At 46.4% G+C, this 288,358-nt stretch overlaps 1 protein-coding gene and 1 long non-coding RNA gene across 2 annotated transcripts; one reads left to right on the forward strand and one right to left on the reverse strand.

The window, feature by feature from the left end:
• Positions 1 to 7,716: 7,716 nt before the first annotated feature.
• Positions 7,717 to 21,839, reverse strand: LOC139052476 (uncharacterized). The gene is made up of 4 exons (XR_011509919.1): positions 21,444 to 21,839; positions 19,891 to 19,990; positions 13,544 to 13,761; positions 7,717 to 7,913 (listed from the first exon to the last, which is right to left on the reverse strand). It is a non-coding gene; the product is annotated as an uncharacterized lncRNA (long non-coding RNA).
• Positions 21,840 to 39,703: 17,864 nt separating this feature from the next.
• On the forward strand, positions 39,704 to 208,550 carry Ccn (cellular communication network factor protein Ccn). Its single transcript, XM_070529585.1, has 5 exons — positions 39,704 to 40,234; positions 187,573 to 187,807; positions 191,305 to 191,538; positions 192,240 to 192,457; positions 207,283 to 208,550. The coding sequence occupies exons 1-5, from the start codon at positions 39,704 to 39,706 to the stop codon at positions 207,529 to 207,531; spliced, it is 1,467 nt and encodes a 488-aa protein (XP_070385686.1). The 3' UTR covers positions 207,532 to 208,550.
• The last annotated feature ends 79,808 nt before the right edge of the window (positions 208,551 to 288,358 follow it).

Raw genomic sequence — 288,358 nt, forward strand, 5'->3', positions numbered from 1 at the left:
GCGCTACGAATGCTAAGATAAACGCTGAAGACTACTGAGGCACCAAACACGTATGTACCACATAGAAAAAAACTAAAGTTATTTCTGAGAAAGAGCAACCAACGGCGAGCTAACGTAATCACCATCCTAAAAGCGTCGCATGGCCACTGCCTCTACAATCTCTCTTTCTTGCTGGCCATTTTTTCTGCGCATAATCTCCGTCATTGATAATAAAGGAGAACAGCCCAAGCAGCTGCGGTAACGATTAGCCAAGTTAGACCCTCAAGCAGCCCCCAAGGTACGCTCATGCTCACGCAAGCGAATGTTAATTTGTTTACGTTACTTTTCAGGCGCACATGTGTGTCTGATATATATAAGCTCGGCGTTCGTTTTATTAAAACATCAGTTGTCAGTACCGCTTCGTGGTGTCCCTTTCTTCAAGTCTCTTGTCTTCTTTGCGATAACTTCCCAAATCATGAATCATCAATTGGCCAACGCTCACGCTCTGCTATGTTACTCTATAGACATTGTTTGAGCTAGCGGGTTAAGCTGCGATAGTGGCAGTCCCCTCTTTTACTTTGGTTTCCTTATTGACCGCTGTCGTTTTTACTACACACTTTTACTACTCATTTTTACTTGTCCATCATTTAATTGAAGCTTGCCTTTTGCCAGCGAGAACCGCCAATGCTCTGGTGCCATACAGAGGAAGAGAGATAAACGAAATACGAAAGGGAGGGAAGTTAGCCAGAAGAAAGATAACCAGTTTGCTACCCTGCGCTGCGTAACCGGTAAGTGCAGACAGAAATATAAAAAAGAAATGCACGCGCGTAAAGCGCAATGCACGATGCACGCGTAATGCGAAGACGTGGGATCATTCCCCACCTGTGGCAAGTTGTTTGTTCATCCACTTTCATTGCCATTAATTTATTATTTCTTTAATTCACTTAGTAAGTACACGTAATTTCCCCTATGTTGTCCTTGGTGTCTTTGTTTGTTGGCTTCTCATGATAACTTGAGTTAGAGTTCGACATCTGAAACACTTGATATTGACTATGGTTTTCTCCACTTCAATAACTGATGCCGTCTTTCGCTTTGCCCTTGAAACTAGAGATATTGACGGAGAGGGACAGCGTCTTTGTTTGGATAGGCTAGCTTGGTCGAGACATTTATCAGTGAAGTTTTTGAAACCCGAGCACATCCGTCGCTGCCACAGAAAGCTATTCGTGCATACGCTACAGCAGTTCTTGTAGTGTACCGGGCCCAGTGACTCTTCATAGCCCTGCTGTGCGTCCTATAGCGTGCGCGCTGTCTGTCTCTCCCTATTTTCTTCGTTCTATTTCCCCATTCCCTTACCGCTAGTGTAAGGTGAAGAACCGGACGCTACTCTGCTTGCCCTCCATACCTTTCCGCTCCTTCTTTTCTCTCGTCTACTGCGTTCATAGTGCAAATCAGGTGACCTTTTTGTGCCGCTTACAGGCTCCACACCAAGTGTTTCCGCCCTTTCACTCCACATTTTCTGCAATTGCTTCCCCGCGGTGTTAAAGTTTCCAAGGAGAAGTACCCTTTACAGGTATCAAAGGTGGTAGTATCCTGTCGGACTGGCACAATCTCGCAACCAATGCCACTATTTTTTCCTAATTTCCTTCACTTTTACAACAAAGTACTCTCTTTGCAAGGCCTCCTGCCCCCTAGTAGACCAGTCTGTCCTTTTGCAGGCACCGCCACCCAGCGCATCTCCAACACAACAGCTGCCACCGCGCTCGCCGCAATACGTGATTGCTTGCGTCGTGTCGTCAACACCATGCATTGCGGGTGCCATTGCCGGTGCCATCTGTTCATTGCAGAGTGCTCCAGACTATAGCGGTCAACCAAAGAACACTCATAGGTCCGCGAGCGAGCCGCGGTGTCACCACCATTCGTCGCACGCTACGTGTTGTCGCAATGATGTCGCATTTGGTTGAGTTGCAGCGACAGCTATTCTCTACTCTAAAGCGACGGGCCCTGTGTTTACGTCGTCGTCTGAAGCCGAATCATGGGCAAGATTGCTGTCACGTTTGTTGTCAGCGATCTTTGCGTTGCTCTCTGCGGGTCTCGCTACATCAGCACGCAACTGCTTTCATCGCGATAACCTCTGTATCGGTTGTAACACTGTGCGGACGTTGCCACAGAGTATACCACAAAATGTAGGTGTAATCATAATGATAATAACAGCAGGAAGATGAAAAGGAAGGATTTAGAGAGGTATGTCAATGGCAGGACAGTATAAGCGTCAGGGGTCAATAACGAGGCGGTTTTTAGCTTAAGTGTCAGCCATCACAGACCGGACACATGTTCCCGCATTTCTTCGTCCTGGATACACATCACGAAAGCTTAGAAATGTTTTATCAAAGTGTCATTATGGCGGCTGCAAAGATGGACTTGACAAACATTTCGTAATTAAATTTTGTTTACTAGTACGTTACATTCTTGTAATCACTGAACATGTCAAATTTCCTTAGGCAAAATGCTTTTTTAGAGCAGTTTATAAAACTATGTTTCTGCAGCGTTTCACCTTCTGCTTCTTTTTATTTCATTGTGCACGCTTACTTCAGAATTACAGCTATCCATTGCAGGATGGCGCATGAGCTGATTATTACAGAAGGTTGCCCTCTAAGTTGAGGGAACATGTGGTTTTGCGCAAGCGGCGATCACATCCGAGTGCTCCCGGAAGCCGTGTTATGGGCGACCGATTCAGCTGAGTGCGTCTTCGTGTAGTTATATGAATATTCCACATAGCTCCCATATTTTACCTCCCTCCAAGAACTTTTAGTTTCTTCGCTCTTTTAATGTTATCGCCTATTATGTATTACCATATGGAAATAACTTTAGCGATCGGATTCGGTGAAGTAGCAGTACCAGTGAGAAGTTGCAAGAGTACCAAGCATTCCATAATTTAGAGTCACCAAGAAGTCTCCGCTGTAGTATTATGAGTGCCGTGAGCGTTTGTTGTATTAATTACCGTCTGAAAACATTATTTTGTGTTTGTAGGCATCAGGAATAATAAATGCAGCTGTAGATACACTTATACCTTCAGGAATGAAAGGAACTCGAAGCAATTACTGGATTTTACGCGTGCAATTTTAATGCCTTTCCTTCCCTATGCGTGACGAGTGTGAAAGTTTTCTCTCCGGAATAGCCTACAGTCCAACATTCGGTTGTGTGCTTATCAAATTCAATAGAAACTGAAAATAGAGTATCAACAAGAAGTATACGGATAAAGCATCGCGAAAATTTGCCGGCAAGACGTTAGAAGCGGTACAAGAAAGGAGCATCTGCGCCGTGTAGCCAAGAAAGGCTGCAGGGACCTCAAGCATCAGAGGGTTGCGTCGACCCTGAAAAAAATAAAAAAAACGCGACCTGCGAAAACGCCTTCCGAGAGGCATCGCAGGAAGCACGGCATAGTACCTAGAGGGGGTGTTGTCGGGCTAAGGCACTACGTTTTGATGTGCACGTTTTTGTTTGAACCCTGTTCTGTATTTCTTTTATTTGGTGGCTCATTTTTCTTCTGGGGAAGGTGCATCTAGTAAAGCAGCAGAAATACTCGGGAAAAGCTTGTTTATGGAGAAATGTGTGCATCGTCCCCTCTTTCATCGTTATTTATTCGTTGCCCGAGAGTAGCAAAAGATCAATCGAGTATCGACTCCCTCTCCCCGATATTCGCGATGCTTATTCACTATTTTCATTCTGCGTCTCGTGAAGCTGGTACAAGGGCTTCACTCGCATTGTTCGGATTTTTCTTTTCAACTGCTTTTTGTTTTGGGCAGTGTTTTTACGTTGCACGTGCTCTGGTTAAACAAAGCTTTCGCTTTGTTTTCTTGCGGCGACGACAGCTACGTTGTTACGTCAAGGGCAACACGGCGAAGCGTCTCCCGCCTCAACTAGGCGGCACGAGTCCATCGCCTTCGCAGATTTTTTTTAATCTGCGCGGAAGTCAGCACGCGTTGCGCGTACTTGCGCCTGCATTTAAAGACTAGCGGAACACATGCCACAGAACGCTGAGGCGACACGCGAAATGAGGCGCTTTCGGACTACTAGCGCTGGTAACGTTTTGCATCTCAAAAACTAATCAGACAGCGTGAAATTTGTCTTCCGCAGGGAAATCTAGTATCACTGGAGTCCACCAGTTCTGATTTTGTACTTTAACGGCTTGAAGAAGTTGCATGGTTGACGTCCTGTCCCATGCGGCTATCCAGCGTACCGTTTCTATATTGGAAGCAAGCACGATACGTCAACTTCTAACGATCTTTCAGCGCACATTAGAGAGCACTGAGTTTTCTAAATTATTCCCCAACTCTGCACTATAGAGTCTTCCGTAGCATAGTTCATAAATCTGGAGTTTAAAGACCAAGAATTTTCCCAAATCACATATTGTTGGCATTAGAAGTTTTGCAAAGTACTGGGGCGCTATAACATGAAGCTATTCCGAGCTTTCCTATTCCAATTCAGCAATCAGTGCTCCGCGGTTGGGCAGAAACGTTTTTGGACCACCCCCACTTCGCCTCTATGTCACGCGACGTCACGAAAACCACGATAGTGTCCCATCTGATCTGACGTGTACACACTGATTGTGTACGATTGAACCGAACAAAAGAAAAATAGTTATTTCTGATGCGACGCCTTTTCGCCATTAGCCCTCGGCTATTGATCAAAAGCTTTCAGGTTCCACCCACTTCACCTGCCTGTCACGCGACGTCACAATACCGCGAACCCTCACCGCGTTAAAGTGACGTGTATGCGCTAAAGCTGCATTAATATGCGGAACAAAACTAAATTTTCTTCTGAATAGCCGCAGGCTGCCCCGTTCCGAAAATAATAAAAGATGGCTGCCGCCGATCGCTCAGGTACTGGATACTCGCACCTGCCGGATAGCTTGGGTTTATTTGCGTACAATAAAACATTTTGCTTGGCAGTGTAACATTTTCGAGCACTTTCGGCACGTTTAGGAACACGCTCTGCCAACTCTTCTTTTCTGAGGATCCGTTTTAGCAGCAATCTTAACATTCCGTTGCATGCCGCTGCGATTTTTGACCAGCCACCGCAAACTAAGTAAGGAAAAGCGGACCAATCGCAGACGCCGGCACCACCCTCTTAATCCGGTTATCGATGTTCAGTACATTGGCTCGGCCCCATCAGATCCCTCTCCCCTTGAGCGTGCTCTTCACCTCTTGTCAGCCAAATAGATAAGACAAGTCGCTCAGCGCAGGCAACGTTATTGGTTTTTAAAGCAAACAAAAGTGACCCCCTGTAAACGAGGAGAGCGTTTGATTGGTCTGTTCAGACAACCCTGCGGGCCACCGCCAGGTGTTTGCCTCAGCGGTTACGCAAATTTGACGTCAGGAGATTGGAATAAAAGCATATTAGAATAGCAATAGTTTATAGGGTCCCTGGACTGCGCTTCTGCGCTACTGAAACGTAAACAGCATGTACAAAAGTCAGCACGAATTCTAAGAAATGCGGTAACGCCACACCACCAAAACAAATCGCCCTATGTATAGAATGACGACGTTTCCCATACCACCTCGACGCTGTCTGGATATTTGCTTGATGCATACAGAATCACTGCGAAAAAAAAAATTTCTGTGTGGCACGAAAGAAACAATTACGAGAATACACAGATTGCTTCTTTATTTCGAGCTACTGTTGTTCCTTCTCAGTTATCAAGCAACCCGCCCAAGAAAATGTACTTTATATATATATATATCATAAGAAGCCAACAAACATTGCACGCATCGCAATGCAGAGCAGAGCAATGCAGAGCATCGCACGCGAAATGCGAAGGCTGTGGGTTCGGTTCCCACCTGCGGCAAGTTGTTTTTTCATCCACTTTAATTTCCATTAATTCTTTGTTTCTTTATTTTCATTTGTTACGCACAAGTAATTTCCCTTATGTTGTCCTTGGTGTCAATGTTTGTTGGCTTCTTATGATATGACTAATAAAATCGGGACCCTCGGTTAACCCCCTTTCTTCTCGTTTATATATATATATATATATATATATATATATATATATATATAGAGAGAGAGAGAGAGAGAGAGAGAGAGATAGAGAGAGATTTGGTGACAAGATTGCAATTTTAAACTGATATAACTATTTTGCACCTTTTCTTACCCATAAGCCAGAATGCGAACGCCACTACGTCAAGTAAAAATAAAATTCGGACATAAACTCGCCGATTAATTGGAATAAGGTTTTATTCAACGCCCAGTACCGTTAGTTACGTTTGCCAATATATTTTCACTAATATTTAATTATTCTTTATTGTCCAGCCATCGACACCGCCACTGATCGCCAATCCAGGCCTCCCTGCAAATCTTTTAAGTTGGAAAACCCTGGTCTAGAATATCGGTGGGAAATAAGGGAGTAAATAAATTAATAGGACTCAATCCGTTACAGGCACAGGTAACTAATAAGGTAGATATAGATGTCTTTAAGGAAGAGTGAAAAGGTTACGGAGACATAGAGAATGCTAGACTGATAAATATGTATAGATTGCTTGATTAGCTCAAGCAGGCTAGGTGATTATTAGTCCCCATCCCATTTCGAAGGGGTTGCCAAACAATAATAATAATAATAATAATAATAATAATAATCACGATGGAACGTGCAATGAAATGAACTTTCTACAGTGACAACGTAGCACAGAGCATAAAAGTTCAAAATTAGGTGCATCAAAAATATGTAAAGAAAAGTTCATTAGCATGGGCCATCACCCCGTTTCAGAGGGGAATTTATTTTGACGAAATCAAATACAAGATGGGTATAAGTACACATTCGGAGGTCCCGAAGTAACAACTGTCGGGGGGATCTCCTAACAAGATATGAAAGGGGATAGTAGGATCGTGGCAAACAGTGAGTCATTTCATATATTATACAATTTCTACATCATCATCGGAAATAAACGGCAAGAAAGAAAAAAAATCTATTAAAAATATCACAAGTACATTCACACAGTTAAAAAGAAGACAAATAATTGAAGAAATATTAAAAATAACATGCAAAAATTCAAACGAGGATAAATGGCACGTAAAGCTAACAACGAGGAGAAGTATCAATTATAGGCGAAATTCAGTAACTCTGTAATTGAACAGTACGTTGCATAATGGTAAAGCGAACAAAACCTAATTAATTCTAGATTCGTTAAATTATACTAGACGTCAGATAACCCTATTGAAAATTTGCCCGATGCTGGGCATAGTGGAATCCATCATCCATCATCATGGTGGATTATGGTAGTGGGTGGCATGCTGGGTGACGGGTGGCATGCTGGGTGCTGGGTGGCATGCTGGGTGACGGGTGGCATGGTGGGTGCTGGGTGACATGGTGGGTGACGGGTGGCACGGTGGGTGCTGGGCGGCATGGTGGTTGCTGGGCACGGCGGGTGCTGGGTGGCACGGCGGGTGCTGGGTGGGACGGCGGGTGCTGGGTGGCACGGCGGGTGCTGGGTGGCACGGCGGGTGCTGGGTGGCACGGTGGGTGATGGGTGGCGCGGTGGGCACTGGGTTGGATATCATCATGGGCGCAGGACGTCAAAGGCAAGTTGTGTGATGAATTGAAGGAGCAGCCATTCCTATTCGGAAGCTCATGACGGGCTATCTTTATGTGTTGTTGAGTCTTGTGAAGTGTACAGTCTGTATATACATGTTGCCAAGATGTGGCTATTTTCATGCCAAAAAGAATCAATCTGTAAAGCACCATACTACATAGCATATCATCACAGTTTATTGAAAAAGCATCACTGGACTTGTACTGTATTTACTTTTCTACTCGCTTGCCCTGGCGTCCTGCTTGTGTAAAAGAAAGCTCCAATGGTGCTTTCGCAGGGAAGCAAGGTGGTTCTCCGGATGTGGTGCAGGTGGCATCATTGGATGGTCACTTCTATATTTCTCCAGGCAGTCTAAAAGGAGAGTGCAATAAATATATAAGTAAATTGTTTTTCCAATGATTTCTAGCAATAAGTGAATGAAGAAAATCTGCTCTAATCACTTCAAAAAAAGTTTCAGATAACAAAATGCAGCAAATGTCACACACAAAACATGCTACCCAGGGTGCAAGCCAGCCCAGGTTTATTTGCAGTGAGAATGCATACACATGCATCACATTGTTTTGCAGATTTACATGGAATTTTTGTATGTTTTTTGCCAAAGCCACGTCTCTTCTCATCTGGAGGTTGGCTTAACTGCAAAATTTAGACACAAGGGAGCTGTACTCAAAGCCTTATGGGGTGGATATTTGGCTTCTGATTTTGCATAATTTGTCTGCTCTTCGACCACCCAAATTCCTGTCAAATTCGGAGAGCCACAATTTGGCTACACTGTCTCTAACGCATGCAGGAGAGCTGCAAGGTGCAAGCTGTCTGGTTTGTCCATTCTATCATTTGTTAGCTTTACTTGTTGCTCGTGCAGTTGGTGAGGAAGTCGTAACTTTAGCATTTGCCATATAGGCATAAAAGATTTCATATAAAAGCTGTATAATGGCTGGCTTGCAAGCTTTATTTAGCTGCAAATGATGGCAACTAATGTTTTAAAGTGAAGCATTTTTCGCCTCTTCTCCCAACATTACGGGCGCTGCAGCTGCTATGGTCTTGTCATGCGTGCCGTTGGATTTCTTGCAACATTACCAGATGGCGCTCACCTCTGCACATCCTGACCGGCGCTGCTGCCCCAGCATTTCACCGTTAGTGTGTATTGCACGTGCTTTGCTGGTTTTAATTTCTATGCGAGAAAAATGCAGATGCTGGGCTGCGATAGTGTAAACATTAGAATCGTCCTTAGTCTGAAGAGAACGCTTTGAGCTGGAATCTCAACAGTGTGTTGCCCATGTATGTAGAAGGAGCCCATTAACACGCGCCAGCAAGGCGTGCACTCGACGTCGAGGTCACCCAGACTAGAAAGAAGTGTCACACAGAACAGGAGCGTCTTCGCTATGCAGTGAAATGTAGTGCAGACCGCGAACTTATGTATACATACAATTACAATACCTAATTGAAGTATGCACAGCCTCATATTTCAATTAAAGTTTAATATTTCTCCCATGATACGGTGCGCCATGTGAGGCAATGACAACGCTCAATTCCCTCTCAGAGATTATGAACAATGACTCGCAACAACGCCTCAAGCAAACACATCTCTCTGTGTGTTCTGTGGACTATGCAGACAAACAGAAGTGGTGCATGCAAGGTAACGCTTAACATCAACTTGCCACTTTCGTATTGGACTAAACGCTGAAAAAATTACAAACTTGCTACTAACATCACCGTTAATTATTGTCAATCAAAGCAAACAATGTGAGCTTCGTGTACATCGATTCTCACAGTGCATGGGATCTGCCATTTTTTTTCTACTTTTCAATCTCTATATTGCTACTTTGCTAAGCTAACCTACATCTTCAATGTAAAAGAAGCCTAAAGAAGCATCTTAACGTAATACACAGCAATTTTTCATGCTCGTCTGTTTAAAAAAAACATATTTCTGTAGGAAATGAAATCTTCGGCAGAGTGTTGATGCGACTACAAGAGTACCTAGTACTTCGATCCATAAAACAATTGAATCTTGGCAGAAGAATGCCAGTTACAGTTACACTATACAGTCCTTTCTAATCCAGGCTGCCGGAAAGCGCTGGAATTCCGCATGATGCCCAGCACCTTGCTTTTCTTGGCACCGACGAGAGGCATGAAAATTTTAGGATGCTTTGCGTAGAACAAGATCAGCTATGCAGATCAGAGCGTACATGCGAATAATGTATGAGGTGCTTTCTTTGTGTAGCAGTTCTTTCCTCATTCTTATGCTTAAATAAAATGAGATCACTGAAAGTATGCCGAAAGTGCTGATAGGCCATGTCTTACAAACTTCAATAATCAGAACATTTAAAATCAAGAAAGCGGCTGACAGATGGAATAGCACACTGTGGTATGAAGGTTATAAACATGGATGAGGTGCCTCAGAAAGGCTGGCCAATGATTCGATAGGAGCTATCTTCGTCAAAAGTGGCCTGGTCAGCCTTGGCATATTAGTTTTAAAGGACTAGTAGGGTGACCTTCACGTGCAGTTGTTGTCAGTGGCAGCTGGTTGTAAAGGGAGAGACTTTAAAGAGAATGGGCGCTGTCGTCTGACGTCTGTAAGCATGGTTCCTAAGACGAGGGCACAAGACCGTGAGAATAGGAAGGCGGCGAGAAAAGAAACGAAAGAAAAGGAGAAAAAAAGAGATGCCAAGAGGCAAAAAAAGAAAGACAAGAAAAAGAAGGGCATGGGAGCGTGTTAAGGAAGTGAGGGGTTAGGGAGCATTCAGGAATGTCATTGGCGGCATGTTTCTGCCGTTTTAGAAGATCTGGTCAGGCGGTCAGTGTGCGAGTAACAGAAAAGACCCCAAAAGACATCAGTTGAAGGAATGACTTAAGTAGCGTAGCAGCAATGCGTTGGGTAATGTTGAAAAAATTAAGATGGCGACAAGGAGTCTGGGATGCAATGCATGTGGTAGCTGGCAGGCAGAGGCATGGTGTTTTAGGGATGTCAGCCTCAGTAGCTCAACGCAGGTGTCGTCACAGTGGTATATAGAGCTGGTGATACCCTGTGTGACTGATGCGCAGAAAAAGGTATCCTGGCATCTGGGATTTTGGATTGTGGTGGTGAGGGTGTTAAAAAAATATGATAGAAAACAGACAAAAGGGAGGAACTGAAAGTGGAATATCAAATAGCAGGATTACATGAGCAAAAGTGGGCGGAGGCAGGTGTACATGGGAAAAGGGGTCATACAGTTGATATAAACATTAAAACATGAAAGAATATAATAAATTGAGTAGTAAGCAGGTAAAAATTAGAAACGGTGAAATAGGTGAGGTTAAGAATTAAGTTTAGCTGGTGGCACAATGTGTTTTGTGCCTTGGTTGATGACATGAGGCTTTCCGATTTAAGTTACAGCTTTAAAGTTTTTAAAGATTCTAAGTTGCTATGTGTTAAATTGATTTCCATTGGATGTAGGCATTTAAACTTGTGTATGAGGTATGATTCCGTATATTTCCTCTGGCAAGGTGAGCGGAAATTTGTAGTCTATAGAGCCTTGCTTTGTCACATATTACATGTTCATTGAAATGGCTGGCTACTGCTTTAGGTAAATTGTTTTGTATCTGTGCGATGACCGTTCAGTCTTTTATGAATTTTTTTTCCTGTCTCACCTATGTATTATTTGCTACAAGTGGCACATTCTAGACAGTAGACAACATTGCTTGATGTGTAGATGAAACTCGAAGTTACCTTGTTTGAGTAATTTGATGCTGTACTTATTACTGTAGTAGTAGATTAAATGTTTGCATGTAGAGCACCCGGGCAGCCACAGGGACTGGTTCCTAAGTTTGTTGTTTTTAGTTTGGCACGTACAAGAATGTCCTTAATATTATAGTGTTGGATCTCAAGACTACTCTGGGCAGGGCAGGAAAAATCTTGTTTCTGGTTGCTGGGGAGAATTGGGTAGTATTTATTGAGGATGTTGTTCATGTTTGGGAGTGTGTTTGAGAATTTAGCAGTAAGAAGAGGCGCTGTTCTTGTGATCCTAGGGTGCGGCTTGAGCACCTCGGCTCAGTCAAGTTTGGTTGCATCGGTGCAGGCTTTCTGAAGGGCACTCATTGGGTGGTTCCCGTTTGATAGGGTTTCTTTAAAGTGATCAAGTCTATCTATGTAGTCTTGGTTTTCAACACACATGTGACGTAGCCATGTACTTGGCCTTTAAATATGCCTTCTTTGCAATGTGGCTTGATGGTGGCTTGTATATTCAAGGTATTGTTGTTTGTCAAAAGGTTTCCATACACCATTGTCATTAGTGTCCCAGTGTCAATGTATATTGTTGTGTCCAGAAAGTTTATGCGCTCCATTGAAGATTTTGATGTGAATTTTATTGTTGGGTGAAAAGAATTGAGAAATCCTACATATTTATCTAGGCTGTCTTGACCATGTCACCATATTATGAATATGTCGTCTATGTATCGTAGGTATGTGTGGGGCCTGTCAGTGCAGTGCAATAGAAAGTCTGTAGAATCCCCATAAATATGTTAGCATAAATATGTTTTCCCATGTACATCTGTTTCCGCCCGCTTTTGCTCATGCCACCCTCTTATTTGTTATTCCAGTTTCAGTTCACCCCCATATTTGTCCGTTCTTTATTATATTTTTTCGAAACACCCTCACCAACATATTCCAAAGTCCCAGGCGCCAGGATACCTTCTTCGGTGCCTCAGCCACACAGGGTATCGCCACTTCTGCATACCGCTGTGACGACACCTACATTGAGCTACTGGGACTAACGTCCCTAGAAAGACCATGCCGCTGCCTTCCAGCTACCCTATGCACTGCATTCCGGACTCCTTACTGCCATCTTAACTCCTTCTAAATTATCCGACGCATTGCTGCTATACTACTCAAGTCATTCTTTCAACTAATGTCTTTTCGGGTTGTTTTTGTTACTCGAGCACTGACCGCCTCACCGGCTCCTTTAAAGCCACATGAACATGCTGCCAAAGACACCCCTGAATGCTCCCTAACCTCTTGCTTCCCCAACACCTTCCTTTGCCCTTCTTTTTCTTTTCTTGTTCTTTCTTTCCCTCTTGGTGTCTCTTTTTTTCTCCTTTTCTCCCCGCATTCCCACTCCCGCTACTGTTCCTACGTCTTAGGAATCATGCTTACAGACATCAGGTGACCGCGCTCATTCTCCTTCAAGTCTCTCCCTTTACAACCAGCCACTCCCGACAACTGCATGTGACGTCACTCTACTAACACTTTAAAACTAACATGCCGAGGATGACGAGGCAGCCTTTTAGAAGATAGGTCCTCCTAACGAAACGTTGGCCACCCTTTCTGAGGCACTTTATCCCTGTTTATAACTTTTACATCCCAATAATCAGAATAGTGTTTTCAAATTGCTTGGCTGTGAACGCTGCAGATTGTAAAGCAGCACATCAGGTGACCACAGTCAACACTTTGGAAGGCGGTGGTTTAAAAAGCTTCTTTAGACCATACAATTTGCCAAGCTGTGTCGGAACCCAATTTTCTTGAGAAGCATTATTTCAAAAAAGTGAAATGAAAGCTGCAGTGTGAAAAGCTACAATAACGCATGCCAAGTCTACATTAGAAATTTCAAAGACAATGAGGTGCTTAAATGTTCACTTCTGTTAAGACAATGAGCAGCAGGTGAATGCAAGCTATCGAGGTCCTGTCAAAATTAACCGCTCGTGTAGCCACCCGACTTTCTTGATTGTTTTTAATTGAAACTGATTATGGGGGAAACTTTGTGGATGGTTTTCGCTGGAAACCCATATCCCGAAATTATCTTGTGCTGCTTTTCATACCCACACAGACATTTAAATTGTGTGTCGAGACACAGTGCATATACAGCAGAAGAAAAAGATATAATATATAGGCACTTGCCTCATTCTTGCTTTGGCATTTCTTGTCGCTCTGTATACATCATGTAATGCTAACTCATTCAGATAACTTGTAGATATGCAGTTATATTTCTTAAATGAGGTGACAGTTGACTTACTCTTCAAAGCAGCCACTTTCTCCGAGAGGTGTTGCCAGAAGCTTCCCAGATGCGCGGCACATTGTCCGGCAGGCCTGTCCAGTCAGGCTGCTTTCACCTGCTTGCACTGGTGTCCACAGGTGCCATGACACCTCTAATGGGCACTTTCCGTTGGAAGCAGACTTGAATATGTAATGCCACTTGTTGAGTGGCATCACAAATCCCACACCAATCTGTACCTGCAATAGATATGAAGTGTTTTTTTCCTGAGCAGTATTCTTAACACTAAAACGCACTTGTATAAAACAATATGATATAGGTTAGTTAGGTCCGTCAATTTCTGATGCAACTCTATATTTTCCAATTTCTGCCCCTCGAACAAGTTTTAAAAAAACTGGGGTTAAACCCAACCTCACCAAGAAATTCATTTTTGTGTAAAGGATTAAACTAATAAAATTTTCCCATTTCAAGGGCAGCAAACACTGAAATTTCGTACAGTCTAACCTTGCAATAATGCAATTAATAGAGAAAGCGAAACAATTGATTCAAATAGGCGCACCGCTATGCAGAGAACAGTGCAAGAACGAGTGACGTCAAGGCCTCCAAGATTGCACTGTCACACGGAGAATAGTGCAGCACATGTTACCTAGAGACTTACGCGTGCCAGTCTCCAAAATCCACCACCATCACACACTACATGGCCTTGTTCTAAAGAACACTGGAGACATGCCTTGAAAGTATGATTACCCTTGTATGGTTGAAAACAAGTGAATTCCCTTGTGGGCTCTGAAAACCACACGCACCACTCACTCATCTCAGCAGTTATATTTTCGTCATGACTAAACTGCAACGACGAATGCACCAAGTCCCGTCACAACTTCAAACTTCAGAACTCGGTGTGCACGCTCCTTTTACTGCGACCAGGTTCGAAATGTTTGTTGTAATAGTACAGCGCTAGTACAGCGGCAGCGGAATTCTCTTTAGGGACAATTGCACATTCTACATCTTTTTGTAGGTTTTTGCGCAATATGTGCGTTGCTGTTTTTCGTCATTAAGCCCTTCAGTTGATGTCTAGCGCCCGTTCAGACTGTGTCTCTTCGTGTGTGTGTGTGCCCTTGCACTTGTCATGATGTCCAAGTGCAGCTACCACCAACTAGAACTAACTTTTGCATTAATCAGAAATACATATTAGCACGCTTTATAAAAAGCCAAAGGATATTAGCACTATGCTGACCGGGAATGAGAAATGGTAAGAATATTCTGGCTGAAAACAACATTTCATGTTTATCAACACTGACGGGCAAGTAATTAAGAAAGTTGGTGTACGTTAATGTTTACCTTTTGAGTGATACAAGCGACCGAAAGAAGACAACAAGACACAAAAGCTACCAATTCAACATTAATTTTGATGCAAAAATTAAAGATAATATGTATACTGCATGTGCCCTTGCACTGCACAAGCGATCTTTTAAGACAAAGGGCACAAGTTGCAATACAAATGTACAAAATCATGATAAACAGTACTTGCATAAAAATAGAACAAATAAGCACAGAGTGATCACTATTCCGTGTCATTTCGAGAGTATTCCTCTTTGTAATGCAATCATAATGAGCACTGGCTGACAGATGTCCCTCTTTTTTAAATGGTATGCCTCAGTGATAATGTTGATCAATCGGTTGCCTTAAGTAAACCAAAGATATGAACAATCTAAATCTGGCGTACATCACCAGTTGTGTCAATACATTGTCAAGTGGGACGAGCATGCTTGTCCCTTGAGTGAATAATGATGCTCTCCTGGGCACATGCTTATACACCGGCCAGTCTGCCCCATGTACAAGACCGTCCATTCTTAGTACGAAGATGGTGCAGAGTGGCCGAACTCCGCGGATTGCCAGCGCGCATGGCATGGCTGTGAAACGGAGCTAAGCGGCGCAGGCGCACAGGGGCTTAGAGGTGGGACTTCATGTCGTGTGTCATCCGCTAAAGCATGGCATGCTCCCGCACTTTAGCAGATGACACGAAGCTCCACATCCCCCCTGCATCATGCACGCTGGCACTCCGCGGGGCGTGGCCACGCCGAGTCGTGTTCGTGCCAAGAGTTGACGACCCTGTACATTTGAACAAACATACACATGAACAGAGGCATAGACTACACTGCTAATGACGGACACAAGACATATTTAGTGGTAATTTATACAAATCTCCCTTGCCTGGACGCCTTTCTCAATGCGTTTGTGGAATGCTATGCACACATATTTCGAGCGAAAAAATAAAGTAGGCAGGTATGCAGCACAGTCCACAAGTGAACTGAGAAAAGCGAACAGGCAAGCGAGGTACGCTTGGTTAAACATACCACGAAATATGTCTAGTGCGTGTTAGGGGCAGTGTACTGCATTCCAATGTTAGGAAGCTGACAGGCCAGGAACTAAATATGTACCAAAGAAATCACCACATTTTACTGAGAAGACCGGCATGTTCGTCTGACTTGGCCGTGCATTGCCGCAATAGGGCTTTAGGCCAGATTAAATTAGTTTATCTGTTTCCACCCAGGTTGAAAAATTGACAAGAGAAATCAGAGAGGCATACCAGAAGACGTGTGAGCAAGCCCTCATTATGAATGCATGAAAAAAGGCGTCCTTTCTAGATGACAAGGGATAGAAATTAGTCTGACTATTCACCTTTTTTTACGCAAATACTGTTTATTGTGATTTTTTGCCTTTGTATTACAACTCACATTTTCCTTCTGAAGGAACTTGTGCACAATATAAGCACACACTCAGTGTTATTTTTATTCCTTCTATCAAAATACTCAGTCATCACTGGTCATGTTGTATGGTCTCCCTTCCTTCACTGTGTAAATTTTGTCCTCAAGAGTTATATGAACTGACTGGCAAACTCAAGACGACACGACAAATTTCACCTAGAGGATATGGCTGGTTCTCTGAAAATGCACAAATACGGCGACAAGTGTCTGTTGGAACACTGTAGCAATAATGGGTGGAAGCTACCTTTGACATTGCTGCAATACATCAGTTGTCACATGGCTACAACCCTTAAGAAACAACAGAAATGTAAGTGCACAGCAAAAACAAGCAGGTTCATCAACCACAAATTTGACTTCAGCAGCCAGAACATAGGCTGTTTCATGTAGCTAAAGTATTAGCTAATATGTGGAAAATACATGCACAACCACCCTTAGCTTGAGATACCTGCATACCAACATAAAACAACGAGTTGCAGTGCACATGATGCTTGTTCTTAACACTAGTATTTTGTGAAAAATACTTTTTGTATTACGTACAATGCTTTCAATTCATTTGCCCAGTAATCAAAGGCTTTTGACAGCATTACACTTTGCACTTGCTAGTTGAAAATATTCTCACCTGAACAGCACCAAGCAGAATAAATAGAAAACTGCCCACTGTGCTAACCAAATATGTGGAGACACACAAAGTAATAGAATTATTTCTGGACAGCTGTAGACATAGAGCTTGTTGGCTGATAATCAGTATTAAAATTACACCACTGCCAAGCAGATGTTCTGTGTGGTGCTGTTGAAATCAAGTTCACTTGATGAGCAACATAGCAATAACCAGCAAATGCTTTAGCAATAGCGAGCAGGCAATCTTGCATGTGCAAAACTGCATGCGTATTTAATGATAGTGCATCAATAGACTGAACTATGTACCAACTATGTGGTCTATGCAGTATAGACAAAGTCGAAAACGATGCAACTGGACACAGACTCTGCCACATTGCCTACTTGCATGAATGGGTATATCTTAAGAAAAATATTAAAAAATGTAGAGAAAAAAAGCAAGCTTACTAGAAAACTCCTCACTGCTGTAGTACTTACAGCACAGTGAATACTGGCCTTCATGTACCATTTAAAAAAAATTCAAGCTCGTGTCCATTGTTCTGGGAACTTGAAAAATATTGTGAAATTAATGGAGAAGGTTGGGCTAGTTGCCGTTGACACAGCTCCTGTGACATAGTTACTAGCACAAACAAGGCGTACGGAATAAAAGTCGGACTAGCCAAAGCGGTAGGCTTCAACTGACATGCTTTATTCAGAAGAAACATGCAAAGAGGCCACCGCATGCTCAGTTAATGTGGAGACATATGCATAAACGAATGTGCCACATAGGGGATAACGAAATGCACATAGAAGCTGATAAGCATCCACAAGAAGCCATTACAAAGCATTCACCAAATTTTTCTGAAGACACAACACTTATTTATCAGCTGTTACCAGTGATGGAGTGCTTATGCATTCATCAGCAGCTTTCGAAGTGCAAAACACCTCAAACATTTCCCTATATAACTGCCTGGCAAACTGACTGAGCACTTGTGTGTTATGAAAACATGGGGAGCATATATGGGTACTTTAACAGTGATCAGCCAAGTTGCCAGCGCCTGTGAGAGCATTTACAGCGTTCCGGTACTCCCCAAGCCACTCATTCAGGCACCTGTTTGTTCAATATACCACTTTCCACAGGGAAGGGCAATGTAGTATACCACCACTACATTTCAGTTAACAAAGCAGGTGACATGCTCTTTAGTGCATGTACCCTGACGCCCGGCAATGTTTACCAACTTGCATATTCTTGTGAGCGTTAGCGGTGCTGAAAAAATGCCCACACCAAACTTGTTCGCCACCTTTCTTCTAGGCGGTGGGACACCCTGTGTATGTATGGCAGAGCTGCACGGCTACCACTGGGACGTGCGTTACTGTACGTCCAGTGGGCAATGTGGTAGTGCCAATGACTTTTTTGTTGTGCTGGCTTTGCTGTTAAAAACATTGTGGGTGTTTTCGAACAGTGTTCAGTAGGACTCAAGTTCACACATGAGTTGCCAGAAGATGATCGCCTGCAATCATTCGATATTCGTATAATTTTAAATCATACTTTCCTTTATTATATATACTCTCTTAGGAAAAAGAAGCCCTTGCTCAACTACCGTTTGGCATACTCCATGGTAAAGGATGCATAGCTCCTAGCTGCCCGAGAGCTGTTCTGGTTAAATCTTGTGCACCAGGTTTCCTGCAGCGCTCAGCAACCAAGCGAGCCATTTATGTAGGGCCGGATATCTCGATAACACCTTGGTGTCAATTACTGGGAGCCTCATTAAAGAGGTAAAAACAGATCTGGCAGCTGCTCGGTGCAATAACGCACGTCCCAGTGGGCGCCCTGTGGCTGTGCCATCTGTACATGGGGTGTCCCACCACCTAAACAATGTGGCAAACCAGTGCAGTGTAGGTGTTTTCTTCAGCGCCACTAGAGCTCGCAAGAATGTGCAGGTTGGTAAGCAACGCCGGGAATCAGGGTACATGCACTAAGGAGCATGTCACCCACTTTTAACTGCAATGTGGGGGTGGTATACAAGATTTCACTTCCCTGTAGAAAGTGCTGTATTGGACAAAAGGGCAGGTTCTTGAACGAGAGGCTTAGGGAGCACCGGAACGCTGTAAACGCTCTAGCAGGCACTGCCCATTTGGCTGACCACTGCCGAAGATGTGCTCGTAAATGCTACCTGTGTTTTCAAAACAAGCAAGTGCTCAGACGGTTTGGCAGGCAGTTAGATAAGGAAATATTTGGTGTTTGGCATTTCAAAGGCTGCTGATGAATGTGTAAGCACTCCTTCACTGGAACTCACTGATAAAGGAGTGTTTGTTGTACCTTGAGAAGAACCTGCTGAATGCTTTGTAATGGCTTGTTGTGGGCAGTATTGGCTTTGTTGCGCATTTGGTTTCCTCCCATGTGGCACATTTATTTATGCATCTCTCGGCAGATATTTTTGAGCATAAGGTGGGACCTCATTGCGTGTTTCCTGAATAAAGCTTCTAAGTTGAAGTCTAGTGCACTGTCTTGTCCAACTATTTTCAATTAGTCTTGCTCGTGCAAGTAACCCTCACAATAATTGTAATACCAATGTTAAACAATGGTAAGCATGCTGCATGCTTAGACCTGTGACATATTTGGCCCATTACACTTTTAATCCTTACGTGTGCAGAAACTGCACAAGCGTGTAGCCTAAACGAAAAAAAAAGTGGATATAAAAGGTATAACACAGGAAAGTTTCAAATCAATAAAACAAAATAACAAGAGGTAGATATAATTTGTACTAAGCAAAATAAAATGTAACGCGCAGCCAAGTGATTGATGCAAGAAAAAATAAACCTCAAGACATGTTAGGTCTAGTTTTAAAGTGAACAAGGTAATGTGTACATAATGTCTACAAACACAAATAAGCAGCAAGTTGAATAAAGTTGAGCAGATATTTAGCCTATTTAGTAAGCACTGCTGAGTAATATGTCCATGAACTTATTGACGAATGATACCGAGATCCTACTTTTGCGAACACATACACTTTAGTCATACTTGACCAGACCATCCGATTACACACAGCGCTGCTGCAGCCATAGCTCCTCCCTGACGTGGACACTGTTGTTGGTCACGGCCTTGCCACTGCAAGATAGGTTCTGTGTTAACTTATAGCAGTGGCACTTTAAAGAAGTCATTGTGAACACATGCAAGGAGCACAGAAAAAGTCACAAAAACAATGTTTGCACCACTGCAGGGTGGGAACAGAGCACAAGGTCAACGTTACTGATGAATATTGTGATAATAGGGACCTCTTCATGACAATAAAATTTTTAAGACCTACAGCTACAGTACATTACAAACAAATGTTTGTTTACGTAACAATTCATTTTTTTCTATCAGTTAAGCAACTTTCCCTTGTCATCTCTAGTTATGTCAAAACACCTTGTCTCAAAACGTAAGCTGTAGTAGTAGCAAGCCGTATTGCTTAAATTTTTTTGCCCGACCCCTATGAGGGAGATTTTGTGCGCGACGGCTTTGAGCGAGTAAACGGGCCGTCGCGCGAACATATCGCTCGTTCTTTGTCGCCTGGTTCTGGAAATCTAGAATTCGTCGCTCGTCGCCCAGAAGTGCTATGAGCGAACAGACAATAGCGCGAAGCCAGAACTGGATGTACATCAGTCGAGTACTACCGCTTGTTGCACGGAACAAGCAAACGACTATTTTGATACGTGCAAGGTTAAGAACCTACTGCAAGACATTAAAGAAATGTTTTATGCTGCTCCTTTGAGTAAAACACAGCAAACTAAATTAATAAAGCACACTTTTGGCGCGTATTTGCTGCCCTCATACCGGCAACACCGGGGAGACGGCTCTCATTGTCGTCGCTCGCATAGGGTACGACTTGTACGGAACGAGCGAGCGCGACAGCCATCTACATCGCGTCTCCGTCGCGCGCAAGACCGCTCGCATGCGGTACGACTTGTAGGGAACGAGCGAGCGCGACAGCCATCTACATCGCATCTCCGTCGCGCGCAAGACCGCTCGCATGGGGTACGACTTGTACGGAACGAGCTAGCGCGACAGCCATCTACATCGCGTCTCCGTCACGCGCAAGACCGCTCGCATGGGGTACGACTTGTAGGGAACGAGCGAGCGCGACAGCCATCTACATCGCGTCTCCGTCGCGCGCAAGATCACTTGCATGGTGTTTATACTTTTTCCCAATAACTGCTCACAAACCGACAACCGCGTAAACAGACATTATTTACAACCTCGAAGCATAAGTAAGAGAGGAAACGCCATTTCAGTAAGAATAGGTAAAGAGGCAGATGAGTCTTTATTACCCAACTTCAGCAGAAAAGTGGCAGCTCGCGCAAATGAGGACTGTTGCCGAACCTAATCCCTCTCACCGGAAGGCAGCGCTCACCAAGACTTTCAATTTAGCATTAAGCCAATAAACTTGCGCAAGCAAATTATGTCAACCAACGCTCAGCAAGCATCGGCACAGTCAATGTCGTCGTGGGAGTTCGATTTCTTACGCTCGCAAGGCACTCTAGGCACACACGAGAAGCAAGCACAGCATGCGTGTACTCACCTTTTAAATGGTACGATGCGGTCGAAAAGCGCCCTCCAAGTTGCCGGAGCTGCAAAGTTATTCCCGCATACATGCAGTTGCGTAGTGGACGACCTGCGGAACGCTAATAATGCGCATCATTTCTTTGCGGCGTCCACCGAACTCTCCACAACCACCACGGACAAAGGGAACGCGATCCATGGCATGAAAATCGTTGGTCCACGTTTGCCTGGCACACCACGCATACCGCGAGTTAGCAGCGAGACACAAGCTATCTTTTGGCAATTTTGTGCACGCGAACTAAGTCACAATTCATTACAGCAAACGAAAAAACACGATCAAACAAACACATCGTAGCAACTCGTACGACCGACAGCACATGTAAACAAGGGAACAAGATTGGTGGATGGATACTATGAGCAACCACTTTGAAACGGGGCGGTGGGTGGCGCTACCTGTGAAATTGGGAGTTTGGTTGGCCTCCGCGATGACTAAAATAATAACCAGCACACACTCGCTTTGTGCCTTGTTGCGCTCAACTGCATGTAGATGTTGCAATACATAAACAACCATCGCGCAGTTTATATTATCCGCTATACTTTAGCGCAGAAAGAAATTGTATGACGTATTTTCGATTTCCAGCAGCTTCCGCCACATGCGGGCAGTAAAAAGATGGCCTTCGAGATTCGCGCATGCCATTCTTATGAAACCTTCTCTGGGCTGTAATTTGAAGAAATATATTTATAAAGGTTTGGTAAAAAAGAAAAAGAAAGGTGTGGAAAGTGACGGGGTGGGTCCCCTAGCCCAGAACTCCACTGGCTTGTGTGGTCCGCCGTGCCTGGTCAAGGCTGGCGAGCCAAGTCTCCCATTGCTCCCTTCCGGAAAGTTTGCCGCCTACTTTCAGCTGTTTTGAAGCCCATCCATGCCCACCCACGACGCCTTGCGCTACTGCCCGTGCATTGACCCGTGCTACCTGCGCCGTCACTTCGTTTTAAACGACTTGTTGCTTTCGTCACCCTCTACTGTAGCATTAGAAATTGTTGACATGATCTCGGAGGTACACGTCCAGTGTGCGATGTTTCCGTGCGCGTTGTAACTTATTCAGTCAGAAAGCATCAAATCTACGAGGAATAATCGCTCGTGTGGCGCGGGTTACACCCGTGTCATCCGCATTGCTTTCGTGTTGGTGTGGTGAATGTGTGCGTATTGCCACAAGTGCGTTTCCATTGAGCGGCCGTGGTATTGCGCTCCTGTCGTCCATGCCTTTGTATTTATCGTGCGGCCCACGAATATTCCTGGAAAAAACCGCATGTCTCCGCCGCGTGAATGTGTCCTATGTGGTGGGTGCCAGAAATGTGCGGCGGTGTACAATATGTTCGCAGCCAAGTGCTACCGTGCATTCCAGCGAATAGACGCGGCTGCTTACGCGCGGTTTTATTCAGTGTTTCTTCATTAGCTTTGTGATTTACTTGCGTCTGCGATAGAATCCACAAGGTACCCCAGTTGAAAAAGTCAGCAGGAATTCATGTCGCAACTAGAGAAATTTCTCTTGTACGACAGGAGTTCCTCGCGTTTCCGTAGTTGACAGACATTCCTGACGTTACGGCAGAAAGTCTGATGTCGCAACAGAAGCATTCTGTCGCGAAGACCAAGATCTCTGAAGTCGCAACAAAAACGTTCTGTCGCTACAACAAGTGTTCTGAAGCCGGAACAACAGCTTTCTATTATGACAGCGACTCTGACATTACGACAGCAATTCTGACGTCGCAACAGAAACATCCGGTCGCGACGGCCAAGAGTTCTGAAGTCGCAACAGAAGCGCTTTCCGTCGCTGCCCTTTAAAATTGTTTGTCAGTTTCGCATCGGTGGTGTGCACTGTACTTTTCTCTTGCGCGGTATTCAACCGTGCTTCTCTCAAGCCGGCAATGCTGATAGCACCGACACCGATAATAAAGTCGACGTGGCCAACTGTTATAATTGTGCCGTGACGACGCGGCACCTACCCGCCTCCTCAAAATCGGCCGCTGATCAAAATCATACCATCTGCGGGAATGGCTGCGTATCCGTTTTGTTTTATTTGGTAAGATGTGGCACACAAGCCTGTGGACTTACATGTGCGGTTACACTGTCACATTAGTTAATTTCCCAGAATTATTGCACAAGCTTATGCGAAGCGGAAAAGAAGTTTTCGCTTGTTCCACAAAGTTGCGTGAAAACCTGTCTCGCTCCGGTCTCATTAATCTGGTACAGCGCTGCCGTGAGAAGCCAGTATGCTGTCAGAATGAAGACTCATCCACGAGTGTTTATGTAGCTATTTTGCGTTGAGCACACGAATTATATGCGCGCTCAAAAGTGTAAAAAGCGAGAGACAACTGTCGAAATTAGCAGTAACAACCCTAACAATGTCCCCGGCCACCGTTGTCTATTTCTGAATTTCTTATTCAATATGCATGTCGTACAGCAAAATTGATGTTCTATCACTGCACGATGTACTACCTGTCGATGGTAACAACACTTGTGCTCTTCTAGCGATGCGGCAGCTGACACAGTGGAGGGAACCCGCATCTTGGCTTTTAAAATACAAATGTAAACAGCAACGCAGACGGCGGTTTTTGCTGTTGACATAGCCAAAATGTACGCTGAAAGATGGCGGCGCCGTGGTGCAGTGGTAAGATGCTAGGCTCGCGGTCCTTAGGTCCCAAGTTCGAATCCCGGTTGAGGAAGTATTTTTTTTAATACTTTTTTCTTTTTTTGTACTAAGAAATTTACATTTTCCTTAAAGAGGTCTCTCAATTTTTAATTAAATATTGATCAGTCTGTGTTTTTAAAGTGGGACATGACATCACATTGTGACTAATTTTCTGTTCTTTGCCTTCTTCAATAAGTGTCCTGTTCCTGCTTGACAGTAAAATGCCTCTAGTGGGGTTGAAATATAATAGCAATCAAGCTGTAGAAATCGTACTATAAAGCAAAATTTTTCTTCACTATGTGTATCACGAACCACCGAGTACACCCACCATTCACCCAGCATGCACACCATTTACCCACCATTTACATTTCACCCAGTGCGTACATGCAGTATTCACTCAGCACATCCATCATTCACCCACCATTCCCACAGTTCACCCAGTATGTACCCACCATCCTCCCAGCACGCCAGCATTCACCCACCATTCACACAGGTCACCCAGTAGTCATCCCACCATCCACCCACTACACCCACCATTCACCCATCCCGCCCACCACTGAGACAACTCACCCAGTATGTATCCCACCAATACATCCCACCATCTACCACTGTACCCACCATCCACCCATTATACCCACGATGAATTCCACCATCACCACCATGTTTTCCATCATGCCCAGCACATTTTACATCATGCCCAGCATAAAATTCATGATGGGCAATGCTGGGATTTTCAATAGGGAAAGTGTTCATAAAATGCTCCTTCCTTCTACGCTTGAATGATAATAATGTAGATGTCTTCATATCAGATGGTATAGAATTACAAACAGAAATGCCTGTAAATGCGACGGTAGATTTCCCATATTTAGGTCTTGCTTTGGGAAGGAGGAGATTGAGTTGGGCTGAAAATCTTGTGTTGTTATAATTGATGAGGCTAAAGCGAGTAAAACCTGGAATATTAAACTCGGTGTTTATAAGAGGAAACATAAATAGTGACAGCTTATGATTTAATAACATGCGTAAAGGTAAAACATTTAAGGAAAGGAATATGGGAGCCGAGGGAGATGTATGCGATTGGAATGCAAATAATCGTAATGCCTTACTTCTAGCTGATGAAGATGTGTGGCATATGTATTACCCCAAGATGACAGGCGGTATGAGAGATGACTGTGTATATACGCGTAATATAAAGACATGCGAATGGGTTGCTGAAAAAAGAGCGAGTTTTTATGATGATGTGAATACCAAATGAGATTTTTTGAATAAGTGATTGAATTTGGCACTGGAACTTTAGGTTCTCCTCTAGCACTACACCAATAAATTTAGTAGACGCGGATCTTGCAAATACATTATTATTTAGACACACTACAATAGAGTCAATGTGCAAACTTGTTGAAGAATGAAATGCCATAAATGTTGTCTTAGATGGGTCAATGGTTAGCTTGTTTTTTACACACCATGAATGAACATTCGCTAGGTCAGCGTTAAGTTTATCCTGCTATGCGAATAAATTTTTCTCTGATGCGAAAATAGTGGTGTCATGGCGTAAAGGAGGCAGTGTGCATGTGTTAATATTTCTGGCAAGTCATTAATGAATATGAGAAATAAAAGTGCCCCAAGTATTGATCCCTGAGGGACACCTGTATTACAGTTTTTGATGAGGAGAATACACCATTAACTTCGACTATATATTGTCGGTCAACTAGGTAGTTGCGAATTATTTGTAAAGGCGGCCCAGAAATGCCAGACGATTCAAGTTTACTTAAAGGAATACGATGGTTAATTGTATCAAACGCGTTAGTGAAATCAATAAAGGCAGCACCGACTAAGAAGCCTTGATCGATGGCCAATTTAACCCTCTCAGTAGGAGTCATAAGCGCTAATTCAGTTGAAAAATTGTCACGAAAACCAAATCGATCAGGAGTTATAGAGTAAATTTGGATAAGTATTTAGTTAGGCGATTGTGTATTAGTTTATCGATGACCTTACTAAAGAAAGACGAAATGCAGATAGGACGATAAATACTCATGCACTTATGGTCACCTTTTTTAAATACTGGGATTATTTTACCTGTCCTGAGGCGATTAGGAAAGATGCCATCTATAAATAATCTGTTTGCTATATGGGCTAACACAGGTGAGATTTCGTTAGACACAAGCTTAATGCTAGAGGGGCGTATCAAGTCGAGGCCCGGACCGGTTGTTTTAAGAGAATTGATAATGTTATATATATCTAGCGATGTTGTGGGGAACTGGTAAAATGAATGAGAACAGCGCGGAAAACTAAGCAACGTTAAGTCAGGCTGACTAGCGTCTGCAATACTAAAATGGTCACTGAAAACCTTAGCTATATCTTGAGGGTCCGTAATACTAGCAGAATTATGGTCCACACCCGATATGTGATTTTTAGTTTTACTGATGCTTAAGAATTCTTTAATAACCTGCCAGTTTCGTCTGGTATCACTTCCATTTTCTCGTATTTTATTTTCGGAGTAATTACGCTCGGCATTTATTAAAGAGGCTGTTAGAACAAATGAATATGTGTGGAAGCGTAATCGCAACGCATTATTGAATGGCTGGGCTTTAAGTTTCTTACGAAGATTATCTCTTTTTTTAATAGACCGCAATAAAGAATCACTATTCCAAGGCTTTCTTGGCGAGCTGAAACACCGCGTCACAGTAGTCTTACTTGTACATAACTTAGAGCATTCGGATATTTTTGCAAAAAACGATTCAAAAGCCCTTTCGCCACATTGCTCTTCAAGGATGCTCATATCATCATCTCATCATCATAATCACCACCACCACTATAGTCATTGTCCTGTGCTATCATTCTCAATTCGCATGGCTTCATAGTGTCAAGAAATACGCATTTGGTTAAGCTGTTCTTCATACACTCCCTGGACTACCTCGGTTGGGCAGATGACATAAATAATGAAGCGGACAATGGGCCCACAGTTCCCATAATTTAGCTGCTAGAGCTCAGCCCGCGTCAGGCAGAGGTAGGGAGTTGGGCTACAAACTGTGTCAGAAACTGGTATTTCCTACTCCTTTCCTATAATAGGAATATCAACGTTATCGAAAATATAACCATCGTTTAAAATTAAGTCAAAGTGCAATTTTATAAAGAGCTTAATTTTCTCCTGTGCTTCCTTTGGCATCCTGTGCACGGTTACATCAACCGTTTCTTACGCATTTTCATGATGTGGAACGACGGCAAAAATAAAGGAGCAACTTCATCGAATGACGGCCTCGTGCTTGTGTGTGTGTGTGTGTGAAAACATTTATTGGAATGAGGTCCGGAGGCTCGACTTCTTAAGTCAAGGCGGGCCGCTTCCACGTTGGCACTGTCAGGCCAAGCCTTTGAGCGACATCATGGGCCCTCTGGACGGCCCTTAGTTGGTCCTGAAACAATGGGCTTTGAATTCTTTTCTCCCACTGTGTCCATTCTTCAACGAGGTTGGGGAGAGTCGCGGGGCACCCCCGCCAGCATATGTTTGATTCCAATGATGCCATTACAATCGTTGCAGTCCATCCTAATCTCCCTCTCTGGATATATTTTATTAATGGTGTACGGTGTGGGATATGTACCTGTTTGCAATAAGCGCAGTGAGACTGCCTGAGCCCTGTTCAGTTTTGAATGTGGCAAAGGGAATTGCCTGCGTCCTAAATAGTAGTGTTTGGTAATGTCATTGTATGTTATTAAATGATCTCTAGATTCCCTGGCTTCATGGTGAACGTCTCGGTTGTTACTGTCACAGTTAGCAAGTCCTTGCGCCAAGTCATGAGCTTGTGCCTCCGAAATTACGAAAGTTACTCCTCCAAGTTCCTGCGAAAGAAGGGAGGGAATGGTGTTGTGAACTCCTGGATACAATACATTTATTACCATCTAGTATTGTGTTTCGTTTCTCCCCGCCTTTCACACTGTTTGCTTTGCTCGTTAAACGTGTCACTTGAGAGGGAGTTGCCTTCCGTTGTCTCTCTGGCTTTCTTGTTTTTACTCGCATCCATGAAAAGTTCAAAGCTTAGACCTTAGTTTGGAGGGCGTGTTTCGCGACGTCCATGGAAGGCTTGTTTTAATTGGGGAAGTTTGGATGCTCGAGAAGCAAGTTAATTGCTTTCGAAGGGTTTCCTAAGCAGGTTACAAAGTTACTGCCGTTGAGGAAAGCATGAAAGACTTAATTGCTTTGGGAAGGCGCCGTTTACCATAACATGTACGCCTCGTGTCACGTTACTCTAATAATTTTTGCGCGCTCATTGATCGGCGACATTAAACTAGTTTTTTTATTTATTTAATAATACTGTCAACATTCATAGAGGGTCACAAGACAATACAATTACATACATCGAATATGTACAATGCCAATGTACGTAAAGTAGCTTAACACATGTCAATTCACAGTGATTAAGATGTTCACCTGAATGATGTTCAGCGCACTTCTGACATTTATAAAAGTACTTACAATGAACATCAAGTCGCACATATCACTTGGCACTTCAAAGCTAAATTGGAAACTCCCGTAAATACGCCTAAGCAGCATTTTCAAAGTTGGTGACATCTTTTAGGCTAACAATAGCGTTTGGCGATTGGTTCCACATTTCTATTGCATCCGGGAAAAAAGAATATCGATATGTATCAGTGTTCGTACGATACGGCTTTATGACGTAGTCGTGGTTAGTTCGCGGGTTTCTTTTGCCTGGAGCGTGTAGATATTTGAGCTTATCAATGTTAAGTTGACCCTGCATTATTTGATAAAGCATCTTCAGCCTATATTTCTTTCTATGTACTTCAAGAATATCCAAGTTGCAACGTTGTAACATAAGCGTGACCGATTCCTTCCTTCGGTACGTCGAACAAATGAAACGCGCCGCCAGTTTCTGTATCCTTTCCAACTTTCTCTTAAGCGTCACTTGATGGGGACTCCAAACAATGGCTGAATATTCTAGTATCGTCCTAATGAAGGTGGTGTATACAATACGTTTTACATTACGCGATGCATGTTCCAGTTTTTTTCTCAGAAAGTATAAATTTTGATGGGCAGTCATGCAGACGTTATCTATATGTTGGTTCCATGTCAAATTTCATGTTATTGTTACCCCTAGATACTTAAACTGGTGCGCATTCTTCAATAAATGTCATCCAGTGCTATAAAAAAGGAATAGACAGTTTTCTTTTTGGTGTTGTGTGTATATGTACAGTTGGGATCATTTATTTCCATTTTCCATTTCCTACACCAATCGTCTAAATTTTGCAAACATTTCTGAATTTTACGCTGGTCATCAAGTTTAGTAATTGTGGTGTAAATTAAGCAGTCGTCTGCGAAAAGCTTAACCTGAACACCCTCTTCTGCAACGCTACTAATGTCAATGATATAAAGGAGAAACAATAGTGGTCCCAATACTGAGCCTTGGGGCACTCCTGAGAGTACAGGTAATGAATCTGATACATAACCTTCTAGTTTAACTACCTGCGTACGGTTGGTTAAATATGCTTCAATTCATTTTATTATGAATTCATTTATTCCTGCATTACGTAATTTGATGATTAATTGGACATGAGGTACTTTATCAAAAGCTTTCGCAAAATCCACCCAAACCACATCAACCTGTTGTCTTATATCTACTGCACCCGCAAAGTCATGAATTGTTTCTATTAACTGTGTAACAGTTGATAACCTGGTCCTAAGGCCATGTTGATAAGGATATAGCAAATTGTTCTGATCTAGAAACCTGAGTATGTGTTTTGCTATTATATGTTCGGAGGCTTTGCAGGTAACTGAAGTAAGTGACACTGGACGGTAATTTGTTGCCTCTCTTCGATTACCTCCTTTAAATACAGTATCACGAATGCGGTGCGCCAGTCTTGCGGCAATGAGTGAGTTGTATAAGATTTTCGAAATATGACAGTTAGATAATGTGGCATCCATTCTGCGTATCGTTTGAGGAATACTGCAGGAATATTATCTGGTCCGCTCGATTTTTTCGTATCTAAATTGAGTAGTTGCTGAAATATTCCTTGCAGGTTGATCTCAAGGATTTCCATTGGAACAGTAGGGGGAACATGTAAGGCTTCTTCCAAATTCACATTAGTTTCTGGGACGTTAAATACAGATTGGAAAAAATGGTTAAGATTGTTTGCTATTTCATCATTTTCTCTTATAATGTCACTTCCATCATGAATTTCGTCAATAATTTCTTTCCTGTCGCTAAAATATCGCCAAAATTTTTGAGGTGAGGACCTAAGGAAATCACTGAGGTTTTTTTCAAAGAATGTTTGTTTAGATTTAGCCAAAGTACGTTTCAGTTCAGTTTTTAAATTGGCCAAGACCACTGGTGACTTGCTCCCTTTACGCCATCTCTTAATTTTTCTTTTCATATGAATTATATCTCGGGTGATCCAAGGACTTGTCTGCTTTGTTTTTTTAACCCGTGATGGAACATATTTGTCCATGCAATGACTTATAATACATTTTAATTCCTGCAACAATTCTTCTACTGTTTTTAGACCAGCGGTACTCTTGAAAGTATAAAATTGAATCTCCAAAAAATCAAGAATCGAAGTGTCATCATCCCTAGCATAGACTTTAATTTTTACTGGCACATAGCTCTTTATTTGCCTAGTTGCTCGGATAGGGACATCGAGACAGATCATCCTGGGATCCGATATACCATCTTCTACCGTCACATTGTAATCATTTAATTTATTTGATAGGAACACCAAGTCTAGTATTGACCTTGACGTCGGCGTAATTCTGGTATCTTCAAGCACGATTTGTTTCAAATTGTACGTAAACATACCGTCTAGTATTTTTTCAGCGCTTACTGATTCCACACCACTATACGAAAATGTTTTCCAATTTATATGTGATAAGTTAATATCTCCAGTCATTACCAACCTAGTCTTCCCCATTTACATGAGAATATAAAAACTTGTTCAAGTTTTCGAGAAACTCAGGGGAGCTTGAGGGTGGCCGATATACAACTCCGATAAGGAAAACAGTACTTTTACAAGTTATTTCACACCAGAGAGTTTCTGGTACTTCACAATCAATCAACGAAGCATTGAGAGAATTTTAACTAATATACACACCCCACCTCCACGTGAGTCTCTGTCTTTTCTGAATATGTATTAACAGCGAGGAACAGTGCAATCATTCGGTACATTTTCATGCAACCATGTTTCAGTTATAGTGGTCATGTGGGGATCATGCGAAAGCAATAAATACTCAAAATGCGTAGTCTTATTTACTATACTGCGTGCATTAAACGAGAGCAATCTTAGCTATTTTTTGGCGTCTCAAATGAGATGCATGAGCTATCAGATCCATTTGACTTAGTTGATACAACGCGCTCACTTCGCTTCATTTGATCAGTATCACGTTTGCCCGAGTGCAAGTAGCGCTTGTCTCTGACGTCATCCCATGCGTATAACTGATCGTTTATCCGAAGTTTATCGTGCACAAGAACTACGTTTGCGCCTGCGTCCCTGTCCAAGGCAGCACTTTCCCACAATTTCTTTCGTATCTGCACTGTTTCCTTCGCATAGTCATTGCTTAAACTGATTGAAGTTCCCTTTAGCTTTGCGCCGCTTTTGAGGACGGTATCCTTTTCCTTGTAGTCATAAAATTTCAAGATCACAGGCCTTGGTCTATGAGGATTTACTTTGCCAATCCCGTTAATTCGTTCCACTGTAGAGACTTCTATGACAAGAACTTTAGAAAAAATATCATTTACAACGTGTTCTTTTAACAATTGTGCAGACTCGTTGGTGCTTTCAGTAAGACCAAACACCATAATATTATTTCGTCTGCTTCTATTTTCATAATCTGTTTTCGTATGGTGGTCTCCAATTTATCTATTCTATTTTTCATTTCGTCGAACATGGCTAGTACACTTTGCATCTTATCTGTTTTAGCATTCACGTCTGCAATTTCGTTCCTAATATTATCTATCTTGCGATCGAATGCATTTTGATTTTCAAGAACTTCCTGCAAGATTTAAGCATTTTTTGAGCCTGGATTTTCCGCAACATCCCCGGCCATTAGCAGCAGCAGCAGTATTGACCAGCAATCCACCAAAATAGCACAACATCTACGAGGGCATGGCAGGACTAACAAGCATCTATTATCACTACGATACGTAGAGCAGTAACTAACCTGCAATAGCAGCAACGGCGTTTTAGGCATCGTGCTTGTCAGCCAAGTGCCATGCCCTCTGAAGCCGATGTTCTCGCGTTGTTCCTTTTGTAGACTGGTCGCTGGTGACGTCATACCCGTGGCAGCAAGTTCGGAAAATGCGCACTCCAAGCTTGCATTTCTGCAAAGTTGCGCATCGACGACGAAAACGAGGCATCCGTCGTCCCTCTTCGACATTCCGACGAGAAACCACGGCAGCATCTGCAATAGCAGCAACGGCGTTTTAGGCATCATGCTTGTCAGCCAAGTGCATTGCCCTCTTTTCTCACCCTCCTTTCTTATGTAAGAGTAGGGCATTAAAACGTTAAGATCAAAGCTCGACTAAGAAAATTGTGAGCGAGGAGTATGGCACTTTTCAAGACAAGCCATACAAACAAACGCTTCGATGTTGCCGATGCTTCACCTTCTGCATGCGCAGGATCGGCTCCTCTGAACATGTGGCATATGAGGTGTTATTATTACTCTTTGTTTAGGCGGCAGATTACCGATACTTACTACCCTTTTGTGAACTTAGAACCACTGGTAACTGTAAAGAGCGTTTCCTTTTCAGGTGCTGAGAAAACTAGTGTGATAGGGTGATTGTGCAAGCGATCATCAGAGAGAGTAGTGTGGCAATCTGAAGGCCAACGTTTCTTTTCGTTTTAGCAAGAGCAAAGATGACAACGTCTTGGCATTAGTGAAGGCCTAGCGGCCAACTTAGCGGGCGATCTTTAATCCATCTTGCCGGTACGCGTTTGTCCGCACGCAGGCGGTCAAATGCTCACCTTCGCAGTGACGTCGACTATACATACCATGTCTGAGTGACCAAATGCATTACGACAGCAGTACACTGTCGCAGCGTGAAGTTTTTCCAACGTTGAAATATGCCCCTACGATACAGCGGGTAGCGTATATCGATGTTTGAGTGACTGATACCAGCCACCGTGGCGTGATCCAGAGTGATGTGGAATTTCTGAGCCAGAACAACAGTGTCGTTTATGTCAGCTTGTAGTCCTAGTAGCGGCATGGAGAAGCCACTTTGTCTCCGTTTCGCAGTGTATTCCTGGCAAGGTGTAATTTTTTTGGCTTGCCGCGTCTAACGTCCCCAAGCAACGCTACACTGTAAACGAAAATAAACCCAGCTGAGAGTTTTTAAGAGGTGATGTGCCCTAAAACCTCCCCTCCTCAAATATTTACTCCGATGTACGGGAGCAAAACAGCGCCATTCGCTCGTTTCACTCCGCTGGCTAGCTGCGGGAGTATTAAGGCGACATGACGCGATTTTACTCCGCTTAAAAATCTTGTTCTACCGTGAAACACCGACAGGGAGTTTTAAAAAACTCCCCTCCGCCGACACAGGTTGGTCACGTGGCGCTTCCCATGAGGCTGTGCGCCTCGCCAACGACCGGGCGCGTTCAGCGGAGCGGGCAGTGCTCATGGTTGGCGGTTTGTTTACGTCTGTGAAGTGTCGTTCCGTGACAGCGTTTCGTCAATTTGTTTCCCGTATCTCCTTCCAGAAAGTGTTATAGGCATGCCTGAAGCTCACTGTATCTCAGCTTCAAGTACATTAGCTGTGATCACTTTGCTGACAACGATGATTGCAAGAGCCACGTTTTCAAGTGCGGAAAAAGGCTTAGGTATACCTCGAAGCTGCTCACTGGCTCGTGATGTCGGCTCACGTTCTGGCTGGGTTTTCGTGCTGCGTCACCCTGTCTTGTGTTCTTCAGTATGTGAAATGCGACTACTATGTCCTTTTAAGTACATGCCGACAACGTCCAGTGCAGTGTTTGAAAGGACCGCGTAGCAATGGCAACAGCAGCCACTGGTCGAGCGACAACATCCGTGCTAGTCGCGCATGAATGGCGTAACCCAAGTTCGTTGCGGTGCTGTGTTGCCAGTGAGAAAAACCGGAGTGGAAGCAACTGTTTTTATTTATCTGTGAACGGATATCCTCGTCCGAAGAAAAACGGTAGGACATAAGTATGCGTGCTGAAAATAAAGCTTCTTATTGAGCGATGTGAATCGAATTGTTATCGCGCATATGGGTTTTGGTCACGTCGTTGCTTCCGATATTGCATTAACATTACGCTCCATCCGAGACACTGATTTAGACGCATGCCTGCTGGCTCGGAGTTTAGGGATTCACTCGACAGATCAGCGATGTAGCTCCTTTTCGCAACCGAGAAACATTGCTTGGACGCAGAGCAAGTAGTGCGGTGTATAAAATGTATGTCTGCGCATTTTTCGGTGTTACGTCGGCTGCTGCGGGTGATGCTCACACGTAATAATTTCTTGCTACGCTACCACTATATCGCAAAAATTTAATTTTTCTATGCAGCACATGCACTTACATTTTTCGTGCTTACTGTAACTAACGCACTACTTTTTGGCCGCGAACGCCGGCAGTGTGCGAAGTCGCTTCAGCACTCACAGAATGGCATGATAATTTTGAAAAATAACGCCATTAACTTTTTTTCTCTCACTATTTTGAATTAACAGTTTTGTGTTGATTAAGGTATTCTGTTAATTTCAAAGAGGCAGATCTCGTATGAACGAGCATGCGAGTCGTAATTCTGAAAACAGCACAGCTGCTCCCTAGGCGGTTTCGAGGCACACAGTATCGTGGCTATATATACTGGCACCGTTGCTTCTTGAGTATTGCGTGTACGTGGGATGTCTTTCAAATTTCTGCATTGGGCGTTTCTGGAATGTTTATGTATGTGATGATATTGTGTGCTTTCATTGACTTGTTTCGTCGAATTTGACGCGGTCTCGTGTGCATATTTCGAAATTTGACCACCAGCCTCTGCATGTAAACATGCTCGCTCAAACTCACGCGATGCCTCTTTTTATACTACCGTTGCACCTCGAAAACACTCCGTCAATCGCAAAGTAAAAATTAAAGAAAAGAAAGAAAAAAAACTCCCATAATTCCACGCAAACATTCCGCTCGTACGGAGTAAAAATTCTACTCCGATCATACGGAGCATAATATACTCCGAACTGGGGGGTCGCTAGAGGACAAGCAGTATACTCCAACCTCTGAGTTATTTCCGTTAACAGTGTAGGACAATGAGACACGCTGTTGTGGGTTCTTTAGTAGCACCTGGGCTACTTCAACGTTCGCCCACAGCTCCGCACACGAGTGTTTGTGCATTGAGCCTCAATAAGACAGTGGCCGCCACTGCTGGGTATCAAACCCACGAGCTCGCGCCCAGCTGCAGGTCGACGACATCGCCAGAAAGCTACCGCGGGTGGGCGCTAGCGAGGTTTAACTGTACCGACAGCGAACAGGTTACGCAAAGCTCGAGAATATAGGGGAAAGTGGTAACAAGAGATATGGATTCTGCAATTGGGCCACCTTGAATTTCGAACTAGTGCAATTGCATCCATTTTTTCGCTTTCAAATATATACTCCGTGTCTTGTCTATGCTATACCACCATGTCAAAACGTAGCGCCGCTGTTTGTTTCTCATATCTGTCGTTCATGAGAATTCGTACATATGGAGTGCAACGCCGACAGTGTGCGTGAGAGCCTGTGCGCCTTCGTCGCCTACAAAAAAAGAGCACGCGTTCTAGACCTCCTCGTGAGCTATATAAGACACTAGGATTTGCACGTGAGAAGACCACTCAGAAGTTTTCGTCGCGGTTTAATGAAGAGCGCTCGTTAATCTAGTAAACAGTAGAATTCAATTGCGTTCTAGTCCCTAACGCTGTACACGAGGGCATTTTGGCCGTTATTAAGCCTAATTCGAAATCAGCTGATGAACATTCTTAATGGCATGTTTCTTAGGCGTGTCCACGTCTGAAGAATTGTATCCTTTCAGCTCACAAGTCGCAAGTGTGCGCAAGCCCGCTTTGCGCGCACGTTATTTTGATATTTTCACAGGAAATGAAGGCTGCCGGCGAGGGAAATTACCGAACAAGACCCAAGTTCGTTACAAACGAGCATATCAACAGATCTCTCTATTTAGGTTTATACCGATGAGAAACTATTGAAACATTGGTTACAATCCAATACTACTATACTTTCAGGTGTTAAGTAAGGTTTATACTAATTGAACCATCCTTACGCCGCAACATGCGAACAGGCATTTTTTATGGATAATAATGAGTATCAGTTAGGTCATTTTTTTATGAATAATAATGAGTATCAGTTAAGTTAGTTGGACACTGAAGATTGACCCGGCAGCAGGCACCGAGAATGGGCAAAGGCCTACGCCATAGGCAAGGTTTCAAAACGCATGAACCTAGACTACGGCGATACTTGCAGAACGAGAGTTCGAAGCAGTGGCTACGAAGGCACGGGGGCGCGTGCAGTGCTTAGGCTACAAAGCGATGTGCAAGTTTTTTTTTTTCACTCTGCCTAACATTTAGGGCACCGAAGTTCTCACTAAAGCGGCTGGCTTGCTCTGCCATTCGTAATCGTATGTCTGTTGAACTCTATACAGGCTCTCGTGAACGCAGTGTTTGTCGTCGGGTCTGACATTCTTTTGTCGCAACAAGGGTCACATAAAGGAACGTATCGAGGTTGGGAGGCCGTTTCTGCAGTGTCTGAATCCGAATCGCAGCATTGCACGCTGTGAATCCTAATTTCACACACATAGCAGTTGTCTGATGAAAGCTTGGGAGGCATTGTTGTGCGGCATGATCAAAGGTTTCGAAAGAGATTTTCATTTCCGGCTTGTGACGGATATATAGAGGTCGACTGCATGTTCTAGAAACCTCCGCGCGTAGTGGAGTTCGTCAGACATGCGTTAGGGGCGCACTAGGCCAAAAAGCAAAGAGAGCGTTTTGTCTCTTTTTGTTCTTAAGGTGCTACGTCAGACACAAGCCTTCGTAGATAGCCCAGAACTATGTTCCAGAGGGACTGGGCAGCTGCTTTCATCGAAGCTCTCTTTGTCTCACGGGCATTTCGTTCCCGCCTTCTCCCTTGTTTTCTTGCTCGACGCAGGGCCCGTGACGCTCGGGCAGTCAAGCGTAAAGCTCCTGGGACTTTTGTCGATCTTTTCGCGAAAGCTCTTGTAAACCTCCTCCATTTTCGCCTACGAAGAAGCTGGCAATTCATAGCTTTCTTCTTTCTTGCCGCAACAAGAAACGTTCTCCATCGACAAGCTAAACGAATCATTTCGTTGACATTGCTCACTGATATCAACTTTACCTCCAAAGTGTCATGCCACATGCTCGGTTCATGCGCTATAGAAAAGATCCGAAACCAACAGTTGCCACCACCTGATAGAATGTCCACGAAAAATAAGCTTATGCGCCAAATTTACATAGCTTTCCATTACTATAAGAAGTGTTTTACAATGTCCAGCCATTTTAGCTTAGAATGTTTTAGCTGTCTAAGATTGGCCGACATTTGTTTTACGAACTGCTTTGCTCTGTTGCTTCATGTTTTACATTATTATCTCTTCCGAATTTTAAGGTTAAACGTTTATGAACACGTCCGGGTTAATTATCCTTTGCTTTGCCTTATTAAAACCGTGTCAAGTTCGAAACAATCACTATCGTGGGCGACGAACCAGACATCGAGATTTGAAAGCTGCTCGCTCGTGAAATCGCTCCGTAATTAACGGGTGCATTGAAATATCTGGATATATCTGCATACACCAACGAACAGGCGCCAATTAACTGTGCACCGTTGTTATACATATGAATTTGTTTGTAGAATACCACCCCCCATATTTTTTTATTGTTAAGTCTACGCGTTGACAATGTGTGCATTGTTAGATATGTCCGAAACTACTGTTATTTCTCGTGCTATATAAGGAAGGGAGTTGCACTTTCAATCCAATGAAGAAATGGCACTTCGAAAATGCCGGAAAGTTCCCGACATGAATAAGAAGGAAATGACATACAACCACAAAGCGATATGGGTATATTTATTCCATTTCATACAACCATTCAGCACTGCCGTGAAATCACAGTGAGAAAAAATAGGAAAACAAAACGAGGGAAATACAGAGAGTTTAGACAAAGCACAAACTGGCTGGCTACCCTGTGCTGAGTTAAAGAGCTTAAGGGAATAATGGAAGAAAGAACACCCTGAAAAATAAGCTACGTGAGTGCGATAAAGTGCACAACACTTCTCAAAGTCTGTCATTCAGTTCGCTGGTCCTCAAGAAGCGCAACGACGCGTTAAGCGCCTTCTGTGCTGAGGACGGTCTGGACCAGTGTCCCGTGATTCTCGTTTCCGACAGAACGTAATTTTCCAGTCTATGTAATGTGGTTGAGAGTTCTTTTCTAGGCGCACTGATGCGACGACATTGACCAAGGTGATGCGCAATCGTCTCCTCACATCCACAGGTCCCGCATGTCGTATTCCTCAGTATAAAAGTCCAAGTGTTCGCTCCATACCGTATTTTTTTATAACCAAAACAACAGAAAAAAATAAGCTTGGCCATGCCACTGAACGCTTTTGCAGCCACAAACCGTTTAATATTTACAAATGCAATATACTTTCCAAGTATGCTTGGTGTCATACTTCGGTGTAAAAATTATCTTGAACTAAGGCATGAAGTTCACTTCAAAATAGTTTCGCTCGAAACCGGAGCCCTTGTTTACGACACTCCTTTGATGTACGCACCCTCCGCGATGACGCGGCTGTCATAAATACAGGTGTCAAGGCGATCGTGTCATTGGTGCACCAGGCAGTAGCTTAATTGGCGGGCACAAGAGTGCTATATGGTAATGGCATACTCTTACTTCAAAGAACGCAAACCTCATGTGAATACATGTACCAATTATTCTCTTTCAGTGAGAAGAAACTGAGGCTTCTTTCAATCTGTTTCTTGACCGGATTGGCCAATGGTACAAAACTATTCGTTCGTAAGTGCTGTTTGCCATTGGCTGGTCGTCTTCAAAAACAACATGTCCAGCATTAGGATTCGCCGGAAGTTTGCTCTTAGGGACGATTCTAGCGTAAAAGCATGTTGTCATTGCCGGCCGTGAGTTAAAATGGTACAAAGTAAAATAGAGTGGTGTATTAACTACTGCTCGTAGACAGGCTACTTTATTGCTGGATGTGTGAAAGTAATTACCAGCGCAATATCAGATTATAGCATAACTCTCTTCTTTTGGTTTTCCGTTTGAGTTTACTCTGGTTCTCGCGCGGAAATTGTTGATAAGAGCACTTCCTAGCCAATGGCAATGTCCAGCATATTAACGACGGCTGCCGGCCAGTGGCGAAGAGCACATGCGGATGAAAAGCTTTGTGAATGCGGCCCACGTTTCGCGATTAGAGCCGATTTAATAGAGCTTGGCGTTCTAGCACTAATAAAAAAAAGGCAAGTAGACAGATCATCAAGCTAAAACGTGCATCTGCGTCACACTCTTTCGCAGGTGGCAGGTCCAGCGCTTTCATCCTGCAACGCCGCTACAGTCGACCCAATTGCACTGCTACTCCTGTGAAGAACCATGCATCCGAACAGGCTGATGACTGCTCGGTCCCACGCGCACAGACCGCGTTCTCTGCAGGAGGTGTGCGTAGCATTCTTGCTGACTGCGACGCTGGCATGCATGTCCATATCGAGCTTGGCGCACCCTGCCGACGCGCAGCAGGATGACAATTCGCTGGACTACTCCGTCTTTGCTGGCCCGCCGCCGGAACCCTCGCAATGTCCCGGAGGCGCTGGCTGCGGAGTTGTTGTCCTCGACTCAGGGCGGGACAGTGCACCCTCGGCTGAGGTCGTTGCCCCTTCGTCGGATGACGGCGGAATCGGGCCGACGTCGGATGGTGGCGAGGAGGGCCCGATAAATGCGGAGGCCGAGACGACAACGACGGCGGATCCGAGTTCACACTCCGAGTCGCGGTCGCCTACTGTCGTGGGACCCAGACCACCACCAGCTGAAGAGGGAGGAGGAGGAGCACCGGCGGTTCCCGTGGAGTACACCATCCGAGCGGGAAAGACGAACATCACTGTCAACGGCACCAGGACCAGCCACAGGGTGAGTGGGCCTTTTATTTGTTTGGTTGGAAACAGAGAGTGCTGCCGCGGCGACGTTCGCGGCTGCAGCACTCTTGAACCCCTCAGCAATGGTGAACCTATGCAGAGCACCCGGATACTCGATATGTGAAGTGGGCGATACGTCAGCTCAGTGCGAGCAGCGCCACCCCATCTGAAACTTGGTCGTTCCTTCTGGTAGAAAAAGAAATACATCCTGGGTGTCTACTAACCAAAACAACGATCTGATTATGCGGCATGCCGTGGTGGAAGACTCCTGAAAGTTTGACCGCCTGGGTATCTTTAACGTGAACCCAGTGCGAAGCAACAAGCATTTCTAGATTTCGGCCCCATCTAAATGCGGCCGTTGATGCCAGTATATGTTCCCACGACATCGTGCTTAGTATACGCCGCAGCCACTAAACCGCCACAGTGGGTGTCGTTTCTGGCGCGCTGCCTTTGCCAGCGTAAGAGTAAACGTGACAGGATACAATTTCCATGCTATTAACGCGCTATACAATACATTTCTGGAGAGCTATCGCTCTGGTATTGCTTGAAGTGGGAGATTAGATTTAACCGACACGCTTAACTGATGCCTCCTACTGAGCAAGTCATGTACTTTGAACGGTCTTTGTACGACAGGCGTAGGAAGCTAGACGAACTGTGTTGAAAAAGACCCCGAAGGTGCTGAAAGCTACCATCATTAATGTCAGAAGTGTCACTTGGGAGTTAACAATAGGGCAGAATTTTTGAAGAACATGGTTCGAATTCTCCAAATGTTTTTTTGTAGGACTTTTGCGGACTGCCTGAATTAGGTAGAAATGCTGGTACAAAGTAGCGGACTCCTCTTTTTACTAGATGGCGCAGAATACTAACTCTTCTGTGAAAACGAGCACATGCGAATGAATGACGGGGCAGCAATAAAAACGCCAAAAGAGCTCGCACAACGCATATACATTTTTTTTCGTATTTTATGAGCTCATGATGGGACCGGATGACACTGTACTCATGTACGCGAATGCGTCAATTTGCGTTTGGCATCAATTTACTGGCTGAAATGCATAGGCCGATAAAATGTGCCGTTCCCTTGCGCACGAACATCTCCCTTACATCCACCGCTCACGAACGGCCGATCCCCCATGATGATGTAGGCGAAGCGCCACTCGAACCACAGGCGAATCAAGAAACAAAGGATTGGAATAAATTGTTGCAATATTTTTGCACTGCATGCCAATGATAGTATCGACACCACGCGAAATAAAGATTGAAAGACGAAGAAACCATGGACACCTGTGTCGTGCCAGCTGAATTTATGAGTGACCATCTACTACTTATATCCACCGCAACGTCACTGCATCGCCTTCAACAGCGTATAGGCCAGAGCTATGTGATGAGTGCCAGAAGTACTAAGATGCAACCATAACCAACGGCCACTGTTGGCTGCGTTTCGCGATTATTCTGCTCAGTTTACGTTCTTTTCGTCTTTCGTCATAGCCTCGCACGTTTGAAAGCCATCGTTGTCGCCGAGATTGGCCACTCTGAAGGATTAGTGGTAAGAAATGAATAGGCATGGGAGTGTATTTCGAGAATCCGTAGCAGATTGTACTAGCGAAGCGTCAACCCGACAAGGCACCAAGTATAGGTTGGTCCTCACTTGCGGAAATTTATTTATTTATTTCGGCAGCTCTTGTGGTGTCGTCTTTTCGTCTCGTGTCCCGTCTACGTTTTGCGCTGTTAACGCAAGGATGGAAAACCAACATGTCCAAGCTGCTTTTCAGAGAATTCTTGCAGCGGAAGCGCCTTTCGGGGCGCGCGTTTTTAAGCGCGCGGCGTTGCGCGTGCTTATATCCGCAAGTGAGGCCGTGCCTTATCACTCCCTGCGTTGGTGCTCGTCCACAGTCATCTACGTTTACCGCTCGTACGCGACACCGTGGAAAAATAATCCTTACGAAAGGCGGCCCCAGCGTTTTCAAGCGAAGCTTGTATTGGCTCGCAAGTTTCGGGTGGCTGTCTTCTCACGCAAAAAAAACAGTTGCTCTCAGGGTAGACAAACAGCTGCAGGAAAGGGCTGTTTGACGAATTGACAGCTGAGCCTGTGCGGGAGCGTGAGTCATTAGCAAGGATTCCAACTGCATAGGCGCGCTCACGCCACGCGCGCAACCAATCAGAGCCGTTTCGCGTCAGCTGGGGAGGGAAAGCGCATGCACGAATGGTTTCGTGCGCGCTGCGCCGGCTACGTTTCGACGCTTCGTCGTGCAGCCTCACGGGTTGCAGAATCAAGCGTCTTTCCTTTGTTGAGATCACCATCTTCTGTTCAGTCTCGGAAAACGGATGGGACGGCCGCACGTTGTGCGTTGCCCGGAGGCACGGGCAGCGAGCAGCGCCGCGAACTCGCCCGTGATAAGGCTCGCCATTGGCACGCCCTTAGAGCCGCCCGAGCACAGGCAATCCGGCAGCAAGGACAACAAGATGCCGAGCTGAGGGAGCGGGAGGCCGAAATAATCAGGCGCCTTACCTGTGGGTTACCAAACCATGACGAAGGTCAGGTCCACGCTGGATAAGCTTCGTTTGCCCCTATTTTCCGGTAGTAGAAGGATTGGTCATTGTTTTATAATTCCCCTTTTCGGTCAGATCTATTTTGACAACTACAACATTTTGTTTGTTTCATCAGTTTCAATTTTTGTAATATGGACAGCTCAGGCCAGTTTTAGCCGTCTTCGTCGGCGGTGGCGTCAACTTCCGTATACCGGGCCCACGCACCGCATGCAGTGGGGGCCAGGCAAAGCGTGCAAGGGTGAGCCGAGAAGGATGCTGGCTTCGTGGGCCCTGCGTTCCCGTGCGCCTAGTGCTGTAGGTCGCGTAATCTCAAGTTTCAGTGACGCGTTGAAGCGAGAGGCAGCACGAAGGGTACTTCGTTCGCCGCTGCTGCCGCGTTTTGACAGCGTCTTGATTTTGAGTGTCTGCTGTCATCTAGTGAAATCAGTTCACCTCTGCCTGTGTGCGCGGGAACACATGCTAGGTAATTCAATTAGTAAGTAAATGTATACTGCAATATATAGGGTCGATAAAACTGCGAATCTTACTTCGTGTAGTTGTCTAAAGCTTTGCTATCGCTATCGTTGCTTGATATTGTGGCGAAACTGCAATTTTTCCTCCTTTTCTTTTTTTTTGTTCATATCGAGTTAGCTGCTGATTTCCCTTTCCAATTGAAGCTCTTCGTTGCATAAAAAAACCGCAAATCAGCCGCTCTTGCACTAACGCCTTCAATGGTATTCGTTTTAGAGCTCGGCCTTTAAATCAGTAACCATGTTTGGCCTGCTACTCTTTGTTTCATTTCCTGAGTTTCTCGCCATTTTCCTTACAAAATACAGCATTTGTTGGATATGCTACTTCTAATATACTCTAATCTTCTGGAGACAAAAACAATTTCGTTCACTTTTTCTCTCTATTTTTATGGTGTGAATGCGAAGAAACGGGGTTAACGGAGGGGCCCGATTTTTATTGGTCATATGACAAGAAGCCAACAAACACTGACACCGAGGACAACATAAGGAAAATTACTTCTGCTTAATAAATAAAATACAGAAAGGATTAATTAATGGAAATGAAAAAGGATGAAAAAACAACTTGCCGCAGGTGGGGAACGATCCCACAACCTTCGCATTTCGCGTGCGATGCTCTACCAATAGACGGATGGATGGATGGATGTTATGAGCGTCCCCTATGGAACAGGGCAGTGGCTTGCGCCACCAAGCTCTTGCTATTATACTGCCTAATTTCCTACCTAGGTTGAACAATACACAAGGAAAAAAAATACTACGAACTACCACACCCAAATTTTCTGATCGCCTATTGCGAACTGTGCTTTTGTACGTCTTAGTTTTTTGTTGTTTCCCTACATTTCTTGCACCAATCCTCCGATCGCCTCTTACTAATAGTGCACATGTTCATTTTCCCACTGCTCTCGCTGAACCCAAGGGCTTCAAGGAGGCCATTAGTGCCTAAATCGACAGCTGGGTAGATGTCTTCACATTCTAATAAAACATTCTCCATAGTTTCCCTAGCTTTACAGCCGCAAGCACATGCTTCTTCTTCTTTCTTATATCTCGCATTATAAAGCGTCTTCTAAGGCATCCCGATCCTGCTTCGAAAAGTAATCAGCTTCCCTTTGAGTTATCATAAATTATTTCTTTCCTGATTTCGTTTTTCCTCTTAAGTAGTTACTCATGGCAGGTTTATTTTCCATTGTCGCCACCCATGAGTTCATTTCAGCCTCTCTGAGTTTCCGCTTGACCTTCTTTGTTGCTGTGTTGCTCACCCTACAGTCCGCATACTTGCTGGTAAGCTTCCCCGTTCTTTTCCTCCACTGTGAATCTATGTTTTTCCTGTACAGATACCTGAACACTCTCCCAGCCCATTTACTTTCTTCCATATTCCTCAGCCGTTCTTCATACTCAATTTCACTGCGAGCTTCCGTCACTTCAAAACTAGTCCAGCCCATATCCCCCTTAACAGCTTCATTTGTAGCCTTCCCGTGAGCGCCCGATCCGAGGCGACCCACTGTCCTTTGGTTCCCATCGAGTCCTGATTGTACCGCTGATTTAAAGCACACAACTTCATTTCCAAAAGTATGTCCTGGAACCATTACACCTTTCCACATGCCTCGGAGGACCTCGTACCTATTGTATCCCCATAGCGCTCTGTGCTTCATTATGGCTGCATTTCTCTTCCCCTTTAGGGTTATTGTCTTTTCCTGTGTTTCCATATATCTATTGCCTTCGTTTATCGACATACCAAGGTATTTATATTCTGTTACCCGAGGTATTTCCTGGCCCTGTATCTCCACCATCTGTTCACTGTTTTCATTGAATACCATAACACGTGATTTTCTAACACTAAATTTCAAACCTAAATTGTTTTCTTCCTGCCCACAGATATTAGCCAGACGTTGGAAATCACTTTGTTTGTTAGGTAGCAACACAATGTCGTCCGCATAAAATAAACCTGGGAGCTGCTGCTCTAATCCTGTACCCGCCTGTTTGTATGAGAGATTAAACCCGATATTACTTCCTTCTAGCGCCCTCTCCATCCTCACCATGTACATCATAAACAGCAGCGGTGATAAATGGCACCCATGCCTCAGTCCCTTTTTGATATGAACTTTCTCCTCGCTCCCCATCCCTTCCCATTCAACGCAAACGGTATTTTCTAGGTAAATCTCTCTCAATCTCAAAAGCTGTAGACAATTGTCACCGAAGCCTTCCCTTCCAGAATATCCCACAAAATGTTGTGGTCTACGTTGTCATAGGCTCCTGTAACGTCTAAAAGGGCCACATATGACGGCCTGCTTTCTACTTTTGATATTTCAATACACTGAGTAAGTACAAATAAGTTATCTTCTCAACGCTTACCTATTCTGAAGTCATTCTGAAGTTGTCCCAAAATTCCAATATTCTCTGCCCATGGTTCAAGTTTTAATTTGATTGCCTGCATTGCTACCCTGTATATTACCGCTGTAATTGTCAACGGTCTATACGAGTGAATTCTAGCTTTCTCCCCCTTACCTTTATAAATTAAATTCACTCTACTTTGTCGCCCATTGTCTGGTATTCGTCTATCTTTTAAAGTATTTTCCACTGCTTTCACCAGAGCTTCCTTACTTATTGATCCTGGTTCATTAACCAGCCTAACGGGAAACTCGTATATCTCAGTGTCTTTACGCTTAGGAATTTTCTCTTCCGCTTTCTTCCAGTTGAAATTTGTCAGCATCAGTTCCTTTTCCACTTGGGTCATGCTCTTTTTTTTTCTTCAAATAAAAGCTCGTCATTGGCTTGGGAAGATTCGGCTGTTATGTTTCGGATGTAATTTATTGCCGCGTCTCCTTCCAGCCGGTTTCAACTTCGTATAGGATATGTTGTGTTGTTTTTGACTTCCTGCTTAATAGTTTTATGTTTTTCCAAAATATTCTAGGTGCGGCCTTCTTTTTCTCACGTATTTCTGACAACCAACGTTCACTCTCACCTTTTAATTTTGCTTGCGCCAGTATTTGAACCATATACTTTTTCACCCGGTATATTTCTCATCTACTGGTTACTTCATCCTGCGGCAACTGCGCCTTCTTTGCCTGCCTGTGCTCTCGAGATGCTTTCTGTCGTTCGGCGATCGCTTTTCGTAGCTCCCTGTTCTACCAGCTTTTCGGTTTCGTTCTTCCTTTCCAACGAACATGTTGTTTCTCTTTGCGTATTTCTGTCGTTATTACACTTAGAAGCTTACCATATTCCCACTCTTTACTTGGCCATTTGCCAAGTTCTTCTTCGACTCTAGTGACTCTATTTGCTATTTGTTCAGCGTTCAAATTTGGACTGGCCATTTTGCTCTCCTTGATCTCTTTCCCAACTACATATCCCATCTTCAAAATGTTGCGTTTATGGTCACTCCCTATGCTGCTATGCCCTCCCTCATCAATGACCATTTCTCTCAAATTATCAAGAATTCCTTCTGTCATCAGACAGTAATCAATGGTCGATTGCCGGTTTCCCACTTCCCACGTGATCTGCCCTTCACACTTAGGCCCTGTGTTCACGATAACGAGGTTATGTTGCGCGCAAAGGTCTAGCATTGACTTCCCGTTGTTGTTGGTACAGCCATCTAAATCCTGTATGTGGGCATTCATGTCACCTAATAGGACAATTTTACCACCATTCCCGAAACAATATTTTATTGCGTCGCCACATCGTGTGTATATATACAAGAAGAGGCATGCGCAGAAAATATACGACAGTCACAGGGGGTGTCCTAACAGCAAGTCATTGAACAAGAACATGGTCACCAAAAAAATTAAGCAAAACGATTACTATCTGTTTAGAAACGCGATTTCACCAGGGCTCAGCGCAATTGAGGGCGCACTAACGCACATACTGCCAAGTTTTCTGATGAAATCAGCTTCCACAATTTCCCTGGTGAGCTGTGAGCAGTGTCTCGCTAAAACTTGCGTATCTTCAAAGAATGGCACGCAGCCGCAGTCCCGGCAATGAATGCCCAAGTGGCCTTGTACAGTGTTGCGGACGTTGTTACAATGCTCTCTTAGACGGTCGTTTAAGCACCTGCCCGTCTGTCCTACATATTCACTGCCGCAAGACAGGGGAATTTGGTAGACTACATTAGTTGTGCACGTCACAAACCGTTTTCTGTGCCCGACAGTACAACAACTCTGATGCGATTTTGGCGCGTTTACACGCTTACAGAGCTTTGCCAATTTTTCCGGGGCTGAGAAAACGACTGTGATCCCTGCACGCTGCCCTATCTTCTTCAGCCTTCAGTTTGTGACGTGCACAACTAATGTAGTCTACCAAATTCCCCTGTCTTGCGGCAGTAAATATGTAGGACAGACGGGCAGGTGCTTAAACGACCGTCTAAGAGAGCATTGTAACAACGTCCGCAACACTGCACAAGGCCACTTGGGCATTCATTGCCGGGACTGCGGCTGCGTGCCATTCTTTGAAGATACGCAAGTTTTAGCGAGACACTGCTCACAGCTCACCAGGGAAATTGTGGAAGCTGATTTCATCAGAAAACTTGGCAGTATGTGCGTTAGTGCGCCCTCAATTGCGCTGACCCCTGGTGAAATCGCGTTTCTAAACAGATAGTAATCGTTTTGCTTAATTTTTTTGGTGACCATGTTCTTGTTCAATGACTTGCTGTTAGGACACCCCCTGTGACTGTCGTATATTTCCTGCGCATGCCTCTTCTTGTATATATGCACACGATGTGGCGACGCAATAAAATATTGTTGGAAGTCAGCGCTGTGTATGTCGTCTATCACTGTCCTTGTCCTTTGCGCTGTACATTATTTTTGATCATGAATTACCAACTAGCCCAAGCAACCACCCTAATTCCCGAAACCTTTAATATAAGCGCTTATGCATTCCACTAACTCTTTATTCTTTGTGCAATAATTTCTGGTCCACAAATACGTAACGCCCAGCCAAGTTATTTTCCCACTCATTGTACCTGATAACCAAAGAGAGCGAGAATCAGCTTTTATACTGAGCCCTTTGTAAAGGTTGGTGCGCGCTGGCACCAGATGGGGTGGAACCTTCTTCTCAGGTCCCATACGCGTGCAGCAGTTCCTCGCCCCTAGCCGCCAGCGCGAGCTGGGTCGGTAGGTCGGGGCTGGACAACAAGGTCTCCCATTGCCCGGGGGGGTGGGGGACTGTGGAGGGTGGGGGGTAGGGATGGTGGGGGGTTCTTGAGCTTAGTGCACTCTGCAAGGATGTGTGCTTGAGTGCCTTTTGATCGTCTGCAAAACGGGCATAAAGTGTCATGCTCTGTTGGGAACATGTTGTGCAAGAGCACGGGATGCGCTAGCAACCCAGCTTGCGTGCGTCGCACGATCGTTTGCTGCATTCAGCTGAGTTGCGGATGCGGACGGGGAAGCCTACATTTGCCGCTTCTGTACATTTGCGTGATTTCTTTGTAACTTGTCACGGGGTGCGGTAGCTCTGGCTCGTCCTCGGCCCAGATTGACAGTGCTCGGGCATAATGGTCGGCGAGTGCGTTGCCTTCCACTTGTAACTGAGCCGAGACCCACATGAGCTCAGCGGCCCGTCCCGGTGATTTGCATTTGGTGAGGATCGCTAGTGCCGCGGGAGAGAAGTTCCCCCTGCGGTAGCTTGCGTAGGCGGTCTGGGAGTCTGTGACCACGGTCCTCACTCCTGGTTGTGTGAGTGCGAGGGCCACGGCCACTTCTTCTGCTTCGGCTGTATTCGTCGTCCGTATCGACGCGCCTGTGACCAGTTTATCGATGGTGGTGACGACCGCCGTTGCTCTGGTTCCGCGCTTGGGAAGCGATGCGTCCGCGTAGAAAACCTCGGGGTTCTCTTCCAGCTGTCGAGCCAGTTACTTAGCCCGCGCAGAGCGTCTCTCGTCGTTCCTCCCCGGCTGCATGTTCCAGGGGAGGCGTTTGGTCTTAATAATGTATCTACACATTGTGGGGAGCGGCTCCGTTGTCGGTTGCTGTTCAATTTGCCATCCTCTCCTGCGTAGGACGGCCCGACCGTGCTCTATCCGGCTAGGCCTTACTCTCTAGTGGGATAGGTGTGCTTCCACCAGCTCTTCCACCGTGTTGTGGGCACCCATATCCAGCAGTTTCTGCGTTGACAAGTAGACTTTGATGTCCATGGCGAGTTTGATTGCTTTCCTTATCGTCGTGTTCAGCGTATCACGGTTCACCTTCGCAAGCTGGAGGTATGGGGCGGAACACGTTACGCGTGACACGACGAATGCCTGCACCAGACGCAATGCGTCTTCGTCTTTGGTTCCTCTGTTTCGGTTGGTGACTCTCCGGATTAAGCTCAGGACCTGCTCTGATGTTGTCTTGATTTTGTTGATGGCTGTGTGCGCCTTGCCGTCGCTGCGCAACAGCAGGCCCAGTATCCGGATCTGCTGCGTTGGCTTGATCTCTGTGCCGTCGGTGGTGATAATTATGTGTGGCGGCGGCTCTTTCTGTGGTCTTCCGGGCTGTACCATGAGCAGCTTTGATTTCTGTGGAGCGCAGCTCAGGCTGCAGGTTGTGGCGTACTCGTGGACGGTCGTTGCCGCTCTCTGCAGGGCTTCCTCCGCCCAGGCATCGGGCCCCGCGCGGTTCGTCCACACCGTTATATCGTCGGCATAGAACGCGTGGTCCACGCCCTCGATCTGATTGAGCAGTTCGGGCAGCAGCAGGAGTGCTAAGTTGAAAAGCAGAGGCGACAGGACCGACCCCTGTGGGGTACCCCTGTCTTCGAGCTCCACAGGCTCTGACCGTTCCTTTCCTATCCGGATAGTTGCCGTTCCATTGGTTAGGAAATCTTTAATATAGCCGTAGGTCTTGCGGCCACACCCCGTCTTGCGCAGGTTCTCGAGCACGCTGGCGTGGGACACGTTGTCGAAGGCCCCCTTGAGGTCCAATGCCAGTATACCCCGGGGCGCGTGCCTCGTTGCTCTTTTAATCACTAGTTCGCGTAATTGGATCAGGACGTCTTAGGTACTCAGGTGCTGGCGGAATCCATGCATAGTCGCCGGCATCTGATTCGTCTCGTGCAGGTGTGCTTGAAATCTTCTGAAAACCATGCGTTCCATGACCTTGCCCACACAGGATGTGAGCGAGATCGGGCGCGTGTTCTCGATCGTCAGAGGTTTGCCGGATTTAGATATGAACCGTACCGAAGTTGCCCGCAGAATGGAAAGAGGCCGAGGTAGGGTTCATACCTGATAACCAAAGATGCTCTTGACATTTTGAATTTACTCTTTTTCATTTGGCTCCCTCATGGATGAGCATTCCGACTCCCCCTCCCTTTCTTTCCGACTTAGTTCTGTTGCACCCTTCCCGAACATAATTCTCAATAATTGGTGGCCCTTCCGAGTCTCTAATGTGCGTTTCTGTAACCGCATACACCCCTATTTTTTCTCTATTTAAGTGCTCCTTAATCTCTGCCCACTTTTCCTTTATTCTGCCGCCCTGCATGTTTGTGTAGCCTATTGCAGGGCGAGCTCTCTTTCCTTCTTTCCTCCTTTTTGTTATCGACAGCGATGCTCTTCTGAGGTTCCCCTAGGGGACCTTCTTCATTACTATCTACTCTGGCCTCCTGAGCGCCCACGGGCCCCCTAAATAAGCAACAGCGCGACCACCAAGTTGCCAGCCCACTTTTCGTGCCAGCCTGCTATTGAAGTGGATCCCGTCTCGTTTAAAACCACCCCACCTTCTCACTTCCCTGTTTACTTCGACAACTTCGAAGCATTTCTCTCGACTCATTTTTCATATTGCCTCATAAGCAGCCACTACGGCTTTTTGTACGTGACTGTCGCGTACAGGCACCTCCGGCACCGTGCACACCACGACCTGCACCTTAGGGAATAGCTCGCGCAAGTCGTTCATCCCCTTCGCCATGCGCTGGGCTAGTCTAGTCGCTTTCCTGATTAGGAGACCACTTTGTTGAGGAGAATCGCTGACCATGGTTTTACACTCGTGGAACTGTCAAGCCACTTGCTGGTTACTAAACCGCAAGATGCTTTATATCACGAAAAAAGGCGGTTGTCCCGCTACCACCTGTTAAAAATGTCGGGCTTTTGCTTCGTAAATCTGCACAAAAGAATGCTCGTATTTCTGCTTCGCCACAACGCAGTTGAAGGGTGAAGTGTGTAAAGAAGGGTAAGAGACCCAGCGTATGACTTGGCTCGAAAAATGTGGTGTGCGTGGTGCCATTACGGAATTCAGGTATCACGTTTAACATTACTTGACATCACAGCGTGTGTCCAACTACGTTCATCAACTTTACCCCCTCAAGAGCACTTATGGGCCATTCATCTGCCCTGCAGCGAAGCAGACCTGCCGGCTTCCTGTTCGACGTAAATCTGATTGTCCACATGGTTGCATAAGCTCCCAGTTGAAAAGCCATGCTACATCACACGCCCACACTGAAAAAATTGCGTATTCCCAACGAGCCGCGGTCCGTTGCGTATATAAGGGGTATTCTCCCCCCCCCTCTCCAGATTGGTAACAAAAGGTCACGTGCTTCTCATCGCAGCTGAAAGATACCAAACTTATAAAGAATTTCGTGCGGCAATCAAGCGTAAACCGGGACTGTTGTACATTTGTACTCACTTCGTTTCAGGGCTAATACCATCTTTTTGAAGGCCAGCTGCTACAGAAGCCGACGAAAAACCCTCTCACCATATGCAGTCAAGGCAGCGTTGTCGCTTCAGGGAGACATACTTCGCGGCACCTTGTGAGTGTGCTGCTGGCAAGCACGCATGTAACCATTTGCAAGATGTACTGAAGTTAGTGGCATTACTTCAAATCAAAGGATACAATAAAGCACCAGAGCATCTCTCATCGACAGATTTGCCGCAGTAGTGGCGAGTGCCAAGGACCAAACCACTTCGCGGAACTAGTCTGCGGCAGGTAGACTGGTGGAGAGTAGTGGAGGGTGGGCAAGATTTGCCCCGCACCTCTCGCCTGTATGACGGCATTGCTGCTAACAAAGCAACAGGAGGAAGCCAAAAAGGCCTTTGCCGATGCACTGAAAGAAATTAATGGCATGCAGGAGTTTGCCAGCTTTCTCGAGGCTGCAGACAGCTCAGACGTCACAAAAATAAAATTTGGGACATGCTTGAAGGGCTGCCTTCTCGACTTCATATCCAAAGTCTTCATATCCAAAGAGCTAGAAGTCCCTCGGCTGCAAATATGGGCAAGTGTGGAGCTGTTTACGTACGCTTTCACTGTTCCACAATGGAAAATACCTGACATGTTCGATGGAGCCTCTGCAGCATTTCTTAATGTACTATACTTAGTTTTATATTCTGTATTCATGAAACATTGCCTGAATTTAGGCTGGAACAGTCAATTGTTTCGGTCCCTGCACACTATCGCATAAAATATATGTCATTGAAATTTGTTTCAAGGTATATACATCACCGCAGCGGAGGCGCAGGATCTAGAAAGGGCTTATTATGCAAAATAGAAGTGAGGCGTGCAGACAAGACACAAGAGTAGAGAAGTGGACAACACGAACCCTGTTCGTGTTGTGCACTTCTCTACTCTTGTGTCCTGTTTGCACGCCTCACTTCTATTTTGCATAATGAATCCTTACCAACTAGCTCAGCTTTCTGTCGTTCTAGAAAGGGCGTCTAGGAGGCAACGAAATAGCCTAACAGGTCATCACGGACGTCTTCACCGTCTTACTGCGTCCAACTTTGGCTTGGGCCTGCACCGGAAGAAGTGGACAAAGAAAGGCTTGATTAGTTTGATGACCGCGAAGGACCTGTCACGCATTCAGCCCGTCAGGTACGTTCAGGCATGGTATTACTGAAAACATTTCGCGAATGCACTTTTGTCCTGGGCCTAGGGCGCTATAACGTAAAACTATTCCAAACTTTTCTATTCCAACTCTGCTATCAGCCCTCCGCGATTGGTCAAAATCTTTTTTCGACCACCCTCCACTTCACCTGTCTGTCACGCGACGTCATGAAAACCGCAATACCTCCCTATCTGATATGATGTGTACACGCTGATTAGGCATGATTTGACGGAAAAAAGAAAAACTGTTATTTCTAATTCGACCTCTTTTCGCCATTATCCCTCGGCTATTGGTAAAATGTTTTCGGGCTGCACCAACTTCACCTGCTTGTCACGCCACGTCACAAAACCGCACAAACTCACCACGTCAAAGTGACGTGTACTCGATAAAGATGCATTAATATGCCGAAAAAAACTGAATTTATTTCGGAATAGCCGCAGGCTGCCCTGTTCCGAAAGGAATAAAAGATGGCTGCCGCCGATCGCTGAGACGCTGGCTACTCGCACCTGCCGGACAGCATGGGTGTATTTGCGTATAATAAAACTTCTTGCGTGACCGTGTAACGTTTCCAAACGCTTTCGGCACGTTTACTACCACATTGTGCCAACTCTTCTTTGCTGAGGGTGAGTTTTAGCGTCATTCTTAAGCTTCTGTTGCATGCCGCCGCAATTTTCGACCAGTCACCACAAGCTAAGTAAGGGAAAGCCGACCAATCGCAGACGCCGGCACCACCCTCTTCACCCGGTTATCGATTTTCAATGCACTCGCTCTGCCCCAGTGAATCCCTCTCCACTTGAGCGTTCTCCTCGCCTCTTGTCAGCCAATTAGATAGGACAAGCCGCTCAGTGTAGGCAATGTCATTCGCTTTTCAAGCAAACAAAAGTGACCTCCTATGAAAGAGGAGAGCGTTTGATTGGTGTGTTCAGACAACCCTGCGGGTGACCGCCCGGTGCTTTCGCCGGTGGTTACGGAAATTTGACGTCAAGAAATTGGAATAGAAACATATTGGAATAGATTTACGTTATAGGGCCCCTACACTCGAATTCCTGAAGCTTTACTAAATATTTTTTTCAAGGTACGGCATAGCTAACGAGAAGGAAGCCCTCCTGAGGTACAAGGATACCTTGACAACTGCGGGACATCCTATCCAAGTATTCAACTGCTGCCTTTTTGTCGACCCGTCAAGGCCATGGCTTGGAGCATCGCCTGACGCCCTAAACTTTGACCCTTGCAAACCGTCGCCATGAGGGACAGCCGAGGTGAACTGTCCATACTCCCTCAGACATGCCACCAGAGAGCTTCTCCTTTCGGAAGATTTCTTAGTTGCATTTGAGGAAGATTGCCGACCTGAACTGAAAGTTTAAAATGAACCCTACAAGCAGGCCATTGGGCAGATGGGGATAACTCGCACACAGTGGGCAGACGTCGTTGTTTTGGGACCACACTTTATTATAATGCAGTGCGTGCGTTTTGCCGAAAAAGAGTGGAACGACATAGTTCATCTCCTAGACAATTTTTATTTCGACACTTTGCTCCCATTCCTCGTACAGCAGGTGAGGACATGAATGTTGCATGATGAGCTAAACATTTATGCAATAAAGACAAGTCAACTTTTGCAATAAACAAATCCATTTGTAAGAGTTAGCAGTAATAAACCAATTTTTCCCACCAGTCACTCACTTTCAGTGATCAAACGGCTTCGCATATTGCTCTACACGGCACACACTGACCATAAATGGTTAATCAGTGGACCAAGAGAAAGTGGTATTGCCCTATCAAGGATGTGGTAGCGCTTGATTCGTTGTATTCATCTTTCGACGTGAATGCGAAGTGAAGCGATTTCTTATGTCCGCTGCAAGTCGTCTTCCTCAAATTGTTTTTTGTCAAGAAAGGTAACAGATTCATGCCGACCCCCTATTTTCTTGAAGTAGATCCTTGATCTTAAAGCCCTTGCCGGCCATGACACTGTCGCCGGGAGCAAACTTCCGGAAAACCACTGCTGATCATAATTTCGCGATCGGAGAGGGACCTCTTGTAAAATTCTGATGCGAACGTAAGAAGGCGATTTGGTGTCACGCCAGTGAGAGCCTTAAACATGTTCGCCGACTTATGAGTTGAGTACGTCATCATCATCATCCGCCTGGCTACTCCCACTGCAGGGCAAATGCCTCTCCGATACTTCTCTAACTACCCCGGTCATGTGCCAATTGTGGCCATGTTTTCCCTGAAAACTTCTTAATCTCATCCGCCCACCTAACTTTCTGCCGCCCCCTGCTACGCTTCCCTTCTCTGCGCATCCAGTCCGTAACCCTTAATGAGCATCGGTTATCTTCCCTTCTCATTACATGCCTTCTCCTGCTCATGCCCATTTTCTTTTCTTGATTTCAAATAAGATGTCGTTAACTTGCGTTTGTTCCCTCACCAAACTGTTTTTTCTTATCCTTTAACGTCAGATGCATCATCCTTCTTTCCATAGCTCGTTGCGTAGTCCTCAATTTAAGTAGAACCCTTCTCGTAAGCGACCAGGTTTCTGCCCCGTAGGCGAGCACTGGTAAGAAACAGCTCTTAAACACTCTTCTTTTGATGAATAATGACAACCTGCTGTTCACGATCTGAGAATGCCTGCCAAACGCACCCCAGCCCATTCTTATTCTTCTGATTATTTCAGTCTCGTGATCAGGATCGGCGGTCACTACGTGTCCTAAGTAGATGTAGACCTATCGTAAACTGCTGTTCTGAGACTGTCAAACATTACGTTAGCATTCTGCAGATTAATTTTTAGACCCACCCTTCTGCTTTGGCTCTCCATGTCAGTGAGCATGCATTGCAATTGGTCCCCTGACTTACTAAGCAAGGCAATATTATCAGCAAGTTGCTAAGGTATTGGCGGCGAGGAGTTACGGAGTCGCCATCTATCGGAAGCGCCTCGCTGGCGTAGTATGAGGGATCACGTGGCGCGCTCCTCATAGGTTTTGCTGTCAGCGCTCACTGAAAACACCACGCACGAGCTCTCCCGGACATTTCTCTAAGTGCTTTAGAAACGAGAGAAGTTTTTTACTGTCTAAATAATAATCTTGGGCAAACTGAAAGCACACAATCGTTTACAGACGCTATCTCTTTACCGAATAAGTACAGTGAACGCCACTGCGCGCGGTCGCCGCGATGAAGTCTCCCGAACAGGCTTCTTGCGTGAAAGGTAGGGAAACGCTGAGAGCAAACTATGCGAAATATGTTCGTATAGTGTTTGTATAACTAAATGGAGTGTAATAGAACGAAGCCTCAATGCAGCGATCGCGCAGATTCGCAGCGACCGAGTGCGCGTCTGCATGCTTGTCCGCGCACTGTTTCGCTTTCTCCGCGCGCGCGTTTTCGCACCGTGCCACGAGCTTTAGGCCGCAGAATATGAGCATTTGACAGTATACAATCAACCATTGTTGCGTGGGCGCTATCAGAGCTGTTCAAAAATAATTTCATTGTAGAGACTTCGACGCCTACGGGGACTGTGCTGTGCCGTCGCGACGATTCAAACTTTTTTTTTCTTCTAAATTCTTTGACCTTTCAATACTATTTCTCAAGTTGCGTCGCACTGCATGTTTATCGGTGCTCTCAGCGTGCAATTTCCCTCTGCTCCTTTTCTTGTGATCCAGTTCATTAATTCATAACACAAACATGACCATATGCCATGCTTTTTTAAAATGTGCTTCTTACCGCTGCCTTTCCACTCCACTGAACTTGCCAGTATCTATAGCATCGACAAGTTCATACACCAAACCGTCATGACATTAGTCGGGCAGCGGACTCAGGCGAGCGTCTCAGTGCGCGTTTTCAGAACATCGCAGACCGGGCGCCGTAGCAGAAATCTTCCTCGCGTCTGTGCTTGCTGCATACCCGAGTTACAGCCGATGACTGTTTGCCGGTTTTATGTTTCGCGAGCCAAGCTTCACGCAGCTTCTTGTCCTGCGGCTACGTGTGAATAAGGCTGACACCGGCCTCCGCTACGTGCGTCCTGCCCTGCGGCACCGAGCAGTAGCCTACCATGTTGCGCGCCTTCAAAGGCAGCCACTACCTATTGTAGCGCTTTCAAGCGTTGTAAAAGAGACACTCGAAGCGGGAAAATTTCGCCACTAAATGAGGACCGCAGCGTTCGAGGGAATTTAAACTCGTTTTCAGCTCCCTTCGGCGCGCCCGAAGAAGCCGACGCGGCCGCTATGTCCACGTGATCCCTCCTAGCACGTCACGCCGACGGTGGCGCCAGCTTTTCCAGTGGTGGAGCTCGAGGCCAATTCTCCATCAACACTTATCCTCAATACTTCTCAATCCAGGTCTCTGAATACCTCCTGTAAGCACGCTGTGAATATCATTGGAGAGATCGTATTTCCCGGCTTGACGCCCTTCTTTATTGGGATTTTGTTGCTTTCTTAATGGAGGACTACGAGGGCTGGGGAGCTGCTATAGATATCTTTCATTATTTTTACACGCGGCTCGTCTATACCCTGATTCTGTAATGCCGGCACGAATGCTGTGGTTAACACTGAATCAAACGCTTTCTCGTAATCAATGAAAGCTATATATAAGGGTTCGTTATATTCCGCTCATTTTTCTATGACCTGATTGATAGCGTGAGTATGGTCTATTGTTGAGTAGCATTTACGAAATTCTTCCTGGTCCCTTGTTTGGCAGAAGTCTAAGTTGTTCCTGATTCTATTTGCGATTACCTTAGGAAGTACTTTGTAGGCAACGGACAGTAAGCTGATCGGTCTCTAATATTTAAAGTGTTTGGCGCCCCCTTTCTTATGGATTAAGAATATGTTGGCGTTCTTCCGAGATTCCGGTACGCTCTAAGTCATGAGGCATTGCGTGTACACGGTGGCCAGTTTCTTTAGAACAATCTGCCCACCATCCTTCAAGAAATGTGCTGTTACCTGATCCTCCCCAGTTGCGTTCCCTTTTTGCATAGCTCACAAGGCTTGTTCCGGCGTTACTTGTGGGATTTCAAATCTCTCTAGACTATTCTCTCTTCCATTATCATCATGGGTGCCACTGGTACTGTATAAATATCATAGAACTCCTCAGTCACTTGAACTATTTCATCCATATTAGTAATGAAATTTCCGGTTTTGTCTTTTAACGCATACATCTGATTCTTGCCTATCCCTAGTGTCTTGCTCACTGCTTTTAGGCTTCCTCCGTTCCTGAGAGTATGTTCAATTCTATCCACTTTATACTTCCTTTTGTACGCTGTCTTGCGGTTGTTGATTAACTTTGAAAGTTCTGTCAATTCTATTCTAGTTCTAGGGTTAGAGGCTTTCAAACATTTGCGTTTCTTGATCAGCTCTTTCGTCTCCTGCGATAGCTTGCTGGTATCCTGTCTAACGGAGTCACCACCGACTTCTATTGCATACTCCTTAATGATGCCCATAAGATTGTCGTTCATTGCTTCAACACCAAGGTACTCTTCCTGAGTTAAAGATGAATACCTGTTCCGTAGCTTGATCCGGTTTTCCTTTGTTTCCCTCTTACCGCTAACTCATTGATCGGCTTCTTATGTACCAATTACTTCCGTTCTCTCCTCAAGCATAGGCTCATTCGAGTGCTTACCATCCTATGGTCATTGCAGCGCACCTTGCCAAGCACTTCCACATCTTCTGTGAAGCCAAGGTTAGCGCAGAGTATAAGGTCTCTTTCATTTCTAGTCTTGCCATTCGGGCTCCTCCACGTCCGCTTTCGGCTATCCCGCTTGCGGAAGAAGGTATTCATTATCCGCATGTTATTCTGTTCTGCAAACTCTACTAATAACTGTCCCTTGCGATTCCTAGAGCCTATGCCATATCCCCCCACTGAGTTGTCTCCAGCCTGCTTCTTGCTTAGCCTGGCATTGAAGTCGCCCTTCAGTATAGTGTATTTTGTTTTGACTTTACCCATCGCCAAATCCACGTCTTCATAGAAGCTTTCGACTTCCTGGTCATCATGACTGGAAGTAGGGGCGTAGACCTGTGCGACCTTCAATTTGTACCTCTTATTAAGTTTCACAACAAGACCTGCCACCCTCTCGTTAATGCTATAGAATTCCTGTATGTTACCAGCTATATCCTTATTATTCAGAAATCCGACTGCTAGTTCTCGACCATAGCCTCTAATCCGACCATATCCTCTAAACCGTTCCCACAATGTCTCGCTAAAAAAACCGAATACGGCAGCTGGAAAAGTTCGTTTACGCTCGTTTACGCGGGGTCAGTGCAGCTGGACAACAGTGACGTGCCCGGGAGCACCTGTAATAATAGCACGCTCGTATAAGTACCTTCTCGCCGCCTTTGCATCGGTATTCCTGCTGGTGACACTCAGGAATATAGCAGAAGTGAACCATTGCCAAATAAATATTCTTAACGCAGACATGCAACGTAAGAGCCGTGAACGACGCGACGCTTTGCTTAGTCAACACAGCCGCGACCGCAGCGGCAGCTGGCGGCACCGCAGAACATGGCGACAGCGCACGTAGATGCGGCGGCTGCCGCGAGCGGCGTACTTTTTCATGACGTCTATTGAAGAAATAAACAATAAAAAAATGGTAGTGAAAGTGGATGAAAAAACAACTTGCCGCAGGTGGTGAACGATCCTACAACCTTCGCAATTCGCGGGCGATGCTCTACCAATTGAGCTGCCGCGGCGCCGTTTCCCCATCCACTTTCTTGGGTATTTATGTTTCCTAGTAGAACCCTCGGAGCGTTGGCCAGCGCCAGCACTCACAAACCTTGGTGGCGGACGTGGAACATCCTTTTTGACAGAGGCGTCACGAGAACGTGATCTTTTTGGGTGAAGGCAACCGGTCAATAAACTCACACATGCTACCTGAAGGCATCGATGTTGCCGGATTCGAGACCCTCGTTATGTAATAAAGGAGAAGAAAGGTGGTTAACCGAGGGGCCCGATTTTTATGAGTCATATCACAAGAAGCCAACAAACACTGACACCGAGGACAACGTAGAGGAAATTACTTGTGCTTAATAAGTGAATGTGAAGACGTCTACCAGGTGGTCAATTTAGGCACCACTGGCCTCTTTGAAGCCCTTGTGTTCAGTGGGAGCAGTGGAAAAATAAACATGTCCGCAATAGGCATTAGTAAAAGGCAGTTGAAAGATTAGTGGAAGAAACGAAGAGAAACGACAATAAACGGAGACGTACAAAAGCACAGTTCGCAAAAGGCGATAAGAAAATTTGGGCGTAGTAGTTCATAGTGTTCTTTTTCCTTTTTTATTGTTTAACTTAGGTAGGAAATTAGGCAGTATAATAGCAAGAGCTTGGTGGTGCAACCCACCGCCGCGTTCCAAAGGCGACGCTGATAACATCTATCCATCCATCCATCTATTGGTAGAGCCTCGAAATGTGAAATGCGAAGGTTGTGGGATCGTTCCTCACCTGCGCAAAGTTGTTTTTTCATCCACTCTCGTTTCTCTTAATTTATCGTTTCTTTATTTCATTTATTAAGCACAAGTGATTTCCCCTATGTTGTCCTCGGTGTCAGTGTTTGTTGGCTTCTTGTGATATTTTCATGGTATGTTATCTAGCACCATATACTCGCCATGAACTCTCTCAAGGGGACCGCTGCGACGTTCGTATTATTTTCTTTCCTCGTCTTATATATATTAAAGGCAGCTGGGAAATGTTAGCCTTCCAGAGATAGTTGCCAGCTGTAGTTAGTTTTTTTCTTTTCACGCTTATTCATATTAACGAGTTTATAGGCAAACAGCGAGAATGTACTAAACTGAGCCACTGCAAGCAGGAGCACGCGCTGCGCCACTCACTGCTTAGAAATGAACAGAATCTGTTCGATATGTCGATAATCCGCAGTCGTAAATTTATCGTGTATGCAACGCTTTCTCTCGATACTAAAGTGGAGCGAGTGGCAACATTACTTTTTTGTTTGTATATTATGCGGTATAATTAGTAACCATAGGCGGCACTATCTTTTTTAACTTCGTTTCCATGAAGAAAATCCTGAGATAACAAGAAAACAAACGTCGCAAATTTCATACATAACGCGTTTCCCGAAATCGTAATTTTTTCTTTCCCCACTAATGGACTAATGGTGTGTACTATATAAATTATAACTGAGCCGAACATTAAACTACATTTTTTCATCGTCTTTCTTTTTGCCATTTCACCTGTTAACAGCGCCTTGCTGCGAAGGTGATTGGCTGACGCTCTAATAAAGAAATCAAAATAATCGACTGATCCTTCCTCCGCATATTGATTCCACATGCAATAGAAATAAGTATATCGACCAGCATAAAACGTTGATATTCCGGAAAGGAATAACAGGAGCAGAAAAGAAGCGCTTAGAAAAGTACCCGTTGACATGCTTGAGCGAATATCTTTTCATATGGAAAGACGCAATCCCTTTATTTTTGTTTGGGGGGGGGGGGCAGCTATTTACAAGTTTCCTTCTCATGTTTTTTGTCAACACACACACAACATACACACACACTAAAATGAGAACTCTGTTTTTCATTCTCACCGGAACTGGGATCGTAACGCCTGCTTCTCCTCGAAATTCTTGTACTTTTCTTCTTTCTTTTTTTTTCTTACGTCCTTTCGTCTCGAATGGCGCGCATTAAAATGAATGAAGCAGGAAGCTTGTCCGCCGCGCCGTGCAAAATCAGTTGATTCGCCAACTCAGCGGCTGGTGTACAGCACTTGGAGCAGAAAGGAAGCCGTTCCACGTGGGAGACTGCCGTCGTTCGTTTATTTACTGCTTCAGGCTTTGAGCGCGCCGCGCCTGTCGTGCTAAAATTTTTTTTCGTAAACTTCTTTTTTTATATTTTCATAAGCTCAACTGTCTATTATACATTGCGAGGCCCGCCTATCAAGCCTTTCTTTCCTGGTATGAATGGCCGGCTGCGAATAGGATGGGCTTAAAGAAAAGACAGAAAATAATGATGGTTAGAGTCAATGTCGCTGATACTCTGTCAGAAAGTGCAACAAATGCTAGGCAACTGTCCCTATTTTTCAAAAAGGTCTGCAAAGGCCGGTGTTCGGATCCAGGGTAGCGTATCCCACCGCTGTCAACCAGTTGTTGCGACTCGGTATCCGAGCGGCCATTACATTTCCGTGGCTGGTGATGTGCCAGTTGCCATACGACCGAGACGTCCGGGGAGACGTCCGAGAAATGAGAAAAAGGATTCATTTACAAATTTAAATGGTGATGGTCTACGTGTACGAGCACGAGCACTAGTACGACTACGACCACTTGTGCGAATCGCAGCACACAAGCACAACACTGAAGATCCACTTTTTATGCACTTCTTTCACCTGCTTCTCTCGTCGGGGAAACTCAATGTTCTTCTGCTCGGCCAACCACGATCGTGAGCCGTTCGCAAAATCCCGCCCATGACATCGCACCGTTCCGCTGGACTCCGCCTCCATTGTTCCACGAACGCCCCCGCATACGAGACAACGAAGTGGCAAGCTGGGAACTTGATGTCGAAGTCGTTCCCACTGAAGTCCTTGTCGTTTGCCCCTTTTATCAATTAGTGGGCCATTCGTGACGGCCCGCTTCCCAGGGTCAGGATCCGGTAGAGTGCTATTCACGGTAGTTGTTTCCACAAAGGGGCGGCGGTCGTTGTCGCCTCTGGTGAGCTCTTTGTGCTTCGCGGTGAATGTCGGGTCCTGTATAGTCCAGGCGGGCGCTCGTCTCACCCGCGCGCTCGCCTCTCCCGTAACCATTAGTTATGCTGATTTAGTCGCCAACTCCCTGGTCCTGAGAAAGCGACGATGCAGTATGAAGGGCCTTTCATAGCTGTACGCTTGCGGGTGAAGCATCAATGGTCGAGAAGGTCTGCTGAGTATAACAATGCTAAATGCCAATCGTAACAACCGTTACAAGTTACACGGAAAGTTGCCTTCCTTGAGAGTTCTGCACTAATCATCTCACCTCCAGCAATTCACATCACGTTTCGTCGATTATAAATTTACGACAAGCACGCGCAATACGATTACGTTTTCGGCGCATTACTGTGGGCGTTTTGTTTTCGTCCTTTACATGCATGGAGGTTTGTTGCTGTAGTTATATTATGACGTAATGCTCATATTAACAAATTACCGCGCTTCGTTTAGTTCTAATGTTAAGAACTAGTTCAAGCGCACGGAATACACGGACCAATAAAAAAATAATTATGGTGTTTTACGTGCCAAAACCATTTTCTGGTTATAAGGCGCGCCGTATACAGTGGAGGATTCCGGAAATTTCGACCACCTAGGGTTCTTTAACGTGCACCTAAATCTAATGGCGTTTTTCACTCGTCGATTCGGAGCAGAACTTCTTGCTCCGCGGCAACGAATCCGAATTTCACTGGTCGATCCGGAGCGGTTTCGCGCGTTCGACTGGCCATTTCGGATCAACTCGCTCCGCACCGGATCGTTCTCACTTGCTCCGCCGCCGAGGCGCGGATTCGGGCGGAAATAGCTCGCGTCACTTCCGTCTCCAAGCGAAATCTGTACCCGGTTGGTACGCACAACATTGTGTCGCTTCGCGAAATGGCTGCGTTCGGTGCTGCTGCAGAGCTCGCGTTTAGCGATGAGAGCTCGGACGACAGCGATTACGAGGTGACGCAGCTGCTGTACGAAGCCTTCTATACACGTTGTGCATGCACAATCCTTGCAGGCGTGGAAATGGAAATGACGCACTCTGCGACTGCCGCGGTCAAATGACGCACGGGGGACGGCGAGTTTGGTTGCTGTGAAAACGTACAGAGCGCAAGTCGGGCATGGTTTCCGGAACTGGTTTGTGCGACGTGTACGCAGACTTCCTGTGTGATCACAGCGGAGCGTTTTTGCGCTCCGCTGGCCGATTCGGATTTGTGAAATCCGAGCGCTCACTCGACGATTTCGGCGGCCGCTCCAGATCGACCAGTGAAAAACGCCATAAGTACACGGGTGTTTTCGCATTTCGTCCCCGTCGAAATGCGGCCGCCGTGGCCGGGATTCGGTCCCGCGACCTCGTGCTCAGCAGCCCAACACCATAGCCACTGAGCAACCACGGCGGGTCGGACGAATAAAGCCACGCATACATACACATATAACTGCCTATGTGTGTGTCTCTGCATGCCTTTATTCGACCATGTTTTCCGTGCGCTTGAACCGGTTCATAAAAAATGGAATACCAACGTGCCCAGACTGCCACATTGCTGAACTTTAATTGTCAGGTGCTGAATCGCTCATATGATGAAGGTTTATTTCTATCTGCTGTAACACTTTAAAAAAATTTGGATGTGGACATTAGAGAATAAGTATCGCCCTTGAGTTTGTCGGCCCTTATCTCCTATAGATGCTTCAAACAGCTACACTGTCACTTCTAGGAAAATTATCGGCTGGCAAAGTCGTTTTTATACATGACAGGAATGCGGCCTTTTTATGATATGGCTACTTTTCCTTTGTATACCCCTCGCTTAGACTTCATAATTTACAAACATTTGTGTCATTCACTATGGTCATAATGCAAATGTACGAGCCTAAACTCAGGGGCTTATTCGTAAGCGTAAGCTAATTCTGCGCCAAATTCACAAATCGTTTCATATACAGGGTGTCCCGACTATCATGCACCAAGATGTTAATATATGCAAATGGCACGTAGCTGGATAAAACCAAGATAATATTGTTTGCTGTCGCTTGGAGACACTCGGACTATATTTTGCACTCAGTCTAATTACATGATTAGTCTTAATTAATTATTCAACTTCTCATATACTATAATTATATGAAAAGTGTCAATGAGAAAATTGTAGAGCAACGTGGAAAAGCCCCCAATAGAGCTTTGTGTTGCTGAATACGTGCTACATAAAAGTTTTTCCGAACGTGAAAGAAGCCTTCGAATAGGCTGTTACGTCTCGAAACAGCGAGAAACATCCCTTGGACGACCCGCCGTGGTTGCTCAGTGGCTATGGTGTTAGGCTGCTGAGCACGAGGTCGCGGGATCGAATCCCGGCCACGGCGGCCGCATTTCGGTGGGGGCGAAATGCGAAAACACCCGTGTACTTAGATTTAGGTGCACGTTAAAGAACCCCAGGTGCTCAAAATTTCCGGAGTCCCCCACTACGGCGTGCCTCATAATCAGAAAGTGGTTTTGGCACGTAAAACCCCATAATTTAATTTAATTTTAATTCCTTGGACGCTTCCATCGAGGCAGTCCTCTCATCAGCGCACGCCCAGACGGTGACGGGCCCGACATAGACTGTGACGCGCAGACAAAGGCGCTCACTTCGAGGCGACAACAGCCGCCGCCCTCTGTAGAAGCGGTAACTACCTCGAAGGCCGCGCTACTTGAACCTGGCCCTAATAAGCGGACCGGCAGAGAGAGTCCACTAATTGCTAAAAGGAGCCAACGTCAAGGAGTTCCGCGGGAACGACGTCGGCATCAGGTTCCCAGTTTTCCACATCGTTGCGACGTATGCGGGGCCGACGGTGCAACACAGAAGGCGGATTCCGGCGGGATGGTGTGACGTCATGGCAGGGCTTGTGCGAACAATTCGATGATTATGATTGGCCGTCACACAGTCATCAGATTCGCTAGTCTAGTCACCTAGGGAAGATGACTGCTATAAAAGCGGACACCTTTAATGCAGGGGAATCTTCTGAAGTCTGCTGAAATCTGTGTCCTTACGTGTCCTGCTGTATGCTCAGACATGTAGTGAACTCATACATTTAGAGTGCTCCTATATAGAGTGGTTTTCCATATCTGGAGCCAGTGCAAATAACGTAAAATAAACCCCTTTTTCTTTCGCTCTTACTCCCGGACGTACTCGTCCCTGTGCTTGGACAATCCCTGACCTAAGCGCTACCCCGACTTCCAACAAGACGCAAAATTGTCGCGTGACTGCCCGCTCGAGGCCCTTGCGTGTATTCATGGGCTTCTTTCAAGCTCGGAAAAACATGTTTATGTATATAGCATGTATTGAGCAGTAGAAAGCTGTATCAGGAGATTTTTATGTTGCTCTACCATTTTCTCACTGACTTTATTAATCTAAGTATAGTATTCGAGAAATGAATTAATTAAGACCAATTATGTTTTTAGGCGGAATGCCAAAAATCTGAGTATCTCCAAGCTACGGTAAACAACATTACCTTGGTTCTTTCGAGCGATGTGGCATTTGCACATTTTAAAATCTTGGTGAAGGATAGTACGGACACCCTGCATAATTGCATTGCTGGCAATCAGATCACGGTTTTGTTTGCCGTGCTTGAGCTGTGTCCTCACGACGTGATCGTCGGCCTCGACTTTCTCTCGACGCACGCAGCCTTTATCGACTGCTCGACAGGTAATCTTCAGCTGGAATTCCCTCTTGTCGCCCAAGTAATATCTGACACTCCCAGCCGCTTATATGTTTTCTAAACTTCCTCCATCTGCCACCGCAAGCCGCAACCTGCGTCCTTTTCATTTCTTCGCTGTCAGGATTGGGGGCTCAATCCCATCGCTCGTGATCCGTTGTCAAGATAGGAGTCCGGCATGAATTTGAAGGTAGCTGGCCCATGCCGTCGTCCAACTTATCCACTCTGAGGACGTTGATGAAGGGAAGGACTGCTTCTCATCGAGAATGAGGAATATGGGTTTATTTACAGTATTTATATCAGTCTAACATGACTGCTTGAGAAAGATGCATCAGTCTAACATGACTGCTTAAGAAAAAGTGTACCGAGCATTCGCACCACAGCAGTTTTTAAACACTCAGTCCTCCCGCGTTATAAAGTGACGCGAACGTTCGTTTACTCATTGTAAACTCGCCACCTTCCGCAGGATGGCCTACGCACACAAAGGCGCACACGTTGGAATGTCCGGAACCGACATCAGAGGGGAGCCGTTCCGGGTAGCTCGGAGCCATTCTGGGTAGCTCGTTGTCTTGCGTCCCGGTCGGCGCGTGGGAAGCAACAAAAAACGGCTTTCCCGCGGCAGCTCGCGCACGCGTAGCAGATCAGGTCCGCGCTGGGGACTTCGGGCACAATAGTTCGCCCGCCGAACTCATTCCGTCACAACGGCGATGGGGCTAGAGGATGGCGGCGGTTTTCAGCACAAAGCCCGCTTCATCGAACGTATCCTATCTGAAGCGAAGGAGAGTGGGGGATGCGCGTCTTGTTCCCCAGTCGTAATTGGGTGGCAATCCTGCATTGCAGCTCGCCATTCTTAAAATCGCCTGCTGTGTGTGATGGTGAATACGTTGTTCCCCTGTTTTCGACCTGGCCTTGACGCACTCCGTTGGCCTCCCGCACACTGTGGTCACCGTACGCAGAAACAAAGCTTGCGTGCCTCTTTTGAACTTTGGATTATCTACCCATGTGACGCCTGCTGGTATAACGCTTTCCACCGTGTCGTCGTTGCAGGAAAGCGATATTAGTATGTCAGCCGTCGACGACCCTCGAGATGATTCAGGCGCTCTCACAGCCACTGCGCCGCCAGACCTTCCGCTTACGCTAGGAGATCTTTGTCGAGTATTGCTGTCCTATGCCGATATCTCTCACCTCGAAAATAGTCGTTAGCCCAGACCGCAGTGTTCAAGCACTACATTCCCACTGGCGATGCAAAACCGATTCACCGGCGTACTTCTCGTGTTTCCCCCATGGAATGCGACATAATCCAAACGGAGTTCGAGAAAATGCTGGCCAGGAGATCATCGAACCTTCCTCTAGTCCATGGGCATATCCTACTGTAATGGTCAGGAGATAGAACAGCACCCGGGGAATCTTGTGCTGACTAGGCCTCGTCAGGAGACATCTTAGTCTCCTTTAGCCTCTCCCCGCGGACACCATGTATCGTTGTCCGAATTAAAAAAAATATAATAAACCAAAAAAAATTATCGACACCTCCACAAGATAAAGAAGAAACACGTTTATCCCTTGCGCCGTATAGACGACGCACTCGACTGTCTTCACGAAGCCCAATAGTTATCGTCCATTGACTTTCGCTAAGGTTATCGGCAGATTGATGTTGATCCACTGGACCGCGAGAAAAACACATTTTGTAGCTCCAGATGGCGTCTATCATTTTAAACTCGTGCCTTTCGGTCTTTGCAATGTTGCGGCCACATTCGAGCGCATGATGGATTCGCTTCATCGTGGCTTCAAATAGTCAACCTGCTTGTGCTACCTTGACGATGTGATCGTTTCTCACCAACATTTTCATCTTCAGCGCCTCTCCGCTATTCTCTATGTATTCCGCAATGCCCGCCTCCAGCTCAACCCCTCAAAATGCTGTTTCGGACAACGTGATATAACCGTACTCGGCCATCTCGTCAACGCGGCGGGTGTCGAGCCCGATCCTGAAAAAGTTCGCGCCGTGAAGAATTTTCCCGTACCTTGGTCGGCTAAATACGTACGAAGTTTCATTAGATTGTGCTTCTATTTCCGGCGTTTCTTCCGCAATTTCGCCGATATTGCGCGTTCTCTTACTGCGCTTCTCGAAAAAGACGTTGCTTTTACATGAGGCTCGCCCGAGCCGCTGCCTTTTCGGCGCTTATCGATGCCCTCACGGCTTCTCCTATTCAAGCGCATATTAATCCGACTGCACCAACCGAAGTTCTCACAGATGCCAGCGGCCATGGAATCGGCGCCTTCCACACTCAGCGTCAGTGCGGACACGGCTATGTTAGTGCGTACGCTAGCCGCCTCCTGTCCGCACCGGAGAACTACTCAATAACAGAACGAGAGACTCTTGCTTTTATCCAGGTTGTCGCCAAGTTTCTTTCCTACCTGTTTGGCCGCACCTTTATCTTCGTTACTGATCATTATGCCCTCTGTTGTCTTCCTTCGCTCAAAGACCGTACAGGCCGTCTTGTTCATTGGGCTCCCCGCCTCCAAGGACACTCGTTTTCGGTAGTGCACAAATCCGGCCAGTTTGATCAAGATGCAGACTGCCTGTCAGGGTGTCTCGCAGATTCTCCTGGCGTCATCGAGCAAGACACCCACGCCTGCGTCTTGTTTATCTTGCACCTCTTTTATATAGGGGACGAACAACGCCACGACTCGACGTGACGTTCTACGGCCGTCGCTGCTTAGTGCCTTTGGCGTTGGCGTTGTGCTGCTAAGCACCGAGGTCGCGGGATCAAATACCGGCCACGGTGGCCACATTTCGATGGGGGCAAAATGTAAAAACACCTGTGTACTTAGATTTGGGTGCACATTAAGCATTCCCACGTGGTGGAAATTAATCCGGGGTCCCTCAGTAAAACGGGCCTCAGAATCAGATTGTGGTTTTGGCGCGCTAAATCTCACGATTTAATTATTTCAATTTTAATTCTACGTTCCATCATCGACAGTCTTAGCTACGCCACTTCCGACCCTTCACTCCAATTGTTCTGCCTTGCCAACGGCACTTTGTACGGCCACAACATGCATCCCGACGGCCTTGAATGCCTTCTCGGCGTACCTGCCTATCTGCGGTCAGCTGTCCTCTGCCAGCTTCACGATGACCGAACCGCTAGTCACCTTGGTGTCTTTCCCACTTGTAGCCGCGTCAAGCGCCGTTTCTTCTGGCCTTATTGTTTCTACCATTCCATGCAACAATATGTCGCTAGCTGCGACCAACGCCAACGCCGCCAGAGGCCAGCTATACTTCCAGCCGGCCTGCTTCATCCTATCAGTGAGTCGCCGTGGCAACCGACTATGCGACGCAATACGCCATTACCTATGTCCTCCCAACAAGCTGCGCTACGGATGCCGCTTTATTCTTTATGACATCATCTTCCATCATCGTGCTCCTCGAGAATTTCTGACCGACTAAGGCCGGTGCTTTTTGTCTCACGTCGTCGAGGACGTCCTTCGTCCATGCTCTACCCGCCACAACCTCACAATCGCTTATCATTCAAAAATGAGTGGACTCACAGAGCGCCTGAACCTTCAATGTAACCTTCAATGCTTTCAATGTACTGTCGGCCAATAAAGTAAACGGGCCATGGTTTAGGTGGCCGGAGCGGCTGCGTGGCCTCACCGGGGTGCTGCTATGTCGCTCCGCGCGCTGAAGGCCAGATTGCCCCGAGTGACGCCAGACTTCGTTCTCACTCTCGCGCAGGGACTGCTGACGGTCGCCACCGTGGTCGCCACGAAGGGGACCGTGCATCGCCGGTAGTGTAGCACATCGCGCGGTCGCACAACTGCGGATGGCAGCGGGGCATCAAACCGCGGCACTGAGAAGGAACGAATACCCGTTATGATTTTTTTTGCTTATATTCACCTTATCATTCATATTAGTGCATGTCACCGGCGTCCACTGCTGCTCGATTTTAGGCAACATAACGCAAGTAGCCGCAATGGCGGCTTCGGTGACGCGCGCTCTTTCACGCCGGCGCGATAAGTTACAGGCGCAAAGCTTTACTGAGGGCACGGCTTTTCGGTGGAGATTACATTTCCGGCATTGTGCCCAGCAGCGGGTTTAATATTTATATCAGCGACGCCTCTGAAAACTGCTTTAGTTAGCTACTACAATGCGTGGGCTGTTATGAAACTGTACAAAAGTACGGCCAGGAAGTGATAATTGGGAAGACGAATCGGAAGAACTAGTCAGTCATGCAAGCTTATTCACGGAAGTATTCCATGGCTTCCAGGGGTCCGCAGTGCGATGAAAACTTGCCGTCGACCGTGATGGTTTGGCTTACTCGCCTTGGCATCGAGTCGTAGAGCGCCGCCGCTATAGCTCCGGCCATCCGCGCAGCGCTTCCCAGTCTCTAACTTATCGCGCCGACGTGAAAGAGCGCGCGTCACCGTAGCCGCCGTTGCGGCTACTTGCGCGATGTTTCCTAAAATTTAGCAGCGGTGGACACCGGCGTCGTGCACTACTAGTATGAAAAACAAGGTGAATTTAAGCAAAATAACAATTAAAATGGCTATTTGTTCCTTCTCAGTGCCGCGGTTTGATGCCCTTCGGCCACCCATCCACTGCACGACAGCGCCATGGGCTGAACTACCGGTGTTGCACGGTCCCCTTCGTCGCGACCATCAGCAGCAGAGCAACCGAACGATGCATTAGCAATTCATCAAGCGTGACAGGGCCCTGCGTGAGAGTGAGGGCGAAGTCTGGAGTCACAAGGTGCACTCTCGCCGTCTGCGCGCGGAGCAAGATAGCAGTGCGCCAGTGTGGTCCTGCAGTAGCTACGGCCACCTAAGACGTGGTCCGGTTGCTTTTTTGGCCGATAGTACGTTTCGGCGGACCACCGGGATTTGGACGCTACTTTGCCGTATGTTTCTTTTGCCTACAACTCTTCTAGTCTTGACACCACTGGCTAATCGCCGTTTTATCGTCTCTTTGGAAGCGAACCTTCTCTGCCTCTGGATACTTTATTTCCTGCTGCTCTAGGTTCATCCACTACGTGCATTCACAATGCCATAGCGCGCACCGGTACAGCTCGCCAGATCACTCATGAACGACTCACGGTGTCCCAGGCTTCCCGAAAAGTCATGTATGACCGTCGCGACAGAGACGTTTGTTACTCCCCAGGTTCCCTCATGCTGCTGCAGTCTCCGTCTCACCGTATCGGTATCTCCTAAGAGCTATTATCCTGCTACGATGGTCCTTACAGGTTGGTACGCCAAGGCGCCGACATTACATATGAAATGGAACGAGACCACCGTCACGCGACCACCGTCAGCTATTGTGCACGTTGTGATCGAGGCCTAAGCTGTACGTGACGGCCCCTTCTGGTCTGCCCTAACAAGCGCCGGTTCGGCACTCTCGCCCGGGAGGAGGGGGGGGGGGGTGTAGTGCCACGAGACAGCGTAGGGTCGGTACTGTCGGTTGGACGATGACAATAGCGATGAAGTTGCCAGAGGCACGCGATAGACCTGCATCAATCGCCGCTTCTTGTGGCTATTATAACCTTGTATATAGTAATAATTTGCAAATACACGCTATTCACGTAGCAATATGGATTAACTTGGAAAGTTCTGCCAGTTCTGTTCTAGAACTGTTTTGCTTGTTCCCGGCTGCTCTATCTCACTCTGGCTCTCATAATAGACAGTTTTAGTATAGCGTACGCTATACCATTGCGTACGCTAAAGAATAGCGGGTCGTCACTGCGCATGCGCTGAACGCTAAACGAAATAGCGGGTATAGCGGGCGTACGCAACGCAAACGAGTTAGCGTTAGCGTTTCTGCGGGGTTTGCGGAGTTTGCGGGAAACATGGCGGTGGTCCTGGCTGCCCACTTCGAATTGAATTTGCGTTGCTTTTGTAAAATGCACTTCGTTCGTAGCAAATGCCTGTGTAAACGGCTTTCGCTTAGTCTCAGGCCGCTACGACGACAGGGAATTATGGATAACCTCGTGGTGTTTTCGAGATCACTTCTCGTTTCGAACGAGTCGAAACCTAACGAAAGAAACGTTTGAGATGTCAGCGCCACCTATCGCTATAGGCGCGAAATAGCCGCAACGACGGCATATGGCCTCTGCGATCCGAAGATATCGCCGGCCAACTGAAACTGTAGAAAACGTGCGCTGTTTAGCGTTCGCTATATAATAGCGTATAGCGTACGCTATAGTTACGTACGCTAAACTAAACCTCTCTAATGTGTCTGCCATGACGATTCGGTGGCACCTGTTCTTCCGTATACAGATCTACCGTACATACTTGTTTAAGAATACAGATTCTGGCCTTACCAACTAGATTATCTTGTCAGTGTTGTTTATGTCGCCAAACGTCTTACATCGGTGATAAAGGGTGATAGAGTAGCAGGCGATGGAGCTTCACAAAGAACCACCCACCAAAAACGAGAAATAACAACGGTGGCAATTTCCGTCAATGGCACCTTAATATTATACGAAGTATCGACGAACATGAGGTATATCAAATTCTTTAGCGAACCAACTTCTTTCTGAATTACGGACCCTGAATTCTTCCTTCGTGCGTGCAACAAATTTGGGCGGGTACTTCCGTTGATTGTAAAAAGTAAACAGTCCCTAAAGTAAGGAGGTGTGTCGTATTTGTGGCTAAAGAAACGCCATCCGGTTCCTGCATATTTCTAGCAATTTTTAAAGTATATTTGAACTATACGGAGAAAACTTCTATTTACGTAAGGGCGGTATGAAATTGACCACAACCGCAGAGGTAATCTCGTTAACACGCCGATCGCTATCGTTAGCGTCTGCATGATACCCGAACTCCGGCCAGGGACGAAGCACGCTTACGCCATAAAGCCAAGTTACTGTTGAGTTTTAGGCTTTGTGCTCCATAGTTAGGGGACGCAAACCGCCAGGCGTACAAAAGAACGCTAAGAGGTGTACAAAAGCATGCAAGCATGTCATGTGCTGTGCTTAATTTAGGCATAGCAAAGATGTTTGGGTGCGATATTTCTAAGGCTCGCAACTATGTACAGGAACTTACGTCTGCTCCCTTGCAGGATTTTTTACATGCTGAAAATGCCGACCAGTCAGCTACCGCATGAGGTGCTAAAGCAAGGTTGCTAACAAGGTTCCGACTCGCCAGGCGTTCGCAGAAGTGTCGACATGACATTTTCTACTTGTCATTTTTTTTCTCTTTTTTGTTGTTGCTTTTTTCGATGAATCAAGGCTCAAGCCCTCTTCTCTAAACCTTATAAAAATACTGGAAGGCGTTAGAGCACCCAAAATAATTTACTATAACACTTGTTTCTACAAACCACGACAGATAGGCTCAGGTTTCGAGACAAATTTTAGCATCAGTGTAAACTATCTTACATTTTTATCACCCGCCGTGGTTGCTCAGTGGCTATGGTGTTGGGCTGCTGAGCACGAGGTCGCGGGATCGAATCCCGGCCACGGCGGCCGCATTTCGATGGGGGCGAAATGCGAAAACACCCGTGTGCTTAGATTTAGGTGCACGTTAAAGAACCCCAGGTGGTCAAAATTTCCGGAGTCCTCCACTACGGCGTGCCTCATAATCAGAAAGTGGTTTTGGCACGTAAAACCCCAAATATTATTATTATTACATTTTTATACCTCATACTAGCTACGTGTCATCTTTTTCCGCGTGGGAGGCATCTAGGCAGAATTTCTAGAACTTCAAATATATCTGTCTTAACTCCTTTCGGCCCACGCGGAGTTGCTTGCGTTAAGCACTGTGAAGCATGCAAGTCGCATGGTCCAAGATTTTCTTTCAAGTAAACAAAGCAATGCGGTAGCAGAGACACGTTCACAGATTAAGCCGAAGTGTGAACGAGAATGGAGAGGAGAGAGAGATAGTGATGGCCGAAAAAAACTCTAGTTCTATCGTCCGAAGTTAGAAAGAATATATATGAACGCAGTAGCTACTTCCGTACACATACTGAGGCGGACGTGGGAAGCAGGGGTAACAAGTAAAGGAAGACGCACTGCGGTGTAGTTATAGAGCGCGTTAAGACTACGCGAATGGCCTCCCGTTAACGAGGGAAATGGCGACTTCCTACGCTGGTTAAGGCTCACAGCCACGTATACCCTGGCACAGCTAATCCACTTCCTCTGGCCTCGTAACCTGTTTAATAGACCCGCGAGGACAGTTGCGATGGGCCATAAAAAAAAAACGGGAAGAGCGTCGAGTTACTCCTTCCGGCGATAGATATCCCGCAATGCCGTTTTTCTATTTCCCTGCCTTGAGGGGAAAAAAGAGAGAGAACTCACGTTAGCTAATGAACGAATGGTAACTAGTACTAAAATAGTTTAGCAAATAGACGGCCATCATATACAGGCTCAATGCTGCTGCTTTTGAAATAATATATCAGACGCCGGCAAGAATAGGCCAATTTGAGCGCACAGCAGCTGTCTAGGCATTCTGTTTCACTTGGAGCTTGCATGAGTAATCGTCTTCAGTAAAATACAGAATATAAGCTGTTGAAAAATATCACGTCAAACGCAAAGTAACATTCACGGACACCCCATAGGAAACGCACGTCAGAGAAGTTAAAGTGGACTAAAAATAGCACTATCTGCGCTTACTCACACCGGCCCCTCAATTAGTTTACACGCGCGTTCACATGAGCGCGACAGCGAGTGCGTTTCACGAGCACGTTGAGTAGGGAAAATGCCAGAAGTCACCTCGCTTTTCCAATCTCGCTTCATGCGGTGCTCCAGTGATTACATGCGTCGTGCGAGACGACTTAACCGTCTTCATTTACTTCCATCTGGCGAATTAATGCTCCTAATTCACTTTCCTAATGTATAAGCCACCATTTCCATTGGTTAGATATCCTATAAATGAAATACGATACGCCGCCGTCTAGCAGTCACGTAAATGCGGTGTATAAACACTCGCGGAGTCCCGTCGAATTGAGGGATTCCAACAACACCCTCTTGGCCGGCGCACGCAGTAATCCCCCAAAGATCACAGCTTGTGAAAAGAACCTTCAATCAATGGAGAAAGAATAGCTCGGAACTTGCGTTGAGTGAAGCTCTGTTAAAAGGCCTGAATAAAAGGTATGCAAAGAGACACGTCATGCGTGTAATTTTCTTGCCTTTTCAACTATAGGCGCAAGGGACTCTTGCTGTTTCTCTCCCATCGCACAAGTTTTGTGATGCCTAGCTTCTTCTAACGCATACGTAAGTCTTCACATTGTTTACCGCGTTGTGCAGCACGTGCCGGCTCGGCAAGACGTATCTTCATAGTCTTGAGAATGCGTTTCGGTCTCATGATACAGGTGTAAAAATGCCACGCATTCCCACAGCGCAGGTTCTTATATGCCAATTATTACCCGCACTCTCTCATCCACGGGACCCATGGGACCGCAGATAACATCTCCGGGATCGTCTCACTCGGCTTTGAAAGGTCGAAACTGAGTCTGCTGTGGGCTTCTATCTGTCGTTCTTTCCGTCCTTTCTGTTACATTATTGTCGCTAGCGTAGCCCCTCGTCCTCAACATCGCTCTCACCATGCGGCGAAGAAAAACAATACGATGCTCACCACTGCCACCGCGCATGAAGCTCATGCCAGTGCGGCAATGTACAGTTGGCTGCTGGACGCGCTAATTGACTAAATTTTCCAGCTTGGTAATTTGGGTGTGGTTATATGGCCGCCACGCACTTTGGTAGAGTGGTGGCTTCTGTGCATGAATTTCGTAGGCGACAGTAGGCGATAATACAGGCGTCGTTCTGTGAATTGCAATGAAGTCGTCCTTGTGGAGAAGAAGGAGCCATGTCTTGGGGGCACAACAACAACAACAAAAATGCCATGATGGCGCGTGGCAACCCCTGTAAGATCCTGCTGCTTGGATGCAGGCTTATACGGTCGTCACACCAGAAGGCAACGAAGGCGAGGCGTCCCTACATTCAAGTAGCTTAGTTGAACGGCACCAACAAAACCGCGTTTTCTTTCTCTTTCTCTCTCTCTCTCTCTCTTAGTGCATGCGCGTCCATTTCTGCGCTTTTCTAACATTCTTCTTTTCCCCGTGTAGAGCAGCAAACTTGATGTTTGCTATCCAGTTAACTTCCCTGCCTATGACATTTGATTTCGTTCTTTTTGTCTGTTGCTGCTGTAGCTGTAGATGGGATCATAGGCAAGAGAAAATTATAAGTGTGCTAATATCTCTCTCTTTTTTTTTTAACCTTGATGCATAAGTGAAACTTACGCAATCTCCGGCTCCAATTGGTTACCATGGCTGTACCCGAATATCAAGGATATGTTCGATATTGTCTGCAGCCTTGGTTAAGTGGTGGCCGCAAACCCGAACAATGGCACTGAAATTTTCCTTGCGAATCAAAAGGAAAGGTTTCCTCTTTGTATCTTTGTCTGTATGGACATTTCTGGTATAAAGTTTCTGGAAGACGTTTAAGGCAAGTAGTGTTTCCTTTGCCTATAGCTTTGTATGTAAAATTGTTGTTTATTTTGTCTTTACCATTGCTTAAAGATGCTCCTTCGCCCACTTATCCGCCTGACAAAGAGCAGCCATGACCAAGGCTTGAAAAGAGAAAAAGAAAAGGAACAACAAGATTAAAGGTAGCGATTTGCTCATCCACTGAGGCACAACAGAACGCAAGTTTTTGTCCTTTCTTTTCTTTTTTGCTTTGGGTGGCAGTAACTGCGCAACAAAAAAGGTGACATCCATCGAAAGGCTATACACACTGCTATGCTAACGCATCGCCAGTCGAGGTCCTCACGCACGTGCGAGATACACCTTTCCACGTAGTTCTCTTTCTGCTGGCTGCCGCGAAGTGGTGAGGTCGAGCACCTTCCGAAAGCACTGCTTCAGAAGCGCCTGTGGCGTTTATTTCCATCATGCCCCATGCTGGAAAAACTGGAAGAAAGTGGAAGAGAAAATTCCAAAGCGTACAGCCACAGGGCTAGACGAGGTTCCCATTAGGCTGATAAATGAACTAGGACCAAAAAGTAAGGAAGCTCTGGTGAAAGCAGTGGAAAGAACTTTAAAAGATAGACGAATACCAGACAGCTGGCGACAAAGTAGAATGAATTTGATTTATAAAGGAAAGGGGGAGAAAGACAGAATTCACTCGTATAGACCATTGACCATTACATCGGTAATATACAGGCTAGCAATGCAGGCAATCAAATTAAAGCTTCAAGCATGGACAGAGAATAATGGCATTTTGGAAGAGCTTCAGAATGGCTTCAGAATAGGTAGGCGTTTGGATGACAACTTGTTTGTTCTTACTCAGTGTATTGAAATATCAAAAGCAGAAAGCAGACCGTTGTATGTGGCCTTTTTAGACATTACAGGAGCCTACGACAACGTGGACCCCAACATCTTGTGGGATATCCTGGAAGGGGAAGGCTTAGGTAACGATTGTATACAGCGTTTGAGAGAGATTGACCTAGAAAATACCGTTTGCGTTTAATGGGAAGGGATGAGGAGCGAGGAGAAAGTTCATATCAACAAGCGACTGAGGCAGGGGTGCCCTTTATCCCCGCTGTTGTTTATGATGTACGTGGTGAGGATGGAGAGGGCGCTAGAAGGAAGTAATATCGGGTTTAATCTCTCATACAAACAGGCGGGTACAGTAATAGAGCAGCAACTCCCAGGTTTATTTTATGCGGACGACATTGTGTTGCTAGCTAACAAGCAAAGGGATTTGCAACGTCTGGCTAATATCTGTGGACAGGAAGGCAACGATTTAGGTTTGAAGTTTAGTGTTAGAAAATCAGGTGCTATGGTATTCAATGAAAACAGTGAACAGACAGTGGGGATACAGGGCCAAGAAATACCTCGGGTAACAGAATATAAATACCATCGTATATGGATAAACGAAGGCAATGGATATATGGAAACACAGGAAAAAACCATAACAGTAAAGGGGAAGAGAAATGCAGCCATAATGAATCACAGAGCGCTATGGGGATACAATAGGTACGAGGTCCTCCGAGGTATGTGGAAAGGTGTAATGGTTCCAGGACTTACTTTTAGAAATGAGTTTGTTTGCTATAAATCAGGGGTACAATCAGGACAAGACGGGAACCAAAGGTCAGTGGGTCGCCTCGCATTGGGCGCTCACGGGAAGACTACAAATGAAGCTGTGCAGGGTGATATGGGCTGGTCTAGTTTTGAAGTGAGGGAAGCTCGCAGTAAAATTGAGTATGAAGAACGGCTGAGGAATATGGAAGAAAGTAAATGGGCTGGGAGAGTGCTCAGGTATCTGTACAGGAAAAACATTGATTCACAGTGGACAAAAAGAACTAGGAAGCTTACCAGCAAGTATGCGGCCTGTAGGGTGGACAACACAACAACAAAGGTCAAGCGGGAAGTCAGAGAAGCTGAATTAATCTCATGGGTGGCGGCAATGGAAAAGAAACCTGCCATGAGTAACTACTTAAGAGGAAAAAACGAAATCAGGAAAGAAACCATTTATGATAACTCAAAGGGAAGCTGATTACTTTTCGAAGCGAGACCAGGATGCCTTAGAACACGCACCTATAAAGCGAGATATAAGAAGGAAGAAGAAGAATGTGCTTGCTGTGGTAAAGCTAGGGAAACTACGGAGCATGTTTTATTAGAATGTGAAGACGTCTATCCAGTCGTCGATTTAGGCACCACTGGCCTCCTTGAAGCCCTTGGGTTCAGAAGAAGCTGTGGTAAAGCAAACATGTCCGCAATAGACATTAGTAAGAGGCGACTGAAAGATTGGTGGAAAAAAAGTAGGGAAACGACAAAAGATGGAGACGTACAAAAGCACAGATCGCAATAGGGGATCAGAAAATTTGGGCGTGGTAGTTCATAGTGTTTTTTTTTGTCTTTTTTCATTGTTTAACCTAGGTAGAATATTAGGCAGTATAGTAGCAAGAGCTTGGTGGCGTAACCCACCGCCCCGTTCCAAAGGGGACGCTCATAACATCCATCCATCCCCACAGAGCTCACCACGGCCCCATTACCTCCCACACTCGTTCTCGCCCCTTCTGATTGGTGCCCAGCCACGGCGGATGCTGTGGCCCGACAGTGTTAATGTGGTGCTTTCTTCTTCCTTGCATAGAGGTAGTACATACTGCAGCTATGGATAAGAACGAAAATTCGCCTCTCTTAATTTTAACTTGACGGTGATAAAGTATTTGCAGTTTCTTCGTATATATTTTTGCGTTGCCATTGTCAGGCTGAATTTTCACTGTTTCTTTCTCTTTTTCCGGTGCGCCCCTTTAATCTACCTCTTACAACCGTTTGATATCGTTGATTGCATATTGATATGACTCAGTTCATTAATTCGCAATCAGATTAGTTAAGGCGAACCTCGCTTAGAAGCGATAAATATCACATTTGCGTTTCGCTGCCTCAAACTCTTAAAAGAAGCTTTGGCTTTGCCATGAACGCCGTGTTGCGTTGAAAAGCCTGTCGGAACTCAGCTTGCTTACAGGCTGCAAGATGTTGTGGTAATTGAGGGGACCACCTCCACAATGCTCTCTTTTATCGCTTAACGGAGGTAGTTTTCGTAGGGAAACGGTCACTGTGATGGAAATTAATTTTAAATACGGTGGCATGACGAAGATGTGTGCGCAATATGGAGAAACAGAGACCAGTGGTCTTGTTTTCTAGCCACCGATTTCCTTTTACATTCTTTTCGCACTTCGTCATCAGGTCAGACGTTACTAGCAAGACACCGCACCACTGTTATTGCTGTTATCGACCGCTCAGCTCGACGCGGGACAAGTAATCAAGAATTTAAAAACAACTGAAATGGAATCCAGAGTTCAATGGAGCACCGTCTGAAGAGATGAAATCATCGTTAGTAGAACAGGTGATTGAACCAATTTAAAAACATAGACCAGAACTTTTCTCCTTTAACTGCAACAGCCTACTAAGAACGTGATGATTGTGATGTCATGACTGCTGCGCGCGTGTGCATCCTTGCACATTCTCATTTATCAAATAGACGATTCATTACCTCGTCTCTCTTACAAACTTGCAGTTTCGTGCCCACTGTGACGCGCTCGTGTACGCTCAACACGCGTTACACGCTCAACACGCGTTATGTTATAGATAGCCCCAAAGTGGGCGATGCCCAGTTGTAATACCATAAAGAAATGAGTGACCGATGGCGGGATCAAACCACTGTTATGTAGCACAGCAACCCAGTGCTCTAACCATGCTGTTAGGCCGCGATCGCTCGCAGGCTTTTCTCGTGCCAATTTATGGCATTCCTCCCTCGTGACAGCTAGCGCTTTGAGACGCTGTGGCGGACAACACAGCCTTCGGGATCGGGCCACTTTTTTGTCAGAGGAACGCGATAGATTTCCAAAGGGGTTGAAGTTCGTCTATAATGCTACCGCATTAAGAACAATACTTGAGGTTTGGGAACTTGTACAGAACTCTTGTTCAGAAGGAACAGGTCATCCTAAAATTTGTGTGTGCTTGAGCATTCGTCCCAGAGTTCTAGAATGCAGGTTGTCCAGATTGCCTTGCGTTTTAGCTTGTTTTCTGCAGTGGTTTGAATAACCCGCTATTCCAGACGTAAAGTCTTGCTGATAAGTTCCTTTTCCTGATGGAGTTTGACTCTTCCCTCTTTTTTTTTATACAATATAAGGAGATGTTGACGCACAAATTAAGGCGCCGGCTACTCCTTATCTCTTGAATGGTTCCATCATACAAAATATAGGGTTAAAGATTACATATAAAATAACCTTTTCACACAAGCACCAGGACTTGTCACGCAACGTTTTCACAGGAAGTCACGACGTAATAAACACATGGTACATACACTATAGAAGGTAAATGTCTCCACAGTTATGTAGAAAAAATCTTAATACAAATGATACTGTCGCCTAATACTGTCTCTAATAACAGTCGACACGGTCGCCTAATAACAGGGGGCACATACATCATGTAAATTCATTGTCACATATAGTCACAACAGAACAGTCAACATAACATAATCCACAAACACATGCATATATACAGCGACATTGAAATGAAAGGAACAATAAAAGCGTTATTAAAGTTTAACAATGCCGCTGTCTTCAAGAAAAGCCTTTAGTGCCGTTAAAGTGCTCTTCTGCTTGGCAACATCGCGTCTGTATTCTTTCTGTCGGGTTTAGAAGTACCCCGTCACTACAATACAGGCAGTCACAATCAGCACAAGAAATATTGTAAGCCACTCCCTGAAAATTTGAGCTGGACATGGAATCTCTCGTTTTTACGAGCTCAATATTTAACTAGCTAGTTGGTACATGCGCAATAAGAACGGCGTGCTTCTTAAAAGTTATAGCGACAATTTGGCTTTTTCTTCTTGAATATATGGTATATACCAAGCACTACCAGCTAGGCAGGCGGTTGCTGCCCCCACCTCACCCCATGCTGAAACGTCGCCAGGCAGTCATCTGGCGACAATTGCAAACACAAACCTTCCCCAGTCCGGTGCGATTGCAGCACATTTTCCCCGCGCAATACCCGACTGCTCTTTGCAAATTATGTCAGGCAACTAGAGCGACGCTGTCACACATATTGTGGGAGTGTCGGGTTACATCAGCTACAATGGCAGTAGCTCCGGAGGCTCTTCCGTCGAAGTGGGCCGCCGCTCTGCGCAGCTCCAACCTCAAGACACAAGAGTGGGCTGTCCAGCAAGCCCGAGAGGCGGCGACGAGGCAAGGCCTCGAAGTCCCCTCATGGGAGACCTGAGCCCGGGTCGTCAAATTTGCCGGATTCAGAATAAAGTTGTTTCCATCCATCCTATAGTTGCGTGCTTTGGTTTCGAGCATGATGAAGCGTCTTTGAATGCTCCCTCTGCTACCGGTTCATGACTTACCGCACCATCTTCTGAATGAAAGGCGTCGGGTTGCCGTTCCGTTTCAAGCACTTCTGTATTGCCTATTGCTACTCTTTCAAGTGTGTAGTCGTGGAGCATACGTTTATTGCTTAGCAGAATGCGTTGTTAGGCAAGTTGGTTCATTGTATTTGGAAAGATTGGATGCGCTTTGTAGATGACCACAAGGAGGAAGACAGGACAGGCGCAGTTTATTCCTTGGTTGACTAGCGCTGTAACGACCGAACGCTTGGACGCAGAATGAGGCACAGCTTCGAATGTAGGATACCTTGCGCAATGGGCCAATTTTCTATAGACGGTGAACTCTAGACCAGCGTCTGGGTGCGTAATTATAGCGTGCAAGGGACAAATAATTCCACTAGCTTCTTTTTCTACGGTGAATTTGATTGAGAGCTGCATACTGTTAGGATGCGAAAGAACTCGTTGAAGGCCTTCTTTTTTTCACAATGCGAAAAACAGTTGTCCGCGTACCTAACTACCAAAGTCTAGCAAATGAGCCTATCTAGCACGTCAGTGAGCGCACCTATATTCTTGATAATGAAATAAATCACGACATAATACTTCTGTAATATATGTATTGATACGACGTATTACTTGTCTATACAGCGTCACCTCAGGAGTAGCTCTATTAAGAACACGCATATGCTAATTGAACAGTGCACCGTAATGAATTGTTTTATATAGCTGTATGATTAACACCTAAGTTGTTGCAACACGTAAGATTTTACACGTGCACAGATACTACTACTGCTACCACTCCCAGAGTCTCTGTGGCTCCCAAGGCATGGCTGGAAAACGTAGCCTGAATGCTGCATGCTAACGCAGTGGTCATACCATGTCCAACTCACATATCGCAGCAGCGACTGGAGTTCGATTTTTCAGTGACGGTGTGTGGGCAATGTATTATTTTAAGTGCTTTCGGTGGCTACCGCGCCAGCTGCCGACATTTACACATGCGACATATGTATGCGTACTTTCTTCCCAGTACGCAGATTTGGTGCTGCATGTTACTGCATGTGGAAATGAGCCGTGGCTTCAGGAGACAAGCGTTCTAGGAAAGCGCAAAAGTATCACCGTTCGCATGGCTTTAGAGACATCGTTACATCGTTCACTGCGATAACAATTACATGGACACTCGACGTGACTGTTCGACTTCCCCGAAGTGTTCCGATATATATATATATATATATATATATATATATATATATATATATATATATATATATATATATATATATATATATATATATATATACTGTACTCTGGCGAAGGCTGGTCCACCAGCCGAGAACGTTCACTAAACAAGTCTTCCTAAAAGTTCATCGTCTCTTTCCCGCGTGTATATCTACATATATATAAACGAGAAGAACGGGGTTAACCGAGGGACCCGATTTTTATTAGTCATATCATACGAAGCCAACCAACACTGACATCAAGGGCAACATAGGTGAGATTACTTGTACTTAATGAATGAAATAAAGAAAGCATCAATGAATGGAAATGAAAGTGGATAAAAATACAACTTGCCGCCGGTGGGGGACGATCCCACAACCTTCGCATTTCGCGTGCGATGCTCTACCAATTGAACTACAGCGGCGCCGTTTCCCCGTCCACTTTCTTGGGTATTTATGTTCCCTAGTAGAACCCTAGGAGTGTTAGCCAGCGATCCCACTCGCAGACCTTGATGACGGTTGTAGAACACCCTTTTCTGCCTGCGGCAGAAAGGATGTTGCACGTCCGCCGCCAAGGTCTGTGAGTGCTTTTCCACGTTGTTAGGATTAAGAGGTCAATCCCATCGCTCGTAATCAGTTGTCAAGATTGGAGTCGGGCATGAATTAGAAGGTAGCTGGCCCATGCGGTCGTCCAACTGATCCACGTTGAGGACGTTGTTGAAGGGAAGGACTGCTTCTCATCGAGAACGAGGAATATGGGTTTATTTACAGTATTTACGTAAGGACATTGCAGTTCATCAGTCTAGCATGACTGCGAGAGAAAGTACACTGAGCAGCCGCGCAACAGCGCTTTATAAACACTCGGTCCTCCCTCGATCCCAAGGTGAGGGAAACGTTCGACCAGGCATCGTAAACGAGTCGCCTCTCTGCGCGTGTGATTACACACACACACACTTCCGCACAGGCTCAAGGTCCTCAACCGACGTCGGACGGACTTCGTAGAACTCGGGGCTTACGTCGCCTTTTATTCCCCGAGCTTACCCCCGCAGCGCGGCCGCCAGTTGCCCATTGTCTTGCGTCTTGAACGGCGCGTGGGAAGGGGCCTCGAACTACGTTCCCTCTGGGACTCCCCCGCTCGCGGCAGACCGGGCAGGTGGTGTCGTGTTCCGGCACAAAGCCTGCTTCGTCGAACTCATCTCGGCTCCTGCGACGGAGAGTCGACGACGCGCGTATTACCTTCCGGACACAATCGACTTAGTGACGCCGTGGCTAGAGAGTTGCGGCGGCCTTCCAGGAAATGTTTGACGCCGCTTTCGCAACTGGCTGGCAAAACTTGCACCTCAGAAGGCCGTTGTTAACAACGTCCGCCGCCATGGTGTGTGAGTGCCTTTTCTGCCTGCGGCAGAAAGGATGTTCCACGTCCTCCGCCAAGGTCTGTGAGTGCTGGCGCTGGCTAACACTCCGAGGGTTCTACTAGGAAACATAGATACCCAAGAAAGTGGATGGGGAAACAGCGCCGCGGTAGCACAATTGGTAGAGCATCGCACGCGAAATGCGAAGGTTGTGGGATCATTCCCCACCTGCGGCAAGTTGTATTTTCATCCACTTTCATTTCCATTAATTTATAGTTTCTTTATTTCATTCATTAGGTACAAGTAGTTTCCGGTATGTTGTACTTGATGTAAGTGTTTGTTGGCTTCTCATAATATGAGTCAGGTAGTGATGTAATAAGAAAGGTAGGTTAGCCTTTTTGGACTGTTCGAGCGCTTTTGCTACTGCATAGCGAATGGAGCTGAGGGGGTTGCGTCCAGGATGCAAATGATTGAATTCAATTTCTTACTTTTTCCCATTCGTTTACATAGTGTAGTTGCGCTAACATTTTCCGTACACCTTTATAGTGCCCGTTTTCTTCTACTCTATCTAACGCCAGCTCTACATATGTTTTGTTACTATGATGCGGCGCAGATACCAGCAGCTCTAACAATCTGCTTAAATTCATTAGGAGGCTATATTTTTTCATCTGCGTTTCTCGCGCATTCTCTTTTTAAGCTGGCCAGAATGAGGGTAGGTAGCACACATATAAGGTAAACTTTAAAAAAACTAGGACACCGTTGAATATCAGGCGTTGTTCCATTTAGAGGTATGTGAGCTTTAAAGATACTATGAGCCGACAATATTTGTACAGGTTTTATTCTTAATTTACTGACTGGCTAGGCAGAACACAGGTGCGCTAATTTGTAGTTTAAAGTTGCATACTATACAAGTCTCAGCCTTCAAGGCACGTAGCAGATGCTAAAGAAGAGGGTAGCCGGAATAATAAAAAAACTGACAGACTTGACTTCCATGCGCTCATCTATTAAGAGAGCTGGGTGCTTTACTATGAGCCTACATTATATGTACAGGCCTTAAGTAACTGCGGAAAGCACCGGTGGGCACACTGGCACTTTTTGTTTTGTCATTTCCGTGTCATATACACTGAGCTTCTATGTCCTATCATGCAAGATACCGACCGACCGACCGACACGAAAACGCACTGGGCTAGGCAGAGAGAGTTTAGGTAGCTTAGAAAGCTTCGTTAAATATATATATTTCCTCACTCCAATACCAAAATGCGAAAACCTCCCAAGCAGGGTGTGAAAGCAGATGGAACGACCGCATTTGCTTTTTTTACTCCCAGGTGTTGAGAATTTTACAGTGGATATCAAATGCGATTAAGGATCAATAGAAAATATAAAATGCAATACATGCCCCCCCACCTCCCCCCCCCCCGAAGAAAAAGAAATGATTGTTGAAGCGCAAGCGGTAAATGCGTGCATGTATGCAGTGTATGCACATCAGTTCTATAACAATTATAATAATAATTATAAGATTATATTAATAATTATATTATAATAATTAATTAATATATAATAATAATAATTATATAATAATATAATTATAATAATTATATTATAATTATAATAGGAAGACGAAGTGCTTCTCTTGCGGAACACATCTCGCCCGTCTCTGTGCTTTTCTGGACTTCTCACTGCACCTGTGGGGTCTACCGCCCCCTCCATCGCGGTGATGGATGTGCAACACCCCGAGGATCGTCCCGGTTCCCGTTCGCCCACGGACATCGGTTCGAGGAAGCGAGGAAATACATCGAGTGGTAGCGAGGACACAGAGCTGTACTCCGCATCAGGTGACGAGTCATCGGAAGACGGCTTTCGACTTGTACAGTACCGCAAGGCCAAACGAAGAATTATCAACTCATCTTCGGCGTCCAGCTCGAACACTGTGAAAACAGCGCCTCAGCGATGGCCTCACTCCATCCTGTTTGTCCCACAGAACGCTACCGACAACCTGCGCGTCCTCAACAGGCAAGCACTCTCCGTGTATCTCGAAAACACTGTGCCAAACGAGATCAAGGATGTGAGGATAAACACAAGGCGAAACATCCTGGCTATCGATGTGATGAACCCGAGCGCGCTGACCATACTCCAACATGTAACGCAGCTGGGAAACATCAAGGTCCGATCCATCATGCCAACGAATGGTGCCACAATTACAGGAGTAATCTATGACATTGACAATGAAATTCCTAATGCAGACCTCCCAGTTCTTATAAAACCAGCAAGTGAACGCAACGTCATTGTGCATGTTTGTCGCCTCGGCAACACACGTTGTGTGAGACTAACGTTCAAAGGCGACTGCCTTCCACCCTACGTGAAGGTCGGCCACTTTCGCCACCAGGTTCGACCATTTATTCCAAGACCAATGCAATGCTTCAATTGTCAGAAAATTGGCCATGTGAAGGGTGTCTGTAGAAATTCGGCCGTGTGCCCTCGATGTGCCGAACCCCACTCAGAAGACAACTGCAGCGCAATCAAGTTGAAGTGTCCTAACTGTCAGGGTGATCACTGCGCCTCTTCCAAAGACTGTCCTCAGATCAAGAAAGAGATCACCATTCTTAAACAAATGGTGAGAGACAACTCTACCCACAAAGAGGCTGCTGTGAAAGTACGGCGAAGACGACGTCACCGTCGAACGTCTTCACGACGTAAAACATCAAGTTTTCAGGAACAGTCAACTCGTCAAGCCGCATCACCAGTGGAAGTTTCCAGCCCTCCGAACACCGATGTTGGAAGGGAGAAAACTGCCAGATCTCTCTCCACAAAGGAATGGCCGCCACTTCCTTGTACACGACCGCCAGAAGAGCCGCAGAAGCAGCCGCCCCTAGTACAGCAAGGTGCTGTATCCGAGGAGTCGCGGAAAACAGATGAGCAAGTGATAGCACTTATTAGGCCTTTAATGAATGCCATTCGCGTGTTGCTAAGCAACATGCACACACCGTCTGCCAGAAGTGCGCTTCAAGTACTGGACGCTCTGAGTCCAGTGCTTGCAACCCTTGAGTAGACCATGGCTCCACAGCCACGGTCTTTTAGGGAAGAGGTCCGACAAGCAGCTATTTTTCAGTGGAATGCGCGCGGACTCAGAGCGCGCCTTTCGGATTTCCGCCGCTTCGTGTACGCCAATATGTTTCCTATTATCGTCATTTGCGAGCCGAACTTATCGAACACAATCAGGCTTTCTGGATATGAATTATTTATGTCGTCAACTTTTTATGAAAACAGTAAGGTTTTCGTGTGTATTCGCCGTGACCTCACCTACACTCATCAGCCTGTGCCACCTAATGACTATAATCAATATATATACCTAAACGTAAGAAAAAAGAATTTGGCTTTTACTTTTGTGGGCGCCTACCTATCTCCGTCAAGTCGATTTGATTACAAAAGACTCCAAGACATCCTTTCTTCAACCTCCAATCCCTGGGTGATCACTGGAGATTTCAACGCCCATCATACACTCTGGGGAAGTTCAATGATCAATGCAAGAGGCAGAGCTCTGGTATCTTTCGCCTCCAGTAATGAACTTTGGCTGCTGAATGATGGAAGTCCTACCTTCTTACGTGGCTCCACCTACAGCAGCTGTCTTGACTTGGCTTTCGTCTCACGAAGCCTTGTCAGACGTGCAGGGTGGCTTGCAGACATAGAGACGCACGGAAGCGACCACATCCCCACGTACATCAAGATCAGAGGATTGACCCCTTCCAAAATACGGGATACGATCCAAAGAGTGGACTGGCCTAAATTTCAGTCTATTATGGAAGAACGCTGCGACGCCAATCCATCTTTCGACTTGGAAGAAGCAATCAAGAGCGCGGTGCAAGACACTATGCGCACTCTCACATGCTCTTCCAAACTGAACGAATTTGATGTAGAACTAGAACGACTTCGAGCAATCCGACGACGTGCTGAACGAAGATACCGACGTACGAAAACAGTGGACGATTTACGGACCGCCAGGCGCACGCAAAAGAAGATACAGCGCCGGTTAGACAAGCTCGAATCGCAACGTTGGAATGCCTTCTGTGAGTCGCTAGATCCACGCAAGCCTTTATCGCAACTATGGAGAACGGTGCGCGGTCTCCGGACACTCCCCGTACAGCGATTCCCATTCAAGGCGCTTGCCCTCTCTCAAAAGAGATCGGAGCTTGACGTGGCAGAGGATTTCTGCGCCAGATTATCCGGCCAACTCACGGCTACCAACATTCGATCGCCTTCGAGTAACTGTCCGCCACCACGTGATCACCGGATGGATCTACCATTCTCAATCCACGAACTTAAGGCAGCATTAGCTTTGTGTAGCCGCACATCAGCGCCAGGACCTGACGGAATTTCCTACCGAGCTCTGTGTCACCTGGGGGAGCGAGCGAGAGGACTTCTCCTTGACGTGTACAATGAATCTTGGACAGATGGCACACTACCAACAACCTGGAAGACAAGTCGCCTTGTTCCACTGCTGAAGCCTGGCAAGTCGCCGTTGGAACTCTCATCATATCGCCCGATCGCGTTGGCGAGCTGCGTGGGCAAAGTAATGGAGAGGATGGTCCTAGGATGCCTGGAGTGGTACTTGGAATACCACAACACCTACCCAGATGCCATGGCGGGCTTCCCACGCGGTCGATCATCGATCGATAACGTCGTCGACCTGGTCACCTACGTTCAACATGAGAAATGCCGTAAGCGTCTCTGCGCTTCTTTATTCCTCGACGTTAAAGGGGCCTATGACAACGTTACGCATGAAGCCGTCCTCTCTGCTCTCGCAGAGGTAGGAGTGGGTGGTCGGATGTTTAAATGGATACGGAGTCATTTATCCATGCGTTCCTTTTTTGTAAGCACCGAAGAAGGCCATACTTGTCTACATTATAGCTACCGCGGCGTCCCCCAGGGCGGTGTTCTTAGCCCTGTGTTATTTAATCTAACACTAATTGCTCTCCTTGAGCACGTGCCAACTACAGTCAGGCTATCAATGTACGCCGATGACATCTGCATATGGACGTCTGCAGTAACACGCCTACAGTTGCGAGCGAGAATTCAGAGAGCCGCCACACAAACTGTTCTCTACCTTCGTAATCGAGGCCTGGAAATTTCCTCAGAGAAATGCGCACTAGTGCCATTTACGCGCAAACCCATGGCCAATTACAGTGTAATGATAAATGGCCAAATAATACGATGGGTCCGATCGTACAAGTTCTTAGGTGTCATAATTGACAGGGGCTTGTCATGGAGCCCACACGTATCATACATGAAAAAACGGTTGACAGGCATCTGTCACCTCCTCAAGTTTTTCGCTGGCAAGTCCTGGGGAATGTCGCCAAGTGCGATGTTGCAACTGTACAGGGTGCTTTTCCTAGGATTTCTGCGATACAGCTTGCCAGCAATGATCAACACAGGTAAAACAAATCTACGCACTATACAAAGTCTTCAGGGTCAAGCGCTCCAGATCTGTCTAGGCCTGCCTAAGAGTGCTTCAACAGTGGCTACGATAGCAATCGCTGGATACCACCTTGTCAAGACCCACATTGAAATTGAAGTACTCAGTACCCATATAAGGCATCTGACCAGGACTCCTCGTCACCACTTGGCCTCCCTAACAGCGGACAGACCACACACATCTTTCAGCCGGACGATAACGGCATATGATGAGTCATTGCCAGCTTGTTTCACCCCGGCTGCGAGACCTTCGATTCCTCCATGGTGCCTCGCTCAGCCAAAAATCAACCTCACAATACCTGGTATTTCGAAAAAAGCTGATCTATCATCGCCAGCTCTTAGACAGCTCACGCTAATACATTTGCACGAGAACTACCGTGATTCTACGCATATTTACACTGATGGATCTGTCCTTCCAAGTAGCTCCGCGGCGGCAATCGTCATACCAGCGAAAGCTACAACAATTAAATTTAAGACGACCCTCGCGACAACATCGACGGCAGCAGAGCTCGCAGCGCTCTTTACTGCCCTTGATCAAATTGGTGATGAACCACCACATAAATGGACAATATTCTGCGATTCGAAGGCGGCACTGCAGTCTCTACTGTCACCTTTACGACGCGGACCACACGAACAACTAATATTCCATATATTAGAGACGTTGCAACATATAAGTGAAGCAGGCCATGAGATAACTTTTCAGTGGCTTCCAAGTCACTGCGGGATTATCGGCAATGAACGGGCGGATCACGCTGCTCGCTCAGCCCATACTGAGGAGCGCCACGTCCCAATTCCTCATTCTAGAACTGACGCAGCACGGAAGCTCCGCCTACTTGCTCGGCAGTGCACCGCGTCGCAATGGAATGAGCCACATTTAAGAAACACGCGACTGTACTCACTTGATCCAACACTAAGTCTTCGAGCGCCATCACAGCTTCGCCGTAGAGACGCCACGCTTTTATATCGACTTTGGTTGGGCGTTGCCTTCACTAAAGCCTATACATTCCGCATAGGGATGACCGACAGCCCAACCTGTGACCACTGTGGCCATGAAGAATCAATTGGCCATATTTTGTGCACCTGCCCGCAGTACAGTCCACAGAGGGCATGCCTCAGCCAGGAACTTGACCAACTGGACAACCAACCGCTATCCGAAAAAAGAATTCTGCAACATCGAAACGACCTACCGTCACAGAAGAAGGCCGTGCAAGCGCTATTGCGCTTTTTGCGTTCTACCGGCCTGTGTGAACGACTTTAACTGGAACGCCTTTTGTGTGTGTACCTCCATGTGTGCGTGGGTTTTTTTTTTAGCGTTTTCCTCTCTGTCATCTTTGTAACCCCTATCCCCCATCCCCAGTGTAGGGTAGCAAACCGGAGACTCATATCTGGTTAATTTCCCTGCCTTTCCTCTTCATTCTCTCTCTCTCTCTAATAGTAAATAACAGCTGTTGCCTATTGCCTTTAGAATGAAATTGTTCGCTCGTACATGAATTTCGTTAAAGACACTTCTTGGCGCCAAGTAACTTCGTTGTAAAAAAAAGAAATAGTAAGCATCGTTGCGCAGGATTATTGCCGACTTTGCTAACGTTTTCTCTAAAAAAATCTGAATAGCTGAAGTGAGCAGAGTAACAGTGATTTACGTCGACAAGTCGGAGATCTGGGACTTTTAAAAAAAGACATCACCTTTCAAGCCCTTATCTCAGATTTTCAAAAACTACTCAGCCGCGATCAGCGCTGGAAGGAATTGCGCGAGCTTTGTTCATTAATCACGCGACGGAAGTGATTACATTGCCTCATTCACGCAGAAGTTGTGAAGGTAATTGGTTGTAGATTAGCTGGTGCCTCAAACGCGGAGCCGCTGAGTTTGCAGCTTACGCAAACGGAAGACGGATGGTTTAAATGGCAGCCGGTGTCGGTGATGTCAGCCGTGTAGTGCTGCTGTGTCAGGCAGAGGCCGTCTGCTACGCAATTAATGAAGCATTTACCGACGCAATCACTTTTCAAACTTCTCAACGGTGAGCAGTAGTCACATTTTCGTTCACGCGCGTCGCACACACGTACGCACGCGCACAAACAATCACAAACACAAGCCACGTTTACATAGATATTTATTTACTTACATACCTACAGCGCCCAATGTTGGGCATTAGAGTAGGGGGAAGGAGTATACAAATGATGGAAATACAGATGATTGATGTTACAAAAGGATAGATCTAATACACAATACAACAAAATATTGATATTGAAAACACAGTACTTAACACAACATTACACTAGAGGTTATTATGAAATACAATATAAATACACTTTATTACATAATACGACGCAATGGTAATATTAATAATAATTATAATTAGAATAATGTAATGATAAAAAAGAACAGCGAGTAAGGCAAAAAGCCGCGGACAGGAAAGGTTAATCTCCTATTCTGTCCGAAGCGAAACACATTTTAGAACTAAAGATATAAATGTTTCGACAACAAAGTTACGAACACAGATGGCGTTGCTGTAACAATTTCGAGCGGCAGTTTATTCCAATCATGTACAGTTTTTGGAAAGAAGGAATGCTTATACAGGTTGATACGGCATTTGTACTCTTGCACCTTTAGCGAATGATCTGTTCTAGGCGATATGTAGCTTGGGTTCTTTATGTATGTGTCCCTGCACAAACCAGTCTTGCCTGTGTAAATATTGAAGAAAAGTTTAAGCCGCAAATATTTCCGACGGTTCTCGAGAAGTGGCCATCCCAAGTTAACACGTATTTGTGATGAGCTCTGAGTGAAATCATAGTTGGCAGTAACGAACCGGGCGGCGCGTTTTTGTATTCGTTCCAGTTGGTTAATGGCTGTGTTTGTCTCTGGGTCCCAGGCAGAGCTGCCGTACTCTAACATCGGACGAACGTTTGTTGAATAAAGCGTTTCCTTTACCTTATGGGGGGCTCTCCAGAAATTACGTTTTAGAAAATGTAACATACGACTAGCCTTTAACGCCACGCTCTCTATATGGTCATTCCAAGAAAGATTATATTTAAAGACAACGCCTAAGTACTTGTAACTATTTACCTCGATCAATGGTTCACTGTTTAGAAAGTAATCTTTAGCAAGTGGTACCCTCTTGTTAGTGAAGCGAATGACATTGCACTTGGCAGAGTTTAATTTCATGCTCCAGCTGTCGCACCACGTGGACACTGTTAGAAGGTCATTTTGTAAGATACATGAATCGGCAGGGGACGTAATGGTGCGATATATGCAACAATCATCAGCATACAGGCGTATGTGACTGGAAAGATGCGTTCCTATGTCATTTATAAATATTAGAAATAACAGTGGGCCCAAGACGGACCCCTGTGGAACGCCCGATAAGACTTCAGTCTCTGATGAGGTCAGTCCTTCAAGCACAACACGCTGCTTTCTACCAGTAAGATACGCCTCAAGCCATTTCATCAGTGATGCTGGAATTTTGATGGCAGACAATTTTATGAGTAGAAGGTTATGTGCAACAGAATCAAAAGCTTTCTGAAAATCCAGAAATACGCAGTCGACCTGGTGTCCGTTATTTATTGATGATGCGATATCATGGGTGAACTCGATTAGCTGAGTGTCACGTGAGAATCCCCGGCGAAACCCATGTTGCGTGGGGCAAAAGAATCCGTTGCTCTGTAAGTGACTCATTAAGTTGGTATAAATTATATGCTCTAGTAGCTTACATGAGACGCTAATTAGTGAAATAGGTCTGTAATTTTTTGTCTTTGTCTTGTCGCCGCCTTTGAATACAGGTACTACGTTACCACTTTTCCAATCTTTAGGCAGGGACCCCTCTTCGATAGATGCCTGAAAAAGAATTACTAAAAATGGGGCGACAGATGCAGCACAGTTCTTTAAGACATAGTTTGGAATGTGGTCAGGACCAGATTCGGAGCTAACTTTAACGTTCTTGAGCAGTGAAGCAACTCCCTGTTCTGTTATTTCTATGTTTTCCATTTGTTCGAAGTCGGTAGGAATTGGTAAGTCTTTCACAATAGCAGCAGTGCCGGAAAATATTGATTGGAAGTAGTGATTGAAGTGCTCAGTTTTGCTGGTTACGTCATCACCGTAATTTACGTCATCTATAGTATCAGGCACAGTTACTTTGTTGTTCCCTTTACTTTTGACATACTTCCAGAGATCTTTCGGATTAGATTTTATTTTATCACCTAATGTGCGCAGGTATGTAGCCTCAGCGTTCCTCATCTCTTTGTTGATAGTCTTGCTTAGGTCTTTCATCTTAAGATACGTGTCGGAATCCGGGCATGTGCAATATTTGCGATATAATCGGTGCCTCCTGTTAATAATTGATCGAAGGTTGCGGTTCATCCATGGCTTATCAGATTGCCGTCGGGACGATACAATGCGTGATGGGACGTAAACTTGAACTAATGACAATAGCTTAGATTTAAACAAACACCAGGCAGAATTAACGTCGATGTTTGAGGTGTGTCGACGAAATTCAGGTAGAAAGCCGTCAAGTTCCAGAGATAGCGATGAGTAATCTGCTTTATTATAAAAGAACACCTTCCGTGGCGGTGGGCTTTTTCGGCGCATAGCAGTACACGTTAGTTTTGCAGTAACGACTTCGTGGTCGCTTATACCGGGAATTACGGTGACGCTGGACACAAGATCTCGATCGTTACAGAGGAACAGATCAATTATGCTTTCATTAGCTGATCCTAACCTTGTTGAGCGCTCAACAAACTGGAACAGAGAGTTGGCTTTTATCAGCTCGCAAAATCCTGTGGAAATAAGAGACGAGGAATTGTTTTGCGGTTGAAAGTTTTCCCATTTAATATGGGGAAAGTTAAAGTCGCCACCAAGAATAATATATGTCGTGTTTAACGAGAGCATGATGTCATTAATTTGAAACAAAGGCTTCGGTGACCTGCAGTTTGGGGGCCTGTAGAACGATCCGATTGCTACAGAGTGGCCGTTTGCGAGCATCACCCTACACCAGACCGTTTCGCAAAGGCAGCTTTCTATGTTGATGGGAGTGCTGCTGAGACTGCTGTGGATCAAAACAAAAACGCCACCACCGTGGCAGTTGCGGTCTTTTCTGTAAACAGTGTAGTCTGACGGAAATAGTTCGCTGTTGTAGACTGAACTATCTAGCCATGACTCTGTGCCAATGACTACATGTGGTTTTGTCGATTCCAAAAGAGATTCAAACTCATGTTTTTTTGTTTTTTAGACTTCGACAATTCACGACAATGAAATTCAGGTTGTGAGCCGTCTTCTGAGATGTAGCGAACTGTGATGGCTATCCGTCTAACTCGATTACGTTATCGGAATCAGCATTGTACTTGTATGTCTTTTTACCTATTTGAGCTTATATGGTGCAGAGTTTACCGTATTGCTTTACCGTTTCACATTTACTCATACGAGGTCTGCTAAAAAATATGAAACCTTTGATCAGCAGAAATCCATTTATTAATTAGGAGGTACAAAACTCTAATCCGCTTCAATGTAGTGGCTAGCCGGCCTTGTTGATCTGATCACAAACTTCAGCAAACAGTGCACAATCGGGACACAGAAAGAGGCGCACACGAGACAGGCGCTGTGTCGTGTGGCACTTTTTTGTGATGTTTGCTGTAGTATCCCTTCAAACCACTCTCTTTGGGAATGCACACACTTCTCTTAGCGCTCCCGTCATTGTTGAAAACACTTCTGGAACGTGTATTTTGGAATTGTGATCAGCCGGGCCGTCGCATTCTGTATGACGTATACTCTTAACTCAAATCGGGTTCCTTTCTGCGGCATTTTCAGCTTGGCAAATAGCAAAAGTCACACGGAGCCAAGTCAGGGGAGTAGGGAGCCTGAGGGACCACAGAAATGTTATGTTTGGGGAAGATAGACTGAATCAGACGCGCAGAATGAGCAGATGCGTTATCATGATCGAGCTGCCATGCTTTTGCTACCCACAGATCCGGTTGTTTGATCCGCACAGCATCATGAAAGCGAGGAAGGACCGCCTGGTAGTATTCAGTTGTGATGGTTTGTCCTTGTGGTGCGTACTAATGATGCGTCAGTCCACGGGAGTCGAAGGTAATGGTCGACAATACCTGGACATTGCTGCGGACTTGACGTGCATTTTTGGCCTCGTGAGTGCTGGATGTTTCCACTGTGACGACTGCATCTTAGTTTTTGGGTCGTGCTCATAAACCTGCAACTCATCGCCTGTGACCACTGTTTTCAGAAAGTTGGAGCGGCTGTTTACATTGTCCAGCAGGTCTTGTGCGATGTTCAGACGGAGTAACCTCTCCATTGTTAGCCGTTTCGCGGACACGCCCCTCAAGACCAAATACTCGGCCAAATTGAATGTACAGATCCAATCCTTATCGTACTTCGTTCGCAAGTTCTCGGACTGCGAAGCGATGGTCCTCCATTACCAAAGTCCGCACTTGCCCAATAACGTCCTTATTTCGGGTTAAGTGTCTGCCCGAACGCGGTTTACTGTCCACCGATGAGAAGCCATCTTTGAAGTGGTTGTACCACTACTTTATCCCTCAGATGCTCATGGCATCGTCCCCGAAAGTCAGTTGAAACTTGCGAATGGTTTCCACTTGGGTATCGCCAAGCTTCTGGCACAATTTGATGCAATATCGCTGCTCATGTTGATCCGTCATTTGACAATTAGCTGGACTGCGACAAGCGCTCACTACACGTCCTCACTCATAGCCCGACTGCCAGCAACAGAGCAGACACTCCCTTAGAGCCCGGCGGCCGAATTGACTGTAGCGCACCAAGTGGATGGTATTAGCACCTTCCGGTTTCGGTTTTGGGCGCGCGCGTTTTGAACGCCAGCTGGTACACGCCAGGCCGGCTCCGCTGATTGGCGCGGCATTTTTTTTTCCTTTCTACTGCTGACTCACGCGCGGCCTTGGCGCGGAATCGTTTTATTATTTAGTAAAAATGATTGTGAATGACCTTTACAAGCCTCCACCGAATCTGTGTCACGTGCAGTTTCACAAAGAAAACGCAAGATGTCATCTGAAATGACGACATGTTCTTTTTTCGGTCTATATAAATGCTGGTTCCGGGCTTCTTGTGCATTCATTCAAAGTTGTGGCACCAGGTAAGTAGCAGTCGTTGCCGTACGAAGCTCCACCGGATGCCATCAGCTGAAAAAAAGTAAATTACAAGCATGTATCATTTTGGTATATTGACCGAACAGGAATATTGCCTGTAGAAGCGAAACGTGCGTAAGTGGTGAATAAGCGGCATTACAAATAAATTCACTTTTGCATACATTCCGTAGCAAATAGACTCCTCCCAAATAATGCCATTAACTCCGATGAAAACATCCGATTTTCAAACATCCCTGCCTACCCGGGCATTATTTCCTGCACCTGAAGAGCACAAATACACGGGAGACTGCGCGTTTCCAAAACAACTTGGCCTCAGTCGACGCGATGGTACGCCAAGTACACAGAGGTGGCTACAACACGGGCTCTCAGCCAGACCATGTTGCACGCTCGCAGAATGCATTCTAGTCGCACTCAAGACAAATTCGTATGTGCAAAGCCTGTTTTCAGTCGCTCAGAAGAGAGAAATGTCCAGTTCGTGAGCTCCTCGGCGTTATCTTTCACGCCTCCTGCCGGCGCAAGCATCACAGTCCCGTGTTATTACTCTTCGCAATTTCTCGTCGCGTTTTCGACAAGCGTGAGTACCGAACTAAGGTAATGTTGTTGCAGGGGCATAAAAAAGGTCACAAACTTGTTCCACTAAAATTCAGTACACGCATAACTATCCACGGCCGGCTTGCTTTTTTAGCTAACAGCTTCACAACCCCAGGGGCGGCGAGCATGCCGGAAAGGTATCCCAAAAAGTTACGAAATGAATTGCAATACTTTTTGGGGTCAGGAAATGCGTCACGGACTTCCCCCAGTAAGATTCAGTACACGCGAAACTAACTGCGGCACACAGCCGAGCTGCTTTTCGCTTACTGCTCCACTACGCCGAGTGCGGCTACTGTGCTTGAAAAGTACCCCAAAAGGTAACGAAGTTAGTTACAGTAATGTCTGGGCTCAGAGAAAGCGTCAAAATTTGTCCCGGTAAGATTCAGTACACATGAAACTGCGTGACACGGCCGAGGTGCTTTCCGTCACAAAGCCAGGTGCGGCGAGCGTGCCCAAAAACTACCGAAAAAAGTCATAATAATGCTTGGGCTCATAGAAAGCGTTGCAAACATCTACCATTACGAGTAATTAACTCAAATTAACTAGGCCTGCACGGCGGAGTTATATTTCGATAAGTGCGTCACTATATACGTTCAGTTTTGTGCAGTAAGCCTATATGTGCTTGAAGTGCGTCGCAGACTGTCAAGCGAAATTCCTCACCTTGCTGTAATCCAGTAGTGCAGCGGTGCCGTGTCGAAATGCACACGGAACGCAAGAAAATGCCGCGAGCCCAAAAGACGGGCTACATCAAACAGAGACGCGTCGCCGAGCAGGCGAGCTTCGCATGCGCAGCCGGCCGCGCTGGCTTCGGTGGCATGTCTGGAGAATGACGTATGCATATGGCGCGTCTGGCGTGCCACTAGCACGTTGTCAGGTGAAGCAAGAAAGATAAGTCGCGAAGTACAAGTTCATTTATACGCAACACTTCTTAGATTTAGCGGGAAAGAATAAAAAAAAATGACATTGTAACTTCATTATTAAAGTTTTTCATCCATCCATCCATTGTAACTTCATTTCACATTCTTTTTTTTTCTTTTTCTTTTTTTGTCGATGCTCGCGTTAGCTATAACGGATGAAGTTGACACTAGGCGTGACGTGTTTCTTGTTGCCAGTTTTTGCCGAGTGTCCCCTCTTGTTGAATTTGCTTTCTGTGAGCCGGAAAAAAATTCACGTATGCGCATGAATGTCCCTTCCACATCTCCAGCGAATAAAGCCTCCCGCACCTTATTGGTTTACCTGGGAAAGAAGAAAGCTCAATACATTTTAATAAAACCTCTTACGCGACTGTTTACATGAATGCTCATTTTCTTGTCCAGCCAGCTAACGCCATCTCGTCTCATAATTTAAATTTAGTGCTAATTTCCGATACGCATGCTTTTGCTGTCACGTTGTGAAATGCGTTGTGAAATTTGTCCGCGTAGACGAATTCACGCGATGTTTAGTTTGTAAAAACTTACCGTGTTCTATTGGGATAGTGAAAGTTCACACCGGGCCCACAACTGTAGCCATGTCCACTGGTAGCAGAGCGAGGCCGTCACGGCTTCTACACCCTGAAAGTGGACATGGCTACGTTAACGCCGCGAATCAATTAACTCAATGTTTATTGTGGTGTCCCGCAGTGCGGTAGCGGCCGCTGTCGGTTGGCTGTCCAGTTGTCATCCCGCAGCGAATGCGTTCGCAGAATTCCTGATACGATACACTTCTACATCGGCTGTTGAAATGCGCATTTTCCATCTCAAACTGCTCCTGCTTGGCCCATTTGATGCGATACGCGTTTCTAGGGAATTACCTCGTGTACATGAGATGCTAGTGTGCTCAAAATAAAGTCTCGGGCTTGATTGCCGCATAAAGTGAATGGGAAAATACCATCGTACTGAAATCGTAGAACACATTAAAAGACCCTACGTCATTATAAATAAAAAAAGTAGTCTGGAGTCCTTCGCTATACCACCTCCCTCGTGTAGTTCTATCTTTAGGATGCAAAAGTCCATCAGTTATATATATTTGCGTTGCTTTCCAGCTGAGCGTTCTCGTGTCCTGTGGACCATTAATTGGCAGAACAGAGAGTGGGTTAAAAGACAGAAGAAAAAATCTACGGAAAGATGCCAGGTGCATGTTCACGGAAAGAAGCTGGTCAAATCCGAAACCCAACGAAAACGCTGTGTATTTCGTTGTGCTTCTTTTTTCTTCACACGTCCTTGCGCTATTAAACATCTTTTACCATGGTATACCAACAGGCCCGAATTGCGGCAATTGTGAAGTCCGAAAGATTCGCTGCACTCTCCATGGCGGTTACATTACTTCTACAAAAACGGCCCTGAGAGACAGCAGAACTGGAATAAAAGAATAAAACTAACAAGAAATTGCCAACGTTCACTGCGCAAATAGCGATGAATGTACTGTGTGTGTGCCGATTCCATGTCCACCTCAATTTAAGTTTTTTTCTTCTTCTTCTGCGGTTTACTCCCCATACAACGCATTAAAGGATCTAATGGTAATCCTGCTTTGGAGAACGCTGCGGCAAAAAACAAGAGCAGGAAGGCGGCCTGAGGTAATTGCTCGAATTGCCCTGATTTCTATCATTATCGCCTCGCCCACGTGGAAAGGTAAGAGAGGGCAAGAAACGCATGTGGACGCGGTTAAGGTGCCCGGGGCAGGTAAGCGGAGCGTGTGCCTCCGTGTATCCAAAAAAAAAATGAAACCCAGAAAGACAATGTAGCATCTGAAAAAAGAAAGCGAATAACCAGGCAAAAAAATAATAATAAAGAAGTGAAAGAGCAAAGGAGCCTGTAGTAGGGGACAAGCGAAGCCGCTATTGCGCCATTTAGGCGTCCGTCTGTCATGATCCTTTATTTAGCGTTGTAACTGTCTCCATCTAATTTTCTCTTACTATTTCTTTTTTTTATCATACATGCACATCTGCCGGAACCAATAAAACATACTTCGCTAGTCTCAATCACGTGCTTTGTTCTGCGGCGTCCTCTATGTGCAGCTGTTTTCCTGACCAGAGATACGATATCCAAAATATTAACGCCTCAAAGAACAATGCCCGAGCGTGATGCCAGGCATCTCTGCGTTTAATTCGTTATCTCATTTACATGGGAATCAAACATGAAAAATTAAAAAATTCAGCTTTCGCGGGATTGCTTAAGTTGAAAGCGAGTCAAATCTGAAGGAAATAACGGTATGTGCTGAACTATAACATACACAAATAAGGAGCTGTGTTGAAACAATAGTGCCCACGCTGTGACTTTGCCGAAATGAATTATGAGCTCGTTAATTTCTCGAATATCATCCCCACTCCGTCGCCCTGCGTATCCAAACGTTCCGTCGGCTCGCACGGGTGATTTATGAAGGTAATGATTCACGCTTCGTTTTCCTCTCCTCGACTTTACCTCTTTTCTTTCCGTCTTCATTTTTCTTCGTCTAGTTCTAAGCCTTCTTATTTTTCTACCCTACATACACGGCTATCTTAGTGGCGATTCCTTCTGTTTTTCTTGTGGTCGTTTCCACTCGCACAGGCATGGTGCCTTCGTAATGCGTAATAAAGGCATATACGCTGCCACTATAACCCCTTTGCCATGCCGAAAGCTGTACCACCTCGTCGACATGGTTGCGGAAAAGACTCCCACCATGGGGGAAGTAAAAGGGCGGGGGCGTCTCGTTTTCGTAAAACGTGAGCGTCCAATGAGCTCGCGAAAAACACTGTGCAATCTGATGCCACTTTGTATTCGTAATGGACATTGTAATTCTCGCTGATTGCTTTTGCTGCACGCAGGCTTGTTACGACTTTTACTACCTCTAAATGATCAAGTTTGGTCATCTTTCCAACAGACCGGCGCAACCGAAAGGCCGCGCCGGACATCGGTCCGAAGACCTCACTAAATCATTCAATCGGTAGTAGCGACGGGCGGTGTGTACAAAGGGCAGGGACGTAATCAACGCGAGCTTATGACTCGCGCTTACTGGGAATTCCTTGTTCAAGGGGAACAATTGCAAGCCCCTATCCCAATCACGAAAGAAGTTCCACGGGTTACCCAGTCTTTTCAGACAGGGATAAAGACGCGCTGCTTCCTTCAGTGTAGCGCGCGTGCGGCCCCGGACATCTAAGGGCATCACAGACCTGTTATTCCTCTGTTTCGTGCGGCTAGGAGCCGCTTGTCCCTCTAAGCAGGTTGTAAGATGCTGGGAACCCCGCACCTATTTAATAGGCTAGAGTCTCGTTCGTTATCGGAATTAACCAGACAAATCGCTCCACCAACTAAGAACGGCCATGCACCACCATCCACCGAATGAAGAAAGAGCTCTCAATCTGTCAATAATCCAAGGCGTTATCAAACACGCTGTCGAAGAGCAAGATGAAGCCACCTGTCGCAAACCCTTTCAGCACTATCCCTCTTGCAAAGCAGAACTTCTCGCCCCTCTTCCCGTTTCTTTAATCGCTTGCGCAGATCTTCCATTAGCTGGTTGAGTGAGGATAAATTGAAGTGACGTGATTAACGCGTACATATACATGTATGTATATATTTATATATATATATATATATATATATATATATATATATATATATATATATATATATATATATCGGGTTATACACATTAAGGGCAAGTGTACGTCATTGTAAACCACTTCTCATACGCCACATAGATGAATGCTCTGAAATTACCACTGTTTTCATAATTGTTCCTCCCGGTTCAAAAGGCCAACCTGTGCTTTGAAATCGGAAGCACATTCACAGCTTCGGAGTAGTCGTCGGCACTTTAATCGGCTTCTGCGATGTAGCTTCCGCACGTCAGCATTAGCGCTCGGCTTTCACGGAATTACCTATTATTGAGTACTTGGGCACGGTGAAGCCTCTTGGTACTGCACCGAGCCGTTATATGAGGAAGCAAGTTACGTGATGAGCAAGCTAGTTCCGTAATTTGGTTAGCATACGTTACGCTCAGAGGTGTTCGTCTGCGGCGGGACTCTGACGCCCAAGGCGTCGTCCAGTTCGTGTATTCATCCAACACATGTCCAACTTGTAGAATTCGAGCTGCCCTTTGTACCCTGCAGTAGTACCGTAGGGCAGTGACGGTGCCTCAGGGTGAGAGGCAGAGGGGGTGCGGCGCGGTGAAGCCGAGACCGATCCGTCGCGTCGGCAGGCCGATGCTCAAGAAGCCGAAGCTCACCGTGCTACTGCGAGTGAGCACGCTACAGAGCTCACAAGGGGTATATCGAGTCTATAATTTTTTTAATTGAGTCATTCGTTTAGCTTCTGATTTCTGTTGCGTTGTTACCCCTGAAGTACCTGATGTGAACGAATAATAACCTTTTAGGTGACTATGGCGAGTAAGCATTTCGTGTTGCGCGGCTACCTCAGGATATGATAGCGTTGGAAAAAAAATAAGCACGGTATTCTGCGTGTTCAAGAGCAGACGAACAATAGAAGCCTCAGCCTTAAGCCAACATTTCGATGAGGGAAGTCGTTATTCGTCCCCTTGTTGAACCTTTTCTCTTGTTTGGACGTTTGTTGGAAGTCTTTACAACAAAAACAACAACTACTACTACTACTACTAATACTACTACTGCTGCTACTGCTACTACTACTAATTACGAAGACGAAGGCAATGTATGACGTTTGTAAAGGGAAGAATATTGATGAGAGGTATATAGGTGCAGAGACGTACGACGCATATCTAAATACATTTAAGGCTTAATACCTCTTGTGCCACAGCGGTACATGTTGGGGGTTCGCTGAAAATGGCCACGTATACCCAGGGGCACATACCCAGTTGTATGCACGCCGAAGTTTTGTGTTCAGGTAAATACCCAGGTGCCTTTGTTGTCTACTGGACAAGATAGCAGCAAGCACAATACGAGAGGCCAACCTGTCGATATGAATCCACAAATATATCCGGCGAGAAGGCGACGACGAACGACAAAACCCCCGGGATAAGGTAAGGAAAGCTGGCCAAGAAAGTTTCGCTTCAAATTCACACTTAATTGCTCGTGAGCATCATGGCTTAAGGACGCCGCCACTGACTGATTCTCTTGCCCGACCGCTATGAGAAAACGTGTTCTGATGAGGCCCTCCTTAGGTCTGGTCTTATTCCGCTGCAGCACCATTTGAGTTCAGTAGAACGTAATTCAGTGTCTCTGCTGACCGGGAGCGTCCTTCCGCTTTGTGATGAAGGAAGAGCAGCGAAGCAATGGTGTGTTTTATCTCAATTGACGCATTTATGTCAAATAGGTAAGTAATAATAATAATAATAATAATAATAATAATAATAATAATAATAATAATAATAATAATAATCGGGCTGCCCATTTCGTTTCCGTAGAAGCCCATGTATTGACAGCAGACGGTAATTGTGACGTTTACAGCTTCACTGTGAGCTAACTAATTATGACAAGTAAATGAAACTTGGCGTGATGAGAGAGCAGTTTTAGCGGGCCAATTTCAGCAGGATTTTTTCCAAGAAACCTGCATTATACTCAGAGCTCCAGAGCGTTCGCGAGAAACTGGAGACGAAACTTTTTTTGTGTGTCGACGCGACACGTAGACGGACGGACACGGACCACCGCTGGAGGGTATCTATAGTATACAGCTTCGCCGTCAAAGACAAACAGGCTTCCTGATTGTGTATGTCTCCAACCGACGAATACGCACGTGCGCCAATTTGGGCAAGAGTCCGAGTTCGGGAAATAAGGTGAAAAAAAAAGAAATAATAATGCGCACACACGATATGGCAGACCGTGAGCACTAGAGAGCTTCGAATGCCTAATCGCAGGTTTAGTGACCATAGTCCGAGCAGCGGGAACACGGAGAAGCTCAGCGACGAAACAAAGGTTTCGTAGTGGCGAGTTCAAACACTGCTTAGCACACCTAACGTTTCTGCCGACGTGTCACACGCACGCGAACTGGTGAGCTGTTTCACGCACGCAGTAGATGCAAACTGTATCGCTCCCTCGCATTCGCGCAGATGTAATGCTGACTAAGGTATAGTAATCCCGCACGCGGAGGCGTTTCTTCCTCGTGAATGGTTCCCGTTTGATCGCTCTTGCTCTTTTTTGCATCTCTTCTGTACTTATTTTTCCTCCGCCGCCTCATTATTAAATTACTGAAGGCGAGTTCAGCTGTATAAAAGAAGGAAGAAAAATATGAGCAGGAGGATGGGGCTTTTGCGATGTGCAGGCGTGGGCCGAGAGGCAGAAGAAAAAGCGTTGTGGAGACGCGCTAAAATGTACGGGCACGAGCGGTTACCTAACTTAATTTAGGTTTCTCTCTCTAGCGCAGTTGCCAAACGAACGTATCAAAGAAGGAACATATTTATAAATAAAGCGAAAAAAGGACAACAGAAGTCGAACTACAAGCCACACGCACACACGCACGCACGCAGAAGTTGCGGTTACCCAGAAAGTATAAATTCAACTTTGGCGTATTTCCGTGTTTGCACACGCTTCCACGGCGAGTTGCTTCGCTTGCATAGCATAGCTCGGCGGAACAGGAGACAGAGCCAAGTTTCGGCACGATCGCTCACATTGACGGATTCGAGTTGCTGAGTTGCCGTCCACAATCGCGTACCATAAGTTTGCGTTGCGGCGTTAGTCTCCAGCTGTTCCTTTTTTATTATTATTGCTTAGCTCGTTAAGGCTTTGTTTATACATACCTCCCCCCCCCTTAGTTTTTTTTCTTTTTAACTTGTACACGCAGCCCGAAATTGGCTCTCAATGGAAAGAGTTATTGTGATCGCAAACATAAGTACATGTTTTAAAGAAATGCCAGCATCCTGTTAAACCCTCGCGTTTTTTCTTCCATTTTTTTTTTTAGACGTCACCTGCAGCATCCTTTGAAACCACGGCGGATGGATATTAGACGTAAATGCAATCGCCACAACCGACTTGTCTGCTGCGTTGACGCTCTACCGCTGCTAGAGAGTAACAATACGTCTAACTAATATTTGATTAGTGTGAGACCCTCCCTGTTATTTATTGCATCGCATAACGGTTATAGTTTTTGACAGACAGAAAGTAAAATAGGAGGTCTCGTCGTTAATGACTGTATTGGTATTGGGGCTTCATGTCAAGGTAGAATGTTGAAAGGAACAAATGCATAACGGTAAAATAAAGGAAAATCAAAGCTTGAAAATATTTTTTCTATGAGAGTAGAACAATTATCATAAAAAAGTTACGCACGAATATACACGACATGAAGAAAATAAATACCGTTGTAAAACGCACAGGCACGCACGCACGCACGCACGCACGCACACACGCACGCACACACGCACACACACACACACACACACACTCACACGCGCACGCACACACACACACACGTATGTACGTTCATGCATACGTTTACCAACCTATTTATTATTTATTTATTTATTTATTTGTATACCTTAAGGGCCCAAAAGGGCATTACATAAGGGGGGATGGCAGTCAGAAATAATGAACACGAGTGGTCTTTCTTAACAAAGCAACATGTTGGGATGAAGGAAAAGCAGTCAGTCGTCAAAAAATAGAGCAAAGACCACAGAATAATTATAAAAAGTACGTACAGTCGCGGACAGAATAAAATGGACCAGGGGATCTACGAAAACGTTCAATTTCCGAGCAGCCTGTAGCAGTAACCAGTAAAACTGCCCACGACAACGTTGTTAGCATATTCTAGTCGAGGTCCAAAATGCAAAAACCAGATTGCGTTGTGATGTTGCGGAGATATTCAGCTTTTTCTTAGATTTCATGGTCCATAATATTCTGTCCGCGACTGTACATATCAAAAGCACTACGTATTGATTATACAGTATCAAATATTAACATGACTAAAATTTATGATCAGTTTCAAAGAAAACAAGTAAAGCATATTGGAAAGTTGATTGCTGTGTGATAGCGACAATGCTAGCAGGCATAGAATTCCACTCATTGATCGACAAAATAAAGGGCGAATACTGGTGTCCTTTTTTAAGAGAAAATATAAGTTTTATCATATGTTCATGATCGATGCGTGTGGAAATGTAGGAAGCCGGGTGAATGAACGTTCAGTAGAATGGAGAATCACTGTGATATAACCTGTGGAAGAATGATAATATAAGTGGGAAAATTTTCTGCGCATGACAAGTGGTGAAAGATTTAGACTTCGTTTAAGGGAAGATACACTTTCATAACGAGAATAAGATGACAAAATAAACCGTGCAGCTTTGTTTTGAACAGATTCAAGAATATCAGTAGGATTTGCCGTGTGCGGATGCCATGCTATCGAAGCTTATTCTAAGGATGGTCTGATTACAGTGCTATACGCGTGAAATTTAGCATCTTTGTTTGCAAGTTTCAGGTGGTGTATCAGAAGACCAAGTTTTTTTAATACTTTGCCGGTGATGTATTCCGCGTGTTCAGTCCAAGCTAAATCAAAATTGAAGAAAATACCTATATATTCTACCGACGGAACCTTATCAATTACTGTGGTATTTGTAGCGTGTACGTTAGGTTAGGTTAGATTAGGTTAGGTGTGGAACGGATGAAAAACGTACGTGCTTGGTTTTCTGAACATTAATTTCCATTTGCCATGAATGGCACCACTAAGACAGTTTTGTGAGGTCCGACTGCATAGAGGTAATGTCCTTTGGTCCAGTGATTTCCCTGTATATGACACAATCATCGGCAAAGAGGCGCAGTGAAGAGGCAACGTTGGATCCGTTATCAATAATGTAGACAAAGAACAGTAAAGGGCCGAGTACGGAGCCCCGAGGTACTCCCGACTGGACGATGCTGGAATTAATGAATGAATGAATGTGTGTTGTTTAGTGGCTCAAGTGCCAGGTCTGGCCAAAGAGTGCCATGACTGGACGATGCTGGCACTAGAGATAACATTAAGTTTCACTGAATGAGCCCTATTTGTAAGAAAACCGTTGATCCACTGGTTTTTTTTATCATGAAGCTTAAGATTCCACATTTTAGTTATTAATCGTATGTGTTGCACGCGATCAAATGGCTTAGAAAGGTCAATAAAAATTGCATCTCTAAGCAAGAGTTATTCAAAGAATCATGAAGATCAGTTAGCAATTCGAACAGCTGAGTTTCGCAAGAACGTTATTATGGAAGCCATGTTGGTTATCGATTAGCAAGTTGTTTTTATTCAGGTGAAAAACTATGTGTGTAAACAGAATATGTTCAAGTATTTTGCATGCAATGGACGTTAGAGAGATAAGTCGGTAGTTGTTAGCGCAAGATTTTGCACCGGATTAAAATATAGGTATTACATATTCTGATTTCCAATCTTCTGGGACGCAACCTGTGTCAAGCGACTGCTGAAATATTAGTTTCAATAAGTATGCTGATTTGTTGCAGGTTAATTGCAGTAACTTGGCACCAGTGCCATCAGACCCCGGACCGGTCTTGCATTGAAGACGCTCTATCGCGCGTGCTACACCATGTTCAGTTATGACCATCGGGAAGAAGGGATCATGAACGGAAGTCTCTTAACGCTTGCGAATGTAGTGGAAGTTCGTCTGAAAATACAGAGGTGAATTGGTCGCTGAATATTTACACAGTTTCCTCTGACCATAACGAATTATCATGCGTACTTTCTAAGAGGACTTGTGAATTAGTGTCTTTTGGGTTTACGATGCGCCAGATTTTTTTTAGGATCTATTTTTAGAAGGTTAGGTAGTGTGTGATTGAAAAATGTATGTTTGACATCTTTGATGGTGGCCTCACTTTGCCTGGTTATATTCTTGTAATTATGCCAGCCTTCTGTCACGTTAGTTAGTGACGCCTTTTTAAACGCGTGCTTCTTTCTGTTCAAGCTTCTTTTCACATCTTGTGTGAACCACGGGTCATTTGTATTCGATGTGTCGATCATTCTTGGAACACACGTAGGCAAACGACGAGCTAAACAGAAAAAAAAATTGTTTAGAAGCGACCGAGGAATGCGTACCTTCAGCTTCTTATCAAAGAACATCAGCTGCCGTGTTATCCCTTTAATGTAGCCTAGCACACTCAGTCGTCCACAGCTCACAAAAGGTAAAAATTTTGATTCTTAGTGTGGACGCTCTGGGTTTCTAAGCGCGCTTGCAGAAAGCTGCCTAAGTCGTGCTTCTGTCTTCTTGTCTGCTTGTTTGCCTGTTCTAGAGAACAGGCAAACAAGCACAATCGGGGATGTATTGCTCCTGCGCTCTCGTAAAAAAAAATGACAACCATTCCACTCTGTGTCGATGGAATGGCAGCGAAAGCTGACGACAGTAAAAGCAACTCTGAAGCGAAAAGCAAAGTGCTTTTGCTGTTATTCCATATTCACAGAGTTTTGCGTTGCGAGTCTGGCGTCGTTGATCGATCGGAGGAGCCCGGGTTCGCGACTGTCGCTTTCGTTCAGCACCGCGGGAACGTTCTTCGTCGGTGGTCGTTTCGCGCCGGCGCCGTTTACATTCTCGTTGGTGTTCCCCCCTCCAGCGCTCCTTGTACGCATGTTCTTCTTCGGGTGTACGAACTATATGCGTCCGCCCCATCGATAACGCAGCTGCTCTTTAGCGCCGATACCTCTCCTGCTTAAATACTGCGATAACCTTGACGTCACGCTATTGTTTACGGCAAGCGTTCTAATCGGTTCCGCATGTTGAAATCTGCGCCGCTCCACTGCACCCGTGTGGGTTTGTTAGAAATCGTTAAGTCCGTTTCAGTCGAGGAACGTGCGAAAAAAACTACGGAAAGTTAGTAATATACAGCTTTCGGTGTAAAAGTCTGTCCACCTTGCACAACTATCCTTTCCACCCTCTCTTCGTGCGATCATACATTTTCTGCGTAATGCGTATATCAATTTTCATTTATTTTGTCTTTTTTGTGTTTATTTCAGTTGATAGCGATTTTTAAAGAACAGCGAGTGACAGCCCTGCTCCGCGTTATGAGGTGGATTTCTGGAAAAGGTAGAAATAGCCTGCACAAGACATTGCAAATTTTGGGTAGCTAATGGAAAAGATTAACGGAATACCTTTTTTTTATTTATTCGCTTTAGGGCACACGCTGGAATTGCCAAATAAAGCTGACTAGTATTGAAGTAATGTCTGCTTACTAGAAGTCGTATGAATAGCGCTACTTGGAACTTGTGCCATTTGTCGGTGCTCTATTTTTCACGGCGTTTTGCTTTTTATGTCATGACTATACAGATCGAAACTGTTTTTGTACACTCACTGTGACTGGACGCCAGCATGTCGCCGGTACAGCGCGCTCTATATTGTGTGGTGGGCTGCGCCGTATTTAAGTGATGTTCTATTTTCCGCTATTTTTCCTTCCACATTTTTCTTTCTTCGTTTTTTCCTCTTTGTTTTGTTTATTTCGTGCAATCCCTAATGGAAAGAGTTTATTTTTGATGATATAGATAGGCAGTCCCTAGGTGGCCTATTTTTCCACTGCCAATCATTTAAAAAGTGAACGCCAATTTCTGATACATGTGCACTTGAAGTGTGCTACAAATTACATTGGCGTTTCATTTCACAGCTTCCCGAAAGTGTTCGTCTATCAGTTTTCGATCACATTTTAGGTAAGTCGTATGATTTCTACTAAGCAGCCGTAACTATACCCCTGCTGCTCGACTTCAACTTCCCACTTTCAACGCGTGCCTCGAGTAATTAAGAAGTTAATGAGTGAATCCTTTTAGTTAGATGCCTGGCTATTGCAATATTTTGTGCATATGATGTCCGCGTCTTTTGGTAACACAGCTGAATACACGGAATTACGCTATGTACTCCAGGATTGTGTAAAATCTGTACAAACTGAAGAAAAAAATCACGCGGTATGTAACGATCTATTGTTCCTTCTGAAGTAATGTAATATGGGGCGGTTCATCACTGACAACGTCTACAAGAACTCTGATGGGGCAGGAACAAGGTCAGCCGGTGCCAGCGCATTCCTGCACCGAAATCCGCAACAGGCTACGCTAGTGCGAAGCTACAGACGCGGGTATCGTGATACCTCTCCCAGCCACCCGTTGACGTTATTGGCACAGGATCACTCCAGACAGAGACAGAAGCACCACGCAGAAGCACAAACACACATCAGACTTGTATTGGACGTACTTAACACATTGAAGCGGCACACACATGCGACAGTTCCACAAAGTACATTCTAGGAAACATTCAGCTATATATATATATATATATATATATATATATATATATATATATATATATATATATATATATATATATATATATATGGATTAGTCAACTGTAATCTGCCGACAATTCATGCGGAAGCAGGTGTCGCCATGTCGGAGACGTCGTGAAACCGGTGTCGGAGAGCAGTGTCGGAACAGCAGTGTCGGACTGCAGGGTCGAACCGCCTCGTGGAGTTTAAGTGGCCCTGCGCCACAGTCGATGTACAGTACCTCCGCGTGCCCGGTGTCCCGCCGGCAGGGTTCGCGCTCGGGAGCACACAGCAGCAGGCACCTGGTCACGTCCACATTTGGCGGGGTAGCCCTGTGGCCGCTCACCCGGGCGCTAGTTCGGCCAGGCTCAGGGCCGCCAGCCCTCCTGGATCAGTTGCCCAGCGGAAGAACTGAGCGAGGTAGCCTCTCAGCTGGTGACAGCGTTGATTCGGGCGTGGCGTAGTGACGCGGATGGCGATAGCTCCTATGGCCCGGACGCCCAGTGAGGAAGCTCCTTCCCCTCGAACGCCGAACCTCGCGCACTGCTCATGCCACGGGCGACACTCTCTCGCGCCACGCTTTTCGAAATGCCACTGTCGACGTTCAGAAATCGGTGTCGATGATGATGATGATTGCCCTTTCGCACATACGCACTCACGGGTATTTGCCAAGAGTCTGTGTCCTCTTCGCCGCCGCACGGCGCACCGCCTTCATATGTTTGTTTCCCGCATATGTTTGTTTCCCACTTCCGGAAGACGACGATGGTGCAGTGCGGACGTGCGTCGCATGGGCTTCGCAGATTTTGACCAATCCGGACCTTCTCGACCCACTGGACCTCCAAAATTTTGCTTGTAGCTTAAAGAGGACCAGAAGCGGACCACTAGGACACCAAATTCAAGACGGTGGGGCCATGTTTCGGTTTTTTACCGGACTTTGAATTTGCCAGGTGGTTGGGCGAGCGCTAAGCCTCGTTAGGTCTAGCATGGCTACGGGCGCTCGCGGGCACCCCGGCCTCGCCCCGAGGGACGATGCAGCCTGGAACGGACCACCGCCCCGACAACCGACCCGATTCTAGACGGACAATGGGCGGACAACCCAGGGACTTATTAGACGCTCAAGAAATGGAGGAAGATTACCTCGAAGCCGCTGAACCTGAGCTTTTAGCGGGCAGGGGCAGCCAGGATGCCGCCACGCAAGACCCACAATGCGGACCACAACGCGAAGAAAACTAAAACTGGGAATTAGCCATGACTAAACGCCAGTTGAGGAAACGCCAGAGAGAGAACGAACGGAACAACCCTGGAAATCCTCCCCCGGCCGCTCAGGGTGACCTCGGCGGAAAAACCCAGCCAACGCTCCGATAAAATCTGGCACGCCAGCTGCGACGAAGCAGTACGAGAAGGAGACGATGCGGCGGCCGCGACTAAGGCTGCCTCCGCTTCCGAAAGACGACCTCAAGATAATTTTGAGACCGAAAGGACTCATTGTGAGATCGCTGCAAACCCACCAAGTCGCCCGGGTCGTAGTAGGTGGCAACCAACTAGAAATGTAAAGGTGAAGACTTGATTATCAGACTTCGCAATGGCTCGAACATCATTATTGTAAGCACGGATAACGAGGAAGCGGCCCAATACGCGAGACGCATCACCCATTTCACATTCGGGGAACGCACACATGAAGTAAACGTTTACCTGGCAGTTCCCGGGGCACCCAATGAGGGGTAATTTACGGCGTGGACCCCGGAACATCGCCGAAGGAACTCAAGGCAAACCTACGGGTGCTAACTCAAGGGGTCACGATTCACAGCGCCTGCATGCTGGGAATGTCAAAATCCGCCGTCGTCACCTTCGACAGCCCCATAACCACAAGGCAAGTCCTATACTATGGCGGGGAGATGTGGCGCTACCCGTACCGCCCGACGTGGCAGATTTGCTACATTTCCTGCCAGCGAGGACATCAATCGGACGTTTGCTCGAACCCGGAGACCAAGGCCTGCAAACTATGCAGGACGCAGAATCCGACAGGACACCAATGCACACTCAGGTGCCTCGTTTGCGACGGCGATCACGCAACCGGCACGAAAGATTGCAAGTTGCGACTCAAGATGGCCGGAGAGCTGCGAAGGTGAGCCTCGCCGAAAGGCCAGCGGCAGAGCCGGAGCCGGAGCTGCTGATGGCGACGCCCGAGATGGTTCAGCTCGAAGGGCGACAAGGGCCGATACCAGAGCCACAACGGGGCCGGGCACGAGGACCAGTCGCGGAGCCGAAGCAAGGGCCGGAGCCCAGGACGGAGCCGAAGCCGTGGCGGACCCAGGGACGAGTCCTTCCCACCCCTGGGGAAGCACAACGGCAGCCCGGGGCAGCAGAAGCAACAAGAGAAGAAAGGTGGAGTCCAGATGAGCTGAGGAGCAGGCCCTCCCAAATCATTGTTTCCGCACTCGGGTCAAAACAACCAAACAAACAACGAAAAGAAACTAGCTGAGGAAAATAGAGCACTCAAAAACGAACTTGAACCCTGCCGAGAAGAAACGCGGCAGCTAAAAAGGAGAATAGACGACATAATAAGGGAAATTCAGTTGCAGAAGCAAGGCGGCAACTCGCCGGGGCGAACGCCGAGCCCACCAGTAGAGCAGACTACACAACAATCAGAGGAACAGAGTCTTAGAAATGAACTAAAAAGCTTCATGCATACAATGCAGAATGAAATGTTACAAATGCAACAGAAAATAGCGTTGCAAGACCAAAACTTCCGCAGTTACGTAAGAAATCAACACACACAGAGGACCACTAATGACGCCAGAGACAGGCTCTTTAACGAGAGAAGATTCGGACCAGAAAGCCAAAGTAACAACAACAACAATACATCATGGCAGGACAAAACAAACTATATATATATGGCAATGGAACTGTAGGGGATGCCGGCGAAAGCAGGGACTCCAACAGCAGTACATAAACACTAGAGACAAACCACCAGACATTATGTTACAAGAAACTAATACAAGACCCACCCTAAAAGGATACACGTGCCAGGAGAGCGGACGCACCGCAACCCTATTTAGCAACAAGATAGTCACCATAGCACACAAAGGAATTCAGGACACGAAAATCGAACACATAATAACAGAGATAATACCCAAAAAGAAGCACAAAGCTAAAAGCACATTTATAGTCTATCTATACAGTCCCCCCAGGCAGAAAGACGGCGACTTCGGCAAACTCTTTGCAGAAGCAAACAAGCTAGCCAAGTCAAACACCCTAATAATTGCGGGGGATTTCAATGCTGAAAGCCCGAGCTGGGGATACGAGAAAATCAAAAGAAGGGGCAGCAAATATGCATTGCGGCAGAAAACATAGGCTGCAACCTCTTAACGGACGAAAATCAGCCAACGCGCCAGGGTAATAGCGTTAGCCCAGACACCTGCCCAGATCTAACATTTGTTAAAGGAGCAAAGCAGGCCGAGTGGGAGAACCTGCTCGAGAACCTAGGCAGCGATCATTATGTACTGAAAACCACAATCGAAGCGGAGAACGTAAAAAGAAAAATCAGCACAGCCCATATCACGGATTGGCACGCCTTCCATAAGCACAACAAACAACTAAAAATGGAAATCACCTCGATAGAGGAATGGAGCCAACAACTAAAACAGATACAAGAACTCTACACACAGGCAATATAGAACAGAGCAAGCACCGGAGGTGGATCGGTGGCTACTCGGGCTATGGGAGGCAAGACGCGGGCTCACAAAACGCTGGAAAAGACAGAAGCTAAGCAGGAAACTCATGAAGAAGATAGCAGAGATCACAAAGAAGGCAGAAGGGTACGCAACACAGCTGGCCAGGCAAGGGTGGGAGCAGTTCTGCAGCTCACTGAACGCCACGCTCAGCACAGCCAAGACTTGGCGCATACAAAACGCCCTCATGAACCCAACCAAAACGAAAACGGAAAGTAGCAAAGCAATCCAGAAACTGGTCGACCTGCACGAAGGCTCCGACGAGGAGCAACTGGAGGCAGTCTGTGTAAAATGCTACGGCAAGGACAATCCCAAAGGCTACGACGGGGAGTATCTGTGGACAGAGAACCCCGACATGGACAGACCGATTACAAGAGAGGAATTTTACGCGGCAAATAGAGCGGCAACCAAAAATACAGCTGCTGGCGCCGACAACATCAGAAATTCCTGTTAGATACGGGACCTTTTTCTGAGCCCCCTTCGACTTCACCATACCACATCGAATCACGCCACACCTAAGTAAGGAACGCAGAAGCAGATCTACCCCGTTCCCGAGGCGCGGCATGTGCAAACGAGTTGGCGTCCCCCACCACGTACGCCGCAGGTGGAGCTATTCACTGCTTGACTCTTCCCGAAAGTGAAGCGAGAGCCTGGCGCTGTTCCAGGTAACGTGAGTCCTGAAGCAAGACGGCTGAAATGCACCGCGAAGGCCCGGCAGCGTCGCCCCCACCTGGCTATTCTGACGGCGCATTGCAAGTCAGTAAGGCAATACCGCAGGGGGACCAAGCAGCTACACTCTTCACCGGGTGTGACTCCATCGCACGGGCGCCTACCATTGGCCTAAAATGACGACACCCGAGTGGGCTCGCCGATTGGCCGAAAATGGCGTCACCTGAGCGGGCTCTCCCACTGGCCGAATGTGACGTGTCTTCGAGACACCGAAGGGCTTAAAGGGAAGCTGAAAGGTTTTCCAGAAAAAATGAGTGAACATGTGTACATCATGGTTTTCAACCCTCCGAATTCGAATATCGTATCGAAATTGAGCGAAAGCAAGCGCAAATGTATTTTATTTCGACGAAAAGTGCAGCAGTGGACACGCCTAGCACGCGCGTCTCGTTTCCGCCTGTGATTGGTCGGGCGCCTCGTGACGTCAACTCTAGTAACCGACCGCTGCCGCTGCACATGAAGCGCGGTGCCAGGTAGTTTGGTGCTGTTTTTCTGAGACGGTAATGAAAAATTTAGAGAGAGTGCGTTTTTCTGAGGAGTTCGGTGTTACTCCCTACATGTAGAGCCGATTGCGAAGAGCCGGCCTCTCGAGGAAGCAAACGATGCTGGTGCGAGCAGTGCTTTCGACGCGAACGAAAGCAAAGTCTTGGGATCTCCTCGTGTTGGAAATGCTCTTTGGTGAGTATGTTTTTTGCAAAGCGATCTAGTGATCTCGCCGAACTTTTACCGATCTAGTGAGCTCGTTTCCGGTCAAACAACTGTAGTGTTGTGTTCCTGCATGCCTACTCGTGGAACGTAAGCGGGGATGCTATCGTCGGCATTTGGGCGCTGTTCAAAGCTGTCGGCAATCTACAAAGACCGTTTAAACGTGTGGAAAGTTTCCGGTTCATGCAGTACGTGTGTTGACCTTCATCTGTTGACTACCATGTTGACTACCACTCACGTCGATTACCACTCACGTTGACTACCACGCACGTTGACTACCACTCTACATACACCCAGACGCACTAACAAAAGAATGCAAGGTCGATCGAAGCCGATTACTATGGCACGCACGCAGAAACAAGCGCGGTCAGGCACGGTCACGGACGCCGCGAAAGAACGAAACACAAGAGTTGACGTCACAACACCGCGGTTTCCAGTCTCCGCTCGCATCGTCAGCGTCAGCAGCAGCGCGCGGCATTCGACGGGGGGCGGAGCTACAGCGCAATTTCAACCGACGATTACGTCGCTCCTGATTGAAAAAAAACCATAATTTTACCTCCATGGTTTATAAGGTTCCCGCATTCGTATATGAGCGTCTTATTGAATTCGACAGACTCTTCAGGTTCCCTTTAAAAGACGCAGACCGGAAGCAGCAGGGAGCATTCCTAGAGCATTCCGAGAGCATTCCTTCATTGATCTCTTTCGAGCTTCTTGCCAAGGGCCGCAGCGTCCGAGTTGCTGCAGGCCCGTAACAACTTTAGGGCTGTTAATTGACTCTCACGGTAAATAATGTAAATAAACTCCCAAGTTTTTCATCCCGAAGTCCTCCTCAACTCATACAACTGGTTGCTAGCAATGGGATCGCCTCCAAATGCAACAACTGGTGGCAGCGCTACGGATCAAGCTTCGTCGAGAGAAATCCTGAAGAACTCGGAACAGCGAAAAAAAAGCCTTCGTCCAAAGGAGTCGCGAGGAACCGGGAAGAGCGAAGAAGAGAGAGCCTCCGTCGAAAGAGGTCCTAAGAAACTGGGAGTAGCGAAGAAGAGCGAGCATTCGACCCAGGGATTCCTGAGAAACTGGGAATAGCGGACCAATGAACCAGATGGCAGGGGGCTGCAACCGTAAGTGAGCGCGTCGTTTTTTTTTTCTTTTTGATTCGCCAGACTTCAAATGTTGTGTGTTCATTTCGATAGTTCTGGGAATAGGGAATTTGTTGCATTGTGTGTGAGCACAAATTAATTAAGGAAAACAGTTCTGACCACCTGTCGGGGCAGCTGCCATGGATCTTAGAAGGTTGACGAGGTTGGACTTGTTGTTGGTGTGCGACGATTTGGGAGTTGAGGGGGACGGACAGATGAAAACGAGCTATCATAAAGGCGAATAAAGATAGTGGCTATGATGATAAAAGCATTGAGCTTGCTTGGGAGGTGATACAAGAACCACGAGAGCGTGAGCGTCGTGAACGTAAGAGTGAGCGTAAGCGTCAAGAACGTGAGAATGAACGCGAACGTGAGTATCAAGAACGTAAGCAAAAGTACGAGAGAGAGATAGCAGCATTGGAGAAACAGATACAATATTTTCAGCAGTTAAAGGAACAAAGGAAACGCCTGTCTGATAATTCTGTAGGCAGTACAGAGCACAAGAATGAGGAAGTGTCTAGCGGATTTTCGCCAAAATCTGACGGGAAGAATAGTGCCTGTGAGATCGGCTGCACATTCATACGTGAAGGGAAAAAGCTAGCTGCTAACGATGCCTAAGTGGCAGCAGAGGCCATTAAAGGCCGCAGTGAGAGCGACGAGGTGCTGTGCCAACAGATGACTGTAGAGACAGCTAGGCCAGCTGCGAACAAATTGGCACAGTTGCCGCGCGTGTGCGTCGCTTGTAAGGTTAGCGAGGTTGCTAGCGAGGTAGAGAGTACTGCAGACGCGACAGACACGAACACCCATGTCGAGTCAGATCTGCGTGCCGAAGTGCCAGCTGGACGATGCAGTTGAGGGTAATTCTTAGGATTGCGAGTCGCGTAGCTCAAGGGAAGACCACTGCATTGTTCAGGGATCGGTGCAGCTCTCCGCCATTCTAGGTAGCCTAGATACGGATGATTCAGTTATTAATAATTCGGACTGTACGCGTTAGACAGCGATCGAAACCGACGGGCTGTGTGTCGATGCTGTCAGGATTGGGGGCTCAATCCCATCGTCCGTGGTCCTTTGCCAAGATTGGAGTACGGCATGAATTCGAAGGTAGCTGGCCCATGCCGTCGTCCAACTTATTTACGCTGAGATCGTTGATGAAGTGAAGAACTGCTTCTCATCGAGAACGAGGAAAAAGGGGTTTATTTACAGAAATTAACTCAGTCTAACATGACTGTTTGAGAAAAAGAGTATTAGTCCAACAGGACTGCATGAGAGAAGTGACTCAGTCTAACATGACTGCTCAAGAGAAGTGTGTCCAACATTCGCACACCCACAGTTTTTATACACTCGATCCGCCGGTCCTACGACGCGGCGGCTGTTCGTTTACACATCACCAACTCGCAGCTGCTCTGAAGATCAGTTTACAGACACAAAGGCACACACATTCCGTACACAGAGGCAACCGCACGGGGTGCCGTTCCGGGAAACTGTCGTTGCCGATCGCGCGTCGCTCATTGTTCCGAGCCACTCCGAACCGTGAGAAGCACAAAAATAAGACGTTCCCGCGGTAGCTTCTTCAGGCGTGTCAAATCAGCTCCGCATTTGGGGAACTCTGGAATCATTGTCCACACACCGAATTCGTCCCGTCACAATGTCGAAGCGGGCTGGAGGAAGGCGGCAAATTCCAGCGCAAAGGTCGCTCCTTTGAACGCCTCGCAGCTGCAGCGACGGAGAGGGGAAGGTGCGCGTCTTGCACCCCTTGTCGTAATCGGGTGGCAAGGTGGCAATCTTGTTGCGCAACTCGCCATTCTTTACAGCGCCTCCATGGCCCGAAAAGTCTCGACTGTCTAGCGCTGACAACCGCTAGGCAGGAAGAGAACGGCTGCTGGTCACGGGGGGATGGATGTCTTGGCTCGCAGCGACCACTTGTGCATTGATGTCACCGCCCCAAAACATCCAACAAGGACAGGCAACTGCAAAATGAACCCCACAACACGGCTCTGCGCCGAGATGACGTGCATTGGCTCTCACTTTAGACTCGCTAGGCTTCAAAAAAAAAAAAAACAACGACAACATAAGTGCAGAAACAAAAAAAATGCTGCCTTTCACTATGCCAATTTCTGAAGCAAATTCCTGCTGACAAATTCAGCAATCATGGAGGGAATCCTGCTAAATGAGAGGGGATCTTCTTTGCTTAAGAAAATTAACACTAGTAACCCTAAAATTTAGGCGGGACCCTCAAACGCAGAATTCAAATTAGCCTGCTCAAACCATCCGCATTGCTATGCAACTTTCCCTTCTTATATCTAACGGAGAAGTTGTACTCTTGGAGAGTGAGGCTCCATCGGAGCAAGCGGCCGTTTTTGTGTGACATTTGATTGAGCCACGTCAGAGGACAGTGGTCGGTCTCGAAGATGAACTTCGCTCCGTACAAGTAACACGACAACTTCTGGGCGGCCCAAACCAAACAAGCGCATTCCTTCTCTGAAGCGCTGTAGGCTTCCTCTCTTACATTTAGTTTACGGCTGGCGTAGAGGATAGGATGCTCCTCGTTATCGTCGCCGACTTGACTAAGTACCACGCCCATACCTCTGTCGCTTGCGTCGCATTGAACTATGAATTCCTTTGTGTAGTCTGGCGCGCGAAGCACAGGGCGAGAAACCAATAGCGTTTTCAAACTTTGGAAAGCGTTCTCTTTGTCCTTATCCCAGTGTACGTTACTCGGTGCTCCCTTTCGGAGGGCGTCTGTTAATGGACTTGCCAATTGCGAGTAATTCGGAATGTACCGTTGATAGTACCCCACAAGTCCCAAAAATGAACGAACGTCCGTTTTCGTGCGCGGCTGAGAAAAATCTACAATCGTAGCTATTTTCAGCTCAGCCGGCCGTCTCATGCCCTGACCAACAACATGGCCCAGATAAGTAACCTGCGAACAACCAAACCTACACTTTTCCGCTTTCATCGTTAAGCCGGCTTCCCTCAACCGTGAGAACACCTGTTTGAGGTGCGATACGTGTTGTTCCCAGCTGTCCGAAAAAATGGCCACATCATCAAGATAAGGTAAGGCGAACTCCTGCAAGTCCTTTAGGACAATATCCATTAACTTAGAGAAGCTAAACGGCGCGTTCTTCAGCCCGAAGCTGAGTGCGAGAGGGCGAAAAGTGCCTACAGGCGAGATGAATGCAGCATAGCGGCTGGCACTTTCTGAAAGGGGAACTTGCCAGTACCCCCGCACGAGATCTATAGTTGAAATGTATTTAGCAGCGCTAACTCTTTCAATTCGTTCCTCAATGTTGGGTATCGGGTACAGCTGATCCCTAGTGATCGCATTTAACTTCCTGTAGTCAACACACGGACGAGGGTCCTTGTTAGGGGTTTCTACGAGTATTAGCGGTGACGTGTAGTCACTCTCAGCGGGCTCAATAACTCCCAACTCTAGCATGCGCTGTATCTCTGCCTCCATAATCTCTCTCTGTCTTGGAGACACCCTGTAAGGTTTTGATCTTACTGGTTCCGTAGAGGTCAGCTCAATTTCATGCGTTATCAGTTCGGTTCTACCCGGCCGATCGCTGAATCTGTCGAGATATTCCCCTAACACCCCTTTTAGCTCATCTAGCTGCTCGGGTCTTAGAGCATGCGAGCTTACCGAGTGTTCTACTACTTCTTCTAAGCCGATTTCAGAGTTGGAGGTTGTCCTATACTCCTTAAACTTGGTACCAATGCCATCCGGCTCTTTGACAGTATAGTTAACGACTCCGCTCCGCTCTACATACGGCTTCATCAAATTACAGTGATATATCCTCACTTCCTTCCTGCGACCGGGCATTCTCAAAGCATAGTTAGTTTCTGAAAGTTTGTGCAACACTTTAACGGGCCCGTCCCAGTGAACTTCAAGCTTGTTCTTTCTTGAAGGTTTGAGGACCATTACCTGGTCTCCGGCGTTAAACGTACGAAGCCTCGCATTCCTGTCGTAATAGAATTTGGCGTTCTTTTGAGCTAGTGCCATGTTCTTTCCGACTAGTTCTTGGGTTGCGCTTAGCCGTTCCAGTAAATTTAGCACGTATTCAACCACGGTTGGACTCTCCCCTCTTTCCTCCCACATCTCTCTTAACATTCTCAGTGGAGAACGGAGTGTCCTCCCATACACTAGTTCTGCTGGTGAGAACCCTGTCGCTTCATGTGGAACCGTTCGCAAAGCAAACAAAGTTGCCGGCAGACAGTTCTCCCAGTCCTCCTTGTGCTCGTAACAGAGCGCACGCAAAACTCGCTTAAGCACCAAATGCCACCTCTCTACACTGTTTGACTGAGGGTGATAGACAGAACTATGTATTAACTTTACCCCGCACTTTTGCAAGAATGTGGAAGTCAGTGCGCTCGTGAATACTGACCCTTGATCTGCCTGAATTTCGGCTGGAAACCCAACTCGTGCAAACACTGTCAAAAGCGCGTCTACTTGCTCTTCCTGCAGGCTAGAACTCTGACACTCTAGTGCTACGCTCTCATTGAGCTGGTCAGCTGGCAGGCTCTCCTCAACTGTTCTTTTGTCCCTCGGGCCTAGCTCGGATTCGGGTACTGAAGTTATTCCCTTTTTTGCTTCCGCTGGAGGAGCTTGAGCATTTTCAGCCGAAAGCGCCGCGATCTTACGAGCTTGGCCTCGGGTCAATGCCTGTACTATGCCCTCTCCCAGTTTGAGCCCTCTGTCACGCAGTAACTGATTCGAGCGATTCGAAAAGATGTAGGGATACTGCAGTGACAAAAATTTGGAAACTGCAGCCTCAGTCTCTAGCTCCCCGAATGGTCCACTGATTTTGACTTTGGCCATGGGCAGACACACGCTGTGTTCTTCTACAACCTGTTTTATCCATGCTACTTCTCCGGTGAAGTCATCTACCATCACGTAGGACGGATGGACAATGTCCAGCGTGGCGGCACTGTCTCTTAGCACTCGGCATGGTTTTCCATTAACTTGCAGGTCGTGGAGATATGGACTTAAAAGTTCCATATTCTCATCCTTTTCCTCCACGTAGGAAAAAACTACGCTAGACTTCTCGCAGTTTACAGCTATATGTCCCAGTTTGTGGCATTTGTAACAGCGAATTGGTCTAACAGATTCGAATTTTCTTTTCTGTTCTTTTTGTGTGGTTTCTCCGTTAAGTTTCTCCTCGCTCTTTTCTGCGGGCTTTTCCGCCATGTCTACATGCTCTGATCGTCTCGTTTGCGCACCCTTTTTGAACGGAAATGGTTTCCGCGGTCCATTTCGACCGTCCCAGTTTCCCTCCTCGGCGTTCAACTTTCTACGGGTTGCGTACTCTTCGGCTAATTCAGCCGCCCTTTCCACAGTGTTTACATTACCTCTGTCTTGCACCCACAGTTTCACAGCTTGGGGGATGGTTTTGTAAAACTGCTCTAGACACATGCATTCAATGATCATGTCTCTGCTGTCGTACGCTTCCGCGCTTTTAAGCCACTCGACTAGGTTGGCCTTTAAGCTATACGCAAACTCCGGATAGCCCTCGCTATCTTTCTTGCCTGAGCTCCTAAACCTTTGCCGAAAAGCTTCGGCTGAAAGGCGGTATTTCTTCAGGAGACTAGCCTTAACTTTTGCATAATCATATGCATCCTGCACACTTAGTCTGGCGATTACTTCCGCCGCCTTACACGGCAACATTGACAGCAACCGCTGTGGCCATGTACTCGGGCCGAAGTTCATCTTCTCGCAAGTCCTTTCAAAATTGCTTAGGAACAAGCCTATGTCGGTCCCGACCTCAAATGGCTTTAATAGCCTGTCCATGCGGTACGATTCTGCCTCACTTGATCGACCCAGAGCGCCTTCACTTCCTTGAGGCAACTCCAAACGTTTGCTTTCAAGTTCAAGTTGCATTTTCCTTAACTGAAACTCGCGGTTTTCTCTGTCCCGTTCTTCTCTTTCTTTTTCCCGTTTCTCTCTCTTTTTGAGAAGTTCCAATCCCATTTCAATATCTTGCTCACTGGCCTGATTGGAAATTAGCTCCAATAATTCCGATTTGAGCATTTCCTTGCGTACATCTAGGCCCAGTTCCTCACCAACAATCAACAACTCGTCTCTCAGCAATGTCCTTAACTCCATGACTGCTGCTTTACTGCCTTGATTCTGCTCTCTAAATCTAGCTAGGAAAACACAACCTAGCTAACACACAACAATCTAGCTTCCCTACTGTTCTAAACAGAACAACCACAAAATGAAGCCTAGAGAGTCAAAGCAAAAACCAAGCACTCACCGCAGATACAGCACCATGTCGCAAAGTCCATCCCACCGCTGCCACCAGTTGTCAGGATTGGGGGCTCAATCCCATCGTCCGTGGTCCTTTGCCAAGATTGGAGTACGGCATGAATTCGAAGGTAGCTGGCCCATGCCGTCGTCCAACTTATTTACGCTGAGATCGTTGATGAAGTGAAGAACTGCTTCTCATCGAGAACGAGGAAAAAGGGGTTTATATACAGAAATTAACTCAGTCTAACATGACTGTTTGAGAAAAAGAGTATTAGTCCAACAGGACTGCATGAGAGAAGTGACTCAGTCTAACATGACTGCTCAAGAGAAGTGTGTCCAACATTCGCACACCCACAGTTTTTATACACTCGATCCGCCGGTCCTACGACGCGGCGGCTGTTCGTTTACACATCACCAACTCGCAGCTGCTCTGAAGATCAGTTTACAGACACAAAGGCACACACATTCCGTACACAGAGGCAACCGCACGGGGTGCCGTTCCGGGAAACTGTCGTTGCCGATCGCGCGTCGCTCATTGTTCCGAGCCACTCCGAACCGTGAGAAGCACAAAAATAAGACGTTCCCGCGGTAGCTTCTTCAGGCGTGTCAAATCAGCTCCGCATTTGGGGAACTCTGGAATCATTGTCCACACACCGAATTCGTCCCGTCACAATGTCGAAGCGGGCTGGAGGAAGGCGGCAAATTCCAGCGCAAAGGTCGCTCCTTTGAACGCCTCGCAGCTGCAGCGACGGAGAGGGGAAGGTGCGCGTCTTGCACCCCTTGTCGTAATCGGGTGGCAAGGTGGCAATCTTGTTGCGCAACTCGCCATTCTTTACAATGCACAGCGTGAGCTGGGTGGGCAATGCAGTAGAGGGCAGTTCGCAAGAGTGCGAGTTGCATAACTCGAGTAAAGCCTGCTGCATTACTCAAGAGTCGGTTGAGCTGTCCGCCAGTCGAGACAGAGAGAGAGAGTTGATGTAAATTAAACTCAATCAGAGTGTGCGGGTAAGAGACCGATCCGGGCCGATGAGATGGGTAACGGCCAGCACGAGGCGCCAGAGGACGGCATAAAAGGGAATTCCAAGAGAAAGCGCCGCAGAAAGAAGCGCCGTAAGGATCGGAATGCAGTGACGAATGTAGCGAGGACAAAGACGGCGAGAGACCCGAAAATGCAGGGCGCGGAGAAAAGAAAGGTGCGGTCGTCACTGACGATGTTGACGCATGCAACACGTTAGAGCCACTGGTCAAAGAAAGACCGTGAAGCATGTTCTGCACGGACGCGGACAAAGGGCATGGGGCAGTTAAATTCCTCGTTGTTCCGTCGTTCTTTTCGAAGCTCAGCTTGTAGTACAAAGAAGCGCAAGGTGGCAAGACGAGACAAGGTGGGGAGTAGCGACGCGGTTAATCGAGTTCGTGTTGAAAGCAGGGCGCCAGGACCCAAATTGGCAGGGGACTGTAACGTCTTGGGGGAGCTGATAGTGAGTCAGCCCTTTTGTTGTTCCTCGGTAGCCAGAGTAGCTTTGGGACCGCGACCACCTCGGGTACGGCTCAAAGTATGAGTCAGACGTAAGCAATTGGAACGGGAGGCCAAGAGAGCTTCCGTAGAAGTAAAACGTTGTTTTGTTTTATTTTTTGAGCATCGGATAATTTTCGCGATTTAAGTTTCTTTCAATATGTATGGTATGAGCTTTGTTTTTGTTTTGTTTGAAAAAGCGCCGAGATTTGAAAGACGCGTTTTTTTTTTTTTTGTAAGCATGTAGTATCGCGAGGTGTTCATTAATGAGTATATAGGCTTTCTTTTTTGTGTGTGTGTGAGTAACCTGAGGGTAAAGGTTATCGGTGAGAGGCCTATCGTAGCGCTCGTGTCTTTTAGTTAACCTTCTTTTTTTATAAGCGTTTATTTATTTTCTAAGGTTAACCGCGTAGGTTTTCAGTAAGTGCATCATTTGCACTGAGAAGCGTTCTTAATTCCATTAGCGCGTGTCCTGTTTGGACGGAAGGAAGCAGATCGATGACTGGGTTGCTCGTGTGTTGAGGGCAGCCGTATTCTGACATCTTTAGTGAGCGTGCGTGGAACTAGTAATTAGGAGACGCATTTTTTTAAAAGGTTTTGGGGAGTGCGTGAGTTACGCAAATTAAGTTCTCGTTTAAGGTACGTGTCCTGTATGGACTAGAGAAAGAGGCGTGAATAAGCATAATGAAACGTTTGCCTACGACGCAAGTACGCGTTCTGAATAGTGACCACAAGGCTAACGCGCTTGTGATTACGTACTTGTGAAGATGGCCAGACTGTTCAGTGGCACCAGTATGTGCGATAAGTACGCCACTGCGATAGGTTGGAAACATGCTGTTCGAGTAGTTAGGCCACTTAAGTTATGTTCGGCTGTTTTCATTTGTTTGCAGCAACAACGACCCTTTGTTTTGCAACAACAATAGTACTCTGGTCTTGTCGGCATTCGGCGAGAAATGGATAGCGGTTTGGAAAGGTGGTTGGAACTGCTTTATCAAAATTGGTGAAATAAAAATCAGGGTTCATTTTTACTCAGTAATAGCCTGGTGAGTCAGGGGTGAAGAGCCTGCGCTTGCACGTGGCGCAGCGCTGCGTTGTTTTGTTTGTTTGACGTATGTTCTCCAGGGCCCAGGATCCCGAAGTTCGTCAAACGAGGCTTGACACCAGTACCCTGCAGGTTCTTTCAGCGTTCCTCATGGCCAGCGAATTGAGTTCATCGATCATTCCGAACTTCCGGGGCGACGACGAGCTGTTAGATACGGGACCTTTTTCTGAACCCCCTTCGACTTCACCATACCACATCGAATCGCGCCACACCTAAGTAAGGAACGCAGAAGCAGATCTACCCATTCCCGAGGCGCGGCATGTGCAAACGAGTTGGCGTCCCCCACCACGTGCGCCGCAGGAGGAGTCATTCACTGCTTGACTCTTCCCGAAAGTGAAGCGAGAGCTTGGCGCTGTTCCAGGGAACGTGAGTCCCTAAGCAAGACGGCTGAAATGCATCGCGAAAGCCCGGCAGCGTCGCCCCCACCTGGCTATTGTGAAGGCGCATTGCAAGTCAGCAAGGCAAGACCGCAGAGGGACCAAGCAGCTACTCTCTTCACCGGGTGTGACTCCATCGCACGGGCGCCTACCATTGGCCGAAAATGACGACACCCGAGCGGGCTCGCCGATTGGCCGAAAATGACGTCACCTGAGCGGGCTCTCCCATTGGCCGAACGTGACGTGTCTTCGAGACACCGAAGGGCTTAAAAGACGCAGACCGGGAGCAGCACGGAGCATTCCTAGAGCATTCCTTCATTGATCTCTTTCGAGCTTCTTGCCACGGGCCGCAGCGTCCGAGTTGCTGCCGGCCCGTAATTATTTAAGACTGTTAATTGACTCTCACTGTAAATAATGTAAATAGACCTCCCAAGTTTTTCATCTCGAAATCCCCCTCAACTCTTACATTCCCTAATACGCAACCTCAGTGACAAGGCGATAGATCAGCTCACAGCATACCTCAACACACTGTGGGCAGAAGGCACGATACCGAAGGAATGGAAGCACGCTGTCGTGGTGATGATACCTAAACCCGGCAAAAAGCTTCAGATTAAAGAACTGAGGGCCATCTCCCTCACTTCGTGCCTCGGTAAACTTTACGAAAGAATAGTCACCACACGAATCCAACAGCACCTGGAGGACAAGGAGCTATACCCGCACAGCAACCCGCACGTCCTGCTACAGATAAAAGAAGAAATCATAAATACGTCACCTAGAGCAGGCGAAAACGTTATCATTGCCCTAGATATCAAAGGGGCCTTCGACAATGTTAGCCACGATGCCATCATGGAAGGACTGAGCAACGCCAACTGCGGCTAGAGAATCCACGACTACGTGAGGGCCTTTCTGACCAAACGCATGGCAACGGTGGGATTGGGGATCTACGAAGTGACGTCTTTACCACCCCACGAAAAGCACGCCGCAGGGCTCCGTGATCTCACCAATACTCTTCAACATCGCAATGATCGGGCTGGCTTGAAGACTCAGCAAGATTGATAGCATCCAGCATGCAATATTGGCCTCGAGCTCCACCACTGGAAAAGCTGGCGCCACCGTCGGCGTGACGTGCTAGGAGGGATCACGTGGACATAGCGGCCGCGTCGGCTGCTGCGGGCGCGCCGAAGCGAGCTGAAAACGAGTTTAAATTCCCTCGTACGCTGCGGTCCTCATTTAGTGGCGAAATTTTCCCGCTTCGAGTGTCTCCTTTACAACGCCTGAAAGCACTACAATAGGTAGTGGCGGCCTTTGAAGGCGCGCAACATGGTAGGCTACTGCTCGGTGCCGCAGGGACGGACGCACATAACGGAGGCCGGTGTCAGCCTTATCCACACGTAGCCGCAGGACAAGAAGCTGCGTGAAGCTTGGTTCGCGAAACATAAAACCGGCAAACAGTCATCGGCTACAACTCGGGTATGCAGCAAGCACAGACGCGAGGAAGATTTCTGCTACGTCGCCCGGTCTGCGATGTTCTGAAAACGCGCACTGATCGAGACGCTCGCTCGAGTCCGCTGCCCGACTAATGTCATGACCGTTTGGTCTATGAACTTGTCGATGCTATAGATACTGGCAAGTTCAGTGGAGTGGAAAGGCAGCGGTAAGAAGCACATTTAAAAAAAAGCATGGCATATGGTCATGTTTGTGTTATGAATTAATGCACTGGATTACAAAAAAGGAGCAGCGGGAAATTGCACGCTGAGGCCACCGATAAACATACAGTGCGACGCAACTCGAGAAATAGTACTGAAAGGTCAAAGAATTTAGAAGAAAAGAAAGATTGAATGGTCGCGACGGCACATCACAGGCGTCGAAGTCTCTACAATGAAATTATTGTTGAACAGCTCTGATAGCGCCCACGCAACAATGGTTGCTTGTATATTGTCAAATGCTCATATTCTGCGGCCTAAAGCTCATGGCACGGTGCGAAAACGGGCGCGCGGAGAAAGCGAAACAGTGCACGGACAAGCATGCAGACGCGCAGTCGGTCGCTGCGAATCTGCGCGATCGCTGCTTTGAGGATTCGTTCTATGACGCTCCATTTAGTTATACAAACGCTATAAGAACACATTCCACATAGTTTGCTTTCAGCGTTTACCTACCTTTCACGCAAGAAGCCGGTTCGGGAGACTCCATCGTGGCGACTGCGCGCAGTGGCGTTCACTGTACGTATTCGGTAAGGAGATAGCGTCTGTAAACGATTGTGTGCTTTCAGTTTGCCCAAGATTATTATTTAGACAGTAAGAAACCTCTCTCGTTTCGAATGTACTTACAGAAATGTCCGGGAGAGCTCGCGCGTGGTGTTTTCAGTGAGCGCTGACAGCAAAACCTATGAGGAGCGCGCCACGTGATCCCTCATACTACGCCAGCGAGGCGCTTCCGATAGATGGCGACTCCGTAACTCCTCGCTGCCAATATGCTGACGACATCACGGTCTGGGTCAATCGAGGTTCCCTAGGACAGAAGCAAGAAAAACTGCAGGAAGCGGCCAAGTGCGTGAAGAATATGTCAAAGAAAGGGACCTGGCGGGTTCCACCGAAAATTCAGAAATCTTGAGAGTGGGAAGAAACCCCACCAAGGAAGAACTAATAGTAAAACTAGAGGGACAAACATACCTGAAAGGAGCATGATACGCATCCTAGGCATGTGGATTCAAGGAAGCAAGAAATGCAGCCCCACAATCGGCTTAGTCAAAGAATCGACAGAACAAGTAAGCCGAATGATAACGAGGGTATCTCAAAGAAGAAGCGGAATGAGAAAAGGAGACACAATCAAGCTGGTCAGAAGCCTGGTGGTCACCAGAGTCACGTACTCGCTCCCGTACCACAACATGACCAAGCACGAAAAAGAACAGACAGAAACGCTACTAAGGAAAGCGTATAAGACGGCGCTACATCTGCCACGAAACACGCCCAACGATAAACTGTTACAGATGGGCCTAAGCAACACCTTCGGAAAACTCGCGGAAGCGCAGCTCAATGCACAGATCGCCAGGCTCCAGCAGACTGTCACCGGCCGCAAGCTCCTAAAAAGAATAGGGCATAACACAGATGGAATAGAGGATCGGGCAGCTAGCATCGCAGACAGCGTTCGACAGACGCTGGAGACTAGCCTCATCCCTAGAAACATGGACCCGAATCTCCACGCCGCCAGAAGGCAGGCACGAGCTGATTACGTGGAATGAAACCTAGCCACACTAGAAAACACAGTATACACAGACGCGGCCGTATACCCATGGGACCGCAACACTAGAATGTTTAGAGTCGCGGCAGCAGTGGTAGACCACGCGGGAGAACCAATTAGCTGCGCGACCCTGAGAAACTGCACAGTAACGGAGGGGGAAGAAGTCGCCGTAACTCTAGCGGCGGCTGAAGGTTACCGCAGGAACAAATCTCTGATAATTCTAACAGACTCCAAAGCAACATGCAGGAACTACATACAAGGCAGAGTTAGTAAGGAAACACTGAGAATCCACCTCGAAACAGATGATCCTAACAAAAACATAAAATATAGAATCTTCTAGATACCGGCACACACCGGGATAGAGGGCAACTCAAGGGTGGACAGCCTAGTTCGCCAACTCACGCACCGAGCAGGGCAGTCGGAAACCCTAGAGGCCCCCTTAACGGTGGAGCCGACGTATGCAGAAATACTTAACCACTACAGAGGAAGGAGACTTAAATACCCCCCACCCCACACATCGCTCACACAGCACGAGGTAGTCAGCTGGCGAAGACTGCAAGCAGGTAGGTTTTTCAACCTGCACACACTACACAAAATGTTCCCTACCCAGTACAGGGATACATGTCCGTGGTGCGGGGCAACCCGCCCGTTATACCACGTCACGTGGGAATGCAAGCGTAATTTCGCATTCCATAAAGTAAATAACCCAAGTGCAGAACAATGCTCACCAGCAGCGAGGTCGCAGCCCAACGGGCAATTGTGCAGCACACCTGCGAGGCAGCAAGGCTCAGCGGTGCCCTGAAATAGGGGCGCCGACCTTGTGAAGCGGCCAGGACTCAAGATATGAACCCACCGGCCCACCGCCAATTTCTCTGAGATATAGAGCAATAAAGTTTTTCCGTTCCATTCTATTTTCATTTCCGCCTACCATATATTATCACAATATCCCCTTCCTTGGCCTCTTCTCTTTGCTCCTCCGCTGATGCCAGTGCTATCCCCGACATTGTGGGCAACTCGATTAGCATCTGTCCAGAAACGAACCCTCAGTCTTGAGGCCGAAGCAAAGGCTCAGGCACCATCGCTTGGCGCGGGGCATTGTCCATGGTTCGCTTGGTTTGGTACGACTAACTGCTAAACGTTTGTGAGTTCACGCCAGTTGATTGGTAAGTCACAGTAATTGCACTCACGATGTTCCTTCGCACCCAAGAGAGAAATCAAGCAGATTCTGGGCACAGGAGACTACAAGCGATGACGCCAAGTGCTCAGCAGCTCTGCTCAATTTGTCGGTATTCTGCCACTAGTGCGATGTCATAACCTCATTCTTACACCCTGGAATTTACAGCATATATATCGCCAGAAATAGGGGATGGTTTCGAAAGCACTACAGAGACTCACTTTAAGAAAGGCAGCGTGCAAGAAGGAGCAAGGGACGTTTCTGCAGCGATGAAACTATCGACGCTTCTTGCTTCTCTACAGGGGATTTCAAGAAGCTACAAGCTCAGAGATGGCGAAACTGCTGAAGGCTCATCACTAAAATCAAAATCCAATTGGCTTCCTTGTACCGGCTGATATATAAACAAATGCAGAAGCTGTAAAAGTAAGTCAAAACGTCGCAGCAAAAAAAATGCGCTTTACGAAGTCGGGGCTCGCAGAACAGCAACGTGGCCACGAATCATTCAATCGAAGTAAGCAATAACGTACACAGGAGACGCACTCTGGCACTCAAAAACAAATCAAGACGCTACGTATCTCTCTCTCTCTCTTTCTGAAAGAGGCTACGAAAGGAAGAATGGACATTTGTCAAAGCCGCTTGAAGGGGGTATCAGCTTCTTTTGTCGATTTTTCTTTAGACTGCAGCGATTAGAGTGCCGGAAGAGAGACGGGGAAGGGGTCTAGTTTGCGCCGGCGCCTTTCGCTTTGCATCAGCGTGAGCCTCTGGCAGTGTGAACCCATAACTCGCTTGCGTGCCTACCCATTGAAGTCCGAGATTTGAGAGGGCGCGGAGAAGCTGGTGAAGCCATTGGGCGCTGCAGTGGTAGAATCGTGGCACTGCGAAAAGAAAACGCCTGGCGAAGAAATAAAAGTCAGAAAACCGACTGCGTGCACCGGCTGTTTGCTGCTTCAGGGTTTCGAAACTGATCAGGTTGTGCTATTCGCTTCCCACTCCTCTTCTTCTTGAGCTTCGTATAGCCGTTCTTACAGTTTCGCTCCTTATGCCTGCAACGCGTCCTGAGCTTCTCTTAGGGGCTGCACGGGAATCTTCGCAAAGCGCCGGAGAGCTTTGTTGTTTCTCTTATTGTAGAGATTACACAGTTGCAAAACTGACCGCGGTTATATGTACATAGACACCCACTCGCGAGAATATTGTCTTTTGTTTGGAGCATAGGAGAAATAGCATCTGTTTGGCGAGCTTTAGAACTTTGCAGATTTTCTTTTCCTCTTCCTCTCTCTCTCTCTTTTACTGTCTGGTTCACACTGACGTTTCCATATCATTTGTATAAATTTAGACTACAGTCATGAAGAGCGCCTTCAGGAGGCAGTTAATTTTTTACTCCGCTGTTAAAATGTCTTGTCTCTTCATGAACCCGGCTGTTCTGATTACGATATCACACGTGTGGTAATAAAAACGGTAAGTATTAGTACATGAATACAGTTGGGCATGCCTTATGCACTCTTCACGATCAGAATAATAGAGCTAGAGAGAAAGAGAGACGAAGAAAGTTAGACAAAGAGGTTGACCATGGTAGAATTATGGAAGTGTGCATCTGAGAAGGTTTACCGGGTATGTATGGGTGTGCTAATGGTAACAAGGCTTTAAAAAATATGAGACGGCGTGGCTAAATCGATTATTATTGTTGACCGCTCAGACAAAGTCATGCTTTCCCCATACTCGATCAAACTGCATAATTCCATAAGAATAAGTATTGAACTTAGAAAGTCTTAACTGTATTGAGAAAAATATACCAGTGAGAAATTTACCAGATTGGGCTAGAAAATCTCCCATTCAATGCTTTAAACTTTATCTTGCGCAATACATCTTTCTGCGTCATAAAAAAGGCCTGCATTATATGTTTACACACACACACACACACATACACGCACACACACACACACACACACACACACACACACACACACACACACACACATATATATATATATATATATATATATATATATATATATATATATATATATATTGCCGGTGGCGCTGGCTAACACTCCCAGGGTTATACTAGGAAACATAAATTCCCAAGACAGTGGATGGCGAAACGGCGCCGTGGTAGCCCAATTGGTAGAGCACAGCACGCGAAATGCGAAGGTTGTGGGATCGTTCCACACCTGCGGCAAGTTGTTCTTTCATCCACTTTGATTTCCATCAATTTATCGTTTCTTTATTTCATTTTAAGCACCAGTGATTTCCTGTATGTTGTCCTTCGCGTCAATGTTGGCTGGCTTCTTATGATATGACTAATACAAATTGGGCCCCTCGGTTAACCCCCTTTCTTGTCGTTCATTATATATATATATATATATATATATATATATATATATCTTATAAAGGAGATTTATTGGGGTCCGTTGTGACCGCCGGTTCTAGGATGCACCGAGCAGTTCCCGAGCTCGCGCCTCTGCTGCGCGCTTGAAGTTGCCGATGCTGCTGACTCAGTGCGCACGTTCGTTATCTTCCTTACAATGGCCCCGCGGAAATAAAGGAGCCATCCTGGTGACCTAGTTTTCTGGAAGGACGGTAGTATGGTGATACGACTTGAGACGCTGAACGTGAACGACTTCGCGGTTACGACGTCGCATGTCGGACGACGGCGTTAGCGGCTCAACGGGTGATGTTCTCTCAAGAACGCGGCATGGCCCGTCGTACTTCGGAAGGAGTTGTGAACCGAGCCCAGGCGTGCAGTGTGGCACTAACAACCAGACGAGAGCACCCGGGATAAAAGTGGGAGTCGAGTTCTGGGTATCGTGAACGGCTTTTGACGGTTCTGGTCGTCCGAGGTGAATCGGCGGTCCAGCTGGCGACATTGCTCGGCGTGTCTGGCGGCTTCCTAAATCGGCAGGCATTCAGATGGGTCCGGCCGGTTGGGCAGAATGGTTTCGATTGTGCTCGAAGTATGACGGCCGTGAAGAAGGTAAAAGGGTGGGAATCCGGTAGTGGCCTGAGTAGCGGTGTTGTAGGCGTAGGTGACAAACGGAAGAACTAGGTCCCAGTTAGAGTGATCAGGTGAGACATACATGGCGAGCATGTCACCAAGAGTTCGATTAAAGCGTTCCGTGGTACCGTTAGTCTGTGGGTGATAAGCAGTGCATTTACGATGAACAATAGCGCATTCAGCTAGCAGTTGTTCGATGACTTCAGATAAGAAGGCGCGGCCTCTGTCGCTTAAAACTTCACGTGGACCTTTATGACGAAGAAGAAACCGGCGAAGTATGAAATTGGCGAACTCCTGTGCTGTAGCATTTGGTAAAGCAGCAGTCTCCGCATAACGGGTTAAGTGGTCTATCGCAACGATTATCCACCTGTAGCCGGTAGAAGTCAACGGAAGTGGCCCGTAGAGATCTATGCCCACGCGATCAAATGGTCGGGAAGGGAATTGTAAAGGCTGGCGTTCACCCGCGGAGTTGTGCGGTGGCGCTTTGCGGCGTTCGCACTCATGACAAGAGCGGACGAACTTTCGAACGAAATTGTACATTGCCCGCCAGTAATAGCGGTGTCGAAGCCTTTCGTAGGTCTCGAAGACTCTCGCGTGGCCACACTGAGGGCCGACGTGAAACGAGGAGCAGAGCTCTGATCGCAAGACTCTCGGAATGACGAGTACCCAGGTGCGTCCCTCTGGGGCATAGTTGCCTCGATATAGTAGTTGGTCTCGAATCGCAAAATGAGGAACTTGGCGCCGAAGCGTACGTGACGCCGGAACTTTCGACGTATCCGAGACAAGGTCGAGCAGAGATGCAGTCCAGGGATCATTACGCTGTGCAGCAGCGATAGTGTCAACGTCCAGAGAGGATAATGTGCACTCGCAGGAGGAGTCGTGACTGGCCTTCGGGGGAAGCGGCGATCGGGATAGCGCATCAGCGTCGGAGTGTTTTCACCCGGAACGGTAAACCACGTGGATGTCATATTCTTGGATTCACAATGTCCGGCGGGCAAGGCGGCCCGATGGATCTTTGAGCGTCGACTGCAAACATAGTGCGTGGTGGTCGGTCACTACGTCAAACGATCGGCCGTATAAATATGGGCGAAACTTGCCAAGCGCCCACACAATGGCCAAAGACTCCTGTTCTGTAATGCGGTAATTGGTCACCGCCTTGGTTAACGTGCGACTCGCGTATGCGACGACGTATTCTGTGTGGCCAGGTTAACGCTGAGCCAACACAGCGCCAAGGCCTACACAGCTTGCATCGGTATGGATTTCGGTTGGCGCTTGAGGGTCAAAATGGCGAAGAATGGGTGGCGTCGTGAGAAAACGGTGCAAGGTTGTGAAGGCGTCGTCACACGCTGGAGACCATCATGAGATATCTCTGGCGCCGCCAAGGAGCTGCGTGAGAGGCGATATAATTGACGCAAAGTTTCGAATGAATCGCCAGAAGTAAGAGTAGAGGCCGATAAAACTGCGTAGCTCTTTCATAGTGGTAGGTTTTGGGAACGCAGTAACCGCACGTAGCTTCTCTGGATCCGGGCGACTGCCCTACTTTCACACGACATGGCCTAAAATTGTGAGCTGACGAACAGAAACTCGACACATCTTTAGGTTTAGTTGCAACCCTGCGTTGGTCAAGCAAATGAGTACGTACTGGAGGTGAAGCAGGTGCGTTGCGAATGTGTTGCTATCTTGGCGACCACAATGTCGCCAAGATAGCAAAGACAGATTTTCCATTTGAGGCCACGCAGAACAGTATCCATCATTCTTTCGAACGTAGCAGGTGCATTGCGAAGTCCAAAAGGCATGACGGTGAATTCATACAAGCCGTCTGGTGTAACAAAGGCAGTTTTCGGGCGATCGGCCTCTGCCGTCGGAACCTGCCAGTAGCCTGACCGCAAATCCAGCGAAGAAAAGAACTCGGCTCCATGCAAACAGTCCAGAGCATCATCGATTCGTGGTAATGGGTAGACGCCCTTCAGCGTGATCTTGTTCAACCGTCGAAAATCAACACAGAAGCGGATGGAACCGTCTTTTTTTTCTGACGAGGACCACGGGAGAGGTCCATGGGCTTTGGAAAGGTTGAATGACGCCTCGACGGAGCATGTCATCGACCTGGTCTGCAATGACGCGACGTTCTGTAGCGGACACGCGATATGATCTTTGTCGCAGCGGTAAGTGGGAGCTAGTGTCGATGTAATGCTCGACCGTCGATGCATGGCCAAGACAGGTTCGCGCAACGTCGAAAGAACGGCTGAAGTGCTGAAGGATTGCGAGAAGTTGAGATCGCTGCGGAGGCGTCACATCTTCGGCGATGAATGGGCTGAACACACTAGTCCATGTTGAGTCGGGTACGGAGAGGGCACTCAGTTCATGGACGGCAGTAGAAGGCACTTCGTCGAGGACATAGTCAATTCGTGCTGAATCGAGCGACTCGACGTAACCAAGGCATTCGCGGCGGAGCAGTGATAGCGGCGATGAAAGATGATTGTAAACGGGCATCGTGCTGACACCGGCGGCAACGTTAAGAGCTGCAAGGGGCAAAGGAAGTGCATTTTGGGTAAGTGATGAGAGGGCATGAAGAAGACCGTCCCGTCGGATATGATACTACAGAAGACTGGTACGAATGCTGAAGAGCACGGGAGAATACAGATGTCTTCTTTCACGACAATTTTAGCGGCAGGATGAGCATCCATGGAGGCCAGGTCACCAAGGTGGAAAAGTTCAATGTCAGCCCGAGCGCAATCGATGATGGTATTGTGGCGTGAGAGAAAACCCCATCCTAGAATAACTGCGGGGGAGCACGATGAAAGAACTATGAATTCAATCCTGTACAAAGCGTCCTGTACGGTCACACGGGCAGTACAAGCAGCGGTAGGACGAATATGTTGAGCACTCGCCTTTCGAAGCGACAATCCAGACTGAGACATCATCACTTTACGAAGCGAAGGGCAGAACCTGGCATCCATAACTGAAATAGCGGCACCGGTATCGACGAGGGCGACTGTAGCGACATCTTCGATAAACACATCAATGACATTGGCAGGTAAAGGAGGAGGACTTCGGCATGTCGACACTTGCGCAGTTCTTGCCTCAGGTACTGCGTCGTCTAGTTTCCCTCTTCATTAGAGACGGGTCTTCAACGCATAGGGGAAAGCGATCGGTGACGTGAAGAGGGTGATCGGAGGCGTTGGAACCGAGGACGGCGATCAGTCGGGGAGCAAGCTGTTGATGGGTCGAAGGGTCCGTAAGGCGCATTTGAATCAGGCGGCACATAGGGCTCTCGGCGATCGTCATCGAACGTCTGCGATCGGCGGCGGCAGAACCTTGCGACATGACCGGGATACCTACATGCGAAGCATATCGGGTGATTGTCCGGCGTACGCCATGAATTAGCGGTGGCAGTGGTGGTCCAGGGGACGGGAGGGGGAGGGCGGTGCACAGGCTGCTGGAAGCGACGCACGGCCACAGTGCGAGGGGCCATTGCAGCAACCGTAACATAAGTGACTGGTGTAGTCACGACATCCTGCTGGTGAACAGCCGGCAGCGCTTCCGCGACCTCTCCATGGATCACATTACGGAGATGAGACGGCAAAGTGCTGGCTGACTCCTGAGTGACGGACACCAGAGATAGCTGTGCGACTTCTTCGCGCACGAAATCCTTGATTTGGGTAATCAGAGATGCTTGTTCTGGGCCGTTGGTCAGACTGCAGAGTGACGCCGCATTTGGTGTGCGTAACGCCTTGTCAGAGCTCGCTGCTTGCGTAATTCATCATAGCTCTGGCACAAACTGACGACGTCGCCAACAGTGCACGGGTCCATGGCCAGAAGCATCTGGAACGCGTCATCATCGATTCCCTTCATGACGTGCTTGATCTTTTCCGCTTCCGTCATGGCAGCGTTCACGCGCCTGCACAAATCTAGAACGTCTTCTATATAGCTGGTGAATGTCTCACCCGTGTCCTGTACGCTGTACGCAAACGCTGCTCGGCTTGGAGTATCCTGACGGCGGGTAGGTCAAACACCCCTGTAAACGACGTCTTGAACGCCGACCCCTTTCGGATATCCTTTTCATTATTTCTGAGCGAGAGACAGGGAACGCCCGCGAGGTAGAATGATACGTAAGCCAGCTTGTCCGAGTCATTCCATTTGTTGTGAACGCTCCCCCGTTCGTAGGACGACAGCCACTCTTCAACTTCGTTGTCGTCGGTTCCGCTGAAGATAGGACGCTCCCACTGGCGAACGGTGCCAGCGCAAGGGACGGGTGGCGATGGATGAGTCTGCTGGTCGGCGTCAGGCATGGCGGATGGTAGCGTCCGAGAACAGAGTTCCAGGATGGTAGAATGGAACATTATCCCGCACCGCTCCCCCACTTACAAAGGAGACTTATTAGGTATCGCAGTGACCGCCGGTTCTAGGATGCACCGAGCAGTTCCCGAGCTCGAGCCTCTGCTGCGCGCTTGATGCTGCCGCTGCTGCTGCTGCTGACTCTGTTCGCACGTTGGTTATCTTCCTTACAATATATATATATATATATCCGAACAGGGACGTACCGGGGAGAGGAGAATGCTAAGCTGGACAGGCCCATAACGAAAGAAGAGGTCTACGCGGCCATACGAAACACACCCAAGAACACGGCTGCAGGTGCGGATAAGATGAACAACGCGCTAATCCGCAACTTCAGTGATGAAGTGGTTACCGAACTGACCGAATTCATCAACAAACATTGGGAAGCAGAAACACTCCCGGAGGAGTGGAAACATACCGAAGTGGTAATGATGCCTAAACCAGGCGAGGAAATCCAAATAGAAAACCTCGGACCAATCTCGCTTCAGACCTAAGCTCCGCTTCAGACCTAAGGTATCAACACAGGACGTACTCCTCCAATTATATGAAGAAGCACTCCAGAATGTTCCCAGGAACGGAGAAAACGTAATAATGGCCCTAGAAATCAAAGGGGCATTCGACAGTGTAAGCCCCGAAGCAATCCTCACGGGCTTGGATGACCTGAACTGCGGACGAACGATTCGCGGCTATAGGTCAAGGCTTTCCTGTCAAAGAGAACGGCAACCATAGGTACAGGAGAACTTTGGTCGGAGAAGTTTCAAACACCCAACAAGGAAACATCCCAACGGTCGGTCATCTCGCTCACGCTATTCAACGTGGCAATGAACGGAGTGGCACGAAGACGGGGAAATTGGCGGCATACAACACGCAACTTTTGCCACTGACTTCTCCATATGGACCAACACGGGCTCACTAAGAGAAAAAGAAAAGAAGCTACAGAAAGCGGCCACCTGTGTAGAAAACTACTTTAAAGAAAGAGGACTAGCAGGCTCGCCCGAAAAGTCTGAGCTCCTACGAGTATAAAGAGTAAAACAAAACCGAATGGTCCCAACCCATGAAGAACTGCGGCTTAAAGTCTTGTTGGAAGGAACATCGATACCCGAAAAGACAATCATACGAATACTAAGGATGTGACTACACTCAAACCGGCGCTGTTACCACACCCCTACGCTACTAAAGGCATCAACACTCCAAGTCGCACGCATGATCACGCGTGTCTCGAACAGACTCCATGGCTTGCGAGAAGAAAGCACACTCAAGCTAGTTAGAAGTCTGGTGGTCAGCCGAATGACATAGAGCCTCCCGCACCACAGCCACATCAAGAGCGAAATCCAACAGGCGGATTCGATAATACGAAAACCGTTCAAAACTGCATTCCGACTACCCCACAATACCTCAACCGAAAAACTCCCAGCCCTGGAACTACAGAACACGTTCTAAGAGCTAAGGGAAGTACAGCTGTCCGCCTAGTGTCCGCCTAGAGTCCACCTAGTGGACTGTCCATTTCGGCCGTTGCTGATTCGCTTGGGCTGCTCGTCTCCTCCTCTGTCGTACAGCTGCATCCAATCAGCAGCGGCCGAAGTGGACAGCCCACTAGGTGGACTCTTACGGAATGCCCTCCCTGGACTGAGCGCAGCTGATCGTTGCGATAGAGGACGGACGAAGCAGCGGGTTAAGACCTCCGGGTAAGACACAAGGAAGAAGACTGCCCTGAAAAATCTGCCCAAGCCGCAGAAGAACGTAATTACTGGAGCTTAATAATGTTTTTACTCACTCACTTACTCCAGCTGAGGTCACAATCCACAAGAACGCTCAAGAGGAAGCTTGAGCTCGAACCCAACTCCGATGTGGCCTATTCAAATGTGACCCGTGGACCGATTTTAATATCATTTGTTACATTTGAGTGAGAAAGTTAAATTTTTGTTACTGCTGGAAGCGAAATTTCGATTTAGGGCCCCAATTTCGATTTAAAATTTTCAGAAATTCAAAAATCCGAAAAAAATAGGCCCACGAAGTTTACAAACTAATAGCTCTGCATCGAGAACAGATATGGCAGTTCTGTAAACGGCATCCGTTAGATTATTCAGTGGACAAATGAAATAGGTCAAGCTTTATCTTACATGAATGTGTTAGGTTGTGTACAAAGGTTCTGCAAAAGCTGTATTGCCACATTGCTAAATTTTTCTAGATGCATGTGTAACCTATAACTTTTGTCCTCTTTAAATGTACTATTACATGCAATTCACAGAATTGTGATATCATTTTTTATTGCTGAGTTACAGAGTTGTAAACTTGATCGTTTCGTTTTCTGAAAATTTTAATAAAGAATGTACGATGTAAATCAAAATGTCGGAACAAACAGTCACTACATTTTAAGTTTTCTTTTAAATGCATTAAACCTCGTCAAATCCGATGCACTGGTTGCTAATAAAAACGAATTCTCCTTTTGCATGTATTTAGATAGGAGCAGCCGAGCTAAAGCTTCTTCTTAAGAATCTGCCGATATTCTTGTACACCATTGACTGGCCCCCGTTACACACCGGGTACAAAGACATCGGTTTTCGTGTAAATTGCACTAGTGCACATTTTGCTGTAGATATCGTCTCACCTTGTCGGCGACGGTATGCCGCTTTTTGTATTCTGACGCGCACTTGGGGCCTTGTCACGCCGGACGATCATATGCAAATAGCAATACACTAGCCGTCTGGGTAGTGTTTCGGCGAGCCCCACTAGAACGAAACTGAAAAGAGTCGGGCTCAACACTCCGCCTTGTGAGACACCCCGACTGGACATATATCTATTAGTCGGGCCATCTTCTGTAAGAACAAACACAGATCTTCGTGAGAGATAGCTCCTAATTCACCTAAAGACGTGGCCTCCAAGTTCCGCATCCTCAAGAGCTTGGAGAATGGCTTCGTGGGTTACGTTGTCGTAGGCACCTTTTACGTCTAAGAAAAGTGACACAAAGAGGTGCTTCGTAGTTTTTTGCTGCCGCATGGATGTCACAAGATCCATGACGCTGTCAACTGACCACCGTCCACGTCGAATATCAGCCATAGCCTCGGGGCAGATGTTACAGTATTCGAGGTACCATCCCATACCTGCCGGCAACATCCTCTCCATGACCTTACCGATGCAAGTGCAATCGGCCGGTACCATGTAAGGTCCAGCGGATACTTCCGAGGATCCAGTTACAGCTCCGATCGTAGGGAACTGTGCCGTCATGCCAAATTTGATTGACTATATCCACAAGATAGCATTGTGCTGTTGAACCTAGGTGGCTTAAGGTAGCGTAGGCCACCCCATCGGAAACGGGTGATGACCGCCTGCACGCTGCCAAGGCCACTTGCAATTCTTCCATAGAAAAAGGCACTTCCATGCTCTGATATGGGCAGGTTGCGAACGTAGTTCCCGCGCCTACTAGAGCGCCCCTCGCGGCGGCGAGCGCGGCACCGGCAGGATACGACCGGCCCGCTTGCGTTCGGAACGCCTGTCTGTGCACTGTTTCGCGCGCAGCTGTTGCCTTTTCTGAGCAAGGCCGAAGTGCAACCTGAGCTGTCGCGTAGCGGGCTGCAACAGCACGTACACCAACTCACGAGGAACAAAGTTTTACAGGTTTCCAAGCCGACCGTATGAAGCATAACAGCGTCAACATCGATAGCGCTCGTCCGACGGCATAAGCTGTTTTATGTTCCGGCGTTATGCCAAGTGCGTTAACGCTGAATTCTTTGCTTTTACAGCAATGATGGCAGCAACGGGACACCTGCAGTGCGTACCAGGATATGCAGAAAACAAAGTAGTTTGTTCCCACACTGTACCGCAGTAAAGCTGTGGAACTCTTTCCCAATCCTCTCTCATTCAAACAGCGAGGGCTTGCTGAGAGATTTGAGGAAAGGTTGCAGCTGTTTGAGCTGGCATACACCCTTCTGCGCCCAGCTTACCAACTAAGGGGCAGTTGTGACCACCAAAATTTTTGACGACGTGGTTTATTGGAACCCTCGCCCCTTGCACGCACTGAAATATCGCAACATAAAAGTATCGCACTTCCAGTAACTTGGGCGAAAATTTTTTTCCAGCGTATATAGTCTAACACAACTGGTAAGTTCCTCCCCTTTTTTTGTGTGTGTTTGGGGAGAGCAACGTTAGAATACCTCGGGTAGGTCTTACGAGTCGTTCGTACGCCCCACGTTCTGGGATGGGATGTTTTAGATCCTTATTTGCTGTCCTGTATGTACAGGGAAACTACCGCGGCGTCCTTAGCATTTCCCTGCGATGCCAGCACGGCAATCGCAGCTCCCCGCAAGGATTTGTCTGCTGTCGCCGATCTTCAAGAATCAATGTCGCCTATAATTTCATGCGTCCACACCGAAGATAACGAAGTAACTTACAAACATTGTTTAACTGCGCGAACAGACGGACCTCAGAGACAGCATGGGACAAGGACGGGCGCAGACTTGCAACTAATGTTTATTCCAGAACGACCACATATAAGTACACCCCCGACATATACTACTGCGCGTGCGCGAAAAAAAGAAGAGATAAAAGAAAAGAAAAACTTTGTATATGCAAAACGCGACCTAGCTAGAAGTAGTAAAGGCAAGGCGAAGAAGACCAGGACTCAAGAAGAACACAAACGACAGGACTGGTCCTGTCGTTTGTGTTCTTCTTCTTGAGTCCTGGTCTTCTGCGCCTTGCCTTGACTACTTCAAGCATGAACCAACTAGCCCAAGCAAGAGTTTTACGCGACCTAGCTACACTCGTCAATAAACCACATCTCACTATTGTATGTATAATCTAAGGCGTCACTGACACAGTCTTGTCCCTTCTTTCTAATATGGTACGCCTCGAGTAGCTCTCTGGCTATATCTCGGCAGCGGCACAAAAAAAAAATTTGTGGAATAAACTTTTTCTTAATAAAGTTTTTCTTAATAGCCGGAGACTGTCCCGTTCCAAAAGGAATAGAAGATGGCTGCCCGCCGATTGCTGTGTCACTGGCAACTCGGAGCTGCCAAGGAGCATCTATTTATTTGCGTATAATAAAAGTTTTTGCTCTTAAGTATAAGGCTATCGAGACCTTGCGACGTATACGACATCGCTATGCCAACTCTGTCTTGCTGAGGATCCGTTTTAAGAGAATTTTTAACCTGCCGTTGCACACCGTTATGACTTTCGTGACTTTCGACCAGCCACCGCAAGCTAAGCAAGGGGAAGCGAACCAATGACAGACGCTGGCACCACCCTCCTCATCGGGCTCCCTACTTTGACTGCGCTGGCTCGGCCTCATCGAAACTCTCTCCACTTGAGCGTGCTGCTCGCCTCTTTTCAGCCAATTAGAGAAGGAAAACTTCTCAATGTAGGTAATCCTATTCGCTTTGAAAGCAAAATAAAGTGACATACTTTTAACAAGAAGTGCGTTTGATTGGGCTGTTCAAAAAAGCTGTGGATTAACGCCCGATGCTTGCGCCAATGGTTGCGTAAATATGACGCCAGGCAATTGGAATAAAAACATATTGGAAGTTTTACGTTATAAGGCGCTGAAACACGCATATTCGCACATAGGGATGCCTAAATAGGCTTGAAGATCAAAATTGAAATGTATTTGAAGTTGTTTCTTTCATTTAAGATTGTTGTAACATCAGTGTCTAAATAGTTGTGTAACTTGAATCCCGATTGGGTGTAAACTTGGAGGAAATAAAGAGTGACGCATTTTAATTGCATTTCCGCAGCGATTTTGCAGTGTATGTTATGAACGCATTTCGCCTGACACTATCTATCCATTGCGTATTGAATGATGATTGAATTTAAATATATTGGCAATTTCGGCAGCAAGTGAGTCGCTGGTTTCTCGTTAAAACATTAAATAGTTCAATATTCAAAGAATGCTAGAACGAGCTGATATGTAAGAGTGTTCTGTCAAGAGAGCACTTCTCGGAAACATGCGTGCGCACAGTCGATATAGGAAAATAACAGCAACAAAAGTGCGCGTTGCGCACTCTCTGCGATTAGACGGAAGCCAATTCACTAATTAAAAGCAATAGGAAATGACAGAAGAAACAGAAAACATGCTGCTAAGTGCTAACACGTAATTCTATTACCACTTTCGTAAAGAGGAAGCTGTTTAAGCTTTTAGAGGACGCCTGTGTAAGGAAGCAGTCGTCCATGCCCAAGTATCTTTTTTTTTTTTTTACACGGGAAAGACGATCATCAACGCAATGCACTGTTGATTCCAAAGAATGTCTTTGTTGCTCAACCGTACAGAACAGCTTATGAAAACGTGTCGCATATGCGTTCTCCTGACCCTGCGTACTGCGTCTCCGTTTAGTTCAGTCACAGGTCGGAAACACTCTTGGGGCAAGTTGGCTATTCAGAGGTAGTGTATTATTTGTGCAGGGACAAATTCCACTCTACCAAGACAAGACACGTTCCGTGGCACCACTTCTACATCCTTCGCTTGCTTTCTTTTTCTTTTCTGCGCTTGTACAGCGTTCAGTGAACGCCATTCCAGCTTGCTGACTCAGTGAAAATAGTGGATAGTTTTAGTTTACAATTCCGTTGTGACACAGTCGCGCTTCCCTTAACGTTGAAAATTTAAGCAAGTACTTCAAAAGGGGCAAGAAAACTGTTCATTTATTTATTTATTGAAGAAAGAAAAAAGGAAATTAAGCATGTTGCTCAGGCGAGTTGTGAGAGCCCATTTTGTTGTGTAATTCATTCCATGTGTGCAGCGAAATCTTTTTTTGTAATCGTACAGTAAGTAGCTCGCTTCAGTCAGGCAGCCTGCAAAGTTACTTTTAATAAAAGCACTTCAAAGAACTCGACAATTGCAAATTCCTATGCATCTTAAACCCTTAGCGCCCTATAACTATTGCAGCGAGGTTGATAGAAATCGAATAATAGCTTAGTATAAAAGTTCAATGTTTCCCCAGTTCACTCTCGAATTTCGAAAACGCCATACAGTTCGAGCTCCCTGTCGCGGCGTCTGCCTCATACCAAAAGCTGTTCGCCGGGAGTGGAACACGCCTATTGTCCGGTGCTTCTCTATGTTGAGCCGTGCAATGATAAGAGAGCATGAACCCACTGCGTTCCGAATATACCCCCGGGTGGCCGTCAGTGTGCGAGGCAAAACTTTAAACAAGAAAATTAAAGGAGCTTTAGGCATAGCGTAAGCGACACACACATACTTTGTTCCTGTGTTGGCTGCTCTGTGCCTAATGCTTTGACTATGACGCACCAAGAAGCCCAACGTGCAACCAGAGTTGGCATGGGAAAGGAAGCATGCATTTTTAGGAAATAAAAAAAACCGGAAAGGCTGTAAAGGGAGGATAAGGAGCAAGCAACGGGAAAAGGCGAAGACAGTGGCTCGAAAAAGAAAATAAAAGAACAAAGAAGGAAAAGGGGCGCAGGACAGACTTCCTACATCTCTCTACGCGCCCCGTTATTCGCGGATACGTCGTACGATGCGTGCCGCGCATGCGAGGCACACGGGTGAGCAAATAAAGAGCGAGAAGGAAAGGCGCGAGCACTTCTCATGACCTCGCAAGAAGCGAACGCAAGCAGAAACCGAGGGAAGACATGAGAAATGCGTCTTCGGCAATGAGAGCCGGCAAAAAAAAGACGCCACCTCGGGCCCCTTGCCACCACCGCCGGGTCGAAATGGGGCAGCGGCAGTGCGCCGTGACCGCCCTGCCAAAATGACTACGCGATGGAGAACCGCCACCGTTTACGGATGTATTGACTGCACCGCGATTTTCGCGAAGAAGAACGATGCCCCAACGACGTATCCATTCAGGGCATGTGAGGTGTTGCCATGAGCGATAGTTTATGTTGGAGCTCTGCACCGCGTCGCGTTCGGATGGCACGACTCGGCGCAGAAAGGGTGCGGTGAATAGCGTATACGGGAAATCGAACAACGTTTGTGGAGCATCGCATAGGCGAACTTTGTCAAAGTGATCGAAGCTTTTTCTGAATATGAGTTGTTCTCGGAACACGACACTATATAAGGCAATTAGGGAGCGTACGAACCTTCGCAAGTGAGCGCGTTCAATCGACGGGGGCTTTGGACATCAAGTGCAACCATATAAGACAGCAGCTACGAGAACGCTTTATCACCCATAGAGCAATAACTCCGGAATTAACGCGATAGCGTTAAGAGGCCAGTGTCAGGGAAAATCCGGCATCGGCGCCCCGCGTAGGCGTTCAGCGCCTGACCACCGACGCCGAACCACCCATACCCAGGCCATCCACGTGACGCAAGAAAATTACTGATCTAATTGAATTTCTCAAGCTGAAATACGTGGAAAAATCATAAACTATGACATACACACAACCTACAGACATGAGAGCTCTGGGATTGTTTCTTGACTATATGATAGAACTTAATTCTGTTACGCGAAAACTCAATGCAACCTCTTTTCTCGCGTTTTCACAATTCACAGACCGACCGCGGCGTCCGCCATTTGCGCAAAACCGCGTGTGGTTGTCTCGGGGGCCACGGAGTGGCGCGCCCGGTTCCTTGCAACACCTCCAGCTGGCGCTCGCCTCCGCCGCATCGTGGCCCACGCAAGAGGCCGTGTTTCTATCACAAAGCCCGCCTTCGTGCATGGCGTTCGCGGCCAGCGTTTCCCGCTAAACATTACGGTTACATCCGCTCCAGTTGCCGGGAAGCGTGAGAAGCAGTCGGGGATCTGTGAATGCTATCGCGTTCCACTCTTAAAGGCGGAGCTCAAAGGGACCCTGAAACAATTTTGACGATCTTGTACAAACGTACTTAGTCGTTAGAGTAGGCCCTTCTGATCAGTAATTGACGTATCTAAGTGCTCCGCGTAAAGCGTGTAAATTATTATAAGGTTTGAAAAATGTACCTCACTGCCGATTGCAGCACACCGCTCGGCTGAATTTTCAGCCGCCCTACCCGTTTAACGTAAATTGCCTGAATGACGTCAGTAAGGCGAGCTATCCTATTGGCTGCCTAGGGAGCGTCATCGCTAATTTTTCCAACTTTATGGTGAACAAATGATGTTCATAGTAGTTCGAATGTGAGTTAATTTGTTTCTATAAAAAAGAAACTAACAGAAATAGAATGCGCAAGAACAATTTGTCAGTACACATAAGCACTTACGGCACACAGAAAGTGTCGTCTGCTTGTGTTACAACGGGCTCCGTCTTGATTAGAGCTCCGCTGTGCTCCGCGGTCAGTGCCGGTCTGTCTTTTCGTGAGCTCCATGAATCGTCTTTGTTGAGTTGTGGGCTGACACTCAGCGACTGATAATATGTCAAGCTGCGACATCATGTCCCTCTGCAAGGCAACAGACGAGCGGAGTGGCTGCAGCGCATCGGACTATCGGTATCCGATCGGCGCCAGGATTTGCGCCTTTGCGGCCGCCACATTACACCGGAGGATTAGTACCACAATAGCGTTTCGCGAGTCTGGAATGTAGGTAAACGCAAGTGAGAGAACAGGGCCTGGCCGCTTGACCGTGCCGTTTCACGTGACGAGCAGAAGCGCAAACGTGAATGATCTGCACGGTGCAGCCACCTGGTGGCACAGAGCTCAACCAAACACAGTAACAGTAACGAAGTGTATTCTTCTTTGCTGTTGGTGTAAATTTTTCTCAGGAGCGTAATCGTTACCATGCTGTTTCTGTAAATATTTAAAATGTTACACACCTAAAGTAATATTAGCTCTTTAATTTGTTTGGTTGGTTAAGACCGTGCAAACCGATAAGGCCGCTCACGTACGTCTACGCTAAAGTTGCTTCATCAGCTTGAGTTTATGCCTCCACCCATCCGTAGAAAGGCCCAGATCGCCTGTAGTTACCGGAATACCAGACGCGTTCGGCGATGCGACAGAATGTTCGCATCGCAAGCTGCTTCGATAGCTCTCGCTTAGGGTCGACTGCCAAGCAGCTGCCGGAGAGGTTTTAGAGGCTTCGCACACTCGCTCCTAGAGAACCAGAAGTAGACTAGACCAAATGCCATATGAAGCAGAGCCAGCGAAGGCGCAGCTTAGCCCCGATCACTCGGCGAACGAGTTGAGGAGAAAATGCATAACTATGGAGGACTGTAACTTGTAATCGTCCGTAACTCTCTTAATATGAGATGCTTCATACAAATTGCGGTGCGAAAGAATAACTTCAGGTGTATCCTACGCGTCTACAAAATTTGTCGGAACTGTTAGGGGCCCATCAAGTGTCCACCAAATTTTTTTACACACCAAAGTTCGATGTAGTTTTATTGTGTTTAGACACCGGTGACATACGCGTTTAAAGCTGGTTACCTTATACCGTAACTGTAAACAAATTAGCATTCATTCATTCATTCATTCATTCATTCATTCATTCATTCATTCATTCATTCATTCATTCATTCATTCAGTTTATTACACGTCCGAACTGGCACACGGGCTATAACAAACGCCGTAGCGGAAGCCTTTGCAACAGTTTGGACCACATGGGATTGTTTAACATTCGCCAGAAGCTTGCATGCATTCCAGCCCAATTTGAATGTGGCCGCCGCCATGTGGAACCGAATTCTTGTTCTTGTACTGCAGCAGCAGAACGCCATAGCCACTGAAGTAACACGGCGGGTTTTGCCCAGGAACGAGTAATCGCATAATATTCTCAAAGAGAAATTATTAGTATTATTAAACATACACCAGTGCACTACATCTGCCGGCTTGGAGAGACGCCTGACACTGGCAAACAATGCCGAGAGCGAGTGGGGCTATACTAATCCAGGTACAACCAAATTAAGAAAGCCCACTAAGCTTGAACTAAGGCACTCTATCACCAGAACAGGAATTGGCCTCACTGGTGCAGTATTCGGCCACTACCTCCCTGATGATTTCTACAATTAACTGCTACAGTCAGCTGCGGAGCATCTGACCAAGGCGGTGGTCAGACCTGTAACGCAGCAGAGGGTGCTAAGAATCTCTGGGTCGAGACAGACCGCCAATGGAAACTGAGCCTGTCAACTTTTAACAACCGAACTCTGTCGAGTGAGGCTAGCTTAGCAGTACTCTTTGAGGAACTATCCGACATTGTCTGGGATATCATCGCCCTTAGTGAGATAACAAGAACTCGTGAGGCTTATATATTGCTGAATAACGGCCATATCCTCTGCTATAGGGGTCTGCCAGATAAGAAGCAATAGGGGGTAGGATTCCCAATTCATAAGGACATAGCGGGCAAAATTGACAAATTTTACAGCAGTAATGAGAGGGTAGCAGTAGTCGCAATCAAATTTAATAAGAGGTGTACAGTAAAGGTAGTACAAGCCTTATGCTCCAACATCCAGTCACGATGATGAGGAAGTAGATCAGTTTTATGAAGATGTTGAATTAGGAATGAGAAAAGGGCAAACTCAGCATACTGTATTAATGGGTGACTTCGATGCAAAAGTGGGGGAAAAGCAGGCGGGTGAAGAAGCAATTGGCAACTGCGGCGTCAACCCTAGAAATGTTAGAGGAGAGATGCTGGTAGAATTCGCAAAAAGGAATAAGCTGAGAATATTGAACACCTTCAGGAAGCGTACCAAGAGAAAATGGACCTGGAGAAGCCCTAATGGTGAAACAAGAAATGCAATTGATTTCATACTTCCTGCCGATCCCAGCATAGTGCAGGATGTAGTAGTGATGGGTAAAGTGCAGTGATCACAGGTAAGTCAGGGCTAGGATTCACCTCACTTTGAACAGCGAAAGAGTAAAATTGGTCAAGAAAAGACAGGTTAACTTAGAGCCAGTAAGAGTAAAGCAGACAAATTTAGACTGCTACTTGCAAACAAATATGCAGCCTTGGAACAGAAAGATGATGATGACATAGCGCTAATGAATGAAACCGTAACCAGGCAGGCTTCAGAGGCAGCAATTGAAGTGGGAGGCAAGGCACCAAGACAACCAGTAGGCAAGCTCCCCCAACTAACAACGGACCTAATAACGAAACCAGAAGAATGAAAGTGTCCAACCCAAGAGATCAGATAGAATTCGCAGAACTGTCAAAACTCATGAACAAAGCGAAAATAAGTGACATTCGAAATTATAACGTGAGAAAGACTGAAGAAGCCGTAAAAAGTGGACACAGCCTGAAATCATTGAGAAGAAAAGTTGGCATAGGACAAACTAAGATGTATGCACTGAAAAATAAGCAGGGTAATACCATCAGCAATCTCGAAAGTATAGTAAAGGCAGCGGGAAAATTCAATACTGACCTGTACAGTACCCACAGGACTCAGGAGAACTCCATTCGAAACAGTAATGAACAGGATACAGAAACTCATTCTATAACTAGCGATGAGGTCAGACTGGCCTTACAAGACATGAAACGAGGAAAAGCGGCAAGAGAAGATGGAATAACAGTCTATTTCATGAAAGATGGAGGAGACATAATGCTTGGAAAACCGGCAGCTCTCTATAAGAAGTGTCTATCGACTGCAAGGGACCCAGAAGATTGGAAGAATGCAAACATTATACTAATCCACAAAAAGGGAGACGTTAAATATTTGAAAAATTATAGGCCTATTAGCTTACTCCCAGTATTATATAAAATGTTCACCAAGATAATCTCCAGTAGTATAACGGCAACACCGGACTTTAGTCAACCAAGGGAACAGGCAGGTTTCAGGAAGGGATACTCTACAATGGATCACATCCATGACATCAATCAGGTAATCGAGAAATCCGCAGAGTACAATCAGCCTCTCTATATAGTTTTCATAGATTACGGAAAGGCATTTGATTTAGTAGAGATACCAGCAGTCATAGAGGCACTGCGTAATCAAGGACTGCAGACCACTTACGTAAATACCTTGGAAAATACCTACAGAGATTCCACAGCCACCTTAATTCTGCACAAGCAAAGTAGGAATGTAGCTATAAAGATGGTATTCACTGCATGCTTGGAAGAAGTATTGAAGCTATTAAACTGGGAAGGCTTAGGAGTAAGCATCAACGGAGAATACCTCAGCAACCTCCGGTTTGCCGATGACATTGTTCTATTCAGCAAATAGTGCAGACGAGTTACAACAAATGATTGAAGACCTTAGAAGAGAGAGTGTAAGAGTGGGGTTGAAGATTAATATGCAGAACACAAAGATAATGATGAATAACCGAGCAAGAGAACATTAGTTCAGGATTGCCGGCCAGCCTCTAGAGTCTGTGAAGGAGTACATTTATCTAGGTCAATTCACAGGGAACCCTGATCTTGAGAAGCAAATTCATAGAAGAATAGGAATGGGTTGGATCGCATACGGCAGACATTGTCAGCTGCTTACTGGAAGCTCACCCTTATCATTGAAAAGGAAGTTATACAATCAGTGCATTTTACTGGGGCTGACATATGGGGCAAAGACTTGGAGGCAGAAAAAGAAGCTTGAGAACGAGCTAAAGACCGCGCAAAGAGCAATGGAACGAAGAATGCTAAGCATAACTTTAGGACAGAGAAAGAGAGCGGTTTAGATGAGAGAGCAAACACGTGTAGACGATATTCTAATTGAAATTAAGAGAAGTAAATTACCCTGGGCAGGTCATGTAATGCGTAGATTAGATAACTATTGGACCATTAGGGTGACGGAAGCGCAGTAGAGAACGGCAGAAGACTGGGTGGTGCGACGAAATTAGGAAATTTGCGGGTGCAGTTGGACTCGGTTGGAATCGGTAGTTGGAATCGGTCCGGCAGTGGACATAACATAGGCTGATCATTATGATGATTATTGGTTCCTTATTAGTTCCTCAGCCTGCGGCGGTGATGACTGAGTGTGATCTCTTTCAACTGTTGAACATTAGGTTGAGCGCTGCATTTTAATTGGGTCGTACGGCAAAAATGCTCGTGTGCCATACTTTGGGTGCAGGCTAAAGAGCCCCAGGTGGTCAAATTAACCCGCAACCCTTCACTCTAGTTTCCCTCGTAGTTGACTGAGTTGCTTTGTGACGTTATTAAACGAAGTAAACAAAATAAGACAGAAATCGCGAACGCAAATGTTATGTGTGTAGGAATGAATGCTCTCCTTTGCCACTACCGGTTTAGTTTCATGACGCCAAGTGTGTGTATAATTTTAGACTTCTCTATTTTCATGTGAACTCACGGAAGTACTGACACTTAATCGTTTACGATATAGGCCCCTAATTGCGCTGTCGTTTCGAATCGCACATGCAGCGCCACGGTGGTGAGTGCTGGCGCAAATTCTGTGTCCCCTGCTCGCCGCTACGGATGGACGAGAATGACCACTAGCGATGCGAACTATATATGCGATGCAAACAATCTACATACGTCTGCTGTTGCGTGTGTATGTAAAATGGCTATAAGAACACCGCCTGAAAGCAGGCGAAGGTGAAATTTTATCCATTTCTTTAAAAATCTTACGAGGCTGATTGTAGCCGTCCAGCACGCGCAAGGTGAACAAACGTGCGTCTTTTCTTTGCTTGTTTTCTTCTGCTAGCTCTCTAAGATAGTGCGAGCACATAGTCATGTCCCTTGGTTTCATTTAATATTGTTAGCGAACGTGTATAGTATTGAAACTTGAGCGACTCGAGCCATGCAGGTGCACCAAGCAAAAAGAAAAGGGCTTAAGTTAGCTCCATCTGCCTTGCTTGGCGTGTCCCTATCTGACGCCTCGAGCGCGATATCAAGTTGGGCCACTATTCGCGAAAACTTGTTAAGCTAGAATTATTCGCAAAACAAAATTATACAGCCGATCATGATGCCTGACATGTTATTAGCGACAGCGGCCCACCGATGGCAAACAGCATTTACGAAGATTTGTGAATTCGGGCCGTGCCCGGGCTCTTGGTTCATCGTCGGTCCGGGCCTGCCCGCTACTGCTAGCGTCAAGCCATGGGCTGCTAAACTACGGAACGCGCACGTCCGCAGTGTTCGACACCGCATGCTAGCAATGCATGCTACACATGCATGGGCCAAGCGGACACGCCAAACTTGTCATAAAACGTAGCTTTCAAAAATGCAAGCATCAAAAAACAGGTGCTACAATAGCAACCGGAACGCGCAGCAAGAAAGCAGTGCGCTCACATCTGAGCGCACGTCGTACTCTACTTTTTCTTTGTATGTGTGCCACGCACTTTCCCTATGTATATTCGACAAACCCGACGGCACTGCTCATTTCTTCCCTCACGCAGTGATTAGCGGCGAACAAGTCAGCACGACGAACCAAACTGCTTTGTTTGACGTACTCGTCAATGCTGATTATCCTTCCGTAGCCGAAAAACGACAGGTAGGGCTCGCTTTTCGACGCCATTATCGCACGGAGGGAGCCGCCGCACAAAGCACCGGGCAACGCGCCGAGAAGTGAACACGGGGAATGTGCTCGACTTGGCCGCAGTGGCGCTGTCGCGTTCGGGAGCGCTGGCGCCACCTACTAGCGCACGAGGCCTATACAAACAAGAACTGTAATTTCAGTGAGTTTGTAATACAGTTTGTAAGAATTCATTTTGTAAGAATTGATAATTAAAGCGCAAAAAACGAGGACACAAGAAGGAAGACTAGACGACTAGAGCTCGTCTTGTCTGCTCTTCCTTCTTGTGTCCTCGTTTTTTGGGCCTTAGACCTATACATGCGTGTACCATATACATGCATGTACACATGGGGGCATTATACTTGTGTATATATATAAATCAATTGTGCGACGTATATGGGGAATATAACTGCATGCGCTTCTACCTACGCAGTGAAAATGTGTCTCCCATGGTAAAACATTTACCCTTAAGTAAGTAAAAGAAAATACTAGTGTACACCACGTCGAGCTACAGCTGCGATAAAAGAGGCCGTATAACTGAAATCTGCGCATTAATTCGGACCACTTGGCGCCCACGGAAACAGCTAACCTGGAAACTTGACGAAGACAGCGACTAACGCCTATTTCATGCCGTTCTGTCGTCTATCGCAACGGCCATCATGCTTACTTGCCACTAAAATATGCCAAGAAGGAAATGTTTATTTGTACCCATCAACGATCCGATCTTACCCCTTAAGAGTAAGGGTGTTAGCCATGGAGAAGCATCCTTAAGGGTGCAAACATTTTTGCTGTGCAAAGTGTGCGCATATTACAACGACATTATTTCCACTCGTCCTTTCCTCTACACTTGCAGTTATCTTCTCTCTTTCTGAGCTCCTTCTTGTTCCTACATCGATGAAAAGTGCGGATGAAGAAGCCAGCGTCTTATTCCAGACAGCTCTACGTACCCCCATTCTCCTTCTTCAATTTATTATATATTATTGAAACATATCCCTGCTTGAAGTTGTTTATGTTGTACACGCGTGGAGGAACCCGACGCATGGCGTGCGTCACTTTCGAGGAAATTCGAGGCGAGGGGAAAAGAGACCAGTAGTCACTTCTTTCGTCTACTTACTTCGACGAGGCTAACCGTCCTTTATTCGTTCGCCAGTGCGCGGGTTATTCCCACAACCGCCGACAAGTGTATCCATCACGCGGGTCAGAGATAAAAGCGCTCGAACTATGCGGCTACCAACGCACCCCACGCGCATTCTCCCCACCGCGCTTCCCGCGCCCTCGTCATAAATCTCCGACTCTGTATCGGCGCCGGTAATTACTGGCCGCGGCCCGGTCGAATCGCGACCGCGAGTCGAGCACGATATGTCTGTGGTCGGCACCGTGCCACAGCCAGTGCAGCCGTATCTCGTGCCGTGACTGCTCAGCAAAGGTAAAGGTTGAGGGATAGGAGGACCGGGGTTGGGAGGTGGGGAGGAACACGGGCATCGCAAGCTAACGACCGTTTCGTTCGGCCAGGCAGCGCAAAACTAGCGATCCGCGCTGAAGCGGCATTCGCCAGAGCGCGCAGGTATACCTTGTACATGAGCAGGAGGAAAGGTATACGCATGAACAAAAATTGTGTGCTACATGGAAAAAATATTAAGAAGAAGGCGCAGCGACAGGGAGATGGAATGGACGAAACAAAACACACTGCGAAGTGCGTGAAAAAGAAGGCGGGAGGGGAGGGGAGGGAAGGTCATTGCGTGGAAAATCGACTGCACTGCAGTAAGGCTTGATGGATGCAGGTCTCGCCAATCGCTCGTTTGCGGCCCATCGGGCCAAGCAGCGGACGTTGTGCGAGCGCACGTCAACGCATACGACGAGGACGACGACCACCCACACGCACACACCGAGACTCTCCGCGCCCATCTCACCGGTCGCCCGACACCCTTGCGACGTTTTGCCCCCCCCCCCCCTCTCCGTCTGATATTTTTACGTTTCTTTGTTGTTCGTTGTTTGCCTGCTTCGTTTTATTTCGTTTTTCTTATGTTCTTGCTCGTGCCTTCCGCACGCACGTCTTCTCACGGAGCCTTTTTTTTTTTTGCTGTAGTCGGCATGAATGCACGATGTATTTCGGTACAAAGCGCACATGTAACTCGTCTGAACACGACATGCGCATGGAACTGCGATTCCGTTGCATAGTATTGTAGGCGCACGCATGCTGGACTGATTTGAACGAAAAGGGATCGTTTGTGCACTCGCGAGACCGCGATGGGGGTGATCATGGATCGATGCCGATCTCAACTACAAGTCGTGCCATATGTGCGGAAGGCCTGCTTTCGTTACATCAGAGTCAAGACGGTCTTTTTCAAGCAGAGGTTATATATATATATATATATATATATATATATATATATATATATATATATATATATATATATATATTATAAAAGAAGAGAACAGGTAAAGAAGGCAAGTAATACTTCGTACATTTCTATCAAGTTGATCAAGTTGGATCTGCTTCGAACCAGTTCTACTTCTATACTGTGGAGCCTCGTTAAATATGACATGGTTCATGGAGCATAGGACAGGGCAAAGGGGATAAGGCTGCCTACTAATGACATGCAATTCCCGGCTGACGATGGTATAATCACGGATTCATTAGAGAATGCATAAAACTTAGGACTAATGAAAATGCCCATTGAAGCGAAGGTTTCAGATGCGCCTTGCATTCTTGGCCGCTGTACGTGTGCGTACCTATAGGTTGGAATATTTTTGGCCATCGGGACAAGTAGCTGGTTGTCGTGCATGAAATGCTCGTATGCCATATATGCACGAACTTTCAAAACAATTTTCTGATATGAAATTATATGTGCCATACAGCAACTTTTGTACAAACTCCTTGCAATACCAGCTGTTATAATGTTGTGCGAATTAAAACAGCTATGTTAAAGGATAGAATGCGGGTAAGGTAGGGGAAGGGAAAGATGAATTTATATGCGTGAGTGCATATCGGAAATTTTGAAGTGATTCGTTGCCCTGTATGCGAATGTCGCTTGCCGAGGCAGATTACTGAAGCCTCATGGATCCACCTACAACGCATCCTTAACTGGCAAATGATTTGCCCGTACGGCTTGACTGCCATAAGTATGGCACGTTGGTTTTGAGGTACGCACAGGTCATGGAACCTGGAAGTAATCTTGACAATAATTTACCGCGCAAAAGGCTTCACTACGCAGCAGTCTTGCACGTGATGAATTGGCGAATGTAATTACATGTAATTCACAAACCCGTTTTCCAGCTGCTGTTTGAAGTCTGCCACTAAGGCAGCGAACGCCAAGTGTGGATGCTAGGGAGACCTAGTGAGAGGGCTGTTGCCGTCAACTTAATGAAGTATGTTGCAGACATGTACTGAGGCGTACATGAGTAATTATGAATATCATAATTATGAATCAGGTAATTATGCGAAATTAATGGCGATTGTTATAATTCGTTGCACTTGAACAATCGGATGCGTTTGTATCGCATAAAAATTCAATTTTTGAGGAAGGGAAAAACTAAGTAATCATCTTGCTGCTCGGTGGACATCTCAACCATGCCGGGAGGCGAGAAACGTCCGTGCGCGTGACATTGAGAAAGGTGCCGAAAGCTTCCACTGCTCGCGGAGGCCGCTAGAAGGAGCGATGACGTCAGCGCTAGGGCATAAAGCGGCCGAGCGCGCGCTCGCTCAAAAGACACGTGTCATGTCATGAAAGAAGAGAGAACTGAAGGCATTCGCAATGACTTCCACTATGATGTGTGTGTGTGTACGCGTGTGTGTGCGCGTGTGTAGTGAGGGAGTGAGTGAGATGCGTGTGAACGCCGAAGGCACAGGAGAGCAAGGCACTTTGTACTGGGCACAGAGCAGTGAAGTAATGTGTAATGGGAACATCACTTGTCACAACCAAGAATGACACGAAAGTCCTACTGCGGACAAAGAAAGCAATTTTGTGTCAGGAGAATTACGTAGTTTTGTTACTCAAGATCATATCAAGCGAATAAGAAGGCGTTGCGAACGGGGCCCGATAACGTTATCGCGTTCCACTCTTAAAGGCGCAGCTTAAGCGCCCTCCCATATTTTCGCTAATTTTGTAATTTAACAATTACATTGTTTCATCAGTAACGCTCACTGTAATTCAATTACTTTTTTCTTTGACAAATTCCATGTAATGAGTTGCTTTATTGAGGAATCAAGGTTTAACACCTGAATTTGGTGGGAACTGCAGCAGAAAACTCGAGCTCGGTCCATGCAGCAGCCTGGCCTATTTCCAGACACGCAAACTCCCCTAGAGCTCGGTATTCATTTCCTAATCTTAACGCTTCACCTAATGTAGGCCGACGAATTCAACCGGTACTGGCATATCTACATTATCGACGGTCACCTATGCCGTTGATCCCAGGAAATCTAATACGAACGATTTTAAGCATGAAATGCTTGGAAATTAAGCAGTCGGTGACCTTCAACTGACCTTGAGCCAAAAGTCAGCGTCGTTATCCGTGCACCCAAAGGTGAACATCCGAGTAAATTGCGAGAAAAAAAAAACGACATCATCCAGGCAACCAGTCAAAACTTCAAAAATTCGGTCTCTGGCTGCTAACCCTTTGTGCAGGACCGCATTACATACGCGGTCCAGAGATCGCAGCTTCTCCGTTGAGAATGATGCTGACGACAGGCATGCGCAAATTCCCGGTGCAATTTACGCGGATTTAACTATTGTTCGACCACATGAGTACTCGATTGAATCGAGAATTCATGTATGCTGTAGACAATTACTCTACAGCATGGCAAGTTTTTGTCTTGATTTGTATCCACAAGTTTGTGACAATGCGTCGTCGAATGCCTCTCGACGCGCGTTGTAACGACGATTAGACTTGGACCAGTAAAACCAACTTCGTCTCCTTCCTGAATCCTTGTGACAACGCAAGAAAATTGGTTCGTGTGTGACATGCTCTGTGCACAGAATAAATGGCCCTTACAAAAATAGCCATAAAAAAGCATGTTGCCTCTTTGTTGACATTTTGTTGCTTCAGTTGACTATCTCTTAAGATGCAACAAGATACCATATATAATTTTGACAAGGTATTGAAGCCCATACTTCTTCAAGAGAAAATGATTAAGTTTCCCTGCAAAGTCTCGTCTAACCCTGATTCGACAAACTTTCCATAACTTTCGGTGGGATCTCCCTAAAGTAGCTACGCATGGTATGCAATGTGTTTTATATTCCGGCGCAAGTCACGTTCAGAACATTGCCTCGAATGTTTATTTTCATTTCCACAACAGACTGGGATTCCTCAGCAAAACAAGTAGTCGCGTACTGACAGTAGCCAGCTACCTGAAAAAGGCGCCTCAAAAATTTTCCTTCTGTATTCTCCACACAATTTATCCTCCTGATGTGTAATATAAGCCACATTAAAGCAGGAATGGCTCTGTCAGGCTCAGATGAAAATTATTCAGCGCCTATTTTTTTTTTCGCACGCATTACCCTCTTCAGGGCTAAAATTGGACAGAAACTGTACAGGCGGCAGCATGCATGTAGGAGCCTGTACTTTTTGGGCATAAGTAAAAGCTGACCGAAGTATCAAATATGCATGCAAGGCAGGTTCTTGGTATGTTTGGCTGGTTCTTGTGAGTCGCTTAACACGCAAGAAAAGCGGCGCCGACAAAACAGTGCACCCTAATTGCGCTAACAGGATACAGCTATCTGTGTAGCTCCTTTCTACACTGAAGGCAATAATGTAATTTTGTTGTTGTTGTTGTGTACTGCATATTCATCGAGATGTCCTTTAATCAAGGCGCTGCAAGTAGGCCTTATATTATTACTATTATTTGTTTTGAATATATATGTGCATTTGACAGGAAAGGGAAAGCCAGAATCAGGCTGGCAACTGCCACCTGGATGGCCACAACGCCTGCCTACTCTTCCGAAAGGAGGCGACAGAAACACAGAAATTGAAGTTAGGAAGGAGGGGGGGAAAGAGGAAAGAAAGAGCAACAGGACAAACATAAAAATAAGGTGGAACACACAGTACAGGTCACACATAGTAGGGCCGGTCACTGAAGGTCACGCTACTACAGAATGTTAAATAGAAGAAATACGTAGGAGGAGGAAACAGAAAAGTAGAAGGCAGAAAGGTTAACCAGAATAACGTCCGGTTGGCTACCCTACACCGGGGGAATGGGAAAGGGGAAAAATAGAAGAAATGGTGTCTGAGCTACAAACGTGAACCCAAGTTAATTAATTCTAGAAAAGTAAGTAGAGCGCGATGAGCCTGATCACGTTGAGACGCACAACCACTGGGGTACAAACATTCGTCGAGTGTCGTACACCGCGTGCCAAGGTGCCAAGCGACATGCACTGTGCACTGAAAGCAGGACACTTCAATATCAGGTGCTGAAGTGTCTCGCAGCAACCGCGCGACGTACACGATGGACTGGCCGCACGTCCTTCTCTGTGTAAACGTTCGCACGCGTTCATACAGCCAACCCTCAGCTTGAGTAGTTGCACTCTAGGTGTGTAGATTTCTCACGTGTACAACACATTTACGAGGCACTAAATCTGTACACCAGGCTCTTTATTAAACAAAGTTATCAAAACCCTTTCAGTCAAAACTTCAGTTTTCTGTGCAAATAAGTCGTCTCATGGCAAGAAGAAAAAGCCGAGATATTCATAAAACAGTAACTAACGTTAGATATTGATTCAATGTCTATACATTTGGTGTTTACACTTACAAGAATAAAGGCGTGCCCGCTTCTAGGGCGGCGGGACAATATAACGATTCCATTCAATGACATCGCTTTTTGCGCTTCGTCAGTAGTGCAAACGGTACTTCGCCCACGTTATCACGGGGATTGGCCGGTCGAGGACGGTGGGTGATAAAAAGGACCAGAAAAGATAAATAGGAACTCTCATACGTGATACCGGCTGCAGTTACAGCTCATACGTACGACTGTTTATTTGGCCAGTGATTATGCATAAAGACGAAAAGGTACAGAGCAAGGAGGAGGTCCTCCCTTACGCAAGTAGTCGCGAACTCCCTCACCGCTATTTCGTCCCGCTGATTATGTACTGAAAAGCAAGTCCACCCGGAGAAACAAAGCGGCGAGATTTCCTAGTGGCAGCATGCCCCACTCCGAGTCCGACACATCTCTTCACATCGATATAAGAAATACGTCGCATTGTCATGACACAGTTCATAGAACTCTGTTTACTCGTTGTAAGGTATAGTACGCTTTGTACGGGAGTTCGTTATATTATTTCCACTGTTTGTTGCAAGGGGAAGAAAAAGGCAAAAGAAGCGAAGGAACGTGTGACTCCTTAGACGATGGCGAGACATCTTGCGCGACAGTCTGTAAACGAAGGGATAAGCGAAGAAGAACCACACAGAAATGAGAACAACGAAAGGAAGAAGAGAAGTCCCGATACCACAAGCGCGTATTACTTCCCCACAGACGTCCGCTGGTTATGATGTGGAGACGTGGACTTATACGCCGCTAGTAGAAAGATGGAGGAAAGGCCCGTGGTGGCGGGGGCGGGCTATATAGCAGCCGTGTTTCCTCTACTCCTTCCGATGCCGTTTCCTTCTTCCTTCCGTGACGGAAGCAGGGGCTGTTGACGGCGCGCGAGGCGGGCTGTTACGCTGGGGTCTGGGAGGGATGTGAGGTGAGAGAACCAAATGCGTAAGCTAAGGACATCGGAAACGGGATTCTTATCGCTTTCAGTCCCTCCCTTCCTTTCGGTCGATTCTTTCAGGCCCCGCTTTCTCCACCCGCGTTAGCCTCCTCCTTCTCTCTCTCTGAACCCGTCTTTTTCACCGCCGTCCCATCAGCGCATTGTTTCCATCCTCGTTCCTCCCCTTCCTTCGCGTCCCTTCGGGAAGAACAGCGTCAACCGTGGCGCAGAGTCGCGCCTATATGCACTCCGGGAGCCTTCCGCGCCTCCCCACGAAGTCACAATTAATTACCAACAAAGCTCTAACCCCTTGCTTAGTCCTTCGTCGCGCTGCAAGTCCCCCGACCCCCCCCCCCCCCCCACCAAAAAAAATAATAAATGGGCACGTGCACTGCTCTTTCGTCGCGCCCCACCCTATCCGCATTTAACGAAGCCCCGTCATTCCCAGATTCCGAGCTCCCTCCGGTCGGTGCGAGTTTCCGCAGTCCCGACTCTGTCACGTCGCTCAGAAGCTTCCTCACATACCTTATTTACGCGCCAGAGTGGCTCTTTCCCCGCTTTCTCTGCATTTCTGCCCTTCAGACCTTCCTTACAGTACAGCATTATGAATGAACCGCGACTTCTTCCAAAACAGGCCTTCAAGACGTACACAGAAGGAAACATCTTTGAAAGTTCATTCTTCTGCACGAGGCTGTGCTGCGAACGTAGCGCATCTTTTCGTGAATTCTTCTGACACTGTCATTTTTCTTCGCGTTCTGGAGATAGTACAAGGATGGCGAACCGAGTGAAATGGAACCACGGCTCAGGTAGGGAACACATTTCTGAAACGTATTTATTTCAGACAAACAGTATACATAGTTGCCTTAGGAATCGCGTAAAGGCACAGAAAGCCTGACAGAGTGCCGATCACCCGCTTACACATACATGAATAGCCAGTCATGCGTAAATATGAACGTAGGTCGGAAAAGAATACACATTGGGATTTTCTAAAGAAGTCATGCCAATATACACAAAATATGTATATTAAGACGATTTGCACAGGAAAAAAACAAGAACGATAAGAAACCTTATACACAGCTATAGCTAAGAAAAAAGAGAAAACAGACAAGTGTAGCATATGCAAGTTACATAACATAAAAAAAGGAATTGAAATTGGTGTAAAGTTAGCTTTGGATTTTGAAAAGGTAGACATGCATCTTTTTTTTTAACATATGAATGGAAGAGCCATCTTCAATTCATGTCGTTACGGTGGGGCGTTCGTTATGGAACTCAGTAACCTCGTATGTTAATTTTTGTGCGCCGTAGTTAGTACGAAGCGTATCTTTCATGTAGATCATCATCATCATCATCAGCCTGGTTAAGCCCACTTCAGGGCAAAGGCCTCTCCCATACTTCTCCAACTACCCTATTTATGTAGTGACTGTGGCCATGTTGTCCCTGCAAACTTCTTAATCTCATCCGCCCACCTAACTTTCTGCCACCCCCTGCTACGCTTCCCGTCCATTGGAATCCTGTCCGCAACCCTTAATGACCGTCGGTAACTTCCCTCCTCATTACATGTCCTGCCCATGGCCATTTCTTTTTATTGATTTCAACTAACATGTCATTAACTCGCATTTGTTCCCTCACCCAATCTGCTCTTTTCTTATCCCTTGAAGTTACACCTGTCATTCTTCTTTCCATAGCTCGTTGCGTCGTCCTCAATTTAAGTAGAACCCTTTTCGTAAGCCTACAGGTTTCTGCCCCGTACGTGGGTACTGGTAAGACACAGCTGTTACACACTTTTCTCTTGAGGGACAATGGCAACCTGCTGTTCATGATCTGAGAAACTGCCTGCCAAATGCACCCCAGCCCATTCTTATCCTTCCGATTATTTCAGTCTCATGATCCGGATCCCCAGTCACTACCTGTCTTAAGTACATATATTCCCTTACCATTTCCAGTGCCTCGCTACCCATCGTAAACTGCTGTTTGATTCCGAGACTGTTAAACATTACTTTAGTTTTCTACAGATTAATTTTGGACCCACCCTTCTGCTTTGCCTCTCCAGGTCAGTGAGCATGCATCGCAGTTGGTCCCCTGAGTTACTAAGCAAGGCAATATCATCAGCGAATCGCAAGTTACTAAGGTATTCTCCATTAACTCTTATCCCCAATTCTTCCTAATCCCGGTCTCTGAATTCCTCCTGTAAACACGCTGTGAATAGCATTGGAGAGATCGTATCTCCCTGCCTGACGCCTTTCTTTCTTACGATTTTGTTGCCTTCTTCATGGAGGACTACTGTGGCTGTGAAGCCGCTATGGATATATTTCAGTATTTTTACATACGGCTCGTCTATACACAGATACCGTAATGCCTTCATGACTGCTGAGGATTCGACTGAATCAAACGCTTTCTCGTAATCAATGAAAGCTATATATAAGAGTTGGTTATATTCCTCACATTTCTCTATCACCTGATTGATAGTGCGAATATGGTCTATTGTTAAGTAGCCTTTACGGAATCCTGCCTGGTCCTTTGGTTGACGAAAGTGTAAGGTGTTCCTGCTTCTATTTGCAATTATCTTAGTAAATACATTGTAGGCAACGGACAGTAAGCTGATCGGTCTATAATTTTTCAAGTCTTTGGTGTCCCCTTTTTTGTGGATTAGGTATGTGTTAGCGTTCTTCCAAGATTGCGCTACGCTCGAAGTCATGAGGCATTGCATATACAAGGTGGCCAGTTTTTCTAGAAGAATCTGCGCACCATCCTTCCACAAATCTGCTTTTACCTGATCCTCCCCAGCTGCCTTCCCCCTTTGCATATATATAGCTCCCAAGCCTTTTATTACTTCTTCCGGTGTTACTCGTGGGACTTCAAATTCCTCTAGACTATTATCTCTCCCATTATCGTCGTGGGTGCCACTGGTAATGTGTAAATGTCTATAGAACTCCTCTCAGCCACTTGAACGTTCTAATCCATAATAGTAATGATATTGCCGAGTTTTTCTCTTAACGCATACATCTGATTCTTGCCTATTCCTAGTGTCTTCAGTGCTTTTAGCCTTCCTCCGTTCCTGAGTGCATGTTCAATTCTGTCCATACTATACTTCCTTATGTCAGCTGTCTTACGCTTGTTGATTAACTTAGAAAGTTCTGCCAGTTCTATTCTAGCTGTAGGGTTAGAGGCCTTCATACATTGGCGTTTCTTGATCAGATCTTTCGTCTCCTGCGATAGCTTACTGGTCTCCTGTCTAACGGTCTTACCACCGACGTCTATTGCGCACTCCTTAATGATGCCCATAAGATTGTCGTTCATAGCTTCAACACTAAGGTCCTCTTCCTGAGTTAAGGCCGAATACCTGTTCTGTAGCTTGATCCGGAATTCCTCTATTTTCCCTCTTACCGCTAACTCATTGATCGGTTTCTTATGTAATAGTTTCTTCAGTTCCCTCCTCAAGTCTAGGCTAATTTGAGTTCCTAACGTCCTATGGTCACTGCAGCGCACCTTGCCGAGCCCGTCCACTTCTTGTATGATGCCAAGGTTAGCGCAGAGTATAAAGTCTATTTCATTTCTAGTCTCGCCATTCGGGCTCCGCCACGTCCACTTTCGTTTATCCCGCTTGCGGAAGAAGGTATTCATTATCCGCATATTGTTCTGTTTTGCAAACTTCACCAATAACTCTCCCCTGCTATTCCCATAACCTATGCCATATTCCCTCACTGACTTGCCTCCAGCCTGCTTCTTGCCTACCCTGGCATTGAGGTCGCCCATCAGTATAGTGTATTTTGTTTTTACCTTTGCCCATCGCCGATTCCACGTCTTCATAGAAGCTCTCGACTTCCTGGTCATCATGACTGGATGTAGGGGCATAGGCCTGTACGACCTTCAATTTGTACCTCTTATTAAATTTCACAACAAGACTTGCCACCCTCTCGTTAATGCTATAGAATTCCTGTATGTTACCAGCTATGCCCTTATTAATCGGGAATCCGACTCCTAGATTTCGTCTCTCCGCTAAGCCCCGCTAGCACAGGACGTGCGCGCTTTTCAGCACTGTATGTGCTTCTTTCGTCCTTCTAGTTTCACTGAGCCCTATCCTATCCCATTTACTGCCCTCTAATTCCTCCAACTCGCCTCATTAGATAACGTTCTAGCGTTAAACTTTGCCGGGTTCAAATGACAATGGCGGCCTGTCCGGAACCAAGCATTCTTAGCACCCTCTGCTGCGTCGCAGGTCTGACCGCCGCCGTGGTTAGTTGCTTCGCAGCTGCTGGGGACGGAGGGCCGGGGTGTGATTATTGTGTTCATATAGGAGGTTGTGACGAAGTGCTGCACCAGGGTGGCCAATCCTGCCCTGGTGAGGGAGGGCGTTACCGGTTCTAGTCACTGGCGTCAGGCCGCACTCCAGGCCTGTTTATGCAATTTTATCAACACGCGGTTTTTTAATCCTGTGGAAAATTACGCTGCACCGGGATTCGAACCACGGTCCTCTTGCACGCGAGGCGGAAGTTCTACCTCTACCCACCGCATTCCGTTTCTTTTCTTGTAGATTGATATGTCGTAAATTGTGGCTGTTATCTTTCAAAGTTTTTTTTTAAATTTCATACCATTTCTCGAGACTGCCACCACGGCGCATCCCGCCGTAAATGAATGGAGAGCAAAAGAAATATGTGTAGTCATATCATAAGAAGCCAACAAACACTGACACCAAGGACTACGTAGAGGAAATTACTTGTGCTTAATCAATGAAATAAACAAATGATAAATTAATGGAGATGAGAGTGGATGAAAAACCAACTTGCTGCACGTGGGGAACGATCCCACAACCTTCGCATTTCGCGCGCGTTGTTCTACCAATTGAGCTATACCGCGGCCCCGTTTCCCGGTCCACTTTCTGGGGTATTTATGTTTCCTTGTAGAACCCTGGGAGTGTTAGCCACTGCCACCACTCACAGGCCTTGGCGGCGGACGTGGAACATTTTTCATCCACTTTAATTTTCAATAATGAACTTTTCTTGATTTCATTTATTAAGCACAAGTAATTTCCCCTATGTTGTCCTTGGTGTCAGTGTTTGTTGGCCTCTTGTGATATGACTAATAAAAATCGGGCTCCTTGGTTAACCCCCTTTCTTCTCATTTACATATATATTCATTTACGGTGGGACGCGCCGTGGTGGCAGTTTAGGGAAAATTAGGCATCAAACAAAAATTAGGCATCAGCAATGACTCGCGGTTATGCACACTCGAGACCTTCTGGAAGATCGTGGTGAAGTTTCAGTAGCGTGCGACAAAGTACGTGGGCTCCTAGGACATTTCTAATACCTTGCAAGGCTGCCTATGAGACTATTTTTAGGCTGTGTTGTAAAATATCCAAATCGTCCGGTGGAGCCCGCAGCCGCCATCGAGAGGTGGCGCTACATGCACATGTCCCGAAATCCTGGGGAAGTTATCCATAAGAGCAACGCGTAGTAAACGTACAAACACACTGACCGGACAAAAGCTCTAGCAGAAGACAAGAATATATAGGCTAGTCACGTAAACGCAAGGCTATATTGTGTCGACGAGAACTTCCGTTCGAACTACGAATACGAAATGTACAAGCAAGTGTGACACTTAGTTGTATACGGGTGACGTTTCAGTATTAATTACTCACCAGTTAAGTCCGCCAGGGGCAATAGAGTTCACATCCTGCAAGATGTCATTTGTGGTGTCGCTCATACTCAGAAGTGCGCCACGTAACTGCACTGCAAACTCAACCGCTCGTTTGTTTTGTTCCAGTTGTTTTCAGACCGAAGGTGAATTCTGTACTTCGTTTTTGCGCTGAGCGCTCGACCTTTGTTTAGTGAATGTATTTAATTATAATATGAATATTATAACGCTCAATCGGCATTCATATATGACTGTCTTCCGTCACTGGTGCGTTACGGGGCAGGAAATGAGTTCTGCAATCGGAAACGCTGTACTGCGCGGCAGGCATAATAGGCTTGGGTCGCGGCTGCCTGGATCGATGCAAGATCAATTAATACTCTGATTAAGTACTGTATGTTACCTCGATCTTGATACGGCTATGTTCACTGATTCAGCAAAATCATTGAACTCACTCGCATTGCAAACCACGATACAATAGCCCCCATACCTTCTCACCCATGTGGGATAATAATCACCTGAAGCTTATTTTTAACAATGCGCATATAACGGCAGCAAATTACGTTGCCACATTTCGCTTTAATAAGTAGCATAAAGAAAGACAGTCGTTGGCTCCCTTAATGTACCTTGCTGTATTTATTTATTTATTTACTCGCCGTGGTTGCTCAGTGGCTATGGTGTTGGGCTGCTGAGCACGAGGTCGCGGGATCGAATCCCGGCCACGGCGGCCACATTTCGATGGGGGCGAAATGCGAAAACACCCGTGGTGCTTAGATTTAGGAGCACGTTATAGAAACCCAGGTGGTCGATATTTCCTGAGTCCTCCACTACGGCGTGTCTCATAATCAGAAAGTGGTTTGGGCACGTAAAGCCCCATAAAATTTTCATTTCTTTATTTATTTATTTGTACAATACTGCTAACCTTGAAAGGCTGTAAGCAGAAGTGAGGAAAATATTCATCAATACATAATGATAAATACAATACATATTTAGTTCCTTACGGCACTTCTTGCACACAAAACTACAAACGGATTGATTCCGTGTGCATTCTGTTTCTTTTCTGTTACGCACAAACTGCACGCACATATTTAATCATTTGTGCTTAGTTGCAATAATCAAAGCAGTGCGGCTGTTAACACCCTTACTGTGAGGGCCTTACGAAAATTCATAGAAAAGGACAGCGGAGCTCTAACTATACGTAAGCTGACAAACACGCAGTTGAGAGCTATGCCATTATTCTGATGTCCTTGGTCGCACAGCAAATACCGGACAGGACAGTTTCATATCTCGCCCTGTGAAATTATCCTGTACGATATTTCAACGCTGTCCACGTATGAACGTGTAGCACTATTTACACTATAAACGTTAGACACGCTATACACTCTACACACGTTATAAAAAGAAAGCTTAAGAACTTATGAATGTTACCCACGTTATAAACTATAAACGTTAGAGCACGTATACCGTTTGTGGACGTTATACGTGCTAGTCAATTTCTTGCTTGTTTTTATCCAGCTGGAGGGTGCCCCCTTTCGCGGTGGCCCATTTTCTGTGAGCCGCGCCGGGCACAATAAAACCAATAAAACTGGATGTCCAAAACACTGCAGCCACGAGAAGATTTTGTAACGATTCTCGTCTTCTCTCTTATTTTTTCAATTATGTTTGCCCTTTGCTATTGGTTCTTTTGCCGCCGCTATCGTCAGCTCGGACCACTAGGTGCAATGAGGTATGATAAAAGAAGAGTATTAGAAGATTAAAAGCGTGGCAGTTTGGGTGAGTTGGTATGTCATGACGTTTTTGGTCTTGTAGCGCAGCTCAGATAGAGCAAAAAGGAAGGTGGAAGCGGTAATGAAAGGGAACGGAGAACAGAGTGAGCGCTAACTTCCAACTGATGGTTTATCTCGTGACACAGGAAGCTATTTATACACTCAGCGAACCATGTGGCATCAAGAGATTACACAAAACCAAGCTACAAAACCGATAGTAACCATGTGAAAACATATTCAGACAGCCTGTGGCGGCAGTCTGAGATACACCAATGCATTGCTTGATAATGATAATGAAGGTGAGCTTACACATGCATGGCCCAGACCTATGACAGCCTTTGCTTCGATGATTTCTCTTGTGAGCTGATTACGACTACGACCTAGAACCACACGTTTTGCAGGGCTGCGCAAGAAACACCCCAAGCTGTAATACAGAGGAATGCGTCATTCTAGGTCGTAATCGTAATCAGCTCACAAGAGAAATCATCGAAGCAAAGGCTATCATAGGTCTGGGCCATGCATGTGTAAGCTCACCGTCATTATCATTATCGAGCAATGAATTGGCGTATCTCAGACCGCCGCTACAGGCTGTCTGAATATGTTTTCACATGGTTACTATCGGTTTTGTTGCTTGGTTTTGTGTGATCTCGGTGTCACATGAATCGCTGAGTGCATAAGCAGCTTTCTGTGTCACGAGATAAACCATCAGTTGGAAGTTGACGCTCACTCTGTTCTCCGTTCCCTAACATTACCCCTTCCAACTTCCTTCTTGCTCTTTCTGAGCTGTGCTACAAGCCTAAAAAGTATTAGAAGAAATTAATTGTTAACAAATGTGGCTCCTGGGGCAATATTTTGTAACAAGTTATTCCGTTTGAAAGTTTGAAAGTTTATTTAACATAAATAACGTATACAATTACAAAATACACACTTTTGTGAGCCAAGAAATTTGTCAAAGGGTCATTTGTTGTTGGCTCGGAAGCCGCCGCACCACCGTCGCGGACATCGGCCACTCAGTGCGAAAGATCATGAGAAAGGAAGAATCTCAAATGAAAGAAAATAGTTGCAATATCTCACCTGAAAAAAAAAATTAAATGGGGATGCCAATAGGATAAATAAATCAGAGAATAATAGGAAATAAAATGGAGCCTCACAAAATGCGGCTAGACGAATACATTTAATTGTCCTCTCTTATCATTCGTCGCGTCGACCATCGTATCCGATTGATAACACCGGCGCTACCGTATACGAATCAATAACGCCGGTTGAGAAGAATGCAAACTTGGATGGATCATTACAAAATGTGTTCTCGTTTTGTCGTTTCATTGAAATTGGCGCCAAGAAGTAGTTCACGGCGGACCGTCAGCGAATGCCGCAAGTGTGGCGCAACACATAAATGGTTGTACGCGAGGGTCGCTCTATAATCAAGTAATGCGCAGATGGCTGCGTTGAGCGCCATATATGCGACTGCTCTGGCGCAAAGTTCACGAAACCACACCATGCGTCAAGGGATCAACAGAACCTCACAAACAATGTCGCTAGATTGCACCACAACTCTTGCCGTTTTGGCTATCACTTCCATTCTCAAGGAATGTTGCACACTAACATCATCCTGCACATCCATAAACGCAATAATAGCGCAGCGGTTTTCAGTATACCGAGAAATTGAGCTGCTTGCGTTCGTCCTGTAGTGCACTGCATTACAACTGAGCAAAACTAATAACTGTGATAGGACACATATCACAGTATCTTAGGTATATTCAGTTGTAATCAGTGCATCACGAGGTGGTAGAGCCGTTTTACTTATACAAGAACCAGTATGTGGGTGAAGTACCAGAACAAACACTTGAAGAAGTACGAGTGGTGGATATGCAGTCTCTGTGTACCGATCAGCGATCTCTGCACTCTCTCTCGCTGTGTGAAGCTGCCTTACATGTTCTTGCGAACTGATAGATTCCATACCAGTAAATATTGAACTGCAGACTCTGAAAGTCTGCTCAAGTTCACTCTTGCATGCCCTGCACTATGTGCAAAAAAAGGTGATAACGTTAGAATCGCTATCAACGTAACTATAAAAGCATACACGAAATTAGCCATGCTTGAAGCATTGGTATAGAAGACACAGCGGCAGTAAAGCAGGGATAAACTATGCGGTATTATACAATTAACGGAGCCGCCCATTGCAAGCAGCCAAGCGTGCCGCCACAGCTGCGTGATCCACAGCTCGCGGCGCAATGTTGATGGCCCATACGGCGACGTCTGCGTGCACCGCCAGTGGAACGGATGAGCTACCGTGCGCCCCTTGGTTGTTCTTTCCCGTCGTTGCCTAATCGAATTCCTTCCTAGCCGTACACATGTCCCACTCACGCAATGCGCTTGCGGCGAGGTGGCAGCACAGCCACTTCTTGGCCCGCGTATGCGGGGACAAAGAGAAGCAGCCGCCTTCACGGGCCTCCTCACTCCGGGCGGCTACATTAACGCCGCACTGCTGTCGGTGCATTTCTGTCATGTCAGCTTCGGAAACGCCGTTCAATACTGGTACTACGGCCCTGCGTGCGTCTCGGCTGTAGCAGTGTCAACGTGGGTGGCGACGTGAGCTCGTGTTGGCGAGCAGAATAAAGTAAGACTGAAGGGGAAAAAAAAAGCCGCCACTCTTTCGATATATCGCTCGGCAGCAAGCACGCGGAGCGCTTTGCCCCGATGGAATACGCTTAGTACATTGTTCGTCTGAGCACAGATGAAATCTCCCTCCCTCCTCCCTGTAGCACTACACGGACACTTGGGCCGCTATTTTGTAGCGATGCCTTATGCCCTATTCTATGCTATTCTCATCATCGACCACACAGGGCCGCCTGATCCCGTTGATAATGTGGACAGACCGTTGCTCTGACCACTGCCCAAGCGCGAAAAGCCGGAAAAAACATAGAATGGGAAAAGGCATCGCTACAAAATACCGGCCTTGTATACGTTTCGTTCGCGCTATAGCGTTCTATTCGGGCGTGTGGTTCGATAACACCTGAAAATTCGCATTCGCGTTGATCGGAGAATTCAAAGTGGCTCGATTAGCATAGAAAAATTCCGCTGTCGCGATCCGGATGTGAATTTTGGTGGTCGCGATTTCGCATGACATTCGCGACGCTATTTGCGTATGCACACGTAACAGCTTTCAGAAGCAAATAGGGCTGAATGCGAACTCCGCGTTCTTTACGTACGCACTTACAATAGCAAAGGCACATCTCTTTGTGGGACTGGATGAGTAGTCATTTAATGGGCTCTATAATTTTTACGGAGTTTTTTTTTTGACGGAACCGTTTTTATTTGAGTCGCATAAGTACACAGCGGCTCACCACTATGCGTCCTAGAACGCAGAATAGAAGGTGGTGGCCTCTAGTAAGGCTAATTACAAGTAAGCGACTTGTTAGCGGTAAGCGACTTGTCTTTTTTCTTTTCATATTTTCGTATTTCGTAGTTCAGTAAATTCCTTGCGTCACGTGGCCGGCCTGGGTATGCATGCGTGGTTCGAAAATCTTTTTGCCTACGCGACGTCTGACGCTCTGCGACACGGGCTCTTTAACGCGGTCGCTTTAATGTCTTAGGTTAAAACACAACCCGTATCATATATTAAGCTGATAAGAACAAATACTACACTTTGACCCGCTTAGGCTATGTCTGCGTTCGCACCGCCCTCTCTTTGTCGGCGTTCCAAGCACTTACGTATCTCTTTTCCTTTCCTTCCGCTCTCCCATGGCGGTGGTCCCGTAAGCGTGCTGCCCGCCAGGACCGCGAGGCGGAAAGAAATGCGAACCGTTCATGTAGCTCCGATCCTGCAAACTTCGAACGTTTCACCGGAGCAGCCGCCAGGTTTCCGAGGCAGTTTGTGGGGAACCAATTTTGTGTGGCCTGTGTTGTGGGTGAACGCTTGCGGTTTTCAAGTGACCTCACAACCATCACTGCACTGCGAGACGTCGACCAACGCACGATCGCCTTGACGTAACAGTGTGTGCCCTCGGAGTGCGATGAGGTGTGTGTCTGTTCTACGTGCCAGGATTCGTTAGCAAAAGGTGTCGTACCGCGTTTTGTAACAATACATAGGTGTGTATACGCTCCGGTGCCTCATCATATCCCGTGGCTCAACATCGTGGAGGAGTGACTAGTTGCGCCTCGCCTTCCATTTATGTGCATAAGGCGTTCGACGCACGGCAATGGGCAGTTGGCCATTAAGGGGTTCACATACACAGCTTCGCTGGTCATCTGCCTTCACAGATTAGAATGGCACTGAATTTTTCATTCCTTCATTTGTGGTGGAGGTGTTACTCGAGAAAGAAGTATGGCTGCGCGCGTGTGTTTCTTCTGCGACTGCTAAAGCTCCAGGTCGAAAGCTATAATGATCAGCCACTGCGCGCCCGGTACCGATTTCCACTGCTTCCACTGCATCACGAAAAAATGAAAAAAAGAATCTTCCTGTCACGTAAAATATAGTGCGAAAATTTACATTGATACAATGCAATTTTGTACTGCCAAGGAAAGCATCGTAACATCGTATTTTTGACTTTACAACGGAAACGCTTTTGTTCACTTTTTCAGGTTGTATTTTGTGATTATTCTGTTTAGACAAAAAAATCCATCCCCGGAATTCCAACTTCCTTTGGTGTTGCGGCGTGAGTATGTAAACAACAGAAGTAAAACAATACTGTGAGCGGATTACCTGCGGAACAGCTTTTGTTTTTCACAAACAGTCTCCATTTTTTGTCGTGTCCCTACTTTTCTTCCATAAATCTTCCAATCGCCTCTTACTAATATCTATTGCGGTCATGTTTACTGTCAACCTGCTCTCGCTGAACCCAAGGGCTTCAAGGACGCTAGTGGTTCTTAACTCGACCACTGTGCATATTGGCGGCGAGTAGTTACGGAGTCGCCATCTATCGGAAGCGCCTCGCTGGCGTAGTATGAGGGATCACGCGGCGCGCTCCTCATAGGTTTTGCTGTCAGCGCTCACTGAAAACACCACACGCGAGCTCTCCCGGACATTTCTATAAGTGCTTTCGTAACGAGAGAAGTTGTTTACTGTCTAAATAATAATCTTGAGCAAACTGAAAGCACACAATCGTTTACAGACTCTATCTCTTTACCGAATACGTACAGTGAACGCCACTGCAGGCTGTCGCCGCGATGGAGTCTCCCGAACCGGCTTCTTGCGTGAAAGGTAGGTAAACGCTGAGAGCTAAGTATGCGAAATATGTTCTTACAGTGTTTGTATAACTAAATGGAGCGTAATAGAATGAAGCCTGAATGCAGCGATCGCGCAAATTCGCAGCGACCGACTGCGCGTCTGCGTGCTTGTCCGCGCACTGTTTCGCTTTCTCCGCGCGCGCGTTCTCGCACCGTGCCATGAGCTTTAGACCGCAGAATATGAGCATTTGACAGTATACAAGCAACCATTGTTGCGTGGGAGCTATCAGAGCTGTTCAAAAATAATTTCATTGTAGAGACTTCGACGCCTACAGGGACTATGATGTGCCGTCGCGACGATTCAATCTTTTTTTTCTTCTAAATTCTTTGACCTTTCAATATTATTTCTCGAGTTGCGTCGCACTGTATGTTTATCGGTGTTCTCAGCGTGCAATTTCGCGCTGCTCCTTTTTTGTAATCCAGTGCATTAATTCATAACACAAACATGACCATATGCCATGTTTTTTTTTTAATGTGCTTCTTACCGCTGCCTTTCCACTCCACTGAACTTGCCTGTATGTATATCATCGACAAGTTGATAGACCAAACCACCATGATATTAGTCGTGCAGCAGACTCGGGCGAGCGTCTCAGTGCGTGTTTTCAGAGCATCGCAGACCGGGCGCCGTAGCAGAAATCTTCCTCGCGTCTGTGCTTGCTGCATACCCGTGTTGTAGCCGATGACTGTTTGCCGGTTTTATGTTTCGCGAGCCAAGCTTCACGCAGCTTCTTGTCCTGCGGCTACGTGTGAATAAGGCTGACACTGCCTACCATGTTGCGCGCCTTCAAAGGCAGCCACGACCTATTATAGTGTTTTCAAGCGTTGTAAAGGAGACACTCGAAGCGGGAAAATTTCGCCATTAAATCAGGACCGCAGCGTACGAGGGAATTCAAACTCGTTTTCAGCTCGCTTCGGCGCTCCCGAAGCAGCCGACGCGGCCGCTATGTCCACGTGATCCCTCCTAGCACGTCACGCCGACGGTGGCGCCAGCTTTTCCAGTGGTGGAGCTCGAGGCCAATATCTTCACATTCTAATAAAACATGCTCCATTGTTTCTCTAGCTTTATCGCAGCAAACACATGCTTCTTCTTCCTTCTTATATCTCGCTTTATAGGTGCGTGTTCTAATGCATTCTGATCTCGCTTCGAAAAGTAATGATCTTCCCTTTGAGTTATCAATCATTTCTTTCCTGATTTCGTTTTCTCGTCTTAGTTAGTTACTCATGCCAGTTTTATTTTCCATTGCCGCCGCCCATGAGATTATTTCAGCCTCTCTGACTTTCCGCTTGACCTTCTTTGATGCTGTGTTGCTCACCCTACGGGCCGCATACTTGCTCGTAAGCTTCCTAGTTCTTTACCGCCACTGTGAATCAATGTTTTTCCTGCACGAATACCTCAACGCTCTCCCAGCCCATTTACTTTCTTGCATATTCCTCAATTGTTCTTCATAATCAATTTTACTGTGAGCTTCCCTCACTTCAAAACATGTCTCGCCCATTTCACCCTGCACAGCTTCATTTGTAGTCTTCCCGCACTGTATGCCACTGTAGCACCCCTGGCGACTGCTCACCATATGAACTCTCGAGTACGCGCGACCCTCTAGATTGTATCCGCTGGTAAGCTTACGCTTCACTGTCGCCGCTCGCGGGAGAAACTGCAAAATTTAATAATTCGTTCGATATCCATTTGTCATCAGAAATTTGTAGCATTCAAAACGAAAAACATATTTAGGATGAAAATATTTCTTGTTTTTTTACTTGTTGTATTTGAACGTATTCGCAAGGTCGATCCAAATAGGTCGCGAAGATTCGGGCGAAAAGCGGTTCAGTACAAATTGTCACCGACATCAGCAAGGGTGGTTATGGGAACAGCGATTGAAGCGCGACTATGTTTGGAGGGAACAAACGTTGGGAAAGAAAAAAGTGTTTTTTAATTCAAGCGAGACACAGTTGGATTCATTCAACGAAAATAAAATTTCTGATCAACTTTATTTATACGTGAGAAGTTAAAACACAAGTCTATTTAATTTTATTATTATTAATAAATACATTTCTTTTCAGCGCCCATCGTTACAGGGGGCGTTGACGCCTTCTATCACTCGCATTGCAACACACCTCTTGAAATGTGCAGAAAGGCGCGTTTGTTAAGTGCACCTTTTGAAATACGACCTCCTCACAAGTTGTGCTTTATTGCTTGTCGCAGTTTGTCTGAATTCGGTGACGCTGGTAGCGTATCGCTTCTTAACTTGTTCAGTCAAAAGTAGGGAGTCACGACCGCCAGATAATTGTGTAGTTGTTTTCGTTCAACTGCGCTGGCCGACGGGCTTGGCGTCCGACGATAGGACCAGCACTCTATGCCTATAGCTTTCTTCGGCCTCCAAAGAAAGTATGTTTTGTGCAGGGGTGCGATTTCGACAACCGTACGGCTGGCCTTTTCCTGCATTGCTTTCCGCGCTGAAAGCTCTAAACGCCCATCAAGTCGAATGGCGGGGCATTTGAATATATAGCTCCAGAGGCAGGCCAACAAAACAAATTTCGCGCCTTCGAAAACAAAATGACGTCACTTCTGCGTTTGACGAATATGGCGCCACATTATTTTTCTTCCGCCGGAAGTGTTCCCTCCCCATACAGATGGCGCTAAGCCCCATTAACCGCCGACACGGAGGAAGGAAACTCAGGAAAGGCCCTGACGTCACTCTTTGTGAGGCTAAAGTGAAGCCGGAAGCCACGCAGGAAGGAAACTAAGGAGGGGCCCTACCTCCTCCGCGCGCTAGGAGAAAATTGTGGCGGAAATGACGTAGTAGGTTCTCTTTTTTTGCTGCTTTTTTATATATATATTTTTTTGCTGTACGGCCATGCCTTTTGGGCCACAATAGCGGCGTTGTTGTGGTTTTGAGTGCTCACACGTGTTGCTCTGGTAGGTTTCGTGCCGTGGCAAAGGCGCTGTGTGGGTGGGTTTGCGTTAGTCACCGTGTCTTGTTGCGCTGTGTTACCTGCACCGTGCTCTGCCGGATGTTGCTGTGGCCATCTGGGACAGGAGGAACTAAAGCTCGTGAAATGAACCCGCATATGCAACGCTGTACGCAATGTAACGCGCCACGGCACTGACAACGGAAGAATGAATATCCGCGGAAAATTTTGCCTCCACTTCAGCGGAATCATGCTAACGTGCCATCGCAGACCGAAACCGATGCGTTTCAGAATCTGTACAGTGAACGCCTTGCAGGTCAGTGATTCCTGCTTTTGACAGCGCATGTTGCATTTGAGGCACGAACGGTGTCACCGGGAAACCTGATAATGAAGAATCACGCGCATATGTATTAGATGATAACTTATACTGTACGAATAAAATATTTTACTGTTATACTATTACTATAGAATTATTATCGCTATGTGAATGCGTGTATCATAAATTCTAGTTTTTCCTCCGATAAAACACCAACCACATAAGGAAATTTACATACATGTGAAAAGATATGGGTGGTCCACTTCTTGGCGTGCGCGACTTGCATCCTGGCACACAACTAGACATTGGATGAGCGGATTCCTAGGCAAGCGTCCGCACAACTCGTGCGCGGAACGAAAACTGAAAAAACGGTGCCTTTCGCGCATCGTTCGCTGGGAAAGAAACGCAGAAAAAGCAGTCATGGCCAGTCGACTCTTCATCCGGGACGGCTGCTTTGACTTATTAAGGAACGAATCCTCCCTACCACAAGCTTATCTCATCTGTGCGTGCGAGAAGCGCAGGGAAGTGAAGGTTAGCGGATGCGCTGCAAGAATATGCAAGGCTCCACAGAACGTACACCTGCGAACACGTCGAACGGCTAGCTATTCCATGCTCCCACGTAGGCCGGGTCCACGCGCGTATTGTTCGGCACCGTGCGCCGGCTAGTCGACTCTTCATCCGGGAAGATGGGAAAGAAGCGGCTGCTTTGACTTATTAAGGAAATAATCCTCCCTACCGCAGGCGTACCTTATCTGTGCGCGCGCGAAGCGCAGGGAAGGTGAGCGGATGCGCCGCAAGTGTGAGGAAGGCTCCACAGAGCGTACCTGCGAACACAGCAAACGGCTGTTCCATGGTCGCAGGTAGACCGGTTGCACGCGCGTACTGTTCTGCATTGTGCGCCGGCTATCGCACAACTTTAGTTCCGTGACGCTTCACTTACCGTGCGAAGAAGGCACCTCAAGCCGCAGTCAATGAACCTAAACGCGGAGTCAGAAATGACATTCTGCATCCTCGCCGGCGCGCTGTCGAAGTGATGCGCGGCCACCCGAAGTTTGTTCAATAAAGCACGACGATTCCTCAAGCGAGAATGTGTTTGTGGTCATTAACTCCAAATGGATCGCAAATGGGTTGGTGTGTCGTACGTGTCTCCAGTGCGTTCTTGCAGTGCAGTAAGAATGCGTACATCTTTTTTCGCATCGCCAGACGTCTAGCTCGCAAGACCGTATGAGAGCCCCAGGAAGCCCAAGCAGAGAAAAGCAAGTAGAAGGCAGCGATAAAGGGGACCTTTTTTTAAAAAAAACATGCAAGAGCTGGGTAGCGGCCGGCACCTGCGGCTAATGAGAACAGTTCAGTTGGTTGGCCTTATATTTAAGGCATATTTATTTTCATAAGAGCCGGTAAAAGCAGCCGATTCGACCTCACGGCCCAATTTGCGAAGTTCATTATGAACTTCCTTTAACATGGGTTCGGCAACGGCAACGCAATGAGACATCGCGATGGTTAAGTATTGCTGCGGAGCGAGAGCGCGGGCTCCGCGCGCAGCGCGGCGTGGTTTCGCGAAAGATGTAAACAAGAGAGGAGGGTGGCCCAAAAGGCGGAGCATCGCCATGAGCAACGCCTACTTCCGGCTTCACTTTTGCTTCACAAAGAGTGACTTCAGGGCCTCTCCTTAGTTTCCTTCCTCCGTGCCGGAAGTTGACGTTGCTCATGGCGTTCATTGCTCCGCCTATCGGGGCAGCTCTCCTCTCTTGTTTACATTTCTCGCGAAACCACGCCGTGCTGTGCGCAACCGTGCTACTCGGACCCGCGCGCTCCGGAGCAATACTAAACAAACGTTAGCACGTTAGCATGATTCCGCCAAAGAGGGTAAAATTTTCCGCGGATATTCCTTCGTCCGTTGCCATTACCGTGGCGCGGTAAATTGCGTACAGCGTTGCATGCGCGTTCAGTTCAAGAACTTTAGTTCCTCCTGTCCCACCTGGCCACAGCAACATCTGGTAGAGCACGGTCCAAATAACGCAGCGCAATAAAACAAGGAAACCAACGCAAACCTGCCCGCACGGCGCCTTTGCCACGGTACGAAACCTACGGAGCAACACGTGAGTGCACAGAACAATAACAAAGCCGCCATTGTGGTCCGAAAGGCGTTGCGGTACAGTGAAGAAATAAAAAAAAACAGCAAAAAGAAGGAGAACCTTCTACGTCATTTCCTCCACCCTTTTCTCCTAGCGCGCGAAGGGGGTAGGGCTCCTCCTCAGTCTCCTTCCTCCATGACCGCCGATGAACTGCCATGTTTTGAACGTATGGGCTTCTATGGAAGCTTCACTACCAGGTATATTTGCCTTGGTATTCATCTGAGAGAAAGTGTAGGTGCAAGAATTCGCCCTGTTCGCATTCGACGGAGGATAGAACGATAATGCCCGAAAGAGGAGGCACGTCCTTGACGAGCACAAGAAAGGCGCGACAAGTGGCTCGCGGGATGTTTGCAGCTAGACAGCCGGACAGTCGAGGTATTACTAAGTTGCGATAGTGCGTTGATTACAATACGCGGTGTTGGTGCGTTTCGTTGCGCAGCTTTCTGCGCTTGAAACAAGCAAGCAGTGTGCCGCGCAGTGTGCGCTTACGTTGTCATACGCGGCTTTTTCTCGATATTTTTTTTTTGCCTGGTATTCTTGCGCTTTCCATGCCGTCTCGGTTAACTGAGTGCCGTCGAGCAAACTAACGTAAAACTCGTGCGAACGAGAAACTCGGCGCATCTTGCACCATAGAGTTTCATACAAGAATTACTAGAGGGAACTCTGGCGCTGCACTCGTTGTACCACCATGGGAATGATGGGAAGTTCATGGATTTGTCTGATCTTCGTGCTTGTGGATTCAGACGTTTCTTGTGGCTTTGTGTATATTATGCTATATAAATCTAATTGTCTTAAATTTCAGCGCAATCTATACTCTTCGAAGTGCAGAAGACGCCGCGAACGCGCACATTTATATTATTTGCAGCGATTGGGTTTGTCCAGGTGGCCAAAGCGAAACGCACAAAGCGTCTCGATGCACTGGCATGACCGCGATAAATTCATAAGGGGTGTTTCATACGCTTTTCGATACATGCATCCGTAACCTAACGGTTTCAATATCAGGCTTCTGTGCTAGAGTTCTTGTGTTAGAATCTTGCCGTCGGAGAATTTTAATGATGTTTATTTAATCAGCCATTACAGAGTACACTATTGAAAATGACGCGCTTACAAAGCCACGAAGCCGTTGGGAGCCAAAAAGACGAAGTTTAGGCAAATCCACCTACTTCCCATAATTCCCGTGCTGGTACAACTGTTGTCAATGCAGCTCCCGTAGACACTAGCGCCAGAGTTCCCTCTAGTAATTATTGTATGAAACTCTTATGTCCTGCACAGCAGGCTTGCAGTTTCCCATTTCCTGGAATGAAGGTTCAGGCACAGTGTTGTAGTACTCGCGCCTGCATACACCACTGGTTTTGCGCGACTGCGCAGCAGCACCTATAGCTGCATCGCCGACGACAGCATTTCCACCAAAAGGTTCGCTCTGTAAACAAACTAAGGAAGTATTAAAGGTTTTCCTCCCTTCTTTCACGATTTCGCGGAGCTGTTACGCTTCGCCGTAAACGGATTCCCGGCAAATTTCGCGCTTATCAGAAGCCGTGAACGCGTCTCCGGCGCCTGAAAGCAAAAGACAGCGTGCCGTTGTAAAGTGTCAATGGAAATGTCGAGTAGTTTCTTCGATGTCGACACACTGTGCCCGTTCGAGTACAGAGTCAAAGGAAAATGCGCGTTCCTTTTTCACTGAGCCGAAGATTTTCAAATGCTATTCGAAGTCAAGCATTGCTTCATTTTCCTCTGAACGTGTACCTCTAAGGATGGACGCTGTTTCTTTGAGCCGCGATGAGTTCCTCCTTGTCTATATAAAGGACGTGGTCCCGCCCCGAACACAAACACAAAACAACAACAATGATAATATAAACAAGAATAAACACTTCTTCGCTGTGACTTAATAAAGGGAGTGCAGGTGGTAGAGGGACGTTGAGGAAATCTCTGATAAATAGGCGGGGGCATCCTACACGGTGACGTTATTGCTGCTGTTGTGGTTATAATAATAATAATAATAATAATAATAATAATAATAATAATAATAATAATAATAATAATAATAATAATAATAATAATAATAATATTTATTATTATTATTATTATTATTATTATTATTATTATTATTATTATATCTCGGAAGAGCAAGGGCGTATCGGTGGTTAAACGCGCCCCGCGATCGAGAGGCATTCTTCTGTCCCGGCTCTCTCATAAAACCTCGCCTGCTGATCTGACTGCACACCTCTCACACGTCGGAGCACCGCCCATTACCTGAAACGCCTCTCTCGAGGCATGATTCGTATGCCTCGTTTAACGCTTGCACTGATGAAGCCATCGATGATGAAGCCCTTAAGTGCTTGAACGACCCGTCAATATGGCCATTGGGATGCCTGTAGCAAGCTGTTCCTTGGGGTGATACGTGATGGCATGCTTCATGCTTCCGAGATAACCCCCAAAGACCAAATTGGTGTGTAATGTGTGTTTTTTCCAGCAAAACGCTCGTGCACTTCGCACAAAGCACGCGATTTTTTCTTAAATGTCACTTCGTCTTCCTTTCCTGTTTTTTTAATTATTTCCGGAGCTTAACTCGATCTACAGTGAAACTTACGCTTCATATTTTTTTCCACCAAACTACAACGTCTTCCGCAGTGACTACAACTTCAGTGGACTTGAACAAAAAGGTTGCAGCGTACTGATTGCTGTTGGCAGTTCATTGCATTGTTTTCGGCGCAACGAACAGAAAGTGCACATGAGTTGATTCTGCTTGAACTCAGCATAATGCGCTGTGAAAAATTGTTTATCGGAACTTTCTGTGTACCGCCGAATATTTATTTCTATTGACTTGTTTGATGCGGTCATCTCTTCTATTGAAAGTGTCTTGTCCTCCCATAGCAAGCACAGAGAAACCATTTTTGGTGATTTCGATGCAACTGGAATTGATCCGAACACGCTTAGGTATTCTCATTACATAGAAAATAAATGCAGCCTGTTGTTGGAATTTCGGTCCTTCTCTTCACTTCAGCAACATAACTTGATCGCCAATTCATGTGGCAACGTCTTAGACCTTTGCGTCTCGAATGCTCAAGTTATAGATGTCTCTCATTCTGACATTGCCCCTGTGTGTCCCGATTAGTTTCACCCGTCACTAAAGATAAGTGCCTCCGTGTCAGCCCTGATTCAGAACTCCTCCAGTGGCATCATTGAATCATCTCGCTTTGCTTTCAAAGGTGAGGATCATGTTGGTTTATACGATTTCTGGTACACCACCGATTGGTCACAGGTTACAGACAAAAGCAACGTTGATGACCAAGTAGATCAATTTACGAACCTTGATTTGAGCAGTCTGCGCAAATACATTCCACAGTACAGTACTAAACTCTTTAAATATCCCCAGTGGTTCATATCTGAACTTATAACAGCCCTAAGTATAATGATCGTGCGTACCGTAAATCCAGAAGTCCTGTGCCTAATGAGTGGAGAGAAGAAGTGTGCTTTTATGGGGCTCTCTGCAAACGCCTCTATAAGGGAGATCACGACTTATATATTGCATTCTTGGAAAAGAGTGCCTCTGACTGGTCGGCGTAGTTTCGGAAGTAAATCCGCTAGCGGTCCAGTAAACGTGGAGAATGTTTTCGTCTGCTCGACTCTTGAGGAGCAGAAGTCCGAACAGTCGCGCATTGTTTTGTTACCCTTTTCTCATGCTTAAATTAAGCTTCAGGATTCAACGCTGGTGTCAGTCAGCAGCACACGACGGTTCCTACATTTTGGGCTGTATTTTATGAAAAGCTCATCAGCAAATGCCTTAAGCGCTTGATGCCTTCCCTATCCTGCGGCCCTGATGGCATGCCCTCCACACTTCTAAAAGCTTACGGCAGTATATATGTCCCAGAATGGACATCTTTATTTATTAACTCTCTGAATACTTTCGCTCTCCCTCACATGTGGAAAACTCTTCGTGTTTTTCCTACATTTAAGTGTGGCTGTAACACCGATGTCTTAAATTATCACCTGGTTTCTCTTCTTTGTGCCACGTCTAAAAGTTTTGAGCTAGCTCTTCACAATATATTGTCTTTTACTGTGAAGAACTTATTGATTCCGTATCAGCATGGATTTCTCACCGGCCACTTTACTATCACAAATCATAAGTTTCATGACACAATCTCCGCACCGGTACTTCAGAGCATATAAGTTGACACCATTTATTGTGACCTCAGCAAGGCTTTTGGTCAAGCTTAAGCACTTGTCAACTGTAAATCTCTTGCGCAGTTATCTTCTCGATGGACAATGTTATGTTAACGTCAACGGCAAAATGTCTTCTTCTTAATGGCAACTGACTGCGTCCTGCAAAGATCATTATTAGGACCACTCCTTTTCTTAATCTTTTATTAATGACGTTCTTTCCGCTATAAAAATTCCTCATTCCTTTTATATGCCGATGATATGAATATTTCTAAGGAAATTCATACTGTTGATGACTGTCGCATCCTGCAATCTGACCAGTATTCTTTTTTGAAATGGTGCAAAGGTGCAAACCTCACCTTGAATGCTGCGAATACTAGAGGTATCACCTTCACACGAAATACAACAAGCATTTCCTTTTCTTATTCTGTAGAATCTGTACCATTGTATAAGACCTGTGAGATCAGTGATCTCGGTGTACTTTTTGATATAACCTTACACTGTTCAGCTCACACTAAGCGCGTTGCATTGTGGGGTACGGGATTTTTTGCCTCTGTTTGCATACTATCGAGAGAATTCAATTATCCTGCACCGTTGCGCACATTGTACTCAACAATCTGTCGTCCTCAACTCGAATACGCGTGTGTCGTCTGGAATCACACTACTAGAGCCAGTAGTGATATTATAGATCAAGTGGAGAAAATAATTCTAAGCATATATTATGATCACCCGTTTGCTAACGCGGACACTGAACTTAGTTCTAGCACTGTTTCATTATTGTCACTGCCCTTAAGTCTTTGCCGGAGGGATCGCGCTAACCTTTGTTTTTTTTCAAACTCCTTCACAGTACCCTCATCTGCACAGAACTCCTCCATTGTATCGTGTTTCGTATTCCGCGCAAGATCACCAGAGAACATAGATTGGCCAGTCCAAGTTCCTGCCTGTCGCCACCAACACTCAACAGTCTACAGAATACAGTCTTTATAACGCTTATTTTCATTATCGTAATGTTCTTCATACCTCGCTGGCATTGTTCTTTTCCGAGCTTTTCGTTGTTGTGTCATGGTTTTACATATAGTTGAACTGCCCTTCTCCTCATTTTACTTTTATATTCACCTTGGTCTTGTCGTATGTACAGTTTTCTTTTCAAGATTGTTATTTTTGTTCTTTTTCCTTTTTTTTCCTTATATTTTGCGGCCGTTTTTTCCCTATTGTATACGTGCGCCGGTATTTAGACTTCATGGTTGTTCCTTGGGATGATAAATAAATGATTGAGTGATAAATGATTTATTATTATTATTATTATTATTATTATTATTATTATTATTATTATTATTATTATTATTATTATTATTATTTGAGGGGATATTAGCGCCTCGTAGCAGTGCTGGCTACTCCCCGGCCCCGACGAGCAATGAATGAAAGAAGCATCCTGAATAGAACGGAACCACAAATGCCTATGAATAGTTCACTGACTCATAAACCACAAGATCACAATGCCCCGCTGCTCGCAAATTCGAACACGCATTTGCTTGTGAAAGATTTATGAGCATGAAGGCTATCTTCATCGAATTGTTTCACTGGAACGCGACTATTTCGGTGGCGCCTCGATGCAAGAGCTGCAACAAGGCTAAGAGTACCAGCTGTGATAGCCCTGTGACTATATTGCTGCACTGCTGAGGCCGAAGTTGCTGGTGCGATCCCATTCGCGGCCGGCGCATTTCGGTGCAGGCGAAATGTAAAAAAAAAAGGTATCGTATACTTAGGTTTAGGTGCACGTTTAACAAACCCAAGTGGTCAAAATTATTGGGAATCCCCCGCTACGGCGTGCCTGATAATCAGATTGTGGTTTTGGCACGTCCGAGCCCCAGAGTTTAATTGAAAGACTAATGGCTGGGGTCAGTTGGTCATGTGATCAACTAAGACCTTTTGCGCTCGTTGTCATCTTAGTCAGGCATACGAGTGGCACAATTGAAAGCCAGTGCAAAAGCGGACAGAGACATACTGCCGGATTGCGTTTGTCCATTTTGCGCAAATTCTGCGTGCCTTCCTAGTCGTACTCCTCTTGCTTCACTGTCCTAAAATATGGGTCAGATGTACACCAACTAGCCCAGTCCGAAATTCCTGCCATGACAGAGGCTCTAGTTATGCTTTCGCGTCAATTACGGTTCAGTTATCGTTTAATTGCTGCTTCTATAGCACGGACAACCTTTAGGGACTGCGTGCTTATGGCTGTAAGTCTAGCAAATAGCAGATTTACTTAGTTCCAGGAGTTGCGTGCCTATGTATAGATAAAGGTCGAGCCACATCGCTTTAGTTCGAGGTCTTTTTGTTTTCCTCCTCTGCTTCATCAGAAGCCGTTTCAAGCAGCAGTCGAATAGAGAGATGGTGCAGGTATTGCGTCCCTAATATGACTTCACTGTGGATTTCAGTCATACTGGCGCCTACGGTTTAATGTAAATCTTTTGTGATGCATGCAAGCTGTAGGCGAAGCAGCCAATTTATTGGTCGAGCTCAGATGTAGTAGTGCTCAAAGGGTTCCTGGTTTCAATTCTTTAGATTCTTTCTTTTTTTATATTCCTTAATTTGCTCTCTTGAATGCTATTCTACTACAGCTTCCGTAGATGCCACTTGTGCGTGGGAAAACTGGCTATTCATAATGACCTCCGAAATTCAACATCGGCTAAGCTAATGGAAGCAAATGTTGTGAAAGGTACGCGAGACACTTTCCGTTGGCGTCACTTCCTCTTCTCATGGTTGCATAAAGAGCGCATTGACAGCATGCCCATCCGCTCCGACGAAACGTCACGCTGCACGCTGCGTCACACTGAAGTGGAAGTACTACAAGAAATGATCGCTCGAAAATATGGCGCCAAATCTCGGACATATCTTGAAGCCAAACATCAATGCAGCTCGCTAAAGCGCTTTATATTGAAGGGGATCGTGGGCCGAAAAATAGCGGAACGCATTTATAACGCTCAATTTTAACCACATAGCCTTCTGTAAAACTTACTGGAACACTTACGCTATGGGCCTACTAGTAACGGCAGGAATTACAGTTCAGACATCGTAGGAATGATAAGCAATACATGGATTTGCCTAAACTCGTCCTTCTAGCTTCGAATGGCTTTGCGATTTTGCAAATTGATTGGTAGTTTGCAACAAAATATTGTGGTATTAATGAACCAGTTCGCTATGATTATGCATAGTTGTACATCCTTACTGCTTCTTACGTTGATAAAAATTGAGTTGTTTCAACATTTAGGCCAATAAAGGCAGGGAAAGAGTAGTAGACAAAGCCACAAGGACGTCTGAAGCCACAAGCACGAAAATGAGACAACTTCAAGTACTAACCACCATTCCCATGGTAGCTCAACGATCGCAGCGCAAGAGTTTTCTAGTGGGAGACTGTGGTTTTAATAAGCACAACACAAGAGGCCGCATTTCAGAAAATTACAGTCTGCTTGAACATGGCCAATCGAAGCTGTCATACACGCAAACGAGCCATCATCACATGCTGGCGCTGACGGTGAAGGAGCCATATACTAGTACTAAAGGGAACACCCTGCCATAACCGTAATTGTTGCGCATGCACTGAAGCAACTCCTACGCGTAGACATCACATTCAATTATTTCTCGTCTTCATCTATCTCATTCCTGCTTCACTCAGGAATGAGACATGCACGCATGTTAAATTGCTTTGATGTGCTGTACTGTCACATGTTTGCCACAGCAGAAGTATAAATGCTTGTGGTTTCATATGCAAAACCACGTAAAAGACGTCGGCGAGCGGTAGATCAGGAAGTTTCTTCGACACCCAGTAGAGGCAGGCTAAAGTAGTAGTGCCTCATAACTTTTCTCTTCAAATCAGGCCAATATACGGTGGGCTAGAGCGCGGATGTGCATTCCCGTTCTAAAGGTCCGCTGAGGCACAGCGGTCTTCTTATTCGAGAAGCCACAGAGAAAGTCAACTGCAGCTCTTGAATCCACTGTTGGAAAATACTCTATTGCAGCGTGGGACTCCAGCGGTAGGTAAATGTTGAACAGGACACTTCTCGCGATATCACTGTAGCTGGGTGGAGAACAATTTTCGTGGTCAATAAAGTGCGTCCTTTATTTATTTGCCATTAGAAGAAAAAGAAAACGTACAAGCGGCTTGTGCGTACGGGTTCTACGCAGGGTGCCGTACAGTGCGGCCCATCGTGCCGGTGCAGCAGCAGCGGCCCGCACGAAGGTGGCAGCGAAACCGCCGGCTGCCCCGAGGGCGTGAGCCTGGTGCGCGACGGCTGCAATTGCTGCAGCATCTGCGCCCGGCAGCAAGGCGATACCTGCGACGCCGTTCAGCTGTGCGATGCCCGGCGGCAGCTGCACTGCGTCTACCCCGACAGGAACGCCTCGGTCGGCACCTGCAAGGGTATGCTCCAATGTGTGTCGTGCGATGCGCAAGCTATTTATATGCAAGACCTGTCCGCGGTTTCTCAGTGGCTATGGCGTTCAGCTGCCGAGGACGACGTCACGGGTTCGACTGCCTGAGCTGACGGAAAGTGAACCCTTTACTACGGTGTCTGTCTAGCCCCAGTGCTACGGACGTTAAACGCCATGAACGAAACCAAGGAAACACCGAATGCAGGTTTATACTACGATTAGTCGGGATGTGTGCATTCAAATTTGACGTGTTGGTAGTAAAGAAAACTAGCTTTCCCATTTAATACTTCATTTTCGTGCGGGGCATCCTTGTCTAGTAACTTCGGCATTTCGAAGTCAATTTCGAAGTTCCTTTGCATATTGCTCGACGGGGTACACAGGGATCGATTCATTGACTTACTGATCTATGGTGGGAGGGATTCGTTGATGTATAAACGAATTGAATGGCCAAACAATCGGACGATAAACTACCTGGGTGGCTTGCTATTTCCCGAAAATAGACCGTCCTACATAAGCGCATGGTCATATATAAGCTAAAATCGGTTAACGTGCGACAGCACGAAATGTACTTGGAAAATAACAATATGCTAATGAGCTAACGCTGGTAAAGAGTTCTCAACTGAAATCTTACCTTATATTTCACAGAGTTAAATTACATCGTATCTAATACATACGATAAGGCAGTTCGGTGAAATACAAATGGTCATAGAACGGCATCGGCAACGTTTTTCCCTAATTGGTCGACATCTTGGAAATTGTGTAGCGCAATACTTCTTTCAGTGGCCTTGGTGTCTGTTGATGTCGTTTGAACTCACCAGCAAAGTAATGCCCGAAAATAGATATCTGGATGCACAGGTCCGATTGACATAAAACTAAATTATCGTGTCCGTAATTCTCGTTATTGTGCCCAAGAGCACGCAAACACCACCGCAGAAAAGAAGTGAAAAGTACGAGCTTTGAAGTTGCTCACAGATCATATGATACCTTAAACTCGCCGAAAGGTACACGTTTGATTTGACTTACGTTTATACACGCGGTGACGCAGCTCCAGCTGCCTAGGTTATTGGGAATTTCGAATCGGCAAAGGTTGTCTGTTGTGATACTCTGATGACAACGCACTTCTTCAACTTGTGCTTTCTATTTGGATTTTGAAAACGAAACAGCGCAGCCTAATCTCTGATAACGTGTATCTGACTTCCAGTATATCGATCTATTATTCTGACATTAGTTTATGGTATTTGGAAAGCATAATCACTACAATCAAGCTCTACCAGTATTATCCCGTCGTCAGTTCACTGGTCAAATGTGGCATTTAACTTGAGATTAGGTGCCATGACATGCATAACCACTAAATAGAAATGGTCCGTATGCAAAGCAATATACGTCACATGTAATTTGAATGAAACAACGAAAGGATTCTTTTTTTTTACTTTTGCCACGAACGCAGACATAAGCACACAAGCGCAAACACATACTCATTCGCATCTGTAGGGGTGATGCATTTCAGTATATGTGCTCTGCAAAAGTATGGAGTTCGAATGGCTTCTTTCCATTCCATGTCATCGCTCCATGAATTCCTGCGTTCTTGTGCTATTTGTGTGTAGTGGAGAAATCGTAGGCAAACGACAACATTCAGCCTTACGGGATGATGCTTTCTGTTGAAAAGAACTGAGGGAAGTTAGGCCACAGAGTCAAGATTCGTCGGCGGCTCTCCATTGTGTGCGTTAATTAATGCCGTATCAATTTCCTTTCCATTAGCATACACAGTCATAGCGTACACTCCGCACAAGCGCCTCTTTGTACTGTTCTAGTATTTGCAAATGTTTAATTCAGTGCAGGACAAGAGACTTAATTTCCTCCATGCTGGTAATTGTATTGTTTAAAAAAATCGAATATTCTGACAACCGTGTCCCTAACACAAGACTCAGCTTTCGGAGAGTTGTTGTGTTTCTATTGTGCGTGACAACGAGTAGCCGACATCAGAAGCGTCTATCCAATGTGAAATCATTTCATTCCCGTGAAACGAACTAAAAAAAAGGCAATAGGTCGCTTTTACCATTTACTGCGGAATAGGTATACTGTGTATCAAAAAGATTCCATAAGAAAAGCATCTTGTCTTCAGTTTAAGTGAAATCGTTGAAGTGCCACCAGGCGTCTCTAAGTGGAGAGCTAAAACTGCTGGCATGAACAACCTTTTATGTAGGCCTCACGAAGAACAATTACAGACCAAATTACTTAAATGAATATTCAAAAAATGTGGATAATGAATCAAAACACGATTGGCATGTATACAAATACGGTACAACTTTTCCTCTTACTAATGCAGTGTCTTCAATGGGGAAATCAGGCTCTGTAACAAGACTGTGAGCTGGGTAAACTGGTGTGCATCAATGCACTGAAAAAAAAAGATGAATAACGAAGAAAACTGCGCATCAGATGCGAACAAAGCACTAGAAGACGACGCCACAAGCTCTGACTCGCAAAAAATGGTTTTAGTTAAAAGCTTGTAGTTAAAGGCGATAACATTTAGGTGTGAGTCGTCGTTTGTCTTCTCGTCTAGTCTATTTTCCTTTACCCCTGTTTGTTACGCTTTCCTTTTTCGAAACGTCGATGAATATTTCCTAAATAATGGTTTCTGGAGGAACACCATAAATTCATATAACTGCTTTATTCGTTTAGTGTTGAAACAAAGAAACGTCGCGATTTTCCACCATAAATATAAAGGTCTCGTGCCCGAGGAAGCAGCGGCACTTCAAAGCAGGTACACTCTTAAAGCCATATGCCAAAAAGCGCCCTTATTCAGAGAAGTGCTTGTCGAGGGCGTGTAGAATGGGCGTCACAGTATATCCGTCCGTTTCTAATGTGCATGTTTATTTCTTATTCGCAGGCGGAAGAACTACAAGTACAAGTAATTCGTACAAGTAACTGAACACCCTGACAATTACCGCCCGAAGCTTGCAAATTTAGATGCACTGTGGTCTTGGTAAACAAGCAAGCATAATTCGAATGCTCCAGAGAAGCACTTCAGTTCTACTTGAGCTGCAAGGATGTTCTACTAATTTGTGGCTCTCATGGTCCATAAGGTTCCTACTACCGATAAGAACTGACTGGCATGACGCTTTCGTTACAAATATGTGTACTGTCGGATTACGAATGCTCAAACTTTCTTAAGGGCAGGAAGTAAGGTAAGCTTGGTTTAGTGAGCCCCGGATTCACCATGCACACTTTTCTGCCACGGGTGCAGCTTGCCTTTCCAATATGCCATTTCACAGATCTCGGGTAAGCCGTAGTAAGGATTCGTGAATACGCGCACCGGCCAATCCTGTTTGCGCACGAGATAACGGCGAAGTCGCCGAGCTGATGACGAGCCCGATCTAGCGAACGAAAAAACTCCGCGGCACCTGCAGTGAAGTGCCGCGTGGCCGCTAATTGCCGAACAACGCCTCGTGTTTGGATCTTACCGTGCCACCTCTCGTTGTCCGACAGTGGTGCAGGGCCAGTCGTGCCAGGTGGAAGGCCTCGGCCAGTACAAGGACGGCGCCACCTTCAAGCTGGACTGCCGCACTCAGTGCTCGTGCCAGAACGGCACCTACGGCTGCGTGTCGCTTTGCCCCCACGAGGGAGTGCGGCCGTCGGCCGAGTGCCGCAATGCCAGGCTCGTCCGCCTGCGTGGAAACTGCTGTCGCGAGTGGCTGTGTGACCACGACATGATGAAGCAGCGTGCGTTCATTGCCCATTTCTTTCCATCCAAGTCTTCGCACGTTTGCATGAATTTGTAAGACGTCATAAAAAAAAAGTCTTTCCAGGTAACAGTCGCGCATCGAATGACCTGCATGTGCAACACTGCCTGCCCTTTAAACCTGCTACTTATAGTGCATGTTGCGGTGGTAAATAACACGATCCATAGTTTCTTCCTGCTTCAGCCTCTCTACAGATATCTAAAGCTTCATAGACATGAATCCGCACAAAGCAAAGGCAATGCGCAACGTGGAAATAACGAGGGCGTGGATAGGGCGCTGCACGATACCTTCTTCTACAGGAAGCGAGAAAACAGCATGCATATGAGAAACAGAAAGCGGCAGTAAAAATGAACTCGGAGAGAAGATACGACCTGTACGTGTATCTTGTTTACCGGATATATATTTTATGCTGGTCCTTGCCGGTCTTGAAAACGGTTGCGAGTCCAGGACGAATGTCACCTTACGTTACGTTCTTAGTTACCTTATAATACACTATCTGCAATTTACAGCACTCTTCCGCAGTAGCGCTTCGTCTTCTGTAAACGAGTACATCACGAGCGGTGCAATTCTGCATACAGGTCTCAGAAATATTCGAGCAAAGATGACCGGCGGCCAGGATTCGCTCAATAAAACTATCTGTGCAATAGTCAATGATGTGCGCGCTTTATGCCCTGGTTTCAGCGCTGGCTCTAGCACGCGCCTCGTGCGAGCGGCACGCTGGCGACTGGAGTCCCTGCTCGGCCACGTGCGGCGTGGGCACGTCTCGTCGCTTGGTCACCGACTTCCATCTCGGCCATTGCCGCAGCCGCAACGAGACACGCATCTGCAACGTGAGACCATGCAGCGGCCGGGACGCCGCCGGAATTGCTGGGGCCTCGGGATCACGCCACAGGACCAGGGTGAGCGACGTGCGCACAGTTTCTGCGAAAGCCTAAAATAACTTACAGCCCTACACTGCATAAAAAGAATGCTAGCGGTGGTTGTGAAGTTCCTATAATATACTTGCGATGTTATCCTGGCCGTCAGTTCAGTCAACAACTCTGCCTGACTAATACAGCAGTACAACTACACTATGCCACTACAAACACAAAGTCCGCTAAATGTCGATGAAGAGAGTTCTACGACTCGCCGAGAAGTCTGGTATCGTTGTCAAATAAAAGGAAACACGACGGCGCCCGTCTTGCTTCTCAAGGACTACTGGCAGACATAGGCCCGTATTCAGAAACAGAACTTAAGTAGGGCGTCAATAAGTGCGGGAAAAGTACAAGTGTTAGGAAAGTTTTAGGCGAGCACTTCAAAAACAACACTTAAGTATCACTTTCGAAAGTAGCACTTTTCGAGTCAAGTATGTCGTCTGGTGTCGAGGATACGTAAATATTTTACGTGTGCGATAGGTTCAATAAAAAAAAAATCATTTGTGCAGCTGAGTAATGTGGATATAACTGTTGCAGTGCTTGCTCGCGCATTCTTCTGAGTAAAATACAAAGAACGGTTTCGTTTTAGCGCTTTACTCAAACTCGTCTGGCCACAAGTTCTCGTTGGTTCTCGCAGCCACTGCGGTTCTGTGTGTTGCTACTATTCTAGCCACTGTAGTGTCGCTGTCCCGACTTTTTTTGGTTTTGCTGCTGCAAACTTGCGGTGTTCTTGCGCAGAGCGTGTGTGTGCGTTGCGTGTTTTCAACCCGCGCGGACGACGGAAAAAAGGAAAACAAACTTTCCCAAAGAAGAACGCGCCGTGCTCCGTGAGTCCGTTTCGCGCCATCGCAGCCTTTCGACAGCGAAAAACCTCCGCGTCATCCTCTCCGGGACTTCTGATGGGTACATGAGTGCAGTCAATGCAGCCGCTCACACCAGGAAACCGTGCGATGGTGTAGAACTCCTCCATTACGGATCCCAAATCATTAGCATTTGGCAACTTCACGAGCTGTGGCAACAAAGTCTCAGCAATCATTCTTGACATTCGTGCAATGATTCGAGACACATGCAGTTGCTTGCGAAACATTAAGGAGGTTTCCGGTGACAACCTGAAATGTTCCGGCGCCGTAGAATCGCAGCGCAATTAGAAGCTGGAGCAGCGGCGGCATGGCGTGACTGCGTTCGTTGCCTTTGGGGACCAGTGGCAGCATTTACAACAGCCGTAGCACCACTTGCTTGGAAAAGTGGTACCGCCACAAGAATTCCGCGTCGTTGTGTATTTCCGTGGGATTCTGTCGATCCTCTTGCCATGGCCGTAATGGCGACACGTATCGGTATACCTGATCCTCCGTAATATTGCGCACACGTCCGGCGAAATCGGCAAAGTCGTCGAGGCTGCCGTAGTGGGCGGCCATCTTGCTTGCTAGGCGAGAGTAGCGAAAGTCGCACTTAAGGTTGCCAATGACCTACTACTTTGCGGCACTCAAGTGTCGATTAAAGTTTACTTTGAGTACAAGATTGGTGTATGAAAATCATTAAGCATCGACCGGCTACTTAAGTCATCAGTAAAGGGTAAGTTCCGTTTGTGAATACGGGCCATAATGTCTCCTGCAGTGACTGCATGCGGTCAAAATCTTGCTGTGCTGTCTTTATTTTTGTACGTAATAGGAGATTTGGGCTCCTTTAAGTAGTGACGGTTACTCCTACTTGCAGACAAATATTACATACTAAAGCATACAAGAACAAAGTAGCACTGGACGAAAAAAACGACACAAGACAAGAAGTAAAAAAAAGAGAGACACGCGCAAAATATATTGAAGGTAAAGTAAGGTCACATAAATACAGGATCACTACAGAGGCCACACAAAATACACTTTAATACGCATGGCAGTGTGTCATGCTGTTTTCGTAAGAGATGCCAGTCTTGAAGAAAGTGCTCGAAATCTCTAAAATTGTCAAAGCGCTGACGCTTCAAATGCGCATGCACACACGAGTACGCCCCCATGGTCGCAATGAGCACGCAATCCGCTACTAATGTGCAGTAAGCTATCAACTGAACTTTGTAAAAGGTCCTGTTTCTAGACCGGTCAGAGTGGATCTCCGCGTAGAGAAAACGAATCATTCGTAAAATCTCCTCAGAAATCTTTGACAAAGAGCAGCAACAGTCATCCGCGTTTGAGAACTAGAAGGCATATACAGATCGAAATAAATGAACCATGATTTCTACACGTTCAATAAAAAAGAGGCTTCTGATCCCGTGGCTGATTTCAGGGTTCGTTTTCGCCACGAGAAATCGTCGCTATTTAACAACGTCACGATCTTGCGCGCCCATATTTTTTAGGTGTTCTGCTTGCACATTCGTTTTAATTGGAGTTTCGCTTCTTGTTCGGAGATTCCAATGACTTTCTGTTGTTGTAGCATTTTATTGAGGTCATAATAGCTCCCCCATTTGTAGGCCTGCTTTTGCTGAATATCTTCCATATTAATCACAAATCCTTTATTGCGCAAAAGAGTTTTCCAGATGATTTCAGCGTTCAGGCGCCCACAACTCACGCACGAGATCTTCGATAACAAGGCACTGGCCTCGACGGTAACCAATCGCGAGTGGCACATACGCTATAAAAATGTTTCGAGAATACTGCTTGTGGTGTATAAGCCGCGACCGCTAGTGCAGGAATGATTAGATATGTCGCACTTTGGCAGTGGGACTCCAGCCGTTGACGTCGTGGAGCGTGTACCGTGCCTGCGGCAGGCGCCATCATTTAGACCAAGCACCGAATTTAATTGCAACATGTGCTGGGGCCCTATAACGTAAAACTATTCCAAAATGTTTTTATTCCAACGTCCTGACGTCAAACCGCCGACGCAAGCATCGGGCGGTCACTCGCAGGGTTGTCTGAGCAGACCAATCAAACGCTCTCCTCGTTCGAAGGAGGTCACTTTTGTTTGTTTCAAAAACGAATAACATTGCCTACGCTGAGCGGCTTGTCTTATCTAATTGGCTGACAAGAGTTGAGGAGCACGCTCAAGTGGAGAGGGATTTGATGGGGCTGAGCTATTGCACTGAAAATCGATAACCCGACGAACAGGGTGGTGCCGGCGTCTGCGATTGGTCCGCTTTCCCTTACATAGCTTGCGGCGGCTGGTCGAAAATCGCGGCGGCATGAAACGGAAGCTTAAGAATGACGCTAAAACGGATCCTCAGCAAAGAAGAGTTGGCAAAACGAGGTCGTAAACGTGCCGAAAGTGCTAGAAAACGTTAGGCGGCCACGCAAAAAGTTTTATTATACGCAAAAAAACCTATGCTTTCCGGTAGGTGCGAGTAGCCAGTGCCTGGGCGATCGGCTGCCGTCATCTTTCATTCCTTTCGGAACAGGGCAGCCTGTGGCTATTCAGAAGAAAACTCAGCTTTGTTCGGCATATTAATGAAAATTTAACGCGTACACGTCACTTTGACGCACTGAGTGTTTGTAGTTTTGTGGCGTCGCGTGACAGGCAGGTGAAGTGGATGCAGCCCGATAGCTTTTGACCAATAGCCGAGGGCTAATGGCGAAAAGGCGTCGAATCATAAATAACTATTTTACTTTCGTTCGGTAAAATCATGCCTAATCAGTGTACACACGTGATATCAGATGGGGAGCTATCGCGGTTTTCCTGATGTCCCGTGACAGCACGCGAAGTGGGGGTGGTCCAAAAAAGTTTTTAACCAATCGCGTAGGGCTGATCGCTGAATTGGAATAGAATGGTTCGGAATAGTTTTACGTTATAGCGCCCCTGTACACGCTAACCATTGTGGTAACCCCATTTTTTCTATTCCGAGATAACCATAAAAAAGAAAGCCCAACTGAATCTGAACAAGTATTTACAAAGTATCGGTTGATCCACTTTATTCGTTGTTTGCACATTCACCACAAAGGCAAACTTGTGATCTTCAGACACTGGATTAAGATAGTGCTGGCTGCTAATGCTGTCGAACATATGTCGTCAGTGAGGTGAAACACTTTGGTTGGGAGTGACTTTCACGAAGGCGTACATTACTTCGATTGGAACGACCGACAACGTTAAGCGCGACGTCTGCTGCTGCGAACTGAACATCGAACATATATTGTGCCACTGTGATCGATTTCTGCCGGAAAGACAAGCATTACTTATCGCATTGCGACGACTGGATGATCGAGCGTTCGCCGTGCAAGTGCTACTTGGGGGGCCGTACACATGGCTTGTCGGGCCACAAAGTTTTGAAGGCACTTTTCTCTTTCTTGAGGGCGGCTGGCTTATGCGAAGGCCTTTGACATGCTCAGGCTCTTTACATGCGTGCGCGAGCTCACCGCATCTTTCCTATCTCAGCTATCTCATCTTTCTATTCCCTCTCACCCGTCCCCCAAAGTACGGTAGCCAACCAGACGCATTTCTGGTTAACGTCCCTGCCTTCTCTCTTTCTTTCCTCCTCTTCCTCTTCGTCCTCTGGCGAGAGAGAGAATAAACGTATTTATCGGACCAAAGGTCTGGCCCTTGGCTCCGCAAAGGTCGTCATGAAAAGCTTTCCGTGAAGTATTTGACAAATTTTCGCCAGAGCTCTGCAGCCAGTAAGGGTGCGATAAGAAGTAAGCACTTCCTTGTGATTCTCACCTTCTCCAAAAGAAGTTGGAAAGTGCGTGCAGCTAGAGGTGTGAATCAATATGATTTTAAATGGACACTATCTAGAAATTAAGACTGCGACAACATTAAGCTATTTCACGAGTGTAAACAGAGCTTGGCACGCCAGTCGGAATACAAGAACGTGACATGGGGTGAGGAGGCCACACTGATATTCCCTCACAAACCACGTGTTACGTCATGAATTCTTAGACAATGCCTGCTCTGGGCTAACTAATTGTACCTTGATAGGAAACTATAATATTGATGCGCTGTCTCATAAGTTAAGCAACGTTTGGGAACTTGCCCAGCATGAAAACGGCCCAATCTGCAAAAAATGCTACGTAATCCCTGATGCCAGACTGACCTCATGGGCGCAGTGTCTTAGGAGCGAAATTCAAGAGAGCTGAGACGTCCTTTTCTTCGCCAATGATTGACCTTTCCCGGCCACTGAAATACTTTTCCAGTCGGAAAGTATTTATCGTGTCATTTTAGTGTTCCCTGACGATCATCATCATTAGCCTATTCTATGTCCACTGCAGGACGAATGCCTCTCCCTGTGATCTCCAATCTCCAATTATCCTTGTCCTGCGCCAGCCAATTCTAACTAGCGCCTGCGAATTTCTTAATTTCATCACCCCACCTAGTCTTCTGACGTCCTCGACTACGCTTCCCTTCTCTTGGTACCCATTCTATAACCCTAATGGTCCACCGGTTATCTAACCTACGCATTACATGACCTGCCCAGCTCCATTTATTTCTCTATATATATGTCATTTAGAATATCGGCTATCCCTGTTTTCTCTCTGATCCACACCGCTCTTTTCCTATCTCTTAACGTTACGCCTACCATTCTTCGTCCCATCGCTTTTTGCGCGGTCCTTATCTTGTTTTCGAGCTCCTTTGTCAGTCTCGCACGTTTCTGCCCCATATGTCAGCACCGGTAGAATGCATTGATTGTACACCTTTCTTTTTAATAATCATGGTAAGCTTCCACTTAGGATCTGACAATGTCTGCCGGATGCGCTCTAACCCATTTTTATTCTACAAATTTTCTTCTCGTGATCAGGGTGCCCTGTGAGTATTTGACCTAGGTAGATGTACTCCTTCACAGACTCTAGAGGCTGACTGGCGATCCTGAACTCTTGTTCCCTTGCCCGGCTCTTGATCATTAGCTTTGTGTTGTGCATGTCAATCTTCAGCGCCACTCTTATACTATCTTTGTTAAGGTCCTCAATCATTTGTTGTAACTCCTCCCCAGTGTTGCTGAACTGGACAATGTCATCTACAAAATGACGGTTGCTGAAATATTCGCCGTTGATTCTTACTCCTAAGCCTTCCCAGTTTCATAGCTTGAATACTTCTTCCATGTACGCAGTGAATAGCATTGGAGAGATTGTGCCTCCTTCTCTGATCCCTTTCTTTATAGGAATCTTCCTACTTTTCGTGTTGAGAATTGAGGTAGCTGTGGACTCTCTCTATATACATTCCAAGGTAATATCGTTACGGGGATGTTGCGAGTATAGAAAAACTATATGTACAATATATCACACCACCAACAACACGCAGCAGACACCGTCTCCGATCTTCTTCTTCGTCTCTCTTTCATCCTTCCATAACAGGACCCCCCGGTGGCGAAGCGCCATCTGCGCGCATGGCATGCGAAGAATTGCGAGCGAAGTATGGCTTCAGCCACGAAACATGCACGACGTCGACAGGCGTCTGACTTGAGAATGCATCAAAGTGTAGCGGTGAAATATCGTAATTTACGTCGGTAACTTCACGCAGGACTGCATAAGGCCCTGTAAAGCAAGAGAGAACCTTCTGGGAGAGGCCAACCCGACGATATGGTGACCAAAGGAGCACTCAAGCAACTGGCGCGAACTTGGCATTGCGATGGCAGCGGTCGTGACGCTCTTTTTGTATATGCTGCGAGGCTAATAAACGAGATATTTATAAACCAAGATATTTACGAAAGCGTCCTGTACTCTTTGATGACGGAGTGCCTCTATGACTGCTGGCATTTCTACGGAATCAAATACCTTTTCATAATCTATGAAAGCCGTATAGAGAGGCTGATTGTATTCTGCGGATTTCTCGATTACCTTATTGATGACATGGATGGGATCCACTGTAGAGTGCCCCTTCCTGAAACCTGCCTGTTCCCTTGGTTGACTAATGTCCAATGTTGCCCTTATTCTATTGGAGATTATCTTGGTGAAAATATTATATAATGCTGAAGTGGAGCTAATGCGCCTATAATTTTTCAATTCTTTAACGTCGCCGTTTTTGTGGATTAGTTTAATGCTGGCGTTCTAGTTATCTGGGACCCTTGAAGACGACAGACAGATCGCATAAAGGGCCGCTTATAAACGCTAAAACAGGTTAGACTGATTACGTATTATTTGAAACGTCTATTTTTGTTGGTTTTCCGGTGATTTTGATTAATAGAAAGAATAATAAACGCCATACTTCAAGTCTTTAAAATTTTCTCCGAAAACTGAGAGTCGATAAGTCGGTGTGACATCATGAATTTTGCCCCACCGTGAAAGTTGTCGAAATTCTCCAATTTCTTTTTTTTTCTAATGGTTGGCTCGACGCTTTGGCTCCTAATCGGGATATTCATCGCGATATGAAAAAAATGTCAACAAAACCGGAGCCGACACCGTAAAAATCAATGACGTCATGGCGAGATAACGCGAGAACTTCAAGGTGGCGTCGCCACCCGTTTTTCGGCTTTTTGGCGTCGTTTCTTAGATGCCAAGCCTTTTCTTACTGTCAGAGTAGTTGCTTAGTACAATGTAAAAGCGCAGTTTATTCACACATCTCAAATTTCAAGCACGTAAGGCACAGGTGTGACACCAATTATGCGCATTTTTTCTGGTATATTTCATGGACGCTCTATAGCCTGCCATTACTTCTACCACACGAATCTAGCATGTTTGATGTGTGTGTTTACGCGGTGATGCAACGGTGCAGTTCGCCAAGCACTCACAAAGTGACTGCTCTTGACGAAGATAAATGTCGGATAAAAATAAGTTGTGTGGTATACAGGCGCAAACTAAATGAAAAGTGCGAGTGTTGCTGAAAACAACAACAACCACAACAACAATGCTTTAACAGTTTCACTTGGTGTGTGGGGTAATTGCCGGAAGTTCCAATACAGTTGAAAAAAAAAGAAAGCTTTTGTCACTGTTTCGCTGTTTGGGGTTGCTCATTGCTAATAAACACGAAACCCGTTGGTCGTTATGTACAGATCTGTATTGTAAAAAAAACAAACAATGAAGTCAGCTTTCCTGCACGCGTATAGTCTGTTAAATTCAGCCCCTACGACGCAGCGAAGGCGACGTGCCCTCGCACAACTTCTCTCTAACCCGGAGGAAATGGGGCAACTGGTGGTCAATAATAAACGCAACCGGCGGCGCTGCGCTCTTCGTGAATATGAAATTACGCGAGTCTTTACACGCCTTTGTACTTGCCGACAGCGCTGGGATGCGGCCTAGTAAATTATTGACGCCAACGGCGCTTCGAGCGACACTTGTGGTGAATGCGAGAGACTGAAAAGAAGAGGATGAGAGAGAGAAAAAAAAGCCGTCCATAACGGGCCTTGCTCTCAGAAATTGTGACGCCAGAACTCGGTCGGTCACGCGCAGAGAAACAAAGTCACGACCACCGTATTGGCTGTTATTCCAATCGTTCTACAGTTCCCGAAATGGGAGGGGGAGCGCGGTGGCTGCCAGCGTCTGGATCAGCTGCCTTATAAGTGTCATATATTTTGGCAGACGTGCAGGCAGACAGCAATGAATATGATTTGTTACATCATGCAGAGGTACTGTGCCTTTAGCGCAGTATTGCGCATGGTTGGAAAAGATAATGTAGGACGGATGGATAAAAGAGTTGGTGCGTGCGTGCGTGCATGTGTGTGTGTGAGTGTGTGTGTGTGTGTGTGTGTGTGTGTGTGTGTGTGTGTGCGTGCGTGCGTGTGTGCGTGCGTGTGTGCGTGCGTGTGTGCGTGCGTGCGTGCGCGAGCGCATGCGCGCCATTTAGGCTCTGCCCATCAGTTCGGCTGACGAAGCATCTTAGAGCTTTGAGCGGCATCTTGGGCGGGTGTCACGTCTATATGGGGTAGCCACTGAGCGTTCACGTGGCTCTAATAATTTTGGTAGCAACTGCAGTCTTTGCACAATACAATACACTTTGAGTTCACCTCTTAAGGGGCGCAGATCGCGACGTATATCGCATACACAAAGGAAGAGTGCGAGATGAGAAGGTACACGAAGTGGCCTATTCCCATTCATATTGTAGCTAGGCGGCCGTCAATATTGCTGGGCACCACGCGAAACAATCGCAAAACGATAGCGAGCATGGGTTCATCGAGGCAGTACTGCGCGCCTGCCATCAGCACCATCCCTGTAGGCAGTCTCTTGCGTGAAGCGACATCCAAGCGCGTGTCTGCAAGCAGCAAAACGGCGTAGCCGTGTCGTATAATGGCTCCAGTGGGGAATGAGTGCGGGGATGCGGAGGTAATATTTCAATTGATACGTCGGAAGACGCGAGCACCCGAGAAGGAAAATCGACATAACTGCGAGAGGAGACGTGGGAATGGAAATGAAAGGAAACGGCGATTGGGAGGAAGTCACTGGAAGTGAATCGCCACGGTGGTTCGCGAGGGTACTGTAGCAGCCAGAATTGCTCTCGGTCTGCGATTACCGGCACTCCGGTTGATGTTATCGACAGTGGTTGCTTCGAACGATGGAAGCGTGCCTATAGTACGAAGCTCGCCCTTGTTGCACGTGCAGCCGATACGTCTGTCCAACGAACACGCCACTTCGTATAGCTATAAAGAAGAGTTAAAATTACTTGCCTTGAGTCAAAAAAGAAACAAAATGCCTATACGAAGCTTTTTGTGGGCAATAAGTGTTTATCAATTGAGGAGTCTATTCGTTAAAAAGTTAATTTTGTTTCCATTATTAACCGGTTATGATAATTGCAGCGCGTTCTTCTGTAAGACTACTTTTCAAATCCGCCTCCGCGGACTGATATCATAGATTTTTTTGCGCCAGTAGTACAGTTTTTTACTTGCTGTCCTTCTTACCTAGCACCTCATGGCCGACATCTATGTCAGCTAATTGAATATTAGTGCCATCCGTGTGCTTGTGCTTGGTAGTTTTCAATGCTTTGTGAACGCGGCTACTTCGGGTGTACTGGACAACTTTATGACAGCTGTTGTACACCGTGGAGACAGTAAGTTCTCTGAAATGTCAGACTTGCTAGATATTCTGTCTATATCACAGGCGGATGTGGGCTTGGGGCCCTATAACGTAAAACTATTCCAATATGTTTCTCTTCCGATTTCCTGAGGTCAAATTTGCGTAACCGCTGACGCAAGCATCGGGTGGTCACCCGTAGGGTTGTCTAAGCAGACCACTCAAACGCTGTCCTCGTTCATAGGAGGTTACTTTTGTTTGCTTGAAAAACGAATAACATTGCCTACACTGAGCGGCTTGTCTTATGTAATTGGCTCACTAGAGGCGATGAGCACGCTGAAGTGGAGAGGGATAAGATGGGGCCGAGCCACTGCACTGAATATCGATAACTGGATGAAGAGGGTGGTGCCGGCGTCTGCGATTGGTCCGATTTCCCTTACTTAGCTGGCGATGGCTGGTCGACAATCGTGGCAGCATGCAACGGAAGCTTAAGAATGACGCTAAAATGGATCCTCACCAAAGAAGAGTTGGCAGAACGCGGTCGTAAACGTTCCAAGAGTGCTCGAAAACGTCACACGACTACGCAAAATGTTTCATTATACGCAAATAAACCCATCCTCTCCGACAGGTGCGAGTAGCTAGTGCATCAGCGATCGGCAGCAGCCATCTTTTATTCCTTTCGGAACGGGGCAGCCAGCTGTTATTCAGAGGAAAATTCAGTTTTGTTCGGCATATTAATGCATCTTTAATGCGTACATGTCACTTTGACGCGGTGAGTTTTCGCGGTTTTGTGACGTCGCGTGACTGGCAGGTGCAGTGGGTGCGGCCCGAAAACTTTTGACCAATAGCCGAGGGCTAGTGCTGAAAAGGCGTCGAATCAGTAATAACTATTTTTCTTTTGTTCGGTCAAATCATCCATAATCAGTGTGCACGCTTCATATCAGATGGGGAGCTATCGCGGTTTTCGTGACGTCGCGTGACCTACAGTTGAAGTGGGGGTGGCCCAAAAAAGTTTTTGACCAATCCCGGAAGGCTGATTGCAGAATTGGAATAGAAATGTTTGGAATAGTTTTACGTTATAGCGCCTTTGATCTTGACACAATGTGCCATTTTGAAATCCAGCAGGAAACGTTGGCCGCTTAGTGAAAGCACATATAACCTAATCACTAAAAGTACTTTCTTCTTCCTTGAAAACAGCGCTGATGCTGTAGCTTAGAGAATGGCCAGTATTGAATGCCTTATGACACTGTTTCTCCAGAGCTTATTAAACAGTCTAGCACATTCAGCAGTGAGCCGCGTTTACTCTGCTCGATTGTCAAGCCCTGTTAGCATAACTGCATAATTCTAACATTAAGGCCGCCAAATTTACTCTTGTGCCAATCCCAACTATAAAGGCCTCTTGGGCTTAGCTCTAATGCAAATTGACGAGGTATGTGCCAATCAAACGCAAAAAAATCCGGGCATCGCTAATATATAGGAAGCTAATTTCGCTATCGCAACAACAGTGCATAGAAAACATGGTGCGTATAACGCTGAAAATTGACGATAGTTAGCCGCACTGTTCTAACATTCTTTATTAATTGCAAGCGCGGTTTTATGCATCTTCAAATTGTGACGCTCGGTATCACTCAGCATCAAATGTTTAACTCCCGAAGATTCTTTAACGTCACACTGCTTTTACGATGATGAGCAAAGGGTCCCAGTGCAGTCTCTGACTTTGCGATCCCTGTCTAAATTTGCATATAGCGGATACGAACGACACGAATGAGTAATAAACTCCAACTTAAACTGAGAATGGTGCTCTCTAGGTTGTTCAGCATTACAGAGCAATCTCACTGGGGCGTGCAACTGGTTTCGCTACTTTACTTCTCTCAACAAGTGAAGTGATGTTAGGTTACAAAGGTAAAGCCGGCGCTTTAAATGACGCTTTCGATTTTTTTTTTGATGAAAATGTAAAACATGCGACCCTGCCAGGAATTTTTAGTCTCTAGCAAGCGCGGATGTAAATGCAGACTAACGATCCGCGACAAGTGCACACGCGAGCAAGGCAGGCGGATGCATGTACCATGTCTCAATTACCGTGTAGCATGCAGATGCTTGTGCAATTTTGCACTTGTGTCGTAGCTGAAAGAATACATTAAGTTTTTAGGATGGGAATTGATGGTTTTGTCCAAAAGTGCAGATGAAGCACTGACTGCTTGCAGAGCCTGCACATTAAAAGGAATGGGAGCGGCGAAACCCATCATTGCGAAATGATGGATCTTAGGTTAGTGTAAATCGATAAATGCTGCTTCGGTTTTCGTATAGGTGCAAAAATAAAAAGAAAGGCTTCCGCCTTAACTGTGGCAGCTGGGAATAATGGCGAAGTAAGAACTTTTAGGACTTGTTATCGCTAAATTGACGAAGGATCGATAAGTTTCGCAAGACAGAAAAGGGGGAGCTGAATCATTATTCTTTCTTGCTACTCTCACGCCGACGCTAAGTGACCTGACATAGGGGAATTCCACAGAATGGCCGAGAACATTAGCACATTAGCAAGAGTCCAAGCAGTATACTTTTTTTGTAAATTTGTGATTGGTAGAAGGCGTCTGCCAAGTATATGAAAGTTTTGAACTTTCTTCGCGTCGTTACGTGAATAAATTGAAGCAATACTCTAAGCGCGATCGAGATGCTTTGGCTTTGTATCGCATAGAATTATGACTCGCAATTTTCTACGGTGCCATCTCTTGAGGTAAGTCAGCTGGGTTTAGTGGCGGAGCATTGATTCAAGTGCTTCCCTGCACGTAAAATAGATTTGCTTCTTCCACTGGATTAGTTATAATTTATGATGACTTATGATTATGAATCTTATGATTTGTTTTGACACAAGACTTCGCTAAGCTATAATGGCACGAAAGCATTTCGAATTGCATATGCGTCATTAGTGCTCGTTATCAGAGTTCGTTTCACCATTAAAAAACCAAAGTTTCATCCACACTCATTTGATTGTTGTGTAAGGAAAGATAGGTATCCCACCTGCTCTTGCCTTTCATACAGGGTGTCCCGGCTAATTTTAGCATGAGTATAAAAATATGCGAATGCCACGTAGCTGGACAGAACTAACATACTGAAATAATTTTTTTCATTCCGTCTAATTAGATAACTAGTTTTAATTAATTATATAACTTCTGAAATATTATAGTTAGATTACAAGTGTCAATGAGAAAATTGTAGACCGACATGAAAAACTCCTGATACAGCTTTTTGTCGCTGAATATGTGCTACATAAAAGTGTTTGCTGCATAAAAGTGTTTATGTGCTACATAAAAGGCAAACTGCCTCGAGCAGCCATTCACGCGGCAATTTTGCGTGCATTTGCGGGCTTTTTCCACTCTCGGAAAAACATTTGTATGTATCACTCATACTTAAAACAGCGCCAAAAAGCACGGACAAGGGAGGACACAGGACGAGCGCTGTCCTGTGTCCGACACGGGACAGCACTCCTCCTGTGTCCTCCCTTGTTGGTGCTTTTTGGCGCTGTTTTAAATATGAATGATCCGTACCAACTAGCTCGCACCCAAACCCTTCTGAGTCAACTTTTATGTAGCCCGTACTGAGCAACAGAAAGCTGCATCGGCAATTTTTCATGTCGGTCTACAATTTTCTAGTTGACACTTTTAATGTAATTATAATATTTGAGAAGTTGTTTAATTAATTAAAACTAGTTATCTAATTACGCGTAATGAAAAAAATAATTTCGGTACCTCCAAGCGAAGGCTAACCACATTACCTTGGTTTTGTCCAGCTACGTGGCATTCGCATATTTTTAAACTCTGGTTAAAATTAGCTTGGCTACCCTGTATATTTCCTGTGGATGAGGGCTCTCGTTTGGATATTTACCGTCTCTTTTACATCCTCGCTGCAGTGCCTTGCTGCACGAACACAATGGCAACAAGGAGCAATTAAAATACTTCCGGAAATGTCTGCAGCCTGACATCTTCGCTTTCGCGGACAATTACCCAAGATTCAAAGAAAGAGAAAATGGAAATTGAGCCAACAGCTAAACAATACAAACGCTGCTATACATAGTCAGTCGCTCTGACAGCAATGGTCTGGTTCAGATATTTGAAGGTTGTGATTCGGTAACAATATCCGAGCACGCTCTGATAGAGTTCCGATTTTAACGCGATAGCGTTAAGGGCCCCCTGTCGCACAAAATGCGGCGTCGGCGTCGTAGCCAGGCGTTGGCGTCCTGTGAGCGAAAATTGCCGTATATATTTAGGTAGATGTATGTACTAGGCCGTGTCACATGACATGCGGTATATACTGGTTATATTGACAAACCAATCTATCACTAAAGTTGCTCATACCTTGTCTTACATTTTTTACAAAGTTATTACAGGAATGTTGAGAATGACAGCCGACAAATGTCTTGAAACAAAACAGCGACAGCGCTGGACTCTTATGTTAAATCTTCTCAAACTGCGAAAGAATAACCGACACCTGTGAATAATGCAACTTTTTTTTTCCTGTGGCGCGGCTCTGTAGTATCTCCGGGACCGGCCCATGCAAGAGGCCGAGTTTCTACTAGGAAGCTCTCCTTCGTGCATAGCGTTCGCTGCCAGATTTTCCCAGTAAACATAACGATTACATAAGCTGCGGTTGCCGGGAAGCGCGAGAACCAGTCATGGACCTTTGATTGCTATGGCGTCTCACTCTTAAAGGCGAAGCTTAAGCGTCCTCCAAATTTTCCTTATAATGATACGTCGAGAATGAGCGTTGCGCAACTGACTACTTGCCTTTGATGTCTGTCGTGGAAACTGGTAGAATAGCTTTGCTAACTTTAACACTAACACAGCAAATAGGCTTTTTTATCATTTCCGCCCATCTTTCATTCGCCCTAACGTGTTTCTTTGTTTCTTTTTCTCTCTATCCCCCTCCCCTCTTCCTCTCACATGACCGGCACGACGACATTCACGGCACGCACAGAGGAACCACTTATGTCGCGCCACCGTGCGGGCCACGTGTGCCGCGCCGCTGACGGATGGCGCCAACTGCACCTCGGTGACGCCGCAGACGCCCAAGTACTGCGGTAGCTGCCCAGGACGCCGGTGCTGTTTTCCAGTGCTCACCACGACCACCACACTACCTTTCCACTGCTTCGAGGATGGAGCCTGGGTGACACGCCACAAGGACGTCATGACCATCGTGCGCTGCCGATGCAAGCCCAAATGCTAGCGAACACATCGGCGCCATTTCTCCCATTCCTTCCTCCAGCTGTGGCTGTCCCTCAAGTATTTGTCACTTGTCTTCAGTGCGTCGCCAGGAGACAGCCGCACTCGGCGACTGTCCCCCATGCAAGCCCAAGTGCTGGCGCCCGGCGCCTGTACGCACATTTCCCTCCCTCACGACGAGTGCCCTCTTCTATGGGGCACTCGTACCTTGTTATCCTGCGCCCGGCAGGGCGAGGACTCACATGGACGGCGACGGCTGGCGACCTCATGTCGCCAACCGCTATATTGGAACAGCTATCAGCTGTATGGCAACCACTGAATACGCGAACTTGTGCGCGAACAGTGCTGGCAGCCGCATTTGTCTTTCGCCGTCACCACGCGCGCACTGCCCCCAGCTGCTGTGTCGCAAGTACCGGCAGCGCCCACTCTGCTATACTGCGAGCGTTCAAGACAGCCGTCATGGTGGTTCGCATTGCGCCGAAAAGTGTCAGTGAACTGTACAACACTAAAATGTTCGGTGCACGCGTGACTGTGGTGAACGCCTCGAACGATACCACTGGTGGCGAGCAAGCTGGTCAACTTGCGAAACCGTCTCGCCACCCACGCGCTACTCCCTCAGGTTTGAGGACACTTGTGAAAGATGTGGTACGCTCGATTAAGAACAATGGACAACTTGCACCTGCTTCATCTTGTGCCTCGCAGGCAATATAAATGTTTTGTGAAGACACTTATAAAGTCGCAGCAAAAAAACTGTTTTCTGATCCTCAAAAGAAAAGAGAGAGAGAGAGAGAAGAAGAAGGACGCACTGCGTGTCACCGGCTCTTGAGGGAGCCGCTTCAATGAAACATTTGATGCATGTGCGGGCCAATGTGAATTTTCCTTTCTGATCAGGAGCGGGAAGCTGCGATGCACTCGCCGTAAGATTTTATTCTGAAGGCTGTTTTAACGTGAAACTTGCAGTAAATGTTGAAAGCCATGGCATTCGCTTAAACAATGTCCATAATTATGAACTGTGTACGCAAAAATATGGCGCGAAATCCAATGTATTTGCGAACACTTACCATTCACGGCCGCAGTTCCAACGAACGCGTTTCTCAAGCGGCGTACCCAGGGTTAAAGCGCGAAGGTGTCTGGCCGACTAAGGTGTGCGACTACGTGACGTGGCTTGTAAATTGCACAACGATGACGTATCATGAACAACGTGGTGGGCCTCGTGGAAGCTTCTGAGTGCTGATGCCTCCCACAAGCGTTTGGTGTTTACGAAAACCTGCCCATTATCTAATATACAACATTTCTGCGGGGGACTGATGTTCTAAATGTTACGCAGACATCAGTGTCCCGCCTTGCTTGTTGATGTTAAAGATACTACGTGAAGACGGCACACGAAATACCGAGGACCATGTAATGTCATTACGCTGTGGCAAAATGTTCTTGTTCCTTACAACGTTAAGGTAGTGGCGCTATTTTGTTGTTGCATTTGAAGATCGTATTTTGTTTCTTTAAGTAAAGACAGAGTAGTTGATTGGTATCACAAGAAGCCGCATGTCGGTTCAATAAAAATGATGCTGTAACTTGTCACTGCTTCGTTCATCCTCTGCATGGAATCACAACTTTCTCACTTTTAGGTTGCGTGAAACACGGACACATGAGGCGCATAATTTTGTCGGTTTCAGACATCAGAAGAGGGACGCCAGAAAACACGAAAATTCGAGCCCAATGTTACAATTTTGTAAAAATTATTTTCCTCAAGATCTACTGACATTTCTTATATTCCATGCCACCGAGTGGCGCATCTTGTGTCAGCGGGGCACTACTTCGTGGGACCACTGACAAAGAGCAAGAAAAAGTCGAAAAGGATCTTTACAAAATGCAGCAGCCGGTGGTTCCAATATCTCGTGGTTGCTATATACATAGAATTAGCCTTATTTTCGGCCTGCTGGGGCACATCTGTGGAAGGTGACCAGAAAATAAAAAGCGATGTTTCTACCTTTCTGAAGGAATTTCGCTGCTTGCTGAAGCATTAAAATATGCATGGTGAAGGTTTGCATGGTGCATGGTGAAGCATGGTGAAGAAATATGCATGGTGAAGGTGAAGGTGCATGGTGAAGGTCGCATGTTCACAGCGTGAACATGCGACCAGGACAGGACGAGTTGGTGATTCAAACGGACACTGTACGAGCAACGCCTGTTTCTGTCGCCTATGCTCCTCGTCTGCTAGCTTTCAAACGTTCGCCATGATCCAGAGCCAACTAGCCCGCCAACAAGCCGTGACGAAATTGAAATGTTATCTTTTCGAACAACGACATTTTAAAATTCCGATGAGCTCACAGTTGATGTGGTCGTACGCGCGCCCGCTAATAGGTGATAAAAGGCCATTATGAATATTCCAGCCAGTCTGCATGCATTACCTAGGCATATCAGCTGGTAAGACGAAGATCAAGAAGAAGCATAACAAGGGCTGTATATCGATATGTAGTTATTCAGGAAATTTCTCAGCATATAATGTCAGGATTCCCCTTGCTCGATTTTATTCTTTTTTTATGATCCACCGTTTACGGTAAGCTCATCTTGGTGCCAACGTGAGCGGAACGCCGCACAGATCACTGAGGAAGAGCGAAAACGGATTCGTATCGTGAAATCAAATTATATTCTGAGGTATTGCGCGCCACAACCACGATATGGTTATGAGGCATGCCGTAGTGGGGAACTCTGGATTACATTTGACCACCTGTGGTTGAAGCCGTGACGTCCTGCTCAGCAGCGCAGTGCCATAGCCACTGAGCTGCCGTGGCGGGTAAAAAAGAAATTCCGAGGACACTTAAGCACTTCTTGGGAGATGTGAATGCGAAAGCATTGATGTCGAATTGACCAATGTTTTCGATGATTATACGAGGAGAATGCCAGCAAACTTGAGAGTAGAAAAAAAAATCAAGAGGCAGACATAGACAAAGAGACAGGAAGGTGTATGTCTATGTCTGGCTCTTGATTTTTTTTCTACTCTCAAGTTTGCTGGCATTCTCCTAGTATAACCATGTACCAACTAGACCAACAAGCCACTCTCATGTTTTCGATGATGTTTTCGTGTTTTGCTGCAGGTTATGTTATCGGTTTTGCGATTATATTGGTGTGGGTTATATTATTTTGTACAATTTCTACGTAAGCACGCTGGCTGTAGACCGGAATCATTAGGACGATATTGTTGAGGAATCAAGGATTCCGCATGTCACCGACGAACTGCGCGGCGAGAGACTGAGGATGCAGCAGCGACCACTGAGCCCGGCAGGCGCGGGCACCAGCCGAGCCCAGTAGCAGTGAGAGAGAGAGGGTCGTATAGCGTAAAACTATTCCAATATGTTTTTATCCCATTTTCCTGACGTCAAATTTACGTAACCGCCGACGCAAGCATCGGGCGGTCACCTGCAGGGCTGTCTGAACGAACCAATGAAATGCTCGCCTCGTTTATGGGAGGTCACTTTTATTTTGCTTGAAAAACGAATAACATTGCCTGCACTGAGCGGCTTGTCTTATCTAATTGGTTCACAAGAGGCAGGCGTATGCTCAAGTGGAGAGGGATTCGATGGGGCCGAGCCACTGCACTGAATATCGATAACCGGAGGAAGAGGGTGGTGCCAGCGTCTGGGATTGGTCCGCTTTCTCGCACTTAGCTTGCGGTGGCTGGTGGACAGTCGCGGCGGCATGCAACAGAAGCTTAAGAACGACGCCAAAACGGATCCTCAGCAAAGAACAGTCGGCAGGACGAGGTCGTAAACGTGCCAAAAGTTCTCGAAAACGTTACACGGCGACGCAAAAAGCTTTATTACACGCAAATAAACGCATGCTCTCCAGCAGGGGCGGCCAGTGTCGGAGCGATCGGCGGCAGCTATCTTTTATTCCTTTCGGAACGGGGCAGCCTGCGGCTATTCAGAAGAAATTTCAGTTTTGTTCGGCATATGAATGTATCTTTAACGCGTACGCGTTACTTTGCCGCGGTAAGTTTTTGCAATTTTGTGACGTTGCGTGAGAGGCAGGTGAAGTGGGTGCAGCCCGAAAGCTTTTGATCAACAGCCGAGGGCTAATGGCAAAAAGGCGTCGAAGCAGAAATAACTGTTTTTCTTTTGTTCGGTCAAATTATGCATAATCAATGCGTACACGTCATATCATATGGGGAGCTATCACGGTTTTCGTGACGTCGCGTGAAAGACAGGTGAAGTGGGGTGGTCCCAAAAAGTTTTTGCCCAATCGCGGTGGGCTGATTGCAGAATTGGAATAGAAAAGTTTGGAATAGTTTTACGTTATAGCACCCACGGACCGCGCACTGACTTCCGAGAGCGAGGCGGCGGCACACATACGCCCGCGTCACGCGACTGCCTCGCCGACGACAATTCCTCTCGCCCCACGGCGTCGAGTAGCCGTATCTGCTCCGTCGAGGCGCGCTGGTGTCGTGGCGTCGCAACCAATAGAAATTTAGGTGCCGTTTCGCTGCTACAGACGGCGGCTTTTACGCTCACTGGGCCATTCGATGCTATCGCATCGATACCATCGCCGTTACATTATACCGGCAACTGCTGTCCGAGAACCAATAATTTACATACCACTTTCTAAATTTCATTTGCACACGAACATTGGGGTAGGATGGCATGCTTCATGTGGCGAGTCTCGTGGCTCGGGTGGTGGGAGTGAATTGGTGAAGAGGTAACGCCGCGAAGACACCGCATCGGGTCTACGAGGCTAGCAAAATCAGTTGCTGTAGAGGCTGAAGAAAGCTAAATATGCAAAACGACGAGAATAGAGAAAAAACGTACACACAGCATAGACACGAGCAAAAACACGACATAAAAAGCGGAGTGTGTGTATTACGTGCTCTTTCCCATGTCATAGTTCTTCAATGTACACAAAGAAAACAATATCGGGTCGTTGTTTCGTGCGGGTCGCGAAAGCCAGTTAGCATATTCAAAAGTTTTGTCACCATCTGTCTGTCGCCTCCACATAACTTTTTTTGCAAGAATATCCTGTTGTATTAGCTCATTCATGATCGCTAAGATGCAGCGCACGAATGCACGGCAATAAGTGAAGCCCGGCGCTTCGTTTACGTGTGTGTCTTTCTCAATGTCTTCCATTCATGCGATGCAAGTTAGGAATCATTTTTGGGCTGCCTAAAATGCGCCCATAATAAGTAATTACCTGCAAAGTTAGAATCATTATCTCTTGATCATTGTATATTTTTTTACGGGCTACCCGAAAAACTTTTGTGGTGTGACGTCTTCGTAAACCCTTCCGGTGGCACTGTAAGCCGATTTACACTCTTAAGAGTATTTAAGAGTGCGAATAGACCTTTCACTTATACCCGTAAAGGTGTAATGATGCGAGTATAGACAAAAGCACCAATAAGGGTGTAAATCGGTTTGCAGCTGTAGTTCTTGCCTAGGTTGTAGTTCGCGTGAGGGGCGCTAAAACGTAAAGCTATTCCAACCTGTTTCTATTCCATTTCTACAATCAGCCCTCCATTATTGGTCAAAACATTTTCGGGCCATCTCCGCTTCATATGTCTGTCACGCGATGCCACAAAAACCACCAAATGACGTGTGCACACTGAGTGTGCATGATTAGACCGAACAAAAGAAAAATAATTACTTCCGATTCGACACTTTCTTGCCATTAATCATCGGCTATTAGCCAAAAGTTCTCGAGTGGAGCCCCACTTCTCTTGCCTGTCAGGCGACGCCATAAAACTACGGAAGCTCACCACGTCAAAATGACCTGTACGCATTAAAGGCGTATTAATATGCAGAACAGAAGCGCATTTTTTTCGCAATAGCCGGACATTTCCCCGTTCGGAAAGAAATAAAGAATGCCATCGTACCACTCACTCGGACATTGCCTACTTGGAGCTGCCAGGGAGCATGAATTTATCTGCGTATAATAAGCACTTTTGCTTGGCAGTATAATGTTTTCGAGCACTTCCGGCACGTTTAGGCTATGCCAACTCATCTTCGCTTAGCAGTTTTAGCAGCATTTTTAACCTTCCGTTGCACGAAGCCGCGATTTTTGAACAGCCACCACAAGCTAAGCAAGGGGAAGCTTATTTGCAATCACCGGTAGATGAAGTAGGAAGGATTTCATCTACCGATAGGAAATAGGAAGGCTTTGGTTCATCAACGGAAAAAGAAGTGCGATTTCTTTTTCCCGACAAATATGAGTGCTTTCTACGATGAAACTAGAATCACTCGGAGACCTTGGACAGAATATTGTGATAATTCTGATTTCAATGAGTGCTTTCACATTGATTCGGTCGCTGACTACAAATGCCTTCCTGCCTAAATATCGTATTACGCGAAGCTTCGAACCAAGAAACTGTAAGAACGAACATGTTTAAACCTAATGTTCTTACGAGGTATTTTGCCACAGGCTATTCAGAAGAAGTACCATTGCCGGCTTCTCCATTGGCTTTACAGCGCCTGCGTTGTCATCCACCGTCATTGTTCATTTGCGCGCTGCCACAAGTTTGAATAGTTACATTAAATTATGGAACTTTACGTGCCAAAACCAATATCTGATCATTGGGCACGCCGTAGCGTGGTATTTCCGATTAATTTTCACTACCTAGAATTATTTAGCGTATACCCAATGCAAGGTCCACGAGCGTTTCTGACTTCCGCCCCATCGGACTGCGGCCGCCGCGGCACATATCGAACCCGCGACATCGCGCTCAGCAGTGCAATTCCTACCCACTGAGCTACCGTGGCGGCTTGCTACAAGTTTCCAATGATGCACCAAGTCGCCCAGCCCTCGGTTCTCCTGCTCTTCTGCCCTCCACTGGCGCCTTAATAATATTGTTTTTCTAAAGAACTGCATAATAATGGCAGTTTTTTCCCTTTATATGTATAAATAGTATGCTTAACATACAGAAATGTGGCTACAAATATGAGTACTGTGGAAATATTTATTGAAATAGAAAGTCGCAGTTTCGGCCGATAAGCGCAGCACAGATTGCGACAGCAAATTATTAGGTAGCTATACATAGCAAGGATAGTAGTTTTATCGGCCGTATAAATTTGTAAACGTTCGCTTACTAACTAAATTAATAAGCATGGTGTCACGCACGCGCGCACAGGCAAACATGAGCACATCTCACTTGATCCCATGTTCCTCACATCGTCCACATCTCACTGGAGCACATCTTCCTTACGCACATCTCACGCTGGTGTGAGGAAGAGCCGCATCAGCAGTGAGCGGATTGACCTTCATGCAGCCTCGCGCTTCAACACGAACTTAGTGGCCCGAACACAGCAAACATGAGGACATCGCGCCCCTAGAATATGTACCCATCGAATATCGCTTGCAAGGTAGGGCCCGCGCGGCCGCGCCGTACGTAGCAGTTGTCAGAGCGCGCGATGGAAGACGGCGCGCTTCCTCCTCGCCTTCCTCTCTTGCTCGAGCGAGATGTAGTTAGCATCCTGGGCTCATCATTGCACGCTTTCACTTGCAACCGCAGCAAACAGCGCGTGGCCACGATGTTATCGCACTTGGACGTTGTGGAACATCACGGTGACGCCGATGGCGACGACGGTGGCGGAAATGCGCGTGGGCCGTCCACATAATTGCTATTGCAATAAAAGCGAAAATGATAGACTGCCTACCAATATATTTGCCAAATAAAAGCAATTATGGCACAAACCATTCTCGATGATTATCTAAGTAAATGCACAACATTTCTGGCCTTCACGTGGCGCAAAGGCCCGAGGAACTCGCAATCCTCCCGGTGTAACGCTCGCTCGAAGGCCATCACATGAGCGGGCTGCAACACTTTTACGACGCACGATCGGAACCAGAGGTGGTCACAGATGCCACACGCCGCACCAAATAAGCCTTTGACAAAGGGCTTTTGAAAGTACGCGTCTGCGTCCGGATAGTGCTTGTCCTGCTAGTGGCGGCCATTCGCTTGGCGTCCCACTGTATTTCGGCTGCACGCCGCTTCTTTTCTTGCTGATCCTCCGCGGGGCAAGCTCCTGCCTCGCCGCGTCGGTACGCATCGCATACTTTTGTAGTCTCTGCAGAACCTTTGCACAATTGCGCTCCTCTTCCGCTCCATACTTTTGAAGGCCCATTGTTGTAGCTGCAAGTAGAGGCCTACGCGTAACATGGCTTAGCTAGCGCAACCGAGCTACGTCTGCTTGTGGCGCGCACATGCACACAGGTGAGTGGAGCAAGCAGGCACGAAGCTAGCAGCGGCGGCCAAGCGGTCACGTAGAAGAGCACGCGCATGCGCGTGGAGTAAGGAAGGGCCCAGTATTAGCGGTCAGCCAGCGGGCGCTTGGAGTGAGCGCGCATCGGTGACCAACTGTGTGACCTTGCACGGCCTCGCGCGTGAGGTCGGGTCCGACAAGGCAAAGAAATGTTTCGAGTTTAGAAAGACTGTTTGATGTCTCCTGGCTATGAAAGTGACGTCATAAGCCAAAAGATGACGATCACTCATGACGAGCTGAAGTCGTTGAGATCCCCTAAGGGTCTGGATTATTATGGGATTGATATTTACCAGTGAACAATACACACTGCACTCGACATTCATGGCTACACCCCTAAAATTTCGAGGAGAGCATTCCGATGTATATTAGAAATTGTACATATATACTACAGTCGTAACTTAGCTTTCGCGTGGGCCTCGCAAATACCGTGACGCTACGAGCCAAGTGCATAGTGTGTTTCTGCCACATTAAACAGTGTATTGATTAATGCTTTGTCGTGCATTCCAGGTTAAATAATGACAAGGTGGCGTTTCACTGGGGTAAGAATTGTGAGGAGAGGTGCGGGAGAAGCGAAAACTAAAAGAAAAGAAAGATAAACGAAAAAGATAAAGTGGTGTCTGCTTGAGCAGATATGAACGCTGCAAGGTCCAGCAACTCCTCCGACATCAAAAAAAAAAAAAAAATCCTGCTGTCGCGCCACCGTTAGACCACTTCATAATTCTACATCCGGCGGTCAGAGCACTTTCGCAAGGTTCTCGAGGAAGCTTCGCTCACTTATACGGTCGAGTGCGTAGCAGCGAAATTTGATCAGTTGAAGCCATTCACTTGGTTCCAAGACGTACGAATATGCTCGCCTACAGAGGACTTCTATATTTACCTCGCTAGTTACCTCTGCTATATAAGCTTCCAATGGAATCAAAATGCCAGCGCGTTTCCTTGTCGTACTTGTACGTACAGTTACATAGGGAATTTGTCTTCAGCTGTCTTCAACTGAAAAACTTTTTCACGAACTATTTCATTTATGCTCATCAACATTACTCTGGGGCGCAAAGGCGAGCTAAGCGGAAAAGCAAACAAAAGCAGTCATCGGCATTCACAAGGTCCGCCGCGAATTGAAACGATGCAACTCGTTTCCCCGAGCATTTTAACCCAGAAAAAAGCTCACTACCATAATAAAGGGCTATTTGACTCGTATTTACGGGTGTATAACACAAGCATCAAACCGTATAAAAACCGTGACTTGTCTTCCGGTGCTTCTAGTTCTGCACCTCATGCGATTCGTTAGCGTTTATAGAGCAAGAAGGCGTTACTGTTGCAAAATGCTTGACAGGCGGCCTGCTCACACTCTTGATAGCAACGGCGGCGAATCGGAAAGTTGTACGTGTTTCTGAGCCTGCGGGGCACACAAATTTTCACAATATTTGTTACGTTTTGAGAGTACAGTATACACGAGCACAAAATGGATGAATGCAATTTCAGTATATTATGAAGCGATATATCACACATAGTACATGACTTGGGCAACTGAAGCAGAACGTAGGAGCTGGGGTTCCTTCGTTATGGACCTGCACTGGCAAGCAGCTTAAGCGTGTCGACGCCAGTAGTGCTTTCCGGTGAATTGTGTACACGGAGTAACACAAAGAGTCAACTATTATGGAGTACATGTTCGCGCACTAAAATGCCGCTGAAAGCCACGCTGTGAAGCGAGCTCCGCTCGCTGGGCCACGTATACAATGAGGCGGGGCGAGGCCCCGCGAATGGCTCGAAAAATAAAGCTAGATAGGAACCATCGCACCCAATGCCGGAGCCCGGATATCGTTGACGTCTTAAAAGCCTTCCGAGGAAAGTGCTCCAGGTGTCTTACCTCTGAAGTGCTCCGGTGTGAGTCGTTATGTTTTTCTTTCTTTTTTATGTTCTTTTGTCATTCACCCTGATGAAGAACAGAGGAAGGGACGACCTGGGTACCTGGATCAATTGAATAATGTAGTCAGTTCCTTTTTCTTTTTGCCTTCCTGCGTACTCGATCGGACTGGAAAGGTAAGTGATAATGACTTGTGTTCTTTTTTTTTTTATAGGGAAAGTGGTTCTCGCTAATTTTGTCGTATACACGTTGCTCTGAGCGAAAATAAAAAAGGGAAAAATGGGTAGGGGCAGGGAAGAGAGTTTCACGAAACGGTCTCGCACTGAACTGGCTGCGAGCTGCAGCAAAGCAGTAAATTAAAGAAATAAAAGCAACCAGTAATGGAATGAATATATATATATAAATATATATATATATATATATATATATATATATATATATATATATATATATATATATATATATATATATATATATATATATATATATATGCATGAACACCATCGAGGCCAGAAAGTCCACCGAAACAAAAACGGGGGCAGGACAACACAGAGCGGCGGCAGGCGATAAGGCACGGAGAACTGGACTCTCGCTGAGGCTTGGAATGACGGCGAAGAAAAAAAAACACACACTTGAGTAAGAAGGGAGGGATGACGACGAAACGCAGCATCTCGCACAGAGGCGCGTCGTCTCTCGCTGCGCGAGTGCCTTCGGTCGCTGCAAGGGCAGGTGACAGCTGGAAAAGAAATGGTGCTCACGGGCTCCTACTCTCCGTTCGCAGGCCATTAGTGCACGCCGCGGACACGGCGAGTATTATGGCGCGTGTCATACGCGACGCGTGTGTGTGTGTGTGTGTGTGTGTGTGTGTGTGTGTGTGTGTGTGTGTGTGTGTGTGTGTGTGTGTGTGTGTGTGTGTGTGTGTGTGTGTGTGTGTGTGTGTGTGTGTGTGTGTGTGTGTGTGTGTGTGTGTGTGTTTTGTTTGGCGAACGCGCGTGTGGACCAGATTTGGGAACGAGGACAAATTTATCCCTTTCTGGTGCCTTTGTCTAGTGTTATGTGCACATTCCTCGATTCTGTCTTCTTTTTTTTCTCATGCACAGAATAACGTTGTGGCAGGTCTTTCCTATATGTGTTGCACCTCAGAACTGGGACGACGTGCAGTGCCGCGTCGAAGGCCAGTGACCAGATGATGTGGATGGATTCCGGGGAAGTAGGAAAGAGCAAAAAACTAACGACTGATACCGTCACATCCTTTTTTACTTAAGATAGAAGAGAAACAGATCTTTTTTAAAGAGGTAATGTTTTCTTCAGTGTGCACAGCTTTGCACAATCTTGAGAAAATGGTGGCAAGATTAGGACATAACATATTGCGACATCTAAAAGGCTGCATCTCAGTAGCATCTGTGACAACGCGCTTAAGATTTAGTGTTATGATGACTTGATGCATACTACACCTTAAACATTTATTTACATATCTTTAGTTTGTTATTGCAACCAAATGGCCTGAGAAATCAACTTCGTGATTCAAGAGAGCCGAATGTCTCGCGCATAAATATAAATGCTACAAAAATTCTGAGAATTGTGTGCTAATGCGTAAGCATTCGTTGGCTGGGCTGTTACTTCGCTTTTGCTTGCTTATGTTGCTAGCTTATATATATCTACCCATCGCTTTCTCCGGACACAAAGAATGCTCATACAATTCTCAGAATGTCTGTACCATTTTTTGATCGAGCGTCGCCCTATAACGTAATATCCGAGCCGCTTCTAAACACCTACTTTCCTCTTCGTGCTGTTGATTATCTCCAAGTTCCTGTCGCTGTTCTCGTTGTTTCTTCTGTCGACTACGGTATTCCCCGTTGTCGTTCAACCTTCCAACGCGGCTTCTCTGTATCACCAAGCTTACGATATTTTTTTTTCTTGTGCAATTGCAAGAACTCGTCTCGGCACATTCGACTCCTTCACTGCGATAGTATAAAGTGAGCCTAACCGCTACAACATCGCGTTTCTTTTTTTGCCCAACCATATCTACCAATCAGTTCATATAATTTTATACTTTTTTATTGCATCAAAGGGCTAAGTCGAGGCGACGGCGACGTTACCACTTTTGTTTTGTCGATTCTGAAGCTATCAGTCATCTACGGTTACATTATTATAATGAATAATTATCTTAACATGGACCAATTACGCACTTATTTCCCAGTTACGAGACGTTACGGGACAGACACGGTTTCTCCGGTGTACTCGCCAAACAATGCTTACGCAATAATAGCATGATTTCTTTCCGATATTTATTAGTTATAATAGTCGTAAACAAGCGCCGCAAAGCCAGTAAAACATGGACAATAAAAATGAAATCTATCAGTCCCATATTATCCCGTTCTTGAAATATATATATAAACTGTCTAAACAAATACAGTTTTTCTATCACTGGTTTGTGCGACCATGCATGCTTTTTTCTTTTTTTTTCTGCGTGCTCGTGCGTACATGAATATGCACAGTGTACAATATACAATAGACCCTAAAAATCACGAGGTCATGGGGACCAGGCACCGAGTTCATCAAAAGAGGCATTTCGTCAAAAGCTGAAAGGCTATTCGGGAGTCGTAGTAATGCGGAATGTACTTTCAGTGGAAATTCAAACGCAAGCAATCCGCTAACGACCCCAATGTGCCAAGGACTTCAATGCGATTTTCCATTTGCAGGTTCACCGAAACTGCAAACAGCGGAATAATTCAGACTTTTAAACGTACACTTGGGACTACTCCAGGCTTAGAAAAGCGCTACACAGTGATTACACGTCGCACTTCCACGTAATTACGCGTAGCAGGCGTTCTGAATAGAGATTTCCTGTTCGCTTTCCAGTTTCTGCGCATGGTAAACTCCAATCGCGCAGGAGCTCGCTAAATGAAAACTGAAACAAAGCTGCACACGATAGTACCGCCATTGTAGAGTGGCTAAATTCTGCTGAAACCGAAAAACAGCTGCCTCAACTGTTGGTTATTATTACCACGTGATACAGTCAGCTCCGAGGAGCTGCCAACACGTCGCGGAGACGCTTTCATAGCGTTATTTGCTTCAGGAAATTGGTACTGTCAGGATTGGTGGCTCAATCCCATCGCTCGTGATCTGTTGTCAAGATTGGAGTCCGGCATGAATTCGAAGGTAGCTGGCCCATGCCGTCGTCCAACTTATCCATACTGAGGACGTTGATGAAGGGAAGAACTGCTTCTAATCGAGAACGAGGAATATGGATTTATTTACAATATTTAAATCAGTCTAACATGACTGCTTAAGAGAGAGTGTCATTCCAACATGACTGCTCAAGAGAAGTGTGTCCAGCATTCGCACCACAGCAGTTTTTAAACACTCGGTCCTCCCGCGATAAAAGGTGACGCGAACGTTCGTTTACTCATTGTCAACTTGCCGCCGCCCCGCAGAAGAGTTTACGCACACATAGGCACACACATTCCGATGTCCGGCGCCGACGTCAGAGGGGCGCCGTTCCGGGAAGCTCGGAGCCATGGTGGGTAGCTCGTTGTCCTGCGTCCCGGAAGGCGCGTGGGAAGCAACAAAAAACGGCTTTCCCGCGGCAGCTCGTTCACGCGTAGCAGATCAGGTCCGCACTGGAGAGCTCGGGCACAATAGTTCGCCCACCGAACTCGTGCCGTCACAACGGCGATGGGGCTGGAGGATGGCGGCGGTGTCAGCACAAAGCCCGCTTCATCGAACGCATCCTAGCTGAAGCGACGGAGAGTGGGGGATGCGTGTCTTGTTCCCCGGTCGTAACTGGGTGGCAATCTTGCATTGCAGCTCGCCATTCTTAACAGTACGAAGAAACAAAAACGGTCATCGTGTGTTCCTCACCCCGTGTACGCTCGGGGATTTTTCGCCTCACACTTCGTACTAAGCGGAGTCTGATGCTATGGAACTTCAAATAATTGAGTATAAAATACATACGTGGAGGTCGGTACCGCAAACAGACTTTGAATAATGCGATATCGTTATTACATAAGTCTACTGTATAAGAAACATCACTCGCATTCGTTTTTTTTATTACGATTTTTGTTTGCCACACTGTCGTATAGGTATTTCTCATGCGTAGTCAGCGTCACTCTAGTTATTGCTGTACAAGTGCGGACGTGCTACGTTGGTTCACTTTTAGTGAGGCCTGCATAATGTCTATCATGTATCCAAGATGTCACTTTGGGGCGTTGAGTTTAAAGCCCATATCAATGGATAAAACAGCTTTTCAATTTCAGCTACTTGCTACTCTCGTCAGAATTGGAGCCAAGAAATTCAGTGTGACACGAACTCAGCGCCGAGGGTTAATATTGCGCTAGCTCTTGAAGCAATTTAGTTACAGCTAAAATTTTGCGTCATCGTGCATCATGGATAAAAATACGATGTGGCGCAGCGCAGGTATTTGAAGGCGCTTAATTAAATGGCTAACCCGGACACGAAGTGTACAAACTATGAATATTAAATGAAACAGGTTGTGAGGTGGCCTATAATGCGAGAATGTTAGTACTGTAGAACGTGAGTGATTGCCTTCTTGTCAGGTAGCGCAGATTAATTTCAGCCAGTACGTTAAGAAATATCGACTCTGGGATATTTTTAGTTGTAACATAACCAAGCAGGATGAGGTATCAAAAAACTGGTCAATAGCTCACCGTGGGGTCCTTCCTTTTTCGTTCTACAAGGAAGCTTTTACTTTATTACGCGGTAGCGTTAAGGGCCCCGTCTCGCAGAAAATGCGGCGTCGGCATCCCGCGTCGGCGTCTAGCGTCAGACTTTGTATCGGCAAAACGATTTTCGAACCACTCATACCCAGGCCCTTCATGTGGCGCAAAAAAGTTACTGAATTAATTGAATTTCTCAAGCTAAATGACGTAGAAAGATTGTAGCAAAAGGGACTTACACAAACTACAGAGGTGATAACGTCCGATTGTAATTTGAATATACGAAAAAACATAATTCTGTTACGCGAAAACTCAAACTCTTTTTCCAGCGTTTCTACCATTCATAAACCGGCCAAGGCGTCCGCCATTTACGCGAGCCGGCGCGCAAATATCTCGGAGCCCACTGAACGGCGCTCCTGTTTCCTAGAAACACTTCCAGATGGCGCTCGCCTCCACTGCATTGCGGCCTACGCAAGAGGCCGTGTTTCTACCGTGTTGCTACCAGTCTTCAAGCTTACGTTCGTCGCGAGCGTTTCCTGGTAAACATTATGGTTACATACGCTGCACTTGCCGGAAAGCGTGAGAAGCAGTCAGGGATCTTTGAATGCTATCGTGTTCCACCCTTAAAGGCGAAGCTTAAGCGTCCACCAAAATTTTTCAGGGTCATTGTTTCTCTGACAAACCGAGCGATGGTTCGGTATAAAGCGAAGAAAGCCTGGCACAGGTCTCAAAACTCTTCTGGGCTGTTCCAACTGGGCTTGGACGAATGCACAACATAATGGAAGTATTAAATGCGCAATGTAATGGAGTGTAAGGCAAAAATGGGTTATTTTTAGCAATTCAGAAGCCGCTCTCGCATTACTACAAAGCAATAAGAAAAATCCGTTGAACACTTTCCTACTGTATGAGACACTCAAAGAACACATAAAAGCATGCGCAATAAATCAAGTAATTGCATCTCAATGAATACCCTGATACTGTAATATCCCTGGTAACACAGGAGCGGACACAGCTGCAAATAGGGTGCACAGTAAGACAGACGCAATTAATCCTCCTCTTTCTAGCAATGAAATCCGTCTGCTCTTTAGACAGATATCCTGTCTTCTAAGCAAAACTACATTTTTGAACAGCAATCTATGAAATCGAAGTTATACCTTATAGACCCATGCATAAACCTATAAATTCCGTCAAATCTGAAAGAAAACAGAAAATTCGGAACACTAGTGGACCGCTTGTGGCTTGATACTGCATTTACGGCATGCTTTTTATACAGGATAAAACGTGCCTCTAGTCCACAGTGTTCTTGTGGCCATCCATACGAAGATGTGCCTCCTCTCGCCCTTGACTGCACAAAATATGATTCACCACGAAGGTTATTGCAAACAAACGTGTTGCTTTTTGATAGGAGACCATTCACACTAAAAAAAATATACTTGGTCCATGGCGAACAGCGGGCCTTGAGAAACGAGCACTTTCTGCTTTGAAAAAGTTTTTGGAAGACGCAAACATTTTGATAGTGCCCCTCGACTGGCCGCGCGTGGCACTTTGCGTGTATTCGCGGGCTTATTTCACGCTCCGAAAAAGACTTTTAAGTAGCACGCATTGAGCAACAGAAAGCTGTATCGGGAGTTTTTCATGTTGCTCTGCAATTTACTTTGGTTCTGTCGAGCAACGCGGCATGTGCATATCTTTAAGTGTTGGTGTATGATAGTTGTATGGTAATGAACAAGCGTGATATTAAACATACGATGACCCGCCGTGGCTGCTTAGTGGCTATAGTGTTGGGCTGCTAAGCATGAGATCGCGGGATCGAATCCCGGCCACGGCGGCTGCATCTTGATGGGGGCGAAATGTGAAAAACACCCGTGTACTTAGATTTAGGTGCACATTAAAAAACCTCATGTGGTCAAAATTTCAGGAGTCCCTCACTATGGCGTGCCTCATAATCACGTCGTGGTTTTTGCACGTAAAACCCCATAATTCTTTTAGACATATACGATGACTCAAAGATGAACAGTTTGCGAACTAGTCCCCTTGGTGGAACGTTGAGACATCCATTGTTTGCCCACTCTTGATCATTTCAACTTTCCTTCTTCTTCTGATCACTTCCCTTGTTTGAACACTCGGTAAAAATTATTTTTTATGATGAACTTGATGAGCCAAAGTTATACACGCAAACAAGAAAAGCTGGCTGTTGGATGAATATCCATATTTTTCATTCAGACATCACAATTAAAACAACGTCTCGCGTCTGGTTCTGCGCTAAAGAAAAAAATAATAACTGAGCCAGCTAACGTACACGTCTCTACATTGCAAAGCTGCGAATAGTGCGCCGCTTGCTACTGTAATCGAAGCGATTACTCGAAGTGAGCAAAGCAGCGTTGCGCGAATCCTGGGAATAAACATAAAAAACAAAAAACCAGTGAGGTTCCTCGAAGATGAAAATGCTCGAAGGCTAAATCAAATCATCTCATTCCATCTACGAGTTGGCTCTAAGTATACACTTCTCGTGAGAGGTAAGGTTGTCTCGAGGGGCGCGTCGAGACAAGCCCTTAAAAAAAAAGCACCAATGTTACTGCACCTCACGTAAAGGAAAAAAAATATGAAAGTAAGAAATCAGTTGGTGGTAAGCGGCCTACTTAGCTCGAGGCATCGCTACGTATTTTCTACGTTCGCATGGGCATCAGCTTATGCGAGGCTCGCTACCTGTGAGTGCTCACTGCTGTTGCCATGCAGAGGCCCGCACTCGGCGACAATCACGGAGCTACTACAGGCAAAAATACACACAAAGTTGGAGCGAACTTCAGGGGCCTACGAACAAGTTAACGATCCATAAACTGAACGGAGTGGAAAAGGCCTGCTGTGCAGCAAGCAAGAAAAGGATAAACAAACTGGCGAAAATAGGGACGCGCGATGAAGCGGGTATGCAGTATTAACGCTAATTTAACTAGCCCTGTCGCTTATTTTTTTTCCTTTTCATCTTTTCAATCGCACACTCTCGATCAAGTGGAGGGTGCTTAAAAATCGCGCCATGCTTCTGTATCCTAACTTTTATTACTATCATACGGTCGCCAGAGGACGTGTGCGTGTGTGTGCGTGTGTGTGTTGGTGTGTATGTGTGTGCGTGTGTGTGTGTGTGCCCTCGTGTGTGCGTGTGCGTGCGTGTAGAAGCACGTAGTGTTAAAGCACACGTCGTGGTGAAAGAAGCAAGCAGTTTCGATACAGTACAAACGCACCATGCTTTCTGAGGTCCTGAAACATCGAAACATGCCAGGCTTCTGTCTAAGATGATGCACTAAGTAAAGAATTTGTTGGGCTAGTTGGCTCATAGATGCAGCAATTTTTTTTCAACTGCGCGAAGAAGACAGGACATGAACAGAAACACAAACGCACACACAAAGCACACACTGCGCTTTGTGTGTGCGTCTATGTTTTTGCTGATGTCCAGTGTTCTTCGCGCAGTTTGAAATTTTGCTCAATAATGGACTGTCCGGTGGACTGTCATATGCACTGCGTGTCTATGCGGTTTCCTCGTTTTAACCCTAAGTACGCGGGCCTCGGTCAAAGCGGTGCGATAGGCCTCCGAACAATCACCACTTGCTCGAACAGCTCCATTGCGAGGGCTAGATATTGCTCCGTTGATCTCTCACGGAGGTCAGCCATGAAAGTGTCGACAAGAGGACGCGGAACCTTCCAGACTGGTAGGTTGTCAAGGGGCAGCGCTGATCCCCTCACCATTGAGTGCATTTACGGTACACTCAAGATACCTACCGGACGTGTACATCTACATCTTAATGACTAGTACAAATAAATAAATAAATAAATAAATAAATAAATAAATAAATAAATGTGAAAAATGAGAGTGTAAAAGAAATATACAAAGACGGTGCGCACGCACTCCCCGTGTTTCCCCTTCATTCCCTCTTGCTTACACGTCAGACAATATACGACGAATCACGTGGTCAGGAGTTGGATTTGCGGCCGCGGCAGCCCCATTTCGGTGAAGATGAAACGCAAAGTGGCCCATGCACGCAAACTTAAGTGCACGTTAAAGAACCCCAGGTGATCTGAATTTATCCGAAATCCAACCCGCCCCCCGGCTTGTCTTATAACCATGTCGTTTTTGCACCCATAACAGCAGAATTATTTTGAAACTTAAGGCAGTTCAATCTTCACTTGACTAACAGCTTAATATATTCAATATCATGTAGTACTACGTAGAAACGGCTCGCGCAGAAATGGTCTTCTCGTTATATATCAAACGCCTTAGCTGTTTTCTTTGTACTCCTGCACAGTTCCGCTCAAGTACTACGTTCTGGTATCGGTTGTTTTCGCTTTAGTTTATCTTACATGTAAGGTAGCTGGAGTAAATAGGGTGTCCGGAAGTGCGTGCTGATTTCGTACGTAGGTTCCGTTTCCATCCTGGAGCTAAAAATTATGTCTACAAATATTCGAAATAAGCAGAGCAAATACCCTACGTAGAGTATGACGCCTCTATAATTCAGCAATTCTATTGCAGTCATATTAGTTTTCGCACTTCCCCAGTAGACTGGACGGCGCTCCGCCCAGTTTACTGTGTTAGAAAGGAATAGAATCGAGAGAAAGGAATCGCCACATTGAACCGGCCTAGATTTGCCCTCCGTGCACTGGATCTATAAACACATGTCCCGTCTTGCTGTGCATTCGGGATCGATTTTCTTTGTGCATCGGAACATCGGGGAAACTATAACCATGCGCAATTTAGGCCAAGGCTCAATCTATATTCTTTAAACTATCAATCAATATATTTATTAGAAATCTTGAAATTGTGTACTTACTACGTCACTTACACGCCCTCGCACATTTAGTGGTACGCGCTTCGATTACACGCTCTCACAAGGCCCACTCGTTACAGCGGTGTCCTTGTCTCCTTTCTTTCAACCCTGTGTAACATTATACTGGCCAGACCAGTCACACTCGTTAGCTAGTGCGGGTGCACTTGGTCGGAGTGCCGCTGTATTAGCCCCGAGAACGAACTACAGGGGCGCTGCGAGCTTCGCTCGCATGACGTCAGGGCACGGACTCGCGCCTGTCGTCTGCTACAGTTCGGGCGTTGTCCGGGCGCTTTCTTCAGTGTTTTCATTTGTTCGCCCTCGTTCTCTCTGCTTGTATACTTATGGTGGTCGTCTCAAATATATTTTTATGACGTCTTCCTTTGCGAACATTTATTGAAAGAGCTCATTTCTTAGACAACAATGCAGCTCTCAAAGGCAACGCTACAGTGCCAGCCGAAGGAGCGCAGACCAGCCCATTGCGGGTTTTTCATGCGCGGATGGACAGTCGCAAAAACATAGCATACAGGAATCCAGATATGATACCATATCTGCCGCGGTGCAACAGGTATGTCACAAATGCTGGTTATATATGACTTCGACAACAGTTACGTTGATTTTAATCCGCTAAAACAGGTTTGCTCACGACGAGTAGTTCATGGTATAATATCGAACTTTTGCATTTCTTCACAGAAACGCTCGACATTAACACGGGGACTTAACTAATACTGGAGTTTACATCCTACAAGCACCACTTGCTTCTTTGACTGTTTGTCAACATTAGGCAGTTCTTCACGTGTTTATTTTAAGCGGCAGAAATTTGAAGTAAAGTTAATGAAGGCTTAAAGCTATTTACAGAATACAAATAGGAATGTACCAATATATCTTCCCTTTTCCATGCTACACGTTCAACTCACTTGAGAAATTTACTGGTGCTTGTTGCTTGAGGAATATACATGGCGAATCTGTTTTACGAACTGACACAGTCTGCTCGGCCCAACTTTTTTAGTAAAGTATGCCTGTTGGACCGCATAGCTGCAGCCAGAAAGAAGTCGAAGCGGCAATCACTAGTAGTATGGGACGTATTGAAGATATAGAAATACAACCCCCCCCCCCCCCCAGGTAGAGGGTCAGAAATCAAGTGAAAGTATATGCAAGGCTTGTGGTGCTTTCTTTATGAATGTTTGCGAATGGATTGGAGCAAACTTTATTTAGCCTGCAGTTAGGCAAGGTTCTCTTTTATGTACCGACGAAGCGAATAGCTATCCGTTTGTATAATTAAAGAACGCTGGATCGAGACATGGTGAGACAGAAGGTGCTTGAATTTTCCTTTTCTAGGAAATCTTGTGTCTAGTAGCTCGGGAATACTTTAGCCATTCCAGTTGGCGCTGTGAAAATGCTTTATGGTTTCAATTCGAAGTTGTAGTGAACTGATGGGTTTCGCGAACATAGCGTGCCTCGCCATACGGACAGTCGATTGCTACCGTTACGTGATCAGGGGTGTGTCATATTGTCGATAAAGGCTACTGAGGGCCACTATGAAACATTTCATCACTTTCAATTGATTGGCTCTCGACCTTAACAACGAAATTTTCTCTTGGGTGATTTCTACTATGGTGTTTGGGAATTAACTATGTAAATATTCTACATGACGTGCCGTCGTGTTAGCAGCCATGTGCAATTAGTTTTTTGGAGGCCTGTTTCAGAGGGGGATGAAAGTAGCAGCACACTTTTTCATAAGAAATTAATGGCCATATTTGAATAGAACAACACACCAGAGTAATAAGAATCACGATGAAAGCTTCGCAGGGCGGTGTCTTTCTAACATCGGATAACATGCTGACGCCAATTACCAAGATTTTTCTTCGATGTAAAATGCAATGTCTCTCACAGCTAAATACTAAGGGAATGTTAAGTGTTTAGCGAGGCATCATACACAACTTCGCGTGTTGAATTTGCACACATTCTTCTTACGCAAAATTCACCGATAGACCCGACGCGTATATGCATTGCAAAACCAGTAGACCCCTTCAACGCTACATAGCTTGCGATATCCAAACCGCAACGTTTCTCGACTTACGCGCTCTTGTAGAAGAAACTGTGGTTAAGACATGGCAGCTGAAAGAAGCCGACGTATCCTTCAATATGTACGGCTCGAGCCACTCATACCCCAAGCATACACGAAGGGAACGAGTGCGTGCGGCAGCCGAGCGATCCGGAGCGAGCGGCGTCCTGGCCGTGACGTCACTCACGAGAAGGCGCCACTCCTAATTCTCGCCGCTAATACGCGAGAACGAACGATCCGTCTACCTCGGTAGCGCAGCAGGCAGCGCGTCAGTCCCATAATCTGAAGAACGAACAATCTTTGCTCGGCACCGTCTCAAGTTGTGTGGAATCAATAGACTTTTCGTGCCGCACGACTTGTACTGCGGACATAGCAAATGCATTTTGAAACCTTCTGCATGCGTAGGTTAGTTTAGGGGAATTGCACGTGGACAATGTCTTTGAAAAGCTGCCTGTTCTTCTTCTTTTTTTTTTACTCACCACTGGTATCACAAGCTTCTTATGAAAATGAATTTTCATTACTTTGGGTGGAAGAGATGCGAACGACGAATTTTGCTTCCGGTTTTGATTAATAGCAGAAAAGGCTGCGTTTATGTATTACAAGTTTCCATTCAGATAGCATAAATTGACTGGACCATACAATTAGCCTTTTCACCCGGTAAAAGTCATTATGGTAGCTATGAAGCAGCGTTCACTTCCAAATTATGGGAGCCAAAAGGAAGGTGAGAAAGAGACCTCTGACAATGGATTTCTCCTATTTTTCATTTTCTGCCTGAGAACCCTAATTTCTCTGTCCTTTCGAAGATCCGCGCTACGGTGGAAAGCGCAGCAGTTCGATTGCAGACAGCGATAAAGCTTCGGAGCCTTCTAGCGCCTTGTGGCAAAAGTGACGGCCTTTCTCGACTTAAGGCGCTTTTCAGTGGGCGAAGAGGGCCACTTAGAGCTGTTCCAGAGGTGGTCTCCCAAGGGCTGGCGCTGGTCTCGCAGGATCTACCAAGAGGCTGGCGCGTGCACTCCCGAGAATTCTTTTCGAACAGCTCCAAGCACTGCGGTGCACCGCTCTAGTGAGCATCATCAGACGCTCGAGTTAAAAGCGTTCCCAACATGATAAGTCAAATGGAGCTCTCCCGATTAGAGTACGGAATAAATAATTATTCATCTTACTCACAGTGCGCATTCGGCTTTCGTGCGGCTTTACCTACACGCTGAATATTTGAACACCCTTATGATTGTGTTAGGGACCGCGCAAAGAGCGATTGGACGAAAAAAGCTAGGTGTAACGGTAAGAGACAGGAAGAGAGCTGTGTGGATCAGAGAGCAAACGGCAATAGCTGATATTCTGATTGACTTTAAGGGAAAAAAAGTTGGACAGGCCATGTAATACGTAGAGCAGATAACTGGGCGGCCATTAGAGTTACAGAATGGGTGTCGAGTGCACTCGAGGACGGTGGAAATTTAGGTAGAGTGACCTTAATTAAGAAATTTGCAGGCGCAAGATGGCATCGGCTAGCGCATGAGAGGGGCAATTAGAGATTGTTGGGAATTGGAGGCCACCATCTTGCAGTGGACACAAAAAGACGACGACGACGACGACGATGATGATGATGATGATGAGGAGGAGGAGGAGGAGCAGGAGGATGGGGTGGTGGTGGCGGTGGTGAGTGTGTAAAGGATACTCGTTTGTCCCATGCTAACACACTCATCCATAAGGGGCTGGGTTGACATTTATGGGGAGAAATTTGGTGTTATTTTTTGCTGACTTCTTTGCGCCAAGCAAACATCATGACAGCTGCGACAGACGAGACGAAAAAGGCATGACATAAACTTTAATAGTTGTTTCTGTCAAACTCTCGTATTTTTAGCGGACACCAGGTGGTCATAATTAACACACAGTTTTTAACTACGGCTTCTCTCGTTGCAGGTGTTGTTCGAGCTTGATGTCGCGTGCCATAACATTTGTTATGGCCTTGAAGATAAGGGTTCTAGCCATGGAACAAGCCAACATCCTTAAGTGACAGCGCCTTGAAACGCACTGCTATGCTTTGCATGGCTCATCCAACTTTGATCACAGTAACCCATGCAGGTCTTCTTTCAGCCAACATGCAGAAGCTCCGTGTACTCTCTGATGCATCATAAAATAATAATCCCGGGTTTGGAAAGATACAATAAGAATTTATTAACTAGGCATAAATACCAGCCGACGGCGGTTCCTTGTTCTGCGAACTTTCCATAGATTGGAAACAAAAAAGGTCATCGAGGATGATAAAAATGTGAAGAAAGTAATTAGAAGGAAAAATACCTTCGATAACACAACGAGCAGGGCCTTTCTACTTCAGGCTCGAGCTGGTTACCTAAGGACAAAAACGTACTTCAGTCAATACTCACATCAATATGAGGCATGTGCATGCCGCCGCAATAGTCAGGGGACCGGTCTGCACACCCTAATGAAATGCGAAGGGATTCACCCTAGTGAGACCTGTAGGTAACGTAAACCTTCCAGAAGCGCATGGACATAAAATAGACGGAAGTTTCAACCACTCGGCAGTCGAAATTAGTAAGAGACGTTTTGAGTGTTGGGGAAAAAATAGGCAGAGAAGAGACTGACACGACCGGATACGTTACAGGCATAGGTAGCGGTACAAGGTAGATAAGTTTTGAGAAAGAGAGAACAGATTAAGGAGATGAGCACAAAAATGCTAAAATTGAAAGCATGTATAGCATATCTCATTAGCTCAAAAGCAGGCTAGGAAACTTTTTGTCCTCACCCCATTTCAAATGCAATGCCAATAAACCATCATCGTCATTACTGTGGCGCTCCTTGAAATGTTCATGAGACTAGCCTCACAAGACAGGAGGGATCGCTCAGTATCTCCATTGCTCGTATTCTCAAAGGCCACACGTGCCAGAACGCTCAACTGTTACATCTGCTGCAGAGCGAAAGCTTCAATATTCATGGAGAAAGCGACATATGCATGCAGTGAAAGGGCAGTGCCAGTTCCCAGGAAGGGCGCAAGCAAAACTGCAATCGACCGAAAGATTCGGCAGGGGCTGCGGAGAAGCCTCTCACTAACGCACTGCACTGACTTGGCTTCTGTAGTGCGTGATCATTCGTTCCAGTAGAAGTGACCCGATGTCCAACTTCTCACGTGTAGACGGAGACTTGCTTCTGTACGGGCTTCAGTGAATCCCCAAACTTCTCGGGGGCGTGCTGCAGTCCGAAAACGCAATTGCAACCTAAAATTAGGCTCCCAACCCCCTTGACGCGTGCTTCGGCTTTCGCCGCAGCAAGAACCTACTGCTCCCAACTTCGCAAGACACATCCGCACTGAAAGCATGACTCACTTGCCGTAGTACATCGAAAAATAAAACGACATCGCCAAATCAAAGTTTACGACGACCTTGCGAAGCCCTTTGAAGAAAGCTATGTTACAGAGCCACCCCACCAGCTTATAAACTGCGATGTACGGCCTGCCGAGACTCAAACAGCGTGATTAAATTCTCGCTAACCGCTCAGCACAGCACAAGGGAAGCTGTCCTTCATCCGCCGGGGTGGCGCAGCGGCTTTGGCGTTGCGCTGCTAAGCGCGAAGGCACGAGATCAAATCCCGGTCGCGGCGGCTGCGTTTTGATAGGGATGAAATTCAAAAACGCCCGTGTACCGTGCATCGGGTGGTCAAAGAACCCTAGGTGATCAAAATAAATCTGGAGTCCCCTGCTACGGAGTGCCTCATTATCACATTGGGGCTTTGGCACGTAGAACGTAAATATTGGGGTTTTGGCATGTATCACGTGCTGTCCCATTACCCTGAAAATAATGCTTGCGCGCAGCGAGCGTCACTGCAGAATTGATATCGCTATGTGATTTAGCGAAGTGAGTATTCGCAGGTGCTGTGTGCCATCATTGTCCTTCGGACGTACGTGCCTCGGATATTTAAAACTGAAATCATGTATAGCCCGTACCCAGCTATATTTCAACTGTTGTACCCGTTTAAGACCACGGACCATAGCCCGGTATATACGGCAATTCTCTCTTTCTTTTCATTCTCTTTTTTTTCTGTGTTGGAATCACGGGAGGTATCAACGTCAGTTATTAGTAGCGGCGTGTCCTCTTATATCCATGTCACCAGGACGAAGGTCGATGAATGATCATTGTCGATAAAAGAATGTTGATGAGAGGTGTATCCACTGAGAAGTGTGACGCAAATCTTAATACATTTAAGGCTCCTATATTCCTTGTGCTCCAGTGGCACATTCATGCTGGAGGATTCGTCAAGAATGGTCGCGTACCCAGTGGTGCACCCGGTTGCACACGCGCACTGGCCGAAGTTGTCTTCTCATAAATCCAGAAAGAGAGAGAGAGAAACGCACCAGCATAACCGATGACGCCAGCACATAACAAATGACCCAAGTTGTACATGTGTACAGTGTAGATCATCTATAACGAACGCCTCGACAACAAGATGACCTGTATGAAAGAGAAATTAGCCTGTCCTAGTTCTATTTTGAGCAGTGGAGTGCTGCACCTTTACAACGAAGTGATCTTGTATAACGAATGATGTTAGAGGCCCCAAGCACTTCGCTATAAAGGCGTTCGACTGCACCCCAACAAATACGTTTGAGACAATGCATATTTTTATAAAAAGTATCTAAGCGCAGCGAACGTGCCGTTTTTTTTTTCATTTGTGTTACTAGGGGCGCATACTTTGCCAAAAAGAAGGTAAGCTTCAGACGACTAATTAACAAAGATTAATTAAAAAGAACCTTTTATCAGTGCCCTGGGGGCATTTGTTTGTATGGCAAAGTTGGAAGCGGTCACATTTTGATGCACCCTTATTTTTAAACATATTAAAAGCCACACCTAATTCTAAATATTCATCATTCAATTTCAAGAGTAAATCCAGGCCATATTGAAACCGAGTGCCACGGGAGCGCAGAAAAGGTGGTCCCTGTATCCTGTCAGACCGCAACGCCCCTGATTATCTCTTTTCCCCAATTCGTTGCAGAGAAAATAAATAAAAGTGGGCAGACCAGTTCCTACAGGTTTGCAATAACGGGTTTAAGGCCAATTAAACATAAGTAAATAGGGGTTTCTTAATAATACCCAATGGGATTGTTTTTGAGGTGAAAAAGCCAATTGGAAAAATATTATGCGGGCACGGTAACTCTTGGTGTCCTAAAGTCCGCCTAACGAGGGCTTAAGGTCTTCGCCTAGAGCGTCACGAGGCGAAGGTAAGCACGAGGAAGTTGGAAACTGAACGTCTCGGTCATTCATGGCACCTACTGATACGTCATACTTTGCCTGGCAAGCATGTGCTGCCGTGTACCGTGTCAGGATTTTTCGCGAAATGGCATCATTCAAACTTCGCCCCACACTTGGTTATGGGGCGTTGGCGTCTGACGCACCACGGCACGCGCTCAGTTTCGATACTGCCTTGATTGACCTTTCAAATTCGATTATGAATATTGCGAATTAGGTGCAATATATCAGATTTTAGAAAAAATTAGTGTGCAATAAGATGCGGTTGCCGCAAAATTTGTCATTTAGGCAACTACTCTGAAGGTTCTCATTAAAGTTAATTAGTTAGTTTTTGTTAGTCTTCTGGAGCTCACGTTATTACCAGCAAGGTACGTCCACCTTGGTTAGGGATCCCTGCGTTAGAACGCCACTTCCGCTGCGCTCATAACTTTTTTGTCAAAATTATTGTGGTTAAAGAAAACTGTATATCCTGCTAGCAAACCACGACAAAAGCCAAACTCCAGGAAAGCAACACAAAAAGAAACAGAAGAAAGACGGCAACATATGAAATCCATTCACCTGTGTGCTCGGTATATCTTCACCTGTCCGTATCATTTTTAAATAAACGTTGCATTTATTTCATTCGTCCCTTTCCATACTAACAATAACTTATGCGGTTAAGTATTTCTTTAGCACATGATAGAGATGGAGAGCTTTCGCGCACTGGCTATTAAAAATACTTTACATTTTAGGGTGCAACTTTATCACGCAGCGATATCCTTCATAATTCTTACGGCCATTTCATTCTGGAAGTGTTCAGCATCAGCTGCCTTCCAGGCTGCCTTCCAGCAGGAAAACGATTCTTAAGATGCCCAGCACGAGGGTTGCGGAAAGGATATTCCCTCTACGGTGATGGTCGCGGTACAAAACACACCTCGAGGCCTACAAGATTTTAGAAATGAAAAAAACCTGCCTATTCCGGCACGGACGCCGGAAACCTGCAGTAGCATAGTGACTCCCCCCCTCCCCCCCACCACACACACACTTAAGGTGGCTGCAGTTGTCTATGTTAAACTATTTTCAAAGAGGGAAATAAACCCTACAGCGTGTCTCAGAAGAGGCTTTCAAAGTTATCCGAATATAGAGAAGATGCTATTATTGCCAATCTTGGGCCGGTTACTTCGCCACTGAGGAATGCATATTAAGATCGCTCAATATAGGGATTAGACACGCAATTATGATGCAATTAGACTACAACTTTTTGACCGAAATGGCTATAAAATTGATCACAATCAAGGCTGGAAGTCCGTCCTCTAAGGAGTTCATAACTATTTCCAGACATACGAAAAGATAAAGCTACTCAATTCTACAGCGTAATGAATTCCAGCCAATTTTACCTGGAAAATCAAAAGCGAGCTGCTAAAGACCGCACGTGCCGCGCCCTGAACAGTGTCAGGATTGGGGGCTCAATCCCTTCGTCCGTGGTCCTTTGCCAAGATTGGAGTACGGCATGAATTCGAAGGTAGCTGGCCCATGCCGTCGTCCAACTTATTTACGCTGAGATCGTTGAGGAAGTGAAGAACTGCTTCTCATCGAGAACGAGGAAAAGGGTTTATTTACAGAAATTAAATCAGTCTAACATGACTGCTTGAGAAAAAGAGTAACAGTTCAACATGACTGCATGAGAGAAGTGACTCAGTCTAACATGACTGCTCAAGAGAAGTGTGTCCTCAGCATTCGCACAACCACAGTTTTTATACACTCGATCCGCCGGTCCTACGACGCGGCGACTCTTCGTTTTCACATCACCAACTCGCAGCTGCTCTGAAGATCAGTTTACGTACACAAAGGCAACCACGCTCTGTACACAGAGGCAACCGCACGGGGTGCCGTTCCGGGAAACTATCGTTGCCGATCGAGCGTCGCTCATTGTTCCGAGCCACTCCGAACCGTGAGAAGCACAAAAATACGTCGTCTCCACGGCAGCTTGACCAGGCGTGTCAAATCAGCTCCGCGTTGGGGAACTCTGGAATCATTGTCCACACACCGAACTCGTCCCGTCACAATGTCGATGGGGCTGGAGGAAGGAAGCGGGTTCCAGCGCAAAGGCCGCTTCTTTGAACGCCTCCCAGCTGCAGCGACGGAGAGGGAGAGGTGCGCGTCTTGCACCCCTTGTCGTAATCGGGTGGCAAGGTGGCAATCTTGTTGCGCAACTCGCCATTCTTGACAGCGCCTCCATGGCCCGAAAAGTCTCGACTGTCTAGCGCTGACAACCGCTAGGCAGGAAGAGAACGGCTGCTGGTCAGGGGGGGATTGATGTCTTGGCTCGCAGCGACCACTTGTGCATTGATGTCACCGCCCCAAAACATCCAACAAGGACAGGCAACTGCAAAATGAACCCCACAACACGGCTCTGCGCCGAGATGACGTGCATTGGCTCTCACTTTAGACTCGCTAGGCTTCAAAAAAACAACAACAACATAAGTGCAGAAACAAAAAAAATGCTGCATTTCACTATGCCAATTTCTGAAGCAAATTCCTGCTGACAAATTCAGCAATCATGGAGGGAATCCTGCTAAATGAGAGGGGATCTTCTTCGCTTAATAAAATTAACACTAGTCACCCTAAAATTTAGGCGGGACCCCCAAACGCAGAATTCAAATTAGCCTGCTCAAACCATCCGCATTGCTATGCAACTTTCCCTTCTTATATCTAACGGAGAAGTTGTACTCTTGGAGAGTGAGGCTCTATCGGAGCAAGCGGCCGTTTTTGTGTGACCTTTGATTGAGCCACGTCAGAGGACAGTGGTCGGTCTCGAAGATGAACTTCGCTCCGTACAAGTAACACGACAACCTCTGGGCGGCCCAAACCAAACAAGCGCATTCCTTCTCTGAAGCGCTGTAGGCTTCCTCTCTTACATTTAGTTTACGGCTGGCGTAGAGGATAGGATGCTCCTCGTTATCGTCGCCGACTTGACTAAGTACCACGCCCATACCTCTGTCGCTTGCGTCGCATTGAACTATGAATTCCTTTGTGTAGTCTGGCGCGCGAAGCACAGGGCGAGAAACCAATAGCGTTTTCAAACTTTGGAAAGCGTTCTCTTTGTCCTTATCCCAGTGTACGTTACTCGGTGCTCCCTTTCGGAGGGCGTCTGTTAATGGACTTGCCAATTGCGAGTAATTCGGAATGTACCGTTGATAGTACCCCACAAGTCCCAAAAATGAACGAAGGTCCGTTTTCGTGCGCGGCTGAGAAAAATCTCCAATCGTAGCTATTTTCAGCTCAGCCGGCCGTCTCATGCCCTGACCGACAACATTGCCCAGATAAGTAACCTGCGAACAACCAAACCTACACTTTTCCGCTTTCATCGTTAAGCCGGCTTCCCTCAACCGTGAGAACACCTGTTTGAGGTGCGATACGTGTTGTTCCCAGCTGTCCGAAAAAATGGCTACATCATCAAGATAAGGTAAGGCGAACTCCTGCAAGTCTTTTAGGACAATATCCATTAACTTAGAGAAGCTAAACGGCGCGTTCTTCAGCCCGAAGCTGAGTGCGAGAGGGCGAAAAGTGCCTACAGGCGAGATGAATGCGGCATAGCGGCTGGCACTTTCTGAAAGGGGAACTTGCCAGTACCCCCGCACGAGATCTATAGTTGAAATGTATTTAGCAGCGCTAACTCTTTCAATTCGTTCCTCAATGTTGGGTATCGGGTACAGCTGATCCCTAGTGATCGCATTTAACTTCCTGTAGTCAACACACGGACGAGGGTCCTTGTTAGGGGTTTCTACGAGTATTAGCGGTGACGTGTAGTCACTCTCAGCGGGCTCAATAACTCCCAACTCTAGCATGCGCTGTATCTCTGCCTCCATAATCTCTCTCTGTCTTGGAGACACCCTGTAAGGTTTTGATCTTACTGGTTCGGTAGAGGTCAGCTCAATTTCATGCGTTATCAGTTCGGTTCTACCCGGCCGATCGCTGAATCTGTCGAGATATTCCCCCAACACCCGTTTTAGCTCATCTAGCTGCTCGGGTCTTAGAGCATGCGAGCTTACCGAGTGTTCTACTACTTCTTCTAGGCCGATTTCAGAGTTGGAGGTTGCCCTATCCTCCTTAAACTTGGTACCAATGCCATCCGGCTCTTTGACAGTATAGTTAACGACTCCGCTCCGCTCTACATACGGCTTCATCAAATTACAGTGATATATCCTCACTTCCTTCCTGCGACCGGGCATTCTCAGAGCATAGTTAGTTTCTGAAAGTTTGTGCAACACTTTAACAGGCCCGTCCCAGTGAACTTCAAGCTTGTTCTTTCTTGAAGGTTTGAGGATCATTACCTGGTCTCCGGCGTTAAACGTACGAAGCCTCGCATTCCTGTCGTAATAGAATTTGGCGTTCTTTTGAGCTAGTGCCATGTTCTTTCCGACTAGTTCTTGGGTTGCGCTTAGCCGTTCCAGTAAATTTAGCACGTATTCAACCACGGTTGGACTCTCCCCTCTTTCCTCCCACATCTCTCTTAACATTCTCAGTGGAGAACGGAGTGTCCTCCCATACACTAGTTCTGCTGGTGAGAACCCTGTCGCTTCATGTGGAACCGTTCGCAAAGCAAACAAAGTTGCCGGCAGACAGTTCTCCCAGTCCTCCTTGTGCTCGTAACAGAGCGCACGCAAAACTCGCTTAAGCACCGAATGCCACCTCTCTACACTGTTTGACTGAGGGTGATAGACAGAACTGTGTATTAACTTTACCCCGCACTTTTGCAAGAATGTGGAAGTCAGTGCGCTCGTGAATACTGACCCTTGATCTGCCGGAATTTCGGCTGGAAACCCAACTCGTGCAAACACTGTCAAAAGCGCGTCTACTACTTCAGTGGAGCTGAGCTCTTTCAAAGGGATTGCTTCTGGAAACTTGGTAGCCGGACACAGCATGGTAAACAAGTACCTGTAGCCTGATTTTGTTTTTGGAAGAGGCCCTACCGTGTCTATTACAAGCCGTCTGAAAGGCTCTGTTATTAAGGGCACTACCTTCAGTGGAGCTTTCCAAGTCTCTCCTGGTTTACCAGAACGCTGGCAGGCGTCAAATGATCTTACAAAGTTTTCTACATCTTTGAAACAGCCAGGCCAGTAGTATTCCATAAGCAATCTTTCCTTTGATTTGTTTATGCCTAGGTGGCCGGACCACCCATTTCCATGACAAAGACTCAAAAGGTCCTCCCTATACTTAGTAGGTATGACTAACTGATCTAAAATCCTACCCTTTCGATCTCTGTAATGCCGATACAACAATCCTCCTTTCTCATGTATCGTTACGTTGCGCCTAGCAATGCCTTCTTTAGCTGTGTCACGTAATTTAGCTAAGCTCTCATCATTCTTTTGCTCAGCTGCTAGTGACTCTCTATCCACGCGTAAGAGTTGATCAAAGTTCTTTGAGGCCGGTGATAATAACGACCCTGTCTCGCTTGTGAGCGCGTCTGCTGGCTCTTCCTGCAGGCTAGAACTCTGACACTCTAGTGCTACGCTCTCATTGAACTGGTCAGCTGGCAGGCTCTCCTCAACTCTTCTTTTGTGCCTCGGGCCTAGCTCGGATTCGGGTATTGAAGTTATGCCCTTTTCTGCTTCCGCTGGAGGAGCTTGAGCATTTTCAGCCGAAAGCGCCGCGATCTTACGAGCTTGGCCTCGGGTCAATGCCTGTACTATGCCCTCTCCCAGTTTGAGCCCTCTGTCACGCAGTAACTGATTCGAACGATTCGAAAAGATGTAGGGATACTGCAGTGACAAAAATTTGGAAACTGCAGCCTCAGTCTCTAGCTCCCCGAATGGTCCACTGATTTTGACTTTGGCCATGGGCAGACACACGCTGTGTTCTTCTACAACCTGTTTTATTCATGCTACTTCTCCGGTGAAGTCATCTACCATCACGTAAGACGGATGGACAATGTCCAGCGTGGCGGCACTGTCTCTTAGCAATCGGCATGGTTTTCCATTAACTCGCAGGTCGTGGAGATATGGACTTAAAAGTTCCATATTCTCATCTTTTTCCTCCACGTAGGAAAAAACTACGCTAGACTTCTCGCAGTTTACAGCTATATGTCCCAATTTGTGGCATTTGTAACAGCGAATTGGTCTAACAGATTTGAATTTTCTTTTCTGTTCTTTTTGTGCGGTTTCTCCGTTAAGTTTCTCCTCGCTCTTTTCTGCGGGCTTTTCCGCCATGTCTACAGGCTCGGATCGTCTAGTTTGCGCACCCTTTTTGAACGGAAATGGTTTCCGCGGTCCATTTCGACCGTCCCAGTTTCCCTCCTCGGCGTTCAATTTTCTACGGGTTGCGTACTCTTCGGCTAATTCAGCCGCCCTTTCCACAGTGTTTACATTACCTCTGTCTTGCACCCATAGTTTCACAGCTTGGGGGATGGTTTTGTAAAACTGCTCTAGACACATGCATTCAATGATCATGTCTCTGCTGTCGTACGCTTCCGCGCTTTTAAGCCACTCGACTAGGTTGGCCTTTAAGCTATATGCAAACTCCGGATAGCCCTCGCTATCTTTCTTGCCTGTGCACCTAAACCTTTGCCGAAAAGCTTCGGCTGAAAGGCGGTATTTCTTCAGGAGACTAGCCTTAACTTTCGCATAATCATATGCATCCTGCACACTCAATCTGGCGATTACTTCCGCCGCCTCACACGGCAACATAGACAGCAACCGCTGTGGCCATGTACTCGGGCCGAAGTTCATCTTCTCGCAAGTCCTTTCAAAATTGCTTAGGAACAAGCCTATGTCGGTCCCGACCTCAAATGGCTTTAATAGCCTGTCCATGCGGTACGATTCTGCCTCACTTGATCGACCCAGAGCGCCTTCACTTCCTTGAGGCAACTCCAAACGTTTGCTTTCAAGTTCAAGTTGCATTTTCCTTAACTGAAACTCGCGATCTTTATCGCGTTCCTCTCTCTCTCGTTTTTCTCTGTCTCGTTCTTCTCTTTCTTTTTCCCGTTTCTCTCTCTTTTTGAGAAGTTCCAATCCCATTTCAATATCTTGCTCACTGGCCTGATTGGAAATTAGCTCCAATAATTCCGATTTGAGCATTTCCTTGCGTACATCTAGGCCCAGTTCCTCACCAACAATCAACAACTCGTCTCTCAGCAGTGTCCTTAAGTCCATGACTGCTGCTTTACTGCCTTGATTCTGCTCTCTAAATCTAGCTAGGAAAACACAACCTAGCTAACACACAACAATCTAGCTTCCCTACTGTTCTAAACAGAACAACCACAAAATGAAGCCTAGAGAGTCAAAGCAAAAACCAAGCACTCACCGCAGATACAGCACCATGTCGCAAAGTCCATCTCACCGCTGTCAGCCAGTTGTCAGGATTGGGGGCTCAATCCCTTCGTCCGTGGTCCTTTGCCAAGATTGGAGTACGGCATGAATTCGAAGGTAGCTGGCCCATGCCGTCATCCAACTTATTTACGCTGAGATCGTTGAGGAAGTGAAGAACTGCTTCTCATCGAGAACGAGGAAAAAAGTTTATTTACAGAAATTAAATCAGTCTAACATGACTGCTTGAGAAAAAGAGTAACAGTTCAACATGACTGCATGAGAGAAGTGACTCAGTCTAACATGACTGCTCAAGAGAAGTGTGTCCTCAGCATTCGCACAACCACAGTTTTTATACACTCGATCCGCCGGTCCTAAGACGCGGCGACTCTTCGTTTTCACATCACCAACTCGCAGCTGCTCTGAAGATCAGTTTACGTACACAAAGGCAACCACGCTCTGTACACAGAGGCAACCGCACGGGGTGCCGTTCCGGGAAACTATCGTTGCCGATCGAGCGTCGCTCATTGTTCCGAGCCACTCCGAACCGTGAGAAGCACAAAAATACGTCGTCTCCACGGCAGCTTGACCAGGCGTGTCAAATCAGCTCCGCGTTGGGGAACTCTGGAATCATTGTCCACACACCGAACTCGTCCCGTCACAATGTCGATGGGGCTGGAGGAAGGAAGCGGGTTCCAGCGCAAAGGCCGCTTCTTTGAACGCCTCCCAGCTGCAGCGACGGAGAGGGAGAGGTGCGCGTCTTGCACCCCTTGTCGTAATCGGGTGGCAAGGTGGCAATCTTGTTGCGCAACTCGCCATTCTTGACAGCGCCTCCATGGCCCGAAAAGTCTCGACTGTCTAGCGCTGACAACCGCTAGGCAGGAAGAGAACGGCTGCTGGTCAGGGGGGGATTGATGTCTTGGCTCGCAGCGACCACTTGTGCATTGATGTCACCGCCCCAAAACATCCAACAAGGACAGGCAACTGCAAAATGAACCCCACAACACGGCTCTGCGCCGAGATGACGTGCATTGGCTCTCACTTTAGACTCGCTAGGCTTCAAAAAAACAACAACAACATAAGTGCAGAAACAAAAAAAATGCTGCATTTCACTATGCCAATTTCTGAAGCAAATTCCTGCTGACAAATTCAGCAATCATGGAGGGAATCCTGCTAAATGAGAGGGGATCTTCTTCGCTTAATAAAATTAACACTAGTCACCCTAAAATTTAGGCGGGACCCCCAAACGCAGAATTCAAATTAGCCTGCTCAAACCATCCGCATTGCTATGCAACTTTCCCTTCTTATATCTAACGGAGAAGTTGTACTCTTGGAGAGTGAGGCTCTATCGGAGCAAGCGGCCGTTTTTGTGTGACCTTTGATTGAGCCACGTCAGAGGACAGTGGTCGGTCTCGAAGATGAACTTCGCTCCGTACAAGTAACACGACAACCTCTGGGCGGCCCAAACCAAACAAGCGCATTCCTTCTCTGAAGCGCTGTAGGCTTCCTCTCTTACATTTAGTTTACGGCTGGCGTAGAGGATAGGATGCTCCTCGTTATCGTCGCCGACTTGACTAAGTACCACGCCCATACCTCTGTCGCTTGCGTCGCATTGAACTATGAATTCCTTTGTGTAGTCTGGCGCGCGAAGCACAGGGCGAGAAACCAATAGCGTTTTCAAACTTTGGAAAGCGTTCTCTTTGTCCTTATCCCAGTGTACGTTACTCGGTGCTCCCTTTCGGAGGGCGTCTGTTAATGGACTTGCCAATTGCGAGTAATTCGGAATGTACCGTTGATAGTACCCCACAAGTCCCAAAAATGAACGAAGGTCCGTTTTCGTGCGCGGCTGAGAAAAATCTCCAATCGTAGCTATTTTCAGCTCAGCCGGCCGTCTCATGCCCTGACCGACAACATTGCCCAGATAAGTAACCTGCGAACAACCAAACCTACACTTTTCCGCTTTCATCGTTAAGCCGGCTTCCCTCAACCGTGAGAACACCTGTTTGAGGTGCGATACGTGTTGTTCCCAGCTGTCCGAAAAAATGGCTACATCATCAAGATAAGGTAAGGCGAACTCCTGCAAGTCTTTTAGGACAATATCCATTAACTTAGAGAAGCTAAACGGCGCGTTCTTCAGCCCGAAGCTGAGTGCGAGAGGGCGAAAAGTGCCTACAGGCGAGATGAATGCGGCATAGCGGCTGGCACTTTCTGAAAGGGGAACTTGCCAGTACCCCCGCACGAGATCTATAGTTGAAATGTATTTAGCAGCGCTAACTCTTTCAATTCGTTCCTCAATGTTGGGTATCGGGTACAGCTGATCCCTAGTGATCGCATTTAACTTCCTGTAGTCAACACACGGACGAGGGTCCTTGTTAGGGGTTTCTACGAGTATTAGCGGTGACGTGTAGTCACTCTCAGCGGGCTCAATAACTCCCAACTCTAGCATGCGCTGTATCTCTGCCTCCATAATCTCTCTCTGTCTTGGAGACACCCTGTAAGGTTTTGATCTTACTGGTTCGGTAGAGGTCAGCTCAATTTCATGCGTTATCAGTTCGGTTCTACCCGGCCGATCGCTGAATCTGTCGAGATATTCCCCCAACACCCGTTTTAGCTCATCTAGCTGCTCGGGTCTTAGAGCATGCGAGCTTACCGAGTGTTCTACTACTTCTTCTAGGCCGATTTCAGAGTTGGAGGTTGCCCTATCCTCCTTAAACTTGGTACCAATGCCATCCGGCTCTTTGACAGTATAGTTAACGACTCCGCTCCGCTCTACATACGGCTTCATCAAATTACAGTGATATATCCTCACTTCCTTCCTGCGACCGGGCATTCTCAAAGCATAGTTAGTTTCTGAAAGTTTGTGCAACACTTTAACAGGCCCGTCCCAGTGAACTTCAAGCTTGTTCTTTCTTGAAGGTTTGAGGATCATTACCTGGTCTCCGGCGTTAAACGTACGAAGCCTCGCATTCCTGTCGTAATAGAATTTGGCGTTCTTTTGAGCTAGTGCCATGTTCTTTCCGACTAGTTCTTGGGTTGCGCTTAGCCGTTCCAGTAAATTTAGCACGTATTCAACCACGGTTGGACTCTCCCCTCTTTCCTCCCACATCTCTCTTAACATTCTCAGTGGAGAACGGAGTGTCCTCCCATACACTAGTTCTGCTGGTGAGAACCCTGTCGCTTCATGTGGAACCGTTCGCAAAGCAAACAAAGTTGCCGGCAGACAGTTCTCCCAGTCCTCCTTGTGCTCGTAACAGAGCGCACGCAAAACTCGCTTAAGCACCGAATGCCACCTCTCTACACTGTTTGACTGAGGGTGATAGACAGAACTGTGTATTAACTTTACCCCGCACTTTTGCAAGAATGTGGAAGTCAGTGCGCTCGTGAATACTGACCCTTGATCTGCCGGAATTTCGGCTGGAAACCCAACTCGTGCAAACACTGTCAAAAGCGCGTCTACTACTTCAGTGGAGCTGAGCTCTTTCAAAGGGATTGCTTCTGGAAACTTGGTAGCCGGACACAGCATGGTAAACAAGTACCTGTAGCCTGATTTTGTTTTTGGAAGAGGCCCTACCGTGTCTATTACAAGCCGTCTGAAAGGCTCTGTTATTAAGGGCACTACCTTCAGTGGAGCTTTCCAAGTCTCTCCTGGTTTACCAGAACGCTGGCAGGCGTCAAATGATCTTACAAAGTTTTCTACATCTTTGAAACAGCCAGGCCAGTAGTATTCCATAAGCAATCTTTCCTTTGATTTGTTTATGCCTAGGTGGCCGGACCACCCATTTCCATGACAAAGACTCAAAAGGTCCTCCCTATACTTAGTAGGTATGACTAACTGATCTAAAATCCTACCCTTTCGATCTCTGTAATGCCGATACAACAATCCTCCTTTCTCATGTATCGTTACGTTGCGCCTAGCAATGCCTTCTTTAGCTGTGTCACGTAATTTAGCTAAGCTCTCATCATTCTTTTGCTCAGCTGCTAGTGACTCTCTATCCACGCGTAAGAGTTGATCAAAGTTCTTTGAGGCCGGTGATAATAACGACCCTGTCTCGCTTGTGAGCGCGTCTGCTGGCTCTTCCTGCAGGCTAGAACTCTGACACTCTAGTGCTACGCTCTCATTGAACTGGTCAGCTGGCAGGCTCTCCTCAACTCTTCTTTTGTGCCTCGGGCCTAGCTCGGATTCGGGTATTGAAGTTATGCCCTTTTCTGCTTCCGCTGGAGGAGCTTGAGCATTTTCAGCCGAAAGCGCCGCGATCTTACGAGCTTGGCCTCGGGTCAATGCCTGTACTATGCCCTCTCCCAGTTTGAGCCCTCTGTCACGCAGTAACTGATTCGAACGATTCGAAAAGATGTAGGGATACTGCAGTGACAAAAATTTGGAAACTGCAGCCTCAGTCTCTAGCTCCCCGAATGGTCCACTGATTTTGACTTTGGCCATGGGCAGACACACGCTGTGTTCTTCTACAACCTGTTTTATTCATGCTACTTCTCCGGTGAAGTCATCTACCATCACGTAAGACGGATGGACAATGTCCAGCGTGGCGGCACTGTCTCTTAGCAATCGGCATGGTTTTCCATTAACTCGCAGGTCGTGGAGATATGGACTTAAAAGTTCCATATTCTCATCTTTTTCCTCCACGTAGGAAAAAACTACGCTAGACTTCTCGCAGTTTACAGCTATATGTCCCAATTTGTGGCATTTGTAACAGCGAATTGGTCTAACAGATTTGAATTTTCTTTTCTGTTCTTTTTGTGCGGTTTCTCCGTTAAGTTTCTCCTCGCTCTTTTCTGCGGGCTTTTCCGCCATGTCTACAGGCTCGGATCGTCTAGTTTGCGCACCCTTTTTGAACGGAAATGGTTTCCGCGGTCCATTTCGACCGTCCCAGTTTCCCTCCTCGGCGTTCAATTTTCTACGGGTTGCGTACTCTTCGGCTAATTCAGCCGCCCTTTCCACAGTGTTTACATTACCTCTGTCTTGCACCCATAGTTTCACAGCTTGGGGGATGGTTTTGTAAAACTGCTCTAGACACATGCATTCAATGATCATGTCTCTGCTGTCGTACGCTTCCGCGCTTTTAAGCCACTCGACTAGGTTGGCCTTTAAGCTATATGCAAACTCCGGATAGCCCTCGCTATCTTTCTTGCCTGTGCACCTAAACCTTTGCCGAAAAGCTTCGGCTGAAAGGCGGTATTTCTTCAGGAGACTAGCCTTAACTTTCGCATAATCATATGCATCCTGCACACTCAATCTGGCGATTACTTCCGCCGCCTCACACGGCAACATAGACAGCAACCGCTGTGGCCATGTACTCGGGCCGAAGTTCATCTTCTCGCAAGTCCTTTCAAAATTGCTTAGGAACAAGCCTATGTCGGTCCCGACCTCAAATGGCTTTAATAGCCTGTCCATGCGGTACGATTCTGCCTCACTTGATCGACCCAGAGCGCCTTCACTTCCTTGAGGCAACTCCAAACGTTTGCTTTCAAGTTCAAGTTGCATTTTCCTTAACTGAAACTCGCGATCTTTATCGCGTTCCTCTCTCTCTCGTTTTTCTCTGTCTCGTTCTTCTCTTTCTTTTTCCCGTTTCTCTCTCTTTTTGAGAAGTTCCAATCCCATTTCAATATCTTGCTCACTGGCCTGATTGGAAATTAGCTCCAATAATTCCGATTTGAGCATTTCCTTGCGTACATCTAGGCCCAGTTCCTCACCAACAATCAACAACTCGTCTCTCAGCAGTGTCCTTAAGTCCATGACTGCTGCTTTACTGCCTTGATTCTGCTCTCTAAATCTAGCTAGGAAAACACAACCTAGCTAACACACAACAATCTAGCTTCCCTACTGTTCTAAACAGAACAACCACAAAATGAAGCCTAGAGAGTCAAAGCAAAAACCAAGCACTCACCGCAGATACAGCACCATGTCGCAAAGTCCATCTCACCGCTGTCAGCCAGTTGTCAGGATTGGGGGCTCAATCCCTTCGTCCGTGGTCCTTTGCCAAGATTGGAGTACGGCATGAATTCGAAGGTAGCTGGCCCATGCCGTCATCCAACTTATTTACGCTGAGATCGTTGAGGAAGTGAAGAACTGCTTCTCATCGAGAACGAGGAAAAAAGTTTATTTACAGAAATTAAATCAGTCTAACATGACTGCTTGAGAAAAAGAGTAACAGTTCAACATGACTGCATGAGAGAAGTGACTCAGTCTAACATGACTGCTCAAGAGAAGTGTGTCCTCAGCATTCGCACAACCACAGTTTTTATACACTCGATCCGCCGGTCCTAAGACGCGGCGACTCTTCGTTTTCACATCACCAACTCGCAGCTGCTCTGAAGATCAGTTTACGTACACAAAGGCAACCACGCTCTGTACACAGAGGCAACCGCACGGGGTGCCGTTCCGGGAAACTATCGTTGCCGATCGAGCGTCGCTCATTGTTCCGAGCCACTCCGAACCGTGAGAAGCACAAAAATACGTCGTCTCCACGGCAGCTTGACCAGGCGTGTCAAATCAGCTCCGCGTTGGGGAACTCTGGAATCATTGTCCACACACCGAACTCGTCCCGTCACAATGTCGATGGGGCTGGAGGAAGGAAGCGGGTTCCAGCGCAAAGGCCGCTTCTTTGAACGCCTCCCAGCTGCAGCGACGGAGAGGGAGAGGTGCGCGTCTTGCACCCCTTGTCGTAATCGGGTGGCAAGGTGGCAATCTTGTTGCGCAACTCGCCATTCTTGACAACAGACACCCATAAGTGATGTGACTATGCCTCACTTTCGGGCAAGAATGTAGCTATAGCGTCTTTATGAAAGCACTGCTATTAGCTTTTCGCCTCCCATACACGTTCTGCATGTGTCAAGCTTGTTGTGTCAAAGCATGGAATTCCATCACATTGACCACGCTTGCTCTGTCGCCCGAGCTGTTCAGCTATGAGGTGACACAATAGGCGGCGACACTATTCTGTAAAGATCCAGCTCTGAGCGCCTGCGAGGAATTACGAAGCTCTCTAACGAAAGGGAACGCATGGTGCACGCATAATATTAACAGGCTTCCAGAATTGTTTCAAAAAATGCATGTTTCACGTTAGGGAGTCTACATGTAAGACTTACATGATTGCTCCCTATACTCCGCCTGAGGACCAGCCATGGTAGCTCGATAGCTGCGGCGTTCTGCTGCTGAGTAAAAGGCCGTGGGTTCGAGGCCCATGCGCGGGAGCCGCACTACATTGATATGGGCGAAATGCATAAACGCTCGTGCGATTAGATTTAGTTGCGCGCTAACAAAGCCCTAGGTGGTGAAACTTAGTCTGCCCCCCCCCCCTCCCCCCCCTCCACTTAGGGCTTCCTCATAACCCTCTGTGCGCGTTTTCGGGAAGTTAAACCCCAGATGTTAAATCACGGCGTCATCTATAGACGTCGCCTATTGCAGTACAAAGCAAGTTCTCTATAGTACAAGTACAAGCGCTCTATAGAGAACGCTGCCGATGACTTTATGATAACGCGCGAGCTACTGCGAATGCACACTGAAACTGGCCCTACGCAAAACACTGCTGAGTTATACTGCACGTAATATTGCTATAGCCTTCATTGTAATCGATCGCTATACGCTTTGTGCGGAGCTGAAACATTCCCCTGTGCTATAGGAACCACACTGATGATATGCGCATACATTGCTTACTTAATTAGCATGACGCGAAGCTCGATCGATGACCGATTACGCAATACATATATCGGGCTTCTGATAGGGGACAATTTTTCCTGCTTTTTTCGCGGTAACTATATAAGTGCGCTTAAGCTGCTTGCTGGGCACCTTGCTTTTTTTATCTTACCCAAGCGCAGCAATACGTGAAAGGTGTTCAAGAAAAATAGTCCTTAGGAGAAGCTTGCGACTTGAGTCCATTAAGAAATTAAGGCCTCTTGCAAATAGGAAGTGCAGATTCTTGTGTTCTTTTTTTTTATGAAACACCACCTTTCTCAATTTAGGTTCGAGAACGACGTTTCTTAGTCTTTCTAGTTTTCCGAAATAAATGGAAGCGTCGACACCCTATCGAACGAAATTGACAGGCTCCTCCTTACTTGCATGTTTTCTACGTTTAAGTTTTTCGCAGTCTAATGCCTCTTTAGTGAGACGGCAGTTGAAAGCTCAAAAGTGGGTGTACCTTGATCGTCGATCCTCTCCGTTGCGCAGTCGTCATCACCTCTTGATCCTCGGCTTCATCCTCCTGCTATATAGCGAAGATAAGCACCACCGCCGAAGCTGCAACTCACGCCCCTGCGCAACGTGTAGTTTAGAGTCGGTGGCGCTAAACACTCAGCTACGCATAGTCAGCGGTTCGAAGAAAGCTCATTTGGTCAGATTGCATGTTACAACGAGTGAAAAATAGTGTTAACTGACCAAGTAAATATTATTATTGGACGTTTAGGAACCCGTACGGGTTCCTTGTCGCTACTGTAGCGTACATAGTGTCGACATACATACTGCAGCATACATAGTGCTACGTATATAGCAGAGTGTACATAGTGTTGTCGTACATAGTGCAACGTACGCAGCACATCGTCGATTGTGTCGTCGTACATAGGAAAGCGTACATAGTGAAGTGCACTGTAGTGCAGCGTACTATAGTGCATCGCGCATGATGCAACATAGTACAACGGACATGGTGTCGTCGTACATAGTTCAACGCACACAGCACAGCGTCGATAGAGTCGTCGTACATATAGCAAAGCGTACATACTGCAGCGCACTATTGGGGGCGAGGACTTACGGAGTTGCTATCTGTCAGAAGCACCTCGCTTGCGTAGTGTGAGGGATAACGAGGCGCGCTCCTTATAGGTTTGGCTGGCGGTGATCAATAAAAATACCACGCGGGAGCACTCCTGTACGTTTCTGTAAGTACTCTAGAAACGAGGGAATTTTTTACTATTAACAATCATAATCTTGGGCAAACAAAAGGCACATAATTGTTTACAAATGCTACCTTTTTACCGAATACGTACAGTGAATGCCCACTGCGCGTGGCCGCCGAGATGGAGTCGCCCGAACCGCCTTCTTGCGTGAAAGGTAGGCAATCGCTGAGAGAAAACTGGTTGATATAAGTTTTTATAGTGGGCTGTCTGTATAACCAAATTATTATTATTAATATTATTATTGTTAGCAATATTAGGCATGGAAACATACACACAGACAAAAGAAACAGAGAGGGAGCAAGCTGACAATTGCCACCGAGAGGGGCACAACGCCTGCCTACTCTTCCGGGACGAGGGAATGAAAAGAGGAGAAGAGGAGAAGATAGAAAACAAATAAATAGGGAAAAATGCGAAATAAACAATTGACAGAGACAAGGACAAAAAAAAGTAGGAACACGGAGAAAATATCCATAAACGGGAAGCCAAATCAGTTTTCTGCATGAGACTTAGCAAGGCTCTATGGGCCTGGTCGCATTGAACAACACTCCCTCTCGGAAACAGGCAATCGTCAAGGGTCGTACACTTGTGTCCAATCAGTCTATGATCCTTAATTAACAGTGCACGTTGTGTGACGAATGCGGGACACTCCAATATAAGGTGTTCAAGTGTCTTGCAGGAGCCACAGGTCGTACACGATGGACTGCCCACACGTCCTTAATACAAATGTTCGCGCACCAACACAGGGCCAACCCTTAATTTCACTGACAGTGCTCGAGCATTACGAGGCAAATCACGACCACGAACACGGGGAGGGAACAAGCCGTTTACAACACGCTGGTCTAGGTGCTCCTTCAGGAGGTATCGACAGATTAACACACTGGCGTTGTCAATCATACAAGAAATTTCGTGGCAGTCAATCCCATTGTGAGCACATATTGAAGCGAGGCGATCGTCGTCTTCATTTCCAGCAATACCTACGTGCGAAGGTATCAACTGGACAGTGAGGGACACTGCACGAGAAGTCATTTTGTCGGTGGACTCTATTAAACTGCGGAGAATTGGGCTATTCGCATCCTTTCTGAACATCCTGCTAAGCGCAGCACGGGAGTCTGTAAGGATGACGACATTCGATGTGCTAATTTATTCCTGCACGTACCTCAAAGCAACATCAATCAGTTGTTGATGAGGATGAATGAGGTATTCCAAGCACCCTTCTTATGTCAGTCCAAGGACAGGAGAAAACTGCTGCATCGCCTTGAGCATCGCTGCTTATCGATGCGTCCGTTAATACTTTACGATGGTCTCCGCATTTTTAAAATGAGTGCAGTTGGGCCAACTAGAATAGTGCCGAAACAAGCTGGTCAGACTTTTGTGTATCTCGGGAATCGAAATATGAATAGGGAAGCGACATTTGTTGTATTCCTTCGGAGTCGTCAATGAGGTAGTATCGTTTCAACTGCCAGCAATGACAACGAACAATGCCTACGTTTTCCCCATGCGAGAGAACGGTCGCTGAATCAGCAGGTTAATAAGCGCTTGTCCATCTGATGTTCGATGCAGACGCTCGACGTGATGTAACGCTCTCTGGTCTGCTTGCAGCCTCAGGGGCAGCTGGTGTGCTTCAGTGAGTAATGAAATAGACTGCGCATCACGAGGTAAGCCAAGAATGTCTCGGAGGGCAACACGATCGTCCCGTTCCAATTTACACATCAAACTAGCTTGCACGTTAAACACTGGCAAGGCATACATCATGCCAGAAAGTACAGATAATTGATATACCTGTAGTGCTGTCATCTGGTCACAGTAGTCGCTCCTAGCGGTCAAGGCGGCCCCATATTTCACTAGGGACTGTGATTTCCACCGCGCAGAGGTGACGTCAGGGCGCCAGGAAAGGGGATAATCGATAACTACGCCCAGGTAGTGGTGTTGCTGTACCCAATCTATCCGTGTATGTCCGAGGTAATGTCGGCTCATGGTTTGACGAGCGCGTTGTCTAGGAAGATACGCAATTGCGGCTGACTTGGCGTGTGAAATCTGCAGACCAACTTCCTCCACGTACTATGATGTCACATTCGGAGCTCTCTGCAAAATTCCCCGAAGATCTGGACCGTGGTGCAAAGAACCGCTGATCCACAACGCAATTTCATCAGCATAAATTGCTATGGCAATTGGATAGTCACATTATGAGGCAATCGGCTTGGAAGTCCAGCAAGTACGCTGTTGAAGAGAAGCGGCGAAAAGACGTTGCCTTGCGGGACACCACACTTAACAGTGCGAGATTCACTTGTTGCTCCTCCGACGCGCACTTTATTTTGCACTCCGATAGAAAATAGCCCACAAAACGAAACAACCCGAAATTCCAGCACTCATAGGTGTGAAAACAATCACCCTATGCGGTACCGAATTATATGCTTGCTCTAAGTCTAGGAATATAATATATGCAGAGTGCTTGTTTTCTCGAGCTGATTCAAGCGATGATACGAAGCCTGCAATGCTGTCAAGGGCTGACCGATGGCAACGGAAGTCGCTCATCACATTAGGAAAGGAATTTAGTTCCTGTAGTCTGCTATCTGGGTGAAACAGTATCATTCGTTCCATCAGCTTGATAACATTAGATGTTAGTCATATTGGCCAGTATGACTTATTAAATTATGGGATGTTATGTGCCAAAACCACTTTCTGATTATGAGGCACGCCGCAGTGGAGGACTCCGGAAACTTTGACCACCTGGGGTTCTTTAACGTGCACCTAAATCTAAGTACACGGGTGTTTTCGCACTTCGCCCCCATCGAAATGTGGCCACTGGGGCCGGGATTCAATCCCGTGACCTCGTGCTCAGCAGCCCAACACCACAGCCACTGCGCAACTACGGCGGGTTGCCGGTATGGCTTGAGGTGTTTTGCACGAAGCCCTGGCTTTAAAACAGGTATCACCACAGATGATTTCCTTTCGCTGGGGATCAGACTAATTCACCAAACTCCATTATATTAGTCCAAGAAACGCTCATGAATGGCCTCATCAATGTTTCGTAAGGCTAGGTATGTGACACCGTCTTCGCCTGGGGAAGTGCGGCGTTTAGAAAGGCTAAGCGCATAGCTTAGTTCCTCGAGAGTAAAGTCTGCCTCATCCATCTCCCAAGCAGGACCATAGCAAGAGGTTAAGGTACCGTGACTTGCCAGAGTGTTAAGGTTGACGTTTGTGTTGTCTCTTGACATAGCAGATACGAAAATGTCGGCAAATAATTCCACGAGAATTTTCGGTGCCCGGCCGGTCGTTATGCACAAAGCAGCAGTTCGATTTATGCAGATCTCAGGAGTTCGGAGAGCCTTCAGTATGCGCTATACACTTCCGAAACCACTTGCCGTATACAGGGAACTACAAAGTGCGGTCCAGCTCTTTCGACGAAGTTGTTTTGTGTTCCGCGGTATAGCTGCATCTAGGTGGTTATATACCATTCAAGCAGAGCTTCATTTAGAGCGCTGCGCCCTCCTGTAAGCGTGGCGTCGACAGGCGCGTAGCCTCAAGAGCTTCAGATCAGGATTTCGTTTATCTATGCGTCGCCGTTATCGTACCGTAGCTTGTTGTAGACACTCACTCACCTGTTTGAACAGCCTTTCGTGTGATGGCGCCTTGGAAATCAGCTGACGGAACATGTCCCAATTTGTCACAGCATAGGAGCCTGTCTGGCAGCTAGGAGCATTTTCTGGAACCAGCCAAACTGATAGATGATGTGAAGCAGCCCCATGGGTCTGCTGCACATGACTAGGCAAGGCGCACATCTCTCGTTGATATCGCAAGGCCGATGGCAGATTGTTCCTTTCCTCTGCCGACAAATGTAGGTGACCCGTCATAGAGGGTTTGTAGATCATGTCTAGCAATAAGTTCATCCATCTCCACGCCACGACTGTCTTGTGGACGAGAACACCAGCGAGGACGGATAGCATTGAAGTCTCCGCGCAGCACAAATGATAGACCGCAACGAGAGACTAAGCACTCCAGTAATGTGGTGTCTGAAGACCGCGTCGGTCGATAATATGTGCTTGCCACAGTCGTCGTTGTATCTCTGAGACTTACAGCAACAGCGGAACATTCAAAATTGGCATCGCAGATGCCACTTGTGTCAATAACTGCGAAATGTAGGTCAGCTCATAAGTGTAACGAGGCTTTGGAAGCATTTCGTGGATGTGTGACGTCCGTGCACTGGAAAGTACCGCATGCGGGCAACCTGCATCGAGTGCTGCTGTGGGCGCCTACGAAGCCTGGAAGTTTGAATTCTTCTTTTCTTACATTGGTTTCTTCAAGTGTTATAACATCTGGTGGAGTGTTCATTGCGAGGAGCCGAAGCACCAGATCAGCATGCTGCGGTCGCAGGGATCTAACATTCCATTGCAGCCCAAATGGACGAGGCTTTCGATTAGTGTTCATATTGTTTCTAGTGAAGGCCGTCGAGAAATGGAACGAGAGCTTCAAGAAGTTACTCTGGGGCTAATGCTGCTGGCGTCTGACGACCGGCAATCAGAGACCTAATGATGTTGACAAGCATCTTAAAAGCTTTGTAAGCTGGGCATCGCCGTTGACTGAGACCATTTTGGGCACCCTATTTATAGTGTTTTCTGCTGTAGACGGGGCCTTGGCAGAAGCTGGCTCGGACGCTTTCAGAAGCGTGATCTCGGTAGAGACAGGATCTGATGCTTTCGATGCAAGCGCCGGCCACGATGTCGGTCAGAGGCTGAAGTTCCGCCTCCCTCCTTCCCTCCGAGTCACGGCGTCTGCGCTATTCTTCGAACGTGCGGGTACATACTCAGTTGTGGAATTTGCAGACGCTGGATTGGCACTATGGCTACGTGTCTTCTCTCGTGATGCATTCTTTTTAGCTTTCTTTTTCAGAGCGTTTGGTTGTTCCTTCAATGTGGGACAGTCTTTGCCTGCTGCCAAATGTTCACCTACACAGTTAGGGCAGCGAGATGTAGGACTGTCGCAAGAATTTACGTCGTGATTTTTGCCCCATTTGGCACAGACCCCAACACTTCTGCAGTAATCCTGTACATGAGCAATCTTTCGACATTTACACAACTGTAAAGGCCAGTAACGGCATTGTACGGCATTTACGACACTGTAAAGGCCACTGTAAAGGTCGAACTGGGTATCGCACCAGCACCACCTTTACATGGCTAGGTTGCTTTTCACAGTCAAAGAGTATCTTCACACATTTTGACGAGCCGAGCGTTCCAGCGATGATGATTTTACATGGTGGCGTGCAAATGGTCATGCTTTTCAAGACGTCGTCTCTAAGTTCTAGGTCAACATCAGATTTGACACCAGCTGTTACATTCGCTCCCTGTGGTATATAAGCACGTGTGTTGACACCACACAGTTGAGACAGGCCAAGTAGAGTTTGCACCGTCTTCTTATCTGTTGTGCCTACGACAATTATATTTTTCCAAGGGTTTACTCGAACCTCTTGAATAAGACCAGGGGCCAGTTTGAAGAAAAAATCATGAAGTTTCTGTTTGCAGATGTCATCAAGTTTACCACGACGTCGACAGGAACGAAGGTTACTTAGTCACGATGCTGTTGTATATGATGGTCGCTTCACTTGAGGACGATGTCGAGGACTTCCATCTTGAACGCCGATGCTTAGCAGGTATGAAGGTATCCGAGCCATCCGACCTTGCACCAGATTTGGAATCACTAGCTTCTGATGCCACTAAAGAGCTGAGACCCTTCCTTGCAGCGGAAGGCATGTCCCTGCGGTAGATGGTTCCACCACCATTTCATCCATCGCCAGCTTCGGATGGACGGTTTACCAGCAAAGCAGGAGTCTTGAGGGCCGCTACAAACAGCACTGGGTGTTGCTAACGCACGATGAAGCACAAAATTAGCAAAAGCTTCAGCACCAAAAGAAAACCACCAACCAAACGCAAGAACTTCGTCGTCGTCGACGACAGTATACCCAAATGGCGCGTGACAGAATAATGCAGCGATCGCACGGGTTCGCAGCGACGTACCGACTGCGCATCTCCATGCATGTCCGCGCACAATATCTTGCTTTCCCTGCGAGCGCGTTTTCGCACCGCGCCGTGAGCTTTACGCCGGATAATATGAGCATATGAGATGCTATCGAAGCTGCTCAAAAATAATTTTGTGATGCACCGTCGCGATGATTCAATCTATTTATTTTCTTTCTTCTAAATTTTTCGACATTTCAATATCATTATTTGTCATGTTGCACCGCACCTGTAGGTTTATCGGTCTTCTCAGCGGTCAATTTCCCGCTGCTTCTTTTTCTTAGTCCAGTACATTCATTGTTTCGTGCTAACACAAAGATGAGCATAGGCCATGCCTTTTTAGAATATGCTTCTTACCGTTTGCTTTTCATTCCAGTGAACTTGCAAATATATAGCATCAGCAAGTTTATAGACCAAACCTTCATGACATTAGCCGCGCAATGCAGGCGGGCAAGCAGCTCAGTGCGTGCTTTCTGCTACTCCTTGAACATCGCACCCCCAACCCTCTGCCAGAAATCTTCCTTGCGGAAGTGCTTGCTCCACACCAAGGTTGTAGCCGATGGCTGTTTGCCGGTTCTAAGTTTCAGGATACAAGCTTCACGCAGCTTGTCTTTCTGGTACGTTTGAAGGCAGACACCGAGCTCTGGTGCGTACGTTCGGCTACCGAGCAGTGGCCTACCATGTTGGACGCCTTGAAAGGTAGCCACTACCTATGAAAGTGCTTTTTCAAGCGTTGTCAAGCAGACATCTGCAGCGGGAAAACCTCCCCACTTAATCATAACCGCAGCGCAGGTGGAACTTCCAACTTTCGCTTTCAGCTCGCTTCGGGGCTTTTGAAGCAGCCAGCGCGGCCGCTTTGCCCACGTGATCCCTCATACCACGTCACGCCGACGGCGGCGCCAGCTTTTCCAGTGGTGGAGTTCGCCCTCAATATTGCAATACACTGTAGTGCATCGTACTGTAGTGCAGAGCACATGATGCAACACAAGAGAACGGACATAGTGTCGTCGTACCTAGTGCATCGTACACAGCGCAGCATCGACAGTGTCTTCGTACATAGCCAATTGTACATAGCGCAGCTTACTATGTTGCGCCGCACATGGTGAGGCTTAGTACAGCGGGCACATTGACGTAAAGGCTAAGTTATAACGCAATATTCGCGCTCGGTAATATGTATGTGCGGGGTTTTCCGCAATACGGAAACTTGGAAAGTGTTGGCACATGTGCTTGCAGTTCAGAGGGTGCAGCGAGGAGTATACTCTAGCTAACGAGCACAACTTTGTGCTTTTAGAAAAACACGCTGTTTTTTCGAAGATAGTGCCTTTATTTGAGGCAGGCATATGTCAACGAAATTTATTGTAATCTGACTGCAAGATTGGAATTTCAGGACACTGAAAAACAAATGGATGACCTCTATGGAAATGTCAGCAGGTAAACCCCTATGCGATCAGAAAAGAAAAGTTCTCTGAAGACCCCGAAATGCACCGATTTTCAGTAACCTCCTCCTCATGCACCCTCGTGAACAAATTAAACATAAAGCGGACAGTGCCAAATGAAAACAGCAAAACCGAATAACTATATGATTCTGGACTCTCATTTCTCCGGCACGAAAGAAAACAAACATATTCATCCGCGAATCTGCAGGAATGAGAGATGCTTGGAAGCTTGATAAGAACTTTTATTGAGTCATACGTCGTCCAGTGGAAGAATTTTGAGTTCGCGTTTCAATTCACCTGTTCTACGTTCATTTATACACTGCAGTACATTTAATGGTTCTTTCCTTTGCTTGCTCTTTATCCATAGAGCTTACCCACCATAAGCGATTTAGCAAGAAGACGGCGGTTGAAGAGCAAAGGACAGATGAAACATAAAAGACAAAGTAAGGCAGGCGAAGGTGGAAATATACAGGGTGATCTTTTTTTAAGTTTTATGGAATTTTTAAAAACAGCCTGTCGCAGATAACATTACTAGTTCTTGAGCTGGATTACTCCGAGAGCCGGACATTGCTTGCACAAGAAATCGAAACACATATTCAACTCATTAACACAGATTATCTAATTATCTTCGAAATTAATTACTTTACGGTACATATTGAAATTTACTAATTGTAGCCAGCAAGGCATATCCACTTGGAATGAATTTCCAGGATGAAGCCAGTTCGCAGAAATGCGCCATGAATCCTGCCGTAAACATGCACTGTTGTGCGACCTACTCTTTTAGCAAAACGCTCTTTGGTATATTCAAGCAAAAAAGCAACTGGAGCGCCCATGTATTTCGTTCCAAACTATGGGAAATAATATCTCCAAACTGATGTTATCCTGGAAATTCATTTCAAGTGGATAAGTCTTGCAAGCTCACTGGGTATATAATTAGTAAATTGCATGGAGTGCCGTAAAACAATTCATTAAAAAGTTTATTAATGAATTCTTGTGAATTAGTTGAACATGTGTTTCGATTTCCCGTGCTAGTAATGTCCGCCCCTTCCAATAATCTAGCTCACGGGCAAGAATTATGCTATCTGCAACAGAAGATTTTTTAAAATTCCATGAAACTTAAAAATTATTACCCTGTAAAATAATATTCAAATGGACAACTTTTAGAAAAGCAATTTTCTTTTTTTGGAAAACATAATGTTGATGAAGAAAAAAAAACTAATAGTTTTAAAATGATTTCGAGTACGTTCGCTTATTTTTGTGATGGATACAATTATTAATTCAGGAAATTTACATGTTCTTCTCCTTGTGTTACATAGATATTCTCATATGCTCAGGCCAGACTGCGTCTTCTTCACAACGACGCCAATGAAATGAAGCGACCAGTTGAAAGCAAAAAGAAATACCGTAAAACAAGCCTTAAATGGAATACCGCGCCATGCCGCGCAAATCGCTCGTCACCAGTGGTCCAAACGACGCTTTTGGTTCTCGAGTACTTAAAGAAAATGACAAGGCAACACCTGAGGGGCTGTACTCTAGATGTGAAATGTAAAGTTGGGAAAGTGTATCCTCTGGCACAACTGGACACGATTATGCCGTTTCACTTTCTTGGGTGATAGTGTGATCATGCCTGCGAGCTCTCAGTCTTCACATATGCAACAAGTAGTGCGGCCCCCAGGCCGCTGCACAAACTGAGGGATCACATCGTTGCAAGGCCGATATTGCCTCTCAATAACTCCTGTAGTAGTGCTAACTAAGCATAGCCATAGAGTTGCTTGCACTACTAGGGGGGACTCTGGCGCTGCAGTCGTTGGCCCACCATGGTAATGATGGGATGCACATGGATTTGCCTGATCTTCGTGCTGGTGGATTCAGATGTTCTTGTGGCTTTGTATATTACGCTTTGTATGACTTCATTTTCGTAAATTTATCTGCAGTCTATACTCTTCGAAGCGCAGAAGATGCTGCGAACACGCACAATTCCTACTAATTGCGACGATTGAGATTGTTGCGGTGGCGAAATGGAAAGGCGCCAAGGGTCTCAAGGCAAAGGCATGCCCGCGATAAATTCATAAGCGCGTTTCACATTATTTGTCGGTGCATGCGTCCGTAGCGTAATGGTTGCAATATCAGGCTAGAGGTCATGTGCTCGAATCCTTCCGTCGGACAATTTTAATAATGTTACCTAATAATTTATTACGCAGTGCATTCTTGAAAATAACGAGTTTACAAAGTCAGGAAGCCGTTTGAAGCTAGAAGGACGAAGTCTAGGCAAATCCATGTACTTCACATAATTTCCATGCTGGGTCAACCGCTCCCATTCCAGCTCCCGTATACACTAGCGCCAGAGTTCCCTCTAGTAATTGTAGTATGAAACTGTATGCACAGTGACATAGGTGCGCAAGCAGTTCTTGGAGTGGTGTGTGTGTGAAAACTTTTATTGTACTGAGGTCCGGAGGCTCGACTAGTTCTTTGAGTGGTGGCATACGCTCATTTTCAAGCGGCCTTCCTCAGTACAGACGTGCTAAGCAACGAGATTGCTGCTCTACATGCAAGAACGATCGTTCACGCCAACGCTGAAAGCTTATCTGATCATCCAGCTACCCCTAAATAAAGTTGTCGATGACTGGTTGCTGCCGTACCAGGCCCCTTGTCGCACACAATACGCTTTTTTTTTTCGGAATCCATACAATGTTCGAATTGTGTGCCATAGTACTGCCTGCTGGAGCCTCTTGAACAGGCGCCACCATTCCGAGGGCGTACGTGGCGCCCAAAACACTGCACAATCGCTGCGTAAATAACTGCGCAGTCGCTGCGCAAATCACCAAACGCGAATGTAGCTCTATAGATCCGTACTTAGCGGATGCTGTTCACAAATGAACGATGCTGCCAGGGCATGAGTTCAATGCATTGCTGATGTGGTGGAGGGCGAAGCATTGTTTTTCTTTGCCATTCGGAGAGGGTGAATCTAACGATGAGCAGTTGGCTTGAGGATGGTAGCATAATGGTGATGACGTGACGCAAGGGACCGAGAAAACCAAGCTTCGAACCCCTTCACAACTGTCGCACACAAAGAAAATTTAAGCGCCATTTGCACTGCAGCACTGATCGCTGATTCAGCCGGCGTACCATGACATGGCCTCAGTACCGCGGAATCGCGGCGCACACACCTCCGCCGCAGATGATCGGCCAGCGGCACGACTCGTTGCAGCTCAGCCACGTCACGGTAGTCTGCCCACTGAATGGCCGATCCTTCCCGTCGTGTGAACGCAGCTTTACAGAAAAGCAAGTATTAGGAAAGGAGCGGTTACAGAGGATATAATTAAAACAAATGATGATGCCCTACGTGGAGTATACACATTTAGAATTTGCTGCGAGGGGAGAAATATATTACCGTTACATTTATCACACAAACATTACACTGCATTTAGATAAAGAAACAACGCGTATTGTGAAGATTTCTACATGAGTAGACATTATGAAGCCCGCCACAATACATCTGGCAAAATGAGGCATCCTGTAACTCAAGGGCATCTGGTAACACAAATGAAAACTAATTGCGAGGACAGATTTGAACCAAGGCGCAGTAGACTGCACGTCATCCATTCCTTGTTCGTTCGAGGACGCGCTGCCATGACACCCATTTTGTTCACTATGATGGAATACTACATACGCAGAGTGACTCCGCGCACTACCGCAGGAAATTCAACAATTTTGTTAACTCTCGCAATTTAATTTTCTTGCGAAATGTCTTTCATCGTCGTTACAACCTGTGGCGTAAGCTTGAGTATGAGAGGTATTATGGGGCAGACTGCGCTTTCTCGAAGTACGAAACGAACTACAATGACTGTTCTATACGCTGAAATGGGCTTACTTGCTGTGCAAGTTCTGCGTTGTGACGTACCATGCGCTAATTTGTACTTTATGAGAAATCTTGGTTGGTGCTTTCGGAACTACATTTACCTTTTACGACGATATTGGATCTATTTTTGTCTGTGCTATCCGGTTTTACTTTTTTACCTACTGTCTTTGTCTCTTTTACTAATCTGCTTGTTTTTCCGGCCATATTTTTATAAGTACTGTCTGCCTAACAGTAGCGGTCATCACCCGTGATGCCAACCTCTCTAGCACAGATTTAATAACAAAAAGGCACATTGCTTGGCAGGACGGTCGGTTATCGTTGGTCGCTGAAGTACCTCAGCAATTGGCAATGATGTATATCTTCACTTGTGAGCCCTTAACTTGGATTGGTGGGCACGGAGAGGCGACGTGTGTAAACTGACAAGAGTGAGAATACTTATTTCTGTGAGCTGGTTCAATAGAATCGATTCCGTTCAATAATGTCGGTCTTGTTTCTGTCCCGTCCGAGAGTAAAAGCTCAGCTTTGCTGCATTTTGTTTGATTCGATTCGATTCGATTTGTTTGTTTGATTCGAAGGCGCAGACACTAAACGTACTTAGCCTGACAGACGACCCTTCCCCCTTCGATACATTTGGGGTGCTACACGCTGGAAATATTAGTTTATAAACACAGTATTCAAGAGACATTTCATGGCCGTGCTCTTAGTGGTTGTGGACGTTAGCATAGGTGGCTTAGATATAGATGTTTAAACAAATATTAAAGAATTTTCTTAGATAATATGGAAATAAAATTTACCTGTTTTAACAATAACGGGCCGACGGCAATAAGCTTTCGAAGCACTTTGCAGCTGCTATAGCAGTGTGATTTTTTTCTGGCGTGAAGCTATTTCACTCCGGTCTGAATAGGGGGTCACTTGCTAAACTTGCTCGTAACGTTACATGCATGTAACGTTACGTGTATGCAACCAAATGTAACTGAAACATGCAATAATAATATCAATTATATCTTTGCAACCGTAATACCCCCGCGCCTTACTTTGGTATCGTTGTATTAGAGGAAAGCATCCATTAGTTGATCATGCATGTGTCGCGTGCACAATGGCGCCGTTGTCGCGCCACGCATGGCGTAATAGGAGCTAAGTTTAGCCTTCGGCTCAGAGCTCAGAGAGCCATAGCTTAGCAGTACGTATCTGGATACGAACAGGAGTGATGGCGTTTGAAAGAGCCTACTTTGATATAGTAGGTACAATCCATCAAATCCAAACTAGAGCTCATGAGGAATTATGAGGCTTATGAAGTGTGGCAATATGTTGCAAACATTTGGTGGTTTCTTGCCTATGGCATCCCCTCGTTCGACATGTAGGGGCCAGAAATGGTGGGAATAGACTCGGGCAGCAAGACGGACAGATGGTAATCCGCGCCCACTACCTTTGACCAGGGCGGGCCCAGTACGAATAGGCAGCCACCACGAGTGCAAGGTTACACCATGGGACCCTCACTATCTTTATCATAAGTTAAGCATGTGCGCTTTATAATGCGTGAATAAATATAAGTCGAGTATTTGTTAACGCCACATCTGCACCCTTTAGTGCGCATACACCCTCAGCAGCAGACAAAAGTCCTTTAAGGTTCCCCGCGCAAGTCCGACCACTGTCGTACCACTGCCCTATATGTATAATATGTATACCGCGAAAATGGTCGAAAGAGCCGAATAAAGGTATTTGCCTAAAAAAACAGTAGGCAAGCTCGTCACATGAACGTGACGCGGTCCATCAGCTCCAGTGCTAGGGAAGGCAGGGAAGGAACGCTGCTTGAGCGAGTTAGTCGAGGCAAAGCGAGGGAGTGTATCTGTTGAAAGTGACTGCAGCCTTCTGGCGGCAGAGTAACAAACAGTTCAATTTCTTCCATATTACCTTATATTTAACCGATTTCAAAAATTTTGTCGGGAAGCGTACCCTACACGGTGCCTCAAAATTTTCGTTGTATACCCAATTATTCCAGTGTGAACTGGTGAGGGGTCCTTTGAAAATTGCAGCAGGGCAAATAATTTTGGAATGCCAACTTCCTAAACCATCACAGCAGATGACAAAAAAGGAAATGTGCCCATAACTGCGCAAATTGGTATGCAGCCTATTTATGTATATGGGATAACATTGTACGACCACTATCGAAAGGCCACTTTCGAAAGAGGTAACGAAAAGCCACTTCCATAACCGACCATGTTCTAATGCCGACATGAACTGTCGTCGCACCGAAATTCGGTCAAGGCTTTGTTGACGTTTTTACGTGATAGTGGCCTATTAGAAAGACTATACTGAAACCCTCCTTGTTTTTTCATGCCTTTCTGTTTGTCCCCGCTCGTCTTTCCGTCTTTACTTACCCTTTCCCTTCCCCATGTGCAGGGTAGCAAACGGGAGGCTTTCACGCTGGTTAACCTTCCTGGCTTTCTCATTTGCATCTCTTGCTCTCTCTTTACAGAAGTACGCATTCTCACACTTACAAATATAACACCTCTCGTACTTGAAATAATTGTAAAGGCAGCGTATGCTTCGATGTTTGTTTTCTTTAATTGGCGGGGAAATGATATCGTCTTTAGTAAAACATACGAGGTCAATATAGAGGTAACTTATACGCTATAGATGTTGTGTTGTACGTAAGGTAGTTCGCCCCAGGGAAGTTTCCTACAATTTATGTTAACATTATATCTCATGAGAACTGACCCAAAATTCAAAACTCTTGCGTTTGCTACCCATAATAAAGGTACATATACAGTGTTGTTAAGCGGGCGAGTTGGTTGCGAGATTCTTCATTCTTATTACTAGCGGGACAGAAACGGTGCACAAAGATGAGACGCTGACACCGCAAACGCTGGGGTCTACGTCTCTTATTTGTGTCCCGTTTCTATCGTGCCGGTCACACGAATAAAATACAGGCACATAGAGCGCCTTTTGTAACGCTAGTAAAAAGGCAGCAACAGGAACAGCCCTGGAAATTTTCCGATGGTGCATCATCTTACTTTACTCTATTACCTTCCTACAGTTGCTCGTCTGAAGTTTCATGCTTCCCTTCGAATACCGCAGTCGCACGTCGCTGTTATACTGAACAGTTTAGCTGGCCTCGCATGTACTTTGTAATATCTAGCGATAAACGAGAACATTGGTTTAAACGTTAATTTAATTTAAACCATATAAAAAATTTAAACTATACTGATGGGCGACTTCATTGCCAGGGTTGGCAAGAAGCTGGCTGCAGACAAGTCAGTGAGGGAATATGGCATAGGTTATGGGAATAACAGGCGAGAGTTATTAGTAGAGTGTGCAGAACGGAATAATTTGCGGATAATGAATACCTTTTTCCGCAAGCGGTATAACCGAAAGTAGACGCGGAGGAGCCCGAATGACGAGGCTAGAAATGAAATAGACCTTATACTCTGCGCTAACCCTAGCATCATACAAGATGTGGACCTGCTCGGCAAGCTGCGCTGCAGTGACCATAGGATGGTAAGAACTCGAATTAGGCTAGACTAAAGGAGGGAACTGAAAAAACTGGTGCATAAGAAGGCAATCAATGAGTTAGTGGTAAGAGGGAAACTAGAGGAATTCTGGATCAAGCTACAGAACAGGTATTCCGCTTTAACTCAGGAAGAGGACCTTAGTGTTGAAGCAATGAACAGCAATCTTATGGGCACCATTAAGGAGTGTTCAATAGAAGTCAATGGTAACTTCGTTAGACAGGGTACGGGTAAGCAATTGCAGGAGACGAAGGATCTGAATAAGAAACGACAATGTATGAAAGCCTCTAACCCTCCAGCTAGAATAGAACTGGCAGAACTTTCCAAGTTAATCAACAAGCGTAAGGAAGCATAATATGGATAGAATTGAGCATGCTCTCAGGAACGGGAGACGCCTACAGTAGTCAAGAAGAAACTAGTAGTAGGCAAGAATCATATGTATGCGCTAAGAGACAAAGCCGTCAATATCATTACTAATATGGATAAGATAGTTCAAGTGGCTGAGGAGTTCTATAGAGATTTATACAGTACCAGTGGCACCCACGACGATAACTGAAGAGAGAGTATTCTACAGGAACTTGACATTCCACAAGCAATGTCGGAAGAAGTAAAGAAAGCCTTGGGAGCTATGCAAAGGGGGAAAGCGGCTGGGGAGGATCAGGTAACAGCAGATTTGTTAAAGGATGGTGGGCAGATAGTTATAGAAAACTTTCCACCCTGAATACGCAATGCCTCATGCCCTCTGGCGTACCAGAATCTTGGAAGAACGCTAACATAATCGTAATCCATAAGAAAGGGGACGCCAAAACTAGAAAAATTATAGACTGATCAGCCGCAACGATGTCCGTTGCTTGCAATGTATTTACTAAGGCAATCACAAATAGAATCAGGAACACCTTAGACTTCTGTCAACCAAAGGACCAGACAGGATTTCGTAAAGGCTACTCAACAATAGAACATATTCGCAAAATCACTCAGGTGATACAAAGAACAGGTGAGAACAGCAGTTTACGATGGGTAGCGAGGCACTGCCTAAGTGGTAAGGGAATACCACTTCCCTTACCACTTAGGCACTACCTTACCACTAGGGCAGGCAGTGACCGCGGATCCGGATAATGAGACTGAAATGATCAGAAGAATAAGAATGGGCTGGAGTGCGTCTGGCAAGCATTCTGAGATCACGAACAACAGGTTGCCATTATCACTCAAGAGAAAAGTCTATAACAGTTGTGTCTTACCAGTATTCAACTGCGGGGCAGAAACCTGGAGGCTTACGAAAAGGGTTCTACTAAAGCTGAGGACGACGCAACGAGCTATGGAAAGAAGAATGACCGGTGTAACGTTAAGGCGGAGAAGAAGAGAGCAGATTGTGTGAGGGATCAAACGCGAGTTGATGACACCTTAGTTTGAATCAAGAAAAAGAAATGGGCATGCGCAGGGCATGTAATCAGGAGGGAAGAGGATCCTGGCCAGGGCGGCCGCATTTCGATGGAAGCGAAATGCGAAAACACCTATGGTGCTTAGATTTAAGTGCGCGTTAAAGAACCCCAGGTGGTCGAAATTTCCGGATTCCTCCACTATGGCGTGCCTCATAATCAGAAAGTGGCTTTGGCTCATAGAACCCAATAATTTAATTTTTTTACTTTTGAGGAGAAAAGATAACCCATTGTCATTAAGGATTACGGACTGGATTCCAATAGAAGGGAAACGTAGCTGGGTCCGGCAGAAAGTTGGGAGGGCGGATGAGATTAAGAAGTTTGTAGTGACAACATGGCCACAATTAGCACATGACCGGGGTAGTTGCAGAAGTATGGGAGAGGCCTTTGCCCTGCAGTGGTCGTAGCCAGGCTGATGATGATGATGGTGATACTTCCACCCCTGTAGCTACTAAGGCAAAGCTTTCTTTCTGAACGTTCCCAGACTTTTCTCATATAGGGAAGTGTTATAGAATCTTAATAGAAGATATCAAGCGACAGAGTTAAACGCTTCGCTACCGGGACGTCACAACAGAGAGTCTTCAAAACTTACAAACAGAAATAAACCTACTACAAAGAGCACAACCGCTCACAAACAAACGTTGATCGTGGCTACTGGCTAGATGCGGCTGGTGTGGTGTAGATTAGCTCTCCCACAGGAGAATACTACTATCGTTATTACCCTTCTCTGTGTCCGGCGTGCTGGCTTTGTTTTCCATGGAATTACTCAGTGATGAAACAAGGGACACCTAGATATTCTATCTGCAAAAGATATACGTCATCCGTAGCAAAATTTCTTTAATATAACCAACCTTTTTAACCTTTCTGTGCTTAGGCCATTAGGCCAAATTCGCACGGTATACTTCTATTGTCCCAACTCCACTTGCCCCATTGAGCTGATCAAGGCGTGTTGATGATGGCATTGATATAGGTGCCGCTTTAGCCGCCGTAACCCACCGCCGGTATCTGTACAGGAAAAACATTGATTCACAGTGGAGGAAAATAACTAGGAAGCTTACCAGCAAATATGCGGCTTGTAGAGTGGCCAACACAGCAACAAAGAAGGTCAAGTGGAAAGTCAGAGAGGCTGAATTTCTCTTATGGGTGGCGGCAATGGAAAAGAAACCTGCCATGAGTAACTACTTAAGAGGAAAAAACTAAATCAGGAAAGAAACCATTTATAATAACTCAAAGGGAAGCTCATTACTTTTCGAAGCGAGATCGGGATGCCTTAGAACACGTACCTATAAGGCGATATATAAGAAGGAAGAAGAAGCATGTGCTTGCTGCGGTAAAGCTAGGGAAATGACGAAGCATGTTTTATTAGAATGTGAAGACGTCTACCCAGCGGTCGATTTAGGCACCACTGGCCTCCTTGAAGCCCTTGGGTTCAGCGGGAGCAGTGGTAAAGCAAACATGTCCGCAATAGACATTAGTAAGAGGCGATTGGAGGATTGGTGGAAGAAAAGTAGGGAAACGACAAAAGACGGAGACGTACAAAAGCACAGTTAGCCATAGGGGATCAGAAAATTTGGGCGTGGTAGTTCATAGTGCTTTTTTTTCATTGTTTAACCTAGGTAGGATATTAGGCAGTATAGTAGCAAGAGCTTGGTGGCGCAACCCACCAGCCCGTTCCAAAGGGGACGCTCATAACATCCATCCATCCATCCATCCATCCATCCATCCATCCATCCATCCATCCATCCATCCATCCATCCATCCATCCATCCATCCATCCATCCATCCATCCATCCATCCCAATGAATAATGACACGTTGTTACTGCGAATTTGTTGTATTTTACGCTTCCCAACGACGCACTTCGTGTCGGCCGCTGTGATCGCATTTGGACGGAAGTTCAACGCTGGTTGTCGCCGTATGTAGTGCGCAATGCCATCGGATACGGACATACGGAGTGAAGCGAGCACTGCTGCGTCGTACCTAGGCAAAGGCAGTTGCCGAGAAGCAAAGGACCCCATATTTATCTCTCGCAATTGTCAACATGCGCATAAGGGTCCGGCAAAGGCGGCGCAGCTCTCACGTGTCTTGGCCCTTGACGAAACGGAAATTCGCCGTACAGCACATACCCCACAGCGGGGAATCGGCCAAGAAGTGGGCGGTGCATTTGAGGTAAATTAGAAGAGACGAAGAGCTACAAGGTTACATAAGAGTTGCCACACTGCGTGGTACGGATGCGTGAGAGCACATGCACACGTGCCAGCTTCCTTTACGCTGCAGTGACGCAAGAACAAAACGCGCTAATTCGCAACGTTTCGTTAACTGCTCCACGGAAGCTTCGCTTCACATCGATACCTTCAGATAGATTCCAACTACCCTGTTTCTGGCGGCACCGTGTAGCTAGTTTGGGTTAAGAGCATCGTCTCCATCATTTCGTTTCATTTCATTCCACTACTTTCGAAGCATGAAGGCATCGCAAAAAGGAATGGGTTTTAACAAAAAATATGTACATGAGATAACAGTGTTTCAAAATTAAAATACGTACTGCTGTCCGGCCATAGGGTAGTGACAGAAGCAGGAAGCCTGTTCCAATCCAGACTGCTTCTCGGAATAAAGAAGTAGAGGCATAAGTTGGTTCTGTGAGAGGGCACGCCAACTTTAGATTGTGGTCGAAGTGGGATGATATATTAGCCCCGAGAACGAACTACAGAGGCGCTGCGAATGCCGCTCGCGTGACGTCAGGGCATGGTCTCGCGCCTATCGTCTGCTACAGTTACGGCGGTGTCCGGGCTCTTTGTGCAGTATTTTCGTTTGTTCACCCTCTCTCTCTGCTTGTATACCTATGGCGGTCGCCCCAATTATATTTTTACGACGTTTTCATTCGCGAAAATTTATTCAAAGAGCTTATTTCTTAGATGGCAATGCAGCTCTCAAAGGCAACGCTACAGTGCCAACCGAAGGAGCGCAGACCAGCTCATTGCGGGGTTTTTCATGCGCGGATTTACAAGCGCAAAAACATAACATATAAGAACCTTATTATGATACCATACCTGCCGTGGTGCAACAAGTATGTCACAAACGCTGGTTATTTATGGCTTCTACAACAGTTACCTTGATTTTATTCCGCCAAAACAGTTTTGCTCACGACGAGTGGTTCATGGTATAATAACGAATTTTCGCATTTCTTCACAAAAACGCCCAGCAGTAACACGATGACTTAACGCTGCAGTTCAGATTCTACCAGCACCACTTGATTTTTCAACAGCTTCTGAAAATGAGATGGTTCTTCACGTGTTTATTTTAAGTGGCGGTAATTTGAAGTAAAGCAAATGAAGGTTTACAGCCATATCCAGAATACGAAAAGGAATGTATCAATATATTTCCTTTTCCATGCTACACATTCAACTCCCTTGAGAAATTTGGTGATTGTTGCTTGAAGAATATACATGACGAATCTGTTTGGCGAACGGACGTAGGCGGTTCGGTCCAAACTTTTTAGGGAAATTTGCCATTTGGACCGTATGGCTGAAGCCAGAAAGAAGTCGAAGCGCCAATTATTAGTAGTATGGGACATATTGAAGATATCATAATTCCCCGGTGGAGGGTCAAAAATCAAGTGAAGTATGTAAGGCTTGTGGTGTTCTTTTTTTATGAAGGTTTGCGAGGTTCTCTTTTATGTACCTACGAAGCAAATAGTTCTCTGTTGGCGTAATTAAACTACGCTGGATGGAGACATGGCGAGGCAGAAGGTGCTTGAATCTTTTTTTTCTAGGGAATCTAAGCTGCGCTGTAGTACGTCTAGTATACTTTAGGCATTCCAATTGCAGCTGAAAAAAAATGCTTTATGGTTTCAATTCGAAGTTGTAGTGAACTGATGACTTTCGCGAACAATGCGTGCCTCGCCATACCGACAGTCGGTTGCCACCGTTGCGTGAGGGTTGTGCCATATTGTCGATAAAGGCTACTGAGAGCCACCATGAAACATTTCATCACTTCCAATTGATTGGCTCTCGATCTTAACCACGAAACTCTCAGGTGATTCCTGCTATGATATTTGTGAATTAACTATGTGAATACTCTACAAGACGCGCCGTCGTGTTAGCAGCCATGAGCAATTCGTTTTTTGGAGGCCTGTTTCAGAGAGGGGTGAAAGTAGCAGCAAAATTTGTCATAAGAAATGCGCGCCTAACTCTTTCTTTTACGCATTAATACATGACCATATCTGACTAGAACAACTCCACAGACTAATAAGAATAATGATGACAGCTTCGTTGGGCAGTGTCTTTCTAACACGGATAACATAATGACGCCAATTACCAAGATTTTCCTTCCAAGTAATATGCAATGTCTCTCATAGCTAAATACTAAGGGAATGTTAAGTGTTTAGCAAAGCATTATAAACCACTTCCTGTGTTGAATTTGCACACATTCTTCTTACGCAAAATTTATGGACAGGCATGGCGCATATACGCATTGCAAAACCAGTAGACCCCTTCAACGATACATAGCTTGCGATATCCAAGCCACAAATTTTCACGACTCACGCGCTTTTCAAGAAAGTACTGTGGCTCAGGCATGGCAGCAGAAAGAAGCCGACATACCCTTCAATAAGTACGGCTGGAGCGACCCATACCCCAAGCATACACACAGGGAACGAGCGTGCACGGCAGCCGAGCAAGCCGCAGCGAGCGGCGTCCTGGTCGTGACGTCACTCGCGAGAGGGCGCCGCTCCAAATTCTCACCGCTGATATAGTTAGGAGGTGTTAGATACAGATGGCTGATGATGTGGTTCAAGTAAATTTTGTGAACGCGTGAACGCTTCCCTTTTCTTCTCTCTTTCATTTTCGGCGCTTTTCCAATGATGAAATAAATCGCAGCCGCCGCCCGAAGGCTTGTTTTACCGAGGTCTCATCGACGCGTTAGTAGCTCCACTTACACAACGTTGCAGTGGCACGAAACGGGCTTCGGCAATCTTTTCGCAGCAAGTCCGCAGTATAGGGAGCCCGCACACGTGCTTGACTCCTCTGCCTTTTCCACAGCAAGCAGCAGCGGCGCATTGTTTTGTCACCGCGAAGAGATCCCCTCCATTCCTACTCTCCCATTCCCTCGGAAACTCAATGCCCTCTCCTGAACGGCGTATGTACTACCAGGACGCACGCGGGGGGGTAGCTGAAAAAAAAAACGAGAAACTTTGGGTCCAGCCACTCGTATGACAGCGCCAACCTATAGACGCGACATGAAATGCTGGGCACGTCGCATTTTTAGCACGAAATATGGAATACGCCGGTGCTCACGGTAGAGACAAGCTACTGCAGAGACAGAGGGAAAGAAGGGCGAGTGACGCTTTTGCTTTCAGCGCAATAGCGTGTCGGAAACATCGTTGACCTCTCGGCGCACGCGACGGCGAAATAGCGAGTGGCCGCCGCTCGACCGTTGCTTGAACACGGCGGCGGTGCTCGTCGGGGGTCACTGGCCACCGCAGCCTCTTGTTGAGCCGTGTTTATACTGCCGCCACCGTTGAATGTCGCGCCATTGCTTCGTTTTTGCTGACTTGTGCATTAATCTCAGTGCCTCCACGTCAGGGCGTAATTTAGCGCACCCACCCCGTTGCCCCACCTTCTCCCCGGCTTGCGTACACTGCCGCTATACCCCACTGAAGATTATTCTGGTCTTTGAGATGATTCAACCCTGTTCCTCCGACTTCGTTGTCACTTGACTCACCTTGATTATTTTCCCTTTTTGTAGAAGAAACCTGCAAGGCATATGCGCGTATTGTATATTTAACACCTCTTAGATAGCATCCCGTGCATTGGGGGCAGGTTAAAGATCCCCTCGTGGTCCAAATTAATCCGAAGTCCCAACTATGGCGTGCCTCATAATCGAATCGTGGTATTGGCACGTAAAACCCCAGAACTCAATTCACTTCCTAGATAGCATGTATGGGCACTCTAATTTATTTCGTCACGCTAATTAGACCGAAATTTTCATTGCCAAGCCTGGCGTGACGAAAGCTGCGACGTCAAAATCACTGGAGCTTACTATCATCATCATCATCATCATCAGCCTGGTTACGCCCACTGCCGGGCAAAGGCCTCTCCCATACTTCTCCAACTACCCCGGTCATGTACTAATTGTGGCCATGTTGTCCTTGCTGACTTCTTAATCTCGTCTGCCCACCTAACCTTCCGCCGCCCCCCGCTACGCTGACCTTCCCTTGGAATACATTGTGTAACCCTTAATGACCATCGGTTACCTTCCCTTCTCCTTAAATGTCCTGCCCATGCCCATTTCTTTTTCTTGATTTCAACTATGATGTAATTTACCCACGTTTGTTTCCTCACCCAATCTGCTATTTTCTTATCCCTTAACGTTACGCCCATAATTCTTCTTTCCATAGCCCGTTGCGTCGTCCTCAATTTAGGTAGAACCCTTTTCGTAAGCCTCCAGGTTTCCGCCCCGTACGTGAGTACTCGTAAGACACAGCTGTTATACACTTTTCTCTTTAGGGATAATGGCAACCTGCTGTTCATGATCTTAGAATGCCTGCCAAATGCACCACAGCCCATTCTTATTCTTCTGATTATCTTAGTCTCATGATCCGGATCCGCGCTCACTAGCTGCCCTAAGTAGATGTATTCCCTTACCACTTCCAGTGCCACGCTACGTATCGTAAACTGCTGTTCTCTTCCGAGACTGTTAAACATTACTTAATTTTGCTGCAGATTAATTTTTAGACCTACCCTTCTGCTTTGCCACTCCAAGTCAGTGAGCATGCATTGCAATTGGTCCCCTGAGTTACTAAGCAAGGCAATATCATCAGGGAATCGCAAGTTACTAAGGTATTCTCCATTACCTCTTATCCCCAATTCTTCCCACTCCAAGTCTCGGAATACCTTCTGTAAACACTCTGTGAATAGCATTAGAGAGACCGTATCGCCCTGCCTGACACCTTTCTTTATTGGATTTTTTTTTTGCTTTCTTTATGGAGGACTACGGTGGCTGTGGAGCCGCTATAAATATCTTTCAGTATTTTTACATATGGCTCGTCTACACCCTGATTGCGTATTGCCTCCATGACTGCTGATGTTTCGACTGAATCAAACGCTTTTTCGTAATCAATGAAAGCTATATATAACGGCTGGTTAAATTCCGCACATTTCTCTATAACCTGATTGATAGTGCGAATATGCTGTATTGTTGAGTAGCCTTTACGGAATCCTGCCTGGTCCTTTGGTTGACAGAAGTCTAAGGTGTTCCTGGTTCTATTTGCGATTACCTTAGTAAATACTTTGTAGGCAACGGACAGTAAGCTGATCGGTTTATAATTTTTCAAGTCTAAGTCAAGTCAAGTCTGCTGTACGTCCCCTTTCTTATGGATTAGGATTATATTAGCGTTCTTCCAAGATTCTGGTACCCTCGAGGTCATGAGGCATTGTGTATATAGGGTGGCCAGTCTTTTTAGGACAATGTTCCCACCATCTTTCAACAAATCTACTGTTACGTGATCCTCCCCAGCTGCCTTCCCCCTTTGCATAGCTCCCAAGGCATTCTTTACTGCTTCCGGCGTTACTTGTGGGATTTCAAATTCCTCTAGACTATCCTCTCTGACATTATCTTCATGGGTGCCACTGGTACTGTATAAATCTCTATAGAACTCCTCAGCCACTTGAACTATCTCATCCATATTACCAATGATATTGCCGCTTTGTCTCTTAACGCACACATCTGATTCTTGCCTATTGCTCTTTTCTTCACTGCTTTTATGCTTCCTCCATTCCTGATAGCATGTTCAATTATATCCATATTATTGTTCCTTACGTCAGCTGTCTTACGCTTGTTGATTAACTTGGAAAGTTCTGCCAGTTCTATTCTAGCTGTAGGGTTAGAGACTTTCATACATTGACGTTTCTTATTCAGATCCTTCATCTCCTGCGGTAGCTTACCCGTATCCTGTCTAACGAAGTTACCATCGACTTCTATTGCACACTCCTTAATGATGCCCATAAGATTGTCGTTCATTGCTTCAACACTAAGGTCCTCTTCCTGAGTTAAAGCCGAATACCTGTTCTGTAGCTTGATCAGGAATTCCTCTAGTTTCCCTCTTACCACTAACTCATTGATTGCCTTCTTATGCACCAGTTTTTTCCGTTCCCTCCTTTAGTCTAGCCTAATTCGAGTTCTTACCATCCTATGGTCACTGCAGCGCACCTTGCCGAGCACATCCACATCTTGTATGATGCCAGGGTTAGTGCAGAGTATGAAGTCTATTTCATTTCTAGTCTCGCCATTCGGACTCCTGCACGTCCACTTTCGGCTATCCCGCTTGTAGAAGAAGGTATTCATTATCCGCATATTATTCTATTCCGCAAACCCTACTAATAACTCTCCCCTGCTATTCCTAGTGCCTATTCCATATTCCCCCACTGATTTGTCTCCAACCTGCTTCTTGCCTACCTTGGCATTGAAGTCGCCCATCAGTATAGTGTATTTTGTTTTGACTTTACACATCGCCGATTCCACGTCTTCATAGAAGCTTTCGACTTCCTGGTCATCATGACTGGATGTATGGCGTAGACCTGTACGACCTGCAATTTGTACCTCTTATTAAGTTTCACAACCAGATCTGCCACCCTTTGTTTAATGCTATAGAATTCCTGTATGTTACCAGCTATATCCTTACTAATCGGGAATCCGACTCCTAGTTCTCGTCTCTCCGCTAAGCCCCGGTAGCACAGTACGTGCCCGCTTTTTAGCACTGTATATGCTTCTTTTGTTCTCCTTACCTCACTGAGCCCTATTGTATCCCATTTACTACGCTCTCATTCCTCCAATAATACTGCTAGACTCGCCTCACTAGATAACGTTCTAACGTTAAACGTTGCAGGGTTCAGATTCCAATGGTGGCCTGTCCGGGGCCAGGGATTCTTAGCACCCTCTGCGGCGTCACAGGTCTGACCGCCGCCGTGGTCAGTTGCTTCACAGCTGCTGGGGCCTGAGGGCCGAGCTTACTGAGGGCCGAGCTTACTATGCTTGGCAGTATCGATGAATGTTTAGGTGATTCACTATGTTCCTGAAAACGATTATTCTTCATCAATCTCCACCTTTCATTTAATCGAGTTAATCGATTATACCTGTTGGACTAATTGTTTTCAAGAGTTTCACAGGAATGGCGCGGAAATTTTCAAATACAACTTGAATGGCGACGCACGAACAGTGACTGTGTTGCTCTGGTAGAGCGACTGTCGACTTTTTCTTTTTTCTCCCCGAGACCCGGGTGATGCCGACCCGAGCGCTTCCCCTCTCTTCCTCCACACCATACACGCCACCACGCTGCCCGAAGCCGGAGGCTTCCAATGCCCTCGCGATTCAAGGCATACTGAAGCAATCCAGTAGTTGACCGTCGAGTCACTCCCAGTCCACCAAAGACGTGGCACAGCATGCGCGCCGGTTTGGAGCCTGTATTTGGCATAGCGATGGAGTTCATGCCGATCTCAGCAAATTTATAGCGTCCGAGCATGTATTCTCGCATGGTGGTTAGGTGAGTTCTCAAAGAAGGTATCAGTTTCACCCAGACATCCAAGCCAATTGACGGTCCTCAGCTCTGTAGAAAATAGCATGTGCTTTAATATCTTAGACCACTAATTTTCTTTTCGCCTGTGGATTTTGCAATTTCTTGCATACGTCACTTGGACTCCAAGTTTAAGTTTTGCCATTTTTCTTATGTCTTGTTTAGCTGTACTGTACAGAGATTCACTAGTGCTATGTATCATATTTAAATATGCAACTGCGGTTTTACAACATATATTGTTTATCTTTTTCAAATGTCACTAGTGCCAACTATATTTAGCCTTTAACAAGTGAAGAGTCAAGTGAAGAGTTATACTTTATCAAATGTTTACACATTTGTGTTTCAAACTTGGTTCCACCTTTGGATCATTAAAACAGGGTCGCACAGAGGTATATAATTGTCTTTCAAGCGTTCTATTAATGCCCGGCGCAAATTTCGTTTAATGAATTAATCGATGAAAAACCCTGGCTCGAAAGTGATTACTCTATTAAAGGTTAATATGGTGAATTATTAATCGTTAATCGAATAAAAGAAATGAATTGACAATCCCTAGGGCGTACTCGGAAGCTTCCCCATTAGAATTCTATGGTGGTCGGGCAACGCATTATTACGTCTTGGATAGAAGTGCACGGACGTTGCGCTATGTATAGAAAACGTTGATATATTGCGTGACTGTTCGCCGGTGCTCGCATGCGGCGGTGCCCTGATGAAGCGCGTCCTGCAGATGAGAAAATGTTGGAAGAAATCCGTCACTTGCCATGGGTGTCCTCGTACTGTCGTCTGCCTATGAGGTCTCAACTGAGACTCTAAACTTTGCGAGAGTGCGGCACTGAAGTTGAAGAGAAGCAAGAGCAGGGGCGGAGATAGAAATGAAGAAAGTATACGGTTTTCTACCGAGAAACAAAAGAAAAAAAGAAATGCAAGAAGGCTCACCAGAGCAAAAATTCTATTTGCTATCTTGCACTGGGACACGGAGCGGGGGTAATAGAAAGTTAAGAGGTAAATACAGAGAGAGGAAGCAAGAGCACTTGGAACTTACGATTTGGTTATGAAATAAGTACACCGTAGTTTGCGGGATAATTTTTGACCACCGGAGGCTATTTCATCCGCACCCAGTGCATGACACACGAGCATGTTTCAACCTCGCCCCTATCGAAGCGCGGCCGCCACGGGGAAATCGAACTAAGCTAACGCGGCAGGTTGCAAGGTAATATTCAGGTATGAAAGGGAAATTTAACGCACTCGTCACACTAGCAAGCACATTGAAACATTCTGACGTTTGCTCCACAGTCAGATAACACGCTTAAGAGACGATACAGTTACGAGACTGCTCATGCGACTCCTGCAAAAGGTTCGACTTATAGCTATAAGTATAGCATGGCACCTCGTTTTGTAGCAGCAATGCTTCCTTTTTCTGGCCATGGCGCGCCGTAGGCTATGAATGCCCTGCCGCGGAGTGCTATGTATGTATCCTCGGAGCAAATCCTTGAAGTTATTATTATTATTACTATTATTATTATTATTGTTATTATAATTATTATTATTATTATTTTATGCGATGTAAAAACATATAAACAATGGGCAAAGAAGGAAACAAGGGAGGGAGTAGGCGCTGGTAACTGTCACCAAAAGGCACGCAACGGTTGCCGTTACATGACAGATCGCAAAGACTGAAGTCTCTGTGAACACCCACGCACACATACACGCACACACAAACGCACATACACGCACGCACACACGTGCACGTACGCAGTGAGAGAGAGAGGTCGCATAATTTACGAAAAATCCAAAATTACAACAAACAAGAAATGGTGCCGTCATTCACAAAGAAAAAGTGTACAAACATGAAAATGAGTTAATATTGTGAAGAAAAGTGCCGCTGGTATATACAAGAGAACGCTTGTAGAAGAGCAGATGGCGGGGATGAAACTTGGATAGCGGAATCTGGAGGGCTCAGTGCAGCACGACACTTGCGATGGAGACATACCCAATAGGTGTTATCAGACGTTTTTGGAATAGTGAAGAATAATAGTCATCTTTTTAGCAGCGTAACCTCGCAGTATGAAATCAGCGGGTGATTCTTCGTGAATCTATCACGGTGTGCGATAACTCGCTGAATTCCCAATTCTCGACAGTTACCGTTTGTTGAGACGCCGGTTGCTCGAACGTCGACTGGGGTTACTATTGGGTAGCGTGGCATAGTCGGCGGGCTGCAGGCGTCCAGTGGACCATGGCGACCAGGCAGGGACGAGACGATTTCTAGTGCGAAACTTGCACTGTTTATTCAATGGTTGGTGAAGCATAAGATGAAGAGAATGAATTAAGTTAAAAAGTACACTGCGGGGCCCCTTAATAAGCCCCGTAAAATCATAGGCGGGATCTTGCTCACGTCAACGTCACATGACAGGCACTGAGTCTGGTTGTGGATGGGCGGCTGATCCCTTCTCCCAGGTGACGTTTGTACGTGCTTTCCTCCGCTGGCGGCGACAGTCGGGTCGGAGATCGTATGCGGCTGATCTTTTCTTCTAGGCGACGTTGGTTTGCGGACAGCGTTCTCCCTTAGATATGGACAGTTCGTGGAAGGGGTTCCCCCCTTGGTCGCACACACAAAGCGACCTGTCATCACTGCGGGGCGCCTGCTAGACCGGCATCCACACGAGATAACTATAGCAAATTAGGAAACCATCCTCCGTTTTGGTTTAGCAGGGTCTTTCGAGCATCCTTTTAGCCCGGGATGTTACACGCCAACCGTAACACGTGTCGACATAACGAAGGAATTCTTGCTGCGATTTTTTGCTTCTGTGTTCGCAAAAATTTCTTAAGCATCTCGATCGGTAACGTCGTATAATTGAGGTCGTTACCTTTCTACTAAAACCAGCACTCGACCGTCTAATACCTCCGTCGCGCGCAGTGAGTTATAATGTCTTAAATATTTTGACTAGATTCACTCTGACTCTTCAGAATGAAGACACACCACCTGCGAGTTACGTCACATACGCACAGTCACTCTTCAGTGCGCGCAGAAGAGCGCGTTTATTTTTCAGCATAGTCATCAAGCCTTGCGAATGAACCAGAACGCTAATTTGATAAGTAGCTGAACTTTTAGTGACGTTTGTGTGCACAGACAGAAGCTTTGCTGAAACTCTATATCACACAAGGAGAGAAAGAAGACGGGAAATGCGGGAGATGGAAATTCAAGACGATGAGCAAAACGTGAACAAGGTGAATGCAGGAGCCAACGTTTCGACAAGTGCACTTGTCTTCTTGAAGGCGACATATGCTTTCCTCGCCACAGTATATATAGGTGGGGTTCTTCTAAAAGGGAGAGGGTGTGAGGCGGGAGGACGCGGAAACGAGGGAAAATGTGTTAGCGTGTCCAATTGAGAGTAAACAAAATCTGTGTAGAAGGTCAAAGCCAGGGCCCCCCACCCCCCTCTGTCAACACAAGCGCGTTAGCCGGCGTGTCAAGGGCGTCTGACACGCCAGCTGACGAAAAAAAAAGAAAGAAAAGGAAAGGAAAGGGGAGGGGTAAAAAAGGGGGGGGGAATACGCCAAGAAATTAAACTAAGTGTTGTTGCCTATAGCTTGAAGTTTAGCATAGCGAATAGATTCTAAAGCTCCCTTTGAAACGTTTATGCCCATTGGTTGCAATGTCTTGAACTTATGGATAAGGTATGATTCTCTGTATTTTCTTTCTCGTTCAGAACGGAAATTTGACTGTAAGATGTAGAGTTTAAGTTCATCAAAGTTATGACCTGGTTGGTTGAAATGCTCGGCGACGGCTTTGGGAAGCTTTTTAGCTGTGTCCGCACGATGTCCATTTAATCTGACGTTCATTGATTGTCCTGTTTCACCGATATATTGTTCCTTACAGAAGGCACATTCAAGCATATAAATCACATCCGAACTTGTGCAAGTGAAGCTAGATTTGACTTCATGTGTATAACTTTTTGTGTTGTTTTTAATTTTAATGCCACTTTGAAGGTGCCTGCAGGTTTTGCACCTAGGGCGACAACATGCTTTTATTACGGGGGAATGCTGCTGGCTGACTTTTGCATGCACTAACATGTCTTTAAAGTTCTTGTTTCGGCGATAGGTAACCCTGGGTACATCCGGGAACGCTTTTCGCAGACGCTCGTTACTTGATAATATTGGATTGTATTTTCGTAGGATGTTGTTTATGTTTGGGAGTGCATTAGAATATTTTGTTATAAAGGCCGCCGGTCTGTCAGATTCTAATGTGGGCTGTCTCTTCGCCAATTCCGACTGTCTCTCCAATCTTGACGCAGCATCATAAGCTCTATCAAGAGCAACTTGAGGATAGTTCCTTTCTGCTAGCGTTGATTTAAGGTCATTTAGGTGGTGGATATAATCGTGGTTTTCGCTGCAGATTCTTCTTATACGTTTCGCTTGTCCGACAAAAATTCCTTGCTTGCAATATCGCGGGTGATGACTGTTGCAGTCTAAATATTGCTGGCTATTTGTAAGCTTCCGGTAAAGTGTCATTCTCAGTTTTCAGTTTTCTGTCTAGACCGTCGTGTCCAGGAAGTTGATTTGACTAGGAGAGTGGTGAGCAGTAAATTTAATACTCGGGTGAAAGTGATTAAAATGGCTAATTGAGTCGGTTAAGGTGCTAGTGCCGTGTTCCCATATTATAAGTATGTCGTCAATGTAACGAAGATAGGTGTGGGGTTTTAAAGGGTAGGATTTCAGCAGGTCTGCTTCAAGCTGTAACATGAAAATGTTCGCATACGTGGGAGCGAATGGCGTACCCATGCTAGTGCCGAAAATTTGCAGGTAGTGTATAGAATCGAATTCGAAATAGGTGAGCGTGAGAACTAACCTAAGGAGCGATAAGTAAACTTCAGGAGTGTGAGCTTGGGGAATGATTGCGAGGGATCTAGAAACAGCTTCAATGCTTTCACTCATGGCAATGTTGGTGTAAAGGACAGAAACATCTAAAGTCACTAGAATAGCGCTATCGGAAAGGATTTGGTTGGCGTTGATGCCATCGATAATTCGAAGGAAGTACGGCGTGTCTTGAACGAAAGATGGGAGGGTGGTGGGTATGTTTGACAGGTGGTGATTTAAGAATTTAGATAGTGACTCAGTAGGTGTGTTATTACACACAATAGGCCGACCTGGGATTTCTGCTGTAAATATTTCTTCGACCGGAACTTCGTGTATTTTAGGAAGAAGATAAAAGCGGCCTGCTGTTTTGTTCTTGGGCATCATGAAGCGATATTCAGATTGCGTGATTAGTTCCCTGGACTGGAGCTCCGCTATTGTGCTTAACACAATATTGCTGTAATCTGAAGTTGGGTTAGAATCAAGTTTTTTGTAATGGGTGTGGTTGCTCAGTTGTTTAGAGGCCTCAATCTTGTACTTTTGTATTGTTGAGCGGGGGTCAAATTTTTGCGTTTCCGGCAATGCCGCGTTGACTCTAGAATTTCCTTTGATATCAGTTTTAAGTATAAATCGAGGTCTGGACACTGTTCAGTTTCCGGTGTCCACGTGCTAGGTGGTCTAAGAGAGCCTCTATCTTCTTTTCCTACATCTGTTCTACCGAAGAACTCCTTGATGCGCATGCATCGTGAAAACTCTGTTATATCTTTGTGGAGTTCGTATTCGTTTACTGCGTTGTTCGTCGAACAAAACGTTAGACCACGTTTCAGGAGATCAACTTCTTCGGGGCTTAGACTCTGGGACATGTCTACTACATTGCTGCAGTGCCCTGGATGATCGCCTGTAGGACTGTCGGTGAAGCTACGTGCTGCAGGGGTTACATTAGTTTCCTTGGGTGGATCTGCAGCTCTAATATCTTTGCGCTGGCAGGAGAGAAAGATGCTTTTAAGGCCCGTCGCGAATTTCCTTTTTGCGCCAGGGAGAAGCAGAAAACACCGATGACAACAAACTTCGCTCTTGGTCACTGCCTGCTCCTCGGATATGCCCCGCACACGCGCGCGCACGTGACAAGGCAGGACAAATAGGGGCACGTCGGTGGCTTGTCTAGAACACTTGGACCGGGCTAATTAAGCGAGTCCGAGGTCTCGGCTAATCAGGATTTCAGCGGTTGTCACCGCGGTACCCCCAATGCGACTGCCGAGTGTGCGGCACGCGAAGACCGTGGGGGACGAGCCTGTTAGTCCGTCCTCGCAACGCTCGTGTTTACGTGCTGCTGCGAGCATTGCCGAGTGCGAAGCCGAGGCGCCCGCGGAGTTGACACAATGGGCGCGCTCTATTCGCGGACTTCACACACATAGCCTAATTAGGCTTAGGAAACAGCCATGTAGGCTGCCTGCCTGGATATTCAGTGGCCTGGACATTTAACAGGGAACTTGACAATGGCGAGGAGAATAAATGGTGCTTCATAAAAAAAAACAGAAAGCGGAATGAGGGGCGAGGCTTTTTCAGAGAGAGAGAGAGAGAAAGAGAAATGGCAGACCAAAAGCGCGCATAGGTAAATACACTGTACGAATCGAATGCACTGTGGGAAATTACTGACTGACTCACTTTTGAAAACATGCATGTAAACTGAATTTACTTGGACTTCTTGTTGACAAAGGTGGTATTTAACGTTGGAATGGGCTGTAGGAGGCAGGAGAAAAAGAAAAGATCGACACAGACTGAGAAAGACAGGGTAAAGAAAGTAGAAGATAAGGCAACGAGATATAGCGCGCCTGACATCAAGGACGTATACGTGCATGCACTCCTTCTCCCCCTCCAGCGCAAAAGGTACGTGTTTTCTCGGCATTTTCCCCCTTTTATCTTCTCTTCCATGCTGTATTCCATGTATAAACTCAAAGCCACCAGCCTGAATATCGACTCTGCTTTAGGTGTCCAGATTTTCTTATATTTGAATGACGAAAAACATCGTTTTGCGCTTGCGCCGATGTTGCCTTGCTTCCTTTTCCGTGTTTCTGCCCCAATGAACAGTATGAACATGTCTTTCACACAAGCATATGGTTTGGAAACACGCCTCAAAAATCAAGATAGACTGGTACTCGACAGTTCCCACGCGCTGTATAATTCAACTCGACAACGCTACTTCTATGGATCGAGCTCATACGCATTATTTCAGAGAGCCGTGGGCTCTCGGTGTGAGTGTAAACCGCAACTGCATTGCCTACAGCAGCAGATATCGAAATGATTGCGCGACATGGTGAGTATCGCCCGAGATAGGCATTGTAACCATAACCGATATAACTAGAAGGCAGTAATTATACTGCCTTCTGCGTAAGATACGTGCAGAACTGTGAAGTGCTTATTAAAGAACCCCTTGCTCTAAGTATGCTGCTGTGAAGTGCCAGCTGTGGCTAAAAAATACATTTTTCATACATTTTGTCTGGCTTGAACAGTACTGAATATGTCCTAGCTGTCAATAACTTTTGCCATAGAACGTTTCGTAGGAGGAGGAGGAGAAGGAAAAGAAGGAAGGAAAGGTAGGGAGGTTAACAAGACGTACGTCCGGTTTTCTACCCTACGCAGGGGAAAGGGTTTAAGGGATGAAAATAAAGGAGACGGAGAGAAGAAGGTGCTATCAGTGTGAATATATGCGGTTGTCCATAATTTCGCGGCTAGAATCGCTCACTGAGGCCAGTCGATTTCATGAAATGTAGTAGTGCCCGCGTCGCTTTGTAAGCCTGCGACGCGTTGGGCCATGGTCCGACAATCTTAGTCTCTGAAAATGATCAGCTATTTCTAATCGGTTTACCACCCTTTGAAGAACGTCGCGTTCGATCTCATAGAGATTACAAAAACACAGCACATGCTCGATCGTCGTCTCACAGTTGCGCGAGTCACAAATCGGTGTGTCGGACATTCCAAACGGCACAGTGAAGTTGCATCACGGCGGGAAAAGTTCGATGGAATCTACAGCTTCAATGTAGGATCCAGCCCGTGGAGACGGCAATTGGAGAAACTTGGGGTGTTCCATAAAGTTTCGGTCTTCGTTTGAGCAAGTAAATGAAGGCCCCTCGCAACCTCTGTCCTTCATAAGGGTATAGGAAGTGTCAGCGTTTCTTTATGGGTTGACCAAGCACCATCATCAACAATCTCATTTGCGAAGATGCCACAGTGCCTGGGAAAACATTGTAAAATGATGTCATGTCCGTTTGTGAGGGCTTGATTGAGAACTTCTCTGGTCTGAAACACCAATTGTTCATGGGTCTTGTGTCGTAAGGCTGACTGCAGACTCTAAAAGACTGCTTGGGAGTCACAAAAAACGGCCCACTTTCGAGGTTGGACTTGTGCGATGTGATTAACAGGGGTACGTAGAGCGGCAAGTTCTGTTGGCGTAGAGCACGTTATACGGGACACATTGAACGTAATTGTGACTTGTAAGGCCGGAATGATAACAGCGCCTGTGGAGCGGGTGGCTGAGACAGATCCATCGGTGTAACTGCGCGTTCTTTGTTCACATGCCTCGTTTAGTAATGACAGTGTGAACTAACGTAGAGCCACTGTTGAATGACGGGTGTTCGTAATTCCCGGAATCGTGAGGCGTACTTGTGGCTGTCGTAGGCACCACAAGGGTAACCGTAATATTGCTGCTGGTGTAAAGCCCTACGGGAGGTAGCCTTGACATGTCGCAACAAGTTTTCAAAATGGGGCTTGAGGTCTTTGTGCTGGCAAGGCAGCAATATAGTGACTGGGTAGTCGACACAGATGTCGAAATGCGTGCTCTTAGGTTGTCAATCGTTATATGTTGCAACCAAGTAGTCTCTAGCAATTATGATTGTTGCGTGAGTCGAGGCGCATCGTGGTAGCCCAAGACATGTTTGTAGAGCCTGGCCTTGCAAACTTTCGAGGGTACGAATGCTTATTTTACATGTGCTCGCCAAAACCCGCAAGCTGTACCGTTAAAAGCCCAGAGCAGTGCTCTGTACATCTGCAGCATGGACCGTACCGACGTGCTCTAGGTTTCTCCGCATAGGAACCTCATTATATATACAATCGAAATTAGTTTTCGCTTCAGGTAGATGCCGTAGGGGCTGCATGAAAGGTCCCTGACAATAATCACACCTAAGGAGTGGTGAGACTTCTGAGCCTGGCCATTGAGAGAAACACGTTACGGTGCCATGGGTTTGCGCGTAAGTACGATTAATGCGGATTTTTCAATGGACACACAGAGGCCTTGTTTGCGGAGATGCGAACAAGTTAAGGTAACTGCCGGCTGAATTTTTGCGCGAACTTGAACACGAGTCACCGCAGAATACCAAAGACAAATATCGTCAGTGTACATTGATAGGTGAATTGTCTTGGGTAATATTTCAGCAAGAATTTTTCGTAAACGCTGATGTTAGCCAATCGTGTAATGTTGGATATAGTATAATTAGCGAAGGCACCTTCGTGAATGACAAAAAAGTGATTATGACCCAAGACTTTGTGAATTTGACCGGTTTCACAAAACACGCTTTGAGTCGGCCGATTTTCATGTCTGCACTTCTATTTAAGGGCGCACAAGGCACAATGAATTGCTTGCGCTTCCGTACAGTAAACTACACTCACGAAGTCCCCAGCGGAACGGTCAGTGAAGGCGTCCGGCCGTTCATTAGAGAAGCAATGGCGGTCGATGATTGTCGGCTGCCTCGAGGAAAAATTTTCACCATCGGTCAATTCTGCGCCCGCTGCGTCGCCTCCGCGCCCCCGCAGTGTGGTCCACAGCGACGGCGACGTGCTCGACATACGAACGCCTAAATACACTGCCTCCGAGTTCCTGGTCACCACTCCCCTATAGTTCTCGGATCGAGCGAGAAGCTGAGGCGAGTGGCTCCGTCTGTGTTCCCCTGTTATCCCTAATTTTGGTGCTTGCAACGGTTGCGCGCTGGCGTCGGCGTGCCGCTATTGCAGTCCGCAGGCGTCCGAGTGTCGCGTACGTCATGCACTGTTTGTAAGCGGATCGCTGTCTCCCGGCGGCTGTTCTTGACGGACCGGATAAAACTTGGTGGGTCAGGAAGCTGTTTCCAAACAAAAACAAAAGATCTTGAAGTGTTCTAGAGCTAAAAGAGCTAGCAGTCTGTGTAGGGAGGGGGAGGTAAAAGAAGGGATGCGTGGGATGGGGTGGGGGGTGGGGTGGGTGTTAGCGAGTGCTTGCGCACACGTCTTCTTATACCCCCCCCCCCCCCACAAAAAAAACATCTCCAAACAAAGTTGAGGAATGGGATCCCCCTTCCTTTGGGCATATTTGCAAACATTTCATTTTTCATACACAATTCTTAGCTACGACTTCCTCATGCCGAAAAGACAGTGTGATACAGTAGTACCAGCATTGAACGTAACATTGGTGTTTGAGAGTGATGGGAAATAACAAGTGGGGATTACCTGATAGCAAAAGCAACAAGTGGGATCACATGATATCACCCTGGTACACTACGCGTCCGGTGTCTGGACTATGCCACGCAGTGTCATGTGATGCAGCGCTACTTTTCGCCATAGGGACTTGACTGCTTCCTCTTGGGTGCGTTTGCTAGAGCACTTACTCACGCGGCCGTGCCCAAGGCCTATTGCCGGGTCCACTCTCTATCAGAAAGCAAGCAAACGAAGACCTCAATAATCAGCAGATGCCCCTATGCATAGGTGCATGCCAAATAGAATTTGTCACGCGACCCTCATTTGCATTTGATAAGGAACATGCGCCAGTGGACATCGACATTACCAACAAGTGTGCGGTAATTTTTGGTTAAGTTGCCGTGATGCTCCTTATCACACAGACCGGAAAAAATATCATGGCTGTTAGGCTGCATTTACCGCGCGCAGTAGCGCGCGTTTGTTGAATAGACTAGCCCAACTGGTCTGCTCAATTTAACAGAACCAGCTGATCAGTCACAAAAATTGCACACGTCATCATCATCATCATCATCATCATCAGCCTGGTTACGCCCACTGCAGGGCAAAGGCCTCTCCCATATTTCTCCAACGACTCCGGTCATGTACTAATTGTGGCCACGCCGTCCCTGCAAACTTCTTAATCTCATCCGCCCACCTAACTTTCTGTCGCCCCCTGCTACGCTTCCCTTCCCTTGGAATCCAGTCGGTAACCCTTAATGACCATCGGTTATCTTCCCTCCTCATTACATGTCCTGCCCATGCCCATTTCTTTTTCTTAATTTCAACTAAGATGTCATTAACTCGCGTTTGTTCCCTTACCTCACCCTTGCACACGTATGACAGACTAACTTGTAAAACCAGGTGAGGCGTATTTATAAAAATCTTTATTAATTTTTTACGCATTTAATTTGAATAATTACCATGATTTTCCCCAGTGTATAGAGTTACTATTCATATTTTTTTACGCATTGAACTGAAAAAGAGAAGATGACACCCCTGCGTGGTTTCGTTATGCAATACTGGGAGTCCATGCAGCGGCGCACAAATGGGGTATAAAGTCCCGATTATAGAGAAATTCGTGCTCAATAAACGCTGCAAGCGGCAAATAAAGCAGTATTGTTTATCTGAAGAACTTCGACAAGCTGATTAGGTGATGCGATTTAACGTTCGAAAGCCAAAACACAGGGAGCTCTTAGTGTTGCTGCAGTGGAAGGGCCCGGTGGAACTATGGCCACCTGGGGATCGATCTGTGACGCGCACACTGGCTACTGCGACCAGAAAAATAAAACCGTAGCCCAGTGCATGTGCTCAGCAGCAATAACATGCTCAGAGAGGACACTTCTTTCCTCATTGCCCTGCTTCCATAAGCGGAAGCAAAATCGTCTCCTTCCAGATAGTACACCGAGAAAAAAAGACGCTTTTACGGACACTGATATTCACAACCCGTTATTCTAAGTTCAACTTTAATTTCTGTAACGTAGCAGAGTGTGGGAGTAGGGCAGTTGGGGATTCGTGATTTTGGGAAGTTTATCGCAATCAAAACACGAGACTTGAAGAAAGAGGCAACACGAAGTCCCTTTGTTTAAGTCTCGTGTTCT

This window comes from Dermacentor albipictus, unplaced genomic scaffold (assembly GCF_038994185.2).
Source record: "Dermacentor albipictus isolate Rhodes 1998 colony unplaced genomic scaffold, USDA_Dalb.pri_finalv2 scaffold_24, whole genome shotgun sequence".
Classification (NCBI taxonomy): domain Eukaryota; kingdom Metazoa; phylum Arthropoda; class Arachnida; order Ixodida; family Ixodidae; genus Dermacentor; species Dermacentor albipictus.

Excerpts from the sequence above, each read along its gene's own strand:
- Ccn (XM_070529585.1), top strand. The coding sequence starts at position 39,704 with ATGCATCCGAACAGGCTGATGACTGCTCGGTCCCACGCGCACAGACCG. Across the intron at positions 40,235-187,572 it reads GCACCAGGACCAGCCACAGG|GGTGCCGTACAGTGCGGCCC; the intron begins GTGAGTGGGCCT and ends GGTTCTACGCAG. Across the intron at positions 191,539-192,239 it reads CCACGACATGATGAAGCAGC|CGCTGGCTCTAGCACGCGCC; the intron begins GTGCGTTCATTG and ends CCCTGGTTTCAG.